At 44.7% G+C, this 283427-nt stretch overlaps 11 protein-coding genes, 1 long non-coding RNA gene, 1 other non-coding gene and 2 pseudogenes across 35 annotated transcripts in view; 8 read left to right on the top strand and 7 right to left on the bottom strand.

Annotated features, from left to right (window-relative positions):
- The first annotated feature begins 2192 nt into the window (after positions 1-2192).
- Positions 2193-59334, top strand: LOC119043964 (myosin-16). Its single transcript, XM_037138152.2, has 43 exons — positions 2193-2402; positions 4746-4889; positions 8579-8735; positions 9383-9410; positions 9723-9819; positions 10440-10532; positions 11062-11125; positions 11468-11566; positions 13014-13117; positions 14191-14329; positions 14647-14915; positions 16503-16673; positions 18365-18547; positions 20135-20261; positions 21007-21065; positions 21983-22070; positions 22450-22567; positions 23769-23889; positions 25762-25898; positions 27258-27339; positions 29397-29570; positions 30929-31156; positions 32190-32294; positions 35586-35672; positions 35903-36048; positions 37156-37246; positions 37918-37974; positions 38604-38690; positions 40556-40801; positions 41255-41372; positions 42686-42813; positions 43158-43354; positions 44832-44964; positions 45770-45986; positions 46774-46910; positions 47010-47113; positions 49850-50042; positions 50987-51190; positions 52205-52330; positions 53339-53509; positions 54319-54519; positions 55546-55773; positions 59079-59334. The coding sequence occupies exons 1-42, from the start codon at positions 2193-2195 to the stop codon at positions 55744-55746; spliced, it is 5841 nt and encodes a 1946-aa protein (XP_036994047.2). The 3' UTR covers positions 55747-55773; positions 59079-59334.
- A 16264-nt stretch (positions 59335-75598) lies between these two features.
- On the top strand, positions 75599-107298 carry ARPC1A (actin related protein 2/3 complex subunit 1A). The gene is made up of 10 exons (XM_037138201.2): positions 75599-75731; positions 80343-80435; positions 84977-85081; positions 90866-91088; positions 96579-96686; positions 98803-99015; positions 101182-101257; positions 101474-101667; positions 105061-105151; positions 106888-107298. The coding sequence occupies exons 2-10, from the start codon at positions 80372-80374 to the stop codon at positions 106924-106926; spliced, it is 1113 nt and encodes a 370-aa protein (XP_036994096.1). The 5' UTR covers positions 75599-75731; positions 80343-80371; the 3' UTR covers positions 106927-107298.
- A 5678-nt stretch (positions 107299-112976) lies between these two features.
- ARPC1B (actin related protein 2/3 complex subunit 1B) lies at positions 112977-125326 on the top strand. The gene is made up of 10 exons (XM_037138189.2): positions 112977-113084; positions 118656-118732; positions 119501-119605; positions 120049-120271; positions 121030-121137; positions 122233-122439; positions 122524-122599; positions 123555-123757; positions 124675-124765; positions 125074-125326. Exons 2-10 carry the CDS (start codon positions 118669-118671, stop codon positions 125110-125112), a joined length of 1116 nt encoding a protein of 371 aa, XP_036994084.1. The 5' UTR covers positions 112977-113084; positions 118656-118668; the 3' UTR covers positions 125113-125326.
- A 1164-nt stretch (positions 125327-126490) lies between these two features.
- PDAP1 (PDGFA associated protein 1) lies at positions 126491-137677 on the bottom strand. The gene is made up of 6 exons (XM_037138196.2): positions 137578-137677; positions 133859-133950; positions 132482-132592; positions 130370-130491; positions 128254-128405; positions 126491-127186 (listed from the first exon to the last, which is right to left on the bottom strand). The coding sequence occupies exons 1-6, from the start codon at positions 137588-137590 to the stop codon at positions 127128-127130; spliced, it is 549 nt and encodes a 182-aa protein (XP_036994091.1). The 5' UTR covers positions 137591-137677; the 3' UTR covers positions 126491-127127.
- A 25-nt stretch (positions 137678-137702) lies between these two features.
- Positions 137703-148722, top strand: BUD31 (BUD31 homolog). Of its 3 annotated transcripts, none has more exons than XM_037138198.2 (6): positions 137704-138077; positions 139346-139479; positions 139907-140028; positions 146564-146686; positions 146914-147080; positions 148478-148722. In XM_037138198.2, exons 3-6 carry the CDS (start codon positions 139935-139937, stop codon positions 148526-148528), a joined length of 435 nt encoding a protein of 144 aa, XP_036994093.1. In that variant the 5' UTR covers positions 137704-138077; positions 139346-139479; positions 139907-139934; the 3' UTR covers positions 148529-148722. The 3 variants fall into 3 exon arrangements, with proteins under 3 accessions (XP_036994094.1, XP_036994093.1, XP_036994092.1); XM_037138197.2 differs by having other exon boundaries at positions 137704-138054; XM_037138199.2 differs by lacking the exon at positions 139346-139479 and having other exon boundaries at positions 137703-138054.
- PTCD1 (pentatricopeptide repeat domain 1) lies at positions 148227-163523 on the bottom strand. Of its 2 annotated transcripts, XM_053665313.1 has the most exons (9): positions 163354-163523; positions 161036-161531; positions 158803-158943; positions 157750-157968; positions 155963-156064; positions 153302-154009; positions 152034-152150; positions 151023-151205; positions 148227-149322 (listed from the first exon to the last, which is right to left on the bottom strand). In XM_053665313.1, the coding sequence occupies exons 2-9, from the start codon at positions 161507-161509 to the stop codon at positions 149140-149142; spliced, it is 2127 nt and encodes a 708-aa protein (XP_053521288.1). In that variant the 5' UTR covers positions 161510-161531; positions 163354-163523; the 3' UTR covers positions 148227-149139. The 2 variants fall into 2 exon arrangements, 1 of the variants encoding a protein (XP_053521288.1); XR_008391625.1 differs by lacking the exons at positions 148227-149322; positions 151023-151205 and adding an exon at positions 152388-152590 and having other exon boundaries at positions 152062-152150.
- A 140-nt stretch (positions 163524-163663) lies between these two features.
- Positions 163664-176469, top strand: CPSF4 (cleavage and polyadenylation specific factor 4). 4 transcript variants are annotated; one of them, XM_037138190.2, is made up of 8 exons: positions 163664-163901; positions 165264-165314; positions 166990-167142; positions 169511-169606; positions 170218-170311; positions 171472-171544; positions 173068-173238; positions 176177-176346. In XM_037138190.2, the coding sequence occupies exons 1-8, from the start codon at positions 163799-163801 to the stop codon at positions 176243-176245; spliced, it is 810 nt and encodes a 269-aa protein (XP_036994085.1). In that variant the 5' UTR covers positions 163664-163798; the 3' UTR covers positions 176246-176346. The 4 variants fall into 4 exon arrangements, with proteins under 4 accessions (XP_036994085.1, XP_036994089.1, XP_036994090.1 ...); XM_037138194.2 differs by having other exon boundaries at positions 173143-173238; XM_037138195.2 differs by having other exon boundaries at positions 173146-173238.
- A 1608-nt stretch (positions 176470-178077) lies between these two features.
- ATP5MF (ATP synthase membrane subunit f) lies at positions 178078-185465 on the bottom strand. Its single transcript, XM_053665314.1, has 4 exons — positions 185395-185465; positions 180211-180318; positions 178855-178971; positions 178078-178217 (listed from the first exon to the last, which is right to left on the bottom strand). Exons 1-4 carry the CDS (start codon positions 185405-185407, stop codon positions 178189-178191), a joined length of 267 nt encoding a protein of 88 aa, XP_053521289.1. The 5' UTR covers positions 185408-185465; the 3' UTR covers positions 178078-178188.
- Positions 185466-206698: 21233 nt separating this feature from the next.
- Positions 206699-213104, bottom strand: ZNF394 (zinc finger protein 394). Of its 3 annotated transcripts, none has more exons than XM_037138187.2 (4): positions 213024-213104; positions 212406-212919; positions 209964-210084; positions 206699-207780 (listed from the first exon to the last, which is right to left on the bottom strand). In XM_037138187.2, the coding sequence occupies exons 2-4, from the start codon at positions 212856-212858 to the stop codon at positions 206714-206716; spliced, it is 1641 nt and encodes a 546-aa protein (XP_036994082.2). In that variant the 5' UTR covers positions 212859-212919; positions 213024-213104; the 3' UTR covers positions 206699-206713. The 3 variants fall into 3 exon arrangements, with proteins under 3 accessions (XP_036994082.2, XP_036994080.2, XP_036994081.2); XM_037138185.2 differs by having other exon boundaries at positions 212999-213088; XM_037138186.2 differs by having other exon boundaries at positions 212406-213099.
- An 868-nt stretch (positions 213105-213972) lies between these two features.
- Positions 213973-214681, bottom strand: LOC119043963 (40S ribosomal protein S6-like; annotated as a pseudogene).
- An 8083-nt stretch (positions 214682-222764) lies between these two features.
- Positions 222765-241280, top strand: ZKSCAN5 (zinc finger with KRAB and SCAN domains 5). 10 transcript variants are annotated; one of them, XM_037138167.2, is made up of 7 exons: positions 222765-222919; positions 224100-224603; positions 228849-228984; positions 232945-233027; positions 233308-233443; positions 237031-237639; positions 239636-241280. In XM_037138167.2, exons 2-7 carry the CDS (start codon positions 224190-224192, stop codon positions 240739-240741), a joined length of 2484 nt encoding a protein of 827 aa, XP_036994062.2. In that variant the 5' UTR covers positions 222765-222919; positions 224100-224189; the 3' UTR covers positions 240742-241280. The 10 variants fall into 10 exon arrangements, with proteins under 10 accessions (XP_036994062.2, XP_036994059.2, XP_036994064.2 ...); XM_037138164.2 differs by having other exon boundaries at positions 224103-224603; XM_037138169.2 differs by having other exon boundaries at positions 224103-224603; positions 233311-233443.
- Positions 241281-255682: 14402 nt separating this feature from the next.
- LOC119044014 (ubiquitin carboxyl-terminal hydrolase isozyme L3-like) lies at positions 255683-256424 on the top strand (annotated as a pseudogene).
- Positions 256425-262195: 5771 nt separating this feature from the next.
- LOC119044030 (U6 spliceosomal RNA) lies at positions 262196-262306 on the bottom strand. Its single transcript, XR_005081534.2, has one exon. It is a non-coding gene; the product is annotated as a U6 spliceosomal RNA (small nuclear RNA).
- A 10763-nt stretch (positions 262307-273069) lies between these two features.
- Positions 273070-280990, bottom strand: LOC119043980 (uncharacterized). Of its 3 annotated transcripts, XR_005081528.2 has the most exons (4): positions 280769-280990; positions 276750-276820; positions 274758-274985; positions 273070-273265 (listed from the first exon to the last, which is right to left on the bottom strand). It is a non-coding gene; the product is annotated as an uncharacterized LOC119043980 (long non-coding RNA). The 3 variants fall into 3 exon arrangements; XR_005081530.2 differs by lacking the exon at positions 276750-276820 and having other exon boundaries at positions 280744-280989; XR_005081529.2 differs by lacking the exon at positions 276750-276820 and having other exon boundaries at positions 280769-280987.
- Positions 280991-281025: 35 nt separating this feature from the next.
- ZNF655 (zinc finger protein 655) overlaps positions 281026-283427 on the top strand; it is a 13138-nt gene continuing 10736 nt past the window's right edge. For 3 of the 4 annotated variants that reach the window (XM_037138177.2, XM_037138178.2, XM_037138180.2), the window contains exons 1-2: positions 281026-281151; positions 282076-282238. In XM_037138177.2, the coding sequence (XP_036994072.1) occupies positions 282103-282238 (136 nt within the window). In that variant the 5' untranslated portion in view covers positions 281026-281151; positions 282076-282102. Of the gene's footprint in view, positions 281152-282075; positions 282239-283265; positions 283352-283427 lie in introns of all 4 variants that reach the window. The other variant, XM_037138179.2, reaches the window with a different exon arrangement.

Below are 283427 nucleotides of genomic sequence, written 5' to 3' on the forward strand. Positions count from 1 at the left end.
TCTATGTTAAACAGAACCAGGCAAATGAGACAGCAATAAGACAATACAACTGAGCCAGCAGGGACTACAAATGACAAAAGGAGGTGTGTGTTGAGCAATCACATCTTCCCTAAAAGAGGTGGGGGAGGCCCAAGGAGGCCACTGAGCTCCAAAGGTGACCTGTGGCACAGCTGAGTGAGACACAAGTCTCCTGGATGCTGGATGAAGACTACTCAAGGCCATTGGCAGGAACCAATCCTCAGAGAGCCCTGAGGACTCCCTGCCCAGGGCTCCTCAGTGACCAGACTCAGGGGGGATTAGGCAGGGCTCCTAACTGGGCTTGGGCGTCTTCCATGGGAAAACCATCCCATCGTGATCTTCACTGTCTTCACCTGAAATGGACCATTTCCTCCCCTTTTAACACAGGCAACAAGTCACAGTCATATTACCTGTACCTGAGACTTTGTCATGAACGATATTTTCATATCATGTTACAACTGTTGCAAAAAGCTCAAAAGATCGTTAATTCCCATCATTGCTTCAGAACAGTGGCTATTAGACCTGCTGTTAGATTGTGTTATTTGATGTGTTAGTAAAGAAGCACGTGTTACCATATCATACATGTTTTATTATTTCGTTAATTATATTTTAATGCCATTTGTCTTTTTAGTGACCCTATACATTTTATTACCTGAATTTAAAACATTTTATCCAATGGAACTGCAGACACCACCAGATGGCACAAGACCCCCCACTGTCCTCCTCTCGTTTGTAGTTTTTATGAAATGGACCAACTCTGGGGTTGGAGAAGCCAGGCTCCAGCCACAACTCTCTAAGCCAGACCCCAAGGAGACGAGAAGAGGAGAAAGAGTCTGGCTTTGCCTCCACTGCTGCCTGTCCTGGCTCAACCTTTTTTGGAAACACCAGGACACCTCCCAGGCCTCCTCCTGGGACATCGTGGTGCAGAAGGGGTCCAGGGGCACAGTAGTGAGACCCCCCCATCTCCAGCTGGGTTATTTAAAGGTGGAGCTGGACTCAGCCTCAAGAACTGCAGTGTGAGCAAAGGGGCTCAGAATCACAACCCCCCCAAACTTTAGTAAGTTTCTTCTCTCCCAAGACAATCTGAGACAGCCAGTTCTCCTTCCTGGTGGTTTGGTGAAATTGCCTGGGTCTGGAAACTAAGAGGCCCGGGCTGGCCTCATCTTAAGAGAGGTAATCACCGAACCTGGTCAATTACTTGTAACCAAGTCTCACTTAGCATCTGGTAATTCCTGTGGACCTCTGATCAGATTAGTGTTTTAAAATGCACAAAGTAAATTATATAGGGTTGCAAAGGAAACTGATGGCATTAAACTACAGTTGTCAAAATATTTAGAAAATCAGTGTGTGATATAGTAATTAACAGTGTACTGTTTTGTTAGTGGATTTTAATAACCTCCAACTGAGGGTCTAATAAGACCAGAATTTCAAAGTTGAGGTGAAGCTACCATGTTTTTTCAGACTATTAAGACGCACCCACCAATTTGAGAAGAATAATGGTTGTTAATGCTGCTGTTGAGTTCTGTTTACATTTACATTGGTGAAATATTATGTTATTTATGTTAGTAAGTATTTTACCACATTTTTTGCTTCAAAAAATTTTTTTTCTATTTTCCTCTTCTAAAACCTAGATGTGTCTTATGGTCCAAAAAATACGGTATATACCATTTTGTGATGTCTGCAACCACACTAAAAGGAAAGTAGCTGTGGTTTCTGTTGGGGACAATCCACAGCAGTCCAGGTACTACCATGGCTTGTGGCCTCTGCTCATACCTTAAGGGAAAGTGAAAACCAAGTGGTGATCAGTTTTCTTGTCTGTTTTATGGTTGAAAGTCCTTTCTTTAACCCCTCCTGGCTCTAGTCTTCTCCTCCACAAGATGATCCAGCCTTACCTCACAGCCTGAATGCAAATGGTATATCTGAATGCAGAAGCATTCTTTTTCTTAGTGGGGTGTAAACAATTCTGAGGAGTTATTAGCTATTCTAAGTAAGACCTAATGTTACCAAGACATCAAAAGTAACATGAGAAGCAACCCCCTGACTCTCTTGGGGTCTTTGCCTCAGCCCATACATCAGTCCTGACAAACTGCCCTTGCTCTCTTTCCCCTACAGCACCTGGGAAGTCCTGGTTCCCGCCCTTCGTTCCTTCTTGCTTCTCCCTCAGCCAAGCCACAATGCCCGGTGGATATAAAGGTGAATGTGGGGACGATGTGGACCCAATGCCCTTCCTGGCACCTCCTGAAAAGGAGAGGATCGAAGCCATGAACAAGCCCTATGACATCAAGAGGTCCTGCTGGGTCAAAGACGAGAAGGAGGGCTTTGTTGCCGGAGAGATTCAGTCTGAACAGGGGGACCAAGTCACCGTGAAGACTGTCAACAACCAGGTGAGTGGGGAATAATCTCCAGGATGAAACTGAGCTTTGGAAGTGGCAGACACTCAGACTCTGTGTCCATGCTTCTGCTCAAGAGGCAGGGTGGCAGAAAGAGCAGATGCCTGTGAGCCCCATGTGCTGGGTTCAAGGTCAGGCACAATGACACCCAAGGTGTGGTCCTGGGAAAGACACTTTTCCTCTCTGAGCTTTGGCTCTCTCACAATAGAGATTCCAACATGATAGGACATAGGAAAGTACTTTGCATGCTCTAAAATAATACGTATGTACAAGAGATTATCATGAGTTACTCATCTGTAAAGTCCCAAACAGTTCTCCTGTGGAATCTGCTTTCTAAGAGGGAGAGGGAGCCTCCCACCCATCAGTGGATGCACTTGCCCATGACAGCATGAAGAATGGGAGACAGGGCCTGGAGCACTCTGGCCAACCTGGGTGAGCTCTTCAGTTGCACAAACAACAGATGGTGGCTCTGAGCCCCTTGCTGCCAAGGCGGTGGTGTGCTGAAGATGGCTTGTCCTGACTTGTGAGGACCAAACACTAAACATTCAAGATTTGCAGCCAGTTGTTAAACCTTTGGCATCTTGATGTCAGCCATGGTGGCAGTATCTACATGACGGGAATTGACAAATGGTACAAACCAGAGATTTTTTTTCCCCATACAAGGGGTTTACCAGCACACCACTCACTCTGCTAATCCACACTGTCTAACTCTGAGGGGTGACTTGAGAAAGTGAACAGAAAATTTCTTTTATTAAATCCCTATCCTGCTGCAGACTCTTGGTGAGGCACTGAACAATGTATTCAATCCTGTTGAGAACCTTATGTAGTAGGATTTATTGATCCTATTTTGCAATAGGATCAAGAAGACTTTAGGTGACTTGTCCATGGTCAAAATGATGAACTCATTCAAAGCTAGAGCATCTAGCTCAAACACCTGTGTTCCCTCTACTTCATCATGCCATCTCTCCATGGTGGCTGCAAAGGGGCAGTGTGAGGTCAGTGCTTGGTTAATTTAATGAGTAAGAGAATCCAGGGACCTTCCATGATGAGAATTTGCAATAGTTGAGCTGTACTTTGCATTGCCCTTCCAGGGAAGTGACTGGAGAGAAATGAGGCTATAGTTGGATTAAAGTGGATTTGAACATAAAAGTCAGTCTAATTCTCAGGAGGAACATACTTTTCAGAAGAGCAGAGCATTATAGTGTTGTAAGAAATGATGAACAATAAGAGTGGAGCCCCAGAGGTCCCAGTTTAAATGCAATTTAAGGACAATACTTCTCTGGGGTTCTGTAGTGGACGCACCATCCAGCCAGCTTTGGGACAGAAGAGACTGACTCACTTGGTTCCTAAAATAAAGGCTGGAGCTGAGAGATAAGTGTTTGCCTGTAAATGAAGCCCTGAGATCTGGAAACTACTGGAAATGGACTCTGAATAAAACCTAGCTTGACTTACTAGGGGTATGGTGACCATTACTGGGTGGATTTTCCAGAACTGTCAAGGTATCAAATTATCTACCTATTGGACTCATTAATTATTAAAAGTCTCAAAATTCAAATGTGTGTTTAAGCCTCACATCTCAGTCTGTAGGCAGTTCAAAGATATTTTTTATTTGGATGACAGGTCTTAAGCTTTGGTCCCAGATGATGAAACTTAAAAGTTGGTGCTAATTTGCATTTACAGATGAAAACCAGGGTGCACAAGGGAGCAGGATTTGCCTGCCATGCACAGGAACTCTGACTCAATGCTGTACATCTACTGCCCAACACCCACTGTTCTGCTCTTTTTCTTTGTCTCATTTGTTTGTTTGTTTTCAATTTTATCCTCCCAAGTAGTTTGATGGGAGCAGGAGAATGTCCCTTTTTTAATGAAAAAGTTCATAACTATTTAGAAACCACCACTAATTCCCAAGGCAGAGAGCCAAGAGTCACATCTCTGCAAAGTGTCACTGGGATCAATGAGGAAGGTCTGATCAACTACCAGAATGGACTTGGTGGGAAAAGAAGCATAGGCCAGAGGCGTTCTGAATGCAGGGAGGGAAATTCACATCTTACAAGTCATTTTTTCATAATCCCACTTAAGTTCATATAATTCTCCCAGAAACCAACCATGGAGGCTATTGTCATCCCTACTTCAGAGAGCAGGCCGTTAGGGCTCATATGACCTCAGAAGTTTCTCCCCTTCCCATGCTGCACAGGGGGATGGCTGGACCAGGAGCTGGGCCCACTGGACACCTGACTTTAGCACCTTCTGGGAAAGTGCATGTGTAGTAACTGGTGTCAGATGCTGCTGTGGCTATAGTGGTTCTACTCCCTAATTTATGTTTGTAATCTCCCCCAGACTGTCACTGTGAAGAAGGATGATATCCAGCAGATGAACCCACCCAAATTCTACCAGGCCAATGACATGGCAGACATGACCTTCTTGAATGAGGCCAGTGTCCTGAACAATCTGCGCCAACGCTATGTCAACATGAGGATCTATGTGAGTGCCTGGGTCTGGGGGAGAGAAGGAAGTGGGCACTGCAGGTCTTCTGCCCCTCTCCTGATGGGAGGGGGCAGCTACTCTACCTTTCCCAGCAACCAGTGCACATTATGACACAGACAAGGGCACAGAGACTGTTTCTGACCCATTAGAACTTCTACTCCAAGCTTTCAACATCTCAGTGATGGCACCATCTACCACAGGCAGCTGAAATACATTTTGTTGAAGCTGTCACCCAGAAGTCTTCCTTCCTACCTTGATGCAGTAACCAGCAAGCAGTGTCTGCTGCATTGTGGATGAGACATGAGACAAATTCACATAAACTACCAAGTCCTGTGGAGAAAAAGGGATGGCACAGCCATTTTCTCAAGGGGAGAGTGCCTCGACCCTTGCCTTGACAAGATTTAATTGCTTTTCTGAGCATATTACATTGAGGAGGATCCTCATTTACTATGCACATGTTTGCTTTAGGTGCTTATCTTTTACAGAAAACAAAGGAAAGAATGATGCTAATTACTTCAAAGAAAAGGATGTTGCAGACCAAAGGCAAAAGTAATAGAACCGGTTACACACCATACTGGGGAGGTTTAGCACAGACTTTAGAAAGTTACAGTAAGCACCGTCTGCCTCAATTCAGGGTGAGGGAGTTTTAGCAAAGGCAAGTCTCATAGCAGTCTAGGTACAATGCAGGCCTGATTCCCCACGGGAGAACCTATCCATGGGTGTGTGTCCTGTGCACTGGACCTCACTTTCCACTGGCCTTCCAAGTGGGAGCTGGGCCCACATTACACAGAATGGTCTCCTATATTTCCCCTCTTTGTTTTTAGTTAGGACCACTATAGATCCCACAAAGCTTGCTTCTTGCTGGTCTCTCACACAACCCTAGGAAAATAATTTGCAAATGTATCAAAGTACATAGAGCATTACTGGTTGCTTATAATCAGTAAGCAACCAGTGGCTCCAAAGACCCACATTCTCAGATTAAGCCCATCAATCATTGTCAGGCAATAACGATCAAATAGATAACATTCAAGGAACTATGAGGGCTTATTTAGAGTCAGGTTCAGATAGCTAAAGGGCCAAAAAACTTTGAGGAAACAAACTTATTTCAGGCTTGGACCCTTATCATTTAAATTGAGGGTATTAGCAAGCAGGTTTCACGGGATTTTATGCATTCTTTTTAGGCCTGATTCCCCCACTGGGAACCTGCTCTTTCCAGCACAGGACTGCACCCACATCTGGCATTGTTTTAAGCTTAGGTTGAGCAGTGGAAGTAAGGCAGTCAAGAGATTAGGAGACTTCTTGCAGAAAGAATGAGGACTCAGGCTATGTCAAAGCTGAGGGGTGAGGGTCCTTTACTTCTTTTCTATAGCCCCCCAAGTCCTTCCCTGAGTGCCCCCTTGTGATCATGCCTGTCTTAGGTCATCCATTCCTTGAGGAATCTTACCCATCATTGGCTAACCAATCATGCACTGGGGGCCAGGCACAGTAAAGTAAAGTAGACAGAAGTGGTGCTCCTGAAAGGGAGATAAGCTTTATCTCCTCAATGGCTTAGGGTTCCAAAGTCTCTCACCCAGCCTTAGTCATGGGGGTTTATAGTCTCTGAAACCAGGCAGGGCAGTTCCCAACATCATCCTACCCAACCCCTGCAAACTCCACAATCAAAATATCATTTTCCCTTTAGTGACTTTATATGGCTTGATTAGAAGTCCCTCCCTGCCCTGTCATCCATCCATCTCTCCAACCATTCATTTATATATCCTTCTTTTTTCCTTGTTTTCTTCTTTTCTTTCTCATCTTTCTTCCTTTGTTCTATCCATCCATCTAATTATTCATTCAACGAACATTGTGCACTATGCTGGAATGAGCCGAGTGGTTTACCATCAGTCCCCTGACCATCTTGGAAATCCCAAGACAGAAATATGATTTCCTGAAAGTGCTAGTGGCTACATTCAGCATGAAATGTAAGGAAGTTTTAGTGTTCACCCCTCTGGATATCTTTACTAAAACAGAAAGATGCTTATCTGGTAGGAATAGATGAGGCGGGTCCTGCCTTCAAGGTCAGGGGCCCCTGGGGATTTCTGGTAATTTGCAGTGATAGCCAAGATGGCTGCTGCATGCTTCCTTCCCTCAACCTACTTCAGTACTACTTTACTTCCACATTCAAGGCCCCAGCAGCACCATAGCCCCAGGCCATGCTGATAGCTATTGGAAGTAAGATGCTACAAAGCTCTTGGAAATATTTGCTGGGCTCGGAGACTAGTGAGGACATCATTGGACCTCAGGTCTGGAAAGAACCACATTCTCCTTGACTGAGCCTGGAGCTTGAGCTGAGAATGTCTGTGTGGGCTTGATGGCCAAATTCAGGGTTGTGGCCTACTGAGAGTCACTCTGCAGCTAAGCCCTTGCTCACCTTGCATGGCCATGCCATGTCTTTGGACTGAGGGACTGTAGGCTCTGTGGAATGTGGCCTAAGGGCCCAAGGCAAGGAGTCTGCTCTTAAGGCACCTCAGTTGTTGGCTGAACATCTCTGACAGGAAGGGGCTGCTCCATAGCTGCAACTGCTTCCTTTTCACGTCCCTCCTGTAAGGGAAGATGGGGAACCTGTCCTTTCGTTCGGTCCAAAACAGGGATATAACTGGTTTCCAGGCCACTGTCTGCACTACCCACCACCCCCACTGATATAGGGCTAGAGGGAAAGAGTGATTAAATGACTGGAGTCCCAGGATGAGACATTGTGTATCATACTTACAACTCAATAGGATTCCTTGTAAAACTTAATATCTCACTGCTATATTAAGGAGAATCTGGGATTGGCAGGGGCTGGGGAGGGTCTTGGGGGGGCAGTAGTCCCACTTGGACCACAGTGGAAAGTCTTAAAGTTGAACTGTAAAGAGGCACAGAGTGGGGACAGCAGATGAATATGAGTGTCCAGCAAGGAGAAGGGAGAGGCTGGAAGCTACAGATGGGCACCCATGGATTTGGCCATTTCCTGCCCTCACTTATGCTCTACTCCAATAATTTCTTGTACTACCTCATTGGTTTTTCTGATTCTTTTTATGAGATGATTTTCTTACAAAATTGCCTCGGGATGAAAAGAGAAGCTGACATTTCTTTTTAAGAGTAGATCAAACCCAACTGCCTACCAGTAGGAGATTGTGCCCACACAGTGAGCGCCACACAGCTGTTAAAACACCCCAGAAATCTCTGTGAACTCTCATGGAAAAATCTCCCAGATATATTAAGTGGAGAAAGAAATACATAAAACAGTATTATAAAATACTACTATCTTTAGTTTTAAAAACAAGGTGGGGCATAAGAACGTGTCTCTGAATTTGTTCATATATGCATCAGAAACTGGACATAGATATTAGAAAGTACCTGTGGGAGGAAGGGGCAGGCACTGCACAGTTGGGAGAGCTTTTTACTACGTGTTTGTCCATACGGTGACTGTGTTATCTATTCAAATAATTAAACCAAAGGAAAATGAAACATATATTAAGGAGAAGACTTGTTTTTCTTACTGAATAAAGACTCAGACATAGATTTCGCCCCCAGAGAGGACACCATTCTTTCTCTCCAGGCTGGCAGTGACCTCCAGCCAGGCTGCTCTATGACAGGCTGGAGCCCAGAGGGAGGAAGGCTGCAGAAGGAAGAGCCAGCTAACCATCTTCCTTCCCTCCCACCAGACCTACTCGGGCTTATTCTGCGTGACAGTCAACCCCTACAGGTGGCTGCCCATCTACGGGGCCCGAGTGGCCAACATGTACAAAGGCAAGAAGCGCACAGAGATGCCACCCCACCTCTTCTCCATCTCAGACAATGCCTACCATGACATGCTCATGGGTGAGTGGGGTGGGGCCTGCTGGGGGGCCTCATGGTGGGTGACAGGTGCTCCTTTGCCATTGTTTCTTGAAATACTTGAGAACCATGTGCTACCCAATCCCAACCCTGACCCTGCACCATCTGTTGCTGTTTTTTGCTAAATGTTGAGCAGCAACAGAATGTGACTATCACACCAGGCACCAGCCAGTGCTCAGTGAGTGCACTTGCTAAGTACCAGCCCTACCTTGCACCCTATCTCATTTAAGCCTCACAAAAGCCAGGATGCCAAGTTAAGTAGCTTGCCCAGAACTCAACTCAACTTTTAACCATTCTTGTATGATCTCTGCCATACAGTACAGAGGCCCCATGAAGTGATTATTATTATTATTTATCTTTATTTTGCTTATGACAGCTTTATGGAACAGACTAGTGGGAACAGAGTGGATAGTCAGTTTTTGTCCCTTTCTGCAAAGTTTGATGCAGAGGCTGGCATGTTACCATAGACCCCGCAGGACCCAGGGCTTTCAGACTCACCTGGCTTCTGCAGTTACTCTCCAAGCTGGGTGGGATGCAGAGAGATGCAGACTGTTTGGCAAAGATAACGTCAGATTTCTAGTTTCTAAGTGTTTCCTAATTACATTTTCCAATTGCTGTTTTCTTCCCTGCAGATCGTGAAAATCAGTCTATGCTAATCACGTAAGTGTCCCTTCTGTCCTTTGGTCTATACACATATAATTAAGTCTGGGTCTTACATGTGTAAATAAGCCCTCTTAAATTAACTGGTGGGACCTTGTGTAGAAAGGTGTGGGCAGCAAGTGGGCTTAGCACAATCAGTAAATCTGCACCCACTAAACGAAGGGGAGCCCCCATGCCCCTAAGCCCCCACCTGCCTGTCCCAGCTGAAGGGTGAAAGGTGACCACACTCGGCTTGCACCTTTATCGCCCCACTCCTCTGCTGCCGCTCCTCCATCAGCACTTCACTTGTCTGCTCTGGTTTTCCACCCACAGTGGAGAATCTGGTGCTGGCAAGACTGAGAACACGAAGAAGGTCATCCAGTACTTTGCCAATATCGGAGGGACTGGCAAACAGACCACGGATACGAAGGTAGGGCTGACTCTGCAGGCTCAGGTCTGTAATCCTTGGCCTGCCCCATCTTTGGGCCCCTCTTACAGCACCCTTGTGACCCTCACAGCTGGTCTATGGATTAGGGCCATTTCACAGACAAGAAGACTGAGGCTTAGAGAGAAGTGACTTGGTTGGGGTCACACAGGGAGAAGGTGGCTGCAGGCCCAGGTCTCCTCCCACAGGATGAATTCTGCTGTGCAGACCACATCTGACACGCAGGCCCTGGAAAGCAAAGACCATTAGCTGTGCCAGTGGTGCCATCAAATGCCAACAAAGAAAAGGGGGTTGGGAGAGAGGCTAGGGATGCCCAGGGAGCATGTTCAGCTTGCTCAGGGGTGTCCACCAAGAGCAAAGTGAGGAAACAACAGCTAAGAATGAAGGCCTATCATCAGCTAGGTGCCCCTCCAACGTTGGAGGCTGCAGGGGGACAGTCATCATGCAACAGCCCTCCTCCCAGGTCCCCTCCACCCCAATTTATTAGCCTCTCAAACCTGTTCCCCTTCTGGTTCCTGGCACACAAGCCACTGTCACTTGAAAGGCCTGGGTCCCCCAGGCAGTAGCCCACAGGTCACCTCACCTGGTGTTTCCGTCTGGGGCAGGGGTCCCTGGAGGATCAAATCATCCAGGCAAACCCAGTGCTGGAGGCTTTTGGAAATGCCAAGACCACCAGGAACAACAACTCCTCTCGCTTTGTAAGTGTGAGCAGCAGCAGCAGTGGGCCCTGGGGGAGGTGGGAAGGGTATCCTCACCCCATTCCAGGTAAATGAATCGAGGCTGATTTACACCAATGGAATTAGGCAAGTCATGGCATCCCCTCCCCAGAGATTTTTATGTCAGGATCTATATCAAACAGAGCTCACTTCGGTACCTAAATCAAGGTGCTTAAACACAGAAACTTGGGAGCCCAGTGGTGTTGGGGCTGCGAAGTCAGACAGGGGATCCAGAGATTTGCACTGTCTGGAAGCTGCGGACCCTCCCCCCAATCCTACAGGTTACCTCACAGACCCAAGACTGAGCTCCAAAATCCATCCACCTCCCCTGCCCATCTACATGGGACATTCATGACTCAGAATAAGCCATGCATGGCCCAGTTACATTCCCAAAGTGCTCCATGAATTCAAGGGGGCTGCCAACAAGTGATGATGGCCAAACCTGGCCCATGTGTTGCTCTGGAACTACACACACACTCCTTCATGACCCTCCCCTCTCTTCCCTGCTCAGGGCAAGTTCATCCGGATCCACTTTGGAACAACAGGCAAACTGGCTGGAGCTGACATTGAGAGCTGTGAGTCAGCCCTTTCGGGGGGTCCTTCCAGGCAGGCCCAGTTCCATAATGTGTGAGGAATCTGTGCAAAGTCACAGTGAGGGGCCCCCTGTTGAAAAAGTATTAGGAATTTCAAAATAGCAACAGAGGAACATTCTATCAAGTTGGGCGGGGGGTGGCCCTCCTGAGTGAAGCCTGTCTGCCACCAGCCCTGTGGACAGCCAGGGCCCCCTAAAGCTATGTGTCTGGGGAGAAGGAAGAATGAACCCAGGACCGGCTTTGGCACTGGGCTTTGTGGACAGGAACCCTGCACGCCAGGCAGAATGGGCTGAGCTTACAGGCATTTTGCTTATTCTCTTCCAGATCTCTTAGAGAAATCTCGCGTCATCTCACAGCAAGCAGCTGAGAGAAGCTACCACATTTTCTACCAGATCCTCTCTAACAAGAAGCCTCAACTTGTTGGTAAAGATCTTTATATCTGTCTTCCTGCCCCTGAACTCACTTTTTCTCTTTTTTCAATAACAAAAAAAAAAAATTCCTTTTTGTGGAGCCCGTGGTTCTGCCTGCATTCCTTTCATTTACAGTTATGTGAGTAGGTTACAGGGAAACTTCTCAAAGTTCTACTCCCATCTCGTCTTCACAACAGCCTTATGAGGCTTAACTCCATTGTTGGCCCATTTCACAGATGGGGCTTTGGCATGCCTGCAACTCATGCCTGCAACAACATAGCCCTGGGATGCAGAGCTTAGCCCTTTTGTGTCTTGGACCTGCTGCCTCTGGGCCCGATGCTCAGACAGCAGCAGAGAAGTGAGCCAAGGACCACGGTTAGCCCTGCCAGTGTTGCCAGTGCAATAACAGCAGGCTGCGCTCTAGGGCAACACAGCTCAGGCTGAGGGCACTGCTTGACCAGCAAGGTGCAGTCATCCTCTCAGCCAGATGCCCTTGGGCAGACACCAACCTGTTCAGCTGTCCTTGGCAGGACTGCACAGGATGTCAGGGCACGGAGGTGTGGGGACGAAGATTCGATCTTCCATATACACACCTCCTGACCCAGCCAGAGACTAGGGCATTGAATACCAGCCCCACTCAGAGGTGGGCTTTATTTGTGTTCAACACAGTATACTTTTAATTAATGAAAACCAATTTCCTAGTTTCTCTGATGCAGCAGAAGATCTGGTGGCTATGTGCTTATTCTCTCATGTGGCACTAATCAGGGCAGCTGAATGGTGGTGGCCCCTTTAGATGGAGCTAGGCTCTCCTTTTTGCCACACTCCCCGCCAAGCTCTATTGCCTCTCCGGTGCAGCCTGGCAGTCTCCATTTATCTTCATTCTGGAGCTGTAGTTTTTCTCAATAGTAGAGATGAAAGGAAAGGGAAGTATTTCTTGCACCGATGTCTCTTTCAAAGGTAAAAAAAGAAAAAAACAAAGACTAAGAAGGACACACATTTGAAAAAAAATAACAGTGAGGGTATTTCTTTGCGGAAGCAGCAATGTTCCACACATACTATAGAAATGACTATTACTACCCACTGCTACCATGCATTATCTGCTGCCTTAGAGTCTGACCTGCTCTTTTCAGGAGAGAGAAAGGAGAAAGATGTGAATTCATTTATTCTAAAAATACCTATTGGATGCCTACTAGATGCCAGGTACTGGGCCAAATGACAGAGGACATAAGTTCCTGAGACTCTCTTGCCACTCTCAAACACCTCCTGTGACTTGTTCAAGTCCCTCCATGACTCTGGATGATCCCAGAGGGAGGGGACCACATCTAGCTCAGCTCTGTAACCTCCACAATGTCCACCATCACACTTGGCACATGAGAGGCATTTAAAGATATTGGTTAGAAATGAACGGGAAGAAGGACATGTGTCACCAAGCCATTAACTCTCTTCCCTGCTCTTGGCAGAGAGTTTGCTGCTGGTCCCCAACCCTAAAGAGTACCACTGGGTGAGCCAAGGTGTCACAATGGTGGAGAACATGGACGATGGGGAGGAGCTGCAGATCACAGACGTAAGTGGGTGGGAATGGCTGGTAAAAGACAAAGAGAGTCAACAGGGAAACTTTGGGGGCCTGTATGCACTACCATCAAAATTGGGGTCGGGGAGATCCCCTAAGAGTTGTCAAGCAACAGCCCAGATTCTTCCCTGGGTTTTTCTGGGGTTGCAGTTAGCTTTTCTCCTAAGCCTGTCATAGCAAGCAGAGTTTCTCTTTGCAGTATTGAACTAGAATTGCATAGAGAACCCCAAAGATTCCACAATAAACTAGAATTCCATAGGCACTTAAGGAGGCCGTGTATGTCATGGATTTTTTTAATCCTCCCCCAAGGACACACATTGATTTTAGAGAAAGGGGAATGGAAAGGGAAGGAGGGAGGGAGAAATGGGGGAGGGGGAGAGAGAAACATCATTGTAATGAGAGAAACATGGATCCGTTGCCTCTAGTACACACCCTGACAGGGGACTAAACCTGCAACCTAGGGATGTACCCTGACCAGGAATCAAACCCACAGTCTTTCAGTTTATGGGACAATGTTCCAACCAACTGAGCCACACCTGCCAGGGTTACTCCATACATTTGTTTCCCCTTTCTAGTCCAGATAGAAATTCCTACTACACCCTCCCTTTCTCCTTTTATGAGCATCTATGACTTCTGTTAGGAGTATTTTTGTAATCTCTCATGTTTATCAACACAATTGATTCTTGATGCATCTTTGCCTTCTCTTCTCCCAATACCTAGCATGAAGCCTTAACAATAATAAAGATGGTAATAATGATGCTACTCCTCAGTTTTTATTATGTGTCAAGCACTGGACTAAACATTTATTCAGCATTCTGATTTATCCTTATGACCACCTACTATTGCCATTTTACCGAAGACTAAACAGAGGCCAGAGAGGTTAAACAAATATAGTGACTACATTGCAGAGCATCTGCTCTGGGCCCTTGGAGAAAAACAGACCTCCCTGATCAGGGTGTGTCTGGTCCCCGAAGGCCACACCATGGTGCAGTAGCAAATGTTGTGGCCTCCTCTCGGGAATGTGAAACATGGAGGTTCTTGGCTTTCTCCTCCCTGTGGCCTTGCAGGTTGCCTTTGACGTGTTGGGCTTCAGCGCTGATGAGAAGATGAGTGTTTATAAGCTGACTGGAGGCATCATGCACTTTGGCAACATGAAGTTCAAGCAGAAGCCCAGAGAGGAGCAAGCTGAAGTGGACACCACCGAGGGTAAGTGTTGGGCTGGGGCTGATCAGCCAGTGGCAGGGCTCTCCAGGGCCTCCCACACATTTCAGAGACATGCTGTAAACCAAGGATGTTCCTTGAATGTCCAGACAATGATATTCTCAGAGAGACATGATTTTGGTTTCTATACTCTACTTTGCCACTTGACCTTGAGGGAGTGTGGAAACCATCTCAGACCTCTATTTTCTCATTGGCTAGATGGGATCTCCCCTCCACCCTCACATCACCTAGGGAGACCATGCTAAGTTTCTCAGGACACCATTTTTTTTTACTCACCTGCTTTTATTTCCATCCCCATTTAGTGGCTGACAAAGTCGCCCATCTCATGGGTCTCAATTCTGGGGAACTCCAGAAGGGCATCACCAGGCCTCGGGTCAAAGTAGGCAACGAGTTTGTGCAAAAGGGCCAGAACATGGAACAATGCAACAACTCCATTGGGGCGCTGGGCAAGGCTGTCTACGACAAGATGTTCAAGTGGCTGGTGGCCAGGATCAACAAGACCTTGGACACCAAGATGCAGAGGCAATTCTTCATCGGGGTGCTCGACATTGCCGGCTTCGAGATCTTTGAGGTGTGCCAGGCCTTGCCTTTCATTTCTGCTTCGAGGTGGCCATCCTCCTTTTATGAATTACTTTTCACCATGGTTCTCTTGTTTCTTACCTTGGACCTGGGATAGGCCAATTTTAGTTTGCTCCCGGGTGTCTGACTTTTGGCCTCCAGAAAGTGTCATCTTCATTTCCCTGGTCATAGAGATTGATAATGGATAGAGTGAGTGTGTGCTGGACCTGACCTGTACTGGCTCACAAGAGCTGATTGTTAAATGTTCTGGACTTTTGTGAGCCAACTGACATCATATTGATACATGGCCCTGGTGTGAGGATCTATACCACGGAAATTGACCAACACTACATATTAGGCTTTTCTGTTTTTGAGAGAGAGAGAGAGAGAGCTGACTAACAGTGCATACTGGTGGCCACCCACTTCTTGCCCACAGAAATGAGATTCTGCTCTAATCGTAAGACCAGTATTCTGGGTCAGGAAGATTTTACCTTGACCATTGGAAGCAGCTTGATTAAGAATCAATAGACTGGTTCTGGACTTGGGCTGGCCACCAACTAGTTGTCCACCCTGTCTGGGCCTCAGTATGCTCAACTCCAACATGAACAGGGTGGAGAAGACGTCCTCTAAGGTGCATTTCAGCTCTGCTGCCTTATTATTCTAAGATTTCTACTAGCCGCAGATGGACTTGTTTCAACAGCCCAGTTTCTTTCAGGTTCTAAATGGCTAATTCAGTTGCTGTCTACAATAAAATAATTTAATTTCATAGGTAGAAGGAGCCTTAGAGTTTCCAAACTGTGCTCCCTGGAGTCCTGGGCAGCCACCGACGGTCAGCAGGAGGGAGACTAGGGAAGGGGGAGGATGCCTTATACCAACAGCAGAGTGTGTGCAACAAACAGACAGGGATCGAATCCCAGCTCAGCTGTTTCCAAGCTGTGCGAGCCTCTGTCCCCCACATAAATGGAAACACTAACCATTTGTTCCTTATAAGGTTTTTGAGCAGGTGCAGCTTAGCCCAGGGTCAGATGTGTACACGTGACTCATGAATATTTCTCTGTGATTTCAGTGGCACCTCGACCTATTCTTCACATGAGGTTTTAGCATGAGGTTTCATTCAGAGAAAGTCGTCTCTGACTTAAAAAAGGGGGCCATATAAATCCCTCAAACCCCTTCATTCTCTAGATGAGGAATGAGAAAAACTACACAGAGAACAACAGTCCAAATACATGACAGGGGTCAGATCCATAGAACATCTAAGATAATTTCCATATCTGGCAAGAAAATGGTTCTTTCCATGGAGATTTTTGTTAACCACACAGGGCCAGAGTCTGGCTGCCAAGGTCTCAGTCCTGGAAGCAGCACTGTGTGGCCAGGGCATGTGTTCCAGCTGCTCTGTCTTTGCAGGGAGGGTAATGGAGAAGGGCTTCTTACAGGGCTGAGGGAGCTACTGGTGAGATGGCTGGTGTTAAGTCATTTGGGACAGTATCTAACATGAGTTGGCCATCAGCGATTTTAGCTCTGCTATGGCTTATCACTTGACCCTGGGAGAGGCTCTGTCAGTGCCTGGGCTGAGACCCCTCTTTCTGTCCTCCTGCCACAGTTCAACAGCTTTGAGCAACTGTGCATCAACTTCACCAACGAGAAGCTGCAGCAGTTCTTCAACCACCACATGTTCGTGCTGGAGCAGGAGGAATACAAGAGGGAGGGCATCGAATGGGTCTTCATAGACTTTGGCCTTGACCTGCAGGCCTGCATTGACCTCCTGGAAAAGGTAACCTGATTCTTAAAGGAGGGGCTTGGAGAGAGGCTGGGGCCCTGACCAGGGCTCATGTCAGGAGGATTTCAGGGGGGTCTGCAGGGAGGCAGCACCTGAATCTGGTGCAGTCAGCAACACTGCTGATGACCTTGGTTTATCTGACCTCTAGCTTCTTCTCTGCAAAATGGGTACAACAGTGACTGCAGTGACCACAGTTAGTTGGGCTGTTGAATGCCTTAATGCACTGAATCATCACAAGCTACCATACATGGGGGATAAATTAATATGACCATTTCAGAGATGGAAACATTGAGGCACAGAGAAGGGATGTCACTTGTCCAAGGTTATACAACCTGTAAATGGCAGAGTCAGGCTCCAATCCAGGCGATCTGATAGTCTCCCCTGTAATCACACCATAGGGATTTTGGTGTTTTAGCAAATGAACTAGTTCAAGAATAGACACAGTTTGACAAAATGCAGAAAAGAAATAGAAAAAGGACATTTATGGGACAGATGACCAAATATGAACAAAGTATATTCATAGTATTGCACCTGTTTTTTTTATCATACAGGGTAAAATATATTAACATTTGGAGAAATTGGATGAAGGGTATATAGGAATGCTCTACATGATTTTTGCAAGCCTGAAATTGTATCAAAGTAAAAAGTTAAAATATAAAAAAATAAAAAAAGAAAGAATATATCTTGTCTCCTCAGCCAGCAATTTTCAACCAGTGAGCCACAAGAATTTTTAAAACATGCACTAAATGAGTATTTAGTCAGGGGCACTGACATCTTTTTCCTTAGATTATCAAGTGAAAATGACAACAGCCAACATAACAATAGCCATCCAGTGTGAATGAATCAAAATTATATTTATTTTTCTGTCAAATTGGCAAAAAATGTATTTTTGGTGTGCCACAGATTTTTAGTAATTACTTTATGTGTGCCATGAGGTGAAAAAGGTTGAAAATTGCTGTCATCGGCTCCTTCTTTGGCCTCTCCTAGAGAATCTATCAAGACAGCCAGGGGTCTCCAATGTGGGCTCAGCTTTCACGCCCCAGGAAAACTGTCTCCAAAATCAGGCTGTGTGCATGATTCGCCCATCCACCCACACCTACAAATAAAATCCCTGCCCAGCTGTCACAGAACCTGGAACATTCTCATGCTTCAACTTTGGGGTTAAGCATTACCCTCTTCCAGAAATCTCCTTTAAAAATCCAGATCCTGCACAGAAGGGGGAATATTAAGGCACTAATAGCATTTATGAGCTCCACTTTTTTGTGTGAGTAGAGACCTAGTACATGAGGCCCCTCAGGAACCAGGAATGTCATTGAGGAGGAGTAGATACAAGCAGATAAGTCAAACACAGAGAGGTCAGGTGTTATTGATCTCACCCTTTTCCTGAGGGCCAAACCTGCCTGGCACCACTGTTTGGGTAGCGTTAACACTTGGGGAGCTATTTGCCCCCTTCAGACTTCAGTCTTCCCTTCATCTGGACTTCATGAATTCTAGTCTCTTTAAGTCTAAATGGCCATGGCATTCAAAGACCAAACCATGCAGCACCAGGCACCATTCCCAGAGTTCTGCTTCCTGGCCACATGGGTGTGTGGGCACCCATCCCAACAACCCTTTGCCAACATCAAAGTGCCTTCTTTGGGATTCTGTGGGCCCCTCTGATGCTACCCACTCCTCTTCTCTTCTAGCCCATGGGTATCTTCTCCATCTTGGAGGAACAGTGTGTCTTCCCCAAGGCCACTGATGCCACATTCAAGGCAGCCCTGTACGACAACCACCTGGGCAAGTCCAGCAACTTCCTCAAACCCAAAGGAGGAGGAAAGGGCAAGGTGCCCGAGGCCCACTTTGAGCTCGTCCACTATGCAGGCACCGTGAGTATTATCCTATGGCCACCCGCTGGTTGCTGTTCCCTGCTACTATTATGGGTTCATCCTGACACACCCTTCTGGAAGCTTCCAGCCTCCAACTAGTACAGCCTCAATAGAACAAGGTGGTCAGCTCATTGAAATGAACTTCAATTCATACTCCCTCATCATTTCTTTATCTGAGAATTCAAAAGCTGTCCAGCCAAGGGTGCCTGCCAGGGAGTGACCAATTATTTGTGCCCTCAGAACTGCCAGGGCCATACCATTGTCTATAGCCCATGGTTTGACAGCTAAACTTCAATCTTGGTCAGAAGTGAGAACATTTACAAAAAAATTTCATGAGCCCATTAACTAGTCTCCAAATGATTAACCCATCTCTCTGACAGCTTGTGACCACCAAACCAGCAAGGTGACATCTATCAAGTTGCTTTTCACTCATGACAAACTCAGTCCTGAGGGAAGAGGAAAATTAAGTGCACACAGGACTCAGTTTCTATTTGAATAACTGATTAGGGTGACAACATTCATCCGTGCAGCTTATAAAAATGTGTTTGACTTCCTTGGGAGTTCAGTATTGCCATAAATGCCAATGTTGCTGTTACTCCTAGAATTTATGGATCCTCCTTAATTCTTGGGTTGAAATACAAGGAAACAGCAACCTTAGCACAGAGCTGTCAGGAAAGCTGCTGTCAGATAAGGCATCGAGACCAAGATTTTATCATCGCATCAACCATAGCAACGTCAGTTGCTCGCAAAATGAATAGTACCAACACCTAGAGCAAATAGCAGGCTTGGAGCCAAATTGCAGCTCTCCACTTCATCTCCCACACTATGAGAAGCAACGGAATGTTTATAGCAATAGAATGTTAAAAGTGAAATGGGGGAATCTGCACTTCCAACAAAACTCTAAAACAAAGCCCAGAAATGACAAGCATATATGTGCTGTAGAGGAAATGAGAAACCCAAAGGTTTGAGCTTCCCATCTGCTCCCTCAGTTCTCTGTACTCAGTGGAAGGATCTGAAAGATGAAGGATCTCCTTCATCTTTGCCTCTCTAGCTGGCACCACAGGGCAAATGGGAAACAGAAATTTGTGGGTGCCCAATTACCTGGGCACTTGGAGCCCCCAGTTGTGGATGAATGGAACACCTCCTCCCTCTAATTCAATGAGGCAATGACTGGGGTATATATGATTCTCACCAAAGAGAAACCAAATGCCCTTGCAGGGAGTTGTCCATTGGTCAGGTCCAGTCACTGACAGCAAGATCAGCTCACCTGAGTAGAAGAAGATCCAGTGGTCAGGGAGGCTCAGAGTGGCCAGCAAAACATGACATGCAAGAGAAAGTCATAGACCAACAGAGAGTAGCTGAGAGTCCTGGTTTGTGGGCAAAGCCCAGAGGCAGGGTGCCCTAAAAAGTAAATTGCAAATGACTAAGAAATCGAATGATGGGGTCCCTACCTGGGACATCCCAGGACTCCAGGCAAGTCATTAGGACAAGAATGGAAGCACCAGGAGATGGGAGATTGATCTTGGGAACTCAGAGCAGATAGAGCTGTAGGAAGGAATGTACTCACTGGTATTTGTCCCTTTCCAGGTGGGTTACAACATCACCGGCTGGCTGGAAAAGAACAAAGACCCCTTGAATGAAACAGTGGTGGGCTTGTTCCAGAAATCAACACTGCCGATCCTGGCCCTTCTCTTCAAAGAAGAGGAGGCTCCAGGTATGGCTGAGCCCTTGTTGTGTCAGGTCTCCCTGTGCAGATGCCCTTCAGTGACCAGTATGGAAAGAAACAAAATTTTTTATTCAACTCTCATCGGATGGATGGATGAATGGATGACATATTGCTTGAGGTAGACCATAGAGGATATTGCCATAGAGGGATACAGATGCAACGACTGAATTGATCACTAGGCCCGTATCACCTCTAGGCAGAACAATACTGCTAGGGAAAAGCTGATGCCCAAAATAAGCTCTCTGTGCTTATTCTCTGCTCCCTGCTCTCCTTTGTCTGAGGCAAATGCCAAGTCCAGCCTTGCTTCCCACAGGCTGTGCGGCCCATGGGGGAACACCCTGGGTGAGACCTATTTGCTGGAGCCACCACTCAGTGGGGCAAGCATTGCAAATCTCCTTTGGCTCAGAGATGTTTTCACCACCAACGTGCAATTCTTCAGAAAAACTTTGGGCTCTTCCTCCTCCCTAAGCAATAGGAGAAGTTTATGCCCTTGTACCAGCCCTAAATCACAACAGGCTACAGCCTGTCCAGGGAGCACAGCACTCCTTTCAGCAATCATGCAACAATGGGCCTACTGGCCCACTCTCTGGTACATCTTATTTTCCCGGTGGGAGGGCCCTGCCTTCACTAGCCCTAAAAAATAAAAGCTCTTTTAAAACCAGAGAATGCCTGTCCTTGAGACAGCCCCCCACCCATGCTGGGTACTGAAGGGAAACATGTTTGTCTTCTTCAGCTGGAGCCAAGAAGCAGAAAAGAGGGTCCTCCTTCATGACAGTCTCCAATTTCTACAGGGTGAGTAGGGCCTGCCCCAGAGGCCACCTTCCATCTGGTGCACCTATCCCTTTTTTCCCATGGTATGGTGGTCTGACTGCAACCTTACAACCAAGAACAGGATGGTTTAATTTCTATGACTATGGTTGCCTCTTGCATTCGAGGAGTCTGTTTCCTTCTGAAGGGGTCACAGAACCATATCACCATAGAGCAGAAATGACCCTAAGAGATGGTCCAATCCAACTGTGTCATTTCAGACTGAAACCCAGAAAGTGACGAGACTTGCCCAGCATGACAAATGGAGAGCTATCAATGGCTAAGCTCTAGTGCTAGAGTTAGTTGGTACATCTTCCACAAAGTTTGGGCTTTACTGGAAACATTCCAAAGTGCAGAAATGCAGCCCTTGGGGAGATGTTACACAAAGAAAAATTTTCATATTTCCCAAGGATCAGCTGTCCTAAGGCAGAGTGGTTGCCTCATTGGAGGTATCCAAGTGGAGCAGGAGGGACCATTTAGTAGGGAGGTTAACAATGGAAAGGGGTTTGTCCGCACACAAGTACTGTGGCTCCTTCCACTACCAAGATTCTTCAATGATCCAGCAATGAATGAGCAAGGGTCCTGCTTCTTGTAAATCATGTCACATTAAGCAAGTCAGTAAACCTCGAAGATTCTTGCCATCCAACAGAACTTTCCACAATGACAGAAATGTTCTCTTCCTTCCAAGATGGCAACCACTATTCAATATGCTGTCCAATGTGGTCGTCACGAGCAATAAGTAGTTAGCGAGCACTTCAAAGTGGCTGCTGCGATTGAAAGAACTGAATTTTAATTTTGATTTAATTAATTAAACTCTAAATAAATACATCTCCTGGGCATGAATATCCTGCAACACCAATGCCATGCTTTACTCACGATTTTTCTTTTTCCTCCAACCTCAGGAGCAGTTAAATAAGCTGATGACCACTCTCCACAGCACCGCCCCCCATTTTGTCCGCTGTATCGTCCCCAATGAGTTCAAGCAATCAGGTACATCATGAGGACATGTCTCCCTGCTGGCAGTTCTCAGGATCTGTGAATTTGGTGTTTGCTCCAAATTAATCCACTTTCAATAACCAGGGATGATTGGGGCTAACCAGGGTATGAAAGAGTCCTCGACAATGGATCATCCAAAAATTGTGTTCTAGTTGCTTTGTACAGCAGAATGGTGTCCACCTGCACAGAAGTCACATGCAGGAGAGCCTTTGGGTCTTTGCTGAATTGTGAGGGACTAGGGATACCTGGTCAGTGATGGGAGAAGACTGGGGTTGATAAAGTGGATACTCAGGTCAGCCTCCACGAGTGGCAAGGAGTAGTCTGTCCCACCATAGGGTAATGACTCCCCATCCTGTGCCCTCCCTCTTGGCAGGTGTGGTGGATGCCCACCTAATCATGCACCAGCTGGCTTGCAACGGAGTCCTGGAAGGTATCCGTATTTGCAGGAAGGGCTTTCCAAACAGGCTGCAATACCCAGAGTTCAAACAGAGGTAAGTAATGTCTTTGTGAAACCTTGAATACAGTTCTCAATTTCCAAGGATTGACCATGGATAAATATATCATTGTCACAGACACTATAGGTATGATGATGTTTGCAGCCTCACTGTCATTGCTTCAGTTCTTCACTACCTTGGCCCAACTTTTAACTGTCAACACCTGCATTTCTTTGCCTGAGGGCTTTCTCTGGTGGCTTGGCTTCTTGGCAGGCTGAAAGTATCAGGAATTAATGCCTCCCCAGATGCTGCCTTCAACCAGTGACTAAGGACAGTTGACATATAAATATTTCAGCTCCCTCACCCTTCTGGTGGGCTGGCACTGAAGTGTGTCCTATACTGACTGTCAGATGAGATAGCAGCATGCTAGTAAATGTTCAACAACAGGCTCTCCAGGTTATTTAAAAAAAAAAAAAAGGAAGGCCTGTTTTATAGTGTCTGCCTGTATCTACGGCTTAAATACTCCCACCATGGCTGATTTCAAGCTACCAATGTGTCATCACTCACTGAATGTGATGTTGGAAAGAGATGCACACTATTCTTTCTTGTGAGCCAGCAGGAGCAGGTCCCAGCTCGCCACTGCTCCTGGTGTCCCCAGCAGGATTAAGACCCAGTTGCCTGTTGTGATAACTGGTTTGATAACATGCCTTTTACTTGCTTCCCACTCCACTTCCCAACTCTACCACCTCCCAATTAACTACTTGTGCTTGAATCCTGGTCTCAGGGTTTATTTCTGGGAGAACCCAAAGCAAGTCCCCATCTTTTGGGAGTATTTTACTTCTAACCCCTCTCTAGACCATGTGACCACAGATTGAAGGGGTAGGAAAGATCACATGAGGTCCTCTTGCCCAAGTTATCTGAAGTCCCTAACTGAGGAAGCACTTGCTCAAGATCACAAAGGGGACTGCTGGCAGGTCAGGAAAAAAATGGTTCTCCTATGCCTGGGAGAACAGAAGGAATTTGGTGTCTGCATTTTTATAAACACCTGTCCCTTAAATGCCCCACCTGCAGTGACATTCAGTCCCCGAAGTCTTCTATCGGACCCATCTCTCTGCCTGCTGGGGCCTCTGTAAAACAAAGCCTGTTCCCTGACTTGAGGGGATAGGTCAAGGGAAAACTGCATGGACATGCTTTCTTGCTGCCAGCTTGGAGATGACAATGACTGCATGATGGTTGTCATCCATCCCTCTCCTGACAGGTACCAAGTGCTGAACCCCAACGTGATTCCTCAGGGGTTCGTAGACAACAAGAAGGCCTCAGAGCTGCTTCTTTCATCCATCAACCTGGATGTAAATGAATACAAAATTGGACATACCAAGGTACGGTCTTCCTGTTGTACTCCTTCCCTACAACACTTGGCCTTGTTTTAAGAAGGTGAGCCCCAGGGTGTGAATTCCAGATTCACCACCGGCCAGTTGCCTGTCTTGGGCAAGCCTCTCAGCTAATGAGAACCCCAGTTTCCTCCTCTGAAAAATCAGGGCTCATAAGGCCAAGCTCATGGGACTTGGGGATGATTAACAGTAACATGCATAAGAATCCAACTCAGACAGAACACTGCTCAATAAATGGTGGGTATTTCATAGGAATGTATGTGTCCTATATTTTTTAAAATGAAAGTAGCCAGTCAGAATCAAGGCCCTGGATTTGACTAGGGCATGGCAGTATGTGTATGGTTGGAGTCTTCAGGTTAAGCACCATAATCCCAGCCCACTCACACCAAGAGCCTGAGCCCCAAGTGGCCGGTAAGTCAGGGTTAACTCAGATGCAGCAGCCACCCGATCTTGACTCATGGGGCCTGGTCTGTCTTTTGTCTGCCCCACTTCCTGGCCCCATAGAATCCTGTCAAAAAAAGTTAGGGCTGGCCAGGCTGACAATGCAAAGTGTCCATATATAGCTACAACCAAACTGCATGCCAACATGGGAGGAGCATTGGCTTTACAGTCAAGAGTGCCTCTGTGTAGCCTGGAGCAGGTCATTTGCCTCTCCAGGTCTCCTGGGTGGCACAGGTGAGTACAGCTTCTCCATAGGCCTACTGTGGTTTGATGCATGTGAAAGCTCCAACATATGTGTGCATCCAACACATCTGGTCACTCAGCAAATGCTCAGGGAGTGCCCCCTGTGTGCCAGGCATGATTCTCAACTCTAGGGTTAAACCAATGAACTGAACGGGTATCCCTAGTTCCCTGGAGCTTGCTTTGTAGCAGCAGGTGCTAGCAGAATTTTAACACTGCTCTAGAATCTGCTAGGGCTATTAGCTTTGGCCTCCTTCACAATTGATATGTGTTAGGTGTAGCTAAATTGACATCAGGAACACTCCAAGTTTTGTCACAGAATCATTAAGTACTTGAGCTGGAGAGAACCTCGAAGACGAGCTCCTTCCCCCACCCCACCTTTGACAGATGGGAAACATAAGAAAGACTGAGGGTGGGGTGGAGGTGACGTGACCAGTTTCATAGAACCAAATGGGACAGAGCAGGCCTCAGACCCTACAACTGTTGGTCACGTGACCTGCAAAAAATAGGGCTGACTTCACCAGTATGACACAGTCTGACACAGCTACCATCTGGGCAAACAGACTGCATTGTGCTATTGGCCAAGGGTTGCATTGGGCATCTCAAATCCAGGTAAAGGCCCAGGCTGGTGGGGACAGCTTTGCTCCCTAAGGATCAGGCAGGCTCTGGTGGCTGGGGCAGAACAAAGAACAGGGTGCTTCTTCCTGTAAACTGCATCCTTATTCCCAGAGTTGGCTCACATGGGCCCCACACCCCTTCCCCAGCCACAGGCTCACCTCTACTTCTCTTCAAAGACCAAACCTCAATGCCAATTAATTTTGAAAGATCAAATATTTTACCCCATGATGGTTAGTTCCCTGGGGTTTTTTGGGAGGAAGGGAAGTTGAAGGGGTGTTCTTTTCTATTCTTTTCCTGTCAATGCCCATAGCATCCATGTAAAGGAGTTAGCTGGGGGCTCTACCCCCTTCTCCCACATATAGAACAAATTCCCAATCTTGACTGTACCACACTGGGGCCAGCTGATCCTGAGAGGCCTCAAACACCAGCATCGGACTGTGTCTCTTAGCTCTGAAAAACCCTTCTGAACCTCTGATGCTTTGATTTTATTCCTCCCCCCTTCCAAGTGGCTGCTATTGATGATGGCTGGGCTATTTTCAGATCAGTGTGCCTTTCCTACAGGTATTCTTCAGAGCAGGCATCCTGGCCAGGCTTGAGGACATGCGGGATGAACGTCTAGCCAAGATCATGACAATGTTACAGTGTCGGCTCCGTGGTTTCCTCATGAGAGTTGAGTTCAAGAAGATGCTGGAACGAAGGTAGCGAACATGAATACCAATGGGACATGAGCACTGGGGCCACACACATCCACACAGAATGACCAGAGACCCCACCACACACACAGTGGTCAGCTTCATTAGTGACATGGCACAGTGAGATGAGGGGAAGGGGCCGATGTCTCTAATGGCCCAATGGACCCTGTTTGGGGGCTGGATTAATCTCCTAGGGCTGCCATAACAAAGCACCACCAGCCTTAAAACAACAGCAGTTTACATTTGCATAGTGGCAGAGGTGAACAGTCTGAAATCAAGGTTTTGGCAGGCCATGCTCCCTCCAAAGGCTCTGGAGGAGGAATTTCTTTTGCCTCTTCCAACTGTGGTAGCCCCAGGCATCCCTTGGCTTGTGGCTGCACCATTCTAATCTCTGCCTCCATCTTCATAAGGTCTGGTCTCTGTGTGTGTGTCTTCAAATCATCTTCTTTCTTTTTGTAAGGATACCGGTCATCTTGGGTTAGGGCCTCACTCTAGTCCGGTATAACTCATCTTAAAATCAGTAATTATACATCTGTGAAGACCCTATTTCCAAATAAGGTCGTATTTATTCACAGGCACTGGGGTTAGGACTTCAGCTTATCTTTGGGAAGAGACACAATTGAACTCATAACAGGGACGACCTACTATAAGTCTCTCCACAGTATATAAGCCACTTTCACAGCCGTCCCCTTACTTGATCCATATAGTGATGATGCTGTAAAGGGGTGGGGGAAGGCCAGCACCCCTGTTTTACGGATGTAAAAACTGAGGTCAGAGGAGTTAAGGAACTGGGGCAGGTTCATGTGGAGTCAGGATTAGAACCCAAAAATCCTCATTCCAAACCCATGCCCTCAGAATCCTGTTTTTCAGCCATCTCCCTAAAACAGCAACTAGAAAGTAGTTGCTGTTCAGGCTTCAGTAGTTGCTGTTCAGTAGTAGTAGTTCAGGCTTCTCTGCTGACTCTTGCATGTTGTGGTCATAGAATTAGTAATGACAACAACAACAACAATAATAATAATAATAATAAATAATAACAGTAGCAAGGTCCTGATATCCAGCAGCAGGCCCTCTGTGACCCCAGCTGAAGACAGGGTCATCCATTAGGGCCTGGGTGATGGATGGCAGCACAAGCCTGCCCAGGGCCTGGTGCACAGGAAGTCATCGGTAAATGACAACCAAATGTAACTGCAAGGGAGAAGAAAGAGTTGATTCCAAAGATCACTGATATGTGGGATTTAGGGGCTAATGGACGATTTCTAGTGAGGGGACAGAAGGAGGGGAAATGTAGGAAAATGAACAGTCTGTCTCAGCCTCGTGCTGTCTGGGAGGAACCGTCCTGATGCAACTCCAAATTCTCTTCTGCAGACTTGGCCTGAAAGTCATCCAGCGCAACACACGCAAGTTCCTGGAGCTGCGTTTCTGGGGCTGGTGGAAGCTCTACAACAAGGTGAGAGCTAAGGGCCAGGCCAGCCAGGACTGCTGCTGTTTGCAGGCTGGGAGCCTTAATCCTAGGCAGACAGAGATGCCTCTTGGCGGGTGGAAAGCCACGGGTTGCTGCAGGGGCGGTCTAAAAATGAGACTGCCTTGGAGACAGAGGAGTCTAGCTTCCTTCCAGATGGGCTAATTACTCCCTCAGAAAAATCATAGCATGTCTTCCCACCTTTCATTTCATTCCTCAAAATAAAATATACTTAGAATGGAGAGGGCCCCCTGTCCCTGCAAAAAGTAGGCTTGGCTATCACTGCCTCACCCCTGAGGATGGTGGCATCTTCAACTCCTTTAGGTTCAGAGCTGGAGTGACCTCAGGAAATCATGAGATCTGACATCTCATTTCCCAGACTCTTCCAAGATAGCAGTGAGGGCAGTGTGAGTCAGCCAGGTGATGGGACTGCAGGTACCCCAAGCAGCCAGGCCACCCTCAACAAATGCAGGAGGCCATGAACCATCCTACTGCGTGCAGGTTGAATCACACTGGGTCATGGCATCCCACGGAGGCCCACATTGAGAGAGAAACACCAATGGGCATGAGAGGAGGCCAGATGCAGGGATGCCACATTCAGGAGACAGGAGAATGGTTGTCTCACGGGGCAGCTACATGGGGGATGGGGACAGGCTCCAGGTCATCCTGGTAGCTCTGGGCCTCCACAGCTCACGCAGAAGCTTCTTCTTTCCCACCCACCATAGAAAAAGTACTTTTTAACAACTGGTGCTGACAACAGATTTAAAGGAACAGTAGTGAGTTCTGCATCCCCAAATTTGCCCCCACAAAGGCTAGTCCTCTCAAGGGTCTGAGATTGCAGAGCATTCTAGGTGAGCGTTTCTCAGTCAGCACAGGCACTTTCCACACCTGTTCTATGACTGACCTTTTTTCTTTCCATCAACTCACTTTTTTATTTTGAAATTTTTATTTTAAAGGGAAACTTCATTTCCTTAACCTGCTTTCATCTCATCCTAAGCAAATGTTATCCATAAAATTATGGATTTAAGTTCTTTTTCATTTAACTATTTTTTAAATTATTTATTAAATTATTATTGTTAAAACTGTTTTTAAAGTAATTATATAACAATAGAAATCAGAGGGTTTGGGGGCAGTGCTTGAATCCTTCTCACCTGCCCACTTTGTGTACGCATTACTGTTCGGGAGAGCCCAAACCAACAGCATTTAAGGTCCCTTCAAGCAGAACACGAGTGACCACAGATGGATGACAAGGACACAGAACCTGGAAACTGCCCTGTTCTTTACTAGAAAATAAAACTTTACTAAACAAACGTGCAGGGCAAGGTCCTATTCCAATGAGTACACATGCAATAAAAATCCCTTACTCTTAGTATAAAGACTAAATGCTAATTTTATTTAACTAAGTCAGGTAGGATGAGTCCATAGAGAAAAACACACTTTTTAGTAGGCTTTCACTGAATAAAAAGTGTGGCATAGTTTCAAGTCATGATGCTTACTGTAACCCTTTTAGAACTTTGCCACTTTGGAGAACAGGCCCAAGAGAGACAAAGAGACATCAAAAGATAGACAAGCAGAGAAATGTAGCCAGGGAGAGAAAGAGAGAGATAGATATAGGAACAGAGAGAGAAAGGCAGAGACAGAATGTGTCCTCGATAAGGGAGAAAGCTGAGGGAAAGCAGGGTTGTGAGTGCAGCCAGGGCTCCAAGCACACACAGCTTACAGAACACACACACACAATTTACAGAATAGATGTAAACACTGGGTGCAGCTAGTTGCTGAAGGCAATCTAACTTTGTGATCAGTCTAACTCCTGGGATCAAAGAACATCCTGAGGGCTGATCCTAAGCAAGGATGAGCCTTCTCTGTGATGGCAAGAGATGCTTTAACCTCTGTGGAGAAGGGCTGCTTCTCACAGCTGCAACCAGAGTTGCTTCCCATCCTCTAGGGGATATAAGGACCAGTCTGGCAGAGCCCCCACAGCCCACCTCCCAGCCCCCTCACAAAGCCCACCCCCCTAACATTCTATGGTGTTGCTCACCACCCAGGTCAAGCCGCTCCTGAATGTGGCACGGCAAGAGGAAGAGATGAAGGCCAAAGAGGAGGAGCTGAGAAATGCCATGTCTAAGACTCAGGAGCTGCTAAGCAAGGTCAAGGATATGGAGGAGAAGATGGCCACACTCAGCCAGGAGAAGAACGACCTCCACATCCAGCTTCAGGCCGTATGTGGGGCCTTGGGGAAGGGATGGGAGCTGGGGGGTCTTGGCAACTGTCCAGATCCCCAGGGTTCAAGGGAGAAGGAGCCTTCTGAGAATTATGTGCCTCCAGACTACAGGAAATTTCAAGCCTCTCTTTTCTTCATTGTAATGTCACCCTTGTCCCAACTACCAAAAAGTTTTTATTAAATTCTTATTTGCCCACAGCATCCAGTCAGGCACACACGGACATGCTGGGCCTGTGGGGATTGTCCAGACCTGGGATCTCATCATGTGGTGGGAGGAGGCCCTGCAGTGAGCATGGCTCTGCTGAGGGACTGTGGGAACCTGCCCTCTTTGCCTCCTTTTTCCTTGCCTGTCAAGTGAGAAAACGACAGGGAGAACAAAGGACCCAGTTCCCACGGGTGCCTGACTCGATGCTCCCTCACCCCTGCATCCCAATATGGTGCCCGCAGTCACTTCCATGAATGACCCTCCTGGTTTACCAAGGGTCCTTCTCTGGTTTTACCCTCACAACCACCCCTTAAGATGCCTCATTTTCATGTGTATCCTTCAGGGTAGAAAACTCAGTTTGACCAACATTCAGAGACTTCATCGAGGTCTCAAGCCCATCGGTAGAAAACCCACAACTGGGAGGGGTCCAATTCTATCTTGGGTCCTTCCTGCTCAACATTGTTTCTTCACATCCTCTTAACACCCCTGAGAAGTTTCTCAAGCCAAGACTCTTATTTTATGTTTGGTAAGACTAAGACTAAGTAAAACCGCAATAATAAAAGAACCTGCCATTTACAGAAGCACTTCACGTGCCCCATCCCTTCATGCCTCACAGTGATTGTTTCCCTTATTTTGCAGACAAAGATCTGAATTTGAGCAAAGTCATGCTGTGAACCAAAAGTCACACGGCTGGGCTGGTCTTCTGCCTCTGTGGCCAGTTGCTGTTCTATATCACTTACCCCATCTCTACTAGGAGAACCTGGCAGACACCCAGGTTGTCCCTCCTCTGCTACCTATTGCTTGTGTGACTTTTGACAGCTCCACCTCTCCTAAAACCTTAACGTTCATCCGATCACCCAGGATGTTGTTAAAATGCAGATTCAGATGCAGGCGGATCTCAGAAGGGGACCAAGATTTGCATCCTCGCCAATTCTGAGGGGCTGAAGCTGGTCTAGGGATTGCACTCCTACACTGCTCTCTGTCGTATGCCTCACGGAGGAGCTCAGAGCTAGCCCAGCGCAACCCCAGGACACATCTACTCGGGGCCCGTCAGGCCAAGGACTACCCGCCATCTTTTTTTTTATCTGCCATCTTGGTCCCCTACAGGTGCCTGGATCCCTCACTTTGACTGGGGCTCTTTCTTTCATCAGGAACAAGAGAACCTAATGGATGCTGAGGAACGCCTGACCCAGATGATGAAGACCAAAATGGATCTAGAGAGCCAGATCTCGGACATGCGGGAGAGGCTAGAGGAAGAGGAAGGCACAGCTGCCTCCCTGAGTGCCACCAAGCGCAGGCTGGAGGGGGAGCTGAGTGACCTGAAGCGCGACATGGAGGGCCTAGAGACCACACTGGCCAAGACAGAGAAGGAGAGGCAGGTGAGGAAGCCCTGGGTGCAACCACACTCCTCTCAGGGCCAGGGAGCCCCCAGTCCACTCGCCCTGCAGGGGCCACACCTGGAGTGCACACAGCAGTGCTTCCCAGGACCCTAGCCACCAGCCACATGGGGTTATTTTAACTTAATTCAATATAATGTAAAGTGTGGTTCCTCAAAATGTGGCTAGTCAACATAGTTGCATTTTGAGTACTCCTCAGCCACACACGGCCAGTGCTATCATGTTGGACAAAGGAAACTGAGAACATTCCATTGTTATAGAAAGAGAAGCTAGGCAGAGAAGCTAAGGGGTCTGAGAACTCTTCCCATCATAGTGCCATCCAGACTCAGCCCCAATTGGTTCTCCTCAAGCCCGGGACTTCAGGCATCTGCATTAGCCTGCTGCCCACTTGGCCTCCCTGGCCCCTCACAGAATGTTCTACAGCACCATGTCCACCCTTCCTACCTTCCCAGAAGCAACTCTATCAGTATAGTGGGGCCACCTGCTGCTGCTGGATTTCTGCCCAGACAAGTAGTTGCTACCCCTCCAGGTGGCTCCAGGGGGAGCCTCTGGCTCTTGATACCATCTGGCTGGCCCTTGGCCCTTGGTTCCTACCCTTGTAGGTGGGTGGGGTCCATGAACAAGGGAAGGGAGACGTGACCAAACCCGTGCCTCTCCAGCTCTGATGTGTACCCAAACCATCGGGATCCTGATAAGATGCAGGTTCAGGGATGGCAGGTCTGGCAGGGCCCCAGGACCCACATTTCTAACACACTCTTGGTCAGCGCCACAGCTGACATCCAAGGACCAGGCTCTGAGTAGCAAAAGCCTGAACTGGTAGTTCTCGCTGCTCTCCTCAACCCCAAGATTCTGACTTGGTTGGGTGGGGTGTGCCCTGGGTGTTGGCATTTCTCAGACTCCCAGGTGACTCTAGAGTATAGCCAAGCCAAGCACCGTGTCTCAGAACAAGAGCCTTCCCCGACCAGACGGTGTTCTCAGCCTTAAAGACCTGTCTCTCCCCAACCCTGGTTTCCAGGCCCTAGATCACAAGGTCCGCACCTTGACCGGGGACCTCTCACTCCGAGAAGACTCCATCGCCAAGCTCCAGAAGGAAAAAAGGGCCCTGGAGGAGCTGCATCAGGTAAGCGCCGCCCACTCCTCCCTTTGGCAAAGCAGGCAGAGCTCAGAGACTGGAGACCCTGGTTCAAATCTCAGCTTTGCCACCCCTCAGCTAGGGGCCCTCGGGGAATTCACAGACTCCCTAAATCTCAGTTCCCTCATTAGTGCAGTGGGCATGGTCACATGTTGATACCTTTCTTCCAGGTTTTTTGTAAGTGGCACAACCATATAATTTATCACCAAAACTAAATCTTGACAGTAGAAGCAGGGCAACAGGCAGGAGTCAGGATGGCCCCAGGCACACTGGGAGATGTGACACCAGAGTCGCAAGGATGAAGGGGGGCATATGGACGTGTTCTTGAGCTCTAAAGCACCAGTGAACTCTGACATATTGCTGCAACAGCATGCACGAGGTCTCGAGGTCACGGGAGACCCTCCTGACTGTTATGGGCTCAGGCTCTCAAACACAGAGACAGTTCAGACCAGCACCAGTGCTGATTGTGGTGCAGGGGGCCTCCTGTTGTTACAGAACAGGGCCAAGGGGGGTACGATGTTCTGTTACCAAAAGGACCCCCTACTAGGTTCACATTGTCTGCCACCAGAGGAAAGATGTTTCTCAATGCCAGAGATTTGCAAAAAGGAAAGGAAATGTTTATTTAAAGCTATACAGACTTAAAGTAGTGATCTAAAGTCTTCATTAAAATATTAAAGTCCTTTGGGACACCCACAGATGCACACAGTCCTTCCTTCTCTCTCTGCCCTAATTTGGGGTATTGTGTCTCAGGAAAAGAAGTAGAAGTTCATGATTCAGGCTTCCAGCACCATCAGCTGTGTTGCCGCTGTTCAGGATCTCCAGTTAATCCAAAGCCATGTGGCACCTTCTCATGGCCCACCAGCAAGAGTCTTTTTACCCCTTTTCTTTCAGGCAAAGTCTCTTTTATTTCTTAAGCCACGTGGCCAAAAGGAGCACCCCAAAGCTGTGGGGTCCCCACTCTGGCCAAAGCCACATGGTTGCCCTATCAAAACTGCAGGGGCCCACATTCTGGCAAAACCTCATGGTTCTCTCTCTACTACCACAGCCGTGTGGTCCTCTCCCGCATGGCTGCTGCATCTGGGTTTAAATCCCTGAGCCAGTCTTCCTATGCACCCCCATTTCTGACTCCTCCTACAATCAGTTATGCCTGCCAGTATTCCTTTATTATTTCAGGTTTACTGGGCTGCCATCGTGAGTCTGGGCAGGTGTGGCCCCATATCACAGAGCCAATCTTGTCCAAGCTCTCACACAAGAGCTGTAACCAGGAGGAGTTGCCCCCCACTTACACCTTGGGTGGAAGTCACTTCCATCCCCCTGGCTCAAGGAATGGCCACAGCTATTTAACATTATCTATGAAACCAGTTAAAGGTTATCGAATGTTAAATGACCATGACAGTGGTTAGCTGCAAAGCTGTTGCTGTACAAAACAGCTCTCAATGGCTCTGCTCCATGTGTCCCTTCCCCCAACTCACACCTGTGAGTGTGATATATAAGATATATAAGACATCTTCTGTATCTTTCTAATATTTCTTGGACACCTTGAGTTCTGGACCCCATTCCAAATCCCCATTTGGGGCCCCCCTTTTGGCTGCACCCTGTTTCACTAGCTCCGGAAACACAGGGGCAAAGAACAAGTTGAAGCTCAGAACCAGACAGTGGGCCCTCATCTCCATGTTTGTTGACTCCTGAATCCACAACACTTCCTCTGAACTGCCTCTGGAAATACCTCCCCTTAGACTGTGATTCTCACCTCCATTAAACCCAGAGCCTCTTTCTATAACAGATACACCCAGTTCTCATTGTTCAAGGGAGTTACATTCTATAAACACATCACATACACCAAATTAGCAAATACTGATGTTTGTTCGGTTCCTGCAAGCCTCTGATCACAACACTTTGCCAATCAATCAATACATACCCATACAATACAATCAATACATTAGGTTGTTGTGTTTGTGTCTGTTTAAAGATGTTTTGTTTAGTGCCTGTTGTTGATTTCTTAACATTGAACCCTTGGTCAACTGTACTCCATCTCAAGCCTCAATGAAGCTTATCTAATACACAGTTTTCTCTGTAAGTCACATCAAAGCTCTCGTGCTTAAGAACACTAGACAGCACTCTTTTGGGGTGCCATTTTAAACAGTGAAATCACTCCAAAAAGCACAAAAATGTGAAAAATGTGACACTAAGGAGACTCTGAAAGGAACGCGTATTTGCAGTCTGAGCTGAAACAAGAAGGCAGCGGATCATGTCATTTGGGCCTCAGCTGAAAACAGCAAGCAACTCAAGTTTTTCACCAGTCTGCTCATGTCTGTGAATGACTGTGCAAGCACCATGAGTATTGATTTGGGGATTACAAATAAATTTTAGGAAGTAGGTAAATTGGCAGGTATATATTTATAATCCACAAATAATAAGATCAGCTATTTTGGAAAGTTCTCTTACTGTCCTGAAATAAAAATTATAATGATATAAATAATACATAACTTCAAAAAATCAATAGAGTGCCTACCCTTTCATATAAAGGAGATAAATGGAAAATAATTTATAACAAATAACGGGGTTGAACATGTATAAAAGGTCAGGCAGATCAAGCAGAAGGAAATATGAACAGTGTCTTGTCTGCCGGAGCCCATCTGTGACCCGCTCAGGAGGGTGTGCTGGTGACCCAGATAGCAAAGTATGGCTGCTGTCACTCATGCAGTTTAACCAAATGGTGAATAATTCTTGGGGAGATTTTGATAACACCACATAAATCTTTTCTCAGTTTTTATGGTAGGGCATTCTATAAGAATATAGTGTATACTAAATGAAAAAGTTTTTAGAATTATATGTAATAAGTGGTAGTGGGTTCAGGTTCAGAAAAGGATAAATGGTTGTTTTATTTACATGAAAGCCTGGGTGAGACGTCAGGCATGTGGGCTGCAGGATTATTCTTCATGGTGCTGGATTGTCCAGAGCAAGGCAAAATGCTCAGCGTGCCTGGAACTACTCACTAGGGCCAGTGTGGTCCCCAATCACTGCGACAACCAGCAGGCCCCCACCCAGACTGTCTTATGGCCTGTGGAGAACCAGAGCCCCACTACTGACCCGAGGGCCTACCTACTGCTGACGGGTGCTTGGGTCTGCCCAGGTCTCTCCCAGCACCCAGGAGCAGGCGATCAGTAGCAAGTCACTGCAGTCAGCTCAGCTCGGCTCAGCTCAGCAGCAATGGCAGAGAACTAGGTCTGCTCAGCTGCCCCTGCATCACTGGACACACGTCTGTATCTTTCCTTCCAGAGAACCCTTGATGACCTGCAAGCTGAGGAGGACAAGGTGAACCACCTGACCAAGAGCAACAGCAAGCTCAACACCCAGATCCATGAGGTAATGCCCCACGGCTGGGCCAACAGCTCAAGGGCCAGGTCCATATGGGAGCACAGGGTCCTCAGATACATTTTGGGAACTGGACTGACACGCCCCTGCCCTCCTGCCCCCGGAAATGTGCGCCTTTCTGATGCCACAGCTAAGGAACCTGGCCCAAGCTCATTCCTTCTTGTGTTCTGACCTGAGACTCCCCCCTCCTCTACTTTCTCTTGTTTTTCTTGTTTCCACAGCTGGAGGATAACTGGGAACAGGAAAAGAAAATCCGGGCAGAGGTGGAAAAGGCTCGTCGGAAAGCTGAGAGTGACTTGAAGATGACCATCGACAATCTCAATGAGATGGAGCGGTCCAAGCTAGATCTCGAGGAGGTGGTGAAAAAGTATGCCCATGCAGTCATTCATTTTATCTATAACAACAGTGGCAATATTTCGCACTTTGTGGATGGTGCCGGGCGCCAGGCACTGTGCTGAGGGCTTCACAGGTATCCATGCCTGACTCCAGCACCTGTTATGTGCCAGGCAATGTGCCTGGCATAGAGGATATAGGGAGAAAGGGGTAGGTGCTGCCTTGTCTGCAGGGAGCTCCCAGCCTCAGACAGGCCTATTGAGTAATGAAAAGGAGACTATTATGAAGCAATGCATGCACCCAGAGGGTAGAAAGTTTGTAGAAATCTATATGCTAGGTTCTCAAAGATCACAAGTTGAGAGGGTATTTTATCAGTATCACTCTGGCAATAGTGTGGAGAAAAGGTGGAGTGGGGAAAACTAAAGGCAGGAAAACAATGGGAAAGCTACTGCAGTAGTCCAGGCATAAACTTGAACTAAGTAAGAGGCTGAGAGGATGGAAACAAGGAGTCGGGTAAGAAAAAAGGAGTAGAATTTGGACAATGCATCTTCAAAGCATATTTTCCTAAGGCAGCTTTAAAGCACCACAGACCTCCATGAGGCCCATATGCAACAAAATCTGCATCTCCCCACGTTTCTTCTGCGGCACCCCCAGAAGGTGCTTGTGACTCTGCCCACCCTCCTCACCCACTTGGTCTGTCCTCTTAAGTGTTCATACGTGGCTCCTTGACACATGGAACTCACACCTCAGAAGGAGACAGCCTTTTGTGGAAAGGTTTTGGAGGAAAATTTCCCCTAAAAAGGCAAAGCATCAATGTGGTTCTGGAGCCTCTAGAATGTAAACTGCACCAGGGCAGTGATTTCTGTCTAGTGTGTTCACTGACATAAACATAGATCAAATGAATAAATGCATGAGTGAAATAATAAGTGGATGAAAAGCTCGTGGAACAGACTGTGGGACTCTATAGGATGAGACCTTCTCTACCTTCTCTGCTGTCACCCCCAAATGCTAGGGGTTAGGGGGCAAGTAGTTTTCAGCAAGTTTAAGACCTCCTCTGGCAGCCCCGTCTCTGTTCACTGGCCAGCTTGCCAGTCTATCCTCCGGGCTTTTTTTCCTCAAAAGATCAAACCTTCTTTTGCAGGAGGGATATGGAAATCAACTCTGTCAACTCTAAATATGAGGATGAGCAGTCTCTGAATTCCACACTGCAGCGGAAACTAAAGGAACACCAGGTGTGTCCAGGATGGAGAAGACCAAACTCACTGTTTGAGTTTCACTTCCCTGTACCCTTCGCTCACATCTGCTGATTGCCTGCTACGTTCTCCTGAGGAGCAAGACTGCCACTGAGAGTCCTCAGAAAATGACCCATGCTCACCTCACTCAGGGTTAAACTCAGAGTCCTTACCATGGCTACAAGGCCCTCCACTATCAAGCCCCTGCTCCTTCACTGACCCCATCGTCCACCATTCCCCCCGCCATGCTGTCCAGCCATGCAGGCTCCTTGAAGGGACTCACATATGCCTCCCTCCCGCTTCAGGGCCATTGGTTTCCTCTGCTTTTGACAGTGTTCATTATATGTTTAGCTTCCATTACCTCCATTTTAAAAGGCCAAGTGTGCCTTGGCTGGTGTGGCTCAGTGGACTGAGCGCCAGCCTGTGAACCAAAGGGTCACTGGTTCAATTCCCAGTCAGGGCACATGCCTGTGTTGCAGGCTAGGTCCCCAGTAGGGGGCATGTAAGAGGCAACCACACATTGATATTTCTCACCCTCTCTATCCCCTCCCTTCCCCTCTTTAAAAATAAATAAATAAAATCTTAAATAAAAGGCCAAGTGGCTAAGTTTCTAACTTCACAGGGAAAGATGACCCCCTTCAACCCTCTTCTTCTGCCTATTTGTCCTCTAGGCCCGGATTGAGGAACTGGAGGAAGAACTGGAAGCTGAAAGGGCAATGAGAGCCAAGGTAAGAGACATACTTCCTCTACCTTTCTTGAGTCAAAGGACCTAACGTCAGCTACAGTCCAACCATAAGCAGAAACAGAGAGGACAGGTTTCCAGTTGAAAGGCTTCATTGTTTCTTGAGCACCTACTGTGTGCCAAGCACTGTGCTACACATGGACATTGATTATAACATGTGATGTGAGGCCAAGAAGAGGAGGTTGGTTCTGCCTGGGCAGGTGGAGGAGGCAACATTAGCCTGAGGACTCGAAGATTGAATTCAATGGACTGAGGCAAGGGGGTTTTCTAGGAAGAGGGGATGAAATATCACCTACCTGCACAGGTACAGAGGTATAAAAAGAAAAGCAAAGAGTGGAGGGAGGGTTGAGGGTTGATGCAGAAATGAGGTCAGAAAGCTGGTGGGAAATAAATAATGAGACACCTAAACTCCAAATTCAGCCAAACTGGGCTGAGGGGTAGGATGGGCACGGAGGCTCACCCAGAGCAGGGAGAACTGACAGCCTCCTTCACTGAGCACGTAGGGTGGCAGAGAGAGTGCAGAGCTCTCTGAGTGCAGGCCCCCGGCCTCACAGACACCTGCAGGAAAAGGCTCTCATGGGCAGCTTCAGTCCATGTCATTCACTCTCACCCCAGGTGGAGAAACAACGCAGTGACCTGTCCCGGGACCTCGAGGACCTCAGCGACAGGCTAGAAGAGGCTGGGGGAGCCACATCTGCTCAGGTACCGTCCTTGGGGGCCCTGGGAACCTCAATTCCTGCTGCCTGCAGGGAAAAAAAAATGCTGGGTGATGAACAGTGGGATAAAGACCAGCCAGTTTTTGTTGAATTCCTGAGGCCAGCATGAGGAGAAACCCATTAGTAATAAAGAGGAGGCAAGAGAGGGGTGGTTTGGTCCACTTCCTTTTGGAGCTCCGTAGTTCAGTAGCACTGATGGAAGCAGGGTTCTGGTTGAATGCAGGGGGTGGGTGTTCTAAAACACAGTGTAGTAAGAGAAAACCTGAGGTACTATAAGGCCAGAATATGTGGAGGGGCTTCCTATGGAAGACATACAGCTGACCCTTGAACAACACAGGTTGGAACTGCACGGGTCCACTCATACACAGCTTTTTCTCAACTGACTGCAGTTAATTGACCTATGCAGTTAAAACCTGTGTGGTTTAAGGGTCAAGTATAGTTTGTTACAGTTCCCAAGAGGAGGGGGCATACTAGGCAGAGCCACACAGGGAAGTTCCAGGGTCAGTCAGGATGCAGAGGGAGTGGGAATTGTGCCAAGAGCCTCTATTATGGTTTCTAAGGAAGGAACAAGCAAGGCCTGGGAGCAGGCTTGGGTCAGCTAGTTCAGATAATTTCAGAGGGCTACGGGGCGTGGGGGCCAACTCTAGTTGTCTGGTGCCTGGCGCTGGGTGATTAGGGCAAGTGGGTAGTGGCTAAGAGTGTGAGAGCCACATACAGAGGAAGAGGTTGGGGGTGTGGGCTCTAGATTGGTTGGTTTGTCATTGAAATTGAGTTGTTTGCTATCTCTAGGGATTAGTTTATTCTGGGAGGGGGCCTTCTTTTGGAAGTCCGCAAAGCCCCAGAAGCCAGAGCACCAGAATACAGGAAATAAAGACAAGGTTAATATGGTGGGGTAACCCCACACTCCAAGAGCACCCACTAACAGGCAAATGGGGGCTGGAATCTGAACCGTGCCTCCTGGGGTGGACTGTATCTCCCTCCAATCACATGAAGGCATCATGGAGAAGCCATATGATACTCTCCTAATTTCATATAGTCAGATATCTTGCAAATGTGGACCCTGGGTCAGAGCAGAGAGCAGAAATAGCGTCTCTTATCACTGGGAGGCTGATCATCTTTTCCTGTGGCCCCCCTGGATTCCACATCCTGCACCATCATCATCCTGACCACGGTCTGCTCCTTTGGGAGCTGGTCTGAATCAGGTACCCAGCTGTGGTTGGATCCTGGCAGAAAACAAAGTTGTCCCAGATAGTTTGAATGAGGGGCTTTAACAAAGGGACTACCTCTAGCAGCTCGGGGAGTTAAGAGAACAACAGGGAGCCATGAGAGCAAAAGCTGCGGATGAGGGGCTGCCTGGTGGGTTCCTCCTGAAGGCTCTGAGACAGAACTGTTCACGGCCTCTCTCCCAGCTCCTGATGGTTTGCAGTCGATCTCTGCTGCTGCTCGTTTGTAGCTGTATCATCCAGTTTCTGCTCTGTGGTCACCTGGCCTTTACCTTGTGTGTCTCTCTGGGTCCAAATTTCCCTCTTATTGTAAAAGCAACCAGTCATCAGATTAGGGCCCACCCTAGTCCCGTATGGCATTTCAACTGGTTTGCATCTGTAAAGACCCTGTTCCCACATAAGGTCACATAAGGTATCAGGGTTGAGATTTGAACATACCTTCAACATACAACACTATCTAAAATCCTATGGGCAGCCCACCTAGAAGTTTAGGATTGATATTTCAATCAGGACATCTCATTAGTGGGGTGCAGGAATGTCAGAGGACCCTTGATCAGGTGGGCAGTATCCACCCCAAGGAGACCAGTGCCAGCCAGTCCCGCTAAGCCTTAGTACCACTCTGCCCCAGATTGAACAGAACCGCAAGCGAGAGGCGGAGCTGCTGAAACTGCGGCGGGAGCTGGAGGAGGCAGCCCTGCAGAGCGAGGCAACGGCCTCCACACTGCGCAAGAAGCACACGGACTCCATGGCCGAGCTGACGGAGCACGTAGAGAACCTGCAGAGGGTCAAGTCCAAGCTGGAGAAGGACAAGCAGGTCATGAAGGCAGAGATCGACGACCTCAACGCAAGCGTGGAAACTGTGCAGAAGTCCAAGGTGAGGGAAGCCCCGCCCCCAGAGCCACAGGAAGGTGCCCAGGCATTGGCTCCTGCACAGATATTTCCTGAGCTCACAGCGGGTCCCAGTCATGCTTTAGTTGGAACCAAGGTGAACCCATCACAGACCCCCACCGATTTTGTATATACCTTGGCCAAGTTACATAACCTAATTGTGCCTCAATTTCCTCCTATGTAAAATGGGAATAGTAATAATCCCTGCGTCATAGCACTGTTGGGAGGGCTATAAAAGTTCCTGGCACATAAGAAAAACTCAGTAAATGCACACTATTAAGATTATCATTACATTAATATGAATATATCCTCAAGGAGCTGGAAACCTAGGAGGCTGCACTAGGGAAACTCAGGTGAAAGCAGGAAGGGCCTGGCCTGGGTTCTCCTAGTACCTGTGGCCTGGCCTCATTTCCCCACTGAATGCATTCTTCCTGAGCAGATGAATGCCGAGGCCCATGTCCGAAAGTTGGAAGATAGCTTAGCAGAAGCCAATGCCAAGGTGGCTGAGCTGGAGAGAAACCAGGCAGAAATCAATGCCATCAGGACCCGCCTCCAAGGTGAGTTCAGTCCCTACTGCAGCTTCCTGAGGAACGGTGCAAGGAATGGAAGCGGGATCTGCAAGCAAACTGAAAGAATACCCAGGTTGTCTCCCCAGAGCTTTCTTGGTTTTGGAAAATTCACATCCTCTGTGATGAGATGACGAGATTTTATTTTACCCTCTGAGTGTCCCAGGTCACGGTTTGACAGGGTGAAATGGAGAAGCAAAGCGGTTCTCCCAAGCAGGGGAAGACAGGGAGCCAAGCAGGGTAAAATAGGGTGTCCTTGCCCAAGCATCCTGTGAGACCAGCAGGAGGGGCAACCATGCTGACACTTCATAAATATCTTAATGCATGACCCCCATACTAACATAAAGCAAGCATGTGTAACTAATCAGGGAACCAGAAGAATAATGCTGCCTTTGAAGAGCACAAGGGGCTGGGATTTATTGATACACAGCAGGGGAAGGAAGGCTTAAGGAACTTTGCTAAGTTAGATATAAAACCGGTCAATGTCCTACAGGACAACAATACTGCATCCTCTGGGTTTGGTTTTGATTTTGGTTTTGGTTTTGGTTTTCTATGAGAAGGAATCCTTTACATCTCTGGGACTTAAATAATGTGGAACTTACCACTGTACTTAACCTTGCAGAGGCTGGCTCTAACCAGCATGACCAGTAAGTCAAACAAAGGTGCACTCCCTGAGAGAAGTTAACACTCCTTGGGGGAGCCAGTCAGGCGAGCTCCACTGTGACACAGGGAACCTGCAGGCATCCTTCAGCCTCATTTCCCACATCCTGAACACATGTGGAAACCAGTATCCCCACCGGACAGATGAGAAAAGTGAAGCTCAGTGAGGTGAAGTGACAAAACTAATGACTTGCAGAGCAGAACCAGAAGCCCTGATCTTCCTTTCTGACTCATGCACCTCTTCCCAGCCTCTGGCCCCAGCGATCAGACCACAAACGACAGGAGTGTGGCAGGTTCTGGGACTGCGACAAATACAGTTTAGAAAGCACACACTCTACCCCACTGTCTTCTCCAGACTCCTTTGCTGTATCTCCAGCCAGGGGTCAGGTCTTCATTAAAAGAACCCTTTTACCCCATGCAAGTCACTAGGATGCTGGCAACTCTGGGGAACTTGCTCCACTCCCAGGATGATTTAATTGAGGGGGGGGGCTGGTGTGGTGGTCACTGTGCTCCCCATTCCAGCTTAGTTGGCCACACCATCTTACTTCCTGGGCACTTTGGGGACACTGCCCCGGGGGACCCCAGCATCTGGGCTGGGGAGCCAGATCTTCATCCAATATTTCTCCCATTTTCTTCTCACCCAGCTGAAAATAGTGAGCTGAGCCGGGAATATGAAGAATCGCAGAGCCGGCTCAATCAGATCCTGCGGATGAAGACCTCGCTGACATCGCAGGTGGACGATTACAAGAGGCAGCTGGATGAAGAGTCCAAGGTTTGCTTGGGGGTGGGGGTGGCAGAGCTGCCTCCTTGAAGAAGGTTATAGATTATGAAGATACAGAGGAAACATAAAAAATATTTGACCCACTAGCAGGTAAAAAAGTTAACTACAAAACAGAAGTATGTTCTGTGTATGACAAAGTGAAATTAGATAGCTTGTGGATGGTAATTGGAAAAAGACAAGGAAAATAAACCCTGATGACTAGGGTTATAGAATCATGTGTCTTTTCGCCCTTTACTTGCTGCGCTGTTGAGCCAGCGTTACAAACGTCTAAGTACTGGCCCGGGGGGGCGTGGAGAGACCAATGGGCCTCTCACAGGCTCATGTGGTCCCCACAGTCTCGCAGCACAGCTGTGGTGAGTCTGGCCAACACCAAGCACGACCTGGACCTGCTGAAGGAACAGCTGGAGGAGGAGCAGGGAGGCAAGACGGAGCTGCAGCGCCTCGTGTCCAAACTCAACACTGAGGTGACCACCTGGAGGACCAAGTATGAGACCGATGCCATCCAAAGGACGGAGGAGCTGGAGGAGACCAAGTGAGCTCACCCTGTGCCAGGACAGGGGGGAAGGGAAGGCCAAGCCAGTGGGTGGGTGCTGGGGATCTCACCATCAGCCGCAGCTGAGTCCAGGGCCATGCCCAGGAGAAGGCTTTTCACAGGCTCCTCTTAAAGGGGGGATGAGTGTCTGGACAGGGAAGCACACTGCGTACACTGACCGCCTTCAGGTATCAACTTCAAGGGCTCTCTCACCTACATCCTCTGCCTTGAAGTGCTCAGGCTCAGACAGGGAAGTCAGAAGCAGGGGCTCCTGCTCCGGGCAGGGCTTCTCTGCCTCTGAAGTGCGTCGGAAGCCTCCCCAGTCCCCGGTGGGGGGTGATACTGACAGTACACAGACCACACTTGGTGGCAAGGGTTTCCACTCTGCCTTTCCTCAGCTCTGTGATAAATGCCTTCAAGTCCTTTGAGCTTTATTCCTCATTCACAAACTAGAGAAGTGGACACTCTGCTTGACGGGCCTGAGGAAATAAAAGTGGACATGCTGTGAATGTGGCCCTCAGCTGCCCTCTTGCATAAGAAGGGGCTGCTTGGGTGCCCAGGGGCCCACACAGCAGGGGAAGCCCTACGTGCAAGCCACCCTGTGCCAGGCACGAAGGGGACCCCAGCCTGCTTGCCAAGCCTTCCACTCACGGGAATTTTTGGTGACAGGACAGCAATAACCACAGTGCCTTCCAGCTCACACAAATGTTTTATCTAAAATCTCTTCATATATTGAGTCTTAATCTGCCTTCCTGTAGCTTCCACCTCCTGCCTTCCAGCCCTTTTCTACTTTCTATTGCAAGCTGCCTGGGAGCCGCCTGCTCTCACTCTGGGCTAAACCTAAATCTCTGTCCCTCATCTCTCTCTGCCTGGTACTTTCTCCCCAGACACACACACACACAGGGCCATTGTCCTCCCTCCCTCCAGTCTTTGCTCACGTGTCCCCTTCCCTGCTTTATTTTCTCCATATACTATGTCCATATGCTGTGTATTGCCTGTCCCAGTCTAGGACAGAACTAACATAAAGACAGAGACCTGGGAGTCTTTTGTTCACTGCTACTTCCCTAATGCCTAGAACAGGGGTGTCAAACTCATTTTCACCGGGAGCCACATCAGCCTCACGGTTGCCTTCAAAGGGCCGAATGTAATTGTAGGACTGTATAAATGTAACTGCTCCTTATCTAGGGGCAAGGAGCTTGGCACTGCTGCCAGATAGAAAGAAGGTGCTGGGCCAGATAAGACAAGGTGGAAGGCTGGATTCAGCCCTCGGGCCTTGTGTTTGCCACCCGTGGCCTAGAACAATACCTGGCACAGTATTTGTTGAATTAGTGAATGGACAATGGTTGTTTCCTCTAAACACTCAACATTCTGTCTGCATCTCTTCCGTCATGACACCAGATCTCAGCGCCACACCCTGGGCCCCCCTGCCTGTGGGCTCCTACGTTTCCTTGATAGCCCCTCTTTCCCTCATTCACAGGAGGAAACTGGCCGCCAGGCTCCAGGAAGCAGAAGAGACAGCTGAAGCTGCCCAGGCAAGGGCTGCGTCCCTCGAGAAAAATAAACAGAGACTCCAGGCAGAAGTTGAGGACCTCACCATTGACTTGGAAAAGGTCAGGGTGTCAAAAGTTCAAAGGCTGCCTATTTGCCAGATCCAAGGGCCCGCGGGGATCTGGATGAGACTTAGCCCATGTCTGGGGTGATCGGGAAGAGACAGTGGCCCGTGAGGGTGACACATAGGGTTTGCATACAGGCTCACTAGACACAGGCTCCTACTTGTGTATGTGTTTATATGTACTCCTAATTCTAAGATCTTAACACTCAACAAGCCACTATTTACATAGATCCATGACAAGGGTAAAACAGTCTCACTAAGTCATTTTATACATTGTCCCTGCTCCCTTTTCTCTCACAGAAACCACACCCCACAGTTCGTATGGCTAAACATTCCTCTTTGCATCTCTGATTCAGACTGATCTGCCAGTCTCCAGCTGAATTAAATAAGATTTCCAGTGCACACACCCACCTGGTCTGGGTCCAGACAGGACCATTGCTTCATGCCAGCTGTGAGGGGCTGAGAGAGAGACACATTGCAGGGAATTGGGTGGATGCCATAAATCTGGGAGGGATGTTGTGGCCCAGATTCCTCATTCTATACCTGAAAAAATTCTAGCCTAGGAAGATAAGGTAGACCACCTGAGGCCACATCTAGTAGCAGAAGTTTCACAACTGGCATGGAGCTCTTTCCTGTCTCCCTAGTCTGTGTTTGTGCCAGAAATGTTGAATTATATCCCAGGGCCTAAGAAGTCTGTGGTCATCAGAGTCCCTGAGGAAGGAGAGCAAAGAAGGGAGGGGGCAGAAGGAAGGGAAAGGGGCAGAAAAGTCAGACCCTCAGAGACTATCCCTACCTCTCCCTAGGCCAACGCCGCAGCTGCTGCCCTGGACAAGAAGCAGCGGGTCTTTGACAAGATGCTGGCTGAGTGGCAGCAGAAGTGCGAGGAGCTGCAGGTGGAGCTGGACAGTTCACAGAAGGAGTGCCGCATGTACATGACTGAGAGTTTCAAGATCAAGACAGCCTATGAGGAATCCCTGGAGCACCTTGAGTCAGTGAAGAAGGAGAACAAGACTCTGCAGGGTAAATCTAAGGGCAGGCGGGTGGGCCTACAGGGGCAAAGACACAGGCAGGGCCTCCTTCCTCCCCCCCAAAGTGCACATCATGGGTTAGCACTTGACACACAGTAGATGCACAATAAATGTTTGTTGACTGGCTGGAAAGCCCTTTGTAGAAGCACTTAAGCATTCAATAATATAACTTCAGGCAGGTGAGTTACTTAAATTTTCTGTGCCTTAGTTTCCTCGTCTGTAAGTTGGGGAAATTATACTGCCTTCCTTGTTAGGTTGTTGTGCCAATGAAATATGATAAAATATGTCAAGTCTTCATGTAGCAGAGTAGCTGGCATAAATAAGGGCTCAATAGATTTTATTTGAGCCCTGACATCTGCCATATGTAAATAATATACATGTGCATGTATATTTATTATGTGTAAGAGTTTGGGGCTGGAATTTGAGACCTCTGGGTACTGTGTGGAGAGTGTCTCTAAGAAAGGAAGGCCTTGCACGTAGAACTGACAGACCCTGGGAGTCCTGGGCACTGGCCCTAAAGCGACTCCGTGCTGGCTTAGTCTTCTCTGGGCTTCAGCCTCTCATCTATAAAAACAGGAGCTTGGGTCCACTGTTGTCCAGTGTTTAAGCTCTAATGCTCCGTGAGTCTATGATTTGAAGTATATGGCTTCTCTTTTCATAGAGCGAGGCTAGGAGCACCTGCTTCTGGCCCCAGTGCAGAAATGTCTGTGCCACATGCCATAACCCTGAAATGCTCATAGTCCTCATGTGCCTTATTAACAAGAATATTTTTTTCTCAGAGGAGATAAAGGAGCTGATTGATCAGCTGGGCGAGGGAGGAAGGAGTGTGCATGAGCTGCAGAAGTTGAAGAAAAAATTGGAGATTGAAAAGGAAGAACTCCAAGTGGCCCTGGAGGAAGCTGAGTCTTCCTTGGAGGTAACCTCATGGCTGTATGGGGATCTTTGGGGGCTGAATACTGGGCCAGGGACCGCACACACGCTTAGCCGGAAAGACTGATGTTTACATTCCTGGCAGGTTGAAGAAAGCAAGGTGATTCGTATTCAGCTGGAACTGGCTCAGGTTAAAGCTGACATCGATCGGAGAATTCATGAGAAAGAAGAAGAATTTGAAGCTACAAGGTATGGTGCTGAAACAATGGGTGACTTTAGTAGCATAATGGAGCAGAGCCCAGAAACCTGGTCTCTGCCACCTACTGGTCATGTGACCTTGGGCAATTTAGTTGAACCTCAGTTTCTGCATCTGTTAAATAGGAATTATACAGATGAGGTTTACAAACACTTTGAAATGTCGTACATTAGTGGCTCACCACAAAACTTTATGAGACAATAATCCATTACAAAAATGGGCAAAGGGCTTGAATAGATATTTCTCCAAAGAAGATATACAGGTGGCCAATAAGCATGTGGAAAGATGTTCAAGGTCACTAGTTATTAGGAAAGTACAAATCAAAACTCTAATTGCCATATCTTTCCATGTATAATGTACACCCACATTTTTGTGTGCATTATATATACATGGGATTATTATAGCCATTATTATACCCATGGTATATAATCATTTATACCCATGTATAATGTGTATCCTTTTCCCTAAAAAATTTGGGGGTAAAATGCACATTATATATGGCAGAATGCAGTACATACCACCTCACGCCCATTACAAAGGCTACTATCCAAAAAATAGAAAATAACAAGGGTTGGTGAGGATGTAGAGAAACCAGCGCCCTTGTGCACTGCAGTGGGAAGGTAAAATGGTGCAGCTGTTGTGGAAAACAGTGCAGGGATTCAAAAGTGGGCAAAGGACTTGAATAGACATTTCTCAAAACATTTAAAATAGAATTACCATATGATCTAGCAATTCCACTTCTGGATATATGCCCAAAATAATTTAAAGCAGGGTCTAAAAGAGATATTTGTACACTCACATTCATAGCAACTTTATTCATAACAGCGAAAATGTGGGCAGCAACCTGAATGTCCATTGACAAATCAGTAAATAAAATGTGATATACACATACCATGGAATATTGTTTAGCCTTAAAAAAAGAAGGGGATTCTAATGCATTATACAATATAGATTAACCTTGAAGGCATTATGCTGTGTGAAATAACCCAGTTATTAAAAGGACAAATATTGTACGATTCTATTTATATGAAGTTTTTAGAGTAGTCAAAATCATAGAGGCAGAATGTAGGTGTTTGCCGAGGGCTGGGGGAGGGAGGAAATGGGGGAGTTATGGTCTAATGGGTGCAGAGTTTCAGCTTTATCAGATGAAGAGTCTACAGATGGGTGGTGGTGGTGGTGGCACAGCATTATGAATGTATTTAATACCACTGAACTGTTCACTTAAAAATAATTAAGAGAGTAAATTTTGATGTGTGTACTTTGCCACAATAAAAAAAATCTGTGAGATATGTTATAAAGAGTAAATGAAATTATAGGTATGAAAGCATATTGTGAGGAGAAGTCCGATGACTCTACAGCCAGTAGGCTAAACCTGAACCTCACCCCAAATTTCTAGCTGTGCCACTATGTGGTGTGTGTGCATATAAAGTGGGATGTGTGTGTGTGTGTGTGTGTGTGTGTGTGTGTGCAACAGCTTTATTAAGATACAATTCAAATACCACACTCGCTGGTGTGGCTCAGAAGATTGAGTGCTGGCCTGTGAACCAAAGGGCCACCGGTTCAATTCCCAGTCAGGGCACATGCCTGGGTTGTGGGCTAGGACCACAGTAGGGTGCACCCAAGAGGCATCTACACATGGATGTTTCTCTCCCTCTCTTTTTCCCTCCCTTCCCCTCTTTAAAAATAAATAAATAAAATCTCTTTAAAAAGATATAATTCATATACTCTACAATTTACCCATGTTAAGGGAAAAAACTAAATGGTTTTTAGTTGTTTTACTATCACTACAACTTTAAAACATTTCCATCCCCTCCCCAAAGAGATCTCGCATCATTTAGCAGTCATACCCCACTTCTCCCCACTATCCCCAGCCCTAGGCAACAACTAATATACTTCCTGTTTCTCCAGATTTGCCTATTCTGGACATTTCATATAAATGGAATACTGCAATATGTGGTCTTTTGTGACCGGATACATTGAATCCCATATTAACAATATTAAGACAGGAATGTCTTTCTATTTATTTAGATCTTCTTTGATTTTTTTCAACATGTTTTGTGGGTTTTGCTTGTATTTATTCTTGAGTCAAAGTGAATCCTGATTTTGTTCACGTTTGAGAATATCATGATACCCTTGCCCATACCTGGAAATTGAATACACCTCAAGGTACTGCAAATCCAGGAACGCGACTGGACATAGTGGGTGTTTGTGGGTGTAGTGGAGATGAAGAGAGCATGGGGCAGGTGACAGGATCTTAACATGCTAACCATTTATTTGCCTCAATGAAACAAATGTTTTTTTTAACATATAAATTATCTCCTCTGGTCCCCTCCTATAAAAGGAGATTTTTTAAAATTTATTTATCTTTAGAGGGGAAGGGAAGGAGAGAGGGAGAGAAACATCAATGTATGGTTGCCCTTTGCGCATTCCCTGCTGGGAACTGGCCTGCAGGGAACTGGCCTGCAACCCAGTCATGTGCCCTGACTGGGAATCGAACCGCGATTGTCTGGTTAGCAGGCCCGAGCTCAATCCACTGAGCTACACCAGCCAGGGCTAAAAGGACATTAATACAGCTTATATGAGGGTTTTATGGAAGTGTTTGTTATGTTGATTATAACAAAATTAATATATAATAAATACAATTAATTAATGACTGTTGTTTTGAAGAGAGATATAGCGCAGACTGAACTGGTCCAGCACACCAACACCTTCTCTGCTTGGACTTGCAGGAAGAACCACCAGAGGGCTATCGAGTCTTTGCAGGCCAGCCTGGAGGCGGAAGCCAAGGGCCGGGCAGAGGCACTTCGGCTTAAGAAGAAGATGGAGACTGACCTAAATGAGATGGAAATCCAGCTGGACCATGCCAACAAGAACAACAGCGAACTTGTGAAGACGCTGAAAAGGCTGCAACAGCAAATCAAGGTAGCGATCTGGGAGGGAGAACTAATCAACAATCAAGCCAACCCAAGCCTGCAGGCTTACAGAAAGCCGACACCATGCATGTCTTCAACTAGGATAAAGGCATGACAGTGAGAACGTGGGGTGGCCGGCAATCCAGGGAGCAGGAGACTTGGAGACTGTACCAGTGAGAGACCCCAACCACCAAGTCCATATCCTGGACCACTGGAATAGGGGGAAAAAAAGGAGGAAAACAGGAAGTTGGACCTGTCTTGATTTTTTTAATCATTTTTTATTTACTATCAATAATTTCAGACATAGAAAAATATAAAATATAAATACCCATGCACCCACCACTTACTCACCTTCAGAAACAGACCCAAATAGAGTTGAGATCCTTTGTCATGCTTCATCATCAGTCTGGTCTTTAAAGCTTGCATAGCTGGAGCCACACATTGAAAACATGTTTATTGGAGACCTCCCCTTTCTGGGGGCTGTATTAAGTGCTAGAGGCAGGAGAATGGACAAAACAAAAACTATCTAAGCAGATAAACAATATGCAACACATAAATAAAACCGTAGTATTAAAAAATGGTAAATGTGATGGAGAAATAACAAAACAGGAGAAGATTAGCCAAGGGAAGGTGTAATTGTCAAAGGTTGTTGAGAAAGGCCTCCCTGAGAAGGTCCTGCTGTAAACACCAGATGTTCTGTTACCAATAAACCCTTGACTTCATGATGACTCCCTGCTGAACAAATCCCCTGGTCACCCAGCTACACCTCAAGTAGGCTGAGAACTCCCCAAGGGCAGGTCTACACCTCACACTCTCTTCCTCTGTGGCCTCCACTTCCCTACCACCCCGATCCTAGCACCCTCCTGAGCCAGCTCTGGGAAGGTCATAGCACCTCAATCCTGGCCATCCCCAGGCTGTGAGATGGGCTCAGGTCGTATCCTCTTGCCCCCCCAGGACTTGCAGGTCCAGATGGATGAGGATGCCAGGCAGCATGAGGAGCTGCGGGAGCAGTACAACCTGCAGGAGAGGCGCCTGAGCCTGCTGCAGACGGAGCTGGACGAGGTGCGCTCAGGCCTGGAGGGCAGCGAGCGCTCTCGCAAGCTGCTGGAGCAGGAGGTGGTAGAGATCACAGAGCGACACAACGAGGTCAATGTCCAGGTAAGATGGTGGCTCCCTGGGGAGTGGCATGCAAACTCACATGGGGCAGAGAATGGTGCCCAAACCTTATGGGCTCCCCTCAGAACTCAGAGGCAGCTAGTGTCCTCATTCATCAAGGCCTCAGAACTCACCTGCAAAGCTTTTTTTGGTTGGTTTTGTTATGGTAAATAATGATAATGACATAAAATGTACCATCTTCACCAGTTTTCAGTGTACAGCACAGTGTGTTAACTACATGTACACTGTGTGTAGAGCTTTTAAAGACAGACTCTGGAGTCTTCCCTGGAGATTCCGATCCAGTGAGTCTGTGGTGGGACCTCAGAAGGCTAAACCTTTAGGAACTTCTCAGAAGATTCTGATTATTAAGCCAATTTTAAGAACCCCCAGTATAGCTGAGGCTATAACTTCAGAACTAAAAGGGATCAAAAATATTCCAAAGTCTGACATTCCTTTACAAATGAAAAAACATGGCCCAGAGAGTTGAGCGGTTTATCCATTGTTGACATGGAGACACCTGTCAGCTACTAGTGATAACACCAGTACCACTTACTACTCACAGTGCAGTCCTTTATGTGTATGGCTTAATCCTTACTCATGATCTCATTTGAATTCACCAAAAGAAAAAAAAGTGCACATGGGGCATATAGGAGTTATCCCATTTAGAGACAAGTAAACTAAAGCCTAGAGGTAAGGAACTTATCCACATAGGTGGAAGTACCCAACCTTGAACCAGGGTTTTCCCAGTTTTCCCACCTCTGAGTTCAGGATTGTTCTACAGCTGCCATCCTCCCCAGGCCTAAATAATGTCATTCCTGGGCACCTCGTGGTGCATGTTCTGCTCTAAAACTCAGAGAAGAATACAGGGGAGAGGTCCTCACCCCAAGCAGAGTCTCAGGGCTATCACCTGCTAGGGAATCTGGCAAGTGTGTCTGGGAGACAGTCAGTTTCCTTCCTGGAAACAGAAGGGGTGTGTGGACTCCTGTCTCACAGTGGTTCCTTTACTTCCCCCTCCAGAACCAAAGCCTCCTGGTGGTCAAGCGCAAGCTGGAATCAGACGTCCAACGCATCTCCAATGAGCATGAGGAGCTCATCAGCGAGTTCCGTTCAGCGGATGAGAGGGCCAAGAAAGCCATGACAGATGTAAGTGTGTGCGCTGTCTGCTGCTGGAGGGAGGGGCCTGGGCACGCTGTGCCAGGCCACCTGCTAGGGACCCAGCTGCCATAGGCAGGGAAGGCCAGCCCCCACCCATGAGTCGCTATGGAGTCCTGGCACCCTGCCAGTGGGAATGTGGCCCCTGCTCCGAGGAGTACAAAGTCTGGGGGAATACTTACATGCTACACATGATCATGCGAGAGATGAGCGTGGCCTAGGGACACAGACCAAAGGAGCCATTGATGTGGGCTCATCTGGGCAGGCTTTTGACTAGGAGGAACAAACCAGCCCTGTAGGGAGGGTTAGTGAAAGGAAGATGGCTGCTGTGCCCAGGGACTCTGGGGTGGACGTTGGCAAGATGTGCTGCCAAGTGTTGTTACCACAGCATCGCTTTGGGCACTCACACGCACCTTGAGTGGTAGATACTACGTATCCCACTTTAGGACTGAGAAAATACAGATTTTTCTTGGCAGCCTCCTCACACTTAATTGAAATGTCAGAAGGTTTGGAACGTTTGGTCTAATTTGGAGGTATGTCCTGAGAGCATAGATACATATGGAGCACACAGTAGGTCCTCCATTAATATTTGTGGAATGAATGTAAGAACAAGTGGGTGAAATGACTTGCCGAAGGTCACACAGGGGCTGGGTACAGACCTTCATCTTCCTACTCCAGATGTGTGCTTTGCCCACCCTCCATGCTGCACCCTTCTTGGAGGAGACAGCAAAGAGTCTGGCTGGAGAGCATGAGGCTGGTGCAGTCTACAGGACTGGGAGGCCTAGTTGTGAGGGCAGGAGCCTGCCTCTTCCCCATGCATATAGAAAGATATGGGAGCATGGAGCACCCTTCCACCAAACCCAGCAGTGTGTCAGCGAGGTTCTACAAGTCAGCCACTCGGTTCCCCAGAGATGGGAGACAAGGTCCCTTATCACTCAAAGGTACTAGGAGCCTGGATGGAGACCCAGCTCCAGCTTGTGCTCTTCTCATCTCCCACAGGCTGCCCGCATGGCAGAAGAGCTCCGACAAGAGCAGGACCACTGCATGCACCTGGAGAAGATCAAGAAGAACTATGAGATCACCATCAAAGACTTACAGGCCAAGATGGAGGAGGCTGAGCAGCTGGCCCTAAAAGGAGGGAAGCGCACAATCATGAAGCTGGAGACCAGGGTGAGGGCGACACAGAGCTGAGCCAGGAGAAAGAGAAGGGAGATGTGGCCAACCTGGAGGAGGGAGGAGGTCTCTTCCTGCAAAACCTGCCCAGCACTTGATGAGGAATTGGGTTATTCCAGAGCTAGGAAAGAAAAAGAAATTGAGATGTCGGCTCTCATTTATTTACACGAAGGTCTCCTCTCCCTTTCATCTTTCCCTCAGAATGTCCTTGGGCCCCAAGCAGAGCAGTTTCCAATATTCTTCCCCTTTCTTTGTTCCCCATCTTGGTTTCCAACATTATTCCTCTCATTACTTACATAAAACAAGTCTTTTTTTAAAAAGATTTTATTTATGTACTTATTTTTAGACAGAGGGGAAAGTGGGGGAGAGAGAGAGAGAGAAACATCGATCAGTTGCCTCTCGTACTCACCCCAACTAGGGGCTGAACCTGCAACCCAGGCCTGTGCCATGACCAGGAATCAAACCCATGACATTTTGCTTTGTGGAAGGATGCCCAACCAACTGAGCTCTACCAGTCAGAGCACAAACCTTAGTCTTTACTTCATGGAATGTTAGAGCTGGAAGAGCCCAGGAGGTTTGGTCACATTTCCTGACCACCTCTATTTCCCAGAGGAGGAAATTTGAAGCTCAAGGAAAGTCATCATCTGACAACTACATCAGGGCCCTACCCTCCTGTCCAGGGCTCATCTGCTCACCTCTGAGAGGGAAGTGGACGATGTAGCCACAACACCCCTATTCAAAGTCATTGAGCTCTGAAGTTCAAAAACATACATTCCCTCAGCCACATTCCTCTCTTCCTTCCTCAGATCAAGGAACTAGAGACAGAACTGGATGGCGAGCAGAAACGGCATGTGGAGACGGTCAAGACGCTGCGGAAGAATGAGCGTCGCCTCAAAGAGCTGGTCTTCCAGACAGAGGAGGACCACAAGACCAACCAGCGCATGCAGGAGCTGGTGGAGAAGCTGCAGAACAAGCTGAAGGTCTACAAGCGGCAGATTGAAGAGGCGGTAAGTGGTTCCCAGGCACCCCTAATTCCCCCTCCCTTCCCAGCCCGGGTCTCTAGGCTTGATTAGAATTAACCACAGGGAAGGAATAAAGTATTGGCCAAAAGACAACTCCCATGAGTTCCATGTCCATGGCACTGCATCCTCGCTATCATGTTGAAAGTGGACTGGCAATAAGACTGCCATGTTAAAATCAGACTTACCCTCTAAGAACACCTGCGTTCATTGAAGTGCCCTCTGCAGGGTGTGCTCTAAAACTGGGGAAGTTAACTTCCTTTGTCCTGCTTCCACTGCCACTGTGGCCTCTGCCAAGACAGCCTCTCCCTCCTGGTCACACTGTTAAACACAAGGACCCACCCTTATTTGATCCTCTTGATACAGGGCAGGAAAGCTGATATTTTTAGTACATTTCACAGGTGAGTAAACAGCCCAGTGTGGGTTATTTATGTTATCTTATTCAGTGTTAAAATCAAAGTCAAGTGGTTAGCAAATGGTGGCTTCAAGTCTCCATCCTACACCACCATCACCCAAGAAATAGATATTGGACTTTGCTATCATTTGCTGCAAGTTCTGGAGCCACTGCACTGAATCAGTCAGCCACCCATCCATCCAGTGCACTTCCCCAGTGCTCCATAAAGCCCAGGCATACAGTAAATATGGTCTAAACAAACCAACTACGACTCTACTGAGAAGACAAGGGGATGGGAAATGTGTGGTGAGGGCTAAGAGAAGCGTTAAATCCACAACTTCAAAGGGAGGCCCAATGACTAATGCTTAAAACCACAAATGATAGAAGCCACAACAGAGCACATTTCATTTAGAAATATGGACACCAAGGCCAAAAAGAATCAGCTAAGAGTGTTGAAGATGGTTGTTCATGGTAAACTGGAAGACGACCCCAACCCAGGACTGCTGTGTTTTGCAGCAAGCCTTATAGAACAGTTGTGCTCTTAGATGACACTGCAGAACAGATCCCATTAACCAGAACAAGCCAGGTTCACACCCATTTCCACTGTGTCTTTGTCACAGGAGGAGCAGGCCAACCAGACCTTGGCTCGCTACAGGAAGACCGTGCATGAGCTGGATGATGCTGAGGAGCGGGCCGGCATGGCAGAGACTGCTCTGAACAAGCTGCGCACCAGACACCGTGTGGCTGGCAAAGGTATCACCTCCGTGGAAATCATCCAGGTGTCCAAGACAGGCTCCTCCAAAACCCTTTCTGAGGAATGAGGTTATCCACGTTCCAGCTCACAGCCGGTAGGTGTGGATTCTACTCTCAACGGTCATTTTCCTAGTTCCCCTTTCCTGCTGCTGCTTTGCTGTTTCACACTTCTGTGCTTCCTGGCTTCTAGTCAGCCGTGCCCTGATCACACACAATGGGAACCCCAAAGTCTTCTCCATTCCTTCATCTGCAACACTCCCTCTCTAGAATCTGAAAGCTCTAAGATGTGATGCTGTCTACCTGAACCACAGGTGCTGGTAGTCATCATGCATCCCCATCTGAGGGGAAGCTCATTGAAAGTAGGCTCCATGTCTGATGACGCCACCTGACAGTAGGCCTGGCGAATAGGTGCTAAATACAAGCTTGTTTTCACTGGACAATCACAGGGATATTCTCAAGCTTGTAGGCAATGTACATTCATCTCTCGTATCCCCCACAATGTCATTATTCTTGAGGGTTTGTCAATACTGGTTGAATTTAGATTTCTAACATTAAGGAAATAATCACCGCAGCACCACTTCTTGAGCACTGAGTATAGGTGGGGTTTTAGGGGATGATTTAAAATAGTCCATTCTTATTTTCCTTAATTCAGAGCCATTTAAAAAGAATGCAGGAGACAAATATGTAAAAACTTTTATGCTATGGTTCTAGATTGAGAATTTAATGGGTGTCCATCATGGGCATTCTTGTACTTCACCCCAGAATTAAAGGTACCTGCAGAACTTAAGAACTTAAGAACCACAGCCCTGCTCCCTGAGGAGCAGCCCGAATAAGCAGAATTCATCAGCCCTGCAGGTAGATCCAAAAGAAGACACTGGATGGGCTTCACCCCTGCCTCCCTGGTTCCTTTTTCTAAATATGAGATAAATCATTCTTCTTCCCAGAAGAGAAGAAAGGGAAAGGTGAAGAGAGAGGCAAGCATTATTCTAGAACAATGGTCCTCAAAATGTAGTCCTTTGGATAATCAGCGACATCAGTATCATCTGGGAAGTTGTTAAAAATGCAAATTCTCGGGCTTCACTCAGACCTACTGAATTAGAAGCTTCAGAGGGAGGCCCAGCATATGTGGTTTAACCAGCCCTCCAGGTGATTCAGATGTATGATCAAGTTTCAGAACCAAATACTGTGGCGAAATTGTCCCTTAGAAAAACATTGAGCCAGGGAACAGAGGTTTCGCCTACTTTTACAGGAGCCAGGCACATTGTATATATTTTTTAGTCTTATTTACCCTGTGAGGTAGGTATATCTCTTTCAAGTAAAGAAAAGAATAAAGAAGCTTATAGATGTTCAGTGACTTACTTGCTCCTGGTCATCCAAGCCCCGTGCTATGGAAAGGCAAGTTGTCTTAATTGCTGTGAAGATTGAAAAAGCTGCCCTCCATTTAGGATTAATCAGGACAACTCAAGGTCAAGGATTTGAGTTAGGTTGAGAGAGGCAGGGAGCTGGAGTCTCAGTGCTGATGTGCCAACAATATTCAACCTCCATGAATTCTGGGAATTTTTTCTGGCCTTGTGTTTGAGCATCTGGTGGAATCAGCCCTCAGTAAGAGTAACGTTTCTTACTCACTTATAGCAGTCTTGCAGGACTGGGTATTTTGGGTTTTAGCCAAAAGCGGCAACCCCATTGACATTTGAATTCAAACTGAGCCTGCTCTTCCCGTTTGCTTAGGGAGGAAACAAAAAATAGGACACAGAATCTTTCTGATAGTTCCCTAACTCTTAAATAATGGTTAGGCCAGGAAATTAAGTTAAACCAGAGGCTTGCCTCTGGATGAGTCCTACAGTTAATGTGTAACCATCTCCTTTCAGGAAAAAAACCTGAAAAGAGTTCTTCTTGCTAATTTCTCACCTTGGCAAGGGTTACTCATAAGGCTTCCTGCACTCAACAGAATCAGGAGGCATTTCAGCTCCTTCCACCTGTTAAGTCTTAGCCTCTAGAATTAGACACCTCATAAGGGACAACCCCTGCCTTGGCTTGGTGATTGTTTATTCCTGCATCCTGCTGGTGCTGGTCCAATTGCTCTCCCTCCACACGACTGTGCCAACAACATGCAGAAGTTATAAGGCTGGGGCCCTTGGGGTCTGTTCTCCATGTCTTGATTCATCTGCACTTTCTTATCCCATTTCTCCTTGTTGGTCTTAGGGCCAGATATGCCATCCGCAGCCATGAGATATTCTAAGCACACTAGTACATGGGTCAGCACTGAGTCAAGATGCCGCAGAGTTTAGTTTTCCAAAGTGGCATTATATTCAGTCCCACAAATATCTATCAAGTTGTGAATACGGGCTAGGCCTGTACTATGGGATACTGAGATGAATAAGAAAGACCATCCTCCCTTGTGGAGCTCAGAATCCAGTAGAAAGGTAGACACACACATCAATTACAATAAGATTGTGAGCAAATGTCCTGTGATGTGGTGTTTGCACTCATGGGAAGGGATCACAGGGAAAAGCGACTGGTTTAACGTGGGGAGACTGGGCAGATGTGATCTGTACAAGAATCTAGAGCATGCCACTCACTGGGCAGAGCCTGCTTTTTACCTTCCAAGACAACAGACGTACAGAAACTGAGAGGAAGTTTTTAGAAATTTTTGTAGCAGTTGAGGCTACATGATATCCAAGGACATAATCGGTGTATTTTCTAAATGTATGTGTCTGGTATCAAAATAAATGAAAGTGAAAAAAATTTAATGAAAATTAAAAATAAATATAACTGATCCATACCAGGTAGAGGAGAGAAGAAGGGAATTCCAGACAAAAGGCCCAACAGATGCAACAGTGCATGGGTGGAATTTGCACAGGGTGCATCATGACTAAAGAAGAGGGGCTCATGGTGAGGCAAGAGTGATGGCCAGTGCAGGAGATAAAGCTACAGGGATAGGCATGGGTGAGGCTGTGAAAGACTAGGTTGCTTGCAAATATTCCATAATCTCCATAAGGAAATCTTGCTAATTTCCAAAATCCATTTGTGGCATGTAGTGAGCAATAACTTTTCTTTCTTGGGAAGACACATCACAACAGCAAAACAAGCCTCTTGGGCCCTCGTGAGACAACACAGGCAAGCTCATGGTGAGCACTGTATCCTGGGGACCGCACTCTGGTCTTTCAATGGCCCGTGTAGAGTCCAGACCTGCTTGAGCACACCAACCCAAAGAAAGTTCCCCTAAACCATCACAACCTTACACAGAATGAGCCAGTTATGACCCAGTGGTATCCATTACAAGGAAGAAAGACTGTAGAAGCAGCCCAGGCATTTTTCTAGCAAGAAGGGGCAAAAATGTCAGAACTGTCAGCTCTGGCCCACAAGGATTTTCTCACCCTCTCTCTCTCTTGTCTCCTAGGGTAATACAGATCTCAACAGCAGACCACTGAGAGAAAAAAATATATGAAAATGGAAAACCAGGTCTTCCTGAGAATGTTTACTACGCAAAGGAAAGTGCAAGCCAGAAAGAGACAGGTGCTAAAGAATAATGATAGCTATGGAAGAAATGGGTTCAGGAATGAGAATACGAAGCCATTCAAGGTATTAAAACTAACATGGCTTCTCTGAGACTGCATCAAGCGGTGTAAGCCCTTGAAAAACAATAACAGTGTATCTGTTTCTGTTGAGATCATACATATTCATGTCAAGGACGGAATATGTAAAGCCTATGTGACTTGGCTGTTCCCTAGAAATAATTCTTCACGTGGACAATTTTAATGCCTTGTCCCAATGCAGCTTAAATAAAATAAATATGAAAATAGACTGATTGGAGATTGCTTTTAAGTAAAGAAATTTTATTTTTCTAAGATTTCCAAATCCAAAGGCAATTTTTACAATATATCAGAGTCCTGTTGTGTCCCTATAGCCTAATTCACAGACTTGTTTCTATAGAAACCATGAAAACAATGCAGTCTTAGTACAGTTCTTTGCAAGTTTTGAAAGGGTATTCTCAGAGATATGAAGACAATCTAGGTTTTATAAAGGTCAGGAAGTTGTGGAATCCACTGAAGGCATGTTAAGATCCATCCAGGCCAATAACCCACAAGGCTTCCTAGTGATCCACCTCAGCATCTTCCAGAATGTTCAGACACAGGAAGGTCAGCTCTGTGGAGGCAGGTAGTTTTGTGTGTTTTACTCACTGCTATCTCCTGAGCAGCTAGAGATTACCAGGCATGGGATAGGCACTCAGTAAATACATGGGAAGTGAATAAATGATGGAGAACAAGTTGCCCCCAAGGTAGTCCTTCCAAACACTGACCAGAAAGTTCTTCCTTAAATCAAGCTGAGATCTGCTCCCTGCTGGTAGCTCCTTGCTAACCCTGGTTTTGATACTAGGACCCTGTAGAACCATCTTAGTGCAAGACAGTTTTCATGGTCCTTCCAGGTTTTCTCTTCTCCACACTGAATATTCCTGGGTCCTTCAACCATTTCAAGTGTAGCAGAGTTTCTGCTGTCACCTTCTAACAATATTGGACCCCGTTCCTCTCCTCAGTTCCCCAGCCTTCAGTGTGCAGGGGTGGAGGGGGCAACACTATGAGGGCTCCTTGCCAGTTCACAGCCCTCAGAATGCACCTTTCCTCGGCTAGCTGGAAATGGTGTCTACCTGTTGACAATTACCACTTTGACCTTTCTGCAATCCATTGGCAGACAGAAATCACTGTTTGGGCTGATAGAAGAAGGGATAGTAATACTGTATTGGTGGGTCCGTTTCCATATTCACATGGATCCATATCACCCTTGCAATGGATCCAAATTTGCTGTTCTCTAGGAAGTTCCAGAGAGAACCAAGTTTGGTTCCTTCTGTGAAAATGGACCAAGTATGAAGCCACTGCCCTCTAGTGGTAAGGTCTCCAATTGCTGTGTGTGAATTTTCTGGGAGATACCAACTCACAGAATCTTAAGAATTATGTTAGAATTTTAGGGTTCAAAGGCACATTCAGAGGGTGTCTAGCCCAACTCTCAAGCAGTTAGGGATTGCCCTTTATAACATCTCAAAAAAAAGGGGGTAATCCAATTTGTACCTGAACTCTTCCAGTGAAAAAAATGTAGTCCACTGCAATTTTGACCAACAACCATGGTTCAAAAGTCCTACCTAGTATTAAACTGGACTATGGACTATGTCTCCATCTATTTTGCCCTTATTTGGACCTAGTATTCACCTCTTTAATTGAGGCTCATTCCTATACTTTAAAGTCAGACAGATATGAGTTTCATCTTTCCCATTAGTATGACCTCAGGCAATTTAACCTATCTCGCCTCCCGTTTTCTCAACTATTAAACAAGGAATATTAACAGCATTTGCCTCATAGGAATGTGAAATCGAAACAAGATAACTTGGCATAGAGTCTATTGTGCATGACACTTGGGCTCTTGCCAAGTTTCTCTAGCATTCCATAGGACTTGAACACTTGACCTCCAAGGAGAGTCTTGGCTGGGCTGACAGAAGCAGGCGTCTTGCTAGAAAAATGCAAGGGGCATTCCATGAGTTTTTGAATTTTTTTACTGTTATTCAGTTATAGTTGTCCCCATTCCCCCCCCCCAGTTGCTCTCCCTGCCCCAACCAGGCCCACTCCCAAAGAAAATCCCCACCCCAAGGTCCTTGTCCAAGGGTCCTCTGTACATGTTCTTTGACTTGACCTTTTCCCTTCTTTCCCCCATTACTCCCTCACCCCTCCCCTCTGGTCACTGTCAGTTTGTTTTTTATTTCCATGTCTCTGGTTATTTTTTGCTTGTTTGTTTTGTTTACTAGGTTCTACTTATAGGTGAGGTCATATGGTATTTGTCTTTCACTAACTAGCTTATTTCACTTAGCAAAATACTCCCCAGTTCCATCCATGCTGTTGCAAAGGGTAAGAGTTCCTTCTTTCCGCTGCATACAATTTAATGAGGTTTTAAGAGTTCATCATTATTTCCTGGAGGCTAGTCCGCCCTGTAGTCCCCCACACTCACAGAATTTCAGCGCAGCTCCTCATTTGGGGAAGGGGCGTGGCAGAAGGAGATGTAACCAACTCAGTGACTTGCCCAAGACCATTCAGTTAATGGCAGAGATACAAATTCTTTGTAGCATGAGATGAGGTTTGGTTTCTGACCCAATATGTGTAATAAAATGGACTTCACTTAGTCATATATTCTGTTTTTGCCTAAGGACATGTCATTTCAGAATAGCTTGAAAGTCAAGCAAGATATAATCGCAGACTTTCAAAATAACATTAGTTTGTATTCACAATAATTAAAATCAGGGCACTGGTACCAAGCTCTGTAGAGTAAATGGATCAAAGACCACTTAAACGGTTTTGCTAAATGTTTTGGGCTAAGTTTCAAAGCTGCTAAATTTTGTATCACTGATCTTATTAACTATATTTTCTTATTATCTATATTCTTCATGCTCTGGCATCTGGGGCCTCCCTGACTGAGGAGACACTGCCAGTTCTTGGAAATAGCAAACAACTCTCATACACAGACTAACCCAGTCCACAGCTCATACGCTGAACCACCTCTTCTACCTAGCTCTTATACTCTAGGTGGCAATATTCCCCTTCCCTGCTCACACAAAGCAAAGTACCAGACAACTAGAGATAGCCCCTATGCCACAGAACCCACTGAAATTAGTCAAACAAGCCCAATCCTAAACCTGCCTACCCTGCCTCATCCAGTCCTCCCCACAGAAACCAACAATAAAGGTTCATGCCCACGCTCTCCCCTCACTCCTGCCTTCTGATGGACCCAGTGCTTTCCCGTGTGGCACTGCCATGCCATGCTGTGCCTCCTGCTTCTAGATATGTGTCTGTGGATATAAAGAGTTCTTCCCTCGTGACAATCATTTCCATGTCTGTGTGTCTTACCATACCCTATAAAAACAAGTAATGGGTACATCTGAAAACACCAGTTACCTCCCCTCTTCTTTCACATGGGAAACAATCCTGGGTCCTTGTAGGGCACCCGACAGGTTCTGGGTCTCTCCCATGGAGCTTATCATTAAGTGATTCCAGAAATCACAAAATCATCACAAAGATTCCAACCCTTCCACCCATAAGCTACCAGAAATTGGGACTAGAGATGTGTTGTGAAAAAGCCAACCTTCAGTTATGACAGAATCGCAACACTGGGGGGTAACCTGCTGGCTACTATAAGGAACTATTCTTCCCTCTACTTCCTGAACTCTGAGTTAAGCTAATGAAAAATGTATCCTGTGGCTTTGGAGCAGTGATTCCATAAAACTTTTCTTTACATTTAAAAAGCCAACTTTTAAATATAGGCAAAAAAATTAGTAACCAGACATGTAAACCAAGGGGAAAGCTGTGTTATGAGAATTAGATTAGGGATTAGGAAGGCTTCTGTGGGGTAAATACAGAATGCTACAGGAGAGGAACTCAGCCCAATCTGGGAAGATAAAAGAAGCTGTTCCAGAGGAAATTAAGTAACAGGCGTGAGTGGAGGAGAGCATAGCAAATGAAAGACTGCAGGAGGGAGGACCAGCTAGAAGCATGCTTAGTGACAATTAGCAGCACATGAACCAATAGTGGTGCTACGGAGAAATTTAATAATTTTACACACCAACCCCTGCAGTCACAGTTTTAGAATTAGTGCAGCGTGAAAGACCCAGCTCTCTACCTTTCCACACTGCTTTACCCTGGGTCTGTCAAGACAGTTTCCACACCTCTAACCATCATATCTTCACGCAGCCACGTTCAAGACAGAAAAAATATAAAGACTTTCTCAGTATCTTTTTTTTTTATCATGGAGCATATTTTTTTCCCAGAAGCTCCCTAGGAGACCTCTTCCTGAGTTCTGATGGGCAGAAATGGATCACACATCCCTAAAACAATTAGCAGCATGTGGCAATGGGGTTGGCATATAAGGCATGGACCAATTGTGGTTCATTCCCTGGAAGGGCCCTGCCACCCCAAGAGCCACCTCAATAAACGTAGGGATGCCAAGGTGGGAAAGGTAATGTGAGGATAGCAGGATTGCACACAGAGGACATGGTAAGAGATGAAATTGACAGCATGAGAGACCAGAATGACTTGTTATGGAGCATGGACCATTGAGAGGGCAAGGGAGGTTTGTCATAAACCTATTAAGGTTACGCATTTGGTCCCACTGCAACAACACGATGTTAATTTGTGCCATAATTTGTGATGTTCATTTTAATCAGTCATTTATGGTGGTGCTTACCCTGACTCAAGATCAGTCTATAAAATAACTGGTGTGTGCTCTTTAAAACTATCAATGTCATGAAAGGCAAAGAAAAACAGCCTGAGGAACTGTTTCAGATCAGAATCAAGAAACACAACAACTTGGTGCAATAAATGGTCTTGGAGTGGCTCTGGGATCAAGAAAAAATTGCTAGAAATGACATTATTTGAACAACCAGGGAAATTTGTATATGAACTTAAATGTATAATTATGTTACATAATTTTTATAATTAATTATTATTATAGGAAATAACATTGAATGTTAAATTTCCTAAATTTGATCCTTGTCTTATGATTATATAAGAAGATTCTTGTTCTTCAGTGACACATAGTGAAATATTTAGGGGTAAAGAGGCATAATGTCTGTGACTTACAAATGGTTCAACAAACAATAATAATAATCATTATTGTTCTTATATGAGAGAGATAGAGCAAGTGAGACAAAATATTAATAGTTGGTGTGAATCTATATAAACAGGTATATTGATATTTATTAAATTATTCTTGTGACTTTTATATTATTCATGTTACTTAGCAAATGAGTATGGTAATGAAAGAGCAGGGCAACAGACAAGTATCCCACTAATGATAACTAGAAAAGAGGACAAATGATACAAAACAACTACTCAAAGGTAAGAGAGAACTAATAAGGTAGTGAATACCATGTCGATATTTAAGAGAAAAGAGAACATCAGAGAGTGAGCCCAGCATTTCAGGGCTACCCTACCCCCAGGGCTATTTTCTGATTCCAGAACAGATTGTTCAGAGCCCAAGCAGTACTTTTAACAGCCTAAACTACAGAGACAAAATTTGCCCAAGGCCCTCCAAGAATAAAAGTCCTGGTAAACATCTGTTGTATTAATCAGGGTTCTCCAGAGAAACAGAAGCAACAGGAGATCAGAGAGTTAGAGATAGACAGATATACAAATAGCTATAAAGAGAGATTATAAGGAATTGCCTTACATGATTACATAGGCTGACGAGTGAAGTACCAGCAGAGCTAATGTTCCAGTTCAAAGGCAGGCAGGAGGAATTCTCTCTTACTTGGGGGACCTCAGCCTTTTGTTCTATTCAGTTCTTCAACTGATTAGAAGAGGACCACCCACATTATGGAGGATATCTGCTCTACTTAGTCTACCAATTAAAATGCCAATTTCTCATCCAAAAATGCCCTCACAGAAACATCCAGAATAATGTTTGACCAAATACCTGGGCATCCCATGCCTCAGTCAAGTTGACAAATAAAATGAATCATCACACCTGTGCTCGGGGTTAGGCCTCTAATTGTAAGGATGAAGTAGAAGTTGAACATTCTTCCCAAGGACTACAGCCCAACTTTGAGTCATTTGAATGGCCTGGGAAAACCTTAAATTCTAAAATTAAATTAAGGTGATCCCAGATTGCTGACACCCTCAGACACCTGGAAAAACAAAAGAGAGAATCTTATCTGGGCAAAGATGCAATCATTTTAGTTCTCAAATTATTCCTATATAATTTTAAAAATAAAATTTTAGACATACCCTGGTCATTGTGGTTCTGTAGGTTGAGCATCATCCCACAAACCAGAAGGTCGCCAGTTCAATTACCAGTTAGGGCACATGCCTGGGTTTGGGTTCAGTCCCCAGTCCAGGTGCGTACTGAAGACAGCCAATTGATGTTTCTCTTTCATACTGATATGTCTATCCCCTTCTCCCTCCCTTCCCATCTCTCTAAAAATAAATAAAAATATCTTTTGATAAAATGTTAGACACAACACTGATAACCAAGCGCATGAGAGGACAAAAAGATAAATGAGAACCAGTCATAACAACATGTTGGTAATAGACATAATCCCACAGTAACTTCATAAAAATGTCAAATATGTTATATTCACTATAGAATTAAAATGCATGACAAGAAAACAATAAAACTAGGGAGAAGGGTAATAATAGAGTTAAGGTACTCTAAGGCTTTCATATTATCCATAAAGAGAAAATACTGATCATTGCTGGTCTGGTAAATATTTCTTCAAAGGACAAAAGCCCTGCTCTGTAGCCATTGCTACTTTCTATCATGTAAATGTTCCCACCATGGCTGATTTCAAGCTAGCAACAGGAGGTTACTGAACATGGAGTTGTGAAGAGATGGGCACAATGGGCTCTTCTGAGTCAGTATAAGACAGCTCCAGCACATCTCTGAATTAGTTCTTGAAAACTAAATTGTAAAAAAAATCAAACCAAAAGAAGGGAAGAAAAGAGAGGGAAAAAATAGCATAGTCAGTACAAAAATGAACCACATAATAAGATGATACAGTTAAACTCAAATATATTACTAATTAGTTAAAATGTAAATGATCTGGACATTTCAGTTAAAAGATAAGCATACTATAAATATAAAATGTAACTATACAGTTTATGAACAACACATCTAAGAACATTGTTTCTTTAGGCAAACACCAAAAGAAAGCTTGTGTAGCTATATTAATATCAGAGAAGTAAACATTAAGATAAAAATCACTATTGGAAGGAACATTTAAAATGAACATTCAATTCATCAAAAGACAAAATAATTTTATAATATAGAGGCACCTATAATATAGCATCATAATATATAAAGAAAAAAATGACAGAGTTAGTGTAGAAATAGACAAATTCATAATCATTTGGTAGATATTAACACCTTTCTTAGTTACTAAGAGAATAAGCAAGCAAAAACAAATCAGTAAGTAAACTGGAAATTATGCAATTAAGGTAGAAATTAGTAACAAAAATATAACTTAGAACTCCATGTTTACAAATTAAGAAATGCCAACTCTACACAAACTCTTCCAGAAAATTGAAGAGAAAGGAATACTTCTAAATACATTTCATGAGACCAGAATTACTGATACCAAAACTAGAAAAGAAATTAGAAGAAGTAAACTACAAAACAATATCTTTCATATGCAAAGATTTTACATTAAATTTTAAATTGTTAAATTCTTAACAAGATTTTAGCCACTGAACACAATAATGTATAAAAAGAATAATGCATCAAGACCAAGTAAGCCTTTCCCCACCAATGCAAGATTAGTTTACCAGTCTAAAATTAATGTAAAAACTTCTAGAAAAAAATAGGAGAAAATCTATATAACCTTGAATTAGGCAAATATTTCTTTAACATGACACTAGATGAATAGACTTCCTCAAAATTAAGAACTTCTGCTCTTTGAAACACATTAAGAATATGAAGAGAAGGCCCTGGCTGGTGTAGCTCAGTGGATTGAGCATGGGTCTGCAAACCAAACAACCACGGTTTGATTCCCAGTCAGGGCACATGCCTGGGTTGCAGGCCAGTTCCCAGCACCGGACACACAAAAGGCAACCATACATTGATATTTCTCTCCCTCTCTCCTTTCCTTCCTCTCTAAAGATAAATAAATAAAATTAAAAAAAAAATGAAGAGAAGCCACAGACTGGGAGGAAAAATACCTGGGAAATACAGGCCTACTTTGGAAACACTGCAGGTTCTGCTCCAGACCAATGCAGTAAAGCAAAGACTGAAATAAAGTGATAAAGTGATGTTTACATTATACTGTAGTCTATTAAATATGCAATAGCATTATGTCTAAAAAACAATGTACATCTTAACTAAAAAACACTTCATTGCTGATAAAATACCATTATCCAAGAGCCTTTAGAGACTTGTAATCTTTTTGCTGGTGGAGTGCCTTGCCTCATTGTTGATAAATATGAAGTATTTGGAAAGTGTAATAAAGCAAAGTGTAATGAAATAAGGTATGCCTGTAATAAATTATAAAAATCAACTTGGTAGAATATGTTCAAATAATAACTGCTACAATTTACAGAGTACTTTTATTTTTTATTTAATTGTTGTCCAAGTACAGTTTTCTTTTTTAAATATATTTTATTAATTATGCCATTACAGTTGTTCTATTTCCCCCCTTCATTCCCCTCCACCCTGCACACCCCCTCCCCCACCATTCCCCCCTTTAGTTTATGACTATGTGTCTCAAGTTCTTTAGATTCTATATTTCCCCTACTATTCTTGCCCCCTCCCCCTATCTATTTTCTACCTACCATCTATGCTACTTATTTTCTGTACCTTCTCCCCCCTTCTCCTTCTCCCACTCCCCTGTTGCTAACCCTCCATGTGATCTTCATTTCTATGGTTCTGCTCCTGATCTAGCTGTCCTCTTAGTTTGCTTTTGTTTTAGATGTGGTTGTTAATAACTGTGAGTTTGCTGTCCTTTCACTGTTCATCTTTTTTATCTTCTTTTTCTTAGGTAAGTCCCTTTAACATTTCATATAATAAGGGCTTGGTGATGATGAACTCCTTGAATTTGATCTTATCTGAGAAGCACTTTATCTGTCCTTCCATTCTAAATGAAAGCTTTGCTGGATAGATCAATCTTGGATATAGGTCTTTGGATTTCATGACTTGGAATATTTCTTTCCAGCCCCTTCTTGCCTGTAAGGTCTCTTTTGAGAAATCTGCTGACAGTCTGATGGGAACTCCTTTGTAGGTGACTGTCCCCTTATCTCTTGCTGCTCGTAGGATTCTCTCCTTCATTTTAATCTTGGCTAATGTAATGATGATGTGCCTTGGTGTGTTCCTTCTAGGGTCCAACTTCTTTGGTACTCTCTGAGCTTCCTGGATTTCCTGGAAGTCTATTTCCTTTGCCAGATTGGGGAAATTCTCCTTTACTATTTGTTCAAATAAGGTTTCCACTCGTGGCTGTTCCCTCTTCCCCTTCTGGTACCCCTATAATTCAGATGTTGGAACGTTTAAAGATGTCCTGAAGGTTCCTAAGCCTCTCCTCATTTTTTTGAATTCTTGTTTCTTCATATTTTTCTGTTTGGTCATTTTTTTTCTCCTTCTGGTCCGCTCCTTTGATTTGAGTCCCAGTTTCCCTTTCATTACTATTGGTTTCCTGTGTATTTCCCTTCATTTCAATTAGTTTAGCTTCCATATGTTCCTCTAATTTGTGACTAAAATCAACCAGTTCTGTGAGCATCCTGATCACCAGTGTTTTGAACTGTGCATCTGAAAGTTTGGCTATTTCTTCATCACTTAGATTTATCGGCTCTGGGGCTCTGAGTTGTTCTTGAGCCATGTTTTGGTCTGTTTGCGCCTGTTATATATTAGGAGCAGAGCCTTAGTTGTTCACCAGGGCAGTGCTACCCAGGTCGCTGGTTTGTGATGCTGTATGTGGAGGCGGGGTCAGAGAGAGACAATGGCGGTTCCCAATGGCGGTTCCCTCTGCCACTTCCTGCCGCTGGGGCCTGTGAGGTCTGTCTCACTGCTCACTCCTTCACCGGTTTATCTGCGCGCAAATGTGTGACCGAGAACAGCCCTCAGTGGGTCCACCCGCTTCTCCACACCTGGGATCCGCCCACGGCTGCTGGCACACCTGGGTCGAGCGCCCAGGTTGGTCTGGTGGATCTTTCCTGCCCGACCCTGCTCCACTGCTGGCCCTGCCCCTCTTACCGGTTTGGCTGAAGGGTTCGTTGTTGTCAGACTTCGTGTAGTTCAATTTTCTGTGGTTTGGCTGCATCTTTGTTGCTAAAACTTTGTTGTTTTTAAACTTGGTTGTGCGAGAAAGTGCAGTGCTTCCACCTACGCCTCCATCTTGGCAGAAGTCCCCCCAAGTACAGTTTTCTGTACTTTATTCCCATCCCAGCCCACCGCCCCAGTACTCCCCACCTCCCTCCCATTTCCACCCCCTTAGTTGTTCTCCATGTGTCATTTATACTAGTTCTACAGAGTACTTTTAATATGCCAAGAACTGTCTAGCACTTTATTTACATTGTCTATTTTATTTTTTAATATATTTTATTGATTATACTGTTGCAGTTCTCCCATTTCCCCCCCCCTTTATTTCCCTCCACCCTGCACACCTTCTCCCACCCGCATCTCCCAACCCCTTAGTTCATGCCCATAGTTCATACACGTAAGTTCTTTGGCTTCCACATTTCCTATACTATTCTTAACCTCCCCCTGTCTATTTTCTACCTACTATTTATGCTACTTATTCCCTATATCTTCTCCTCCATTCCTTCCCTCCCCTTCCCCACTTTTAAGCCTCCATGTGATCTCTACTTCTGTGATTCTGTTTCTGTTCTTCCTGTTTGCTAAGTTTGTTTTTGGTTTCTTTCTTTTTAGGTTCAGTTGCTGATAGTTGTATTTGTTGTCATTTTACTATTCATAGTTTTTATCTTCCTCTTTTTCTTAGATAAATCCCTTTAACATTTCATATAATAAAGGTTTAGTAATGATGAACTCCTTTAACTTGACCTTATCTGGGAAGCACTTTATCTGCCCTTCCATTCTAAATGATAGCTTTGCTGGATAGAGGTCTATACCTTTCATGACTTCAAATACTTCTTTCCAGCCCCACTTGCCCTCAAGGTTTCTTTTGAGAAATCAGCTGATAGTCTTATGGGAATTCCTTTGTAGGTAACTATCTCCTTTTCTCTTGCTGCTTTTCCGATTCTTTCCTTATCTTTAGTCTTGGGTGATGTAAGTACGATGTGTCTTGGTGTGTTTCTCCTCAGATCCAACTTCTTTGAGGCTCTGAGCTTCCTGGACTTGAATGTCTAGTTCCTTCACTAGACTAGGGAAATTTTCCTTATTTTTTCAAATAAGTTTTCAATTTCTTGCTCTTCCTCTTCTCCTTCTGGCACCCCTATGATTCGGATGTTGGAATGTTTAAATTTGTCCCAGAGGTTCCTAAGCCTCTCCTCATTTTTTTGAATTCTTGTTTTTTTATTCTGTTCTGGCTGAATGTTTATTTCTTCCTTCTGGTCCAAACCATTGATTTGAGTCCTGATTTCCTTCCCATTACTCTTGGTTCTCTGTACGTTTTCCTTTATTTCACTTTTTATAGTCTTCACTTTTTCCTCTATTTTGTGACCATACTCAACCAATTCTGTGAACATCCTGATTACCAGTGTTCTGAAACCCTGCATCTAATAGGTTGGCTATCTCTTTGTCACTTTTTTTTTTCTGGAGCTTTTATCTTTCATTTAGGCCATTTGTTTTTTGTCTCAGCATGCTGTTATGTATAAGGAGTGGAGCCTTAGGTATTCACCAGGGTGAAGCAACCCACATCACTGCACTGTGGTGCTGCATGTGAGAGAGGGGTCCGAGAGGGAATAATGCCACTTGCTCAGCTCTCTTTCAGCTTTCAGTCACTTCCCCCAGTACCCACAAAGAAATTGGGCCCTTCTGGTGCTGATTCCCCAGTGGAAGGGTTTGTGTACATTCTAGGACCCTGTAAGTCACTCCAACAAACCTATGAGGCTGGGAGCTTCTCCCACCACCTCAACCTCCACAGAATTTTATAGTCAGAAGTTTTGAGGCTTTATTTCCCCTGCACTGGAACCCTGGGTTGCACGATCTGTCTTGCCCTCCAATTGTTCCTCCCAGTTTATCTGCATGCAAATATGGGACTGCCCAGTCTGCCAGCTGCTGCCTCACCCAGTCCAACATCCCCACCTTGCTGCTACTCCTCTCTGCCCAGCTGTTCCTCCTACCCTCCTACCAGTCTGGATGAATGTTTTTTCTTGAACTCTTTGGTTGTCATACTTCCATACAGCGTGATTTTCTGTTGGTTCTGATTGTTTTTTGTTTTTAAATTTGCTGTTGTCCTTCTTTTGGTTGTGCAAGGAGGCACAGTGTATCTATCTATGCCTCTATCTTGGCCAGAGGCGGATTGCACATTGTCTGTTTTAATCCTTAGAAAAATTCTAAAAGGTGCAAACTATTATCCTCATTTGACAGATAAACTTAGAAAAGTTGACTGGAAAAAAAAGTTGACTGGCTTGACCAAAGTTAGTAAGCTGCAGAGTCAGAATTTGAACCCAGTTCTATTTATTATCAAAGTCAATAAACTTTCATAAGCATGCCACTATATTTTTATTAAAATAATGTTAAAAGCAATCCCAGCCAGTGTGGCTCAGTGGTTGGGCATTGTCCCACAAATGGAAAGATAACTGCTTGATTCCCAGTCAGGGCACATGCCTAGGCTACAGGTTTGGTCCCCAGTTGGGGCACATACAGAAGGCAGTCGATCTTTTCCCCTCACATCAATGTTTCTCTTCCTCTCCTCCTGCCTCCTTTCCCTCTAAAATAAAAAATAAAAATAAAATTTAAAACATAATCTAACATTGCATAACAGTACAGAAAAATGTGTTAGGAACAAAATGTGTAGTAAAAAGGGGCCCTAACTTCCAAAAGATTTACAGCCTAGAGGGCTACAGATTTCACTTATCAAATTAGGAAAACAATACCTGGTATTCAAAAGTATGCTTGAGTGCTTGCTTGCCTTGTAAGTATGGTTTTTTTGCGATAGCATGCTATTTATATACCATCTGTGACTACCTTATGCCCCTACATACCCCATACACTGGTCTTATCTCCATGCTATGGAAATGAACTGGGTCAGCAGCCTAGGGCGGAAATAGCCCTAGCATTTTTCAGTCCCTCTGGCACTAAATTGTACTAGATCCTTTCCAGAGGAAACTTTTCCTCATTGGACCATACTATAGCAATTAGGACAATATCTAAAACACAAGGATTATTAAGCATTAACACAGTATCATTTATGTTTCTGTTCTTTTGTTTACTTACAGCTTTCATAAGCATTGATTCAATGACATTTCCAACAGTTTTTGTGGTAAGTAGGTGGCAAGCAATAACCCATGGAAGAAAGAGAAATGGGAGATTGGCAGTAAGTGTTCACTGGCACAAATAAGAACCAATCTTCTAACTCTCCACATTCTACATACTAAGTCAAAGCTCTCCTGATCAGAAGGAAATCATTAGGCCTTTGAGAACATGTAATCTTCCCAACCTATGACTGGTTATATTCTGATGTATCTATACAAGTTCCCACGCCAATTAGCAACTGATGGCAACCTTGTGTTTTTTGCAATCCTAGACTATGTCCTTCATTCACTCATAGTATTATTTACTAAACACTGACTAGACCCCTCCTGGTTTGAGGCACTGTGCACTTCCTTACAATGGAACCTTGGTTCTGAAACTTGATTTGCTCCCAAGGCTGTTGGAAAAGTCATTTGTTCAAAAACTGAAACTTCTTTGTTTGTCATCTGAGAGATGCATGACTGATCATACATGTATCAGGATGAAAGGGGTATCAGGTCAAGAACTGAAGTCTGGTTCAACAACTGAGAAATTTTTTCCATGAACAACTTGGTCAAGAACATAATTGTTTGAGGTGGGAGACATTCAAGAACCAAGGTTTGAGTGTATATTTAAAATTATTTGTGAACAGATCTTATCATAATCTCTAAGTTCCTTGAAGAGCTAGAGATCTCACTCAACTCTTACGTACACTGCAGGAAATAGCTTAATACAATAGTTGGCACTTGGTAAGTACTCACTAAATATCTGACAACTTGAAACTTGACCAAATTGTAATTCAATCCTATTCCAATTCCAATCAAATCAATAAAGCCAACAAAAATCATCCAAAGGCAGTATCCAAACCTTCACTTCCTCCCATTTACCATTCTAAGTGCCACTTTCCCTAATTTTTTATAAGGTGGAGTCCTCATTTTGGATACCAGATCAGTGCCATTATACAAGTCTAAAAAACAAACACTAGAAAGTGTTCTTCTTTGGAACTCCAAGGGCTCTTACACAAGGGCATGTTGGGATAATGAGAAATGCTCTACACTAGGCATCAAGAGGCCAGACCTGCCACCAACATTCTCAGGTCCTGTTTCCTCAGTTACAGCATAAGGTGGATTCACTTAAAGGGCCCCCTTTAGAAATGAGGTCCTATCACCGGGAATGACTCACAAAATATGAAATGAAATGCACTAAATGGTAACTAAAATGCAAAATGCTAACTCAAAAGATAGAACCAGAGATTAATATTAAATGCGTTACTTTTATAAGGCTAAGTTATTTCTTTTCTTGTCATTTATTATAAATAATCTGGTATCATTGAGTTATACATGATTATACAACTCAATGATACCAGATTATAAACTTCAAAGAAGAAACTATTCTTTATAAACAGGTGGGATCTAAATAAAATGCTGTTGGTATTTTGACTCTGGGTACCAACTATACATACTTCCTTCCAATTGGTTCAGGTAACTTGCAGACACAGGAATCCTTGCTTCCATGTGCTATCCTTCCTTTGCCAAGATTTTGTTTCTGGGAGAGAGGAATTACTTTAAAATCATTGTTCCACTCTCTCAGTCTGTCCTCAATCTCCCTAGGACCAAAGACTTTGTAGCCATGGGACAGAGTAAAACCAGTAACTTCCAGTACATTAGTGCTCCACAATCAACTGGATTAATTAACCCCAAGAACATAGTGTGGCTCTGAATTGGGAAATTGACAAGGTCACTTCTGTGAACATTACCTTAGAGCTAAGTGTTACGGTCAAATTCACAAACCACTAGAAGGAACAAAATAGGCAGCAGATTAGTAATTTGCAGTGACTTGGAGGATGGAAGTGCTACTCCTAAATTTTTTAGTTCAAAGAAAGCAAGTCTGGCTAGAAGTCCAGGGCATTTGTACGTTGAGGAAAGCATGTCTAAACCTATAGAACAATTTTATATGAATTTGGGCCAAATTTTTTGGGACATGCCTGGAAAAAGAATCTCAACTGATTGAGAAAATGCTCCAGAGAATGCAGTTTTGCAGCTCAGTTTTTATATTTAGAATCAAAGAAAAAATGTAAGATTACAGGGAATCCATTGGTGATAAATTAAGGAAGCAGGAGAAAGGAAAGCAGAGAAATGTCTAAGATTGGATAAAAAGCAAACTGTAGCACATACTTCTTTTACATTAAAGTTATAGCACATAGCTATGGTATGCAGGGAAACAAGACAACATAAGTTTTATGGTCTCACTTTCTGCTGCAGCAGGCTGTGCTTTCCAGGGTTCTGAAAGAGAAATTTACTCTGACATTTCGAAGGTATGTTATCCTAGGTGCATAAGAACAATGGACAGGACTCACTTAAAAATTGACCTTTGTTAAGGAAGATATAGGCCTGGAGCATGACTATCCACCATGACCTGCCCAGTTAGGATTTATTATTATATCATCGTGTGTGGTTACTTTCTGGCACTGAGCTTGCTGAGCCTGCCAAGTAGCCTCCGGAACTTCTCTTGTCTACTACATAGTCCCTTTTTCTTCAAAATTGAGGAAGCACCTGCACAGCAAGCACTGTCTTGCGTGAAGGGGAGGACGGGACAGCGGGTTGCTGAATTCCCCCAATTTCCCCATCCTTGGCGCCATCTTGGGAGCATGGAACAAGTGATTCTGATCCAGGACCGGCCTCCGGTGCTTTCCAGAGGAAACTGGCGGGGGGGCGGGGGGCAGCTCTCGAAAGGGAGAAAAACAGTCGTTCCTTGGGTCTCTGTGGCTGGAAAGGCCTCAAATCTCAGTAATTCATATCCCGACTGAAGCTCTTATGAAACCGACAAGGAACCACACTTTCAATCTGCAAGTCTGAATAAGTTCTCCAGGAAAGGAGTAAGACGTCTACGCTGCTTCGTCTAGCTGTTTCCAGCTGCTGTGCGACGCCACTTCATAAGGACTAACACGACTCAAAAGGGACACTGCCCGGCCACACCACCTCCGGTCCTGCCGCGCACCCGAGCTTTGCGCAAGCGCGAACTACCCACACAGCCACACTGCGCAGGCGCTGTGACCATTTCCGGGATCTGTCAGCCGCTCCCTCTTGGCTTGGGTCCTCCGCCAACACCAGCCGGAGCCTGTTCGCGTCGACTGACCAGAGTCCGCGAATTCTCCGCTCCGAGCAGGTCCACACCACCCCAAACCCAGGTAAGGGGAAAGAGGAGCGAGCTTCTGATCCTGTGGGTCTGGACTTGAACCCGAAGTGACATTGAGACGAGGGCTTAGGCCGCGGGGCCCAGAGGCTGAGTGGGGGCCAGGTCCCCCGGGCTGGCCTCCTGAGGGGCGGGGGATCCTCGCTCTCTGTAGGACCCGCGGTGCCCCTGGGTCTCCATAAAGATCGTTTTTCTCAAAATTTCGAATGCCAAGTCCTCCATTGCCAGAATTAACGGCTTCTTCTCCCGTGTTCCCATAGCCCTGTATGCATCTCTATTGTGGCCATTTATCAGTCTGTAAAACTGGTAAATGGAATAATCTTATCCTAATTGGATGTCACGAGAGACCGTTGATTTCTTTCTTTAGCCTCTGGAATAGGTCCCTGCACACAGCGTTTGTAAACATTTGACTTCTATCTAGGGCAGCCCTCAATCCTTCAGTTATTGGGGACCCTTCTGAACTCGAGGAAAACCTTTCCCCCGAGTTCCTTAAGATTCCCCTTCTCAAGTGCCGCTGTCTCCTAAGTCAAAATTGCTCATATTGACCCCGTGGACCTTTGATGTAGCAGGACCTGTCACATTTCAACCCTCCAGACAGTCTGCCAAAATTCTAATCCTGGCACCACCACTTCATTTGGATGACCCTGGAAAGATTGCAGTAAGAACATCTTATTTAGGGTTTCTGGAGAATGAGTAGGTGCTCTGGGGCAGAAACTATCAGCTATAAATATTAGCTATTATTACTGCTTCTGGTGGTTCTCTGCATATTTATCTTTGCTTCCTCTCCTAAACCGCCCTCTCTCCTCACTTGAAGATCAGAAAAGTGTCAGATTGACTTATATTTTTGGCTCCAATCTGGTATTTAGTACACTGCTGGGAACATGGTAGGCACTTAAAAAATTGTGGCCTAGACTCTGAGTATAAAGCCATCTGTTCTCATTCCATGACTTTGGAGCCTTCTTTTATCTATCCCAACTCATTGTGAAAATTATCCTAGTTCTGTCCTCTTTTATCAGTTTTATCTAACCTTTTGGTTTCATGTAGGCACTGGTTTTTTCAAGTTTGTAAAAACAAAAGAGAGGATGTCAGGAGGGTGGTTTTGCCCTGTTAGGGAGTGGGTGTAAATGGCTCCTTCCTAACAGAAAGAATTCAGAGAATTTCTGAGATTAATTCATCTACTTATCATAGTTTAAGGAGGGGATCATCTTGGAAAAATTAAAACTTCTTGGAGAGAGAGTGGCAATATTTTGACCTATTAGTTGACTAATCCTATGCTGAAACAAATTCTGCATAAAGAAATTCAGAATGCTCTGCTGGTGAGGCAGGTGCCAGGAGTTGGAACCTGTCTCTGAACTTGTAGAGGGTGTGGTGACCTTATTGGAGTACCTGGTATTGCCAGGTTGGGTAATGAGAGCAATTAGAAACAGGGTGAATCACAGCCTTGAAAACTGACTCTAAACAGGGAACTGAAATTTCCACTTGTACAAATACTTTCGAGCTCCAGGGCCAGGTTCAGAAGATAGATACCAACTGGAGCATACGTCAGAGGATATTAACTGGGGTAACTTCTTGGGATGATTCAGAAGCACCTGGTCAAAGGAAGAAAGGGATCTAACTTACTGAGCATCTTTTTTGAGTTAGGCTTTGTACCACATTCCTTCACATGTTATTTCATTTAATCCTCGTACCAACAGCTTTGGGATGTTAGTGATATGTCTGATATGACCATTTTATAGAAAAAAAAGTGAGATTTAGGTTTATTAAGTGACTTTCTCCAAGGTCTTATAGCTAGTGTGTATCAAAGCCAGGATTCAAACCAAGGTTCTCTTGGCTCCAGAGCCCATGTCAAACCAAGCATCAGAATGACTTTGTACTCAAAGTGACAGGTAGAGAAAGGAGTTTGAAGAGAGGGAGAATTCTTGGAATCATGCTATGCTATAAATCATCTCTCTTTCTCTCTGTGCTGGACAATAAAAGGTCATTAGTAGAAGCTTGTTGAATTTAATGTCAACTTTTTGTCCCTTTTTTCCTCTCTAACCTCATTAAAACAGAGGTTTTCAGATTTCACTTAAATATTAACCACAGTTTAGAAATTATAATTATCACTCTATGACAGAGAGTATCTTTTTGGTACGAGAATCAAGCTGCTAGAGTTACTCATTCACTAAGTTTCATGAATACAGGCTGTTTACTGAGTGTCTTACATTTTGACAAAAATATGAGTGTTGTTTTGGCCTACAGACTTAAAATAGCCACATGACTGTGAAAGGATTTTAGGTGTGAGTGTGTGTCCAAATATGGAGCTTGAATAATAACAAAATTAGAAGTGCAATTTTAGAAATAATTATGCCATTGTGTAAATGTTTACCTCTTTTTAAGGCTTTGTCACATTGCTTGTAAAACTGAATTGAAGAATGAGAAAACCTTTGTCTACAGCTCTCCTCTTTTATGTATACATGAAATATGTGCTTTTATTGCATATAGATTTCACATTGAATTATTCATTTACAGACCAATTTTGTTTCAGTTAACAAATGAAGTTATAAAGTGTGGCTTTTAAACTAAATTGCTTTTAATTAAGGAGATATTTGTGACATTACATGTTGATTTACTGTAAGCAAAACTTGTTGTGGTGGGTAAGTATCTGATATCAAAGATAATCATGCATTAAGTCTGAAAGTTAAAAAAAATTAGCAGTCTCATTTGAACTTATTTAATTTTTTTTTAAATTTTCAGTCAGTCTTTTTCTTTGTGAGTTGCAGTTTGCTTTCTAGAACATGCAAAAGTAAAAAATTAATGACCTAAACATCTTCACCCTTAGGATAAAATGTGAAACACTGACATTTCTTGGCTAGTTCAAGATATCAGATGTTTTATTCACTTATCTCCCTTTGACCTTTGGATTTCTTTGATAACAATTAGAGACATTTTTCCTGCTTTCCACTAAGGTTGACTTCTGGTTTGTCTGCTGAACTTTGTTCACTTCACAAGGTTCTGGTGGCCCTTCCATTCATTTCCTGCTTACATCAGAATTCCTGTCTGACATTTCAATCTCCACCCTAGGTTAACATGACTTGTACTTAAGTGTATTGAAAGTTCAGGGAGTTATGAGAGTGCCTCTTAGAAATGATAAAATTGGGTGCTTTTTGAAAAATTATCTCCTATTCCCAGTAATGATTGCTTTTTCAATGGATATAGATTTGGGTGCCTATAAAATAGAGAATTTTATTTGATTTTTTAAGTCAATGATGTTTCACAGATTCCTGCTTCGAAGTTTAAAGAGTAATATAACAAATGCTTGTATACTCTTAGTCTGGATTTACCAGTTAACATTTTGCCACATTTGCTCTTTTATATTTCTTTGTTCTGAAGGATTGAAAAGAAGTTACAAATGACATCATGATGTTTCACCCCTAAACACTTCATCATCTTTATCTCCTACTTAAGTGCAAACCATCATAGTTAAGAAATTAAAAATAATTCCATATTGTTATGTAATATGCAGCCCAAATTGAAATTTTCCCTATTGTACAGAATGTATCTTGTATGGCCATTTTATAAATACAGACAACAGCCCTAGCTGGTGTGGCTCACTGGAATGAGCACCAGCCTGTGAACCAAAAGGTCGCCAGTTTGATTCCCAGTGAGGTCATGTTGCCTGGGTTGCAAGCCATATCCCTGGTTAGGGGCTTAGAGGCAACCAATCAGTGTTTCTCTCTCACATTGATATTTCTCTCCCTTTCTTTCTCCTTCCCTTCCCCTCTCTCTAAAAATAAATAAATAAAATCTTAAAAAAGATAAATAAAATACAGATTATAATCAAGGTTCATACAGGAAAATTGATCTTCATAGTTCTTTTAATCTAGAACAGTCCCTGACCCCAACTTGCCTTTTTTGAATAGTCCAGGCCAATTGTTTTATGGTATAGCATATATTATGGTTTTAATAGTTTATTTCCCTTTTGTGTTCTTTAATTCCTGTATTTCCTATAAACTGGAAATTGGGTCTGGATCCTGTCTGGATTTAAATATGTTTGGCATAAATACTTCATAGCTAGGTTGGCCGTGTTACCAGTTTACTTCAGGATAGTCCCGTGATCTATTGTCACAGTATAATTATTAATAGTGCCCCTTTTTGCTCTCTTAAAAGTTGATAAATTAAGTGGTCACTACTTATAAATGATGATGTACGCCTCATGTTGCCTCCTATCAGGAGGCCCCTCAGATTATATTGTTGCACTGTTTATGATACCAAGTTTGATTACTCAGTTAAGGTGGTGACTGCCAGATTTTTTTTATTGTGAAGTATGTCTTTCCCTTTTTAATTAATAAGTGATCTGTAGGATAAACACTTGAAACTGTGAATATCCTGTACCCAGCAATCTTTAACCCATGGTTTTAGAGTCCCTTGATGACCCTTGACAGAATAAATTATATATTGATGGTTAGAATGCTAGTTGTATTTAAATAATTAAGTTTTGATATTGAGTTTGACTGGGTTATTATAGGAAAATAATGTTTTATTTCTCCCCAAATATTTCAAGATCCCCAGACAACTTAAATATTGGTTGCCTGCTATATTAAGTGCTTTTTGTTGCTCATTGTAGATTTCTATCCTTTGAAAACACTAAGAATAATGTCCCTGCATCAATTTTTACTTGAGCCAATCACCTGTCATGCCTGGAACAGGGATCGTACCCGTAAGTATGCTATTAATTTTGCACCTTTATTTTAGTACTTATGATACTTTTAGATGTAGGCACTTTTAAGATTGCATACCGTATTTTGCCATGTATAATGCACAACCACATTTTTGGGCCAAACTTTCAGGGGGAAAGCTTTTGTTTCAATTCTTTAACTCAATTTTTATTTATATTTAAATACTTTTTTTGTATTATAAAGGAATTTTAGCATTTATTTTTTAACATCTTATGGTATAAGAAATTTTATGTAGCCCTGGCTGGTACAGCTCAGTGGGTTGAGTGCTGGCCTGCGAACCAAAGGATTGCCAGTTCAATTCCTGATCAGGGCACATGCCTGGGTTGTGGGCCAGGTCCCCAGTAGGAGGTGTGCAAGAGGCAACCACGCACTGACGTATCTCTCCCCTTCCCCTCTCTCTAAAAATAATTAAATAAAGTCTTTAAAACAACAAACAAACTAAGGCCTTAAAATATTTTAGGAGGACTTTCCAGTGGTTATACACCTAGTTAATGTCAGAGCCATTGCTAGCACCCAAGCCTTCTGGCTCCTTGTCCACTTCTTTTTCTATACTACTGATAGACAGTTTATATCAGAGACATCTTTCATTGCCCTAAGAATCCAGTGTCTGCAATGCTTTCTGCAATACCACACTAACCCAGCATTTAGTCAGAATTCTAGGACCTAGAAATAAGCTGTTTCCGAGAATATGGTTTATTCTTGAGGTACTAAGAGCAGTAGTAACTAGTATTTACTGTGTTACTCATAACAAGCTTGAGTTTTAGTTGTCTAGTGCCAGCAAACTAGAAATGGATGGAGAAGACTCTTAGAAGTAGGCATAGTCGGCGAAGTGACAGATAGTATGACAAGGAAGAGGTATAAAAAAATCTAGAAACGAGTGTAGTGTTAGACCCATGACTTATTTTTAAAAGTTTGAATTATGTTCATTCTGTTTTTTTTTAAGAATAGCTTTATTAAGATACAGTTCACCTAACATAAAATTCATTCTTTTTTTAAAGTATACAATTAAGTGATTTTTTTGTGTGTATTCACAGAGTTATACAACAATCATCACTGTCTGGTTTCAGAATATTTTTATCACTCTAAAAAGTGATAACCCATGAGTGATCACTTCAGTTGTCCTCAAAGCTTCCACTCAGAGGCAACTGCTAATCTACTTTCTGTCTTCATGGATTTACCTATTCTGGACATTTTGTATAAATGGGATCATAAAATATGTGGCTTTTTGCATCTGGCTTCTTTCACTGAGCATAATGTTTTTAAGGTTCATCTATGTTGTAGTTTTATTCCTTTTTATGGCTGAATAATATTGTATAGACATAACCTCATTTTGTTTATTTATCAGTCAGTGGATATTTGGGTTGTTTGTACTTTTTAGTTGTTGTGAATATTGCTAATATGAACATTCACATACAAGTTTTTATGTTTACATATGTTTTTGCTTCTCTTGAGTGTATACCCAGGAGTTGAATTGCTGGGTCATATGGTAATTATATTGAACACTTTGAGGAACTGCCAAACTATTTTCCAAAGGGCCACAATAATTTACATTCTTATTAGTAGAGGGTTCCAGTTTCTCCACACCTTTGTCAACACTTGTTATTATCTGTTTTTTATTATAGCCCCATACCTATTATTATCCTAGTGGGTATAAAGTAGTATACCCTCTTATTGGCTTTTTGTATATCTTCTTTGGAGAAATGTATATGCACATCCTCTGCCCATTTTTAAAATTGGGTTGTCTTTTTTTTGTTAAGGTGTAAGGGTTTTTTTAATATATAATCTTTATTATATTTGTATGTTTTGGATACGAGTTCCTTATCAGATATATGATTTGCAGAATCTCCTATTCTGTAGAATGTCTCCACTTTTTTGATAGTGTTCTTTGAAGCACAAAGTGTTTAATTTAGAAAATATCCAATTTTTTTTATTTTGTTGCTTATATATTTACTGTTATATCTAATAAACCATTGCCTAACTTGAGGTCACAAAGGTGTATACCTATGTTTTCTTGTAAGAGCTTCATAGTTTTAGCTCTTACATTTAGGTCTTGGATCCACTTGTGTTAATTTTTGTATATGATGTAAGATAGGAACCTAGCTTCATTCATCCTTCTGTATATAGATAGACAGTTGTCCCAGCACCATTTGTTAAAGACTATTCCCTCCCCATGCAATTATCTTGTTACCCTTGTCAGTAGTCAATTGAATGTAAGTTTATTGGACTCTCAATTTTGTTTCGTTGATCTTTATGTTTATCCTAATGCTAGAACCACACTGTCTTGCTTCCTGTAGCCTTATGTAGTAAGTTTTGAAGTTGGGAAGTATAAATTTCAACTTTATACTTCTTTCTCAATTGTTTTGGCTGTTCTGGGTCTCTTGCATTCCCATAGGAATGTTAGGATCAGCTTATTGATTTCCGCAAAAAGCCAGGTGGGATTTTGAATCTGTAGAGTCACTATCTTTTTTTTTTTAATATTTTATTTATTTATTTTTAGAAAGAGGGGAAGGGAAGGAGAAAGAGTAGGAGAGAAATATCAGCGTGTGGTTGCCTCTCATGTGTCCCCTACTGGAGACCTGGCCTGCAACCCAGGCATGTGCCCTGACTGGGAATCGAACTGGCGACCCTTTGCTTCACAGGCCCACGCTCAATCCACTGAGCTATACTGACCAGGGCAAGTCACTATCTTTTAAAAAGATAGTTCAGACATGTTTGTCATATTTTTAAATAAATCTTTGGTACATGAGCAGTACACACCAGGATATTGTCAAGTGAAAATCTAGATATGAGCCTCTATATTGGGTATTGGAAAATATGTTACATGCAAGATAATGAATTCAGAGCTTCCTAGTTGAGTTTCCTATATCTTCTATCTCCACTTTCCCATCTAAAAATAGGTTTTTTAAATACTTCCAATTTTTAATAAGAATGCAAGTTGTGCCCTGGCTGGTGTAGCTCAGTGGATTGAGCGCAGGCCTGCATACTAGAGGACTGCAGTTCGATTCCCAGTCAGGGCACATGCCTGGGTTGCAGGCCAGTTCCCAGCAGGGAACGCACAAGAGGCAACCATACATTGATATTTCTGTCCCTGTCTCCTTCCCTTCCCCTCTAAAGATAAATAAATAAAATCTTCAAAAAATATTTTTAAAAAAAAAGAATGCAAGTTGTTATTGCCCTCATTTAAACTACTTAATAAACTCAATATATTAAGTCATACTTTTTGTTATGCCACATTATAATGTGAAATTTACAGTATTTTCCAGGTTTAGCTTTGGATTTGACTTTTGAAATCTCTTTATGCATCTTGGAAATATATAACTGTTTTTCCAGAAAACATTGAAAGTCTTAGGATTTTAGAGCTAGACATTTATCTAGTTCCACGGTTCATCCGTAAAACAGTAGCTTTCCTAAAGAGGGGTGGGTAGGTAACATAATAGATGGGGAAACTATTAGAAGATTAACCTAAAATTTTGGTCATAGATCCCAATTTTAATTTTAAGAAATAATTTTTTAATGGAGCAACTAGAAAGGGAAAATATCAAAATATATTTAAAATTTCATCATATATATATATATATAGGATTGGCCCAAGAGATTTCTCTTGAAAACAGAATTTTATTTTGTGATTTATATTGGTTTTATTAAAGGAAAGCTTTGATATAGTTTATCAGCAGAATCAAGTTTTTTTGATAAACTATGGTCGTACCAACATGGGTCTGTGATAGCAGTAATGAGAGCTTATGATCTATTTTCAGCATTTCTGAAAATCTAACAGATTAAATTGTTATTATAAATAATGTTGTACAGGGGAGCTAAAATATCAAATATCTTTACTATGGGCTAAAATTACAGTTGCCCCTTGAACGACGCAGGGGTTGGGACACTGATCCCCCCCTGCCAATGCAATAGAAAATTCATGTATAAGTTTTGACCCCCAAAGATGTAACTTCAGTTAATGCTTGGTATGGGAGGGGAGGTAGTTCCAGTACCCGCCTTGGATACCAAAATCCGAGGATGCGTAAGTCCTTTATCTGAAAGGGTATGGAACAATGCATACCATCAGCCCTCCACATCTGCAGTTGAAAAATAATGTTTTCAGTCAGCAGTCAGCTGAATCAATGGATGTGAAACTTGTGGATATGGAGGGTGACTGTATTTATGGGGGGGGGATGCACATATAACTGGATGTACATAATTCAAACATGTGTTGTTCAAGAGTCAACTGTATGTCAGCTAAGTATAGCAACGTTGTTTATTTCTTACTAGTTAGAATCTTTAATTGCCAGTTGTATATGTCTCTGATTGAATGAATTTTTAAGTTTAGCTTTCCTACAAAGCATTTTAAAATACGGGGTACACATAAAGGTAAAAATAACAAAAGGAATTCTTCAGGAGCGAATATTGAGAACCATTTTTTAAAACAACTTTTCTGTTTCTTCACTCTGTTTTTTAAATGCCAACTATAATATGTCCCTTTTTTGTGTAACAGTTTCAAGTGTTAACTATTGACTTTGTTCTCTAGAGATTGCCCTTAGCCCCAATAATCATGAAGTCCACATTTATAAGAAGAATGGGAGCCAGTGGGTGAAAGCTCATGAACTTAAGGAGCACAACGGACATATCACAGGTAAAAGAAGAGAACTGTGAATTTAGCACAGCATTTTGAAATTTAGCACTCTTTTGTTTAAATAAAGAGCCTAATAAGTAAATCTGCCATAATATTCAAAGTTGTACAGCATCTGCTGAGTTTTCTGTAGAAAATTTGAGAAAATAGCATAAGAGTGATCTCAATTTTTAAGTGCTTATTTTAGCCCAGTTGGTACACAGCACTCTACTAGTGTTGTGGACAACATTGAACCTGGTATAAGGACTAAAGAGCTTAGATTAGGAGATGGGACATGAAAGCAAAAACTGGAGAGCATGTCAGCTGTGTGAAAATGTAAGCCAAACTGTGTTCCCAGCTGCTGCAGGAACGCAGTGTCTTTCACAAGTTTCTTCTATGTTGTTTTAGGGGCAAGGAAGATACTTCAAAATACTGAAAAGGACAAAGAGTAATAGTATAACAAACACCCATTTTCTGCAACGCAGATTAACAACAAGAAAGATGACTATCTTTTTTCCTGTGCCAGAGAACTTAGGAAACAAAGATTTAATAATAAGGGATATTATTTTTAGATAATGGTAAAGTCCCATCTCACTACCACTCCTGTTCCTGTACCTCAGAAGGTAGCGTGTAGATCGTATAAACTTCTGACCAAGATGGAGGTGCAGGTAGATATGCTTCGCTTCCTTGCACAACCAAAAGAAGGATAACAACCAAAGAAAAACAAAAAGTCAGAACTGCCAGAAAATCAAACTGTCCCAACAAGGCTGCAGCTGGTGGACAAGGGCAGGCAAGGCAGTGGATGGCAGGCTGGGATATCCCACATTAGCATACAGATAAGCTGGGAGGAATGACTAGGGAGTGAGACAGACCGCACAAACCAGGGTTCCAGTGCAGGAAGCTAAAGCCTCAAAACCTCTGGCTGTAAAAATCTGCAGGGGTTGCAGCGGCAGGAGAAACTCCCAGTCTCGTGAGAATGTCCATGGGGGGGGGGCCATTGGATCCTAGAATGTACCCACCCACCTGGGAAACAGTACCTGAAAGGGCAAATCCACTTGTGGGTAGCAGTGGAAGTTACTGAAAGCAGGGCGAGAGCCAAGCAAGCAGAATTGTTCCCTTTCTCACCCCTGCCCCACATATAGCACCACAACGCAGTGAAGTGGGTAACCGCACCCTTGCAAATACCTAAGGCTTTACCCCTTACAATGTAGCAGGTACACCGAGACAAAGAAATATGGCTAAATGAAAGAGCAGATCAAAACTCCAGGAAGAGAACTAAGCAACGAGGAGATAGCCAACCTATCAGATGTAGAGTTCAAAACACTGGTAAAATGGATGTTCATAGAACTGATTGAGCTGGGTCACAAAATAGAGGAAGAAGTGCAGGCTATGCAGAGTGAAATAAAGCAAGATACACAGGAAGTCAACAGTGAAGAGAAGGAAACCAGGATTCATTAATGGTTTGGACCGGAGGGAAGAAATAAACATTCAACTGGAACAGAATACAGTAACAAGAATTCAAAAAACTGAGGAGAGTCTTAGGAACCTCTGGAACAACTTTAAACTTCCCAACATCTGAATCATAGGGGTGCCAGAAGCAGAAGAGGAAGAGCAAGAAATTGAAAACTTACTTGAAAAAAATAAGGAAAATTTCCCCAGTCTAGTGAAGGAATTAGACATTCAGTCCAGGAAGCTCAGAGCCTCAAAGGAGTTGGATCTGAGGAGAAACACACCAAGACACATCATACTTACATCACCCAAGACTAAAGATAAGGAAAGAATCTGAAAAGCAGCAAGAGAAAAGGAGATAGTTACCTACAAAGGAATTCCCATAAGACTATCAGCTGATTTCTCAAAAGAAACCTTACAGGCAAGAAGGGGCTGGAAAGAAGTATTTGAAGTCATGAAAAGCAAGGACCTACAACCTACATTACTCTATCCTGCAAAGCTATCATTTAAAATGGAGGGGGATAGATAAAGTACTTCCCAGATAAGGTCAGGTTAAAGGAGTTTGTCACCAAGCTTTTATTATATGAAATGTTAAAGGGATTTATGTAAGAAAAAGAAGATTAAAAACTATGAGCAGTAAAATGACAACCATCTCAAAACTGTCAACAACTGAACCTAAAAAAAAAAAAGAAAAAACCCTAAGTAAACAACTAGAACAGGGACAGAATCACAGAAATGGAAATCACATGAAGGGTTATCAGTGGGGAGGGGGAGAATGGAGGGAGAAGGTACAGGGAATAAGAAGCATACGTGATAGGTAGAAAATAGACAGTGGGAGGTTAAGAGTACTATAGGAAATGAAGCCAGAGAATGTATATGTATGACCCATGAACATGAACTAAGGGGGAGGGGTATGCTGGAGGGAACGGGGGTGCAGGGCAGAGGGGGAATAAAGGGGAGGAAAAAAATGGACAACTATAATAGCATAATCAGTAAAATATACTAAAAAAAATGTAGCCTATAATTTAGTATGACATTGTCCCATGTTTAATACTTTTATATACGTGTGTGTATTCATAAGCAATCTGTAGTACTATTGGCTAGTATTTTTAAATGCTACAAAAATAGCATCATATCATATATAACCCTTGCAGCTTGCTTTTACATTCCCCATTGTTCTGAGCTCTGTGTTGGTATATCTAGATCATTTGTTCCCAGCAAAAACTTGTGACCATCCCTTTTTGCTTTTACCAGAATTTGTATGTAATGCACATTGAGCTGACTGATTTTATATTATCAAACCAGCACCAAAGACATAATTTCTATTTTTGTTGCTATTGCTTTCCCACATCCTTATTTCTATTAGCTTCGGCCTATTTTCATTAATCTCTTTGCCAGTGACTAAAGAGATAGCCAAAAAAAAAAAAAAAAAAAGAATTATTTACTTATGTCCTGTTTTCCCTACTTCGTTTTTGGAATCCTTTGAACTTGGCCCTGTTTTCTGTCTAAATGCTCAGATGATATTCTTTTTAGGTCACAAAAAAATGTTGGAAAAATCTAAATATAATTCTGTGGCAGGAGACCAAGGATCAAACTTATTTCTTCAGAAGACAGTTAACTACAGAAAAAGAAAAATTATCTTCTGAAGCTTTCTACAAGAAAAGACTAGTCAGTAGTGCAGAGAAAAAGAGTATGGCAAACAGCAGAGGGATATCAGAGTCCTAGTGTTTTTTTTCTGTGAATTTATTCTTTTGTGTTGAATGTTTAATCACTCTCTTAAAAAAAAAAACAAACACCATTTTACCATGAACAGTTTTAAACAGACAACAAAAATAGACAACAGTCATAATGAGCCCCTGTATACTCATTACCCAGATTCAACAATTATTAACTCACAGCCACTCTTGTTTTCAACTCCCTTCCTGTACTACTTTGAAGCAAATCCCAGACATTGTATCATGTCATATTTCAGTTTGTATCTCTAAAAGATAAGGACTCTTCAATAATAACCAATACAATATTTTGTTTTGATTGAGATTCTAAGTTGTGATTAGTTGATGTGTCTAAGTCTTGTTTATAGGTTCCCTTTCTTTTCCTTTGCAATTTATTTGTTAACAAAATTGAAAATCAGATTGTTTGTCCTATATAATGTTCTCCACAGCTTAGATCCTACTGATTGCAACCCTGTGTTGTTTTATAGATTCTCTGTCCTCTATATTTCCTATAAATTGCTAGTTGAGTTAGGTTCTTCTATCAAGGAGGTACACAGTGTTTAGTCGTCTTTCTTTCTGTGATGTTAGTTAGCAACTATTGATGATCAGTGCCCATATCCATTGTGGTCAGGGCACGTGCCTGGGTTGTGTGTTTGTTCCCTGGTCCGGTGTATGCAAGAGGCAACAGTGTTTCTCTAAAAAGTTACAAAAAAAAAAAGAGTGAGGGCCAGGCTTCTCTGGGGCTCTGCTTTGGGTCTTACAAGCTATAAATAAGGTGTCAATCAGGTGATTTCTCATCAGAGGCTCAGTCAGGGAAGGATCCACTTCCAAGCTCCTTCAGGTTGTTAGTAGAACAATTCATTTCCTTGCAACTTTAAGATTTATGGCAGCTTGCTTCTTCAAAAGTCAACAATGAAGAATGAGTGTGAGGATCTCTAGCAAGAGGGGTGGCACATTATGTTTTGTGGGGGTGTGCTTTTTTTGTGGGGTGGCACATCCTTATGTAATCTTATACAGTAATCATGTACATCTTATCACCTGTCCTGAATTCTGTTGATTAAAACCAAGTTACAGGTCCTGTTTACACATGAGAGGAGGGGACTACAAAAAGGCATGAAAACCAGCAGGCAAGATCATGGGGACCACCCTAGGAGCTGCCCACCACAATAGTTTCAAAGACTGGCTTCCTATGGTCAAGAAGCTTGTAATCAAGTTAGGGAAACAATACATACAGTCATAAAAATAATAACATTTTGAGTCACACTTCTGGAATTTTTATCATAAAGGATAATTTTAACCAGAGCAAAAAGATATGTGCTTGAATGTTTATTCCTATTTTATCTGTCTTAATAAGTGATTGGAAACTAGCAAAAATGTTCAACTGTGGTATGTTTGGGGAAATTATTATGATAATATCAATGTTCTGAAATAATGAATAATCACTACTAATCTGTAAAAAGCAAGAGAATATGTTTGCTAAAATATTAATATTTGAGGGAAGGAATATATGGGACATAAAGAACAGGGGCAGGGCTTTATTGATTTTTTTAATGTTCCATTGTGATTGTCTCATAACAACGTGTAGGTTTTGCTTTTGTACTTAAAAATAAACTTTTAAATTTAATAAAGAGGGCTGCAAAACTGTCCTGTAATGAATGGATTTATAATGAAAGTACACATCACTCAGAGCACACTCCTCCATGTCTTTTTCCCTTCAATGGTTCAGATAACTGTGCTGGCATTTCCTGTAAATGAATAAATAAGTTCTTCATACTGCTAAGTCAATATGATATATGAGTAATGGGGATTTCTATTTATATTCATCTTTCCTGTTCCCATATAAATGTTAAGAATGTTAATTATTTTTAGGGAGATATCTATAATAAATATTTATTATTAATATTTATATAACTTCAGTGTGAAATTATATTTATAGAAAATACCTTATCAGTAGCTGTAAAATGACTGAGTCATAGCAGCTTTTACTCTTGATATATATTACAAACTGACTGATTTTGGGATCCTTCACAGAGGCACCAAGTAAGTAAAAGACTAGTTAAAAAAGAAAAATAAACTTTACATTTAGATATATATGTAGGCCTCTTCCTTGTTTTAGATGCAAAGATACTCGAGGACTCTTTCATACAACCTTTATCATACAGAAAATGTATTTAGGTTCATTTAAGTGACAGAGACTTCAGAAGAATATATAATGAAATACAACATTATTTGTTCCTCTAAAAACTAAAAATTATTTTTATTCTGTATGTTGTTTTATTTGGATGTCATTTAGCAGACTTTCAGTTAATGTTACTGAATTAGGTGTGTTCATGAATAATAAAGGTATTTTCAGACAAAAGAAAAAGATCTTAGAGGGAAGATCAAGGTCCTCAGACCAGATACCTTTAGACCTGTGAATGGGTGGGAAGAATGTCCCTGCTTAGTTTTGCAACCTGTGAAGTTATAAGACGGTCTGTTCTGCCTAGCCTCCTGGAGGATCCCAAATTAGAGAACTTTGCAACGAAACATCCTTGCCCTTGTAATGTGATAATCACATCTGTCCCAGCCATACCAGTGCCTACCCGCCTGGGCCATGTCAGTTTTCACTGACCCAGGCAAAGCAGATGATGCCATGACTCACTTTCAGGTATCGACTGGGCTCCCAAGAGCGACCGCATTGTCACTTGTGGAGCAGACCGCAATGCCTATGTCTGGAGTCAGAAAGATGGTGTCTGGAAGCCAACCCTGGTGATCCTGAGAATTAATCGTGCAGCAACTTTTGTCAAGTGGTCCCCACTAGAGAACAAATTTGCTGTGGGAAGTGGAGCACGACTCATTTCAGTTTGTTACTTTGAGTCTGAAAATGACTGGTGAGCAACATCTGAGTATTTTTTTATTTCTCTATACAATCATACATTTGGACTGCTATGTTCTTGGTGACGTTTTGAGACACTGGGTGAAGGGGATAACTTCCATTTTACTTCACCTAGAGGTTTTTTTCCTCTAAACTTTCCATTCTCTCTAATTGAGCATTTTTCCTTCTTTTTTACTTTTTATTTTTTTATTTTTTAGAGAGAAAGGGGAAGGGAAGGAGAAAGAGTGGGAGAAAAACATCAATGTGTGGTTGCCTCTCATGTGTCCCCTACTGGGGACCTGGCCTGCAACCCAGGCATGTTGCCCTGACTGGGAATCGAACTAGTGACCCTTTGCTTCACAGGCCTGTGCTCAATCCACTGAGCTACACCAGCCAGGGCCATTTTTCCTTCTTATATGCACTTTGAGTCAAATCTCCATCTTTCTCATAGCTGTGGTTTCCATGTTCTGATTCCCTAAATTGTTTGTTCTGTAAGCTATTACTACTTTGCTGACTCTCTACTGTCTATATTATTGTTTTCTTACTCTGATATATAAATTATAAACTTGAAAGATTCTCATTATCCTGAGATATAATTTTTTAATCTCTATTCACTTAAAATATCTAGGATTCTTACAGATAACAGTGTTCTCCTTTCTTTAAAGTTTATTTGCTAATCAAATCTGTGCCTTGTATAATGATTTGCTTGTTTAAGCTATTGAAGTAAAAATTGGCCAGGATCTTGGAAATATAATCAGTCCGTTGTGCATTTTTTCATAAATTGCTTGTAGCTAAGCCAGTCAAAATGCAGAGGTTTGTGTTATGGTTAAGTAACTTACTTTACTCCTTCTTGCTTACTTTAATAAGAAAACAACTCTGCTGTACCTGACATGCATTCAGAAAGGGTAGTTACCGCCCTTCTACATGGAACTGTCAGTACAAAACTGGCAGTGTAGATTTGCACTAAAAATAGTGCACATTACTCTTTGTGTTAGTGTTACTGTTTGTCTTCTGCTGAAAAGGGATTATCATATTACACTTTATAACTTAGTAAAACCTTGAAAATTTTGATTCTTTGAACAGAAAGTCTGAATTTGCAGCAAGATTGAATTATGAATTTAAGATATGCATTTTTCTTTCAAGCATGTATAAAATTAAGGTTAACAAAATATTGCCAGCTAAAAATCATTTAGAGAGTTCACTATAATAGGTAAGAAACAATTTTTCCTTCCAAGTAAACAGTGTCAGCAATTATTTACATTTTTATTCATTAAAAAGTAGTACCAAATACAGGTAAATTGAGCTTTACTGTAGTGCACAGTGTCATCATATGAACAAGCTGTCAGATGAGTTTTTCAGCTAGGGAACAGTATTTTACTGGTATGATGTGACTACTTTAAAACTACCTCTATCCAGCTGGTGTAGCTCAGTTAGCTGGAGGGTCATTCTGTAGACCAAAAGGTTGTAGGTTTGATTCCCGGTCAGGGCTCATAACCAGGTTGTGGGTTCCATTCCTGGTTTGAGTATGTACAAGAAGGCAGCCAATTGATATTTCTCTCTCTCTCTCTCTCTCTCTCTCCCTCTCTCCTTCTCTCTCTCTTTCTTTCTCTTTTTCTCTTTCTCTCTCTCTCTCTTTCTTTCTCTCCCTGCCCCCACTGCTCCCTCACCCTCCCTCCTTCCCTACCTCTCTCCCTTCCTTCCTCTCTCTTTAAAAGCAATGAAAAAGTAGGAACTGGGGATGGCTGGGTCTGGGAGAAGTAGTGGGGGGGAATAAAGATAACTGTACTTGAACAACAATAAAGAAAGAACTAAAAAAAATAAATAAAATTTTCTTATAAAAAATCAGCAATGAAAAAATGTTTTGGGGTGAGGATTTAAAAAATAAATAAATAAAATGGCCTTTGAGTCTTTAATTTAAAATAACTGTATTTTTTAAATATATTTTATTGATTATGCTATTACAGTTGTCCCATTCCCCCCCCTTCATTCCCCTCTACCCTGCACATCCCCTCCCCCACCATTCTCCTCCCTTTAGTTCATGTCCATGTGTCACAGGTTCTTTAGATTTTATATTTCCCATACCATTCTGGCCCTCCCCCCTTTCTATTTTCTTCCTACCGTCTATGCTACTTATTCTCTGTACCTTCTCCCCCCTTCTCCTCCTCCCACTCCCCTGTTGCTAACCCTCCATGTGATCTCCATTTTTATGGTTCTGCTCCTGATCTAGCTGTCCTCTTTGCTTTTGTTTTAGATATGGTTGTTAATAATTGTGTTTGCTGTCCTTTCACTGTTTATATATTTTATCTTCTTTTTCTTAGATAAGTCCCTTTAACATTTCATATACTAAGGGCTTGGTGATGATGAACTCCTTGAATTTGACCTTATCTGAGAAGCACTTTATCTGCCCTTCCATTCTAAATGAAAGCTTTACTGGATAGTAGAGCAATCTTGGATGTAGGTCTTTGGTTTTCATGACTTGGAATACTTCTTTCCAGCCCCTTCTTTCCTGTAAGGTCTCTTTTGAGAAATCCGCTGACAGTCTGATGGGAACTTCTTTGTAGGTGACTGTCCCCTTATCCCTTGCTGCTTCTAGGATTCTCTCCTTCATTTTAATCTTGGCTAATGTAATGATGATGTGCCTTGGTGTGTTCCTTCTTGGGTCCAACTTTTTTGGGACTCTCTGAGCTTCCTGGATTTCCTGGAAGTCTATTTCCTTTGCCAGATTGGGGAAGTTCTCCTTTACTATTTGTTCAAATAAGGTTTCCACTCGTGGCTGTTCCTCTTCCCCTTCTGGTACCCCTATAATTTGGATGTTGGAACGTTTAAAGATGTCCTAGAGGTTCCTAAGCCTCTCCTTATTTTTTTTAAATTCTTGTTTCTTCATTCTTTTCTGTTTGATCATTTTTTTCCAAAATGACCAAACTGGAATTTGAGTCCCAGTTTCCTCTTCATCACTATTGGTTTCCTGTGCATTTCCCTTCATTTCAATTAGTTTAGCCTTCATTTGTTCTTCTAATTTGTGACTAAAATCAACTAGTTCTGTGAGCATACTGATCACCAGTGTTTTGAACTGTGTATCTGATAGGTTGGCTATCTCTTGGTTGCTTAGAAGTATTGGCTCTGGGGCTTTGAGCTGTTCTTCTTGAGCCATAATGTTTTGGTCTGTTTGCGCCCCTTATGTATAAGGGGCAGAGCCTTAGGTGTTCACCAGAACAGGGCGACCCATTTGCTGGGCTGTGATGCTGTATGTGGGGGTGGGGTCAGAGAGGGGCAGTGGCATTTGTTCTGCTCTCTCTCAGGTTTCAGTACCCTCTGCTGCTTCCTGCAAGCAAACTGGGCCCCTCGGTGCTGGCTCCTGGGTGTGTGGGCCTGTGCACCCTCCAGGACCCTGTGGGTCTCTCCAACAAACTCTCTGTGAGCCTAGAAGCTTTTCCCGGCACCTCAACCCCGAAAGTTTTTCCAATTGGTGCTTTAATTCCCATCACTGGAGCCTTAGCCTGTGTGGTCTCTCTCACTGCTCCTCCTTTACCTGGTTTATCTGCCTGTGAATATGTGACCAAGGTCAGCCAGCCACCTTGCGCCCTTACTGGCTCCACCTGTTACCACCCCACACCTGGGATCTGCCATCTGCTGCCTGCGCGCCTGGGTCGGTCTGGCCACTTTTTCCTGTGCAACCCCACTCCGCCAGCCGCTGATTCTATCCCTCTTACTGGTCTGGCTGAATGGTTCGTTGTTGTCAGACTTCTGTCCAGTTCAATTTTCTATGTTTTGTTTGCATTTTTGTTACTAAAACTTTGTTGTCTTTAAACTTGGTTGTGCAAGGAGGCACAGTGTTTCCATGTACACCTCCATCTTGGCCGGAAGTCCCATGTGTCTTAAGTTCTTTAGCTTTTACACTTCTTATGCTATTCCTGCCCTTCCCCTGTCTATTTTCTACCTACCATCTATGCTACTTATTCTCTGTACCTTTTCCCCCTTTCTCCTCCTCCCACTCCCCTGTTGCTATTATTAAATAAGTTAGAATATTGTCTATTTTTCAGAATGAAATTTTTCAGATGGGTTCCTAACAAAAAGATTCTATAGAAAAATAAGCCCTGGCTGGCATAACTCAGTGGATTGAGCGCGGGCCTGCGAACCAGAGTATCGCGGTTCGATTCCCAGTCAGGGCACATGCCTGGGTTGCAGGCCAGTTCCCAGCAGGGGACACACGAGAGGCAACCATACATTGATATTTCTCTCCCACTCTTTCTCCTTCCCTTCCCCTCTCTCGAAAAATAAAATAAACAAAATATTTAAAAATAATAATTATTCTAATGCATAAAATAAAGGACACATTCAAAAGGAAACTAACTCCATTAATAGTTATAAAAATATTTTTTAAAAAAAGAAAAATAGCTTTCAAGAAAGGGTATTTGGTCCAATATTAAGTGTCTCCTCTTGAACAACAGAACATGATTGATTTTTAAGCAGTAGTTTAAGGGCAGAAGCTGATTTACATATGCCAGAATAATGACTGGTTTTAAACAAAAATAAACTCTTTAAATGGAGCTAGAGGATTACAAGTTAACCTCCAAAAAGAGGTTCTGCTGATTTCTTGGTTGTGTTTTCTGTCTGAAAAAAAAAAATTTTTTTTAATTTGCAGCTTCAGGAAGTTTATTGTACTTAGCATTGGAAACTTAGAAAAAAAGTTATCTTACAACCCAAACGTAACCTAAAATGAAACAATAAATCACTGAGTATGTATAATAAAAATTCAAGTAATTTCTTCCCTGGCCAGTGTTGCTCAGTTGTTGGGAATGTCGTGCTGTAAATTGAAAGGTCTCTGGTTTGATTCCCAGTCAGGGCATGTGCCTGAGTTGTGGGCCAGGACTCCAGTTGAGGGCATGCAGAGAGGAAACCGATTGTTTCTCTCCCACATTGATGTTTCTGTCCCTCTCTCCCACCCTCCCTTCCCATTTTTCTTTAAAAAAAATAGTTAAAGTCTCACGAAATCTGAAACTCTATGGAGCAGTACCAGAGTTTATCCATAAACAAACTTGCTAAAGAGGATCCCCTGGTAACTGGAAAAGTTCAGAACTGGTTACCCTGATGAAAATGTCAAAACCTAAAATACAGGAAAATGGAAGGGACTATCTATGATTCTTCCTGTCTTCCTCTAGAAATGTACCTTCTTTCAGGCAGGAGACATGGTAGCCACATAAGAACCATGCATTGGTGTTTTGTTTTGTTTTATTTTATTTATTTTTAGAGAGAGGGAAAGGGAACGGGAAGAGATAAACATCAGTGTGTGGATGCCTCTTGTGCGCCCCCTACTGGGGGCCTGGCCTGCAATCCAGGCGTGTATACTGAGAATTGAACCGGCAACCCCTTGGTTCACAGGCCAGTACTCAATCGACTGAGCCACACCTGCCAGGGTGCATTGGTGTTTTTTACCTGACATATTTGTAGGTCATTTGTGGATTGTTTGATTTGTGGATAAACTAAAATGGATTTTCTCCTTTTGTAGGTGGGTAAGCAAGCACATTAAAAAGCCAATTCGCTCCACAGTCCTCAGCTTGGATTGGCATCCCAACAATGTTTTGCTGGCAGCAGGATCATGTGATTTCAAATGCAGGTGGGAACATGAGAATCGAACAGACACACGCTGTTCATTGTTCATCTTTGAACAGATATTTTAAGGTCCCTTTTTGCAAGGTACTCTACCAAGCACCATAAGGAACTCAGAGATATGAAAGGAGCTTGTAATCTAGAAGAGGAACTTAAAGCAAGTGCATAAATCACTGACACAGAAAGAAGTAGACTTGGAAGTTTGGTAGAAAGGAGATGCAAGGGTGGGGACAGGGAGGTTTTCCTTAAGCAAAACATCCATGGTTTGGAGCAGGAGCAGTGTTCTCCTCCTCTCCCCCTCCCTCAACTACAATGTTATTTCTCATTGTATAATCCAGGCAGCAGACTCTGCAAATGCCAGTATGAAAGTAAGATTAACAAAACATAGCTGAACAGTATACTGCTGAGCTGTTATTATGCTGTTCATTTTCAGTTAAAGCTTTTTGTTAGTAGCATGAGGCTAAAAGAAACACAGCCACTTGGCTAAGAGCTTTAAGGATCATAGAAATAATTGCTTCTTTTAAAGTTATTCTTTATCAGCAAGGCTTTTTTTTCCCTTTAGCCAAAAAGAAAGCAAATAAATGCTGCTTCCTGTTGACTCCGTGGTGGGTTGGGAGATGGGATGCATCTTTCTTTAATAGGCAGTATGGAAAATACCCAGAAAACCTAACTAGTGATTTATATCCATGAATACCTAAGAATTTTTTGTTTTGGATTGTTTTTCATTTTTTAATATATGTGGCTATTTGACTGTGGGAAGGGGACTCAGTAGTGTCAAGGCAGTTTTTGGAAATATATTAGTTCTACCAAAGAACCAGTGTATCAGAAAAGATACATAAATATTCTCTAGAGTTTTTTATATCTAAAACTTTTGTTTTTGTCATGTACCCCAAGTCATTCTAGCTCCCTGAGAAGACGGAGCTAAGTGTTAATGTTACATACCACCTGGGTCGTTTGGCTGTGTCTAAAAATCTGGTTGTGAAAATAGGTTACAATTCCTTTGTTAACAATAATTTCCAGAAATAAACTTTTCTTTGACTTGTGCTCTTTTAGGAATGGGTCTGTTCAGTTCACACTCTCAAGTTTGCAGCTGAGAACCACCTGTTCTTTCCTGGACTTAGATGACTGACATAGTAGCCACTGTAATGCTGATGTAAAGCACAGTGATTCTAAAATGGTCACGTCAGTAAACTTACAGTTGGCTCACTGCACCCTTTCCCTCTCTGATGCCCTGACTCTTCCAGAATGGCTGCTGCCATTGTCATTTGTTGGGGAAATATTCTGGATCATTTAGGGAATCTTTAGGTTCAGAAATGTTTGAAGAGAAGCTTTACAAAGTAGATAGAGCAAACAGGAATAAAAGGATAGATTCCTAGCTGTTCTTTATCCCTTTTGCTTCCCACCTCAAGGAATTAGAGAAAGAGACTGGTGAGCAGGCTATACAGGAACCAGTTCATTTCAGACTACACCTGCCACAAAGGCTGGACAGTAGGCCTCAGAGCCAAGTGAGCACAGTCCTCTGCCTGACAGCACTAGGGAAAGCCTGCTTGCTCTTCCCACAGCCTCCCTTGGCTTTCTCTTTGGATGTCCCTTTAAGTGGATTTATACCATTGGTTTATTGCAGAGTGGCAACTAGTTTCCTTTCTCCTACCATTTGGCTGTGTGGGCTTCCTGGACTACTGTGTTGAGAATGATGGTGAAGCAGACAGACAGGAAAGAATGCTGTGCTCCTTTAGCCAGATCTCCCTGGGGAAAGGGAGAGCAGGACAGCACAATCCTCCCCTAGAATGTACACTCCTGCAGGGAAGGGCTTTTTGTAAAAGGCGAAAGATTTATACGATCTGAAGAGAAACCAGAGTAGGCTTTTTGTATCATTACTTCTGTGATGCATCATAAGCACTCTGTGAATATACATTGATTGAGTATGGATTTACCAAACTTGGATTGGCCTGTAGGCAGCCTGGAACCATTCTGTGTCATAAGACGTCTGTGTACCTGAACTTGTCCATCATATTTTGCTGTTTGTATTCTGGGATACCTTATGGCAGCTGCCTGTGGCCTATTTCTATATACATATATTTTCATTTACTTTTTCAATTCTCTCCCTGCCCCTTAAACTGCAGAGTGTTTTCTGCATACATTAAAGAAGTGGATGAAAAGCCAGCCAGTACACCCTGGGGCAGCAAAATGCCTTTTGGTCAGCTGATGTCAGAGTTTGGTGGCAGTGGCACTGGTGGCTGGGTGCATGGTGTCAGCTTCTCTGCCAGCGGGAGCCGCCTGGCCTGGGTCAGCCACGACAGCACCGTGTCCGTTGCTGATGCCTCAAAAAGTGTGCAGTGAGTATTTGCCTTTTGTTTTGAGTTTGGAAGTGGAATAGAATCTCTCACCACCTGGACTAAAGCTGCCCTTCCCTGGGCACTTATGCAGGATGAAAGCATAGAAATCTGACCGAGGACTACAAGGCAGCCTTTAAAGTCACAGACACACAGTTAGATTGTCCACTCAGGAAAATTTTAAAGAGTTAGGTCTCACTTCCAGAAACAAATTCTTAATGGAAATGCTGATAGTGATTCCTTAAATAGATTATGCATTCTTGTGCATTCTGTGTAGTCACTCCATTAGTTTGGGACTTCAATTAGTAATACTAAAACCATGAAGCCAGTTCCTCTGATAACAGGCTAGAAGAACTGGAATTGTGATGATTCATTGGTGCCCACTCAGCCTTAAGGAGAGCATTAGACATCTTGTTAAACATCAGAATTCATATTTGTTCACCATATGTTGGAGGAAGACTCTCCTTTCCTCGTGCATCCTTTTCCATTTACAGCCAAAGGTAACCTACTTTTAAAGGTCTCCTGATTTTCCCTGGTTAGGTGGCTCAGCTGGTTAGAACGTCGTCCCATACACCCAAAGGTCGCAGGTTTAATCAGGGCACATACCTAAGTTGCAGGTTCAGTCCTCTGTCGAGGCACATAGGGAAGGCAACCGACTGATGTTTCCTTCTCACATTAATGTCTCTCACTGTCTCCCCCCCTTCCTCTCTCTCTCTCCCCATTTCTCTCTCTCTCTCTCTCCTCCTTCCTCTCTCTCTAAAATTAATAAACATATCCTCAGTTGAGGATTTTTTAAAAGTTTCCTGACTTAACCTGTATACGGAGAACCTGTCACATTAGGTGACTCTGGCTCCCTCTGCTGCCCAGTGACAACAAAGTGACACTTAAGAGAAAATATTTTTTCTTAACAGATTGAATTATATTTTTAAATTTTATGTTTCTTTAAAACACCCCCACATTATAAATGACATAGTCTTCTAGAAGTTTTCTATATACATATACTCATACAGCTTTTGATTTTTAACAGGAATGAAATTATGCTATACATTCTGTACAGTAATTTGCCTTTTGTCATTCAGTAATTCGTGTACAATTTATTATAGTGTCTAATAAGCTCTTAGCATGTCTACCCGTGTATTGATTTATATTTGGCTTTTCTGGTCGTGCAAGTCAGATTAAGTCTTCCATTCTTCCCTTTCTCAAATGTAAATATTTCATATAGTAAAAGGCAGGTATGCCACAGTGAGGCCTTAAGACAAGGTGTTATGGCAGCTGCCTGTGGCCTATTTCTATATCAGTGGTATATGAGGTAGAGAGGTTGCCTCTTGAGATAGAGTTAGTTTTCAAAATGCATCATCTTTTACATGAAGTTATATGATCCTATTTCATCAACCAGTGTGTTTTTCTGCCATATCTGTGTAACCTTTTGGCAGGGTACTGAAGATTACTAAATTATATACTTAGTGCTTGTATAAGTTTGCCTGTATGTACTTACACACACCTCTTGTATGCACATTCCAGGCTGGCTAAGACTTTTTCTTGTTCATCAGTAGCCCTAGCTCTTAACCAGTGCCTGGTGTAGCAAAGAGAATAGCCATTCATAACCATTTGTGGTCCCAGCCCTCTCAGAACCCACAGTGAGCACAGGCAAGGATAAAATAGCAGAATAAGGCATTCAGTCATGAGTGACAATAAGAACTTTAGGAGGTCAGTTAAAGGAGAAGCCATTTTAGGCTGATGTGGCCCAGGAAAGCTTCATGGAGGTGATCAAATCAGAGCTGAGCTTCAGAGACTGGGGTGGACTTTGGATAAGCAAGAGGAGCAGAGATAGCATGTGGTAAAGGGGTGTGGGGGCAGAGATGGGATAGAACAAGGGCCTGCGGGACACCAAGCTGTAGACCAGTTTGTTGTGATTTGAGGGACATTAGAGAGGAGTGGAGCATAGACTAAAGATGAAGAGAGCGGAAGGCCTCAGTTCCTGCAGGTCACCTCACGGCCATCTCATGCCTGAGATTCCTGAAAGACTAGGACATGGGGCTCCTTTTAAACATAAGTAGTTATTTATACTGCTGATGTTCCTATGAGAATGGGTCCTTTGTCATCTTCTTTACCTATAAAGAAACTGAATGGTTTGTTCTATCTCCATTTAACAAGTGTTCTTGTGTTCAGGGTCTCAACTCTGAAAACAGAGTTCCTGCCCCTCCTGAGTGTGTCCTTTGTCTCAGAGAATAGCGTCGTAGCTGCTGTAAGTATTTCTCTTCCTCTTTCCTTATAATACACTGTATATGATTCTTCAGAACAGGAGCAATGTGTGCTCTAGCACTAGCACAAAGTGGAATGGCCTCTTAGAAGAAACAGCTAGCCTTTAGGAGTAAGAGATGGCTGTGGTGGTGAACGTTCAGATGAGGGGTTGGTAGGTAGGCAGTGTACTCTCCAGAGACTGACTAATATCTTGTTTCAGGGCCATGACTGCTGCCCAATGCTCTTTAACTATGATGACCGTGGCTGCTTGACTTTCGTCTCCAAGCTAGATATTCCAAAACAGAGCATCCAGCGCAACATGTCTGCCATGGAACGCTTCCGCAACATGGACAAGAGGGCCACAACCGAGGACCGCAATACAGCCTTGGAGACACTGCACCAGAATAGCATCACGTAGGTGCCACCCAGCCACCTGGGGCCCTGTGGGCTGGGATCTGATTTCCTGGATGTCACCTGTAGTCAGGGCCCTGGCCATCTGCAAAGAAGTGTTCAGGTGACCAAGATGCCCTTCTTTTCCTCTGTTTCCTGACTGGGTCTTTATGAAAGTTCTGTAATCTTCATGCCCAGACATCCCTTCAGGAATGAGCACAAGAAGTTTGTAGCTTTCCAACTTGAGGTTCTTTATTTTCAACTCATGATAGGAAGTGAACTACACCCACCCAGTCATTCTGTCCTTCAAGATGCAGACAGTACAAGTCATCCCAAGGGAGGAGAGTGAGCTGGTGTGGACTCAGTGCAGTCTCTTCCTAGAGCTTGCTTTCTCAGAAACTTGACTGAGAATATAAGGACTCTAATGAACGAAGTAGAAACAGACTCACAGATACAAAGAACAGACTTATAGCTGTCAGACGAGAGGGGGGTTGAGGGGCTGGGTGAAAAAGGTAAAGGGATTAAGCCACAAAAAATAAACTCATGGCCCTGGCTCTGGTGTAGCTCAGTGGATTGAGCGCGGACCTGCGAACCACACAGTTGCAGTTTGATTCCCAGTCAGGACCCATGCCTGGGTTGCAGGCCAATTCCCAGCAGGGGGCGCATGAGAGGCAACCATACATTGATATTTCTCTCCCTCTCTCCTTCCTTTCCCCTCTAAAGATCAATAAATAAAATTTAAAAAAAAAAAACAACCTCATAGACACAACAGCATGGTGACTGCCAGAGGGAAAGGGGGGTGGGAGGAGGTGGAAGAGGATACAGAGGGGGATAAACAGTGAAGGAAGGAAACTTGTCTTTGGATGGTGAACATACAATACAGTATAGAGATAGTGTATTATAAAATTGTACACTTGAAACCTATATAATTTTATTAACCAGTGTCATCCCAATAAATTCAGTAAAAATTTTTTCAAAAAGAGAGAATGAAAGAAGACCTTTCCAAATGTCACATTCCTCTGGTAGTGAAAATGACAGGAAGGTTAGTTACATCCTGTTTGAAAAGGTAATTCTAGCTACCCTTTCAGCCATGAATTTCAAGTAATGTATACAAGTAAGAAGATTTTTTGAATTAGAGAAACAATTCCTTAGCATCATTGTGACAAGCTGAAGAGTTTATTATTTTTCATCAGGGACATGTGGTTATATAAGACAATAGGACTGTGTTTTGTCCAAAAAGCTTAATTTTTTTAAACCTAGTCCGGAAATGCAATATATTCTCTTTTTTAAGATTTTATTTATGTATTTTTAAAGAGAGGGGAAGGGAGGGAGAGAAACGTTGATGTATAATTGGTTGCCTCTCACACGCCCACAACTGCACACCTGGCCTGCAACCCAGGCATGTGCCCTGACTGGGAATTGAACCAGTGACCTTTTGGTTCACAGGCCAGCACAGTACCATAAGATACTCTCTTTTCCACTAGACCTTTTATATTGAGAGACTTTTAATGTGGTGATGGTGGCAGGAAGAATAATGGGAACCTCTAGACTTTCTCTTTGAGAGAATTATCAATTCAGGTTGTGCTTATCATCATGTTCAGTGGAAGGGACCACTGGAACTAAAGTAGGCTGAAAATGTCTGCACCCTGCTGAAAAGGAGCAGTGTGAAGAAATAGCAAAACTTTCTTCACACTTTCAAGCTTCTCTGTCTCAAATGACTTTCAGAGTTCTTTCTTGTGAATTTTTCTTATGCTCCTCTGCAGATTGTGTATCAGAAAGGAAGCAGCTCTCATTGCCTCTCTGATACATTTAGGTTAAAAATAAAATGATAGACCCTTGAAAATTAACATGTTTACTTTTACTTGCAGATACTAAGTCCTCTTTGCTCTAGAGCTGGTTAGCAAGCTTTTTCTGTAAGGAATCAGATAGTAAATATTTTAGGCTCTTTGGGGCTATACAGTCTCCATTATAACTCAACTCTTTCACTGTGGTACAAAAGCTATTATGGACAATGTGTAAATAAATGAGCTTGGCTGTATTTCAGTAAAACACTATGGACCTGAAATTTGAATTTCACATAATTTTCACATGTCATGAAATAATAGTGTTTTTTCCCCAGTCATTTAAAATTGTAAAATCCATTCTTACCTCACAGGTTGTACAGAAACAGATGGTATGTGCCATTTGCCATCCCTTCCTAGAGGGAATGTTCTAGGTGTTTAAGAGGAAAAAAAGAAATATCGTCTAAGCTATAGAATTGATTTTCTTGAAAGTCTTTCAGATAACTAGGCTGAGACAAATTGTTTCATTTATCTGTTCTTCTGCTTTGCCTGGTTGGAATATTATGGCTTGTCTGACTGTTGCTAACATTTATAATGATTAATTTCAAATGCAAGGAGACCTATTGGCTTATGTGCCCTGACTGTTGGAAAGTGATTTGAAAGTTTCTGTTTGACACCAGTTGGATTTGGGTTGTAATTCATCCTGCCTCTACAATTTTTTTAAATTAGTTTCCATTTCAGTTATGGCTGTGGGCCTGCCCCTGCCCTGCTCCTGGGCAGTTTGCGTGCTCTGGAATGTCTTTTCTCCATGTCACTAATTAATGCAGGTTCCTAACTTCACTCTCATTTCAGTCTTTTCTGGGCACCTGGCATTAAAATGCACTTGTGTATTTACTTTTTTTTCCCCATTGGTTGTGAAATGATTTTTAAATATTTTCCTTTGTAGTTCTTAACTAGCCGGGCATTCCACTGCAATATGTTGACACCATCTGTGATGTCATGAGGGTGGCAACCATGAACATTACAGCCCACAAACTGGGCAGTCCCCAGCATCTCTGTAATGGTTCCACAGAGTTCTCTGGCTAAAGACTGGTGCCACATCTGTCAGGCAGTGTTAACAATCTCATCAGTAGTGGTATTTCTATTGTGCTTAATGTTTTTTTTGCCTCTTTCTGTCTTGTGGTGGTTCTTTGAAGGCTTTGATGATCAGGGCCCAGTTAGAAGGTACCACCTCAACCTGGACCTGTCTGTTCCAAATGGTCAGTTTCACTGGAATCTTCAGACCCTTCTAATCACTGGTTGCTTTGATGATGTCATCACCAGCCCTTTTTGGAGACAGGCCTAGGGGGGTGATCTTGGGGCCAGGTCAGATGTGGCACCGACTTCCTCGCTTCATGTATACAACTTTGATTTCATTGGGATCAAACTCCAGTGGCACAGGGGAGGAGTGCACCTACGCCTCCTCCAAGCCAAAGCCGTATGCATATTTTCTAAGTCAGAGTGTTGCAGCCTAATGTTAATAGAAACTTGGTATTCAGGAGTTAATAGTTTCTTTAAAATGCCTTTACACTGTTATGAGGGCTGGGGCTCAGTTCTACCACATATCCTACAATCTCTTGTTTTTGCCTTTTTTTAGTCAAGTATCTATTTATGAAGTGGACAAGCAAGATTGTCGCAAGTTTTGCACTACTGGCATCGATGGAGCCATGACTATTTGGGATTTCAAGGTATTTTCTGCCTTTTACAACAAATCTTGTTTGTGTTAAAACTCTTCCTGTGAGAAAAATGTTTTTCATTTCTTGAAACAGAATATCAAAGTCAATGCAAATCATAAATGTAGGACATTAGACTGTAGTTGGCTTTAAAAACCTAAAAGTCATTAGCAGGAAGAAACCATACTTTTCCAATGAGATAGAATACATACTCCTTCCTAGATGGCATCTACTCATAGAGTAAGTATTGCGTGCCATTTCTGTAGCAGGCCCAGTGTTGGGCACCAGTCTGAGTTGCATTATATAGCTGTATTTTCATGCAATGAAAATATATTACACTAAATAATCTAATAAACATTCACCCAGTGTCCTCTGTGCATGAGGCATGGTGCTAGGCACTGAGGATATTGAGATGAAGGAGTCCCTAAGGGGGAGTTGTCTGGTAGGAGAGAGAGGAAGGTGAGGGTATTGGGTGGAGCTCTAGCAGAGAATCCACTACCTCTCCTTTCACATGGAGGAGTGTAGGATGCATAGGCTGCCAGTGCTGCAGGGAAAAACCACACCTCTAGATGCAGTGGGATTTCAGGGTACATGGTTGGGACCAAAGGGGGTGCACAAGCATTCTAAGCAGCAAGAGCAGCCTGTGCAGATCAGGCCTAGAGCTCAGCGTGTGCGCACTGCATTCAAGGCACTGCCAGGGTTTTGGACTGTGGTGTGAGTCCTATAGAAGCAGAAGGTGGAACTAGAAAAAAAGAGCTGTGGCATGGTCAGGGAGAGGAAGCTGGGCTTTGTTTGCAGACAGTTAGGAGCTGATCCAGAGCCAAAGTAAAAGCACCCAGCTGTAAGGCATGAGTGGCCTAGGCAACCGAGGGCTCCGGGCAGAGTCTAGCAAACAAGTGATGAGGATATGAACTGCAGCTGTAGCAGGGGTTGTGGCCAGGAAGCTTTGGACTGGAGAGAGATTTAGGAGGACTGATAGAAGGGGGTAGTGATAAATGCAGGAGGACTCTGTATGCTCCGGCTTTACAGAATTTTGCCGTTGTGCATTTCCATGATGTTTTATATTTTTTCCCCCTCCTTGGGTCAAATACATAGTATGGAAAAGCTTCCAGAATATTCTGGAGAAACAAACTGCCTTTCTCTAAGTCTCTCTACCCCCTTTTAATTCCATGTGCTTTAAGCCCCAGGCATTGTGGCTCCCTGTGTAGTTCCCACCACCTGGGTGGTCACAGCTCTGCTTTTTGTTTGATCTCTTAGGCCATGTCCTTTTCTCTCTTGATGCATTTGTGTAAGCAAGCAAGTCCCGGTGCAGTTTTCTCTTCAGTCCATCCTCCTTTGAGCACCTACTGTATTGTGCAGCCCACTGGCTGCCATGTGGCCTACAGAAACACAGAAGCCCCTGCCATTAGGGCATATAGAGTATGGCAAACAGGCAAGGGGTGTGTGCACAGATGGCCCTGATCATTAAAGGCCAATGACATAGATAAGGAGGTGTGTGTTCCAGGAACACAGAGGAGTGTGCCCAGAGCCTATGGGCTGGGGTGGTGAGGACAGGGAATATAGCCTAGAACAGCCAGCAGTCCTAGAGAATCTCTGCTGGACAGAGTCCTGGGAGAGAATTGGGGTGGGGGAGCGGTCAAAGAGCCTGCACCTCAGCTGACGAGAGGCAGGGGAGTGGTGTGGCACTATGGGGAAAATGCCAGGATAGACAACCCTCAGTAACCCTTAGTGTTCTTCCTGCCATTTTCAAGACCTTAGAGTCTTCCATCCAGGGCCTTCGGATAATGTGAAGCTGAGGGAGCCTCCCAGATTCAGCGTGACAAACTGACAAACTGCCCATGGCAGCTCCACCATTTGCATGATGGTGAGGAGAGCCAGCCACAAGGAAACACTGAAGACACATATCTCGCAAATGTTGTTTGTGTGGTTTTGTTTGAATATAATTGGTGAAAGTGTTGGTTTTTTAAAAGCAGTGACTGGGTTTTGTTTGTTTTTTGGTTTTTTGTCTGTTTATTTTTTGGGTTTTTGTTTTTGCTATTTCATTCCATTTTTGACCAAAGTTTCTCTTTTAGTAGTTTATTATGGAAAATTGTCACACTAACTTAAAAGGTGGAGAGATATGTAAATTGCTAAAAAAAAATGAAATAAAAGTACTGAATGTGTTTTGGTTTTGTTTCCTTATAATATACCTGCTTTTAGTGGAAAAACTGGGCCACCTCTTTAGACTAGTTTTTTAGATGAAATCTTGGATTATTAGTTTCTTAAATTGAATTCAAGTGTTTTTCTTCAACCAAAAGAACAATTTATTGAATGCTATCTTTTGGCATTGCAGTACTTTTGCAAAGTAGATGTACTGTCCCCACATTGCACACAAGGCAACAGAGATACCTGCCCACCGCCATTAAGCAGCCAGGCCCAATGGGAGCCTACTCGGAGACCCTGTGGTCTGGGCCCTGGGCCTACAGCAGGGGCAACCACAGAAATGGGCACCTCTAGGCGCATACTGCAAGGAGGGAGTGTGCAGTGGGAAGAGGAAAGGAACACGTTATCATTTTGGTTTAGTGATTACTATGCCCAAGCTAGGTTACCTTCATCATAATTAAGCATGGAGGTTGACATTCCAAGGCTGAGGCTCTTGAGAGATGAAAATATAAATGAATAACAAAGTAAACTAATACAGAGTAGCCTTGGGCATGGCCATATTCTTGACCTCACTGGCCCAGGAGAAGTAGAGCAGTGAATGAAACCCAACTCTAGTTTTAGGACACTGGTAACAGTGCTTCTCAGAGGACGTCATGATATTCTCTGAAGAGTTACGCTGCCCTTTTGGCGACTTGTGGACACGTTACTCCCTCCAGGAGAGAATCCAGAGCTCCTGAGGTGCCAGCTCGGTGGGCCTACCTCTCCTGTTTGCTGTCGTGTTCTCTCTGGAACTGATGGCAGGAGCTCCTTCGCATATACGTGTTTGCCCCAGTGCACCAGCAAGGCTGTCCTCACAGAGAGAGGAGGAAAGACAAAGGCAGGCCAAAATTACAAATTAGCAAGCCCTGGGGTTCTTAGAGAAACATTGTATTCCATGAAAGAAACAGCCACAACAAAAAAAAATAATTTATGAACTTTGTTGCCAAGAATTTTATAGCCACAGAGTAGTCTTTTTTTTTTTTTTTTTTTATAAACCTGAGTCATTTCTCAGTCATGGGAGGGCTCCCATCCCAGTCATGGCAGCTAGGGTCTTAAAATTGGGGACACTCCCTCCTTGCACCCTACCTTTGAGACTCAGGCAAGGCCTGGGTCCACAATGACTGCCCATCTGGAGGGCTTCCAGGTGACCACCAAAGCCCTTTGATTCAAAGTTGTGGGATTTCATGTCACAAATTATAGTTCTGCCAAGTTGTATAACCTTGAACAGTTGTTAACATCTCTGAACCTCAGCCTCCCTACCCATAAAATGGTGATACGGGATTAGTAATTTTCGTTAGATAGTACAGCTGGGGTTTGCTTTCAGGCTTAGCACTGGCCCTGTAATTGGCCTTGGAGACCCTTAGTATGCCTGGGAACAGTGTATGAAGGATTTTGCTAACAAAAAAAAAAATGGAATAGTTCATTCCAGAATACTATGCTTAGAAAACTGGGGACCTCAGAACCCAATTGTTTAGGCCTAACTCTTCAGTTTGCCCAACAGCCATCACCAGTGGAGTGGCTCCCGTGTGCCCCAACTCTGGAGGCAACGATGTGAAGTCCCAGGGTTCTCCCAGGTGTGTGAAAGCTACCCCATGTGGAATAGTCAGTACAGGTCAGTATGTGAATCACAAAGTTATGTTATTTAAGTTACTGTCAGTGCATAATTTACATAAAGTGTGGTAGGTGGAATAATCCCCCCCCCCCGCCCCAAAGATGTCCACGTCCTAATTCCCAGAACCTATGAACTTTTCAGATGGAATTAAATTAAAGATGTGATGGGGAGACTATCCCGGGTGATCGGGGCGGGGGGGGGGGCAATATGATCACAAGGATCCTTGCAAGAGGGAGGCAGGAGGGTCAGAGATGTAATGGTGGAATCGTAGGTTGGAGGCCACAAGGCCACAGATCCAAGGAATGCAGGGAGCCTCTGTATAAGCTGGGAAAGGCACAGAAACAGCTTCTCTGTCACCTCCAGGAGTGCCACCTGCCCACTGAGACGGGTTGTGGTTGTAAGAATCCATTTGTGTCACTCCCGGCAGCCCTGTTTGTAGCAATCACTACAGCAGCAATGGGAAACAAATATATTAAGTCAGCCCAGAGAAGGAAGAATGATCTAGAGCAGTGTTTTTCACACTGACAGAGCCCATTAGTGATTGTAAAAATCAATTTAGTAGGTCATGACGCACTTTTTTAAAATAGAACAAGAAAATAACATTGTGTATTACATGTAGTAAGAAAGTATTGTTTCACAATACTTATGTTTCAGATACAGACAAAGGTTTGTACTAGGTCACAATATATATCACTGTGGTCCTGAGCAAAAACAGTGTGAAACCCACTGAGGGAGACAAAGTCAGTCACCTGAGGGGGTTCATGAGGAAGGGCGCTTGGACCACACCTTGATGTGTCACTGCAAGAGTAGCTAAGTGTGCCAGGCACCGAGGTAAGCAACTGATAGGCTTTAACTGCTCACAACAGCCTTGTAGTGTTGGAACTGCTACTGCCACATATTAAAGATGACAAAACTCAAGTCCAGAGGGAGAGTGACAGCCCATGTTGGAACCATGACAGTCTCAAGGGCCCCAGCCATAAAGGGTAAGCATGCACCAGACTGGGCGAGGGCAGGGAGTGGAGCTACAGCAGTGACCAAGCTGTTCACCCATGCTCAGGAGCACGAGGGATGTCCCCGGAACCAATGGGAGAGGACCCCTCCGACGATGCCTTACGCGGTTTCATCGTAGACCTGAGTTTCTCAATTGACTGCCACAGAAAAACGTGTGGCTTGGGAGCAGGTGTGCTGCAACAGGGTGCCGGCCCCGGCAGAAGGCCTGCCCCCTAGAGCCCCGGCCAGGGCTGTGGAATGCGGACTGTGTTCTGAGGCTCGGCCCTGGTGGACATCTGCCCTCCCAGGCTTTGGGCACCTCACCCATGTGTGTGGCCTGGGGGAGGAGGCACAGGGTTTTCCCTCATCCCTTCTGCTCACAGGGATCAGGAGGCAATCTCTTTATCTCAGGGACAGAGACCCATGTCCACATCAGGGGTGGACACACACTGAGACAGAAGGAGAACATGGGCTCTTCTGGGAAAGGTTTTGTCCCTGGTATCCCACTGCCTTGGCCAGCCCACCATGTCCTGAGCCCAGAGGTCTGGAGCATGGTTGCCCTAACGTGACAGGCAGTAAGGCCAGTGCAGTGAGGAGGAAGGAGCAGAAAGTCCAAGAACCCTGATGACCTGGAGACATTGCCCCAGCCCCCGACTGGCTGCCCTCCTCCGAGTCAGCAAGCCCTGAAGCCTGGGTGTGTAACTGCATTCCTTGGACACCTGAGAAGGCCAGAGAGGACAGGGAGTGCAACCTCTTCTCCCCAGGCCACCCCAGGGGGAGGCAGCTTCCAGGAAGTAACAGAAAGCTCTGGCCTTATGCTCAGAACTCCAAATGAAATTCTTCCACCCTCAGACCCCCCTCACCCTAGAAGCGGCTTTACTTCTTAGGCTTAGAAAACTCTACCCCCCAGCAGAGCCATTTCAAACAACACGCCTGCCACTTCCTAGTGAGCTGTGCTCTCCCACCCATTGGTCCTCCCTCCCACAGAGACCGCAGGCCTGTGAGGGGGCAGCAGTGCTTGTTATGAGTCAGCCTCACAGATGCAGAAACCAAGGCACAGAAGGGAAGTTATTTGCCTGAAGTTACACTACAGATGAAGTGCCAGAGCCAGGATGGGGTTCGGTCTTCTAACATCACTTGTTTGTTCATGCATTCAGTCACCCTGTACACACGCAGAGTGCTTCCTGTGTGCCGGGTGCTGTAGGCACCCGAGAGAGCAGACTGAGCAATACAAACATGGTTTGTATTTGCTCACACTAAGCTTCTGAGTCATCCCGTCATCAGGTCAGGCTGCGTCTGATCACTTTTCACAATAAGGAAAAGAGTCCAAGTATGCATATTTGTCAGGATGCTTTTAGTGATGAATAACAGGAAAACTCAACTCAAACCACCTTAAAAAAGACTCCTTATTAGCTCCTATATCTAAAACCTCCAAATGGAGCAGGTTGGCTCAGGTGGACCAGAGGTTGACCAGGGTTCTGGCCCTTTCTCTGGGATTCTCTCCATCTGAGCTCTAACTGGGGCATCTGGCTTCCTTTGTGGCTGTTCCACTCTTGTGGTCAGATTCATGCAGCTAACCTAGAGAGGGCTTCTTTCTCCTCCCTCATAGGTGTTCCAAAGTCCTGGCCTTTGCCTTGATCTGGTCGTCTGAGGTCACAAGTTCCGGGCAGGGAACACCAGGAGTTGAATGGGTTAGAGCACTCAATGCCCACACCACAGGTGGGTGTCAGCCCCACATGGGGTAATGTCCTGGGCAAATACAAAGCTGTGGAGGCGTGGAATGAAAGCCAGAGGTGCCACAGGTGCCCCATGGCTGTCCCCTCATAACCTTTGTCCCCACAGGAAGGGGGTTGCTGGTACAGACCATCTGAAACTTTTTTCTGGTTAGACTAAAGCCATCGCCAGGACTTGAAAAGGTTACATGGGGGGCCCTGGTAACTGCCCCCCCCCCCCAGTGTTTCCTCAGAGCTAGGAAGGCTCAGGATCTTACAGATCTTAGCTAAAGTTTAGTGAACACTCTGCTTGCTACTAGAAGTGCTCCGTGTTTAGAGGCATTTAATCCTGCAGGAGTGGAATTCAATGAAATAGGAGCTGGGGCTGGTCAGCGCAGGATGTGAGTCCAGTGGACACCTCTAATGGGGAGGGGATCAGGATGAATGTGAGCTAAGATGCTCAACCACACCTGAAGGATAACTGAAGTAGGTCTGGTGGGAAGAGGGTGGAAAGGCGTTCTAGGCAGAAAGAACAGTACCTGTCACCTAGGTCTGGACCTCCAGAGACCATGGAGACCCCACACCCCAGCCGGGTAGGGGTACTTGCTGCTGCTTGCTGCCTGGCTTCCTTTGGGTGAAATGAGTCAATCCTAGGGAGAGGGGTCAGAATTGAGAGGCTACATGGTGTTCATCAAGGTCTCTTCCATCTCCCAGGCCACCTGGCACCATGTCCTAGGATGAGACAGAGGGTAGAAATGGAAAGACCCCTGGGGTCTACCAGGCCCAAGATCCAAATTCAGGTGGCCGCAAAAGGAGTGAAGCAGTCTGCAGTGGAACAAAGGTGCAAGAAATCAGCACTGAGTGAAAATGCTGGGCCAGCCAGAGTCAGCCAGGGCGCCGGCGTGCACTCCGCCCCCACCCCTATCCCCGGGTTCGTAGTGTAGTCGCTGAGACTCAGGGAGGCGGGGGCAGGGCTGGCTGCCTTGGCGATGCCCTACTGCACTTTTGGAGCCCACCGTGTACCAGCTGGTGATGGAAGGGGCGGTCCCCGGGGCTGGGGACTGAGTTCTGCAGAGGATCCCTAAGGTGCGGGGTCGCAGTTGGTATGAACCCAGAGGCCGCCCCACCCTCGGCGTGGTGGTAGGAGCTGGGTGGGGGGACCAGACTCCCGCTTCCCGCCAGCTCGCTGCTCAGGCTGCGCACCCCTTTCTGAGCCTGTTTCTCCAACCGTAAGTGGTGAGAAGCGGTGGCAGACAGTGTCTGGGTGCGTGCGCCCTCGCGGCCCCTAAACCAGGGGTGTGGGCGGGGCCTCGGACCTCGGGACTGCCGCCCGGAGCCCCGCCCCCGCCCGGAGGCTGCCAGGCCCCGCCCTCCGCCCACGAGGAAGTGGCTGCGGGTCCCAGAGCCAGTTCGGCGCGTCGACTGCCCAGAGTCCGCGGCCGGGAGCCCTGAGGTGAGGGGGCGCGAGGCGTCGGTGCCCCCCAGATGGGTGTTCTGGGGGGCCGCCTGCAGATGAGGGGCGCTTGAGAGGCCGCGGGGATGAGGGGGTCGCCGGGGAAGGACCGGGGAGGGCGCCTGGAGGTGAGGCGGGGACCTTCCGGGATGTGTGGGGGCGCCTGGGGGTGAAGGGGCCCGGCGGTGCGGCTGGCGGGCCCCCCGCACCCGGCGTCCTCGGGGTGGCCGAGCCCCCGGCCAGTGCGCGCGCGCCTGCCCCGGTTCCGCTTGCCCGTGTCACTTGTCCGCGATTTGGCCCCGCGGCCAGTGTCCCCCGTTATTTCGGTCGTTGACGGACCCACGCCCAGTCACTTCCCCTCCATCCTCCAGCCTTCCGGGTTGCTCCGGCGGGAAATGAGCTGGCGTCCCCGCGCGGCCCCTCCTTCCTCCCGGCCCCAGCCTGCCCCCTGCCCCCGGGGCCGGGCCGGGGCCGAGGGGTCCCCAGTGGCGGAGCCAGACCCCCACGGACCGGGCCGGCCCCGCCTTCCCCAGCTGCGGAGCGGACGCGGGCCTCACCGGCGGGGCGGGGCGGGGCTCGGCGGGGACCGTAACACGGGGCCGACTGGTGCGAAGCGCAGGAGAGCAGGCTCCCCCACCCGTGCGCTGCTCCGGGCCGTGCGCAGGCGCCTCACCTGGGGGTCAGCACTTCCCATTGGGTGAGGCGGCCCATTGCCCGCGAGGTCTCAGGGCCCCGGGGTAAGAGTGCCGGCTTCTTCCTTCACTGGCTAAGGACCTGAGCAAGCCGCCTAACCTCTCCGGGCCTCAACTTGCCTTCTCTGAAATACGGGGACCTTTCAAGTCCTGAGGCATAAATATGATTATGTGTGTAAGGCACTTGACAGTGTGCCAGGCACACACAAAGTATAAATGAGCGCTGCTGTTGTAAAGCCTGCCCACATTTACCAGTGTCTATCCCGGTGAACCTAACCTGAGATTTGGGGTCAGAATCTGTTTGCCATTTCAGAGTTGTGTGACTGTGAGCAAATTTTGGCTTTTATCCAAGTCTCAGTTTCCTTCTGTACAAAATGAAAACTTCTTAGGCTTGCTTTATTTTTTTCTCTTTTGAAAGTGTAAATGGGACCTCATAATTTTATTACTTTTTTTATTGGCTTGCTTTAGAATAGAATGTATGTAAAAGTTCTGGGAATCCTGGGCATTTAGAGATGGCAAGTAAAGTTAGTTTATTACATATGTGTTTGTAGTAATTAAATACAATCCATGTTAATATCACATGTTCTTATTCCATATCTGTAGTTGTCTGGACTTTTTTACTCTGTCCCCATTACAAAGAGGGTTATTATAAATGTGTTTGCTTTAAAAAAAAGTCAGAGGTTATTTTCTTAGCCCTAAATGAATTTATGTCACCAAAGAGTGTTAATCTTTTTTTAAAGCATTTTTAAAATACTGCATTTATTTATCTTTAGAGAGAGGGGAAGGGAGGCAGAAAAAGAGGGAGAGAAACATTAATTGGTTGCATGTTGTACTTGCCCAGACTGGGGACAGAAACCACAACCCAGGCATGTGCCCTGACTGGGAATTGAACTGGCAACCATTCACTTTGTGGGAGACACCCAACCAACTGAGCCACAGCAGGACATGTTAATGTTCTTGTCATTCTGTTCCCTTTGTTACTAACCTGCTGTTGAAGTAAGTGTTATCACATTGCTCTTCAGAAAGACTGAACAAGTTAGCAACAGATGTGAATTTCTCTACAGCCCTGCCAGCATTGAGTGTTATGTGGTTTTCATTTTTGTTTTGTTTGAGTTACTTTAACAGGGGCTTTATGGTGCCTTATGATCGTTTTCATTTTTGTTTCTTCACTTAACTTTCTTTGCCTGATTTGTGACTTCAAGAGCAGAGTTGGGGAGAAGGGATTGGCTGGCCTGTTTGGGATGACAAAGGCTGCTCCACACACAACAGGAAGTTGAGTAATTGCTTAGCATGCTGCAAAATGGCTCTGGGGCAGCTCTCTCCAGCCAGCCTCTGAGCTGGGTGGGGACTTCCCTGACCGCCTATGTAGAGCAGAGATCCTTGCTCCAGGCCTCTCTTGCCTGGATTAGCATCAAGTACAGCCAAATGTCTGGAGTTAGAGAAGGCTCGGCAAGCTTCTCTTAAAGTAAGAAAAAACCTACAGTGGGTGCTTTGTCCAGCCCCAGCCTTTTCTGGATGGAGAAGTGAGGAAAGCATTGTCTGAGAGCATCCAGCCAGCATGGACAGAGCCAGAATTTGAACCTGGCACTGTAAGGAAGGAGCGCAGAGGCCTGAGACCCTTGGCAGGGCAGCCTGAGGCTTCACCTGGCTTGCTTTGCCTCAGAGAGGAGCTTTATTCTCCTCAAATTCTCAAAACTTCCTCAGGACTGTGGGTTTCTAAGCTTCCCTGATCATTGATCCTATCTGTAAAAAAAATTTGAGCACATGATTTCCAGTAAATATTTGTAAATTGCATCCACGTGCCACTGAAGTCATACGGCATATCCCTTACAGACCATCCCTTAAAGACAGACATGAAAGGATATGATTCATTCATTCAGGCACATTCAAGGAATATTTATTGAGCACATATCATTTGCCAGGTACTCTAATTGGTGCTGGGGATACAACAAATAACCTGTGGGGATTATGTCCACACACCGGTATGTGGTCTTTGGCACTCTCTGGATGGAAACGCACACCTCACCTTGGAGACCAAACCCGCTTCTGGCCCCCATGTCATTCTTTGTCCTCGCACCCCTAGCCACGGGTGCTCCTGGGTCCAAGTACACTGAGCATCTGCTGTGTGTGGACGTGGGGGAGGTGCTACTGGGATCACAGAGATCCTGGCTCCAGGCTGGGGGACAGGGGGGATTTTCAGGCTTTGGCCCATGTTCCCCCAGCCTCATTCAGTTTCAGAGGTGATGGGGGCCTGGGGGCACAGAGCCCTGGTTGTGGATTCCAAGTCCCAACGCCATCCCCAGGGCTTCCTCCTCTCCTTGTCTTTAACAGTCAAATGGGCCCAAGGATGCGGGCTCACAGAACCATGTGACAAGTGGGTGGGTGTCCCTGAGACCACAGCCTCAGCCTGCCATTGTCTCTACCAGGAACCATCACTGAGGCAACACATGGGCAAAAGAACTCTGACAGCATTTTCCCCAGAAGGAGGTTGACTGGCAGGCAGCCCATCTCCCCACTTCTGTAGGTAGAGGTTTTCCTGGGAATGATCAAATCCAAGTTCACGAGGTGGGTGGCTCAGTGTGAAGGCTGCTTCCCTGGGTCTGACTGCAGGGACAATCTAATGATTCGTGAGCTAGGAAGCTACAGTGGCTAAGAAGCCCCTCCCCTCTCTGGGTTCCCACTTCCTCCCTAGTAAGTGGGGTTTGAGAGTCATCCTGGAGGCCCTGCTGGTTTCAGTTGCTTTGCAGAAGTTATGAAAAAAAGTTAAGAAAAAAGGGAAATGCATCTTTCCCATCCCCACTGCCTTCCGCCATACCCTCTGTTCCCCTTAAGTTTCTGGTTCAGTGAACTAGGAAGTATTTCTGTCTGAATTCATGCTAAAGGGTGAGTGACTGCTCATCAATGTAGTCTGAACCTCCCTCCCCTGCCTGTCCCACTTGACAAACTTTTGATCCCAGGAAAAAGTGGCGCGGGCTCCCTAAGTCCTCTCAGTTACATGGCTTGCTAGTATGGGGGCCACTGTCCTCAGCTGACCCAGACTCCCATCTTCACTGTCTGGAACTCTGGATCATGCTAGACAGGCTTTTCCATGACTGGACACTCTTGCCAAGACCTTGCAAGGGGAAGAAATGCCTGGCCACATGGCAACTCTGGGAAGTTGGGTTCTGCTGTCCAGGGGCCCTCATCCTCACCCTGGGCTGCAGCCACAAGGCTTCTTCCCTCTGGGCCTCCTGGGACTGAAGGGGTCGGGGTGGCTGGCCTCCACTGGACCCCAGGGGTTTGGAAGTGGGTTCTGGCCTTAGCCCTGCCCCTGCCCTGTTAGAGACCTTGGGAAATGGGGATGGACAGATGAGCACAATTTAGCAGTCAAACAGGCCTAGAGCTCCCGCTCCTGAGTTGTCATCTGAAGTGTAGACAGTGATGACACCCTGCCCCAGCAAAACTGGATGTCAGCTCTGGCCCAGTGCAGATGCACTGGAAGCTTGGGGGGAATCCCCATGAGTCCTGCTGACCTGGGCTGACAGCACGGTTGCCACTTCCGGGGCTTTGCTGTACACAAAGAGGCCTTATAAGGAGAGAGGCTGGGGAGGCAGCCATTGTGGGAGCAGTGTGCTTGTGTGTGTGCAGGGCTGAATGTATGTGAGTGTTTGAGGCCTGAGCCTGAGCTGTTGCGGAAGCGATATTCACTTTGGTCTTTACAGATGAGTAGGACGTTGCTGAACAGAACAGGGGTAGGCATTGAGTGGCTGGAGAGAATGGCTTGCAGGTGTGAAATGTGGACAGAACTGGCCCTGAAGGTACATCAGGCACATCTCCAGGGAGCAGTCTTCCCTGTAGAGGGAACAGCATGTGTGAAGGCCAGTTCTGCATGCCCCAGGCATAGAAATGGCTGAGGGCAGCATGCTCCACATGAAGAACTGGCAGGGGGGCCTCCCCCACCCTCACAGCCAAAAGTGAGGGGGTGGCCTGAGAGGGCAGTTGCTGGGAGGAGCCAGCCAGTCCAGGGTGAAAATGTGCAGAGCTGGGTGAGGTGGGGTAAGGGCAAAGGAAGGCTATGGGTGACCCAACTAGATGTGCACACCACCCCTCCTCAGGCCACCCAGCTCCCCTGCAGTTCAGCCAGCGGTGGGAGAAGACTGGGGATGTGCAGGGACTGAGCTGGGTGGGAGGGCAGTGGCTGGCCCCTCCCCAGGCGGGATGCCAGTGGCTGTTGCTGCTGCCAGGCCTGAACCTTCAGTTCTGATACCAGTCTCCCTTCTCCAGGCATCTACCTGCCCTCTGGACTCTCCTTCACCTCACATTCAGGCTTATTTATTTTTAGAGAGGGGTAGGGAGGGAGAAAGGGAGAGAGGGAAACATCAATGTGTGGTTGCCTCTCATGTGCCCCATACTGGCGACCCTTCGGTTTGCAGTCCAGTGCTCAGTCCACTGAGCCACACCAGCTGGGGGTGCAAATGAGTTTTCTCAATGTGTCTGCCTACCTACAGGTGCCTACAGACCAGCCCCTTCCTCTCCCCTTTGTCCTCTCTCCACCTGGAAGAGAGTGGGGAAGACCAGGGCTCTGGGTGTGGAGGGCACTGGTTTCCATTCTACGTGGGTGAGCTTTATCTGTGAGAAGACTGAGGCACAGATAGATGACAGGTGATGGCCTGTCTGGCACAGGGTTCCAGCACACCCCACTCACAGTAGTGGCTTCACCCACACCCCCATACCCCCACTCACCACGCCATTCTTTGTTCCCTGGAGCCTCAGAGTAAAGCAAGGCACTAGACCAGAGTTGGGAGGCAAGGTGGCCCCTGCTGCCCTCCTATAAGGTCAGCTGGGGCCTAGTTTGCAGCAGAGGCAGAGCTGACTTGGCTTCTCCCCCTCTTGGGCACAGGAGCTGAGGAGCCATGGCCTACCACAGCTTCCTGGTGGAGCCCATCAGCTGCCACGCCTGGAACAAGGACCACACGCGTGAGTGCCCTCTGTCCTGCAGTGCACATGTGGGCATTAAAGCAGCCAGGTGCCCTGGACTATGGGCTCTGTGGGGGCCAGTTGTCCCCCCTCCTTCATCCCCAGTACTGGGTGCTTAGGAGGGAAGGGATGAGCAGCTCCAAGACCAGCAGGGGCAGCCAGGCCAGTGGTCACTGAAGGGCGGAGATGAGAGCAGGACCTGTTCTGGGCTGGGGGAGGGGCTGGCGGTGAGAACCAAAGACATATCCTGCAAGGGCAGGTAGTGAGATGAGCTATGAAGACCAACACATGGGGTAAGGGAAAGCAATGGAAGCAGAGGAGCTGGTTTAGAAAAGGTGGCCAGGGAAGGCCTTTTGAAGGAGGTGACATTTGTACAAAGAACCTAAAGGAGGGGAGGTAGGGGCAGGTGCGGGCAGGTGCAGAGGCCCTGAATTGGGACAGCATGGAGACCTTGGCTGGAGTTGAGAGCAGAGTTCAGTAGCGGGGTACCAGAAAAAGTTCTCAGAGGTCATGAGACTGCTGCAGGGATGTCCAGGGTGGTACAAGTGAAGGGTGGCCAGTCCCTGGGGAACTAATCACAGGGGGCCCAGCCAGGCCTGAGGGACTTCAGGAGACCCCTCTGAGGCAGAGGAGTCCAAGTCTCAAAGGACAGTGTTGCCCAGGTGGCTTGTGAAGGGAGTTCCTGCAGAGGGGAGTTGTGAGGGCGGGAGGGGACCTGGGAATGCACACATCCTCCAACTCCCCACGCCCCTCTCGTCTTTCCTGCAGAGATTGCCATCTGTCCTAACAACCATGAGGTGCACATCTACGAAAAGAGCGGGGCCAAATGGGTCAAGGTGCATGAGCTCAAGGAGCACAATGGGCAGGTGACAGGTGGGTCAGGCTGGCTGGGACTGCCCTCCTGAAGGGAGGTAGGGGGTTGGTATGGCCAGCCAGGGCCATTCATCCACTCACTGGATGTTTTGGTAAGGATAGTTTGAAAGTAACACAGCCCTGATTCAAAGTGGCTTAAGATATAAAAGGGTTATGTTCGTCCCTATTACTGTAAAACTCAGAGTTTTGCAGTTTCAGGAAAGGTTTGATCCAGCAGCTCAGCATCACAATGGCTGCTTTGTTTTTCTGTCTTTTGGCTTGGCCTTCAAGCATGTTTGGTGATAGCTGTGGGAGCTATAACATCCTCAGTAAGCTCTAGTAGCATCACCAAGAGCATCTTTCATTCAGATTGTGACCTTTGGAGCCCTCCTACATGGACACCGTAGAGTCAGCCACCTCTGCTTAGTTCACTTCAACCTGGTGTCCCCCTCCCCATCCCGCAGGCATTGACTGGGCTCCTGAGAGTAACCGCATTGTGACCTGTGGCACAGACCGCAATGCTTACGTGTGGACACTGAAGGGCCGCACATGGAAGCCCACGCTTGTCATCCTGCGGATCAACCGGGCTGCTCGCTGTGTGCGCTGGGCCCCCAATGAGAACAAGTTTGCTGTGGGCAGCGGCTCCCGTGTCATCTCCATCTGCTATTTTGAGCAGGAAAATGACTGGTGGGTGCCCGGGTGGGGCCTAAGTGGGCTGTGAGGTACCCTGGGCTGCAGACCAATAAGTGGTAGGACTAGAGTGTCCCAGAAGCACCAGATGGGATTTTGTCCCCCTGTTCTTACAACCCAGGGGAAGTGTGTCCTCTATGGACCTTGTAGGTGAGGCGAGGGGTTCTGCACACCACTAGGTGCTCCCACAGCCCTATTTCAGTAACAGGCACAGGCTACTCCAGACCGTCTCTATGGCGATCAGATTAAGCTCTGCACATATATTGGCCCTGACTTCCCCATGGTTCCCTGGACTGGACATCTGTTGTCCGTACTTCACAGATGAGCAAAGTAAGGCCCTGAGGCAAACCCACTTGCCAAAGGTACCCAGACACAAGCTTCCAGCCACATCATAATCTTCTCCCCTAAGTCTCTGAGGGCACAGGCCGCAAGGAGCTTAGGCTGGAGTCTGGGAGACCCAAATTCAAATCCCATTCTAGCCAGTTAGCAGCTTTGCTGAGCCAGCCTGGGTTGTAAGGTTTAAAAGAGACCAGGGATAGAGTTCCCACACATTGAACTGAATGTGGCATAAAAACAGCTGGCCTGAACTTGGCCCTGACAAGTCCATGGGCTGACAGTGCCCAGACCCCTCCCTCTTGGGACCTCAGTGGTCTGTAGGACCCAGTGGGAACCTGGAGTTCCTGGGGCACTGAGGCCAGTGGGTTGCCCACCTGCTTGTCCCTCTCCCCCCTTACCTGTCTGACTACCGTATCCAGGTGGGTGTGCAAGCACATCAAGAAGCCCATTCGCTCCACCGTCCTCAGCCTGGACTGGCACCCCAACAATGTGCTCCTGGCCGCAGGCTCCTGTGACTTCAAGTGCCGGTGAGAGGGTGGGGCCCTGACATCCATGCAGGAACAGGGGTTGGAAGGTGAAGGGGAGCCCCCTCCTGGGAGCCCCACACCCTGCCTTCTAGACCAGCTTACAGACCCATTCTGCTGCCAGCATGGTGACCTGGGGCCTCATTCAAGCATCTGTAAGGTTTTGCTCTTTCGAGAATCATCAGTGAGTCCTGTACCCAGCCCTTGGAGAGTCTTAGCCTCTTTCTACCTCTTAATGTCAGCAAGGTTTCTTTCCTAGGCCTTCCTCTCCTGCTTCATTAGAACCTCCCACCTCTTCAGTTTCCCTCCTCCTGTTTGAAGGAAAATGAATGGGTGGCACGTAAATGACTGATAGCTGGGACAGACCCTGCCTCATTATCTTAAGGCCTGGAATGTAGTCTGCAGTAGCCACTGGCTGTTTTTACTTCTGGGTTCAGAAGCCCCAAGTCTCCCCAGGCCTCCAACTCCCAGGTCCAGGCAGACGGCCTGGGTCTCTGAATCTCCGCCTGGGATATGAGGCTACTGCAGGCTCTGGAAGTCCCTTTGGAGGCCCTGGGCACAGGAAGGATGATGTCCTGATGAGCCTCTATTGGTGGGTAGGGAGCTGGTTTGTTGGCACCCTGATCTGCCAGTTGACCCAGTGCTGCCCCTGGGGAGGAGAAGATTAATGTGTGAGAGAGCAGTGGGGGGCAGAGTAGAGCTGGCAGAACAAGGGGCAGGATTGGTTCAAGGTTCAGAGTAAGAGGGAGGAAGGGCACCTAGGAGCTTGCTGTGGAGTAGTGGCCAGTATGATGGAGACCAGGACACCCCTTGGTGGCATGTCACCAATGGATGGTCAGTCCTCAGGTAAGGGTCCCAGGAGTTCACAGGACAGTGACCTGGGAGACCTCATGGACCCATTCCATTGCACAGAGAGGGCACTAAGGCCCAGACTTCACTGCATATGAATATGCAGGTCTTGAAAAGCTGGCTTTGGTACCATGAGCTCCTAGCCAGATGCTCTGACCCTACCAGGCTGCTTTGAGAAGGGTGTCTCTCTTTGGGGCCCCCTCCCACTGCCCAGTCACCTTTTTGTGGGGTGGGGTTCTCTGTGAGCAGGATCTTCTCAGCCTACATAAAGGAGGTGGAGGAACGACCAGCACCCACCCCATGGGGCTCCAAGATGCCTTTCGGGGAGCTGATGTTCGAGTCCAGCAGTAGCTGCGGCTGGGTGCATGGTGTGTGCTTTTCAGCCAGCGGCAGCCGTGTGGCCTGGGTCAGCCACGACAGCACCGTGTGCCTGGCCGATGCTGACAAGAAGATGGCGTGAGTACAGGCCACCCAAGGGGAGGACAACAAAGACATAGAGCAGGAAGGGGCCTGTGTGGCTGATACCTCTCTCTCACTCAGAGTCGCAACTCTGGCTTCTGAAACGCTGCCACTGCTGGCCCTGACCTTCATCACAGAAAACAGTCTGGTGGCTGCGGTAAGGAAGGAGGGAAGCAGTGGCCCTTTAGGGCAGGTCTCCCAGTGGGCCCAGAGATGCCCAGGCAGTTACATACACTTGTTCGCTCCTTCCCTTCCTCCACCTTCCCCCACCTTCCCTCCCTTCCCCACTTCCTTTCATCCAACCATCCAGCCATCTTTTCATCTATGTACCTGTATTGATCAGAATAGGTTGCATTATGCTATGGTAACAAAAAGATATCCCCAAATGCAGGGACTTTCTTGCTCACTTTATATGCCCAGTGTGGGTATTGGGGGGGTTCTGCTCAGTGCAGATGGAGCCTTGTCACCAACATGCTCCCCCAATTGCCATGGAGGGAGAAGGGGGAAGTGGACTGACTATATGCCCTGGATGGATCCTAACATCACTGCTTACTTTATCGGCCAGTAGAAATGACAGCTACACCTAACTCAGAGTGGGTGTGTGGGGGGAGAGCAGTTCTATCACATGTTCTACTACTCTCCCTGCTTCTGCTTGTCTGTCCAGTCCCTTTCACCCCTCAGCAAACATAACGGTGCTCCCAGAGGGAGAGCAGGTTGTATGACCTAGAGAAAATATAGCTGTTGGGGGTCTCTTCCAGAGCAAGTGTAACCTGCTGGTTAGGACAGAAGGCCCCTGGCTCCTATAGGAGGCCCAAACAAGCCTTCTTATCTAGTTGCTGGCCTTGCTGAGGTAGGAGCTGCTCCTGCATGTTCATGCCTAACATCTGGTCCCTGTCTACCTGGGTTGGCCTGGCTTTGTCCACAAGTGGGTATGAGCTTCCTCATAGCTCCTCCACCCAAGTTCCACATCCAGCCACAGGGGTCACCAGACTTATGGCCCAGTGTCCCTTGGCGGCATGCCTTGCTTCCAGCTTCAGTTTCCCCTTGCAGAAAACGGGGGTGCTGCGCCTACCCTTGGCCCATGCTCAAATAGTACCCCTCACTCACTGTAGGGCCACGACTGCTTCCCAGTGCTTTTTACCTACGACGGGGCTGCAGGGACGCTGAGCTTCGGAGGGCGGCTGGACGTGCCCAAGCAAAGCTCGCAGCGTGGCTTGACAGCCCGGGAGCGCTTCCAGAACCTGGACAAGAAGGCGAGCTCCGAAGGAGGTGTGGCTGGAGTGGCACTAGACTCCCTGCACAAGAACAGTGTCAGGTGAGGGTGGGCCTGGGGCGGGGCCTGAGCTTCCTGCCCAAAAAAAGGCAGGTGAGGGTGGGGCTGAGGAGGGGGGCCGGTGGGCAGTGGACCTGGGAGTGGCTGATCTGGACTCATCCCAGCAGCATGAAGGCTAGAGCCCTGATACAGGAACCCAGATCAACCCTTTCAGGTGGCATAAAAATAGCATCCAATGAGGGCAAAGCAGCCAGTCTCTCTACACTTGTAGGACACGGCTGTGTGGGGATCATCAGAAGCCTGGGGCCTGTAGTTCTCTGCAGGCACTGGGGGGTGGCCAGGCAGTGACCAGCGGCTTATGAGTGGGGCCACAGCTGAAGTAGGCCTAGTGCTGGAAACTGGTTATCTGGTAGCAGAATTAAGGGTCAGGCTACAGCCTTGAGGAACCAGGGTGGGATGAAGGGAAGGCCCTCCCAAACTTCCACATTCCACCAGCCACATGCGTCCAACCCATGGTAAATAGAGAAAAAAATGTGGCAAGACTTCCCAACTGAGCCAGTTCAACCCTCCTGTGGCTGCCGAGTCCAGTGTTGTCTTCAGACCAAACACTTCTGCCGGGCTTTCAAAGCTCTTCCGAACTAGCTCCTTGATCTCCCAGCTCCATCCTTTACTTTCTTCCCATTGTGCCACCACTACACATATTCCCCAGACATACCCTACATGCCCTGCCCAGGCCTTTGTATCCTATTCCAGTTGCCTGGGCCACCATGTGCACCTTTCACATTACTGCTGTCCCTAAAGCAGACTTGTAAGCCCCACACACAGCCTGCCTTCTAGGCTCTCCCTTTGAAGCACACCCCAGCACTTGGCCCTGAAATCAGGAGCTCCTGGAGGGCAGTGTGGACTTGAGTCCGCGTAGGCATAGGCTGGGATCCATAAAGGCTTCATCCTCTTTGCAGCCAAATCTCGGTGCTCAGCGGGGGCAAGGCCAAGTGCTCACAGTTCTGCACTACTGGCATGGACGGCGGCATGAGTATCTGGGATGTGAAGGTGAGGTTCCCCGTCCCCACCTTTCTCCCTGGCAGCTGCCCTGGATGCCCTGTCCTTCATTTCTGCAGGAAAAAGGCACTTTGATGGAATGAGGGTGGCAGGGATGAGAGTCCACCCCTTGACACCTGGGCTCAGCAGGCTCTGGAGCAACTTTTTAGGGCTGAGATTCAGACCCAGTTCTGGTCCCCAAAGACCCAAGTTTTCAGTCCTCTTCCTGGCTGGGGCAGGGCAGGTGTGGGCCAGGTCCTTGCAGGTAGGATATCTGCAGGACAGCTGAGAACCGGTCTGTTCTGTTCGCCTCCTTCCAGAGCTTGGAATCAGCCTTGAAGGACCTCAAGATCAAATGACCTGTGAGGAGAATATTGGCCTCATCCCAGCTGCTGGGGGAAGGATCAGGGAAGCTAAAGCTCGCTTTGCTGAATGTCTCTAGGGTACCAGTTTGGGTCCCCATAGGGGGAGGGGAGGGGTAGGAACCTATTCTTACCTATTTGAAGGAACATGTGCCTTTTTCTTGAACAAATACTTTTCATTTACTGTAAAAAAAAAAATGTCCTCAAAGCACTCTGCTGGTCATGAATTGCTTCAAAACATAAAGGTTATATAAAAATGTAATTGCAGACATGCTTGCCTGTGTTTGGAAGAAGTTAGTTTTTGCATGGACACAGGTAATTTTTCTTGCCAGTAAAATTGATTGGTAAACCCAAGAGCCTTCCCCCAAATGGTTCCTTTGCCACTGCAGTCCAGCCTGGAGGCTGCCAGGACCTGGTGTCTTTCCTGTCAGCCATTCAGTGGTCAGATTCTTAAACAAGTGGTTGCACATTCCAGGTTGCTTCTGGGCTTTAATGTAAATTCATTTCTACTCTATTTGATGTTTGCAGTGGGTTTCTGGTAAATACTCATTTTTTAAGACATCTTTTCCCTTATTTTATTCAGGGGGTTATTTTTGTTTAATCACATACTTTTTAGTTACCTACTTATATATAAATCATGGTTTTTGTTTTTTAATGTAGATAGTTTTCTGCAGGCCAGGGTGAGCTACAGATGCTGGCAGCTGTGATATCCCTCCTGGGGTGCCCAAGGCTGTTGACTTCCAGCATGCTAAAGCCCAAGGGAGTGGTAGAGATCTCTGGGAGCCAGAGGCTTGCTTCCATCTCTGCTACTAAATCCTGTCTGACCTCAGGTCAAACCCCCTGCACGGTACCCAGTCACTGATCTCTGAGGACCGTATGCAAAGAACACTGCTGTTCACGAGGCAGAACTGGCAGTGTGGCCAAACCCGCAGGCAACCCATGTGATTGTGTTAAACCCCAGTGTCCTTGCTGCCACCCCCACCATACTGGGTAATAATGACTGAATGGGGTGTTGCCTGACAGTCATGTGGGTATTAGCTATTGGGATACTTCCTCTCAGCACTGAAATCCTGAGGCTGTCACCAGCAAGGGGCACCTGGAGGACAGGACAGGGAGGTCCAGTACTGATGCCAACCTACTGTGGATATGGGCAAGTCCCTGGCCACCCTAGCCTAAGATCCCTACTTGGTTAAAGGGAGGGGGTTGACTCCTGTATCCTAAGGTCTCCCCAGTTTGGATGCCTGGGATCCAGTCCCCAAACCCTGCCTAGTGTCAACTAAACCTTGTGGGGCAGGCCTGACTTGAGTGACAGTATGCCCTGCTGAATGAAAATGGCCCAGGCACAGGGGACCAAAGATGGATCATGGAACAAGGATTTATGATAATGTCGAGTTTAATCTGCCAAATATACAAGTTGGATTTGTGGAACGTGTTTGTCTGAGTGCTGCACAGTAAACAGAGGTTTCTTGAAATGATCCATGGATAGGGTTAAGAACAGGCCCTGGCCAGACGAGTGGGAATGGGGCAGAGAACGGCACAGGGGAGGCCATGGGACAAGCCTTGACCCTCAGGGACCCAGGGGTACAGGCTCCCAGGTGACAGGCCCTGAGTGAGCACCCAGGCAACACAGATGGCCTGGCTGTCAAAAACTCACCAGCACCCCTTACCGTGCAATCTACTACACAAATGGAAGCTCTTCTTATCCCACCTCCCAAGCACCCCCAACAAGGGTTCTGAATTCTAAAAACAGCAAAAACATTCGAATGGTTACATATGAAATGCTGTCCTGCATCTTTCTGTCTCAAAGATAGCAGCTGCCCCCTCCCCCCAGCCCCCCACCCACCATCCCCCAAACAATTTCTGTGCCAAGATGAAGAGGAGGCCCCAGGCCTTGAGGGACTCCTTGTCTTGAGGGGCTGCTGCAGCGGCACCAGGGCACAGGGTGGGTGAGACACAGCAGCAGTCCTGGCCGCCATGGCCCAGTTCCCTGGTATCTCCTCCCTCGGGCCACACTACTTATTCAGGGATAGCGACTGCATTCGTTTTCCTGACAGGGTTGCATCATCTTTTGCTGAGGATGGAAAGGAAAGGAATGAGTAAATTAAAACCCCTCCATATATACATCCCCACTTCTAGAATCTAAAACTAAGTCTGAAAGGCCTCAGAAAACATTTGTGCAACTGACTCACTGGGGAGATGAAGACTGAAGGAGGCCTGCCTGATGTCCTCCAGAGGGAGAGGATTCCTGCTGAATCCAACTGTCATCGAGTTTGGGGGCCACTCCTTAACATCCCACCAACATGTAATCCCCTGCCCCTGTGGGACCCAGTAATTCTAATCTTTCCACATGGGTTCTGAATTCTCTAAAATCAGCAACAGTGTTCAAATAAGTTACACAGAAAGTCCTTTCCTGCTTGGGATTTGTGAAGCAAGAGCTGCTAGCAGGGAGTTGGAATAACCAGGTATCTACAGTGTGGTAACAATGTCCCTGGGCAACTGCTTTCCCATTTCTAGGTTTCAATTTCCTTGCATCTGGTAAGGAGGCAGGATAGCAAGATCCCCAAGGGCGCTCATGGTCCCACATGTGGGAGTACATGAGACTAGGAGACAGAAGGACATGAGTCAAACACTCCTGTAAACCAGACCAACTCCCACAGCCAACCTGGCCTACAGGAGTCCTCTACCACCTTTGGCCCCACTGGAGAGAGGACATGGGGGAAGGAGGACACATGCCAGATTTCATCGGAGTCTGCACCATGAAATTCAGCCCCCCCTACACCACCTCCCCAACCCCCAGACAGCTCTCCCAGCCACACAAGGCACCAGACCGTGGTGGGACTTTTCAGACTTGAAGGTCTGCACTTGGTACATCCCTGAGACTTCCCTCGGATGCCATGAATATAGTGCTGAGGGTCAAATCCATATCTGACTCCATGCTTCCACTGGACCCTCCTAAAACCGTTAAGGGGAGAGGGCAGAACGCCCACTTCCACCTGACAGTAATGAAGGCAGGCATACATTCAAGGTAGGCCTCTACCAATAACCTGACCCCATCCCATTTCACAACCAGGACAGTGAAGTACAGGGTTTGGTGCCCAGAACCAGAGTCAGGCAACGCTCTAGTGACTCAGGACTTACCTTTCCTCTCTTCTTCTTTTTTCCTGGCAGCCTCCTCCCGCTGTTTTCGAATTATCGCCAACCGAGCAAGGTCAGCCTTGGCTTGCTCTGTCTTCCCAGCTAAATGCATTTTCATGTAACGTTCTTTTGCTTTCTGCTTCTCGATTTCTTCTCTGTTTGGATAAAATTGTGTCACAGGGAACATCTTCCTACCATTATCAGCTGTATGTAGGAGCCAGAATAAAGGCCAAATACTCAGGCCCAGGGCCCAAGTGGTGGAGAGCACCCTGGCTCTACATGCCCCCTCCTTGATGGACACTCACCAAACACACAGAAGGACAGGTCTGGACCTTTGCATAACAGGCTCAAGGGGCTGAGGGGAGTTCAAGAGAAGTACTTATCTTCCTCAGATGGAAAACACAGCATAGGGGTGAGCTCAGCACCAGTGACCTTTGAAAAGCCTTAGCACAGTGTGGACCATGGGATGGTGAGGGGATGGGCAGGGTGTCACTAACTAGGATCCGGTGTCCAGAGAAACAAGAACCAAAACCAAGTGAACTGTGTGTCCAGAGAAGACCAGGAGGAGGAAGGCAATACAAAACATTTTGTAAGGAGTGAACCAAGTGTCCACAGATGGGAACCAGACATAGCCACTCAATCAGTGCAGCTCAGATTTGCATGAAGCTGCCACGAAGGGAGTGAGCCCCCACAGACAGGGGTGTGAATAAGAACTAAATTCCCATGGAACAAATGTGACTGCCACCAAGTAGAGAGGTGAGAATCCTTATAGGATCCCTTTGAGGATCTTCCCAAGATTGAGATTCTGAACTAGATAAGATGCCTTCCACGGTGTGAGATTAGAGTGTCTCATTTACACCAAGTTTTTAGAAGAGCCAACTTTGGAGATGGCAGGGAAGTCCTGCTTGGCAGGAGCTTGGGGAAAAGAGTGACTTGGCATCCAGAGGCCCCATAGCACACAGCGCTGGGGTGTAATGAAAAACAATCCATGGAACCTGGCCAACAGGGAGGGAAAGAAACCCAGCAACCATGTCGGATGAACAAATGTCTCGCCCGAAGACTCTGCACAAGACACTTCAAAGATGAAATGGGAATACCTGTCAGCCCAGCAGATCCTCCCCTGAGAGGGAGGAGCAGGGCACAGAGGCATCTGGAATGTTAAGCAAAGCTGCCTGAAGACTGCAAGGTCCCCTCAGTGAAGTGCTAGGTAGGGTACAGGCCTCTCACTCTACAACCCAAAAGGTGGAAGTGGCAAAGGCTGCCTTTCTCACTGGTGAGAAAGACGCCACTGGAGGGTGACAGTCCATCACAGCCTCTAATCACACCCCAAGCTCATGGGCCTTCCTTAGGGGTTTTCATGTGTCTTGTGGGATTTTCAGACACCACCATGGAGCCAGCACAGGAAGGTGAATTTAAATACTAGCAGCCCAGTCAGGAGAGAAAACAGGGCCACTTTCACTAGTGGCCTTCAACTTCTTGTAAGTCCCGTGATGTCAGCTGGTGTCTATCAAAAGCCAGGATACTACTTGTAGAAAACGGGTTATGTGTAGGGCCCTTGGTTACTCGACTGTGATCCTCACACAACCTATGATGAAGCTATCTGTAGCTCCACTTTCAACTGAGACTTGGAGAAGGCTGGGGCAGCCAGTGGATCTCCCTGCACTGTGCTACCTTCTAGACTCCACAGGCCCCAAGTCCCCTCCCAGTCTCCATGGCCATGACATTATAGACAGTTGAAGGCAAGGAGTGATGATACCAGGCTGGACAAGGGAAGTGTCCCTACTACAGAGGTAGGAACTACAGCATAACCCTCTGCAACCCTGGATATTACTTCAAGTGCAGCACTGAGGTCTGAATCTGCGTTTATGTTTCTACTGATGAGTTTAAAGATTCTGATTTTTGTTTTTTGAACAAAAATCAGCTTTTTTGAGCTTCTACAGAGCCTTTAGGGAATGATATGAAACAGAAATCAACACCACAGCTGGAGCCCCCCCACCCAGCCAGTAAAGACCCCAGAGCCCAGGAAGTTAGAGACTCAAAGGAGGTGAATACCTCAACCCCCTACAGGTCAGCCCCTGGCCTATGTGCCCACATCAAAAGGCCCAGCAGCAGAGGTTACCGTTCTCTCCTTGAAAGCTCCTTGGGCCCATCCAGGTCCAGTTGTGTGACCTTTTTGGTTGTCTGTGCCACTCGGTTGGGGTTCTCAATGTCGATAAGGCCTTCCACACCTTTGCGTTTTTGCTAAGATAAGAAAAGAAGCTGACCGTCAGAGAAGTTTAGGTGCAGCAGAGCCCCTGAAGACCACTCCTAACATCTCCCAAAAGTCCATCTGGATGGGGACAAATTCCTGTGCCACCCCCAGCTCAACACAATGCTTGGCCCAAAGTCTCACAGTGGGAATAGCACTCAGGAGTGTCCTCACCAGCCTGGGAGGTGCAAGGAGAGCAAGTACATGTGACTAGAGCCCAACCTATGCTAAGTTCCAGCAGCCAGGGATTATTACCCCACTTTCAAAAGTGATACAACAGAGGCAGAGGATTCAATAACTTGCCTAAAGCCAACAAGTAGACAACAGATGAGATCAAAATCTAAGCCCATCACAAAAACTCCCAACACACTCACTATGCTACCACTTGAAGCTCAGCCTCCGAAAGCAGTTTTCCACAGAATCTCACATCTGTCTGCAACAAATAATGCTGGATCCCCAGAGTAGGGTAGGCCAACAATGGTCTCAGGGCCAATTCTAATTCCCAGGCATCTAAGCTTACAGGAGGGAAATACAATTTGAATCATCAGATCATAATCTACAGGTTTTGAGAGCTGGCCCAAGAACCTGGAGCCTGTACCTCCCACACCCCTGGAGAAGCTCAGAAAGAAATGAAAGCACAAGTTCTTGATGTAGCAGGCTTGGTCAGCTTCAGACCCTGTCAACACCATCTATTCTCTTTAATAAAGTGACCAGAAAGACAGCTTCTGAACACCAGTCAATCTGACCACCATACAGAGCTATAGATACCTATATCCAGTCCAGATGCATATATACCCCTCAACTTGGATACCTGACATCGCAAAATGAATGTCTAAAACAGAACCTGAGATTCACCCTCGACCCACCCCACTCCTCCCCACAACCCGAAGCATGGCTTTATTCATTCCTTCTTCCCTCAGCCACCTCACCCAACCCTCAGCAAACCTAAGTCTATCTCTAAAATATGGCTTGAATCTGCCCACTTTTCTGTACTGCCATTACTACCACCATAATATAAGTCATAAATTCTTGCCTGGATACTCTCCTCCTTCATCTCTAGCCACTCTACTTCTTACCCACCAAGTCACAGTCCCACCAACCTCTCTGGTTCCTTACACATGCTCATGGTGTTCCCACCCCAAGGCCTTTGCATTACTAATTAATCTGGCTGCCTGGACTGCTGTGCATGGCTGGCTCCATCTTGTTTGTGAGATCTCAGTTTACAAGTCACCTCCTCTCCACACACTACTCCAAGTACCCTCAACCACAGTCCACTACTTGAAATTATACTGTTCATTTACTTCCTTATAGTCTATACAATCATGATGCATTTCTCACATTCTCACTTTCATCAGTGTTCAAACTTTACAGAGTATACTTACACAAACCTAGATGTAGTATAGCCCTCTACTGCAATTGTATGTGCTATATATACTTTTTTAAAAAAGATTTTATTTATTCAGAGAGGGGGAGGGAGGGGGAAAGAGAGGGAGAAAAACATCAGTGTGTGGTTGCTCGAATGTGCCCCTTGTTGGGGACCTGGCCTGCAACCCAGGCTTGTGCCCTGACTGGGAATCGAACCTGCAACGCTTTGGTTCACAGGCCGACACTCAATCCACTGAACCAAACCAGCCAGGGCTCTATGTGCTATATATACTTTTATATAACTGACAGTAGATTTCTTTACACCAGCATCACCACTAACACATGGGTAATGCGTTACGCCACAATGTTACAATGGCTATGATGTCACTAGGTGATAGGAAACTTTCAGCTCCATTATAATCTTATGGGACCAACAACGTGGTCCATCATTAATGAAAACATCGTTATGCAGCATATAACTATCTCCCACCAGAATACAAACCCTTAAGAGCAAGGACTGAGTCTACATCTAAAATTGGCACTGGTAATCAACAGGCACTTGATAAACGTTTGTTGAATGAGTAGGTCCAGGTCCCAGGCCCCCACCAAACTCAGTACCTGGTAATCATCTTCTTCATCCTCACTCTCATCTGAATCTAGTGACTTCTTCTCCTTTTTGGGGTCACCTGCAGCCCCATCTCCACTTTCTTCTCCTTGTTCCTCTTCTTCCTGTTTCAGAAATGGACAACCTGTAGAATTAAAAATGCAAAACAAACTCCCAAGACTGTGACCCATGCCCCAAGCACCTCCAGACTATAGATCTTGAGAATACTGGGACCAAGGAACACAAGGGTCCTACTCCTAGACCCTGGCCCCCCCATAGGGAACCTGGGTCAGAGACAGCCTATCCACTTGACTCTGCAGCCTAGAAGCCATCCTTACAGTCCAGCAAGCCCCTCACACAGCCATAAAGGCTCTGTTCCCCTTCTCAGGGTAGGTACATCTTCCAGGATCAGAAAGGTTCAGCTGTGGGGCTAGAAACCATAGTCCTCTTCAGCTCCCACCTTGCTTCCCCAACTGCCAGGTGCAGCTGCCAAATTGTACTCACTTTCTTGGGCAAGTCCTCCCCCACTTTCCATTCCCAGTCAGTGGCAGGCCAGTTGCTCCAACCTGCCCATGCAGATGACCTGCTACACCAACTTTCCAAGACAATACCCCGGCACACCACTTCCCTCCACCTTTCTTGCCTCCCCACCAAAGAGATCTCTTACAAAAACTGTACATCCTTGCCCCTTTAGCACTGGCCCACACATTCTCCAAGATCCTGCTCAGTGACACCAGGCAGGCCCTCCTTCCCTCTACCCCAGCCTGACTGTGCTCCTTCAGCCCTTATGCAGATGATTTAATGATATGGTAGGGGACAGGAACATCAATAATGACAGAAACATATTTTGTTTCCTAACAGTGGACTGAAAAAAGCACTGTGGAAACAGAGTAGAGGCAACTACTAAGCTGCACTGGAAGGGGAAGGGTGGGTACCATCAGTGAGAGTTAGAGAAGAGGTGCCATTGAGCAAGGTCTGGGGGAACAAATGTTACTTTGTCTGGGAGGCTGTGGGAAAGGCAGGGCATCATGTTATGCTGGGTTTGGCAGGCAGTCCTGCATGTCTAGAGCAGACAGGGGTGGTGCCAGGAACTCAACCTGGTAATGAGCAGAGCCTGGCCGTGGGAGAGCTCCTGGAAGGTGGGAACACAGGAACAAGAAGGCACACTAAGGTGACCATTTCTAAGTGCTCAAAAAAAAGCTGTAATTGATCCAATCAAAGGAAAGCTGGCATTGGTTGTTCTGAGACTCCTACCTATTCCTTGCTGCTCCCCCAAACTCCAAGTGTAGGATTCTTCCTGAGAACGGATGATCCTTGCCTGGCTTCTTTGGGTACCAGAGGCAGAACACCACCCTGGGGCACTGGAATGGACTAGACAGGCACATACTCACCCGAGCCTTCTGCTTTTCAGCCTGGAGCTGTGCATCGATCTCCTCGGGGCTTGTGTACTGCCGTGCCCGGCCTTTGTGGCCTCCCTTTCTACCTGAAGGAGGATGGGTAGTTTAGGAACACAGGCAGGAAGTACCTTCCTTGACTGCTGAGCCAGAGGGCTGCGTCCTGCTGGAGACACTCTCATAAGAGGTTGCAGACCTCACTTACCCCTCACCAAGCACAACCTAAACCTATACTCCCCAACCCTCACATGTTCAAAGGGACAAAAAGAAGCAACATATGTCCAATGCAGCACCGGACTATGTACTGGACACAGGCTCCCACAAACAAGACCTGAGGGGAGGATACAGGGGAGGGAATATTCCATGTAGTAACTGGCTAAATCCCCGGGTCCCTTAGATTCCAAACAGCAGATTCAGACGTAATCATGAGAATATGAAACACATCCCTGCTGTCTCTACAATTTTTTACTTGAAATTAGAGCCATGGGTTCTGTCAGAGCCATGGGCTCATTTGATCCACAGGACAAACTTATGGTACAGGGCAGTCACAACTGGTCCCATTTTACAGACAAGCAGACTTAAAATCAAAACAGAGCCGTGAGGACACAAATGTTGCAGTCTGACCTTGGGATTCAAATCTCAGCTCTACCACTTACTAGCTTTGTGAACATGGGCAGTTACTTATAACCTCTAAGTCTCAGCTGTTGCTTGTGTCCCTACCTCATAGCATTGTCATGAAGGATTTAATATACTTAAAGCTGTTGGGACAGGGCCTGACATGAGATAAACACTATAAAAATGTTTGTTCTGACTGTCACTTTTCTATACAGTATTTGGGGCAGGGGAAGGAAACAAAGCCACATAGGTGATTTAAGATACATGTCATGGAATGCAAAATATTAGGTTAGCCAAAAAGTCCAGTTAGTTTTTTCCATAAAAGACACATTTTTCATTATCACCAATAACTTTACTGATTTGGATATTTTGAGCATGTAGGCTATTATTGCCCACTAGTGGCTTCTAGTGGGTAAAGGTTAGGGGTGCTGCTAAATACCTTCCAATGCATAAGACAGCCCCACAGCAAAGAATTATTTGGCCAAAATGTCAATAGTACCAAGAAACTTCACAAACCACTTCTGACATACTTAATCAGTCACAGCACCTTCTCCATACACTGCACAAATCTTTTTTTGCATTTCAGCTGTGTTTTCACCTTTCTTGAAATAATAATAATAATATGCTGAGAATGTGTATCTTCTTCCATCTTCAATATTCAAATAGCTGCACAAAATTCATCAGTTTTGATGTTTTTTTTTAATTTTATTTAGTTATTTTTCAAGTACACTTTTTTGTCTATTTTTCCCATCCCAGCCTCCCCCGCCCCTTGCTCCCCACCTCCCTCCCTTTTCCACCCCCTAGTTCTCGTCCCTGTGTCCTTCCTATTTGTTCCTCAGTTTTGATGTTTTAAAAAAAAAGGCTTGCTACTATGACAGCTGCCACAATACAATCTAACAAAATTGTTTTGAATGAAGTTAAAAACAACTAAGCACTACTAGAGCCATTGTACAGAAAAAAGTAATCTTTTTGCCCAGCCCAATATTTCATGTTCACCTTAGTATGATAGAAAGAGAAAACTTAAAACCTATTGGAGAAAACTTTCTTGTACTTGGAATAAGAAACATAAAGTTGAAAATAAACCTGACTACCACCTAAGAGTTAGAGTTAAAAATATGACTAGCAATTCAAGTTCATTTGGGAGTATCAGTTCTATAGACTGACCCCTGCTTAAAGCCATCTGTCAGTTTTATAGCAAGGTGGCACCCCTTCTGCTGGTCCCAGAGGACACTGCGATGGCTGTGGTCTTGACCCATCCCTGCGTTTCCTGAAAACTATGGTCCACCTGACTTGCAGTAAGACTCTCACTGGTAGCAGAGGATCTCTATTAGACAATCAGAGCTGCTCTAAACACCAAAGACAGTAACAAAGATACTGGCCTCCCCTGATTTCCTAGACAGCAGCTGCAGAGCCATAATTGGGCTGCTACAAAGTACACCACCCACTTTTAATGACTACCTTGGTTCCCAGGAGTATTTCAGTATATGCTCATGAATGTCCTATTGTGAGAGATCAAGCTGCCATTTTAAGAAACCAACACCTTTCTTGCCCCCTTAATATTCCAGGCAATAGCAACAACTCAAAATTGGCTACAACAGGCTCCTATCCTGCACACTTGACTGTGGGATGCTGACCTTAGTTTGGTCTATAATAACTTTTATTAGAAGCCTTTCATGCATTTAAAAATGCTTCACGGTTATAGAATGGAAATAAATTTGGTCTTTTGCTCATGGAGAATTTGATACCTTAACATCTTCATGTTTTTTACTTTTGAAGCAAATTAACACAATTTCTTTATATTAAGAAATATAAATCTTGTTTACATACAAAGCTTTTTACAGGTCAAAAAGCCATGTCATTTAACTAAGAAGTCACTTTTAGGACTTTCTAACTAACCTCCAACTGTAGTTCAAAGTATCTCCTACAGCCAGAATTCTGGAGTCAGAAGGGCTCACTTAGCATCCTCTTTGTGCAGAAGACTAAGGAATATAGAGACATGGCTCGTCCTACCACAAAACAAACAAGTAAATAACTAGGTTTAAATAGATACAGCTCTGTAAAGTCAACTGCCTCCGGAAGTAGAGTCAAGAAGTCACTTAGGTTTGAAAAAGCTCCAAGTGGATTTTCTTGTGGGTGGATACACTCCAACCAACATAACACATGATCTACCAATATGAACTGAACATTCGTTCTGTGCCAGGAGCTAACCAGGCACCTCAGGTGCTATCATTTTATGACCCTTGACTCCAACTCTCCAACCTAAGGGTTATCAGCCAGGTGTTTCAGATGAAAACAAGCTGGAAGAAGTTAAGTAACTTGTCAAAGCCACAGGATGGACTTCAAATCGAGAACTATTGACTTAAGAGGAAGAGAATGGAGGAGGGTCGACAATGTACTGGGAAACCATAGACCCTTTACCTCTTTGGCCAAGGAAGTGAAAAAGTCTTATACATAACAGCTAACGCTTACTAGACACCTGGCTGCGTCTCACTGTATTGCGCGCTCCACGAGAATTACCTAATTTAAAGTATAGCATCGGGTAAGTACTATGAGGTATGTACAATCATTACCCCCATCAGCAAATGAGAAAACCGAGACACTGGGAGATTAAGCGACTGGCTCAAAGGCACGCGTCAAGCCGATGCTGAAATACGGCACTCAAAGCTGAGTCTCCAACGCTCAAGAGCATCATGGGGCTCGTCTCATCCGGCAGGCCTGCCGTGAGCCCGAGAGGGCCCACGTTTTACACGCGAGGCAGGTGGGCCCTGCACAGGCGCGGGACGCGGTGACTCAGTCCACGGCGAGTCTACAATAAAGCTCCTAACTCCCCCGTTCTAGAAGCGCGCCCTATATCTGGCCTTGTGCGTGGGTGAAAACCCGGAGCCTCCGAGTTCCCTCAGACCCCGAAGGGAGTGGCTCGAGGCCACGATAGTCCTGTCCCCATCGAGACAATTAGGCATGGAGGCCCAATTTTGGCCCTCAGTCGGCACCGACATCCTCCCTCTGCGCCGCTCTCCGAGTCGGCCACGGGCTCAGTGGGCAGCAGGAACCAGACTCCAGCCGCCCCTCGAGGCCCTCCGGCCACGCGCGCCGCCCCTCACCTCCTTTAGGCATCGCGGCTCCGGCGGCGGCAGCGGCGGCGGCGCCTTGCACTGACACCGGAACCGGAAATACCTGGTGATGGACGTCTTCCGTCCAGCCCAGTCCCCACCGCACGCCGCTGCCGCCGCCTCCGCAGCCGCCACGGGGACTGGGAAACCCAGTAAAGCCGGCACACGGAGCTGGGCTGTCCCCCGTGCCGCCTGATTCCAGGCTCGCACGCGTGTTGCCGGGCAACAGCACCCCCAGTCGCCCCTCTGGGGGAGACGCGTATGTCGGCTGGTCAACCCCTGGGAAATAAGGGTAAAAAGGCAACAATGATTCCGGTATTCTATACAGGCCGAGCTGCGGACACCTAAGATAACGCAATATTTGCGCAGGGTGGGGCGGGGCTCCGTAAGGACCTCATCCTGAAGTGATCACCTGGGAAGCGGAAGCGGTGGGGAAAGAAGCGGCGGTCTACGGCGTTAAAGGTTCCGGTGGGTGTCTGATCTTTTCTCGAGTATGTTGGTAATGGCTGGGGTCAGATATCAGAGGTCTGCACTGGCCCAGAGAGCGATCTGGCCCGGGGCGGGTCCGGGCCTCTGGAAAGGGAGGTCGCAGTGAGATCGGAGAGTAGGCGGCCCCTCGGTCGTTTTGAAGAGGGGATGGGAGGCTTGGGGCTTCTCTTGTTTCTTTCTCTCCTCGCTCCCATACACGCCGTTTTTTCTACCGAGTACGTCTTCTGCCAACAAACTGCTTGTTGTAAGCCTGGTTCAGATGCTGTCTGTCTATATTTAAGCCTTTATTTCAGTCCTGGATGTAATGTTTGTCCTCTTTTCCTCCGAAAGCCTTCCCACTCGACGCCTCTCCCAAACGCTACTGTCTCTGTTATATCTCCCGACACCTCTTGATCTAGTTTACCTCCTACCTGTACCTCTCCTGGGAGGTCTTTTCTCGACTCCAAGGCTGGGCCAGGGCCCTCGAATTTCCCTGGGTGATAGCAGAATGGTTATTCTTGTGTCTTTGTACTCCCAGTCCTTGCGTGATGAGGCAGGAACCAGATTCCATCCATCTCTATCTTAAAACGTAGGGAGACAAGTGCAAAGACTATTGATTTGGGGGTCAGGAGCCCCCAGTCAGAGTCAAACGCTGCCAGTTCCCAGCTGTGGGACCTTGACTTTACCATCTGGAGTTTAACTCTTTATCTGTATGGTTGTTAATGGAGAATTCGTGAAAGGAAGCTGTGAGGGTTGGAAGGATTTTGTAAACCGTCTTGCGTCCTACGGAAGGGAGAAGCTGAATGACTTTGGGGGAGAGGAGTCTGCTATACTTAACGATGAAAGATAACCCGAGTTCTCTGCCAACTAGGAAATGCTATGAGATTTGAAAAAAATTATTTTCTATTTGCATTTGGGCTGGACTATTTTTATTATTGTTTTAGTTTTTTGTTGTTGAGTTCAAGTACAGTTGTTTCCATATGGGCTGGACTATTACATGGGCTTTACACGACTTGCCTCTAGGTTGTATGTTTGTTGAGTTTAAAAAGAGACCTTGGCACCCTGATCAGGTGGTTCAGTTGATTGGAACATTGTCCTGTACACAAAAAATATTGTAGATTTGATTCCCGGTTTGGGCACATATACCTAGGTTTGGGGTTCAACCCACTATTGGGGTGTGTATGAGAGGCTATTGATGTTTCCCCCCCCCAAATCAATGAAAGCATATCCTTAGATGAGGATTAAAAAGAGACCTTGGCAATCCAGCTAATCCGCCACTCTCACTTTACAGATGAGACTGAGGACCAGAGAGAGAATGTGACTTCCCAAAGTCACAGAGTATTTGGTAGAGCTGGACAAGAACCTGAGCCTGTAACTGAAGAGACCAGAGATCATTCAGTTACAATCTTGGGAAACAGCCCTAAGGTACTTTGGCTTTATGTGGTCTTTTTCCCTTTTTAAAGGCTCATCCTTTCAACTCCTCCCATACTTCTCACATTGGGTTTGCTTTTTTGCTTTCTATCTCCTTTCTAGATTGTCACCTTCTCAAGGACAGAGGTTATATTTTATTCTTTGTTCTGTGTTCCCAATATCCGGTACAGGGGCAGGCTAATGGTTGGTGTCAGTAATCAATGACAACAGCAAAAACCAATTAAACTCTCATTAAAAGCCAGGCATGTTACATACAATTATAGTTATATTTTCACAATGACCCTATAATGTAGGTTCTATAACCCCATTTTACAGATGCGATAATAGTGTTAGAGAAGTGAATGAGCCCCACAATGGATGCTGGTGAGGGCCTTTGAATGGCTGAGATTCTAAAACTAATTTACTTAATTTTTCCTCTCAGTTCTTTGCAAATTATCTTGTGGAGGAAAATGCCTAAAGTCAAAAGAAGCCGGAAAGCTCCCCCAGATGGCTGGGAGTTGATCGAACCAACACTGGATGAGTTAGATCAAAAGATGAGAGAAGGTGAGTAGAGGACTTCCTGTCTGGGGGGCTGTATCCAAGGGTCATGCCTCTATGGGCCAGGCATAAATGTATGTCTAAATGCAAAGAGACAGCACCAGTATGGCCTCCTGACACTGACATATTTTGTTTGCTTATTGATTCACGGGAATAGAATTAAGTGCCAAAAAGGAAGATAACACTAATGAAAAGGGCCTCAAGAACGTTTTGAGGCCAATTTGCATATATAAATTTTAGGGAATATAGAGGAAATAGTTTGCCTGTAATTACTTAGTGTTTTGGGTTGGGTGTATATTTAATATCATACAAAAATGTATTTATTTGGAAAGTCCTGTGCTTCTTTTCACTTTTTTCTGAAACATTCAGATTTTTCCTTATGGGTTTCTGACAATCTTTTCATCGTCTTTGTTTCTGCGTCATCTACGGGTTTCTAGAATGCACCATCTCACTTCCCTCTAAGTGTATAATCTTGCACTTGCAAATCAGTGTAGTGTACTCTTTTTGGAAGTTTTATTACAAGCCACAAGCATCTTTGGCCTCATATGATCACCTGTGTAACCCTTTATTAAATTGCTTCTTCTTTTTTTTTTTTTTAACCTCACCCAAAAATGTTTATTGGTTTTAGAGAGGAGGGGGGAGAGAAAGAGTATCATTAATATGAAAGAGAAACATTAATCAATTACCTCTTAAATGCACCCCAACTGGGAGGGTCAAACCCCCAACCTGTTTATGTACCCACACCCTTTCAGCATATGAGACAATGCTCCAACCAATTGAGCCACCATGCCAGGGCCTAAATTGCTTTTTAAAGTGATTTTCTTAAGTTTGAGATAACTAACCATTGTTACTGTGGAGTCATACTTCAACAGTAATTACTGAATCAGTGTTAAATTACTTTGCCTCCTTTTTCCAAAACCTCTATTAAATTCTAAAACTTAAAGTAATCAAGATCATTTTGGGCTGAGATTTCTTCCCCAAATAGATCTTTGTTCATAATAAAGGGACTTGGAGAGTACTGTAATAGGTGAGGTTTTATGAGTCCTTAAAAATAAGTCTTCCTTTCTTAATGGATGACTTTTGGGGGGAGAGTATTTAGACCTATGTGATCTTCTTCACCTCCAAAAGAAGTATTCTGCCCTGCCTGGTGTAGCTCAGTGGATTGAGCGCAGGCCTGTGAACCAAAGGATCGCGGTTCAATTCCCAGTCAGGGCATGTGCCTGGGCTGCAGGCCAGTTCCTAGCAGGGGACATATGAGAGGCAACCATATATTGACATTTCTCTCCCTCTCTCCTTCCTTTCCCCTCTAAAGATAAATAAGTAAAATCTTTTTAAAAATTATTTTTAAAAAAGAAGTATTCTTTCTCCCATTTTTACCTAACCATGTAGCCCTTCAGCATTTCTTCGCTTGTCCAGTTTACTCTTACTTCCACTATAAAGAAAACAGAGTGGGTGGCAGGTGGTGCCAGGCGGTGCCAGGCTTGGCTTCGGTGTTGGGAACCGCAGGGAGCTCTGGGAGTGTGGCAGGCTGAAGAGGGCCAGAAGCTGTTTCTTCTGAGCCCGTTTTACCATACTGAATACAGCTTGAGTGTCACCCAATTTGCTAAATTTTTTTCTCCCAAGAGAAGCCGGAAATCCAGTTATTTTATGTAAACTGTTCTAATTTAAAATTCAGACTTTAAAAAATTCTGTGAGAGGAGCCAAACAAAGCCTACCTTTAGCCTGGCTGGGGCTGCCAGCTTCCAGTGCAAGTTTGTTTTATTAACAGTTTTCTTTTACTTATTTTCAGAGAGGGGAAGGGAGGGAGAGAAACACTGGTGTGCAAGAGAAACTTCGGTCGGTTGCCTCTTGCACACCCCCAACTGGTACCTGGCCCACCACCCAGGCGTGCGCCCTGACCAGGCATCAAACTGGGAACCAAACTGGCAGCCCTTTGGTCCAAGGCCAGCACTCGAGCCACACCAGTCAGGGCAGCCATTGCAAGTTTTGCCTGTGGAATCTCTGGCCATGCTTTTAGGCAATGGAAGACCCCCGCATGGCTTTTGCCACAAAGAGGTCTAAAGCCAATGGCATTTCTATGTCTGTTGTCTTGATCTGAGGGCCATTTATAGAACAGTTCACACTGAAGCAGTGTCAGCTGTTTATCTTAGAAGGGAAGATTTCAGCACAACTTCTTGTCTCTTCATATGTCTCTTAGCTCATTATTTAAGTTTTTGTGTAGCCACTCTTGCCCTATAAGTTCCTCCAAAGATGGCTTGATAATGGAGACTGAGGGGCAGAGGTGGGGGAAATTATGTGTGACAGGGGGTTCTATGGGGATTGATAAAGGCACTATGTCTATGGACTGTAACCAGGACTTGAAAATAACTTTGTTTTTATAAGGACTTTAAAGTAGTTGAAGCCCTGGCCGGGAGACTGTTAGTTGGGGCATCATCTTGTACACCAGAAGGTTATGGGTTCAATTCTCAGTCAGGGCACATATGGGAGGCAACTGATTGATATTTCTGTCCTCTCCCCCCCCCACCCACTTCTCTCTCTAAAAAAAAAAAAATCAATAAAACATATCCTCAAGTGAGAATTTTTAAAAATTATGAACCAGTTGAAAATTGAGCATAGTCAGCACTTGCATAATAAACATTTAATTAGGCTTTTTAAGAATAGAACTTCAAAAGAATTGTTGCCCAGGCATGGTTTTGTTTTATTTTAACTGATTTATTTTTAGAGAGAGGTGAAGGGAGGGATAAAGAGCAGGAGAGGAACATTGATGTGAGAGAGAAACACTAATGGGTTGCCTCTCGTGCGTGCCCTGACAAGGCACCGAACCCTCAACCCAGGCATGTGCCCTGACTGGAAATTAAGCCAGCAACCCTTTGCTTTGCCAAGATGACACCCAAACAACTGAGCCATACTGGTCAGGGCTTCTTGCCCAGGTTTTGAAGTTACTGAGCAGTTTCTGGCATTAGCAAAGAGGGAAAAACCTAAGTCTAGACTACAGCATGATGTCCCCTACCTCTGGCCTCTTCATATCCTCATAGTGACAGAACTTTGCATTGCCCACTGAAAGCTGCCTTCTACTTTTGTGTGAACCTACACAAAATATCCAAAAATGTTCACATGATCTTGTCAAAATGGGCCCAAAGGGAGATTTTTTAAGTGCATGATGCTATAATTAAAAGATTGAGCAAAAACTCAAAAGCGTAGGAATGTTCCACTTCCAAGATGTCATCTCGAGGAGCTCCATGCCCCTGCTTTCCACCAGTGGTCTCATCTAACCACGTTGCTTTCTGCACTCTCTACCCAGGTGACCAAATGACTTCTCCAGCCTTGACTCCCACTAGACTCTATACCAGTGGCCTATTGGATGGCCCCATTTAGGTGTCTAAAAACATGTCAAACTTAACATGTCAGAACTAAATCCTCATTCACCCACCCCAAAGATGCTTCCCTTCTCAGGCCACAAACTGTGAAGCTGTCCTTCACTCCCCTCTTCCTTTTATTACTTACTATTACAAGCATCAAAGACATCCAGATTCCTACAAAGGGTGGCAAAACAGAGAGGGAAAATTGTTACAGATAAATAAGACTTGAGACAAATCAACCAAATACAACATCTGGATGTTGTTTAGATCTTAATTCAGACACACAATTGTCAGGTATTTTTGAGGCAATCAGCGAAAATTGAACATGGGCCAAATATGGGATCCTAACAAGGAATAATAATTGGTTTTGTTGGATTGGACATTGGCATTACAGACATTAGTATGTAGAGATTGTAGAGATTCATATGTATTTATGAATGCATTGCTCGATATTTGAGATTCATTTTAAAATACTGTCCCCCCATTCCCAAAAGTGGGGACAACAGGCCCTAACTGGTTAGGCATTGTCCCACAAACCAAAAGTTCGCCAGTTCAATTCCCACTCAGGGCACATGCCTGGATTGAGAGCCAGGTCTCTGGTTGGGGACATGTGAGAGGTAACTGATCAATGTTTCTCTCCCTCTCCTTTCCCCTCCCTTCCCCTCTCTCTAAAAATAAGTAAATAAATTTTTTTTTTTTTACTTATTAAAAAGATAAACTGCAGTGTGTCTTTTTTTTTAAAAATGGGGAGAACAGGACAAAATTAAACTAGCTGTTAGTAATTCTTGAAGTTGAATGATAAGTACTTGGGAGTTCAATAAACTTTTGTGTATATTTGAAATTATTCATAGTGAAATCTTACAAAGTTCATGTATCTAAAATCTGACTCCTTTTATCCCGTCCAGCCCCACCCCCTGGGTCCAGCCGCCCTCACCTCTCATCTGGATTACTGTAATACCCTCCTCCTCCTCTCCCTGCAGTCTCCTCCACAGGGCAGCCAGGGTGATGATTTTAAGTTCAAAGTCACATTGTAACACTGTCTGCTCAGGACCCTCCAGTGGTTCACCTCCTCATGTCCTGTGACCTTCCAGGTCAAACATACTCTAATTCCCAGCTCTTGACCTCCGTCACCTGCCTGTCTCCCTCCCTTACCTCCCAGCCCCCCAGCTGCTCTACTGTTCTTTGGTCCCGAGGGACAGTCCTGCCTCAGGGCCTTTGTGTTGCTGTTGGCACTGTCTCTCAAGCATGTTTGCCCCTCGCTTTTCTTTTTTTTTTTTAATTGAGATACTATTGACATAAAACATTGGTTTTAGTTGTACAACATGATTTGATATATGTATACCTATATTGTAAAGTGATTACCACGATATGTTTAGTGTTAATAAATATCCATCTCCACACATAGTTACATTGTGTGTGTGTGTGTGTGAGAGAGAGAGATAAGAACATTTGAGATAAACTCTCCTAGCAGCTTTCAAATGTACAGTGCAGTATTGCTAACTCTCGTCTCTGCACTGCACGTTACCTCCTCAGGACTTATTTCTGACTAGAAGTTTGTCCCTTTTGACCACCTTCACCCATTTTGCCCACCTCCCAACCCCTCCCCCTTGTTTCTTAAGGTATCTGATTAGATGTCTCCTTTGTGCTTTCTTTCATCACCCATATAAAATGGCAGTCGCTCCTTTCCCCACTTGCCCATCCCCTCCCATGTTTTCTTTTTCTCTGTGGTCATCACCACTTACCACCAGGTGTTGATCCACTTCCCTCCTCCGAAACGAAGCCCTGGGACTGCTCTCCTCACTGCCGTGTCGCGGACTCCCAGAGCAGGGCCTGGCCGACAGCGGGCACACTTACTTGCTGCATCCTCAACACCTGCCTTTTGATTCAGCCACAGAAACCTGTTTGTTGAGCTGAATTACAAATCCTAGGTAATAAAACAGCCTCAAAGTTGGAGAAATAGAAGTAGAGTTTGTTTTGTTTGTTTGTTTTAACCATTCCTTACCTTTTTTTCTCTGCCCTATGAACCAAGAGGAGGTGGTAGGCAGAGATCAACTTGTGCCTGCCAGATTGCCTGTGGCGGGTGCAGGCTGCTGCCTGACCCTGTGTCCACTGATGGAGCAGCTACTTCCTGCAGCCTGCCATGCTGGGAACTTTCAGACGTGTACCGTTTTTTTCCTCTTACCTCTAAAGGATTTGGTTGGGAAATGAAGTTAGAGGCACCTTAAAGATGATTAGGATGCCCATCAGTGGGCCCAAAATTATGTTGAGAAATTATTATACTGCAGGAATACGTCTGGAAGGATAAAGATCAGGGCATTAAATAGAGCTTATCTTTGAATTATTTCTCAAAATCTTTTATTTCTAATGTGTCTAATTAAAAAGGCATTTTAAAATTAAAACAATTATGTTTAAATCACATGGCTTACTCTTTTTGCTCTATTTTTTATTTTAAATAGCTGTATAAGGTATAAATCACATAATGTAAAACTTGCCCTTTCAAAATATTAAAGGGGTGTTTCATGTATTCACATAGTTGAGCAACCATCACCGTCACCAATTTTACATTTCATCGCCCTGGAAAAAAATTACCTCTTAGTGGTCATCCTCCCCCTCCACATCTCCCAGCTCTCAGCAATCAGTAACCCACTTTCTGTCTCCAAAGACAAAGAATCATACAGTAGGTGGGCTTTGGGGGCTAGTTTCTTAGCATGTTTTCAAGGTTCATCCATGTTGTAGCATGCATCAGTACTTCATTCCTTTTTATGACCTAATTATATTCCATTGTATGGCGAGTTTACATTTTATCTGTTTATCAGTGGTGGGCACTGGGGTTGTTTCTGCTTTTTGTGTGCCTGTGCTTCTAGTTCTCTTGGGCACATACCCAGGAGCAGAATTGCTAAGTCACATGATAGCCCTTCTGAATCCTGAAGAACTGCTGGACTGTTTTCCACAGCAGCCACACCCTTTATATTCCTGCCAGCAGCAAACGAGGATTCTGATTTCTCCACATCCTCACTACGTGTTACTGTGTATTTTTTATTGTCATTTTAATTGTAACCACCTTAGTGGGTATGAAGTAGGAGATATTCTTTATTCCTAGTCATTTAAAACAAAAACACTACATCCTGTGCAGAGTAATCCTACCTGCCAAACACAATGATCACGTACCTGTTTCTCCCCAGCTGAAACAGAACCTCATGAGGGAAAGAGGAAAGTGGAATCTCTGTGGCCTATCTTCAGGATCCACCACCAGAAGACGCGCTATATCTTTGACCTCTTCTACAAGCGGAAAGCCATAAGCAGAGGTAGTTGGCTGGATTCTCTGGTGGCCTTTCCAACTTGAGTAGCTTTGAGATCTAATTTAAGTAATGGCTCTATTCTTACAACCCCAACAAGTTTCGTGATTTTTTTACCACTAGAAAAGGGGGGAAGGGGCCAGTGTTGGATACTGTGATGAGAGTAGTGATGGGCTAGGGGTGGGGCGAGCTTTGTTACATCATGGTTTGATGCCCTTTCCCCATCTTTTTGACAGAACTGTATGAATACTGTATTAAAGAAGGCTATGCAGATAAAAACCTGATTGCAAAATGGAAAAAGCAGGGGTATGAGAACTTGTGCTGCCTGCGGTGCATTCAGACACGGGACACCAATTTTGGGACAAACTGCATTTGCCGGGTCCCCAAAAGCAAGCTGGAAGTGGTAATGTCTCTCTCCCTATTGTGTCTGACAGTTAAGTTTGATGTTACTTTCACTTCAGAATTCTGCCTGGGCTCCCACCCACAAGCCCAGAGTGAGCCCCTCTGTCCAGGAAGCCATGCTAGGCACTTTAGCAGTAACCATATTTGCTATGTCTGGGGGCCAGTCTCAAGTCTACCTTGGGGCAAGTTACTGAACTCCATGCCTCATTTATGAAATGGGGGTTATGACACACACCCTTAAGGTGGTTGGGAGGACTGAGTCAGGGAAGGGTAAGCCAGTCAGCAGTGCTCACTCTTCTGCTGCCTTTTTTCAGGCCTCCTTTTTCTCAGTTTGACACTTCAATTACTCTGTATTTCTCCTGTCATCAAAACTCTGTTCCAAAGTAGGCTGGGCGGCTCGGGAATGGTGCTGGGTATGCAGTAGCTGAGCTGAGGGCACAAGCCTCTCTGAACTGGAACTGCAGGAGGCAGAGATGTTACATTAGGGGCCTTTGAGTGCAGCCCGTTGGCTGACTGTTGTGGATCCAGTTGGGAGCTTAGACCAGATTTTCCATCTTCCAGCTCGGCCTTTCACACAGTCATCACAGGGACCCTTTGCAGACTGGTTAGTTTGTACAGTTTTAACTCTGAGCCAAGGGCTTTAGCTTAGTAGGAATCATCTGGAAAGTAAAGGACAGGCATTCTGAGCAGTGGGAAGTGAATGAGGGCTGCCTCGTCCAGGGAAGGTTCTGGGGTGAGTTTCCTGGGGGCAGAGCAGCAGGAGCCCCCCTCTGGGAGCACCAGGATTCCGTGGCAGCGTCCAGTCGGGGGTCCTGCCCCAGCCCAGCCCACTTTGGATTTAGTTGGTTCCACCATCAGATCTTGTTTGCCTAAACAAGTTTTATTCCAAAAAAAAAAAAAAAAAGAGGAAAATAGATATAAACTGCTCTGGGGTCTTCTGTCCACTGGACAGGCCCCTGGCCGGGCCTCAGGCCACACACCTGGCCTGGGGGGACAAGACTGTCCTGCTACCACAGACTCAGGTGCACCCGGCTCTCCCCACACCCTCCCCCAGAGGAGGCCCTGAACAGTGGAAGACCCCTCCCTGCCCCCAGGTCACTGCAGGGCACGTCCTGTTCACTTAGCAGAACAAAAAGAATTACACAGATTTCCCTGCCCCCCTTTTAAGGGGAAAAGTTTAATTTGCATAAATTAAATGTATAGTATCAACAGCAGCTGTTTCATTTTCATAAGGGAACTGAACTTTTGCCATGCCAAACTGTCATAGAGGACTTTCTGAAGGGTTCCCATAGGGAATGACTGTCCAATTGCCAACCTTCTCAGAGTGTGGATTAGTGTGTGGGGAGGGAGGGGTGGAACGCGGGTTGGACGCACCGTCTCAGCTGTCCTCTGTTGCAGGGCCGGATCATCGAGTGCACGCACTGTGGCTGCCGGGGCTGCTCTGGCTGAGGCCCTGGAGCCCTGACCCCTCTCCACCCAGGACTTTGGACTATCACAGGTTTCTGCCTGTCGTGCCACCCCTTTCCTGAGAGCAGCTCTTCTGGTAGAGCAGTGCCCCAGGCCCAAGTTGGAGCATGGTCTCTATGTGTGAAGGCATTGTTGTTCATTAGCTGTAATTTGTAGAAATAAAACTTTTAACCTTGGGCCCTGCGTTAGTTCTTTCAGAGAGCCGGCAGTCTTGCCGCTCAGTGGGAGAGTTCCAGGCCCTTGGGACTTAACCCTTAGGTGCCATGGGACCATGGATCAAGGTCACTGTCCTGATCAGTGATGGGGCTGACAACCTCACAAGTGAGGATGGCCTGAGATGGTGTGCCAAGGTGGGCCAGCTGCACTGTAACCTGCCGTGAATTGGTCAGGCACCCAGGGCCCAGCACCTGTCCTTACATCATTACCATCAGAATACTGCGGTTCTTACTCTGGCTGACCCTGTGCTTGTGTTTGAGGCTACTCCAGTATGTTCACATATCTTTAACGTGAAAGACTCCTAGAGTTGCCACGAAGCACGGTGAGGGCTGTGTACTTAGTTCCAGCCCTGCTGGAGGTCCTCCGGGGCCTCCCCATCACCTGTCCCCAAGGCCTCTATCCACATCAGCCTCAGAGGCAGTGTCTTGGTCCCCCTTGGGCTTGGTCCGGAACTTCTGCCATGGGTGGGGGATTTCCTCTGCTGGCATCGTTTTCAGCCACCGCTTATAATAAGCTCGAAAGCCATCGATCTTCTCCAAGTAGGTGTTTTTCCCTTTGTACTGTAATTAGAAAAGCATGGAATTCAAAGATTAGAGAAACCACAGTTAGAATCACAGCCACTACTACAGCTAATCCCTAACCACAGCAGGTGTCAGGGGCCTCTGGGAAGCTGTGGAAAAGGGAGAGGGCACTGAGACTGAGTATACTAAAGAAAAGTGAAGTGTGAAGCCGTTGCACCATGAGGCAGGTCCAGGTTGCCACCTGCAAACAATCCTTCCTAAGTGTGTGGTATTCTGCTACCTCACCCAGGGACATCTTCCCAGTCCAAGCCAGAATCACTGGGTCCCACCAACTGTGCCCCTGCAGTCTGCTGAGTGCCTCCACCTCAGCACCACCACCACCTTCTGATGTCATCTCAGCACTGTGGTGGTCTCCACGGAGAGGGGGGAAAGAAGAGGAGGAAACTAGCTATACCAGGCAGGTAACCACAAGAAAGCTGGGAGAGGAATGACAGAAAAGACAAAGTATCAGATAAAGACTACATGATTATAAAAGGGTTAATTCAAAAGATTTTAACAATTCTAAACTTGTATGTATCTAATGTTGCCTAAAAGTACGTAGAGAAATACCTGCACAATCCCAAAGAAGTAAATCCACTCATATGGGAGTATGAATGTATGATTTAAATACAATCAGCTCTAAGCACTTTGGTAGTCTGGGGACTGCTGACCACCTGAGAAGACCCTTAGTGGGCCCGACACACAGTGAAGAGACAGTGTACTCACTAGTACATAACTGCCACATGCAACCAACAGGACTAGTATCCAGAATATATAAAAATACTTGAGGAATCAATAAGACTAACAACCAACTGCTCGAAGATGGCCAGCTATGCATACTCTCCACTGCTGCCTCACTAATTCTTACTAAGCCTTCGAAATGACGCTCAGGCACTGCACCTGCACGGCTGTCCCGGACCCCATGCCCCCATAGTTCGGTGTGTCCTTGCCGACCTGTCTCCCCACCCGGCAGATGGTGCTCCTCCAAGCCACAGCTGTCCTGGAGCTCAGCGCAGGGTCTGACTCAGCAGACCTAAAAACTGAACCCCCAGAGCCAGATGTCCTCAGAACAGCATGGGGAGAAGTGGCCATTACAGAGCAGCCTCTGTCACTGCCCTACTGCCAACCCCTTTTCACTCAAAAAGAGTCGTATTGGGTACAGGCAGTGGGCGGGCTCCAGGGATCCAAGTGAGCAAGGCAGGCAGTCCCCACCTCTAGGGGCTCTCAATTTCATGAAGATGAGTTACATGTGCATATGTGAGCACAGGCTGTGAAACGGTGAAAAGGAACAGTGCTGTATGTAATGGGAAAGGGGGCAGCCAGCCAGGTATCTTCTGAAAAAGAGTCATTTAAGCTGAGACCTACAAGAAAAAAAGAAGCCAGTTATACAAAAAAGCAGGGCAGCCCATTCAAGGCAAAGTGAATGCAAAAAGCCTGAGGCAGGAAAGAGGCTGGTGTTGTCGAGAAAGGACAGAAGTCCAGTGGGACTGACAGAGCCAACGAAGGGAAGATGGCCTGAGATGAGAGCTATGTGGACAGGGACTTGCAAGCCACCGTCTAAGGAGTTTGGGATTTCTCTCTCCTAAGGGAAGCCGCTGACAATTTAAAGCAATGGAATGCTAAGCCCAGAAGGCCAGAACCAGGGGTGGGGCAGCACAGGCTAAGAAGAAAATGGGCACATGAGAGCCCAGTGCACATACCCGGTCAAAGGTGGGTGGGTACTGGGCTGCAAACTCCAGTTGGCGGATGACCACTTCATTCACTGGGACTCTGTTCTGCCTCATGTCCTTCAGGATGTCAATGAGATAGGTGTAGTCCAGCTTCTTGAGGGCCGCATTGATGAGGGTGCTGTAGATGTGGGTGTTGGGGGTCATCTGGGATTTCTGGAACATCACAGACATACAATCAATAAGATGATGCAGATTGCTGGGGCAAAGCCTGCTGTGGCATATCCAGCTTGGTGAGCTACCCTGCCAGTCAAGTCTGTCCTGCGGACCAGCAGCCAGGGACAAGGAGGGCAGAATCTCGTAGCAACGATGGGCTTCACTGTCCCCTCCAAAAGGAAAGACCAGGTGCCCCACTCTGTGGGCCCATTCCATATGGCTGAGAACCTTAACCTCTCAGTCCTCAAGAACTTGGGGGTGGGGGTGGGAATGTAGACAACTGTATTTGAACAATTAAAAAAAAAAAAAAACTTAGAGAGAGACAATGTTGCTCTCGGAGGTCAACAGACTCAATAAACCGTAGGTAGGAGACCACCTCTTTGGTTCTTGGCTGTGGCTTTACTGCATCCCTTGCCACGCCCCTGCCCCCCACCCCTGCTCCAAAATTCTGATACATTCCTGCTCTAGTCTACCCTCTGTCCCTCCGGAGTGGTAGGGCTAAGACCTGTCCCCACCCCTCAATCTCACCCACTGTCACCATCTTCAAGACTGTAACATCCCTGCTCTCAATGCCCAATCCTGCTGCAGCTCGCCAGGGTCACCTCCCAAATTGAGCCAATGATCATACTACACTTGAAGCTAGAGTGACCCCGCTCTCTCTGTCCCTGCCCCCGTCCCCCACCACACATACACAATTTATCCTATCTCGGTACAGAGGTTTGGGGAGTTTGGAGGGAACCCCACTTCCCTTCCCCCAGATTTCTTCCTGAGCACCCCCGGAGTGCTCTTCAGCACCGAGGGTCCTGCCCAGACCTGGGCCCCACTCACCTTCATGTCGGCCAACAACTGCAGTCCGTCCTGTGGCCTGTGGCACCCAATGGCTAAACTGCAGAATGTCTGGAGGTTGGGGACGATTCCTCTCTTTGCCAGGACTGGTAGCAGTGCCTGTGGAAACAGACCTGGCATCACCATTAGCCCTGAAAAGAGTCTTCAAGCCCTTGGCAGAACGCTGGCAACCCCACCACAGGGCTCTGCTCCAAGGCCTCAGGCTCCCCCTGCTGGCCACACTGGGCACTGGCCTCGGCCCAGCATTCAAGGGTCCAGGCAGGGTCCTACCCGGTCCCCTCCCAGAGCTGTTCAGCCAGCTCCCCAGAATTCAGCCGCCCTGTAAGTACAACTTGCCTTTCAGCTTGCCTCTCTCCAACACGATGTCCCTTGTCCCTGAATGCCTTTCATATCTTGTCCCTCTCTGCACCTCTGTTGGCCATCCTTCCCTGCACTTGGGCCTTCAATGTCCATGGAGCACCAGGAGCCTTAGAGGCTCCTGCCCTGCGGTCCAGGGTGTAAAACACTGACAATGGTGTGGTAAGTGCTGGCTGAGGAGCCTGGGCAGGAGGTGAGGAAAGGACAGAGGACGCTTGCTCAGCCTGGCTGCGTCAGGGAGGGCCGCAGGGAGAGGCTCTATCACATTAGTGTATGTAGAGGAAGCTGCACCCTGTACTGTAGGCCTGGAGGCAGGGCTGTGTCTTTGTCACCTCTGATGTTCACAAATGCCCAGGTTAGTGCTCTGGCAAATAAGCCATCACATAGAAACATGTCATATGAATGGACAAAATCCCACGAGGGCCCTGGGGTCCCCATCTGTGAAGTAGGGACCACCACACACCAGCAGTGCCTCCGAGTGTGATCGATAAAGAAACAAATGCTGTAGAGATCTCAGAACAGCATCTAGCACAGAGTAAGTGCGATGTTAGTGAGGTGGGGATGGCTGATGGGCAGGGGTGCTCAGAAGCCACCAGCCTCTCAAGCCACATGTACCCATGGCCCCCATGACCCTTGTCAATGCGAGGATATGTTTGGTGTCTGCTCCCAACCAATCTGTGTGCTCCTTGAAGAGGGCAGGGAGTGCGGCTTGCTCAACTCCCAGCTCCTCACCGGAACCCGGCCCAGAACAAGGGCCCTGGACAGTCTGCCCACTAACTGTGGAAGTGGACGGCACAACCGGCACGGAAGCCAGGTCCCACAGCCAGAGGGTCAAAGGAGGAGGGGAGAGAAGGGGCTCCGGCCCAGAGCCTGGAGTCTGCTTCCACACTCACCTTCGCTCCCTCCAGATCGCCCAGCTTGCTCTTCTTCCTCATCAGAGTGTTAAAGAATGTCACATCGGCCTCCACCTGGTGCATGTCCAGGAGGGTCAGCAGCGAGGACTCTGCAGGGCTACCAGGATCTACCACCTCAGCCAGTAGCGTGAGGGTTTTGATGTCAGGCCGGAGCCCGTGCTCTGCCATCTTGCCCAGGAAGCCCTCCAGGCCCCCCATCAAGGCCAGCCTGTCAGCTGGGGTGGTCACAGTCCCAAAAGAGACCACAGTCGGGGGAACTGCCCCAAGAGTCAGAAGGTTGACCTCCAGCCCCCAGAGAGGCAGCTCTGAGGCCACAGGGGCAAGGGCCACAGTGTGCTCACAGTCCACCTTGGTTTCCACCTCGGGCTGGGCCTTGCTGGGGACTCTGGCCTCTTGAGGCTCTGGAGGCCTCTCATGTGCCTGAGAAGGTTCCAGAAACAGCTGTCTCTCCAGGGTCTCCACATGCAACCTGGCTGACATGCTGTCAACTGTCCCGGCCTGGGCCTTCCTCCTCGCCTGCCGTCCACGTGCTGGGGGCTGGAGTGACACCACCTCTTCCCTGGGCCTCAGAAGCAGCGCTGAGGCCACTTCTGGGTCTCCCAGGCCGCAGTCCCGAGCTGCCCCCAATAGTAGGTTGTAACCATACCGGGTTGGCTGGAGCCCAAGACTCAGCATTTGCCTCCACACCTGCCAGGGAGAAACAAGCCTCAGCTCCCCGCTCCCTCTAAGAAGGGAGCAAGCACTGAGAGTCAGCAGCCAGCTGGCAACACAAAGGGTACAGGAAGAACCCAGAGAGTATCTGACCCCACATCGGGCTCTGGGTAACGAGGAATCCTAAGAATCTGGGGGCTTCACGGGAAACTCCAGGGGGATACCACTCCTTTCTTCCCTTTAGCTCATCCCAAAAGTCTTCTCACAGTTTCATCCCTCTGCCCTCACTCACTGTCCCTGTACTATGGAACAGGCTTTGCCCTAGGGCCCTGCCCGGCCCTGTACTCCCCTGGGGATTAATGGCCAGAGATGCTAGGTTCTGGAAGAGTCCAGGCCAACTTAAGGACTGGATTCAGCTGCACTTCCTTAGTGCCCACTGCACACCCTGCCCCAGGCAGCTTGCTCACACTGGAGAGCACGAGGCAGATGCGGGTGGACGGGCTCAGCCAGGCTGTGGGCTGAGGCAGCCCCATTTCCTCATGAGATGCAATCAGTTTCATTCCCACAGCACAGTGTCTAGTATGCTCTGTGTGTTCTCCAAAAAGCTCTGTTCTCGTCATGTCTGCTGACAGACCCTGAGACAGCACCACAGGGACTCGAGGTGTCACTTCTTCTTTGTCTCTGCACAACAGAAGGCCATACTCAGTGGACCTAGGGCTCCGATTTCCTGCCCTCAACAGGGACCAGTGCACAGGTGAGGCAGGGGCTGTAAGGCCCAGGTGGGCACAACTAGCAAAAAGGCTGCTATCCACCGGACAGGGTCTTGGCAGGCACCTCCCCATGGAGCATCGACAAAACCGAGTTTTAGCAGGGACCCTACCCCACGGGACCTGTGACAGGGATTCTGACTTGAGTCAGATGAACCTCAGTTTAAATCCCAGCTCCACTGCTTGGTGGCTGTGGGACCTCAGACAAGTTACTTAACCTCGGGGAGCCTCGGTGTAAAACAAAACTAATGGTGCCCAGCTCCAGCACTTTAACGAGTACAAGACACTGTGCACAGCTGCTAGTATTATAGACTATTTCTAACTAGAACAGACCTAGGCCAAAAAAGAAGAACTAGGTCTTGGCCACTTTTCACTATAAAGCTTGCTGATGGCCAAAGCATGGCCAGTGGCCACTCCTTCCAGGAAGTCTGAATAGGGGAGGCAAACATTTGGCCCAGGGCTGGCCCAGATTATTGCGCTTGAACTCTGTGTGAACGAGCTACCCAGAGATCTTGTTGAAATGCTGATCTGGATGCAGAGAAGGGTGGCAGTTCTGAGACCCTGGCAAGGCCCAGGTGAGGCTGGTGCTGCTGGTCTGTGGGCTGCCCCTAACGTCAGAGGCTCTGAGTGAGCTGCAGGTCCTTCCCACACTGAGGAGCTAGAACAACTGTGTGTGGCACCACTGCTAATATGCCTATCCACTTGATGAGTGGAGTTCTTACTGGAAATCTAAGGTGGGATTAGAGCAGGATGTCTTGATTTTGATGCCTGGGAGACTCTCCCAGGACTTCATGCGACTCCTGGGGCTCCTTCCCCTGCAGAGACGGAGATCTGGGGGAGGCGGAGGAGCAAGTGCCCCAGGTGGGTGTGCTGCAGGCACTCAGGGACCATAAGCTTAGCGGATGCAGGCTGACTGCACAGAGGTCTTCTGAGAAGGGAGGGAGAGCGTGGGCTGGCTGTGCCCTGGCTCTCGGGGCAGGGAGCCTCCAGACCACCTCCAAGGTCCCCCTCTCCCCATCTGTAAGGCGAGGTGGGACAGAGGAGCACTGTGCTCTGGGAAGGCCGCAATACTGCAAGTATAAAAACACTCAGCCCAGGGCAGTAGCAGGAGCTCAAGAAACTCACACAGGATCATCACCTGCACTGGGCACACTACTGGGGTGGGGCTGGGGGTGGGGGTGGAGACAGGAGAGGCAGAAAGGCAGAGCCAGGAGGCACAGACCTGTAGGGCGTATCGGAAGCCTGCCTTCTTGTCCTGGATGCAGCCCATAAGCAGCAAGCTGAAGGTCTCTTCTGTGACTGCATGCCCTTTACGAACAATCTCCTGAGACAGGGAACAAAGAAGCCCCGTGGAAATCTGTGGCAGAGCCCAGACCCGCCTGATGGGTCTGATTCAGGACAGATACTCCTGGGGAAGGCTCTGAGGTCAGCTCCGACCCAGCTCCTGAGCAAAGCTGTCCAGCTGATGCCCGCACTTCCTCCCCTTCTCTTTCCTGGGTCTCTCTTCCCAGCTGCTCCTACCACTTCTATACGGCGCCTCCACAAAGGCCACCCAGTGATCACTTTTAGCCCCTGTATTCGAAGCTTTAGAATTGCAGGGCCAGCATCAAGTCCCAGCCACGGGAGAGTGGCCAGGCTCCCTGGCCTGTTTCCTCACCTGTGGAGTAGGATCACAGGCAGGGTTTGCCTTGGAGGGTCCTTGGAACAACCACATGGAACAGCGTGGCGGCTGCACAGAGCCAGCACTCATGGCACTGGTCATCGCCGGGTCTCTCTCAGGCCAGGTGGGGTGGCCCACTCCCCCTACCTCTCAGCACCTCAGGGTCTCCTCCTCCGGCCTGTCTTCCTCTGTCTCTCTAGTCAGCAGAGGTGCCCCCACCCCACTGCTGCCATGTTCCTGCCACCCGCTCTGTTGCCAACCACCCGAGTGGAGTTTCAGTCTGTGCGCGCGCGCGCTCTCTCTCTCGCACACTCGCAGCTTCCCCCATCAGCCAGAGTAACCTGCCTGAGACACCCGACCACCTGACCGCTCTGCACAGCTCAGGCCAGAGGCCCGTCGGCCACACTTCTGCCAGAAGCTTCAGGTACTGGCCTCGCCCACAGCGCCCTTTGGAGGGATGTGTTCCCCACAGGGAGGTCTCCAGGCTCAAGACCCCATGACCCTGCCTGTCCAGCAGGGCAGGCCCACTCAAGGGAACCAACCCAGGGGCTGGCCAAACGCTGCTCTGCACCACGCGGTGCCCGGACACGGGTCCTCGACCAGGGCCTCTCTCCTGGGAGGGGCAGGTGGGGCCTCACTACACGCAGTGAGGAAGAGCGTCAGCCGGCGATGTGAGGAGTAGGACAGAAAGTCGGTCACTCTGGGTAGAGGGTAAGAACAGAGAGTGAGAAACGCCTGAGGGAAGAGTATGAGGGAAAGGCTGCCGAGGCCCCGGTTCTGCTAAGGTTTGGCTGTGGCAACCCAGAGCCCTCCCTGCCTCCCACGAGCCTTCGTTTCAGCGTTAACTCACACCTGTCTTGCTTCCTTGCAACCACCACCCCACTCATGGCGCTCCCTGCTCAAACCCTGTCCTGGTCTCCTCTGTAACCTGGAAATAAAAAACCCTCGAAGGTCCTGGCCAGGAGGTTCAGTTGGTTGGAGTGTCATCCTGTACAATAAAAGGTCGTGGGTTCACTTCCTGGTCAGGGCACAGGCCGGGGTTGCAGGCTAGGTCCCCGGTTGAAGGTGTATGAGAGGCAAGCGGTCGGTTGATGTCTCCTGCACACACTGATGTTTCTCTCCCTCTCTCCCTTCCCCTCTCTCTAAAAATAAAGAAATAAAATCTCCAACAGTAAAGAAATCTGACAAGCAGGGTCTCGTCAGATTCATCTGTGAACCCCAGAGCCCAGCACGGGACCCGTCTCGCTGGTCTCCACACCCTCTTGTGTGAGGGACACAGATGGCCACAGCCCCGCACTGCTGCACGGGCCAGGTCCCAGGCAGGAGGCAGGAAGGAACGGCATCCCCACCTTGAACACATCGAGGCACATCCTAAGGTCTGCACACTTGGCGGCCGTCTTCAGCAGCGCGTGATACGTTTTCAAGTTGAGCTGGAAGTTTCTGGCCTGGAGCTGCTGCCGAAGCCTCAGGGCACTCTGCAGAGCAGAGTCCTTCCAGGGGGACTCCGCACAGACATTGAACAGGGCTGTGTAGGTGGCATCTGAGGGCTCCAGGTCCCGCTTTTTCATCTGCAGAGATGGGGAGAAACGTGGAGGTGGCTCCAGGGTCAGCTGGACACACGGGTGACAGCCAGCCCAAGAAAGCTAGAGAGGACTCAGTACTGCATTCAGCAGGCCTGGGAGCAGGGCCTGCACTACGCAGAGCCGAGTGACACAGCAGAGCTCAGCTTTCCAAACCCGACTCAGCCGGAGGGACTCTGAAAACTGACCGCACACCTCAGTTTCGCCAAATAGAAAACCATCCTCCCCATGGCCCTGAGGTGCTTTAGGCAGGGTCTCCTTGGTGCTCCTACCCTCTGGCCCTGAGGTGGATCCAGCCTGGGAAAGGGTGGGAGGTAACAATCAAAGCCCAGTTCCAATATTTACTAACTGAAGGGTATGGGCAAGTTAGTTCCTCATTGGAAAAAAAAACAGGAATGATACCCTCACCTGGAAAGGTCGCAAGGGTAGGGTAAGGGAGTGGCAGCAGTCAGGGCCAGGTACTGCAACACACCTCAAACCATCTTCCAAGAGAAATAAAAGCCTTTTTCAAAGGACCAACTTTGGAAGAAAGGTGTACGTGTGCATGTGTGTGGGGTGAGGACAGCAGTGGAAAAAGAAGGGATGGGTGGGGCCTGCCACAGTCCAGGCAGATGCTGGAGGACTTTCCATGCAATCTCCTGCAATTATGCAAGATCACTCCCATTTCACAGATGACAAAACTGAGGTTGGGGAGGTTAAATCATTTGCTCAGAGTCAGGTACTAGCAAGTGACACATTCAGGTTCTACGCCTGACCGTTTTTGGTCCCCAAACCCATGCTCTTTAGAGTCTGCCCCTGCCACCGCGATGCCCCCCGACTCACGTCATTGTAGAGCCTGAAGGCCTTCTTCAGGTAGCCGGCCCGCCCGCAGCCCCCAATCAGCACCGTGTAGTTGCACTCGAGGGGCTGGAGTCGCTCTTCCTTCAGCATCTGCCTCTCAAACAGGTCCAGGGCCTCCGCCAACTAGGGAAGGAAGGAGCAAACAAGGGAGGAGGCTCAGGGTGGCCTCAGAGACCCTCAGCAGAGGGAGGGAGTTTGAGATTGAGTGACCCTCACGGAGCCCAAGACCAGATATGCCCAGGAGCCAAACACCCACCCTGAGCCTCTGCCACCAGCCTCTTGGTCCCTGTGCTCTGTGGCATGGGAGCTTTGTGGTAGCCAGGAAGGAAAGCCCACTGGACTCCCACCACCTGCAGGAGCTCTCAACCCCACTGCCATGGCTACTTTCCCTCCAGCCACAGGCTGAACTCCTTGAGAGTAGGGACCAAAGATGCCTTGGTCTCTCTGTGGGGCTATTGCGGAGTCAAGGCCTGGCACTCAGAAAGCCTCAAAAATGTTAATTCTATGGATCTCAGGACCCATTTTGCCCTTGCTTCCTTGGTGACCCATCCATAGTGCCTGCCCCCTGGGTCTGAGCTGGATGGGAGGCTGGGCTCTGGTCAGTTTGGCGGGCATGCTCAGAGCCACTGTACTGCACAATCGCAAGGGGCCATTCACAGCGACAGCACCCTGACATGGTGTCCAGCAGCAGCCCTGGCTGACTAGCTTCTTCCGACTGCAAACTCCCTTGGCCCACAGCTGTCTCTGCCACACTCCCACCTGTAAACCCATTCCCCTTTGACTCCTTAGTCACTCTTTTACTTATTTTTTCATCCATTCATTCAACCAGTTGTCACTGAGTCCTACTACATGCCAGGCAAAATCTATTTGCTGGGAGGGAGCTCCCTCACGGAGCTCATCTTCTAATCTGGAAAGATAGACACCAAATGAGATAACTAAGAACAATATCTAGAATGTCAAGTGGTGGCAGGTGCTATAAACACAAAAGAAGCAGTGAAGTGCTAGAAGAAGGGTGTGGGAGATTCAGCTTTAGAGATGACAGCCAAGCAGGACCTCAGAAAGTGACAGGTGAACAAAGATCTGAAGGTGGTGAGCGAAGAAACACCATGGCTGTCTGAGGGAACAGCCGCTGCAAAGGCCCTGGGGCAGGAGTGTACCTGGGAGTTGAAGGTGCAAAGCAGAGTCTGGGGTGGGTGCAAGAGGGTAAGTGGGGGGATGAGGGTGGCAAGGTAAGGGGGGGGGGGGATACGTGGAAGGGGGTGGTGGCAGATCTTGCAGGTTTCATAAGCCATTGTAAGGACTCTGCTTCTCTTTATTTCTCAACTTTCATTATGAAAAATTTCAAAAGTACACAAAAGTGGAGAGAACTGTGTTAACACAATGAATACTAACGTTTGGCCAACCTTGTCTCATCTATACCTTGCACTTCCTCTCTAAACAGAATTTTTTTCAAGCAAATTCCAGACATCCTTTCACTTACAAAATCTTCAACACATTCCTCTAAGAGAATTTTAAACATAAATGAAATGTCATTAGCAATACCTAAGGAAGTAAACATCTTCAGTGTCATTGACTACGTTAGGAGTTTGGGAGGAAGGAGTAACACTATCTGCTTTATGCTTTAACAGAACGGCTCTGAGCTGTGAGCCAGCATCTGGGCAGGAGGTGGCATGAGTGGGGGGGAGCCCTGGGACAGGTGGAATAGCTGAGGTGGGCGAGCAGAAGGCTAGGCCTGGGCGCTCAGCAGTGCTGTTGTGAGAAGTATTAGGACTGACAACATTCTGCAGTTAGAGCTGGTGAGAGAAAGAGGAGTTAGGAATGATCTGAAGGCATTTGGCCTGGGCAAAGGGAATAATGGGGCTGCCATTTAGTGAGATGAAGGAAGTGTAGGGAAACCAAGGTTGGGAACAAAAATGTCAGGTCAGTGTGAGTAGGAGAAAGGGAGATGGTGAGCGGAAAGCTAGGTACGCAGATCGGGAATCCACAGGAAGTCTGGGCTGGAGATTCAAATGCGAGAGCTACAATGAAGAGAGCACTGAAAGCCAGGAGGTCGGCGGGTCACTGGTACAGTTCCCAGAGTGTGTGAAGACAGAGGAGAGAAGAACCCTGAGCACCCCTGCCTTTAGAGATTGAAAAGGTAGGGCAGCCCCTCACAAAGTACTGAGCATCCAGGGATGTTGGAGCCAGGAGCAGCAGAATCCAAAGGTTCCCTCACCTTTCCTTCCTTGATCAGGTGTTTGCACTGAAAAAAGTACCAGTAAGGGGTGTTTCTCCGGCCCTGCCATGATTTTGGTTCCAGCTCCCTTTCGTCATCTTCACATTGTTCCCTAAGCCGTAGGTTATACAACTGGTCCGTCGATTTGCGGAACATTCTCCGGGAGGAGTATTTATCAGAGAGAGTCCCAAAGTTCTCTTCCTCCTCTTCCTCCTGGGTGGCCACGGAGCTGGGCTGGCTTGGGTCAGAGCTGAGGCTGCGTGTGTTCTTCTGGCTCCCTTGGTGGAGGGGCAGCTGAGAGAGGGAGCTGCTGAAGGCTGCTGGTGTTGGCCCAGTCAGCCCCATGGCCCTCAGCCATGCAGGCCCATGCCTACCTCCTGCACCCCTGGCTCTGAGAAGGTCAAGGTGTTGCAGGATGGACAGTCCCAGGGGGCGGGGACTGGAGAAGAGCCGGGCAAGTCTCACCAGGTCCATCTCTGGCTTTTACCTCCAAGGCCTGGCATAGATCAGAAAAATAATGAAGTCAACTCATGTTCATAGTGCAAAAAGGCAAAAACAAGATAGAGAAGTGGTTACAAGCCATGAGCCCTGAGGTTAGAAGCCTAGGTTCTGACTTAAGCTCGGTCAAAAATGATCCACAAGTCCCTAGGCACTCACTGCTCTGGCTTCAATCTCCTCACACTGGAACTGTGTTAACTATAACATCACCCACACAGCACTGTTTGAATGAGGCGATGACTCAATGAGGTCTCAGATATATAGCATTCAGCACAGTAGGCACTTAAAGATGTTAGCTAGTGATATTACCAAGCCATAATCTAATAGCACGGGTGCTGAAATGAGATCTGAGATTGAGACCTGACCAGAGTTGCTAACCATAACCATTACTTGACCTTTCTGTGCATCAGTTTCTTCAGCTGTAAAATGAGAATAACCCCACTCGCCTCACCACAAGGTTAAAGTATTAGATACGGTTTTTTAGCACAATGCCTGACATTTAATAGGTGTTCAAAAATTGCAGCTATTATCATTTATTATTAGGAAAAAATGTTGGCATTTTGGGTCACTGCCCAGGAAAGCTAATTCAAACACTTCTTTTCTGCAGAAACTTGTGGACAAATGAGTTAGAGCTGTGCTGTACAATACAGTAGCCACATGAAACGTGAAAATGAGCACACTGAACAAGGTGAGCACATGAAACATGGAAATCACACCAGATTTCAAAGACTTCTCACAAAAAGATGTAAAATACACAATTATTTTACATGTTGAAATGACAATATTTTAGATACATTGAGCTAAAGAAAATTTAATACTTCACAGTTTCTTTTTATTTAATGTGGCTACTTGAAAATTTAAAATTACAACATGCTCTCACTATACTGCTGTTGGATAGTGTGCTAGGCTAGAAGTCATGCTCTGCATACTTGAAACTGTTTCATAAAAATATATCAAAATAACCAGCATGAAAATACTTTAAGGTCTAGTTATATCAGATGACTGTAGGAAAGATCTGAGGTGACAGCAGATTGAACAGATTAATAACCAAGGCCCAGGGAGGAATGACTTGCTGGGGGCCCTGCACCAGTGTCATGGGCCAGGCTGGTCAGCTGTGGAGATGAGCTGGCTTTGATCTCATGTCAAGGACAGCCTCTTAACAGCCTAGTTACACTAATGCAGAAGACCTTTACCATTCCATGTCTGATGAAGCCTGCAACTCCAATAGAAACATAACAGGAGCACATATGTAATTTTAAATGTTCAAGTGACCACATTAAAGTGTTTACCTGCATTCAACGCAATACATAGGATTACAAAAAATATATCGAAATATGTATCAAATGTTTTAAATACAAACTTACGCTATAGTAGGATATGCGCTTTTTTTCAACATACTAAAAACAAGATCCTGTCATGTCCAAGAGTGATGAGTGGAAATGACAGCTGTAGTAGTTGCAGATAACTTTATCATTTACAATCACTTGAAATCACGATTTAGTTTTGAGCACTGCTAACACTACTCATTAGTCATGGAAGGAAATGCTCAATTTCTCAGGAGCAATAAAGGTGTAATTTTCTTCCTACCCAAGTCCATTAACCTGCCCAGGCTAATACTAACTCCTGAATTAGAAATACAGTCTCTCTCTTCCCTCTCTCCGGGGCTTCAAGCCACCCCCAACCTCTCCGCATTGGCCTTCAGAGCCTCGGCTTCCTCCCCGCTTAAGCCCCCAGCTTAACCCTGCCTGCAACACTCGTTGCCCCTCCGGCTTGTCCCCGCCGGAATCCTGGGCTCCTGTGAAGGCCAAATAGGAACTCACTCCGAGTCCAGCCAGTGAACGCGGGCCGGGTGCCCCGTCGAACCCGCCCGGGCCGTCGGCCGCCTCGCCTCTCTGCGCGTAGAACCCACTTCTCCCTCCCCTCCACCCTCGGTGACAAAAACCAGGCAGAGCCAGTGCAGACGCAGAGTGCGTTGCGAACTTCCCGCACGTGGTTACAAGTTAGACTGACGTTCGGCTGGCAGATAGCCGATCCTAGCAGAGCGGCCCCTACTCCGCGCTCGATTGGCCAGGTCTGAACAGGCGGAAGGCCGGCGCGGGCTCCGGGCGCTCCCGGCATACCTCGGGCGGCGGTGGCGGCGGCGGCGGCCAGGTTAGGCGAGGCGAGGCGGAGGAGTGCGCCGTGTCGGCTGAAGGTGGCCGGTGGAGGTGTGAGGGTGGCAAGGTACTGGGAAGTAGCCAGGCCGGAGGGGCCGCCGCCGCCGCCATGCAGGAAATCATCGCCAGCGTGGACCACATCAAATTCGACCTGGAGATCGCGGTGGAGCAGCAGCTAGGGGCACAGCCGCTGCCCTTCCCGGGCATGGACAGTGAGCGTGGGGCCGGGGGTCGGCGGGCAAGGGGCGCAACTGACTCAGACCGGGACCCGTCTCCCATGGTCCTGGGACTCGGACTCCGTAACCCACCTTCCTCGGATCTTTGAACCCCTGGGGCTAGCTTAAGGCAGTCTTCTGGAGGGCAAGATCATGTTTGGCTGTTAAAAGTAATTACTGAATGAAGGCGGGTGTCCTGGGTTGGAAAACCTTCCTCCACCCCCACACACTCGCCAGCTACAGGAAAGTACTGTATAACACCCTTCCCCAATCCAGCCCCCACTGTGATGGCCCTCTTCTTGCTTTCATCAAAACTGGGCCGTTGGGAGAGTCTGGCCGAGAGAACCACCTCTCCTACAGAAGACCCCCAATTAGACTTTCAAGCTCCATTCCCCTACACCTCTGGTAGCCTATCCCTCACTTGTTTTCTGGACTCCAACTTTGGGTCTTTTCATCACACTTAGGCATCTGCCTGAGCTCCCTTTTCAGACTTTTTGAAATGCAAACGACTGACACCTCCAGGATTCCCAGTTCCACCACCTTAAGTTCGTCCCAGCAAAATCTTCCTGCTCCCCAGGATCCAAGTGATCCCTTGCAAGTTAGCAAGTGGAGGCACGAAAGTGGCCTTCAGAGATGCTGGGTTTTCAGCAATTCTGAAACGCTTGCTGATAGAGAAAACTGTGAAACCGGAGGTTTATTCTGGTAGCCAAGGGCAGTAAATTACTGGGCTCATTGAAACAGCTTGTCCTGAGCCGACATCTACTGCATGCAGTCAGCCTGTATTCTCTTGGTCCCTTCACCTGAACCAGTTGCATGTGTAGAAGCAAAAGATTGCTCCTTTAATAATTGTGGTGGTATTGCATATTAATATGCAATTTAAGAGCCGTCCTGCTTGTGTTTCTTCATTTACTCTCTCCCCTCCCTAGTAGCTTCTTTCTGGAGCCTGTTCCTCCTTAGAGTCCCCATTCACTTGCGTTTTCTATGAGATTGTTCCCTCTCTCTACCTCACATTAGCCCTCTAGAAGGTCCAGGTACAAAGTAATTAATTTCGATGATCTTGTGCTCCATTCTTCCCCCACTCACTCCTAGTTCCTTGAAAGCATCTTTATTAGAGGAGGCTCTCAGAAAGCCTTGAATAATGACTGGTCTCAGCATGTATGTCTCATTTTGCAGAGAATGACTGAAATAAGCAATTTTTTTCTTGTTTTGGGGGTTTTGCATTATTTTGTCCATTTGTTGTATCATGAACCCTTCATAGGTCAAAGGTCAGAAGCATTTCCTCTCCCTGTCTTCAGATGTCACTGGTAGCAATTGTGCCCTGCTTCGTTTGACCTCTCTCCTTTTCCCTCCTCTCTACAGAGTCAGGGGCTGCTGTCTGTGAATTCTTTTTGAAAGCTGCCTGTGGCAAAGGTAAGAAACCCCTGGTTCCTTTATGTTCTTCCTGAGGGGCCATCCACCATTCTGCCCCCTACCAGACTTACATGTAGGCCATCAGGACTCTGGGTTACAGTGCCTTCTCCACGCTAACAGTATCCCAAGATGAAACTGTGGTTTGGATAGGCTAAGAACATGATGGGGTATTCTGCCTAAAACCTAAAACACCAGATTTAACCAGCATTGAATCAGCCTTCTCACCTCACTTTCCTTGTGGCCAGAAGCTGACCCATGTGACATGAACAGAAGTTCCTAGCACTGAGATGTTTGGGAACTTTCTCAAGGTCAAAGAATTAGTGAGTGGCTGAGTTCACTACAGTCTGCACAGGCTCACTGTCCTCCGTGTCCTCTCATCAAAACCCCCCCACAGTAGTCTTGTCTCATGGAGTATTGTTCATACTCACCAGGCCCCCACAGAGGCTACATGAGCCAGACTATTCATAAGGAAAAGTATCAGCTGGGCAGGACCTCACATACTGTAGGTAGGTCTGGCCACTTTTCCTTCTATAGGCAAATTTATTTGGAAACTAAATTTCAATTACAAGCTTGAATAGGGAGCACAAAATTAGAGCATGGTTGGTTTTGATGGCTGATTTTGGCAAGTTTTGGTTCTATAACTCAGTCATTTACCTCTCCGTTGAGCTAGTTGGATCATCGTTGCCTCTGTTCTCACTCCTCTGTCCTTACTCAGTACTTCTGCCTTTCTGACCTGCCACCATCGGTTACCACGCTGTCCTTAACATGAGCCATCATTTCACTGACTAATACCATAGTCACTAGCCACAAGTGGCTATTCAAATCTAAATCAGTTAAATAAAATTAAAAATGTAGTTCTTCAATCATACTAGTCATATTTCAAGTGTTTAATAGTCACATGTGGCTATTATTGGACAGCATAAATGTAGAATATTCCCACCATTGCAGAAAGTTCTGTTGGATGGGACCAGTCTAGATCTTTTCCAGTCGCAACCTTATTGTGGTCGGGCCTTCCCAGGAGTCCCACCAGGCCACTGTTGAGAATTATGACTTTCCCAGAGTATGGTTTTCTCCTGTCTGAGTGGATGATCACTCAGCTCCTGCTGCAGAAGACAGACCTTCCCCAGTGTCTGTGCAATGCATTTCTTTAATTCTGTAGGTGATCTTCTTTCTTAGTTATTAGAGGTTAGGTAGGCAATTTAACTGAAGATGGAGCCTACCTGAAGTCCAGGCTTCTGCTGGCGCTCCTCTTTACCTTCTGTCTTTTGGGGCTGTGTTCTCCGAACCCCAGTCTTTCTTTAACTACCCCTACAATTTTTGCCATGTTAGTGGATCCTGGAACTATTTTTTAATTAAATAAAGAAATAAACTTACTCCTCCTTCACGCCACCATTGGTTTTGTCAAGTCTCCATCTTACAGTAAAATCTGTGAAATCATGATGTTTTAGTTAGATTTTACTGAAACACATTAAAATAAAATACATATCTATTTAAACTTAAAAACGTGTGCCCCTGTACTGCCTAAAGTCGCACTGCCTTCTGCCAGGGGCAACTGGTGCCCTCTGGGACATGCTGCTTTTGGGTGTTTCAGGGAGGTACTGGGAGAAGGCACCTTGGCTCCCCCAGGCCCAGTGCCCCTGGGCTCAGGGCCGTATCGCTCTCTCTTCCTCCACAGGGGGCATGTGCCCATTTCGCCACATTAGTGGTGAGAAGACAGTGGTGTGCAAACACTGGCTACGGGGACTGTGTAAGAAGGGGGACCAGTGTGAGTTCCTGCACGAGTATGATATGACCAAGATGCCTGAGTGCTACTTCTACTCGAAGTTTGGTAAGGCAGTTCTGTAAGGTGTGTGGCAAGGCCCCTCCCTGCACCCAGAATCTCTGCACATCAGGAGCCCTGAGGAGACTCCACCAAGAACCAAAACCCAGAGCAATTAAGCAGCTGCTCAGGCACCCACAGTGTCTGCCATCCCCCATCCTTATTGGCTCCAGATGAGAACCTTAGACATTGCCCTCCAACCTCAGCTGGCCCATTAGTCATGGGAAGTTATGATTATTCTCTAGTAATTCCTACATCTTTGTACCACTTCTGTTTTTTGAGCACTTTCAGGTACTTTTGGGAATTGGAAACTAATGAGGGTCTCCAAGTAGATGGGTGAATAGTGCAGCTGGCTGGAAGCCTTGTTTCTGCTCAAGTCAACCATCTCCCTTAAATCAGCTTCTAACTGTGTAGCAACGGATCGGCCAGAGTTTTGTTTTCTTCTCTCTGGGCATGTGATCCCAGGCAGTAGCTTGTCTGTCCTAAATATCCCTTAAGAATAGCAAGTTTGGGGGGCTTATATTCTGGTGACAGATAGCCCTACTCTTCACCTTGCAACTGAGATTGCCACTGCTTCAGAGAACACGTGGTCTGAGCTGTGCTGAGTGAACTGCATGGGGAAATGGGGCTGGCACAGGGCTCGGCCAGACGGTTGTGCTCTCCGATAGAACTAGAACCTCCTGGCTCTGTGCCTTGAGTGAGGCTGACCAGGAAAAGGCCTTGCAGGTCAGGGTGAAGGCCCACTCTTGCCTCAGTACTGCTGACTCCAGGCCCTTTGCAGAGGCCCGGTGGGAGGCTGGAGGCTTGCTGTACCCTTTGTGGTAGGCCGAGGACTGCCAGACCTGCTGGACGCTCTCAAAGCAGTATTGTCAGAGGAGACGCTAATTATTTCAGCAGACCAACAGGCTTGGCCGGCTGGCTAATTAATTACAATTGTGGCTCTTTTTTAAGAGGCAGCACAAGCTGAAGTCACAGCACAGACAGAAACAGGACTCGGGCTTCCCAGCCCCCTCTCCTTCCCAGCAGCACTGGAACCAGGGCAGAAGGAAGCAGCGGCTTCTCCATGGGAGCCTTCTCACAACTGGCCCCCAAGGCCGGCGCCAGCCCTCATGGGCAGGTTCTCCGGGGAGCCTCTGCAGGCTGGCCTGGGTTCCTTACTTCTCTGCTGGTGATCCTCGATCCAGCACCCCTGCCTACCCCCCCAATCCCCTCCCCCAAGTTACTACCCTTGCAACAGATCCCTGCCTGCCATTCCCCTGCAGAGCCTGACCTGGTGCAGACACACTGTCTGTAGCTCCTTTCACCTGGTGACGCAGGTGAGGGTCCCCCTTCTAGGCCCTGAAGAGATAGTGGTGAAGAAGACAGGCGCATTGCCTGCCCCATGGTGCTTTTGCTCTAGTAGCCCAGGGAAAGAGGCAGCTTATATGCCACTGAGACAGATAAAGAGAATTGTGCACAATAAGTGTTCTGAAGGAGATAAACAGTGATGGATCCACATGAGGAATTTCCTTTGGGTAGAGTGGTTGGGAAGGCTTTTCTGAGGATGTGAGACCTGAGCTGGGATCCAAAGGCTAAGCAGGGGCCAGTCCTGGCAGAGGGCTGTCTGTCTTAGAACAGCGAGGAGGCCAGTGTGGCTGGAGAAGAGGAGGAGACTGCGGCGGGGGTAGGGGAAACCGCGTGGACACTTGTGGGTCTGAGGAGGAGTATGCATTTTCCCAGACTGGCCTTTTGTGTGTAACATAGATTGGAAAGGAAGGGCAAGCACGGAGGTGGCTGAACCGAACTGGGTGAAAGGTGCTGGTGGCAGCTGGGCTGATTGCTCCTGAGACAGCTCCCGTCAGAAAGGCTTCATTGCCTTCTATCATAGGGACCCAGCCTTGAGTTTTCAAATCTGCCCTATTTTTGTCCTAAAAGGTAAACTTTTCCCTTTTCCTCAGATCTTTCCCCTGTCCCAACTAGTGCATGTGAAAAGCTGATCAGAGTAGATTAGTAATTTCCTGGCCTCAAGTGGTACGTTTGCATATCTGAGCACACCAAAGGGCCCGGGGCACCATCTTTGGGTAAGGGATGGAGCCATGAGTTATTTGATACAATAAGTGTATACCCTTTGCCCACCTTTGTCAATGTCATTGACCCTTGTGGCAGAATGGACACATACGAGGGGAGGATCTTCACAGTGCATATACAGGTCAGGAAACAGAGGCTCTGAGGCACTCTTCTGAGTCTCAGGCTTCACCAGGCTGGGACCAGACGCCAGAACCACCTGGGCCCTCTTTGCCACACTGTGGGCCCCGGCCTGGGAGAAACCGAGGTGGGTCTGGGTCCACCTCTTCCAGAGCTGCCCCAGGTGGCCACATGTCTGGATTTCTCCCTGCAGGAGAGTGCAGCAACAAGGAGTGCCCCTTTCTGCACATCGACCCCGAGTCCAAGATCAAGGACTGCCCTTGGTACGACCGTGGCTTTTGCAAGCATGGTAGGTGTCAGAGTGGCTGGACCCCCTTGCGAGAAGCCAGTCTTCTTTTCCTCTGCTCACATGACCCTCTACCTGTCCTGCCTATTCCAACAAAAATGGTATTAGGCATTTGGGGGGCTAGTGAGGCTTTTTTATTTAAGATTTTATTTATTTACTTTTAGAGAGAGGAGAAAGAAAAAGAGAGAAACATCAATATACGAGAGATACATAGACTGGTTGCCTTTCACACACCCCCAGCTGGGGACCTGGCCAGCAACCCAGGCATGTGCCCTGACTGGGAATCAAACCAGTGACCTTTCAGTTCACAGACCAGCATTCGATACACTGAGCCATCTCAGCCAGAGTTAGTGAGGCTTTTTTTACACTCTCAGCTCGCCTGAACCTCCCAAAGCTCTGTGTGGACTGCTTTTTCGATAAGGAAACTTGTATTTGAGAGGTTGTGTGTCCTGCCTAGTGTCCCCTATCAATGAGAGTCAAAGCCCGTGTTTGAAGCCCTGCCCTTGCTCTCTGTGCCCCACACGGTGGTCTGGGCAGCACTCTGACTGCGGAGGGGCACGAGGGCATGCCCTAAAGAGGAGATGGTCTGAGTGACCTGACGCTTGGCTCCACAGGTCCCCTGTGTAGGCACCGGCACACGCGGAGAGTTATCTGTGTGAATTACCTCGTGGGATTCTGCCCGGAGGGGCCCTCATGTAAATTCATGCAGTGAGTAGCCAGCCCCTCTTCCCCCAACTCCCACACTGCTCTTGTGCTATCCTGTACTTCTTCCCTGAGCTCAGTTGGGGTTTGATCACTGGGTGGTGTTAGCACAGTGCCCAGGACAAGGGTGAAGGTTGGAGAGGGACCCTTGCTGCTTTTTGAGCCCAGAGGTGGCTCTGTCTAGCAATTAACCTTTTTTGGGCACAGCCATCAGGGAATCTGATGAAAGCTATGGGCCCATGCTCCGGACAAACTCACGTACACATAGCCTTGCATTATAATTTAGGGCCCTCAGGTTAGGAACCTGGGACCTAAGGGAAGGAAACTATACAGTGTCAAGGTCTCCTGTATGGGAGATACTGAGCTTAGGGTTTCACATATACTAGTTCTTGTAACTCTCACAAGTATGGAAGAGAATGACTTATTTCACACATGAGAGCACTGTGACAGCTCAGCCACTAGCCAGAGTTATGTGGCAGCAGGAGATGGTACCTGCTCAAAGGCAGGTCTACAGGCCTCCAAAGCCAAGTTCTTGCCTATCAGGCTCAGTGCTCCTCTTCCTGGGCCTCAGCACACCTGTCACTTCGGGTGGTTGAGGGGATACAGAGTAGTATCCGCCTCCTGTGCTGCCTCCATCTGCGCTGCCAACACCTGTACAGGAGCAGTGTCCTGGTTGCTGCCACTCGATTGGCAGGTGGTCAGTGCTGTTGGCTTGGTCCCACTGCCTAGATGAATGCCCAGGAGCCCACGGATGGCCCAGGGATTCCTGCTTAAGGGGTAGGCAGGCATGTCCCCCAGGGAATCTCTGTTGTCAGAGAAAGTTAGACCTTGCAGAAAAAGGTATGTATTGGAAGGGCTTTTCATGCTCACAGCCCCTTGTGGAGCAGGCTTGCGCCCTCTGATGATAACCAGTTGCTGTTTCATTCATTTCTCGGAGCATCACTTTGCCCAGGTCTCAGCCAGGTATCAGCAGAACAGGCATCTCTTCTTCCCATTGTCCTGTGGCCTCAGGGGCAGAGCTGAGTCCGGGTGGTGTGTGGTGTTCTGTGCTTGGGTAAAGAGTGACTATGACAGTCCCTTAGCCAGAATTTGAGAATGCCACCTGACCTAGCTTCTTTCGTCTTTTCTTCTCTTGTTCTTGCCCCCCCTGGCTGTTGGGTGACCAGCCCTCGATTTGAACTGCCAATGGGAACCACCGAGCAGCCCCCACTGCCACAGCAGACGCAGCCTCCAACCAAGGTACTGTGTCTTGGTCCTTCCTCGGCCCTGTGGCACTGCCGGCCCTGGCAGTGCCCTTGCTGCAGAGAACTTGGTGCCGCCATCGATGCGTGGTCTGTCACAGACCCGGCTGGAGGCTTTGTGAGAGGGCTTGGAGGATACGGGACAGGAGGGGAGTCTTCCTGAGTTCCAGCAGAAAATTCGGGGAGCAAAGCAGTTTGCATCTGCCTCTAGAGATGGAGGGTTGTCTGCTGGAGTTGAACACCCACTTGATTTCTCCTCCCTTGCCTGGCACGTGCCTTGGTGGCTCAGCAGTACCCTCCTCGAGCCCACCTTGGGGACCGCAGTGGAAGGCAGCCTGAGTGCCATGTGTCTGCTGCTCTTGCGGTGGATGGAGGGGCTTGCCTGAGGTGCCACAGCTGGGCAGGAGCAGATCTGGGCGCAGAACCAAGGCTGGCTAGTTCTCTGGCTAGTGCTGTGATCGCTCTGTGTGGATGTTCCCAACTGCAGGGAAGGCTGGGAATAGAGGGCTGAAGGACCAGCCGACTCCATTGTCTAGGCAAGGCGGGTCTTAAAACCCAGCTGATTCCCGTCAAGCAGGAGGAAAGAGGGAACTGCCATGGACAAGTGGGAATCTGCAGCAGCCTCCCCAAAACCAAGCGCACCCTGGGTTTGGTTACTGGAGTAGGGGTGGTAGCACAGAGATAGTGCTAGCCAGTGAACTAGGCAGTGTCTCAACAGGCTGAGCAAACCCACCCATCAGTCTTCAACCTTATCTCTTACCTGGCTGGACTCTGAATCTGTGTCCAAAGCCCCACCAGATCCTCCTCAGTGCTGGAGGCTGAGCAGCCAGAAGACATGTCTGCACTTGCTACACTGACCCCCACTCTCAAGAGGTTATGGGGCAGATTAGATAGAATTCCTTTTCAGCAAAGCTGGGAATTACTTGGCGTGGGTGCAGCCTTGAAAACCTGGGTGTTTCTATTTCTGGGTACCTGCATTTATAACCTTTATAAAAGGCCAGAGCCAGAAACCACTTGGTTGGGAGGTGGCCTTGCTGTCCAGTCCCCAGCCCAGCAGCCCCCATCCCCCTTGCTCACATGACTCCCTAGAGGAGGGCCCTCTCAGCCCCTAGATCGCAGGTCAGTGTGTCAGCCTCCAACTGTTTTTCTGTGACTGTCGCTCGCCGTGTAGGCTGCTAAACATCTGGCTGAACCAAGCGTTCATCCTGACCTGAAGCTAGAACCTCAGAAACAAAAGTAAGGCCTGCTCATGCCCTCGCCCCACTGCCCCAGAGACCTCCTTGTCTCTTTGGTGTTTTGTTTTCTACTTTTATTTTTCGTTTCTGTGTGTCTGCATGGTATTTTCGGGCAGCAGCTCCTGCCATCATCACCAGATAATTCTTTTCTGCCTGCTCTCCTGAGCAGGGCCACTGCAGAAGCTGGTCATGCGGGAGCAGTCCCGCCCTCTTTTTTCCTGTCCCCGTTGGTGGTCCGCGTGCACGTGTTTTCCACAGTAAAACCGTGTTGTGTAACTCTTTCCAGCAAAGTAACAATCCGCCATTACAAAGGTCGTCCTCCTTGATCCAGTTAACGAGTCAGAACTCTTCTCCCAATCAGCAGAGAGCCCCGCAGGTCATCGGGGTCATGCAGAGTCAAAACAGCAGTGCAGGCAACAGGGGACCCCGGCCGCTGGAGCAGGTCACGTGTTACAAGGTGAGTCTTGGGGTTGGGGGACAGGGAAGGGTCTTCACAGTCAGCAGCCATTCCCACACTCCCCAGATAGTTCATTTTGACAATGAAAAGTCTTTGTTTTTGCTGACTGTGAAAGTAAAAGTAGGCCACCGGTGGGGCATTTGACTTTGCCACAACACACCAAGACCAGGTGAACGATTAAACACTTACTGTTCAATGAATGGGATGCACTTGAAAAAAAGGGAGGGAAATTTCTCAGAGGCTAGGCACAAAGTAGAAGCAGGAATCCAGGGATGAGGGTGAGCCCTGGAGCCTCTGGTTGTCCTCAAATCCCATGTGGGCATACTCAAGGGAGCCATGCAAAGCTTTAGGCCCACACAGAGAAATCAGAATACCCTTCTCACCCCCTACACACACACACACACACACACACAATAGTATACTCAGGGAAAGAGTAAACTTTTTAAAATCCCACTAGGAAAGTTGTTATTCTTGACTGTGGATGGAAAGGGGTGGGGGTAACCCCTTGAGAATTTATCATCACTGGTAAGTGCTGAAAAGCTCGTTTTCTAAGCTAAAACAGTCCCAGATTGGCTCCTGGCACCTGGCTTTTTGAGGAATTTATTCTCAGCCCAGGTCACACAGAATTCCCACAGCTAGAATTCCAAACAATGAGTGCACAATTTAAAATCCCAGAACATAGGAGGAAAAAAGCACTACCAAGTGAGTCGGTAGAAACAATCAGTAATTGAACAAGACTTACAAAGACTTCAGATTGGGAATTGTTAGAAGAAATACAAAGTTAATACATGCTTTTTAAAAAAACTTATTGATGACATACAAGTGTTTAGGATACAAAGTGAGTGTTGTCCCATATTCCCACCTTTTCTAAAACAGCTGTGTTATTCAGGGTATTCTCTTCTCACCATTGTGGTGTTGTTTTTTGGTACCCCTTTACACCTCAGAACTGCTGAGGGGGTCTGGACCCCACTTGGAAAACTGCCCTTCTAAACTTTTATTAACACAAATACCAGGATAGCTTGTGTTTTAATATAAATGGGGCGGGGCCTGGTATGTATAATGTTCTGTATTCTTTTTTTTGTTTGTTTCTTTACAATGTATTGTAGATCTACATCAGTATATGTAAATCTTGTCTTTTTCAGTGACTGTATAAATAGCTATAATTTATTTTACCAGTTGTCTGTCAGACAATTAAATTACCATTTTTGCAGCTAAAAACAGTGCTGAATCTGATATCTAGATATTTGTGAGCTCTTGTCTGATGGTGTCAGGAGCATCCGTGGCTGCAATTACAAGATCCAAGTCAAAAGGCATATATTTAAAATGTTCATAGAAAAGCCGATCCCCTGGGTATTTCTCAAGTCAGTCAGACACTCACTGGGCACGTGCTCTGTGCCAGTTCTGCTGAGGAAACAAAGACTGCTCTTCCCCAGGAGGGATTCTTGTTCTAAGGAAAGGGCAAGGCCAGCGCCCAGAGACACTGAAGTTAAAATGCACCTGGATTCAGGGAAGACCTCAGATTTCTGAGCTTGAGCCAGAACAGCTGAGGAGAGTACAGAGTGAAAGTGAGAAAGGGATGTGAAAGTGAGGTAGATGGGGGCTCCTGCCCTGTGCTGAGCAGCTTCCAACCAGTCAGTTCTCAAGTACAGTAAGGAAACTTAGGTGTCCTGAAGCAGTATAGCTGTCATCTTGCCTCTCTGCGGGACTCTTCAGCAGGGCTTCTGGAAAGCAAGCTCTCCTAAGTCCTGGAACCTTAGAAAGCTGGGGTGGGGACCTGCCAACCTCTTCTTACCAGGGGCCTTTACAGTCGGTATTAAAGACGCCATGTGGGAATCCTGGATTACCCAAGATCAGCAGTGGAGGCTGACAGACATGCTAAGTGCTACGAATGGGCCCATGTAGTCTCTCACTCTGGTCTGGTCATCACATCAGCCGAAGGACTAACTGGCAGCTACATAGGCCACTCTACCAGACAGGTCATACATAGAGACAAGAAAGACTTGAAAACACGAGGATGACAGGCTCAAGTGTAGAGCTGCCAAGAATTCTGGGTGGTAGTGATGACTAAGTAGAGCCCGACAGTCCAGGCTGAGGAAGCAGGGACTGGGAGGGTGCGGGTTGGGTTTGTGCAGGACGGGTGCCCCTACCACCTCTGGACCCCTTGTTCTGTGCTTGAGGCTGCCATTCACCTCCTTTCTTAGAATTCTGCTTTTGAGTAGCAACAAGATTGAACGAAGGGAAGTTTTAAGGCAGACTGGATCTTTAGAGCTGGGACAAATCAGGGTCATTGATAGATTTTTGAGGTGATTTTACCAGGTCTCTTCACCCAATTCTAACCATTGCCCTGTCTCTGACTCTGTGACTGAAACCTGTCCCCATGGGTAGCTTAGGCAGATGTGCAAGGACTGAGAGGGGAAATCTGGGTGCAGCGCATACCCAGTGTCCACAGCAGTGAATCCCTCCCTGCACCGGGGAAGGAGCCAGGTGGCTTCTCTCTCCTTGCTCCTTCCCGTCTCCAGGGAGTCCCAGATCGGTGCCTCAGAGGTAAGTGACTGGTCAGCCACGCAGAAGGGCTTGATTCCTGGACAGGTGGGGGAGCTCTGGAGCCGTGGGCTTCTCTTCATCCCGCCACCCACCATGGAGCCCTTCTGTGGGCAGGCCCCTGTGCCCAGCTGGCTGAAGGGGCTCCCTGCTGTGTGCTCTCAGATCGTCCTCTGGCTGCAGGAGTCTGTCTTCCACCTGACAAGTTGTTGGCTACAGTTTCTGTTCCACGTACCTGCTGTAGTTCCATTCCCCTTGTATTTGAATGAAAGTCTGTACCACAGAGTTTTGGAGTCCCCGTTCCCAACCTGGTATTTGGTGAGTGCTGCCTTACCTGAAAACTGCATTTGAAAACTTTTTTCTTTTTTTTGTCTTCTTCCTTTCCTGCCATTCCCAGTGTGGTGAAAAAGGACACTACGCCAACAGATGCACCAAAGGGCACTTGGCCTTTCTCAGTGGACAGTGACAGCAGCTGGAGACAGCTCAGAACAGCCCAAGGGGCCCCATTTTGGAGACCACTCTGGGCCGTCCTTGGAAGTGTGCATTTAACTGTTCAATGCCAGTGTTAGTGCAACTCTGGCTGGAGCTGGCAGGCAAGCACATTGGGGTTTATCAGTATAAGGGGCTCTGTCTTATCAGTTTCCCTATCATTTTGCTGTAATTTAAAAAGAAGAAGGGACATGTGCTCCATTTCTGTCCCTCAAGTCAGCATCATGTTTGTCTAGGCATCAACACTTCCTGTCTGGGACTTCCTGAACACCACCCTCTGGAGAGGGGAGGAAGTTGCAGGGAAGAGCTTGTGCTAAGCAGTTATGTATGAAAGAAGGCCCTTCCCCTCAATCCTCATTAAACACCAGTTCTTGGTGACCCCAAGGTCTGGTGGATCATTAAACCTGCAGCTAGGTCATGCCTGCTTCCTCCATGTCCTGCTGAATTTAGAAGCTGTGCCTATCAATGTGATTTGAACAAGGCAGCCCTTCAGGGCAAACTCAAGTGGACTTATTGCCTCAGCCTGGTCCTGTTCCAAGCAAGGTAGGAAGAATTGAGAGGTGCAGGGCTCACAAGTGTGAGGGTGCAGTTTTCCTCTGGGCTTATTTTCTTGGGGCACATACTTGACAGTGGTTAAGGTATACCTTAAACTGGAGCTGCAGACAACCCTTTAAATAGATGATGCAGTCCACCTTTGCACCTACCTCCTGCCCCATCAAGTGTCTGCTGTCACTTGGACACATTTGGCCTATGGAGACCACCCTGAGCCTGGAAATGTGAAACCACCTGGAGCCTGCTGGGCAAGGGGGCCTATCCAAGTTCAATTATAAGAACCATTTTTATGAGGTTGATTAAAGCTTGTTTTTTAAGTTGTGTCTCATTACTTAAGACACTCCATGCCAAGGAAAGGATCTTGCTAGTAGCTGCACTAGCTGCCTGGCACACAGCTTTGACATTGGTGCCTGCTTGTCCCCTTCCAAAAAATGAACCTCCAGAAGGGAAGTGAGGCTACCAACAAAAGGCCTTTTTACTGACAGCTACAAGTCTGGAAGCTTGGATTTTGGAACAGCCACCTGGCAGGTCTCATTTCATTTCAAATGCTGGATGATACTTACTCAGATTCAGGTGTCACACCCTCTTCTACTCTGCAGTGTAGAGGCTCACTATACTCCCCCTCAATAAGAAACTGGTTATGACCTTCATGTCACTTACTAAAGACCTTTGATGAAAATAGGTAAGAGTTCTGGATGCAAGGGTGTTCAACCTTTTGGCATCTGGGCCACAAGAGTTTTGATGTCTTGAGCCACACCTTAAATACACAAAATACAAAAACTGATGAGCAAGGCACAGGTTTTAAGTAAATTGACAATTTTGTGTTGGGCTGTATTTGTGGCCACCCTGGGCCACATGCAGCCCATGGGCTGCAGGTTGGACACCCCTGGATAGGGCTTTCAGGGCCTGCACTTTTCCTCCTGTGGATCATCCCACTGACCTTCAAGTGTAATATCCCCAGGTAATGCAGAACATGGTGGGAAAGGCAATCTTGGAAGTCTGAGCTGCTTTATACAGTGAAAGTGTCAGGTGACAAAAGGCCAAAAGTGCTTAGGACACTCAAGGCAAAGAGCCGGGAAACACTTTAAAGTGTGGTGCTAAGTGACCCCCCACCTGCTGAGCTGATGAGTGTGATGTGGGTGCCCAAGGCATCATGGCTCAAAGCCCAAGACTAAGTCCCCCCTTTGGGAGTGGTAAAGCAATCATCCCACCCTGTGCAAGGGGACCTCCTGGAGGGCAGGGAAATGGCCAAAGCAGTGAAGGAGCCCAGTACTAGCCATTTATTAGGTGTTAGTTACAATATGAAAGGATGCAGAGGTGCTGTGCAAAGATAATGGTCAGGAATACGGAGTCCACACTGGGTCCTCTTCAGTGGTACTTGCGTCGCCGCTCGTGTTCTAAAGTTAGAAAAGCAGAATGGTAAGTTCCTTAAAATGTGCAGCAGTGAAAGCACTAGATGAGAACATTAGGCTACTACAATCACATAAAGGCATCCTAAGAACTTTCAGGAAATGACCCAGAACCCAACTGCTGACCTGGAGACAAGAAGGCATCTCAAATGCTCATCTGTCCCCCTGGCCAGGCTCTCCCTTCCCAGAAGGAACTCCCACTCAGACCAACAGCCATAAACCCAATCAGTGGCCACCAATGACGCTTTCTGGGACGGCCAACTGGACAAGCTCCTCCTGGGTCTCAGGACCAGAAACAGCTACGCTTCCAGAGCATTATACAGACACCAGACTATCCCACTTCTTTCCCTCTCTGCTAAGAAAATGAAGCCAAATTTCCCATCAGCCTTTGGCAGAATGCTTCCTAAGTATTACCTTTACCCCAGCTTCATCTTATTTTTCCTGTGTATGTTCTCTTTGCCATAATTTTCTCACTTAAAATAATATCCTAAGTACTATATTCTGACAAGTCCCTCCACTTCTTCAGCTGTCAGTAAAATGATGGACTTCTAAATCTGACAATGAACCAATGCCACTCCCTCACGGGAAACCCCACTGAAGATAAGGTAACACAAGAAACACTTACTGAGTTCCTTATAAGAACGGCAGTAGTTAAAAAGCACATAAGCTGCCAGCACCATAGAAACTCCAGCAACATTCCCCTTCTTCACATTGACATACTTGTTGTAATACCGGTAGTAACCTGCAAACAGAGAGGAGGTCACTATCCTGCTTTGCTATGAATGTTTCATAGTGTGTAAAGTCCAGTCTGGTAAATTCAGACCCAGTCTTCTGGCTCTTTAAGCCACTGACCCCACATTCACAGATTGATAAGCACAAATGCCCACAGTGTCGGGTCCCCACAAGCCCAGGTAAAGCTCCACCTAGGCCCCCCTTGATTCTGCCCCTACCCTTTGGCCTCAATCTTACAGACTTGGCTCAGCCTGCCAGTCTTGGATCCTACCTCACCCTTACCTCCAGCCTGGGAAAGGTTGAGAGAGAACATCAGGCTAAAATCACATGAAGCCATCCTGATAATTCCATTTAGGAAATGACCCAGGACCTGTGTGCCAGCACCTTACCCTAAATCTGAGTGAGAATCCAAACCTCAGTAAGGGCCACTCAGGAGCAGGGACAGTTTTATGCATTTCTCTTTATTAGTGCGCCCACCAGTGAGGAAACAGTATCTGCCCTCTTGGGTTCACGGCCCAGTAGACAGAAAAGGAATGAAATGGTCACAGAAGGCCATAGTTTACAATAGTGAGGAATGCCTTGAAGGGACACTGCAGGTGGCTATGGGCATGAACAAGCCACTTTCACCTCCACCGAGTCAGGGACTATTGTAACTGAGTGAGGGAAAATGCAGCTTATTCTATTTTGGGGACACTCAGGGTAGGAAGGTGGCACACAAAAGAGCTACACAGAGGCCAGAATCAGAAAACACAGGAGAAAAGCCCCTGAGGAGGCTGGAGACCATGCAGGCCCCCATGGGAGGACATGGGTCTTTATTCTTGGAAAGGACTGGCCTGACTAGCTATGCACTTTAAAATACAAAGACCTGGAGGAAAGATCATTTCAAATATTCATCATGGAAGTTCTGCCTGGCAGGAAGATGAGCATTATACTTTAGACTGATGTCCACTATGCTTCACTCATTATCCTCCTAAAGAAGTCTCATGATATGAAAGTGCTCATAGACCTTTCTCTAAGATGAAGGCAATGATACCAATTCTGAGCAATAAAAAAACATTTTCTTGGCTGAAATATCTCAAAGCTAGTCTGACAAGATCAAGCATGGAAATTCAAGAGCTAATAATCTCTCCCTGTCCCCTATATAACTTACTGGTCTGAGACAAGGCCTTTACTACCCAAATTCGCAGGAAAAAGAAACCTAAAGAACCAGAGATTTGCTTTTGTTTACATACATCCGTAAGGCTCTGACCTCTTTGAAATGCTCCACCAATGCCTTTAGGGGTGAAATCCCGCATCAGTATCCAGCTTGGCAGCTCCCCTAGTTTGACATCCATGAGTCTCTTCTCCTTCAAAGGTACTGATTGGGAAAAGTAAAAAAAAAAAAACCACATATTGAAAAATATCCCAATAACACAAATACCATCCTTTCATGTCACTCATTTCAACCATTCAATAAAGAGGCATTCAATAATGTCACTACATAGAGGCTGGACATAAATAATATTATGAATAAATATGTCCCCCCAAATCCACTGTTTTTTTAAATCCTCACCCAAGGACATTTTTGACTGCTTTTAGAGAGAGAGGAAGTGGAGGGGGGTGGACATCAATTGGTTGCCTCCTGCACACACCCCAACTGGGGAACAAACCTGCAACCTTTCAGTGCCCGGGACGACACTCCAACCATGCGACAGATTCGTTAAAAACAAGATTTTTTTAAAGATTTTATTTATTTTTATAAAAAGGAAAAGGGAGAGAAATGGAGAAAAACATCGATGTGTAACACAAACAATTGGTTGCCTCTCACAAGCCCTCAGCTGGGGACCTGGCCCACAACCCAGGCAGGTACTCTGGCCAGGAATTGAACCAGCAACCTTTCAGTTCGCAGGCCAGCACTCAGTCCACTGAGCCACACCAGCCAAGGCTAAAAGGATTTTAATTAAGACCTTACTGAAAATAACTATGTAAAAAGAGAACTAAGGGCCACGAGGAAGAAAAAAATAGAGGACAAAATAGATTACTGCAAAACTAATATTAACATTTACATGTATGAGCTCATTTAATCTTTCAAGCAAGTAGTTGATACCTTTATTTTATAACAGGGGAGCAGGGTAGAGAGGGCTCAAAAAAGTTGGGCACCTTGGCCAAAGTCGCAGAGCACACTGGCAAGACTCAACCTTGGGTCTGGTCCCCATGCTCCTAAAGCCAATCTAATTTCTTCAAGAATCCTACCTGGGACCACAGATGTCAAATGACAGCAAAAACCACTCCAAATGATCCAGTGGGCCCCAGATTATATTTCAATAAGAGTCTGAGGACTGGAGAAGGACTCCTAGTTGAGGCCATACTGTATTCATCTCAGGGCTTAAGAGTAAAACAGGGAGGGCCTGGGAAGGGGAGCAGAGCTGTGAGTGTCCAGATGTTCATGAGGGAATGGTCCCCCTTCCCCCGTCTTTCCCCAGAGGTTGACTTTAAAAAGCTGCTTAGGAGGTGTCCTCTTCAGGGCAAGGAATCAAGAACTAAAGTCTCTTCTTAAAGACGACCAGCCACAGGAGGAGCCAGACTAAATCACTTCAAGATTTCTTTTTCATTTGGGGGATCCCAGGAAAGACTAACGCTCTCTAAAGACCAGCTTCAAGTGTCCATTAAGGGGAATCCCACAGGTTTCCTGACATCTCCCAATCCTTAAGGACAGGGACTGTCAGGCCATAAAGACAAATGCAAGGCTGAACAGCAGCTTCTAATCTGCTACGGATCGTCTGGAGAACCAGACCCTTGACCTTGATGTATCAGACTGGGTGCCTGTCACAGCAGGCCACAAGTGACAGGTGGAGGCATAAGCCTGTGACTTGCATACATGGTCTAAGCGTCCTGGTTTAGGCTGCCTGTCCCAAACATACTGCCCCAACCTTCCCCCTAGATTCATCCAACAAAGATGGAGCACCTGCTGTATGCCAGGTAGCATACTGAGCGCTGTGGACACAGCACTGACCACAGATGAGAACCTTGCTCTCAGGAGCCACCATTCTGTCAGAGAAGACAACATACCCACTTATCTTGGGCTCACCACACTTGAGCCAAAACCCTTTCTGTTTTCATACAACAGAATTATTTCACCTGAGTGCCCCCTGTTCCTCACAAGATTATCTCAACTTAAATGTCATCTCCCAAAAGGCCTCTTCCCCTGCTCTCCTGATCTCAAGTGCCTGCACTTCCTTTCCATGTAATTTGTGAGCTCATTTCTTTTTCTGTAAAATGGTTTATCCCAAGGATAGAATGAGACTCTATACAAAAGCATTTGGAACAGTGCTCAGAATTGTAAACTGTTATTATTACTATTGAAATTTCATAAGGTTTATATGAAACATTTTTTTTTTTTTAAAAAAAGAGAAAAGAACAGTGGGGGGAAAAGCACATAAACCATACTTTAGGGCATTTTAACCACATAGGACTTCAGGGATTAATCTCACCCTTTAGTTCTTTTACAAAAAGAAAACTGATTAGTTAAGATATCAGATAGTCTTAAATGAATTTTAAGGTATGTTCCAAATCTCTGTTGGAGAGCTTAGTGTCAAATGATATTAGGCTCAACACCAAACAGTGTCTTCCAAAAATGACCTATATCTTCCTCTGTAACCTTGCCTGTGCCATTTTTTAAAGTTTAATAAGTACATATTTTACATCACAGGTTTATCTTCATTTGAATCGGTAGACTTTTAGTCCAAGGATTACTATACCACATTTACTCTTAAATAAGAACATAGTAATACCTTTGCTACACTCTCAAAGCATTCTTGCATGTGGTAAGGACTGCAACCATGTCATTCTAAAACCAACTTGGCTTTAAATATAGCATTGTGGTGCAGAGTGATGAAGAAGGAATAGATGGATCTAGAATACCACAATGCTGCTAACTGCTGACACTGAGTAATAAGTACAAAGCATTTATTACATTATTTTGTTTCCTTTTTATTTTAAATCTTCCATAGTAAAAGTTTAAAAGTGCTTTTGAAAATAGAACTATGTTGAGGGAAATAAAAGGAGAATAGTATTTTAAATCAAAATATTTTTGACTGATATAAGGTTGGTGACTCAAAAAAAAAATCAGGCTACTTCTGGGTCCACTGAAGCTATCTTTTTCACATTCACAAAAACTATGAAAACACATTCACATTCTCATGACCACATTCAGAAGATGGCATGGTGCCTTGGCATATCAGAGGAGAAAAAAAAGCCAACAATCATCTTCTGCATATTTCTACCTCTGTACTACAAAGTGTTTCCTAAATCAAAATTAAGAAATTTATAAGCACAGAATAAAAATCACATTCGTTTTAAGGAGAACAAGTACACCACCATCACAAAACTCCAAGGGACAATCAGATTCATTAGAGATACATCTACATTTATTCCAAGAATTTCTCTTTTAGTGGAAGACAAAGGCCTCAGTGCTTGGGAGCCCTCCTGGAACCCTCCCTCAGCACCCCTCCACAGTGCTGCACAGCCCTCTGCAGTCACTGGTTCACACCAGTGGAGTGCAGTGGTAACAGGGCAGACTCTACAGTACAGTATTCTGAGTTTTGTGCTACTTTACAGCTGTATGCCCTTGGGCAAGTTACTGCCCTCTCTGTGCCTCAGTTTCCTCCTTTGTAAAATAAGGGTAAGAATAGTACCCACCTTGGTGCTTGACTTTAGGTGCTGTGTAAATGGTAATTATTATTATTTGTCTTTCTGTCTACAAGCTATCTGAAGGTGGGAACAACTGCATACACAATTCCTGGTCATGAGAGACTTTCAGTGAAGACTGTGGAAGGACCATGGGTCTAGTCTGATTTTTTGACTTCAAGAAGCATACTGCTCCCTTATTTGAAAAGGCATGGAAAGGCCAAGTGTCTTCTACATGCTAAACGCAACCCAGGGGTTTGCCAGAGAATAAAGAGTTTAGGATTTGCAGGCCACACATGGCCTCTGTACAGTCTTTTTTTTTTTTTTTATTCTGAATGATTAAAAAAAAAACAAAACATTAAAACCCTCCTTAGCTCACAAAAAGAGGCCTCAGGAAATCTGGCCTAATGGCCTTAGGATTGGCCAGCCCCTGATCTCATTTATTGCTATTAATTCATATTTTCATCACTTTATTTGCTAATGAACTAGTGGCTTTATGCTCCAGCAACAGACATCATCTATAAGATCATCAGTACTCGAGAGACTTGGACTCCAATTCCCTCTCCCAGGATGATGCCACATGTACCAGATGTGACATGACCATGCCCAAAGGTTAGCGTTTAAGCTGGGATAACCAGCACTCACCTGTGTGCTGGGCAGCGTTCCAAGTACCTTACATACATGTACTAAGTTGTTAAATCCTTAGTCCACAGTTCTCTTCACAACAACCCTCTGCTTAAATAAGATGCCAAGTCTCAATGCTCCTTTTTCACATTTTGTCTTATTTCAACAACACAACCACCTGTGGATAAATACTCTCATGCCCATTTTTACAGATGAGAACAGCATCATTCTCATCTTTTCTGATCTTCTTTTCATTTCTCCAGGCTGAGATTAAGACTGGGGTAAGACAAAGGTTTGATTAACAGGTTAATCAAAACCCTGCCACTATCATGCTGTGTGATCTCAGGCAGGCCACACCACATCTCCAAAGATTATTTTCCTCCTTTTAAATATGGGATCAACATTCAGTACTGACTTTTGTCAAGACCTTTGGGCAGGGTCGTGTCACATCTGGTACATGTGGCATCATCCTGGGAGAGGGAATTGGAGTCCAAGTCTCTTGAGTACTTATACGTGGTTCCGTATTATTTTCAAAATAAAAGTCAGGGTGTACAGTGTGCACCGTTCGAGGACTGCAGAAATTTATACAACGTGTCACCGAAACGCCAGCTACTCCTAAACTCATCCTTGTAATTCAACTTCAGTTTACCACATGGCTTCAAACTCCTAGCTTTGAATCCCAGCTCAGCTCTCTCACTAGTTGTGACCTTGAATAGGTCACTTCACCTCTTAAAGCCTATTTGGCGCAGTCAACATAAATGCCTCTAAACTTTCGTTGTCTCAGGCACTGTCCCAGGCATTAAACTTCTCCTGAATCTTAATTTTAACTTCAACCTTAAAAAGAAGGATTCAGTCTGTACGTTAGGATTCAAGTGCACAGCGCCTGGGTCGCGGAGAGGACGAGAGCAGCTATTCCTTCGCGGGCAGTGGGAGTCCTGAGGCTTTGCATTCCAAGCCCGCGGCCCGGAGAGCATAGAAAGGTCAGCAGGCGCAGGGCCCTTGGCAAAGGGTTCAGTGGGACTCCGTTGAGGTCACAGCGAAGGTGTTCAGCTAAAGACAAATAGCTCTGCAGCTCCCTCTCCTCCCAGGGCGTCTCCACTCCTGCTTCTAACCTAACCGGCCCTAAGCTAATCCCAATACTCACCGACAGACGCCATCTTGGAGTCCTCGGTGTCCCGTTTGCGGGAGCGCGCGAGGACTGCTGGGTAGGGCGCATGCGCCCCAGTGTCGCGGAGAGCAAAGTCTCATGGGAAGCGAGTCGTGTCTGGTGCTCTCAGCGGGGGCTGCAAGTGCAAGGTGAAGGGTGGAGTCTCTGGAGGGCACATTCCTGGGACCCTCTCAGTCAGAGACAGGGGTAGAGGGAGTAGGGTTCAGCCTGGGTTCCCCATCCTAGGAGGGAAAAGAATCTCCTGGCTTTCTTACTCTGTCACCTTAGATTTGCTGTAAAAAGTTACAAGAGCATATCAAGATTCTCCCTCCCAACTGTGCTGGGTGGGAGGTTAAGTTCCGACTCCTAAGGAATTCTCAGTCACCGGGAAAAGCTGTGTTCAGGCTTAGGCTCCAAGTAGGTATGATTTGAGAGTACCTATGTCCCAGCTCTGGGCTGAGCTCTAAGTACAGAGGTATGCAAGACCCTAGGGGTTCACAACTCCAGCCCTTCTTTTTGCTAGTTCTTTTCCAAGCACTATGACGCCAGACCACCTTCTTGTTTGTCTGTTTGTTTTGTGGAAAGGCTGCGTTAACCATTGCTAGTCAAGCAATTCTGACTTGGGCGTGATGCTTCGATTCCCTGAATCTCAGTTTCCTTCTCTGTAAAATAGGGTTGTAATGTTCACCTGGTATCCTTGAGGTAGGAATTAAATGAAACGATATGTGTGAAAATAAAGATTTAAACACTGGGTGGATAGTAGGAATTGGACCAGTAAACTGATAGCTTCATTTGGAAAGTGACATAGTGAAGTTAAGAAACTTTTAATCAGCCATTTATTAATTCGCCAATCATATACTGGTATTACTGGGCACTAGGGACATAGATATCAATCAGACATGGTCTCTGAGCTCTAGGATCTCTGGTATTGCACAGAAAGTAAAAGTGTAGACAGGTGTGAGCACAGCGATAGCATAGCAGAGGGCCATGGACGCCTTAGGGGAAGGTCTGGAAGGACTTTAGAGAAGAGGAGCTTATCTGGGCTGGCTTTTGAAAAAATGAAGAGGTAGTTGTGGGGTTTTTAAATTTCTTTTTATATTTTATTTTAATTGTTCAAGTACAGTTTTCTGTCTTTTACTCCCATCCCAGCCCACCCACCCAGCCCTCCCCACCAAGAGGTAGTTGTTAAGTAAACAAAGAGCCCAAGGGCACACCAAGCACCCGGAACTGCAAAGGCAGAAAAGGGTTTAGAGCCAGGTGGTGGATTTGGAACAGGATGATGACAGTTGGGGAGTTAGTGTTAAATAGGCACAGAGATTCTGTTTGGAATAATGAAAATGTTCTGGAAATGAACAGTGGTGATGATTACACAACAATGTGAATGAACGTAATGTACACCTAAAAATGGTTAAAATGGTGAATTTTGATATGTAAATTTTACCATAATAAAAAAAGAATAAAAGGTAATGAGATAACAGATGAATCTGGGGCAAGCTGGAGTCAGAATACAAAATGCTGTGAATGCTGGGTGAAGAGTGGAGCTTATCCTTGGGGCAGTGGGGAGCCTGTGAGGCTTAAAGAAAGTGACATGATCAAACTTACAAACCTGACAATAACCCAGCCTGCTTTGTAGAGAATAGATAGGGGGAGGATTAAGACTGGAGGAGGCAGGCCAGCTATGTAGGGGGCTCACAGTTCTGTAGGGTGCTCTGAAGACAGATCTCAAAGACAGATCTCTCTGGATCTGTCTTTGGTCCTTTCCCAGGTCCAGGTCTTACTGCCTTACACTAGGTGGGGGGAAAGCCTGCTGCTGACTTTAAACCCGCCAAGTGGGTCCTGCTGGTCTTCCTGGATGCTACAGGTAGAGGGGGGGCTGGGCTCCATTTTTTTCCTTTTCTGTGGCTTTGCTTTGGGAGCCTGGTCCGGGCTACGATATTAACAGGTGCCCAGCCTCTGGCCCAAGCCCTCTGAGCACTGTGCTGCCCCCACTGCCCATATGTGCCAGGCCCATGCCTTTAGTCCACCTCATTGTGCCACCCTTTGATTATTGCATGAGGTGCTCCAAGTAGGAGCAACTAGCACCCCTCCTCCCTCCCTCTTTGCTGGTCTGGAACTCTCAAATTTCCTTCACAGCAGTTTAGTTCCCCTATTAAATTAAGTCCCTCTTGGGACTGCTACCCCTCTGAGCCCCTGCAGCCTCACTTTAATCATTCTGTGAGGCTCCCTGATGCAAATGGCACCCCTCCTCCTCCTCCCTCTTTGCTGGCCCTGCCACAGCGGGAGAGTTCCTTACTCAGTGGATGAGAGCCCCCCACCTTTTTTTTTTTTTTGAGGAAATTCTTTTTGGTTGGGTTAGCAGGTCATAACAAGCGCCTGGCTTTTCACACAGCCCCGTTCTTTGACCAGTCCCGAGACTATCTGGGTCAGGGTCAGTTGCAGCCCAATTCTTCTCCCATTGCCAGGTGTCACCTGGCTTCCCAATTTGTCTGGTACTGTCCCAGCTGGAAAATAGATCAATTCTATTGATCTTTTCAAGGAACCAGCCTTTCATTTTATTGATTCTATGTATTGTTTTCTGTGTTCAATTTTTATTCATTGATGATTTTTCACCATTATTAAATATTATTAATTGAAACTATACATGATGTATTTTACAAAACTGTGTTCCTTTCTATGGTATTCCTTAGTAAGTTACAGTAATTTTAATACAAGGTGCATAGTCTGAGGATTTATTTCCTTTACAACGCAATTGTGGTAAAGAAACAGATGATAGTCTACAAACTCTGTCCTTTTGTTATTTAGCATTCTTGTGCTTCCCTGTGTTACATTCAAGTCCCACCAGGTGACTTAGTCTTTTAAGTTCAGCAACAGATATTTGCCTTAGATTCTAAAATAACATTTCTATTGAAGGTTGGAACTGGAGGAAAAAGGAAAAAACTTTGGAAATATTTTTAAACAAAAAAGAGCAAAATAATAGATTCACAAAAACAGAAATAAGCAAGACAGGGTCTTCTAGCTTTACTTTTTTCTACTTATCTACTTCTATATTTTTAAATATGCACACATTATGCCCTGGCTTGTGTGGCTCAGTGGATTGAGTGCTTGCCTGCAAACCAAAAGGTTGCAGGTTTGAATCCCGGTCAGGGCACATGCCTGTGTTGTGGGCCAGGTCTCCAGTTGGGGGCGTGCGAGAGGCAACCACACATTGATATTTCTCTCCCTCTCTTTCTCCCTCCCTTCTCCTCTCACTGGAAATAAAGAAATAAAATCTTAAAGGAAATAAAAATAGAAATTGGAAAATATTTTGAATAATAATGAAGATGCAACATATCCAAAATGTGGGCTATAGCTAAAGCAATGTATAGAGAAATCTCTAGTATTAAATTTTCTAAAACTAGGAAAAAAGGTTGAAAATTAATTATATCAGTTTTCATTAAAAGACCAGAAGTAAAAGAAATTAAATACAAATAATATAAAATATATAATAAAGAACAGAAATTAAAAATAGAAAGCAAATATACAATACAGGAAATTAACAAAGTCAAGACTTGTTACTTTGTGTAGAGTCGTGTTTGCAAAAAGAACCTGGAAGAACTCACAAGAAACAAATAATTATATATGGGGATTGGAAGGAATGAAGTCAATGGGACAGGCAGGGGTACAGTGCAACTCTTCACTGTATTTTGTTTTGATTTTTGAACCATTACCTTTTCAAAATATTTTAATATCCACCCAATGTTTATCCAAGTCATACTGAGTCCTGAAGCAAAAAGAAACATAGGTGTCCCTGTGCAAATATATACTTATCAAGATATCATCCCATGTTTAGAACCAATGGGAAAAATTAATAAAAGCTTTATAATTTTGAAAAATGACTATGTATAAGGTCCACATTGCCCAGTCTGTTTGCATACCATTGTCAACCTGCACAAAGTGGGATTTGATGGGCGCAAGGTCTGGAAGCCATGAGCGGATTGGAAATGACTGTTCCCAATGCACAATAACTCTGGTTTATAAAACAAGCAAATGATGGCTTGTCTTATTTAAAATTATATTTTGTTCATCATGGATTTTTGCATTTAGACTTTTTAAAAAAACATTTCATTAAGATATTATGTATCTCAATTACAATATTATTCATCTTGTTACTTGTTAATAAAGTGAGGTGCTTTTTTTGCACCCAAGGGGAATGAGTTTCACTTGCCTCACCCTTATCCCCACCCTGAACACAGTATGTGGGACTATTTGGAGCTGGGAGAGTTGTAATTGGAGTAGATTCAGAGTGATTTTCATCATGCCCAAGGAAAGTAAAGAATCTTTTTTTTTTTCAATCCTCACCCAAGGATATTTTTTATTATTAATTTTAGAAGGAGAAGAAGGAAGAGATAGGAAGAAATCATTGTGAGAGGGAAACATTAATGGGTTGCCTCCTATACATGCCCCAGGGGTCAAACACAAAACCTAGATATGTGCCTGAATCAGAAATTGAACCCACAACCTTTTGGTGTACAGGACGATTCTCCACCAACTGTACCACCTAGCCAGGAACAAATGGCTTTAATTGGGTCTCTGTTCTCTATCTCTCTGCAGGGTGATTTAAACTATGTATTCTCTGGTTAGGGAGGAGAGGTGTAAACCATTTTCTCTAAGGTGTCCTTGATTAGGAAAGATAAGGTCTTACAATTCACTAGCTGTCAATAGTTGTTCAAATTATTTGGCCATTGTTAGGTCGGAGTCGCTCAAGAAACCAGACAGACACAGTGAGTTAAGGAGCAGGGTTTATTAGCAGGGATTAAGAGGAAAAATGGAGCCATCCAAGGGAGGTTAAGACTCGTGGGGGAAAGTGGGGACAACCAAGGGAGGTTGGGGAGCCAACTAGGGAGGTTAATACTCAGTTGTTCTTAGGGCAAGGTTTTTAAGCACAGAAACCCCCAAAGGGTAGTTGGTTGGGGTGTCAGAGTCTGATTGGCTAGAGATGGTTGCTGGGTGCCATTTCTGCTGACCATTGTTCTTGATACATCTTGTCAGGCTCAACTAGCTGTAGCCTGTTATGCGGGATAGGCTGACCCCAGACCTTAATCTTAGCCGGGCGTCTTTTGTTATGTGTGTGTGTGGGGGTGGGGGGGTCTCAGTTTTCCTATTCCACTTGCCCAGACTTCTCCTAGCTTCTTACAATCAATTACTATTGCCACTGTTAACTGAGACAGTGGCAGGGGTTAGCCAGGAAAATCAAGTTTATTTGGGAATAGCAGAGCAATGACAATTTGGGACAAGCAAGCTATGACAAATCATAGGTAAGTCCGGAGAACAAAGGAGAGGAGCATGTTTATATAGAGGAAGGTAGAGAGTTGGAAGAGGTATTTTTTTTAACAAAAGTTCATTGGAGTAGAGGGAGAGGTTGGGATTATGGCAGCTTCTCATTGGTAAATCATTGCTAATCAAGGAGAAAATCTTACTTTTTCCATCCAGCATGTGTAAACTTCTTACCTGCTATGGCATGTACATGAGAGACTTTTGTTCATGGCTTCTGAAGTCTGTGTTGAATGGATTTTCCTTTTTTCATTTTCCCAGTTGCTTTAAATAACAGCATTCATGTAATAGAGAAGTAACTCCAGCCCTGGCTAGTGTAACTCAGTGGATTTAGCGCAAGCCTGCAAAGCAAAGGATTGTGGTTAGATTCCCAGTCAGGGCACATGCCTGGGTTGCAGGCCTGGTCCCCCGCTGGGGGCATGCAAAAGGCAACCATACGTTGACGTTTCTTTTCCTTACCCTCTCTTTAAAAGTAAATAAATAAGGTGTTTTTTTTTTAAAGAGAAGTAACTCCAAATAACATAATTTCAGGTAAACACCTATTTTTTAATGTTAAAATAATAACACGTATGTGTATAATAATTCGACATATTTTTCTTGTTACGTATGGCAGATTTGGCTCTTTAAGAAGTTAGTTAACTCTACATTAGACTTGCAAGAAGAACTTTTAAAAATACCCAGTTGCATGAGGGACCATCCCTAGACATTCTGATACAAGCGGTATGAAAGCAGTGGGTCTTAGTATTAGAATTTTTAAAGCCCCTCAGGTGATTCTGCATGGAGTCTCAGGATCGCAGCGGGTGGGGGTGTAGGGGCCTGGACGTCAAGTTGATTGACGGTCCGGCCAGAGGGTGTTTGTGACTTGTACCTGCAGCACAATTACCCCCAAACCATAGAGTTGCGAAGCCTCCCGCGGTTCCTAGAAGGTACGCAGGCAGGGACGCTCTACTGGCGCCAGTGGTCGAGGAAGAGGCGTGGGAATCTTCTTCTTTAGCGCCCTCAGCTGGGGTTTAATAGAGTCGCAGACCAGTTCTGAGGGTGGGCTCGGAACCTCAAGAGGGCAGCAGTGTCCACATGGTCGCTGCCGGTGGACCCAAAGGACTTCCAGGAAGAGCAGGCGCTGAGCAGGTTTTGGGAGAAAGAAGCTGGTGTGATGGGATGGGTGGGTGCCACGGGGAAGCCAAGGTGGCTTCTCCAACCACGGAAAGTGTGAGGCCTCTGGAGTACCCCAGACCAGCTCCCACCCCCGAGTCTTATTGGCATTCTGGGAAAGTCACAGGGCATTTACCGAGCGTCTTCCTAAAGCCGCCAGCTACTGAATATGTTCCGTGTTTGTCACTTCTTCAGCATTAAGGAAGAACAGTTTGGTGATTAATTGCCTGGTTGATACTGATTAGTGTGGTTTTGTTATAGGGAAGAACGAGATATGATTAAAGGTTTAAGGGACTCGCATTATTGTGAAGTGGCATTTCAGAGTCTGAGTTCCAAATACACATTGTTCACAGTAGACAATGAAAAAGTTGAGGTCCCTCCCCCAAGGTTGAACACATTATCAGGAGCTTTTTGGGGAGTGCCTTCCTGCATTCCAAGCAGAAGATACACAGTGTTTTTAGAGAATGCAGTGTATGAGAGACTCTTCAGAATGAACTCACACAAAACGCAAGGTTCATGGGTAGTCAGAAAAGTATAAGAAAGAAATGAAAATCACTTGTTCTCATCACACGTGTACTCGCTGAAAGTAACAGTATTGAATTTATAATGTTAAAGAAAAGCTAAAACGGAGATCACAGTTTGAGCATAACCCTAGGCCAACCACCCATAGCTGGGGAACCCAGACTTAAATTGTCCTGATTTCCCCCAACATGCTGACTCTGTCCTTAAATGAAAGTTAAGCTTTCTTCATGTTGAGGTGACCTTGCATCTTCTTAGCTAATCAGCTACAAAGAAGTAAACTTGTATATTACTACCACTCTAAAAGTAATGTAAGTTTCTAGTAACCAATCACAACAGAAAACAAGGTACTTCTTCAGTTATGTCTGGGGCAGGGAGAAAAATCATTTTCTTTCTACCCTTCTGAGTTCTTAGCTGAAACCTGTACAACAAAAGATTAAGAGAAAAACAAACATGTTTATTAACATGTGTACCTCATGCATAAATGGGATACACCCAGGAAAAATTAGCAACTTCTGGGTTGTTTTAGAATTCAAGACTAAATATTGTACCATCTTAATAGGGAAAGGGGAGGGAGGATGTAGGCCTCTTAGGAGATAGTAAAAGATTTTTAAGAAAGATGAATGGGCCCTTAGAAGAATAGATGGGAGGGAGGTCTGATAGTTTGTGTCAGAGTTTGTCTGGGTATGATACTGACTTCTAGTCTGATCTGTACTAAAAGTCAGTCTTCACTGGTTGATGAAACTCCCTGGGAGGGATTTATGACAGTTGAGTTCCCTTTGGAGAATCTGTTTTTAGGAAGATAAAGGAAACTCGTAGAAAGCCTCTCTTTGCATTTTCTGCTTTTAAAGTGCCTGCAGCTCAAAATAACATTCCAAAGAAGCAAAATTTGGAGTGGTGTATTCTGCTACCGTTCAAGTGCTTTTAAACCGAGCAGTAACTGTCTAGAGCCCACCTTCTTAGCACTTTGACTTTTGAAGTATCGTTTTTTTTGTTCAGTAAAATATTCATATCAAGTAAAGCTGAAATTTTTTGATAATGATTACAGCTTTGTATATAATATGTAGCCCCAAATCTCTGATAATTGCCCTAAAATCATTTTTATACTCTCAGCTGATTCTGTATGAGATGGAAATAAATGAAGCCAAGGCTCTTCATTCAGAGCATGCTATAGCAAGGGAGTGAGCCACCACTGCTTTATAATGAGAAAAGGGGAGCTGAAGTATCCCTAGTTTGGAGGTTTTTGGCTTGAGAAATCAGGAGCTGATTATATTAATAGCAGTGGGGCATCTAATATGCCTGAGCAATAGAGAGCACTTTTGGCTTTCTCTGTTGGTCCCTCTCTGTTGAAGGAGGGGCATTAATATTAGGGATAAGGGGCCAGTCATTGACCAAGTCCTGATTCGGGGCCTACGGCTGCCTATGGCTGCGTGGGCTGTGGTTTGAGTTCTGAGCTGGTTGCTGCAGGTTGCAGGTCAGAGTGCTATTTTTACTGATGGCACATCAGGGCACTTGCCTAGGTTGCAGGTTCAGTCCTTTTTCGGGTGTTTACAAGAGGTACAAGAGGCAACCAATCGATGTTTCTATCTCACATTGATGTTTCTCTCCCTCTCTCTCTGAAAAAAAAATATCAATAAGCATAGTCTCAGGTGAGGATAAAAGAAAAGAATAAGAAATTATTTTCTCTGTGAAAACCTCTCTGGCTTCCCATATTAACTACACTCCTCTTCCCTGTGTTTCCTAGTAAGCACTCATAGGTGGGGTCAGGTTGGGGAGGGCGGCGGCATAGAGGAACATTTTCAGAGGAGCCGGTGGTGGTTGTGCAGTGTTGCAGGTGAGCATGTATTTTTCTTTGCAGAAGCTGGCCCAGTAAGGGAATGAGAAAGAGTGGAAACCGGAGGGAAAGCAAGGCTCAAGGCACATCTTTTTAAGAATAGGAGAGATTTTAGCATTTTTGTTGGCTAAGGGGAAGCAGTGAGTATTTAGGAAAGAACACTTCCATGTTTCTCTACTTTCACGCTTCACTTCTGACACCAGACGTGTGACGGTTTTCTACCTATCAAGCCGTTTGTGACACCAGCTAAGAGCACTGTAGTATAACTCAGTTCTGACACCCTGCTTGGACTTCGCATAGACCTTACAGGTTATGACCTCAGTCCCACAAGACTGCCCCTTACTTCAGACACCAATCACAAGTTCAGTTTGTCACCTGTGCTTCTGAATGACAGGCTGTAGATTGGAGGTTCCCATGACCCCCTTCTCAGGTACCATTAATATGCTGCCGTGGCTCAAAGACTCAGGAAAACAGTTTACCTAGATTACTGGTCTATTATAAAAGGATCTAACTTAGGAAAGTTCGATGGAAGAGAGCATTGGGTATGTGGGAAGAGGTGCAAAGATTCCATACTCTGTCAGGTGCAACACCCTCCCAGCATCTCCAGGAGTTTCGGCAACCCATTTGGGGGGTTTGATGGAGGTTCATCACATAGGTTTTATTGATTAACTCATTGACTTTGATGATGGGTTCAATCTTCAGCTCCTTTCTTCTTCTCTTAGTTGTGGGCAGGAGGGGACTAGAAGTTCTAACCCCCTAATGCATGGTTGTTCTCACATTTTTATGGGCTTTCTGAAGGTCATCTCATTAACATAAACAGGTACAGTAGAAATTTACTATGAGTAGCAAGACATTCCTTCTACTTTTATGGCTATGTCAGAAACCAAGGACAAAAGACCAAATATTAAAAGATGCTCATTTGCTGTTATTCCTTTAAGAAATTCCCCAGGTGTTAGGAGCTCTATGTGGTAAACAGGGATGAAAACAAAATATACATTTTTTAATTGTAAATCACAATATCACAAGGGGCAAGAGGGTAAAGATATAGAAAAAGAAGACTCATCATCATTGGCTTCAGACCCTGGAGAAGAAAGGAGAGGATGGAATCAACTGCCGAGGAGGTGGGATTTCTAGAAGGGCAACCTCTTCCTCTGAGGGAGAAGAAGAGGGATGAGTAAAAATGTAGGTGGCGGGAGGGGGATGTTGAGCAAAAAAGAACTCATGGACACAGACAACTGTGTGATGATTCTGGAGGGTGCAGGTGGAAGTGGAAGAGGGTATGGGGGGATAAATGGTCATGGAAGAATGCAGTAAAAATGAGCTATTTTTTAACATTTTATTTATTTTTAGAGAGCGGAAGGGAGAAAGAGAGGGAGAGAAACGTCAGTGTGTGGTTGCCTCTCATGTGGCCCCCTACTGGGGACCTGGCCTGCAACCCAGGCATGTGCCCTGACTGGGAATTGAAACCATGACCCTTTGGTTTACAGGTTGACACTCAGTCCACTGAGCCACACCAGCCAGGGCAAAAAATGAACTATTTTTAAAAATGTTGGTGATGTCTAAGGGAGGTGATGAGGAGTGTGAGAGAAGTTAGAGAGTGTGTGCCCCATGGGCTCTTTTCTGGGACATAACTGAAAGGGAAGGTGAGCTGCCTGTCCTCACAGCCCCTCTGATTGCCTCCCACAGGGTATTGACCACAAGGTCATTATCAGGTTGCTTTCTCCATCTTCTGCCACTGGATCGTTCACTCCTTGAAGCAGGGACCAGGGCTGCTTTGGGGTTGTACTGTTGTGCACTCAGCAACTCGGTTGTGTACAACCATGATGTGAGTAGTGGCCTTGGAGTTGAGCAGTGCACAGCCTGAATTGTAACCTTTTTTTATTACTGGCCTGTAGCACGAAGGCTAACAACTTGTTGGTGCTCAGTAAATGTTTCTTTTTTTAATTTTATTTATTTATCTTTAGAAGGGAAGGGAAGGAGAGAAGGAGAGAAATATCAATGTATGGTTGCTTCTGATGCATCCCCTGCTGGGAACTGGCCTGCAACCCAGGCATGTGCCCTGACAGGGAATTGAACCGTGATCTTAGTAAATGTTTCTTGAAGGAACAAGAGGGATGTAGAGCACCACTGGTAGGGAAGATGAGAGCAAGAGTTGTCGAGAATCATTAGGGGCCCAACTGTATGTACAGAGATAACTCAATGGGAGATTAAACCATTTCATCCCCATGTTGTTACCTTGCACATAGATACAGAGAATGCAGAAAGCAGAGTTGGTCGAGTTGGAGAGACGATAAAAGGAGGATGGTGGTGAGAAAGGGCTTGAGGAAGTCAGGTTTGGCAGGGAGGAAAGAAAGGTTGCGTAATTTGGGAGATTCTGGTGTTTGTCTCCAGAGGTGAGCTACGGGAAGCTTCTCAGGATGGGGGGTGGGCATTCCCTATTACTGGGAATCTTTGTTCTGCACAAATACCCCCTGAACCCACACAATGTCTTGTAAGAGAAGGGAGTGTAGCGAGCAGACAACCTGACCTCTGCTCCAAGGGCTGCAACAGGGTATGAATGAGACACCTGCTCTCTGCCCACAGGAGGGGAACACACATTTGCAAATGGAAACTTTTTTTTTAAGATTTTATTTATTTATCTTTAGAGGGGAAGGGAAGGAGAGAGGGAGAGAAATATCAATGTGTGGTTGCCTCTCGTGCGCCCCCTGCTGGGAACTGGCCTGCAACCCACGCATGTGCCCTGGCTGGGAATGGAACCGCGGTTTGGTTCGAAGGCCCGCGCTCAATCCACTGAGCTACAGCAGCCAGGGCTGCAAATGGAAACTTCTATTGCATACATTTTGTCAAACGCTATCCCTTTGGATACACTCTCTCCCCGCTCCCCCACTTTGGTCTGTGCCCTAGAAGGCTGACATTCATATTACCATCAGTGGGCTCCCTTGCCCCCTGGCTTCTGGTTGGCTTTTGGCAATGGAATGTTGGGGGTCAGGGGACCAGAATCTTGGAGGAAATTTATGTTGGGTTCTCATTCCTACAGCTTCCTCCCTGCTGGGCTACTGGATGACAGCGGCTGCATTACTTTAAGGCCCTGGTTCTAGCTCTGTCTCCTTTCCAGCAACCTTCTGGATTCCAATAACCCCTCCCCTGCCTTCCCCCTCAGACCTAATGGGTAATGATTCCCCAGCACAGTCAGCCCCTGCCTGCTTCGGCAGGCCCTGTTGGAAGCCTGTTCATTCTTTTGTGAGTAGTCTGCACACTAAGCTATCCTTAATGGCCCCATATGAGTGTGCTGTCTCTTCCCTTTGTGAACTCAGGCAGAAGAAATATATCGTCTGTAAATGGTAGTATTGTATAGAGCCAGGTGGGCAAGCTGACCTGCACCTGGTAGTCAAGTTTTATTAGAGCACAGTCATACCCATTTGTTTTTATGGATTTCTTCGGTGCTACAGTAGCAAAACCAAGTAATTGCAGCAGAGACCAAAGGGCCTGAGAAGCCTAAAATATTTACCACCTGGCCTTGTAAAGGAAGAGTTTGTTGACTCTAGCATAGAAAAAAAAAAAAAAGGATGGGTCTGGCTCGAGGGCAGGAAGACTGATATTGATCCCTGAACCTACTTACTCATTGAATGAGCCTCCCCAAATCGCTTTATCTCATCACATCTGACCTATAGAATAATAATAATAATAGCTCACAAAGTTATTGTCAGAATCGAAGCTGTAACTAGTGGTCAAGTTTTCAGGAGTTGCTGGCCTTTGAGGACGTGGCTATGTACTCACCAAAGAAGAGTGGGACAAACTTGACCAGGTTCAACAGGACCGCTACAGAGATGTGACATCGGAGAATTACAGAAACATGATTTTCTTGGGTAATGACTCGGCTTAAAGATTTGCCTTTGAGTGCTTTGTGTGTCTACACAAATTCTCAATCCCTTTTCTGTGATTCCAAAATCAGAAAAAGTTCTGAATATAAGAAAATGTTTTCATAATTCAACTGGCTACAAGATCCAACTTGAAGTCATCTGGTAGCTGAACCTGACTCATCCTACGGAAAGCTATTTATCATCCTTATTTTTCCCCATTGGATTTTTTAAAAATTTATTTCTTTATTTTCAGAGAGAGGGGAAGGGAGAAAGAGTGGGAGGGAAACATCTATGTGTGGTTGCCTCTCACACGCCCCCTACTGAGGACCTGGCCCGCAACCCAGGCATGTGCCCTGACTGGGAATTGAACTGGTGACTCTTTGGTTCACAGATTGGTGCTCAATCCACTGAGCCACACCAGCCAGGGTTCCCATTGGATGTTTGTATCTATATATTTAGTATCGGATATATCCATGTGTTTGATTAAAGAACAGCTACAAACCCTGTTGCTGTTTGTGGTAGTATACAATAGAAAGTCACCTTTCTAAAATCTGGGGAAATTCTGAATCCTGAAACTCATCTGGTCTCAGGGTTTCATTCAGATGAGGGATTGTGGGTAAGGAAGACTCCTTTAGTTTAAATTTGCCCCTGCCACTGGCCTCCTCCACATCTATAAGACTTATTGGAGTTGAAAAGATTGGGGCTGATTGCATTCCAAAGGCTAGCTTCCGACTCTCTTGAATTGTCTGTCTTCTTTTTTGTGAAAATGGGTTCCTTTCTTGTTTGCAACATCACTAGTTGCCCAGGAAATTATTCCCAACTGACTTCATTTCTGAACCTTCACTGCTTCCTTCCTCCCAGGACCCAGCCTTTCTCGTAATCCAATGCCGAGTGTCCTACTGTAGGAGTTTCCAACTCAGAGCTCCTAATATTGCTGACTATAAATCTTTATATGAATTTCTGATTATGTCCCAAGATATATTCCTAGGACTGGAATTTTGGAGTTAAATGTTATAGCACTTTTAAATGTTTTAATATATACCTATTGTTGAATCATTTTTTAATAATAGAAAATAAAAGTCATCTGCAGGCCCACTGCTCAAAAATAACTTGTCAACATCTCGGTTTACTTTTTCCTAGTCTTTCCATGTATATGTATACTTATGTACATAGATTTTTAAAATATAAATTGTGGACCATACTTTACATGAGTTTTGTATTCTGCCTTTAAAATGTACAGGGAACACTTTACTGTTCTAATACATATTTTTTTAACACATGAATTTTTTTAAAGATTTTATTTATTTATCTTTAGAGGGGAAGGGAAGGAGAGAAGGACGGAAATATCAATGTATGGTTGCCTCTCATGCGTCCCCTGCTGGGAACTGGCCTGCAACCCAGGCATGGGTTGTCCTGACTGGGAATCGAACCACGATCCTTTGGTTCACAGGCCCACGCCCAATCCACTGAACTACACCAGGCAGGGCTAAAAATTGGTATAGTTTTGATGCATTCACACTGGATGGCTGTTGTTGTGTTGGCTGTTATCATTTTTTTCATTTGACAGTCTGGAGAAATGCGGTCAGTGCCCCTGACCGAATAGTCCGGTGTTGCACGTTTTACAAATGTGTGCAACACAGCACTCTGTGTAGCACACGAGTTGAAAGCCGCCATGCACGAGTTGAAAGCCGCCATGCTCCTGCATTCTACGGAGAGTTCCGAGTCGGTGTCTAGAGCAGACACTGTTAGTGCCCTGCTCCTGCCCACCCTGGCCTTACCCGCTCTGTGTGTTTCATCTGCCTTGCACTCTCTTCATCTCTTGGCCTGCAGACTTTTTCTAAAACCATGACAGGCCGCTGCTCTGTGGGGTAACTGTCACATCCCGGGAGCAGGCCTTACCCAGTGCTGTATTCGAATTTGATGTAAACCAGATCTCTTTCCCCTTTGGGTGGAATATCTCAAGCATGTGCTGCACACTGTTTTCAGATTTTCCCATGGGATTACATATATTCACTCACCATGGCAGCTGTTTTATCAGCTGTCTTCCCTCCCTTACCTGTGTCTCTTCGTTCCCCTACCAGCTTTTCAGCACCTCCACCCACAAGTAAATGGCTTGTACTGAGAAAGTGCTGACTGTAGCCTTTGAGGGGCCATATCCTTTTTATTCCCACAGTTGTCCCAAGCACATCCTTTTTTAGCAAAAAAAAAAAAGGTTTATCAATTCCAAATTGTGTAAAACATGGGAGAGACCAATCAATACACAACTGCTGCCACATGAAAAGGTGCTTTTATCAAACTTCGAGTCTAAGAATGAGGAAATGTTTCTTTTTTGCCTACAGTAATTACCTTGTTCGAGTTTATTCTCAGCTGTAGCTTTATCAAGGTGGCCTCTCCATTTGTCAACATTTCTTAGCTACCAGGAATGAAGAAGAGGGGAAATTGGATGCAAATAAGTATACGGCAAAAATACAATATAAAATGATAAAATAAATTTTAAAATAGCATAGAAATAGATGACTTCCTGGCAAAATATGTTTTCAGGTAAGTTCTTGGACTTTTAAAAATAAATTTATGGCTACTTATTTGTGTCACTATTATGCAAAAAGAATTAATTACTAAACAAATATCTAAGCTTGGTCTTTTAGCAGTTTTCATCTCTTATGGGTTTAGTTGTATATCCACCACCACCCCAAAAAAAATATATATGTTGAAGTCCTAAACCCCAGTGCTTCAGAGTGTGACTGTATTTGGAAAAAGGGCCTTTAGGGAGGTAATTAAAATACAGTGAAGCCACCAGGGGCACAATCTGATCTGACTGATGTCCTCATAAAAATAGGAAATTTGGATACAGCTCTATTAGATACACAAGGAACCATACACAGGGAGAAGACAGCGTGAGAGAGGAGAGAGGTCTTAGCACCAACATCCTGATCTCTGAGTTCCAAACCGTGAGAAAATAAATTTCCGTTCCAGCTGATTTGGTTTCTGGTGAGGACTTCTGCTGTGTGCTCACATGGTCTTTCCTCGGTGTACGTGTGGGAAGAGCAAGCTTTCTGGTGTCTGTTCGTAGAAGGACAGTGTGCCATTGGGTCAGGACCCCACCTAAGAACCTCACTTACCTTTAGAGGCTCCATCTCCAAATACAGCTACACAGGCAGTTAGGGCTTCAATATATGAATTTGAGGGGCAGGCACAAAATGTCAGTAAGTAACAACTATGTCAATAATGGTAAATTTTAAAAATGTGAGTGTATACTGGGTGATTCCATTTATATAGAGTACAAAAACAGATAAAACTAATCTATGTTGCTTAAAGACAAGATAATGCCTATGGTTGGGGAGATAGTGATTAGAATGGAGCACCAGGTGGAGGGGCTTAGGGGTCTGGTGATGTTTAGTTTACTGATCTGGATACTGGTTACATGACATGTTCGGTTCCTGAAAATTCATCTAGTATTTTTATTTTGTAAATTGTACCTCATTAAAAAACATTTTTATAAAATCTGACAGGCCCAGTGATACAATGAAAGGCACTTCCAAAGATCACAATCATTAGGATGCCCATAGCCTTTAACTTCAGTACTTTTCAAGAATCATAATTATTTCCTAATTCTTCAGGAGTTGCTGTCATTTAAGAAAGTGGCGCTGTATTCCACTAGCTGGTAAGGGACCCTCTGTCCTTAAAATCGAGCCTTGTGTGTTTCTAGATATGTACGTAAAATCTTATGTAGGTTGATATAGATAACTGCATATATATCTCCACAATCCCTATTTTTTCAATTCCAAAAATCCTGAAGACTGAGGGCAAAAATGTTTTCTCATAATCCATCTGGTTACCAAATGGTATTATAATCCATGAGCTTTCTCATAATCCATGAGCTTACCTGACATCACCTGGTGGTGAAGCGGCCTACTTGTAGTCCCAACTGGCATATGCACATTCATACATGTTTCCCAGAAATGCTAACATGTTAGATTATGGCATATTGACCCAAACCCATATGTGATATTATGGAAATACCTTACTTTTCTAAAAACTAAACAATTCTGGTTTTTTAAGCACCTGTGGCCAGGCCCAAGGGTTTAGATCAAGGATTCTGGACCTATGTGTAGGTGAGATCTTGGTAACATATACCTCCCCAGTCACGTCCACAAGAAAGGCCTTTAGAGGGATGCATTTCATTCAAATCAGTAAAGAGGAGCAGCAGGGCTATTAGACCGACAGTTACCCCTTCTAAGACTCTCCCCACTGTCAAGTGGAAGCCATAAAACTCCCTGATAAAGCAAAAAATTGACCATTTATTTTCCTGATGGCAGCTCTTGGCTGTGTGGATGAACACTGATGTGCAAGTCAGCAGTAAGCCTGATGGAAGACTGAACTGCAAGTGCTACTTTTAACTATAGAACTAGAGTCATGCTCTAAAGGCTATGCTCAGCTGTGGCCAACAGCTAAACCTAGTCCAGCAAGTGAGTCTTGGACAATTAAAAACAATTAAAATGGGGAGCCCAATTACAAGTGCTTTTGCTCACCAAAAGAGTCCAGCATCAGATTCTGATAGGAGCCAAAATAGATTCTGTAGATTCTGTAGTCCACTCATCTGAAGTGGCAGTGTGACTCTCTGGGCACTCAAGATCGGGGCCAGAGACCCCCAGTAATCTCACATTTTATTATGACGCCTGCTGAGTCAACAATGGTTCCTAAAGACTGTTCAGAATCCTGCCAGATATGCGATGCATGGGCTCATCTGCTTAGCCCTGGCCAGCCCCACGGCTTGTGCCTGGTAGACAGCTCTGTTCTGTGCACCCCCTGGACACTGGTCCCTCACTTGGATCAGAGCCCTGTTCCTGAAGTTCCCACCAGGGGGCTCCATGAGCTTCCTCTTAACTCTGCCACTGCCCTAGACCCATTAAGTCCCCAGCAGGGCGCTGGCCCTTCCAGAGTAGAACTTGAAAATGTTCAAGATGTTGTAAGACAATACATTTTAATGACTTTATAACTCCCAGCTCCATTCAGATCTTCTATCTCTTTGTTAGCAAAAATCTAGATTTGCCACTTTGGCAAACGCTGTGCTCAGTGCTATGGGAGGATGTAGTGTCAAGGTGATTGCTCACTAATGTGTTGAAATCCTAACTCCTAATGTTGCTATATTTGGAGATAGGACCTTTTAGAAGGTAATTAAGGTGAGGCCACAGGTGTGGGGCTCCAATTGCTAGGGCCAGTGTCCTTATACCAGAATTCTTTCTACCCACTACACAGAGGAAAGGCTATGTGAGGGCACAAGGAGAAGGCAGCTGTCTGCAAGACAGAAGGAGGCGTCAGAGGACACCAACCCTGACAGCACCTTGATCCGGGACTTCCATCCTCCAGAACTGTGAGAAAGAAATTTGTTATTTATTGACCCAGCCTGTGGTACTTTTTTTTTTATGACATGAGTGGACTGAGACACTCACCCTTTATAATCTAGGGATCAGAGATGGCACATATATACTAATTTACTCTATATTGTAGTTTTCATGGTAAACAAAATCTACAGATAGTGTTAGGGAAATATTTGGTGACAGGATAATTAAGAAACACAATTTTAAATCTGTTATGAAAGTGGAGTTTTTTTGTTGTGATTTAGGGGCTGAGAAAAGGGAGCTGGGATTAAAAGCAGAGGAAGCATCTTGACCAAAGATACATATGTGGCCAATTGAAGTGGTATATAGGTAAGAGTTAATGTCTGTAGAAGGTAGAAGGGAAGAAAAATGGAGGAAAACTGCAGTTGGAGAGAGGACAGTCAATTGATTTAAATTTGCAGATTTTCTATAGTAAAAGTACTAGGATCAGAACCTGTACCAGATTATACATACAGTGGGGCAAAAGTAGGTTTAAGTTGTTTGTATGGAAAATAATACAATAATTAAATAATACAAGGATAAACTCCGTTTTCCTTACTCACAACTGTAAACCTACTTTTGCCCCACCCTGTAAATGACTTACTAGCTATGTGACCTTGGGCAAATAACTTTGATAAGCTTGGACAAAACAATGAGATACAGGTTGTGGCCTGCTTAAACTTTTACCATCGCCTCTTCGTCAGCCCAGTTCTCTTAATATTAGATCTCATTTAAATAAAAACTAAATACTCCATATGACACTCCAAAAATCTTAAGGCATCTAGGCCAGCCCTCTCAGAGTCCCTCCTGTCAGTTACAAGGAAGGTCAAAAAAGAGAGCATGCATACTATTCTACCATATCCAAGGTCAAGGAGATGAGTTCTAAAGGACAATTTGGTTTCGGTTTTTGTACACTTAGGAAAAAATTGATACGAGGTAAGGCTAGAGTGGAACTCTCATAATAGAATGTGATTGGGAATTAAATGCCAATAAGCACACACACTGATGACCTGAGAACCTAGCCTTAGATTCTAAAGAATAATCCAAACTATGTTAAAATTACATTGATATTCACTACAGCATTGCTTGCAACAATAAAAAATGAGAAATGCCTGAAATTTCCAATAAAAAATGGTCCAATTGTTACATCCACTTGATAAGCGTATGATGCAGCCATTAAATATCAAGTTTATGAAAACCATATAAAATCCTTAATACCTATTAATGAAATATAAAAAACAGATTTTTATATAAAAATATGCACAGAAAAAAATCAGAAAACAGTTGACACTTGAACACAGGTTTAAACTGTGAGAGTCCACTTATACACAGGGGTTTTTTTTTTCAATAAATATACAGTTGGCACTCTGAAGCCACTTCACATTCGTGGATTCAACCAACCACAGATGAAGACAGTATTTTCAACCTTCAGTTGGAAAGCCACGAACATGCAAGGCCGAGCATACACATTTTTCTACACCATTTTTTGTAAGGGACTTCAGCATGTGCAGATTTTCATAACTGCAGGGGTCCTGAAACCAATCCCCACAGATACCTAGGGATGGGTTAAATATTGGGGGAGTCAAAAGTTATACATGGATTTTCAACTGCACAGGGTGTAGGAAACCTTAACCCCCAAATTGTTCAAAGGTCAGCTGTAAATGCCAAAAACAGATCAAGTGTGGAAGAATGGGTGATTTTCTTTTCCCATTGTTTTCCCAAATATCCAATAATGTGCTTATATCTCAATTTTAAAAAAGGTTCAGCAAGCATTTAGATGCAATACATGTTACCAGTGTGCAGAAGTGCTAAGAGAATAGATTTAGGATCTAATCCGAGTTTTTAGTTGTGCCTACAGTGTAACACAGTAGGGAAAGAATGCTAAGGGAGAAGATGGCAAAGATAAATATTTTAGAAGTGAATAATATTGGGGGGGTCCTGTATGCACTTATAAGGTGTTTTGGACGCTAAAGTATTTGAAATCCTATCATCTAAAGTCGATTCTAAGTGACTAAAATGAATTCTTAGGGAAGTAATTGGAGAACGCAAGATTTGGTCCAAGAGCAGCAGAGGTAGGAAGAGTAGAGACAAGAATAGAACTCTGTTCCATGTCAGCCCTCATGCTTCTCAGAGGTCTCCACAGAACCACCTGTCAGAGTGGCTCCCAACTTACGTGTTTCTCCTTCACAGCAATACTCTTATGAACTTATTATGTCTTGAGACTTTAAGTCAGACCCAATCTATCTTGGTGTGATTGAAGCAGGAGACGACACAGGAAGAACTCTGAGACTGCACTGCTGTTACTGGCATCCTGGTCACCAGAAACACTTTTAGCACTTCATGAACAGTAAACGGATGCAGGGAGGAAGGAGACATGTCTCACATGCCAACTCAGTAGTCCTGAGCCTGGTCTGATAATATTGCCAGGTGTTCCAGCATCACCAGAAACACTACGTTAGCAGGGAAGGAGGGCAATCTTTGAGATTCTAGACAGCTTTTCCACTTTCTGGAAAAGGCTTGAAACTGTGTTTTCATCCCAGAGCCTGGAATGCAGGAGAAAAGTGCCCAAAGTGTCCACAGTGCCCAAAGCCCATCAAACAACTTTGGTTAACTGTCTACCTCTGGTCACTAATCTATTTTACAAGGGAGTCCCTAATGCTTACACAAGTGCCCCAACTTTAATTAACTGACTCTTGTCATGTATTTTGTTTTACAATATGAACAAATGGAGTCTGGAGCAAGATAAGATTGAGGCTAACAGAACCCTACACATATCTACGTTTGGTTAGTCACACCCCCTCAGGAAAGCTGGCACCACATTTACCCATTAATCAATATGTAACTTTTTTTCTCCTATCCCATCAACTATGTAAGTCCTCAGAACAAAGGACTCGCTCTCTTGGAGGCTCAGAGGCACTCTTGGCTCTCTGGCCACTGGGCCCCTGGCCACCAGCCTCAGGCCACCCTGGTCTCCAGCCACTCTTACTTTGGCCATCCTGCTTTGCCCTGAACCTTTGCCTTTCATCCCCCCCACTCTAGCTAGGCCCGTTCTCTTCCATGGGAAGGGATCACTAATAAACTGCACGCTAACAGATTTCCTGATCTTGAACTCTTTACATGTGTCAGCAAGAACCAAGTCTCTCCCATCAACATGATGACCAAGGAAGTACAATGCACAACTGAGTAAACTACTTCAAAGCCAGAGAATGTAGTTTCTAGGCAATGAAAAAAGAAAAAAATACAACAGCTCATGCAGAAGCATGTCAAAATGATGGAGCTTTATTTCTGTGGATCCTTTGGTGTCGGATAAGGTGTGGACTCTGTCTAAAGCTTTCACCACATTCAAGACATTTATATGGTTTTTCTCCGGTGTGAGTTCTCTGGTGTATGATGAGGGTTGCACTCTGACTGAAGCGCTTCCCACAGACAGAACATCCATATGGCTTCTCCCCGGTGTGGATTCTCTGATGTTTAGAGAGGTCAGAGTACCGTTTGAAGCTCTTCTCACATTCCTCACAAGTATAGGGTCTCTCCCCTTTATGGATTCTCTGATGTCTGAAACGGTTGGAAACACGGCAGGTTTCCCCACATTCAGTACATTTATAGTGTTTCTCCCCTACATGGATTCGCTGATGCCGATTGAGATGTGAGCTCTGTCGGAAGCTGTCCCCACATTTGGGGCATGTGTATGGCTTTTCCCCTGTGTGTGTCCTCTGGTGTTTAATCAGGGCAGTGCTCTGACTGAAGCTCTTCCCACATTCTTGGCATTCGTAGGGTTTCTCCCCAGTGTGGATTCTCTGGTGTTTCAAGAGGTCAGAACGCTGTTTGAAACTTTTCCCGCAATTATCACATTTGTAAGGTCTTTCCTCACGGAGCTGCCTCTGGGTCCTGAAAAGGCCTGAAGGATGAAAATTTTCCTCACTGTCAGATCTGCAAGATTTCACCACTTGAATTTTCACCATATCTAAACTCTGTCTGCACCTGTCACCACCTTCGTCACCATTAACAGACCTCTCTGTTGTCAGGTCATGCTGATGAAGAACCAAGTTTGACCTTCTGGCACTATTCCCAAATTCATTATTTTTGGAGTCTCCCTCTTCTGTGGGACCATTCTTGAAGTCTGAGATGCTCACGAGTCCTTGCTCTTCAGGAGAACTTTCAAGTGAGGGGTGTCCTGACTGCTTTTCTACCCTGTTCCCATAGGTATCACCATATCTGGGTAACAGGGGAGCCTTCCAGAAGGATTGCTCTTGTAGCTGCATCTGTGGCTCTACTTCTAGAATTTCTTGTTTTGGAATCAACTCTTTGCTCTCAGTTCTGGTTTCCAAATCTGAAACATTAAGATACAAATTGCTGACATTTCATCCTGTGCAAGAGTGAAATAAACAAATACTAGCAGAAAAACAGCCCTCATTAATCTTTTTAATCTCCTGAAGTCTTTAAACCACTCCTGAAGTCTTTTAGTTAACCTCTCAAATGTGCTTGCATTTTCCTGTACAAACTCTTTCTTTGCTTTTATTCTTGTGTCTGCACCCACCATCTCTTATCCACCCCCAACTCCACTGTTGTCTGAGTCACCATATTATAGCAGGCAAATTTGGAAGGGTTGTCAAGAGAGGTGGTTTAGCTTTTATGATATGTCTGACCGATGGTTTAACAAAAGAAATTCTAGGCCTTGGCCTGCTAGCTCAGTTGATACGCCATAGTTATTGGTTTGCTCTTCAGTTAGGACACATACTAGAATCTGGAATGTACATAGGCTGTTACAGGGTAATAAATGCTACAGATAAAGTCAAGCAAGGTGAGGGATCAGTCAGCAGTGTGTGGGAGAAGACAGGGGTAGGCAAACTGTAGTATTAAACATGATGGTCAGGTCAGGCCTCACTGTGACAAGTGCAATTTGAGCAAAAAGTTGAAACAAATCAAGGAATTTGCTTAGTGGAGATCTGGAGGAAGAATATTCCATGCAGGGGGTAAATTAGAGCAAAGACCATGAAGCAGGCTGCCAGTCATGGTCATGGAGCCACAAGGTGAGTGGAGCTGGAGCTGGAGCTGGAGCAGAGTGAGGGGAAGAGTAGGAGATGGGCTGGCAAGGTCACAGAGCCATGACATACTATGTCACATTAGACATCACAGGCTTCTGCTGTGTGTAAAATAAGAAGTGAAGGCATGACATAACATTTAAAAAAGATATAAACCATTTTTTATTTTTCAATTATAGTCAACATACTCCATATTGTATTACTTTCAGGTGCACATCCCCGTGACTAGGCATTATATAACTTCTAAGTGATCATCCCAATAAATCTTGGACCCATCTGACACTATACATAGTCACTAGAATATTACTAACTATACTCCCTGTGCTACACTTTACATCCCCATGACTGTTCTATAACAACCAATCTGTACTTCCTGATCCCTTCACCTTCTTAATCCCTCCAACCGTCCCTCCCATATGGCAACTGTCAAAATGTTCTCTGGGTCTCTGGGTCTGTTTCTGTTCTGCTTGTTCAGTAGTATGTATTGGTTGTCATTTTATTGTTCATATTTTAAATTTTTCTTCTTCTTTTAAAAGGAATACTTGCACTGCTGTGCTAAGACATCATGCCATCAGCCAGACACCATAGGCTGACAAGGATGTAGAGAAAGAATTTTTATATACTGCCGGTGTACTTTTGGACAGCACAACTGGCAAATATCCCTAAGTACATTCTCTTCAGAAACTCCTACATATGACCATAGGGAGAAAGACACAAGAATGTTCAGTAAAATACTGTTTGTAATGGTGAAAAATTATGTTTTAATGTCCACTGGCAGGAGAATGGATAAATGAATTTTGGAATATTCTATGATGAATATATGGATGTTAAACTACAGAGCTACCTGCATCAACATGGATAAATCTCAAAAATGAGGAAAAGGCAAGGTGCAAAAGAATCATATAGTGATATAATTTATGTATCATAAATATGTAAAAACATATGTTCATATTTATGTTTATACATTTATACATGCACACAGTTATATATATAGACAGAGAAAGAGACTACATGTATATATAAAAATAATATAAAACACACATTGATATGAAAAATACCACAACAGGATATTGGTTACCTCTGGAAAAGGTATAAGGGAAAGAGCTTTCATAGAAGGTACACAGGACTTCACCTATAGTTATAACAGTATTTATTATAAAAAATATGAAGCCAATATGTTTAGTATTAAAACCTAGTAATCCTGGGTAGTAGACACACAGATGCCCATTAATTTTTTATACTTTTCTATATGTAAATAAAACAAGAAGCTGAATCTTTCACCCAACAATACAGAAAAGAAAAGTCTTTAAAGAAAAAAAAAAAAAAAAAGAAAAGTCTTGCTTACGTCACAGAAGAGACCCTAAGGCTCTCAGCCTATGTCTGTGAATGGCAGACTGGCTTAGGGATCAGACTGAAGCAAGCCTTTCACAAATGACACACAGCTAGAAACAAGCAAAGTCACAGCACTTACTTGGTAGGACAGTGTTCCCATCATCCTTCAGCATGTTCTCCCCGTAGAAGTCCCTGTGAATTGGGTCAAATTGCTTCCACTCCCCCCAGGTAAGAGACACATCCTTGGCCTTCACCAAGTCCTGAAACAAAAGCAGACCTCCCGTCAGCACTGGCTGTCCCAGGAGAGCCTTACCCCTAGTCTCAGGATGAGGCCAGACTCCAGGGAGGAGGCAGCCAGGAGCGAGGAGGAAGCACTGAGAGTGAAGTAACAAACACAGCTGTTGCGTCTTTACCAGTGAATCTTGTATGGATGGGGGAGTTTCAAAGTGACCAAAGACAGAGCCTGCCATTCTCTTGTAATCCCAAAAAGCCATTCTGTGGACTGTCTACACTAACTTGGGGTAAGAGCAAAATATGCATTTGAGATTCATCACTAGAATTTTTCAAAATGGAAATCTGATATAAAAATGTACAGATAACCAGAGTCCTAAGTTCCAGTGCTGGCTCTGAGGCAGTTTTCTCCCACATGAAATGGTTCCAATTACTGGTGTTAAGATGAAAGTCCCTCATCAGCAGCAGGCACTCTACAATTTCCTTTGCCTAATCCTTGACCGCTGCCCAACAAGAAGATTACCCAACAAGATGATCTTTTGAGGTGTTTTATATAAATGTACGTTTACTATTCACAGCAGATAAAGCCATAGCTCTTAGAAAGGGAAGGGTCTAAAACTGCTGGGGGGAGATACTTGTCTAGGTTCCAGTGATGACTCACAAACCGACTCCAAGTACCCCTCACTCAATGAAAGGGAAGAGAAATGTATTTAAAAACAAATTTTTTCTGTTATGTTTTCTTATATTTTACCATGTTTTGACATCTCCAAAACAAAACACATTTCTGTCTGGGGAAACTGACCCTCATGGAGCCAGCCAATTAATTTTTGGAGAGCAAAGGGCTCAGCTGGGACTAGTTAATCCAGAGCCGTTATCTTCCCTATCTGGCCTGCACATTCCAGGAGACAAGATTCCTCTGCTTTAATCATCCCAAGGCTAGAAACCAGGCAACTAGGAACCATTGTTCTAATTTACAGCTGACTGAAATTATTTTAACTAACCAGTACTACTGTTTACCATGCCATACCCTTCCTTTTCCTCTGAAACTTCAATTTGGGGTCTGGCCTAAACTTTCCCCCAGCTCCTGGCATCTGCCTCCTGACCACCCTGGGGTCTTTCCCATGAGGTTCTGTGCCTCCTCTCTCCACCACCTGAGTGTCCTACAGTAACTTACTTCTGACACTACCTACCTGGAGATGGGCTCAGATCTCAGAAGTTAAGGGGTCAGTCCTATGAGAATGCCCCCCCCCACTGCCACAACTTTAGCTGCTAACTACAAGTTCATGACCTGCTTCTGACCAGCTTTACATCAGAGGTTCCCTCAACCCTCTCTTTGGGTTCAAAATTAATTTCCCAGAGCAGCTCCAAAACAGAACTCAGGAAAACAATTTACTTGATTACCAGTTTCTTATAAAAGGTTATAACTCAGAAACAGTGCAACAGACGAGATGCATAGGGCAAGGTCTGGGAGGGTTCCAAGCTCAGAAGCTTTTGCGCCCACCTAGCTGAGGTATGTTGCTCTTCCACTAAGTGGATGTGGTTACCAACCTATGAGCTCCTTGAACTCCATATAATTAGAACTTTAATGGAGGGGTAATCAGGTAAGTATGATGAATAATTTACTCTACTTCCAGCCTCTCTCTCCTCTCTGGAGTATTATTATCAACTGTTTAGAGGAGGGAGTCGCCAACCCGTTAAAGGTAAAAAGAGATCTTCACATTCAAAATGGTGGGGAATTGCTCTTCTAGTATCCCAACATCTTTTTTTCCCAATAACCTAGTTAGACGGAAGGGTATCTCACAATGGGTCAACAACACTACCGTGCTGGTTTTGGGCTGGGTGGTCCATAACTAAAGAATCACTTCCTGGATGGATCTGCCACTTTTTCCTAAGGAAAGGAAAAAGTTTTATGCAGCCCTGCCAGGTGGCTCAGTTGGTTGGAGCTGGTCCCTTTACATCAAAGGTTACTGTTCGATTACTGGTCAGCGCACATACCTAGGTTGCCAGTCTATTTTTTTTTTTTTTTAAAGAAAGACGTTAAATTTTCTCCTGGCTGGTGTGGCTCAGTAGCTTGAGCACAGGCGAACCAAAGGGTCACGGGTTTGTTTCAGTCTAGGGCACACACCTGGGTTACAGGTCAGGTCCCCAGTAGGGGGCGCGCGAGAGGCAACCACACTGATGTTTACCCCACTCCCTTCCCCTTTTTAAAAACAAATAATTTTTTCAAAGTGTTGTACATACTCTAAAGTTTATACAGAATGTAATAGGAAGAAAAACACTTCTGAAATTCATAGCATCCCACACACCTCCATTCCCCACACTCCCACCCACCAGCACACTCACTCCCCACCTGGATTGAGGTTCCACCAAGGGCTCTCTGAAGAGCCCGCACTAGGGCCGCAGCCTCGTCTCCGTTCCCCGGGTGGTGCTTCCGCACTCGGTCCTGGAGCTCCCGGGGCAGGATGGTCAGGAACTGCTCCAGCACCAGTAGCTCCAGGATCTGCTCCTTGGAGTGCATCTCAGGCCTCAGCCAACGACGACAAAGTTCTCTAAGCTGGCTCAGAGCTTCTTCTGGTCCGTCCACTTCCTGATAACGGAACCGCCAAAAATGCTGTCCACAAATTTCGGGATCCAGACAGAGCATGGGCTGGTCGGACTCCTGACCTCCGGAAGATTCTTCCTCCACTTTTACTATCAAAAGTCCATCACGAAGGGACGGCGCGGCGCACCTGGCCCCCGAAGCCACCGTCCAGCCCCCCGGCTCCGCGTCACTGCTATGACTTGCGATTAAGCTTGAACTCATCTTTCTCCGGCAAGTGTCGACTTTCCCGGAGTTTTGCCTTCAGGTTAGAAAAGATCAAACCCTGCAAAAAGCCATGGAACTCATCATCCCTCCTTAAACAGGGGCCCACCCCACCTGACCCCCTGCAAGAGCCCTCCTACCTGCAGCACGACCACTAGGACCCACCTTGTCTCGTGACAAAAGTGATTTTTGAAAATTTAACAAAACAAAACCAAACCCACAAACCAAGTAACCCATACCGGAAGCGCGTCACCTACTGCCTATGGTACCCACCCCTTGCATTTCCCTGGGCTCTCTAGGCGCCATGGAGGAATGAGATGAGTCTTGGTGGTTTTCTGTCTGCTCCTTCCAGGGACCTATACTTTGCTTTGTGGGGATTATAGTCCTTCGGGTTTCAGACCCAATTAAATGCCATTCTAAAGAAGACACACTGTCTGCGAATAAAGTTTGTAAATTTTGTTTTAGGAAAAGTTAAAGATCCAGTAGTGAACAATCATTCTTCACCCATACACGGAAGATTTGTAGAGTATCTTTTACCAATATATGCCAAGTCATCGTACTTGACACCATAGATATTATTACAAAACTGGTGAAGACGTAATCCTTGCCCTCAAGTTGCTCAGTCTCCTGAGACAGACACTTTAATCCTTACAGGAGAGTGTGGTAAATGCAAGACTTTGGAGTGTATACATGTTCGTTTGTTTGTTCAACCAGAGAGAGATATATCCACCATCCCTGATAAGGGGAGGGTACAGTGAAAGACTTCACAGGGAAAGTAAAGCTTAAAGAGTCTAAGTCACTGAAGACATATTTCAACTAAAATATGGTTTATATTTTAAAGACATTTAAAGATAAATTTATAGGCCATAAATCCATAGCAGATTGTATCATCCCCCACCCCTGACATTAGGCACTCCCAGCTCCTTTGCAGTCCTTCACTATCATAGCTGAAGTCCCTCAGTATCATAGCTGCCAAGGATTTTGTCTTAGTCTAAGCTCAACCCCTTGTTTTATCATTTACTCAGCTCTCCCTCATTAAAAAAAAAACTTTTGATCTTATCGTTACTTAGAAAATCTCATTTTTTACTAAACTCAGACTTACAGATAGTAGCTCTCAGAACAGCCTACATCTCTTGGCAATCTGTTCCTGGTGTTTTTTTCTTTGGCTTTCTTCATTCTCTTGGACAAAAGTTTAGCAGATTCTGTAACTCATTCCTCATTTTTCTCAGTATGCTCTTTCTTCAGAGCAATGCACCAACTTTTGTTATGGAGAATGTGTGTAGTAACAAGACACTGACTCTTAGGAGATTTGGCCCTAGGTTTCTTACCTGCTTTGTTTAGGGGCTTCCTCACAATATACTGGTAGACATCATCTTCTTTAGAGAGATTGTATAGCTTGCAGATTCTGCCAGCTTTTTGGGGTCCCAGGCAACAACTCACAGTAGTATCAGTGAAACCAGAAATATCGTTTTTCCCTTTTTAAAAAATGACCAAGTTGAGAATACTCAGATTGGCATCTACAACGCAACCTGGAACAAATTTGCACTTTCTTTTCTCCAGTCCTCCTTGGTCTCTAACAGGAATGCTCCTTACTTAGTAGCAGAAGGACATAGCCATGGGTCAAGACATCCTGCTTCATGGGGAGACCTTGTTTGTTGTTTCCACCACCGATTCAAATCACATAACCCTTCCATTCTTCACCCAGAGTATCAATGACAACTTCTGTGACCATACACTTTTCATAAAAGGTAGATGTTTGTGTTCATTATCCACTTCAAACAGTTTCTGAAAGCCAGTGGCTGGGATGAGATGTTCAGCTTCATCCTGACGCAGCCAACCACCTCCAAGTTACCATGGAAAAGACTTCCTTCTCCCTCACTTTTAATTATCAGTTTGGACACTGCCACCCCACCTCCTTTCTCCTTTCTATGCTTCCGTGGTTTCTATTGTGTTGGCCAAAAAGTCCATTTAGTTTTTTCCATAAAATAAAGACACATTTTTCATTTTCACCAACTATCACCAATTACTCACCAATCAATCAACTTATTGATTTGGTTATTTTGAGTATATTTCCCATGTGATATAACATTGATTGTTCTCAGTTAATGTCTTGATTTGATTGCTATCAACTTCAAATGATCTACCTGACCATGGAGCATTATCCAGCAAGAAATCTCCAGCATGAAACTTTGAAAACTACTTCAGACACATTTGATCTGTCACAGTACCTTCTCTTTACACCACACAACTCTTTTTTTGTGTTTCAGTTGAATTTTCACCTTTCTTGAAATAATAAAGCATAATATGCCAAAAATGTTGCATATTTTCTACCATATTCAATATTAAAATGGCTACACAAAAATTTCTCAATTTTGATAAGTTTTAAATGAATGCTGATATGACAGCTGTCACAATACAATCTAACAAAATTGTTTTGAATGAAGTTAAAGACAACTAAGCGCTAGTAGAACCATCGTATGGAAAAAACTCAAACAAATTTTTTGGGCAGCCCAAAGTTACATTTGTGTTCTAGCCTAAGGTTGAATATACAAGTAAATCACTATCTGAAAAATTTGGAGGTAAAAAGCAGATAGAAAAAAACATCCAAATTGTTTTGTGTTATAACATTTTGTTTCAAATAATAGATTGTTCTTTAAAAAAATTGCATCCTTATGGATGGATGCCCAAGGGGAAAAGAGTTGGGAGACTGGGTGAAAAAAGTGAAGGGACTAAGTAAAATGGTAGTTACAAAATAGTCATGTGGATATAAAATACAGCATAAGGAATATAGGCAATAATATTGTAATAACTCTGTATGGCATCAGGGGGGTACTGAAAATATGGGGGGAACACTTCGTAAAGTATTATACTCTGCCCCTGAAACTACAATACAAAAAATAATATTGGCTGAAAATTGTAATTAAAAAATAAAATAAAAGATCTTAAAAATTGTGTTCTGCCCTGGCCAGTATGGCTTGGTTGGTTGGAGCGTTGTCCCATACACTGAAAGACTAAGGGTTCCATTCCCAGTTAGGGAGTGTACGGAAGCAACTGATCAATGTTTCTCTCTCACATCAATGTTTCTCTCCCTCTCTCTTTAAAAGCAGTTAAAAAATGTCCTTGGGTGAGGGTAGAATAAAGGCACATGCAAGAAGAAACCAATGAATGCAAAAACAAGTAGAACAACAAATCTATGTTTTTGTCTCTCTCTAAATATCAATAAATAAAAGAATTATGATGGTTTGATTTTGACCCTAAGACACTAATATATGTGTCTGAAACTCTTAATTGTAAGATGTTTGAAAGTATATAAAATACCAAATACTTATTTTAAGAATCATGGAAATAACTGAAGTTTTGGATCCCATGTACTCAGTAAAGTCAACAAATAATCTAGCTAAGAGTGAAAGATTATTTTAGTGTTTTTTTCCCTTGCTTCAAGAACAAGAATATATAATAAAACTGTAATAATCATTTACATGTTTTAGATCCATTTATATACAACATTCAGAAAAACAAATCATGTAGTTGAAATGAAGAATACTACCCATTAACTAAACATTTACACTAAAACATCTACATTATTTAACAAGAGTTATCAAAGTTATATGTTATAGGTAAATTCATTTATTTAAATGGGTAAAATGAATGTCCTGATTTATAAGTGCAAAGTTCCAGGCAGGGTAAGAATTCCATATGACATCTTTATGGGCTAAAGTTTAACTTACAAACTAATGATTTATCCAAAAGTTGTGCAAAACTACAGGTAGTTAACTCCTACTTCAGGTTTTAGCAGCTAAGTTATTGTACTAGTTTGTTGTGATCTGTTTTGATTAGACATTAACAGGACCTGATATGGGCCAAGGCAGATTTTTCAGGATTAATTTTTTTTTTGGCAAATCAACCCCTACAGAAACAAATTCATAACTTGAAAGGCTCAGATTTGTCATTCTAAAAATGTGGAGCAATACATACTAATTTAATTACATAACTTATCACAAGTTTATATCTGATCTCTGCAAGTGGCTTGAAAGCCCCTGGAGCGCAGGAACTTTGCACAAGTCTACTTACTCATTTCTGTGGGGATGCTATCATAATTTGGCAGGACAAGTTATTTTCTATGTACTGCACAAGGCTTAGACTAGGTGGTCAAGAATGGGCAAGGAAATTAAAGGCAGAAAAACATTAATAAGAGAAACATTTACAGTACAGGCAAACCTAGCTCCAGAAAACATCTGCTAGTGTATAAGTCATTAGAGAATCTAGAAGAGAATACCAAGCACGGAGGGCAGTCCAAGCATTTTTCATCTCTTTCCAGCAAGAGCAGCTGTAGGTTCTGTCTGCTCACCAGCTGCTTATCAGCCTGCCGCTGGGTTGTGTTATGTTCTCTGATCATGACTTACTGTTTTTCTCAGCTCTTATTTTCCTTTCTCTTATAATGTAACTTTTCCTTCCATCTGTAGTGTAACTGTGCAACTGGGTTTTGGCTGCTTGACACCCTTATATATTACTCAATGATTCATGTTGAAGGATACAGGTTTTTATTAACAGGGTACCAAATTTAGGGGTGCTAAGAGCACTCCTGCTCTGAGCCCTTCTCTCCCATGAGCCGCAGAACTGCTCTTGCTCCCCAAAAGACCAGAAGTCAAAACCATACCCAGAATTTCCCCACATCCTCATCTGTCCCTAAGCCGGTCATGCCAGCAGATCCCCATCCTCTCTGGAATGCGCACTTGTGGTCTCAGAGTCGCCATCTTCTCACAGAAGCTCTCTCCTTCAGGATCTGGGGGACACTGCTCTGTCTCCATGTAGCAGTCTTGCAACTCTGTGCTGTGCTAACCTGGATCATGGCGTCTCAGATGCTGGAGCCCAGGGGGGCACACATTCCAGCAGGGGACCCTGCCTCCAGGACTGGGCTCCCATCTTCTCCATGGTCTAAGTCCCTGGTTGGCCCCACATCTCCTAGTCCCATAAACCCTCTCATTTGTGCAGGGGAGCAGGGACAGAGGTCCAGAACATCCCAATGCTAAAAGCCTAGAGAGAGCTTGAACCAAGCTCCAGAGCAAGAGGGTGACTTCCATACCAAGCATGTGAGAGAGCAAGCCGGTCTTTCCAAGCCTTTTCTTTAAAAAAGGCCCTCCCGACATACCACCTGTGCAGGAAGCTAGTGGGAGTGCCCAGTTTTTCCTATGGCGTATCAGTGTCCACCATTTTTTTCAGTCCCCCAGTGTCTTTGGTCCTCTTTTGTCTGCCATTTTTAAGAAGGACAAACTTTCGCAGCCACGCACAGGCGCACATGAACAGGCATTCATTTTGGGCTGGGCATCCAGCCCCCCAGCTCACACAGGTGCTGTATGAACTGCTCCTCATCGCCTCCGGCTGTGTCACCAGTGACTCTGCCAGCAGAAGCGTTACCGAACAGAGGTCCAAGGGAAGCAATATTTGGCCCACCCAGGGACGCCAAAAACTGTTACAGAACAGCCCCCCCCCGCCATGGTATACTAATACCATCCTGACCACCTACTGGGCTCATCTGTCCGCCACCAGAAGAAAGACATCTCTCAATGCCAGAGATTTGTGAAAAGGAAAGGAAAGGTTTATTTAAAGCTACACAGACTTAAAGTAGTGATCCAATGAATGTCCCCCATTAAAATGTCGAAGTCCTTTAAGATAACCATAGACGCCCACAGCGCTTCCTTCTCCCCTTGCCCTAATTCAGGGTACTGTAACTCAGGAAAAGAAGCACATGTCCATGTTTCAGGCCACTGGCATTGTCAGCTGTGTTGCCATCCAGGCAGGATCTCTAATTACTCCAAAGTCATGTGGCACCTTCTCATGATCTACTGGCAAGAGTTCTTTGTACCCATTTTTCCAGGCAAAGTCTCTCCTGCTTCCCAGGCCACACGACCAAAGGGAGCACCCCAAAGCCACGTGGTCCTCTTCTACCAAAGCTGCAGGGGTCAGCACTCTGGCCAAAACTGCATGGTTCTTCTCTCCACCAGAGCTGTGGAGAGGGTAGGGTCACCACCCTGGCAAAGCCAAGTAGTACTCCTCTTTCTCACATGGCCAAGAGGGGGTCCTCACTCTGACAAAGCCGTGTGGTTCTCCCTCCTCACATGGCTGCGGGAGTCCCCATTCTGGCCAAAATCACGCGGTTCTCTCTCCTTCACATGGTGTGGGGGTCCCCACCTCTGGCAGAGCCAAGTGGTACTCCTTCACATGGCTGCAGGGGGTCCCAATTCTGGCTGAAAGCACGTGGTTCTCCCTCTTCTCACAGGGCTACACCCTGTTACACAAGTCCTCACAGTCATGTTTACAGTTTGTTCGTAGTTTGCCCTGAGCAGCTATAGTTTCTTCCCCATCCCATATCCTTCTGTTACCAAACAGCAAATGGAGTCCTGCTGCCTGCTGCCACCCTCTAGGCCACAGGTGGCAAGCACAAGGTCTGCGGGCTAAATCCAGCCCTCCAGCTTGTTTATCCAGCCCAGCACCTTGTTTCTACCTGGCGGCAACACCAAGCTCCTTGCCCCTAGTTAAGGAGCAGTTACATTTATACAGCCTAAAATTACATTTGGCCCTTTGAAGGCAACTGCAAGGCTGATGTGGTCCCCAGCAAAAATGAGTTTGACACCCCTGGTCTAGGCAAAGTTCTGGAGGCAAAATTTTGGTGATAAAGGAAAGGCATCTTTATTCAAAAGCTACACAATTTTGCAATAACGGCTTTCCACATGCATGAGCCACTTAAAGCTTTCAATTTAGGCTAAATTCTTTCACACCTGAGTTCTCGTATCATTTCCCATTAGTTTTTAATTATTTTATTTCCATAGTGTTAGTTTACAAACTAAAACAACATAAGATACAAAAGTTACACAATTTTGGAAGAATGGCAGGCTTCTGCCTCAGAGCTCGTCCCCTCTAGACCACTCACTCAAAGAATAACCCAGCCACCCTCTGCCAGGCCAGCCTGATCCTGGGCTGTGCCCCAAGTAACTTCCCATCCAAAATACGGTCCATTGGGAAACACAGGCAGATGCAATATGATCATTCAGGCATCCTTGAGGAAGAGGACCAGTGAGCCAGAGAGAGCTAGTGCCCCTCTCAGTGGCCAAGATTGCTGCTTTTATTTCAAATCTTCTTGCCCATAATTCCATGAGCTCTGGGCATTCAACTTCTCAGCCAATCCCCATCCTAGACTGTTTACCATTACCTCCACCTATGGCCTCTCCTTCTCCTTCCCAGTTATCTGATCAGATCTCTCTGTATCATCCTGCTAGGAATCAAAGCACTGACCTTTTGGTCCACAGGTTGGCACTCAGTCCACTGAGCCACATCTGCCAGGGTTCTAGTGTTAATTTTGAAAAATAATGAAGCAAGAATATTTTGGGGAAAACACAATTGGATACATTCACCCTAAGAGATATTAAAAGCAACTATTTCTCTTTAAAAAGTTTTTTATTTGTTGATTTCTTTTTATGGGGGGAGTGAAGAGGGCAAGTGAGAGATCCGTTTGTTGTTCCACTTATTTATGCATTCATTGGTTACTTCTTGTATGTGCCCTGCCAGGGACTGAAACACAACCTTGGCTATAGGGATAACACTCTAACCAACTGAGCTAACTTGCCAGGGCTAAAACCAATTATTGCTGACACCCAAATATCTTAGCATGTTCAAAGAGGCAGGTAAAATTATTTTTAATACATGTGTATTGTAAATTGAATATTACTTCTATAGCAGATCTGTAACAAAATGTTATGTAGTCTTACCAAAGAGGCTTCAGTCAGAATTTTTGAAGTCAGGGCTTAATTCCTTTTTGCCTCATAGGGAAAATATATCTTATATTCATAAAAAATCTGGATAAGCTGAAAGAATTCACTCTTCACCTTCATGATACAGCGGTTCAGAGATATGGCTACTTTAATAGACTCATACTCAAGCAACAATTGAACAACAGGTCTTTGCAGCCAGCCAGGGTGTTAATGACTTTGTTAACACCGTGTGGGTGTATGCTAAGCCATTTGAACCAGTTCAGGAGAGAGTAGATGGAAAATGCAGAGTGGCTGTAAACGTCCAAGATTTCAGAAAAGCTGTGGTTTTTTTAAAATGAGCAAAAGTGCTAAGGTGGGTTGATGATGCAACCATTGTGTATTCAGTTTCATGACCAAATGTTGACAGTAAATATTTTGCACTTTTTTAGTAGTGTGCATTATATGAATTTGAGCTGTAGAGTAACTTAAAATGTTAAATAAAATTGAAACAGTTTGTAACAGGGTGCAGCCAAGAAGGGAGCTCCAAATAGGGATTTGTAACGGGGTCCAGAAGAGCTTGGAGATAATTGGCTTCACACCACAGGGCCGCACCTGCCCGGAATGCTGGCAGCTGTGGCCAATTGTGGGAGGAGCTGGAAATGAGGCTGCAGAAGAAGACTGGCGCTGGGATTTAAACGGAGGGGTGACAGCCATTTGGCATCTCTCTTTTTTGGGACCACGAGGTTTTGGAATTGCTCGCTTATGCCAAATGGAGGGTGCTGGGAGGACCTGTGTGTTTGTGGAGAACTTTAGTTTGTATTACTTCAAATAAATAATAAATTCCTTTCCTTTACACTGATCTCTGGCATTAAGAGACGTCTTTCTTTCCTCAGGCGGTGGGCAAAACCAACCCAGGTGGGGAGAAACCCCCAGAGAAAAAGGGGGAGGTCCTTTATATCATTCAGCGCCCCCCCCACCTACCCCTGGTCTGTTCTGTAACAACTTGAAACAAAGATTTTTTGTCACACAAGATAGCTGCAGTAAAAATAAAGTTTGAAAGTTGGTCCTGATCATAATGACAAATAACTATTTGGGACCTTTAGTTCATTTACATACAATGAAAATTAAAACAGTGATAACATTAATATACTTATCAGTAAAAACTGTTATTAATCTTTTAAAAATATTTTATTTATCTTTAGAGGGGAAGGGAAGGAGAGAGGGAGAGAAATATCAATGTATGGTTGCCTTCCCATGTGTCTCCTGCTGGGAACTAGCCTGCAACCCAGGCATGTGCCCTGACTGGGAATCGAACCGTGGTTGCTTGGTTCCCAGGCCCGCGCTCAATCCACTGAGCTACGCCAGCCAGGGCCAGTTATTAATCTTCATTAAATTAAAACAGCATGGTATTATCACAACTGTAAACAAATGGACCAATGCGACAGGATAGAAAAATCTAGGGACAAGCCACAGATTTTATAGGAATTTAGTGTATGATAAAGGCAGCATCATAAATCAATGGCAGGGGTGTGGGGAGGTTAAGACAGACTTTTTCACTAGGTAGTGAAACTATGCAAAGTACCAAATGTAAAAAGTGAAACCACGGAAAAATAACAATGCACCAAACATACTACAGTGTCAGTTTAAGCCTCTCCAATGTAAAGTTCTCTCTGGAGATTTTTCTGAATTTTTTCATTCCGGTAAAGTGGACCACAGTGCTAGCAAGTCAGTCTCAAAAACCCATCCTTGACTGGTGAAAATTCACACACACACACACACACACACACACACACACACACACACACCAACCAACCAACCAACCAACCAATCAACCAACCAACCAAACGAAAAAACCTCTCCAGGAGCATCCAAGGATGTGTGCCTTCTGCTTCAGAGTGGAGTCCCTAGGCCTCATTTTGGGGACGTGTAAAAGAATGGTGATAGTGACTCTTGTCTCTCCCGTCGAAGAAGTTTGTAAACAGATACAGAAGTGAGAAATTAAGGACCTTGGCTGAAGAAGCTCAGCATGAACGATTCCCTACTTCGCAGGGATGCAGGGCTTAGGGATCCACCCTCAACAACCAGGAGGAAAGGCTACCCGCCTTGGCCACATCCTTCTTCCGGCCTGAAGAGTGCGAGGAAACACCTCCCTCCGCATTTTGCTACGCCCGCGAAACCAAGGCTGAAAAGAGAAACGCAGACCTCTTGGTCAGCGGCTATGGCGCGCGAGGCGCTTCCGCGGGAGTTGCAGTCCCGGGAGCCAGTGGCTGCCGCGACTAGACTTCAACTCCAAGAGCTGACTGAGGCGGTCAATAGGTGGGTGTGTCTGGAGACAGGGTTACCGGGAGTGGTCAGATTCACGTTAGAAAACCGAAGTGATCAGAATTAAAGAGAAGTGAGGCTTGTGGGCTCGCAGAAAGGTACGGGTCCTACTTCGAATTGGGGCACAGAGCGTTGAGAGTGGGGGAGCACAAGTTCAAAGGCAAATCGAATATTAGCAACTATTGCCTTAGCAACCTTTAGGGCCCCGCCCCCTCTCTGCACTCCAAGTTAAGGGGAGGGGCCCGGGCTGTTTAAATGGCTTTGGGATAGGAAAGGGGAGGAGAGTGACTCCGATTTCCCCTCGGCTCTAGAGACGCAGTCCCTGAGGTTCCTTTAGGGACGTAGGCCTGGACTCGAGGGCTGGCGCCCAATTTCCCTGCGGATTGGTCCACAGACCCTCGGGGGTGGGGCCTAGGGCGGGCACTTCGCGCCCGCTTCGAGGCGCGGACCTCCGGGATTCCTAGAGAGGACTCGGAAGTGTTCTCGGGGGTGGGGTTTATGGCTCCACCCCGTTGGACGGGGAAAGCTTGGACTTGCTTACTTCCGGCGAGGAAGTGTTGGGAAGTGTCGGCTTCGGTTTTCTCTCCGTCGGTGAGAAGAAACCCGTCTTCCCAATCTTTATTGCGGGAGCTTGGTCTTTCAGGAGAGCTCCCTGACGCTGGAGCTTTGAGGAAAGGGAATGGGCTTTGTATCCAGACGGGGTCCTGTCTCTAACCTTGACCAGGCCGGTCTCCGTGTATACGGGGTCAGGGTCGATTCCTAGTAATCTGTACCTCTTACCCTGCTTCTCTTTGAGACCTAGCCTATCAGGCTCATGTGGCTTGAAGGACAGGGCCAATTTTAACCACTCAATTGTTTTTGACCCCTGTTCTGACTTAAGTTTGACTTACGGTAGAGAGAAGAAACGACTGCATTTGAACTAGGTAGTAGTAAGTCTTGTCATATTAACTACATGAAATTTAATGTTCTTCATCAGTAAAATTGTGTTGGTTTGGCTCGATGTCAGATTTTTATGGTTCTCATTCATATTTTTTAAGTGTTGAAAATATTCTCTTAATATGTTATGGATGGAGTGACAGCCGCCTTGTTCATATTTTACATTGTTGAGTGGTCATCTTTAGTGTAAGTGACCTCTTTGTCATTTCTTTGCTAATGATGATTTCCAATATGTCAGTAGGTCGCACACTAATGAAAGTGTCCTTCAGAAGATCTTAAAGAGCAGAGAACAAATTTGATCAATATAAAACAGACCTCTGAGTTTGGAATGATAATGACAGAATCGCGGGAAGTTATAGACTTGGACCCTCCAGCTGAGACTTCACAAGAACAAGAAGATCTTCTAATAGTGAAAGTGGAAGAAGAAGACTGCACCTGGATGCAGGAGTACAATCCGTCAATGTTTGAGTCTTTTTACCAGCGCTTCAAGCACTTCCAGTACCATGAGGCATCAGGACCCCGCGAGGCACTCAGCCAGCTCAGGGTGCTTTGCTGTGAGTGGCTGAGGCCTGAGCTGCACACCAAGGAGCAGATCCTAGAGCTGCTGGTTTTGGAGCAGTTTCTGACCATCCTTCCTGAAGAGCTCCAGACCTGGGTGAGAGAACATCACCCAGAAAATGGAGAAGAAGCTGTGGCTGTGGTAGAAAATATGCAGAGGGAACTAGAGGAACACAGACAACAGGTGAGTGGAAGAGGAGACATTAGACCAATGAGGAAGGAGAGGAAGAGAGTTAAGGAGCTGCTGAGCAGGGGTGAGATCCTTAGCACTGTGGTGCTTCATTCATATTCTTTTGTTCTCCTGGGATTAGGTACACTGTGGAGATTTCCTGCCACTCCAGCAAAGAGAAGCAGTATCCAGTGTGTTAACCTGGAGAAGACAGTCTGCGATTTTACTTATTTTTAAAATTACTGTATTTATTTTTTGAGTGACATGATACAAAATTCAAAAGGTACATAAGGTTGTAATGAAAAGTAAGTTTTCCTTCTCGCCCCTAATTCCCCAGCTGCCTATTTCCCACCAGAGGCAACCATTTACATGATACATGTGTATATCCTTATAGAGGTATATTATAATCTGTATATATAAGCATATATGTATATGACATGCTTAAAAATGTTTAAAAATCATTGTGTATTTCTGCCTCTTGCTTTTTTTCTTATACCTTAATTTATTTCATGTCAGTGCAAATAGAGCAACCTCACTCTGAAACTGCATTATATTCCATTGTGTGGGTATACCATGATTGAATTCCTCTCGAGGGTCATTTAAGTTGTTCCTTTAGATTGTTCTGAATTTTTACTATAAACAACTTTGCTACAATTAATATCTGTTACATACGTCATTAATTGTGGAATGAATGCTGAGAAGTCCAATTGTTGGCTCGGAGGCCCTATGCATTTGTAATTTTGGCAGCTGTTGATAGAAAGCCCTCTGTAGAACCTATACTAATTTATATTCCTGACAACAATGTATGAGAGAAGTCTGTTTCCTACAATCTAATTACACAGTGTTATCCAACTTTTTGATTATTGGCAATATGAAAGATTGAGTATTGAAATTCTCACAATTTTAATTCATTTCTCTTATTATGAGTGAGTCTGACTACAGGACGTATTTTATTTTTATTTACTTTTGAGGTTTTATTTACTTATTTATAGAGAGGGGAAGGGAAGGAGAAACATCACTGTGTGGTTGCCTCTCTCACGCCCCCTTATGGGGACCTGGCCCACAACCCAGGCATGTGCCCTGACTGGGAGTCGAACCAGGGACCTTTTTGTTCAAAGGCCGGCACTCAATCCACTGAGCCACAGCAGCCAGGGCTACAATACATATCATATTTTAAAGGGTTATGGCTATATCCTTCCCCCCCCCCCCGCCTTCAGATTATCTGTTTATATTATTTACCTATTAGAAAAAGTAAGGGCTGTGTCTGTCATTGAATTGCAAATGTTATGTTTTCACATTGCCGTTTGTGTTTGTTTATGGAGAGTTTTGCTTTGCAGGGTATTTAATTTTTATGAAATCAGTTTAGAACTTTTAATTTATGTTTTTTGGGTTTTGTGCCATACTTGGAAAGTCCTTCTCCACTACAGTATTATGGGAGACTTTCCTCATAGTTTCTTTTTTTTTTTAACACTTTTAAATGACTGATCCATCTGAAATGCACTTTGGTTTAGGGTGTTTGGTATGATTACAACTTAATTTTTTTCCAGGTGCCTATCCAGTTGCTCTAGCAACTTGTATTCCACTTTTTCTCACTCTGGTTAAAATGCCATCTTTATTACATACCAAGTATCTGCATATATTTGGCTACTTTTTTGGTCTCTTTATCTTGTTTTATTGATCCCACTGTCTGTTCATGTAGCTGTATTTTAATCATTTGATTTCTGTGAAGTGCTTTGGTATATGAGAAAGTTACTCTTCTTCTTTCAAATTGTTTTTCAATATTTTTTCCTTATAACCTTTAGAATTACTTACTTAGTTTTCACTACCCCAAAAATCCTGTTGATATTTTTGTTGGAATTGCATTAAGTCATTAATTTAGGGAGGATTGACATTGCTATGTTGTTAACATCATCTTATACTTTCTTACTCATTTATAATCTGACCTTCTACTTTCCTCTGTTACTAGACTCACTCTCTCAAACTTCAGTTTTCTTTATATAGCAAAGAAACAAAACTCACAGGATTATAGGTCCACAAGAGTTTGAAGCTAATTAGAGAATTTTCCTCATTGTTCAGAGCCATTGCACTTCACTGAAAGGCACCAGTTTCATTATTCTTCACCTCTAGGTAAGAGGTACTTAAACCTTCCATAACATCCTCAGGCTCTTCAGCTGGTTTAGCTCACTCCATGAGGCAAGTGGGCAGCAGAGAGAGTTACTGCTCACCCACAGCCAGGCCCTGCAGCTCTTCTGAATGATTGTCCTGCAGATGGGAACGTTCGAACTTTTCTATTTGCTTCTTTCAGGACAGGAAGTAAAGGTTTACGTTGACATCTAGTTATTACTTTTTTAAAACCTAACTTGGGACATTAATGGACAAACTTTTTCCTATTTTTTTAGTAATATTCAAAAGCATAATTTAAGACAAATAGCACTTTTTTTTGTTTAAATCCTCACCTGAATATATGTTTATTGATTTTTAGAGAGAGAGGAAGGGAAGGAGCAAGGAATGGGGAGTAAGAGAGAGAGAGACACACACACACGTGAGAGAGAAGCATCCATTGATTGCCTACCACACACACACACACACACACACACACACACACCCCACCAGAGATTGAACCTGTATGTGCCCAGGGTATGCGCCCCCACTGGGGATAGAACCCGCAACATTTTGGTGTATGGGATGATGCTGCAACCAACTTGAGCCATCCAGCTGGGCAACAAAAAGCTTTTTTTAAAAAGAGATGATCTTAAGCCCTGGCTGGTGTAGCTCAGTGGATTGAGCTCTGGCCTGCGAACCAGATAACCGCAGTTCGATTCCCAGTCAGGGCACATGCCTGGGTTGCAGGCTGGGTCCCTGCAGGCCAGTTCCCAGCAGGGGACACACGAAAGGCAACCACACATTGATGTTTCTCTCCCTCTCTCCTTCCCTTGCCCTCTAAAGATAAACAAATAAAATCTTAAACAAAAAAAAATTTAAAAAAATAAAAAATAAATAAAATAAAATAGATGATATTACACATTTTCCTTTCTCAGTGTGATATGCAGCCCATCTTTGGAAGGCACACACAGAGGAAAAATAATTTCTTAATGTAGTCAGGATTTAAGGCCCAGAAAGGGGATTTCCCATGGGCCTCCACAGGACACTTCATTTGCCTTTCTCTCTGCCTGCTTCCTGCATCCTTGACATTTTTCCTCAGCTTTATCTCCAGGTATTTCTTGTCTCTGCAGACCTTTTCCCAGGCTTTATCCTTACCCTTCCTCCTTGGTTTCTCTGTCCTAGTGTCGGGGGACATTGTTTGGTTCTTTGGTGCCCATGGTGCTCTTTAACATACTTGGCATCATCTTAACTCTTATTTTGATGGGGTCCACAAGGCTCAAACTTCCACACAGAGTTATTTACAGGTATCTCTTAATGTAATTCCTGTACCACATTTTGCCAGTACTAGGAGGGTTAAAATCTAAACTGTTTTGAAACTATGAAGGAGGGGAAAGGGGAATGGCGATTCTTTTTTAACATAGGATCTTATTATTTGCTAGGTTGCCACTGAGCTAGTACCTTCCGGAACAGGCAGATTCTAGAGACTGGTTGTGGCAGAGTAATTGTGGCAGAGTGTATACCCTAGAGTTGAGCAAGAGCCAAGAATAGAAAGACTGAGGACTGTGATACACCAGACATGAACTATCTCCAGTCTTGGTGTTGGTCTGCTAGAAAACCAAGTGTGACTTCCTGAGTCCTATAATTGAGTTTTCCAAACTCCTTTCTCACCTCCGTCCCCTTCATTAAACTTGACTCACACTGGCCTTTCTAAGATTCCTTGGCTGTACCAAATACCCGCTTTCTGTCTTAGAGTCTTTGCTTACATGTTCTCTCCTCCTGCAACACCTACTACTTTTCTTCTGGCCAGCTTCTATCATCCTGTAAGTGTGTAACTTAAGTGACACTTCCTCAGAAAAGTCTTTGGTTGCCACCCAATCTAAAGTAGGTCTCATCTGATCTGTCTCATGGCATTTTCTTCTCCTTTCTGAAATATAATGTAGTTTGTAATTATGTATTTTGTGTTAAAATGTTTAAGGGAGGTCTTCTTCAACTAGACATAAACCATGTTTATTAAGCCACTGTATAATCAGTGCCTAGCTCATTATAGATGCACATTAAATATTTGGTAAAGAAATGAATGAAAGAGTAACATGAATTTACTGGATTCTTTACTAGCCTTTTCAGTAATGTACTGATTGGTGTGGTTGTGGTTGTTAGATTGTGGCATGCCCTGAAGGCCTTTCTCAGAAGATGGTGCAGCCAGGTGCTATGCAGGAGTCCTTCAGTCATCAGCTCCTGTCTCTGGACCCCCAGCCTGAACAAGAGCCACAGAAGCCTCATCTGGAGGAAAATGGTGAGGATCTGTGATTCAGTGTAGCAGATTCTGCTAGAGACTGGGGCCCTGGCCATGTGGGTAAGCAATGTTTGTAAGAGACAGACTTTGGGCTGGGCAGCCTCTCTGCAATGGGCAGGATCTGGAGGTTGAGAAGGTCTTGGGCTTAGAATTGAGTCCTTGATGTTAAGAGAGGTCAGCTTATAGGATGGCTAGGAACTGTACTACAGTTCTATTAAAAGCTGTAGTGCAGGTGATGACAACTTTATAAGTACTGTTAAAAGATCTACAAAAGAATCGTAATTTTTTTCAAGAGTTTGCCAACTCTACCTCGTAGAGTTTGTGGTCTTAATGCTTAAAAGGCTTTCTGGTTCCTAATTGCATTCAGTTCCGACTGCTCATTCACCTTGAAGTCTTAGTTCAAGCAGTGCTTGACTATGACTTTTAGAGCATTTATTCTGTCTTTCTCCCCTTCCCACCCTGAGTCTATTTCATTGACCTGTATTAGATATATCAAGGAAGAAATGTGAACAGTCGAGTATCTTATTTATGATGATCTATGTCCACAAGTTTATAATGTCTAACCAGAAACTCTTGCTATCAGATATATTTTAGAATTCAGAATTTTCAGATTTGGTAAGGTAATATGATTTATATACTGTATATTATACCATCAACAGATTGAGCTGGTACCCCTTAATCACACATTAATATTTTGGCAGTGAAATGTATGTATTTTTACAATAGTGGATTAAGTAAAAACTTGAATAGCTTCGTATACGTTTTTGTCAATTTTTGTTGTCAAATTAGTTTAATGCCTAACTTCATGAAAAAACAAAAAAACAAAACCCCCGTTGGTATTTAGCACTTTGGGATTTCAAAATTACAGATTAGAAATTGTGAACCTGTATTTCCTGTTTGGCCCCAGACTTTCTTCTAGGTTCCCCTTAGTGGTCAGGTCTTTTATTTGACACGTACCATGGCTCTAATGGTTTCCTGCTTTTCTTTCGCTGTGGTAAAAGTTAAAGTAGCAGCAGCAACTATTATTTCCGTAGTGCTTACTACATGTCAGGACCTGTTCTAAACTTTATTTGTAGGAATTCATTTAACCTTCTCTGCACCAGAAAAAATAGCCCTTACTGTTACCATCTGGGGTAATAGGTCTTTTTAATTTTTTTTATAGTTAAGTCATTTTATGAATATGACTTAACATGACATTTTATGAATATGACTGTATGACATACAGAAGAATCAAAACAATTTTCAAAGAAATTTTACTAAAATTTCTTTGTATCAAGTATATTTTGATAATAAAAGCCACAGAAAATGAAAAAACCAGTCACACAATACTGTCTCTAGCAAAATGAATACTCGTTTTAGCAAAATACGATGGTGCAGAATCTTACTGCATAATATTGTGTGAAGTTTTTCCTGTTGAATGACTCGCTGGATGAGATGGTCATATTCCCTTTATGAAATTAAAAGTAACAGAGTTTATTATTTGAGAAAATTCATCTAGGAAATTATCATTTGTAGACTCATTCTCAGGTTTCCCTTATACCTTCAGTTTTATCATTACCATTAGAACACATGATACTCTGTCACTCTCCATCGTCTCATTCATCTAATAATAATGAAATGTCTACTGCAGTTTTTTCTCTTTGCCAGTATGGGTGGAAAATGAAAAATTTTGAATTCTCAACTATGCTTAGTGAAAGCTAACAGCAGGTGTCAATAGTCTTATACCTTCTTGACAATGATGCAAACTCTGCGTAATGCATTTAATACTTTGGGAATAATGAAGAATGGTGATGTATTTCACTATTGCATGATCCTAAATATTTTCTTCATTCTCTCATTTCTTACTTTTTTGTCCTTTATGTTCTCATTGGGAATAATTAATGAATAATGATTAGTGAAAGTGAAATAATTCCCAAGATGATGAAATAGACAAATGCTTCATGATACAGAAGAAATAAGATCACTCAGATCCCAAAATGTATCCTAAATTTATAAAAGGGTCTAGTGGATCCAGATAGAATGAGTTTTATTCTATTTTTTAAAACTACTAACATGAATTTTATTTTTGTTCTTTAGAAAACCTCTAAAGGAATAAAAGTCCTGTAATCCTAGTGTTTAAAAGTAGTTAAAACTGTTCAAAATGGAAACTCAAAATTATGTCTAGTAGGCCTAGTTGGTATCCCAAGAGTTAACACTCACCCTAACCCAGTGGAATGAATTAAGTATTGCTGTTATCCTCATATTAGAAGTGAAGAAGCTAAGGCCTGAAAGGGTTAAGTAATTTGTTCAAGGTCACAAAACTATTAAGTGACAGAGCTGGGATTTTAACCCTCTGAATCTACGCTTTTTACCCCCTTCTGAACTCTCCTGCCTTTGCTTTACCACCAGGCCCCCCTCCCCGAGCACAGAATCCTGTCCTTCAGTCATGTCATCTTCCCTCTACTTGTGGAGTCTCATCAGATCAGGCTACTCTTCTCTTCCTAATTGCTGCTTCTCTTCTCTACCCTGTTAGCCAGACCTTAGTTTCTTCATTCCAACAAAATTGTGTTTTGTGTTTTTTGGTGTTTTAATTTTTTCCCTAAATGCTGGGGAGACTGCATTCCTCACACCTTTGATAGCACTGAAGGCTGGTTTTCTGCCCCTGGGACTAGTTTGAGCTTAAGAGGAGCAAAAAGGCTAACGAAACAGTGGGTTTCACAGGAACTTTACAAATAAGTAGAATTATTATAATAATTCCAATATTCAAAATTACTGTTTGAGTGTTCTGCATTTATTCCTTTCTTCAAGTCCTCTTTTGACACTTTAGCCATACTCCTCATTTCAGACTCTGTCTGGTTTTGTCTTTCATCCACAACCATCATCTCCTTTTTGTTTCATTGCTCATTACTTACTAGTCCTTGAACAAAAGCAGGCTACATTTACACAATAATCTCCAGGACTGAGGAAACCACAGCAAAGTCTAAACTGTTGAGTTATTTGTTCAAGTTGGGGCCCACATGGACAGTGAAATGTGGATGCACCAGGAGTCTTGAAAAAAACAAGCAGAAGTGACAGCGGAGGGTCAGATAGTCACCAGCATCTGGAGATCAGACCCTCCAGGCATTGCCGTCTGATTCATTGCACCTGCAAAGCACCCTTATCGTTGCCCCACCCACCCCTACTTCCTGTGGAAAGGCTTTACTGGTGCTCCACCTTCCACTCTCCACTCTGTAGGTGCCCCTGCTTCTGTGTTCCTACAGGGTGAACTTCAAGTGTAGTATTGGTAATTTACCTTATTCTGGAAGTAAGGCTTATATGTCTGTTCTCCCTGGAAGTGATCGAAGTTTTGGGAGGGAAAAATTATTTTATCAGCCTATTCTTAATGCAGAGTAGACAATATATACTAACTGGCTGACTATAAACCAACTGTAGTAACTCCTTAAAGGGAGAGCATGTGGACTAAGGCCTTGCTAATCAAAGTGTGGTCCAAGGAGTGGCAGCACCAGCATCACTGGGAGCTTGTTAGGCAAAATTGGGGGCTACCCCACACCTACTAAGCCAGAATCTGCCCTATACCAGGACCTCCAGGTGATTTGATTGCACATTAAAGCTTGAGAAGCCCTGAGCTCTAGGCAGTGCTTCAGTTCCATTGAAGCTATGGGACTTTGGTTATTCTTTGAGATAGTTAGACTTGATCTTGGCAGAGCAGAGTGCATCTTCATAGGGGAATGGCACAATCTGAGGTCAGCAGCAAAGATTAGCCTGACCAAAGCAGGGAGTCTAGTCTTTTGGGTGCAAGGGTGTTTATAGGGTAGATGTGGGAGGGGCCAGAATGTTGAGGGTCTTAAGAGCCAAGCAGAAGAACTTGGCCTTGGTGTGGCAGGGCACCTTTATAGATTCTTGACCAAAAGTGAAATATGGTGGCAGTAGGAACTGGGCAAAAATATCGTCACTGACACTTCTCTTTTTCTACCCCCTCAGCCCTTTCTGCTCTCCAAGTTTCTTCCCTTCCCCTGAAGGACAGCCAGGAGCTGACAGCCTCACTTGTCTCAGCTGGGTCCCAGGTGAGCTGGCGTCACTGTGCCTGCAATGAGGACCCATGTCTATTCTTGGAGAAGTAGCTACCTTAATCCTGAATTTTTATCAGGAGTTCTGTCTCTAACTAGAGACCAGACCCACCTTGGGTTTATAGTTTAATGTCTTTTTCTGTTCTGCCCAGTATTCCCCCATCCTCTTTGAAGCATAGTCTCTCATTCTGTTTCTTTCTGTAATGAGTGAAGTTCTTCCCCTCACTCCAAATTTGAACACAGGGAATGGGAATTTAGTGGAGATCTCATGTTTCAGAAGTTGGTGAAAATTGAAGATGTGGCTGATGTGGCTGTTTCCTTCATCCTGGAGGAATGGGGACATTTGGACCAGTCCCAGAAGTCTCTCTATAGGGATGGCAGGAAGGAGAATTATGAGAGTATTACCTCCATGGGTAAGACTTATTGTGTCTGCATGGATTAGGACATCTTAATTTTATTTTACAAAATATTTCTAGTACATCTTATAAAAAGCATGTATGTTTTAATTGCTGTGACTTAGCTTACTTTTTTTCCACAAAAGAGTAAATCTACCCTTTCCCCCACCTTATTTAGCTTATTCTGATTATTTCCATCATAATAAGGGTATGGCTGAAGACATAATGTTTGGGGGATAGTATTTGCAAATATTATCTTTTACTACTTTAAAATGAAAGAGCTTAAAATTGACAGGTTTGGATTTTAACAAATTTACAGTAGTTCCTGTATTCTATTCCTTGACCGATTAAACAATTCTTCACTGATTCTCATTTGTGAAAGCATTTCAGACTTTGCTGGATAACTATCACAGTAGTTATTACAATATCTCAATGGCAGTCATTCTTTCCCTTCTAATGTATGGGTAGGTAGGTGGTTCAGTCTGTCGCCATTCTCAGATCACTGGTACCCACTTTATGATGTTTGCCCTGTTAGCATCTATATCTGACTTGTCATATCCCTTCTTTTTTTAATCTTATTTTTTATTTCTGTTTATTTTTTTCTTTTTGTTTTTTTTTTCACCTTCTCTCTTGCATTTTGCACCCCATATGAGATTTTGCAGCTGTTTCTAACTAAGTTATGATCCTGGAAGCTAGTATTTGGTTGTGCTGCCTGGAGCAGTTGTCAGACTTTCAGCACTGCGGCAAACATTTGGAGCTTATAGCTTTTAGCTTCTTTTGAATGAATTTTTTTAGAAGAATTACTATATATCAGGCACACTGGTAGACTTTAGGTGAAATATGTAGATAATGCCAGATTTCTTTTGAAAAGTATCACACGAGTCTAAGGGATTTTGTCCATTCACAGGCTTTTATTTAAAAGTGCAGAATTGACTCCTGCTCTTTTTCTTTAATATAATTTTTTTAAAAGATTTGCTTTGTTTATCTTTAGAGAGGGGAAGGGAAGGAGAGAGGGAGAGAAATGTGAATGTGTGGTTGCCTCTCATGCGTCTTCTGCTGGGAACTGGCCTGCAACCCAGGCATATGCCCTGACTGGGAATCGAACCACAATCCTTTGGTTCACAGGCCCGTACTCAATCCAATGGGCTACACCCGCCAGGGCCTGACCCCTGCTCTTATAAAGTTTCCATTTCTTTTATTATTATAGTTATATATATTTGTATTTCCTTTTCACTGATTTATTTTTACATGCCCTCTTTTTTGTTTATCTGTGGAGATCTAGTGACCTTTCCTCTCAAGGAATTACTTATGTGGTATATTATGTTTAATGAAATTTTAAAATTTCTCTTATTTTTAAATTCAACTCAGTTACCTCACTTGCCTAGTTGGAACCTATTGGCATTGTTTTATCTTTTTCAATTTATTACAGGCATTTGATGGGTTTCAGCATTTGAGGTTATTGGCACAGTTCTTATCTATACCATTCTCCAAGCAGTTTAAGTTCTGATTTTTTCTTATCATCCATCTCTTTATTACCTCATTGTTACAACTTCAGCATACTCTTCTCCATTAAGAACGTGTTCAGTGGTTTCTGCCTCCTGCTCTGGGACAGCCATAATAGATTATTTTCAAGCTTGTAGGTTCCTAACAGCAAAAAAGGTCAAGATTTTTAAAAATTTCATCAGATTTAAAAATGAGATTTAAGGAAAAAAATGAATCTTGGAAAGAGCTGTTTCCATGGAGTGGCTGGGACATTTGGGAATAAGAGACATTTTCATTGAAGATTGCAAATGAGAGGAAATTTGAGGAAGTTCTTATAAGTAAACTTTCAATAACTTTGTAAAGAGGAAGAGAGAGGGTTAGGTGGATGGTTTATTTTAGTATGTTCTTTTAAAAATTGTTTTTAACGGGAGAAGATTTAATCATACTTAAATGCTACTGGTAAAGAAGTAGTAGAGAGCGAGTTAGAAATGTTGGGGGAAGGAAGAGCATATAATCGCTATAGGGAGGTCCCTGGAAAATAGGATGCCATGGTGAGAGCCAGGGTACATGAGGCAGGCAGAAAGCTCTTTCATTGTGAGGCACAGGGAGGCTGAAAGAATAAGACTGCCAGCAAGTTTGCAGTTGCGATTGTAGGATGTTCAAGGAGTTCTTGCCTGGATAGCTTTGACCTTCCTGAAATTGCAGACAAAGTTACCTATCAAGAGACAGCAGGTGGTCAAGTAGGTGGAGTAGAGGTGTGAGTGCAGTGGAGAAATTTGGTTTTAAAAAGGTCATGCATGTACATAGTAAAACATATTCACATAGTTTAAATGTGTACAAACTGAAAATGGAGTCACCTACCCCTGATCCTGTCTCCTAGTCCCTCAAGAGGTAATAACGGTTACCAGTTTCTTGTTAAATTTTTTTAGGAAGAGAACTAAGTAAAAACAGTTATAAGATAAATTAGAATTAAAGTGGTCTTCATGCTACAAGAATTATAACTTCTCACTATATCAAAAAGGGATAGTAATAGTATCTACCTCAAAGGGTTGTTGTAAGGATTAAATGCCATAAAATTGGAAGGTATTTAAAGGCATAGTGCCTAGCCTGTAGTACACACTCAGCAAATGTTAGCTCTTATTATATTATGTAAAGTTGAAAACAACTTTTCTTTTTTCAAAAAAATTGTACTAGAGAGTTCTCAATAGGCCGTGATCTATCTGTCCAGTGTTTAAAAAATCACATTCCCTATTTTTGTTAAGTATTCAAGATTTGTCTTTGCAAACCATGTTAAATGTCAGTGTTTTGAGCAAAATATATGTTGCTGATCCAGTTACATAGAGAACTGATTACAGTCTCTTAAACTTGTATATTCACTAATGACTTTTTTTTAAGATTTTTAAAAATTTATTTTTAAAGAGGGGAAGGGAGGGAGAAAGAGAGAGAGAGAAACATCAGTGTGTGGTTGCCTCTCATGTGGCCCTCACTAGGGACCTGGCCCGCAACCCAGGCATGTGCCCTGACTGGGAATCAAACCTGCGACCCTTTGGTTCACAGCCCATGCTCAATCCACTGAGATACACCAGCCAGGGCTCACTAATGACTATTGAGTGTTGTTAATCTAGCTCTTGACAGTAGTAGGTTTTCTCTAAGAATAGAAAGAATGCCTTTTTTCCTTTAGACTAACTCATATTAAACTGAGATTCTTTGGGGATAGAAAGCTATAAAGATCCTTTTCTTTTAAGCTATGAGTAAACAGGAAGAGGAAGGTTAAGACTGGGTTAGATGCATAACTCAATAGCAGATTTGATTAAGAATAGTTAATATGGTTTAGGTGTCCACAGTCAGGTACTCTATATGAGTAATATACCAAGAGGATAACAATTTTATTAAATTAGAATGACCAGTCTCATCTGTTGGAACCATTCTTGCCAGCTCTTTCTTCCTTAACCTGTTTCCTGCTTAAATATTCTTTATCCCAACATGAGAGCATGGCTTTGTTAAAATGACTTTTATAAAGTCATGTGATCACTTTGGTTTCATATAATTATTCTATATCCCATAGATTTTTTCTTCTAATGCAGGAAATAGCTAAATTTTCCATTTTCCTTCTATTATTTCAGATTATGAGTCCAGGAGTAACAACATGGAACTTATAGTAAAGCAGATTTCTGATGAAGCCAAATCACACTGGATGACATCAGGATGCACTGAAAGAAATGTTCCCCAAAGTCAAGAGTTTGGAGAAGTTAGTGACCTTCACAGCATGGTAGAAAGGTGGCAGGTAAACCCCAGTGTGGGGAAGTCAAGGCAGAACCATTCCCAGAAAGGAGATCTTGGTGTCATCACAGACATTAACCATAAACAAAACACAAATGCCGAGAGAGGTCACAAATGTAATGACTGTGGTAAATTTTTCCTTCAAGCTTCCAACTTCATTCAACATCGGCGAATCCACACTGGAGAAAAACCATTTAAGTGTGGTGAATGTGGGAAAAGCTATAATCAGCGTGTGCACCTTACTCAGCATCAGCGAGTCCACACTGGTGAGAAACCCTATAAGTGTCAGGTGTGCGGAAAAGCCTTCCGTGTGAGCTCCCACCTTGTCCAGCATCACAGCGTGCACAGTGGAGAGAAACCCTATGGATGTACTGAATGTGGGAAAAACTTTGGTCGGCACTCTCACCTGATTGAGCACCTGAAGCGTCACTTCAGAGAGAAATCCCAAAGATGTATGTGTGAAGAGTTCGTGTTAGAGAACAAATGGGGCAAAAAATTATTATTAGCTTAGAATAGATGGGTTGTGATAATGGGAGCAGTAGGAAGGAGCAAAGATGACAGTCTATTTTATTATTATTTATACTTGAGTTGTAAAATTAGTAGTCAAAACCCTATGCCTTTTCCCCTATCCCCACAACTTCCCTTTCCCCAGAGGTACATGCTTTCAGCTCAGTTTTCTTCCATACTCTAAATAATTCTGCTATTGCTTTACTCATCAATTTTAGACATTATATATTAACTTTATATTGTAATGAATGGGAGTTGGGCTCTCTTACTTGCTTTTTTCCCTTTTCCCAATTTAGTTGTTTCACTTATTTTATTTTAAAATGATAGAAAGTTTGGAGGAAAGGAATTGGGAGGAAAAAATCACCCATAATCTCACCATCCTAACTAATAGAACTATTAATATGTAGTGTATTTCTATCCCTGGTTTTTTTTTAAATTTTGTTTATTTTAGAGAGAGGGGAAGGTAGGGAGAAAAAGAGGAAGAGAAACATCGATCAGTTCCCTCTCACACACGCCCCAGCTGGGGACCAGGTCCACAACCCAGGCATGTGGCCTTACTGGGCCACCTTTCGCTCTGCTGGACAATGCCTAACCAACTGAGCCACACCAGTCAGGGCTAGGATTCTTTTCTTATAATGCCCAGAAGTGGGATTAGTGGATAAAAGGCCAAAAACATCTTTATGGCTCTTGATACATATTGCTAAATTGCTTTTTAAAACAATTACACCACATATAAGAGTATCAGTTGTACTGAATTGCAGGGTTATCAAAAAAATAAATTGAGTAAACAGAAGATAATTTTTTGCTGTTTTTTAAATGAATTTGGTTATGTATATGGTTGAGTAATTTTCCTATGTTTACTTATTTTCTTATTTGTTTAAGTGAGTTATATAAGGATGAGACTGTAAACTGCTGTGAACTTAAAGGCTCTTATTAATATTCTTCAGAAAACTTTAAGACTGGCTAAAATATTTACTTTTAAGTTACACCTCTGTGCCCCGAAGCCCAGCTACTTGTCATTCACAGTAATAGCCATGGCCACCTCTTCTATCCTGGAATAGAATTTTATGTGTCATTGTGTCTTGAAAGTTCTGGGTTGAGCTGAGCTATCTCCTTAGCTAATTCTGTCCCATTCTACTTGGTGACTGACTGTCTCATTGGGGAAATCCATCCAAGGACTCTGGTCCTGGAAAGCAGTTGCTTTAAAACTGTCTTTTCTTTTACATCTTCCCTACAATTGTTCTTATGACTAGTTGTCTAGTTAATACTCACCTACAGAACAGGAGTAATGCACACCCTCGTGGAGCTGATGGTTTGGTGGGAGTAGCAGACATTAAAGGTAGTGAACATTTCCAAAGGAGATGTATCAAGTGTTTTGGGGTGGAGGGAAACTGAAGCTAGAGTGTTGGCTAAGGGTGAAGAGAGCAGAGATTGATATATCACCTGCCCTCTTGACAGTATTTTATACTAGCTCATTTCTTCTTTTTCTTGGCTCCTAGTTAGGTATTCTTCCAGCTCCATATTCCCTGCATAATCCTTTGCTTTCTGTTCTTCCAGTTCTTGTCAGTTCTCACCATCTAATTGTATACTTTTTTTCTACCTCATTCTGTCTGCCTACCTCCCCTTCCACATTTTCTGCTTCTCCCGTTTCAGAATTTCTGTCTCTTCTTTCCATATAATAAAAATATTTTTCTGATCTCTCTGATTACCTAACAATCATTCTTGGCACCCTTCTAAGTAATCCTCTTCTTTGTCTTATTCTTTTCACTCAGCAAATACCAAAAGGTCTTCTCATTCCAATTGGTATCAAGTACATAGATGTTTCCCTCTTTGTAACTCCTATTACATTGTATTTTCATTTGATTATCCTCTTTTTTTCTGACAGTTTATTTTTCTTCTGTAAAAACTGATGATACTTGCATTTCCTCTTTATTTTTTCAGGCAGTGACAAAAGAAGTAAGAATACAAAGTTGAATGTTAAGAAAACTTCAGAATTCTCAGAAGCAGACATGGAGCTATCTGGAAGAATAAAAAGAAATGTTTCTGAACTTCAAGATTTTGGAGAAGACGAGTTGGATAGAAAGCAGGGACTTCCCATGAAAGAGATACTAGAACAACCGTCTTCAAAGAGGATAAATTTCAATGAAGCCACATATGTCCACAAAAAGTCCTCCACAGGAGAGAGACCACATAAGTGTAACGAATGTGGGAAAAGTTTTATTCAGAGTGCCCATCTTATTCAGCATCAGCGGATACACACTGGGGAGAAACCATTTAGGTGTGATGACTGTGGGAAAAGCTATAATCAACGTGTGCACTTAACTCAACATCAGCGAGTCCACACTGGTGAAAAACCCTATACCTGTCATTTATGTGGGAAAGCGTTTAGAGTGAGGTCCCATCTTGTTCAGCATCAGAGTGTGCACAGTGGGGAGAGACCATTTAAGTGTAATGAGTGTGGGAAAGGCTTTGGAAGGCGTTCACACCTTGCTGGGCATCTTAGACTTCACTCTAGAGAGAAATCCCATCAGTGTCATGAGTGTGGAGAAATCTTTTTTCAGTATGTTAGCCTCATTGAACATCAGGTACTCCACATGGGTCAGAAAAATGAAAAAAATGGCATTTGTGAGGAAGCCTATAGTTGGAACTTGACAGTGATTGAAGATAAGAAGATCGAGTTACAAGAGCAGCCTTACAAGTGTGATATATGTAGCAAAGCCTTTACTTATAGTTCTGATCTTATTCAGCATTACAGAACTCACACTGCAGAGAAAGCCTGTAAGTGTGATATATGTAGAGAAAATGGCCAATGTTCCCACATAAAACAACATCAAAAAACCTATTCCAACATGAAATCCCATCGATGTAATGAGTGTGGCAGAGGCTTCACTCTGAAGTCACATCTTAACCAACATCAGAGAATTCATACTGGTGAGAAACCCTTTCAATGCAAAGAATGTGGAATGAGTTTCAGCTGGAGTTGTAGCCTTTTTAAACATATGAGAAGTCATGAGAGGACAGATTCCTTAAATACCTTAAGTGTATAGATATTTGTGTTACAGCACAGCTCTTGTTCAATTTAGAGAAGACTTTCTGAAGAGAAACCTTACTCCAATATTGAATGTAGTAACAACTTCAAGCAATTTCTCTAGCTTGATCCCTACAGATATGTTGAAATCCTTCAGTTAGAACTTAGGATCACTGGAGAACACTAAATAGGTCATCTGTTTGCTTTTACCAAGGAGAAATACTTTCATTAGCATCTTCAAGCTTGAGAATGTAGATGAAAGTGAACCCGCGGATATGGTGGGTGAAGGAAAGCCTTCAGATGGCACTTATTCTTTTGAGTCTTAAAACACCGACACTGGGAAAATCCTCATGAATACAATAGAAATAAGCTTTATTTGTAGTTTCTTCCTTGTTTGATATCTATTCAGGGAAGAGCACAGGTAAAAAACTCTTCAGCATGATACCCCTTTTGATACCTCAGCAATGAACCTTTCCTAGAAATGATTATCCTACTCAGTAGAAGGTTCCAGTCATTGTTCTCATCATAAGTATTAATTAAAGTATTGAAGAAAATTAACTTAAGGTATTTATATTTTGGCAAAATTGGTGTTCAGAGGCTGAATGATATGTATTCCTTACTGCCCTATTCAATTGACAACTTCTCCATGAAACACTTAAAAAGAAAGTTCTACTAACATCAGGTTAGCTATCAGAAAGAGGAGTTAAGTTTGTCAATCTAGGAGAAACTGTTGGCTAGTCACATTTCAAGGAGAGGGGAGTGGGCCTTAGGGGAACAGAGAAGATGGGCCAAATGGTGGACTCTTGTTTTTTCTTCTGTTTGTTTTTCCTTCTGTAGCCACAAGAATGAGGGTGGCTACATCCATAGAAGGAATTAGACCAACTTAAATTAAGAATCATGGTTCAAGCAGTATGTGCACTAATTCCCAGTTCTGGAGGTAGATCCCATAGGTTAATGGCATATAGAAGGATTTTTAATTTACATTACAGATTTGAAAGAAACTAAGAGCATGGAGATCATTGTCTGGTTAGGCCTGCCTAATCGGAAGGTCTGGGTAAGAGTTGTGGGAGAAAGAAGATGGTATGGAAAAAAGGGTTAACCTGAGCCTTTTTGCTAGAACAAGAGAATGAGCTTTTGGATGCTGCTGAAGTCTTGCTTCTGCTGACTGCCTAGCATATAATAAACACCCAGTAAAAACTTGTTGACTGTGTTGTACACCAGTGTCCTATACAGATCCCTTTGGCCAAGCTGACAGATCCATTCCCTAAGCTGCTCAGAGTTTTGGCTGCTAAGTGCTCACAACTCTTCCCTTCTCCAGACTCTGAAAACATCCTCATGTGGTGGGAGCTGCCACACCCAAGAGTTACCAGCCCTTCCCACTTTAGCCAGTGACTGATTGACCTTGGGGTACAAAAGGTTGATTCACTTGCCCACAGCAGAGGTAAACTAATGTAGCTTATGCTCCCCAACCCATCCTTTGTGGATCAGGCTAAAACTAGACCTAGAAACTACATCCATGCTAGGCCTCTTGCTTTCTTGATCCTGTTTCATTCATTCTGGTAAAGATTTTTCCTGAAGAGTATACCCTCAGCCAGTTATGTGTCTCTGAATCCCTGTCTCAGGTTCTGCTTTAGAGGACCTGATGTAAGACATTTGGTGCTGTGTGCACCTCTAGGAGGGTGACTAAGAATAAATTGTGGAATTGGCCACTGACTATGAGGCAATGAGGATCCCCTCACTGATGGTGGTTAACTATTGGTAAAAATCTGGCATATGGTGGCTGTTCAGTTGTGAGTTCACTTTGGTGAACCAAGATGGTATACGGGTAGAAGGGGATGTACTGACGGGTAAGATTTGGTGGAAAAAAATGAAAATACAAGAATTATGGAATTCATTCTGAAAGTCACTGATTGCTTGAAGAGAGAAAATGGAGCATTAAGGATACTTGTCTCCTGCAGATAGAATCAAAGAGCTAAATGTCAGGTATCAGACATGAGAATGACAAGTTTAGTAAAGCCTAGTACTAACATTGAGTATCATGTTTCATACACACTAAGTGCTTTATGTAGATCATTTCACTGAATCTTCACAACATTATGAAGTGGTTTCACTTATTAGCACTCATTTTAGGGTTTGGAAAAACAGGTTCAGAATAGTTATTTTTCCATGATCACATGGCCCTCTGGCAGATCTAGCATTAGAACCCACATCACTTTGCTTCCAACAGCTAAGCTCTTAAGCACTAAACTGGTGATTTTCAATCTTTCATCTCATGACAAATTACTAAAATGCTAAAATACATTTTTTGTTGATCTGACAAAAAATAAGCATTTTGATTCATGCACATTGGATGGCTGTTGTGTTAGCTGTTGCCATTTTTTAATTTGACAGTCTAAGGGAGAAGAGGTCAGTGCTTCTGCTTAAGTAGTCAGGTATTGCACATTTTAAAAATTATTGCAACACAGGAGTATGCCCCAGCACAGTGGCTGAAAATTGTTGCATTAGGAGGTGTGTGGAGGTGGAAGAGGTTATAAGGGGGATAAATAGTAATGGGAAAAATACTATAAGCTACTAAAGAAATGGTTGCACTAAATTATAAACAAACATTACGAAGTGGTGAAATCCTCCTTGTCACCTGTGTGAAAACAGTTTTGATCCAAGATATAGTAAAATCATACAATAGAATTTTAGAATTATAGTGGGTCTCATGGGATCATCACACTCAACCTCTTACCCAAGTGGAAGAATCCCCATTCAATTTGTAGGCATGTGTGTGTAACAAGTGCCTAATAACTTGAACTGGAGAAAGCATTTTCTAGCAACTAACAATCCAGTTTCTGCATGAAACCCTTTCAATGGTGGGGAGTTCATTGTCTCCCAAGACAGCCTCTTTCATTTTAAAACAGCTCTGATTTTCCAGAAGCTTCTTCCCGAGGTTAAAACTGTTGATATGTACTCTTACGTTTTTCTTTGCTCTTAGTTGTAGAAGAAAAAAAAGTTAAGACATTTTGAAGATTTGAATATTTAACTGCAAAATATTTTGTTTCTATGCAGTCACATTTATCCCAGCCTTCCCTTCCAAGCCTTCAAAAAGGAAAGGGAAACAAAACATTAGGGCTGCATATTTTGTTTGCTCAAGTTTCAGCAAGATAGAGCAAGAGTTATTTGTTCAAGATGCTATTTTCTTATCCGTTTTTAACATATAAATGTTGGAAAGGACCAAAGGTAAAAAAAAAAAGAACTGAATAGTACAATCTGCATTGCAGTCACATCTGTAAACCGGTGCACCGAGCAGGTTGGTTGAATTCTATAGAAATGTTTGGTGAGGTATTGGCAGGGAGGAAGCCTGTGACTGATGCTATCAAAAATTTTGTTGTTTTTACAAAAGTACCAGAGCCATCTGAGCAATCAGGATCCAGTCATTAGCTTGGGGTCTTTTCTCTGCAGAAGGAACAGTTAGATACCAGGCACTAGTTCTCAAAATTTGTGACCCATACCTTGCTTCCACCCAGGTGGCTAGATTCCCCATTAGGTCCTTGTTTCTTACTCATTGGTAAGGAGCTGATTCTTAACCTCAGTCGAATCTGCAGCCTGAGGAGGTGATTTGATTCCCCTACACTTACAGAGGAAGGCTCAGGGAACCACCCAGGCTTCCATACCTGCTGAGGGGGTGGGAAAGTGACACCCTTCTGTCAGGCTTTGTGGGATTTGTTCTACCTGAAGGTCCTGTGTTTTCCACTTGAAGTTCCTCTTCAGGACTGACTCTGCAGCTCTGAGTTACCAGCTGTAAGTGGTGGAGGAGGTGGAAACTGCTTAGTCAATGCTGCCAGCATCTGGCCCCAGCAGGACGTGGAAAGAAGCCCCTTTTCCAGGTTTCCTCCCTCTTCCCAGCCCAGCTTTGTGTCTTTAAAAAAAAGGATTTTACTTATTTTTATTTATTTATTTAGTTTTAGTGAAAGGCAAAGGGAAGGAGAAAGACATCAGTGTGAGAAACACCCATTGGTTGCCTCTCCTGAGTGATCAAGGATGGAACCTGCAACCCAGGCATGTGCTCTGACTGGGAATTTAACCAGCAACCTCCAGCAACCTTTTGCCCAAACAACTGGGCCACATGGGTCAGGCTGTGCTTTGACTTTACTTAAATGATGGCCTCCATTAGGAAAGGCGTTGACAAAACATGACACTAGCATTTTCTCCCCTTGAGCAATCTCATAGGATGACTTCACCATAAATTGCAATTCTGGTGGTTTGTACCTAAGGAGAAAGAACAGAACTTAGACAAATTCCAGAAAAATGAAACTACATAATTTAGGGTGATCACAGAGTTGAACCTGCTAAGTCACAGGTAGTGGAACTAAGAGACAGTCCTTGAAATCAGATAAGAAAAACTAACAATATGCTTGCTGCATGGGTAGTAAACTAATGGTGAGCCTACAGAAATACAGAAAATATAGCAGGTGAAATAATTAGGGAAATTCAAGGGTGAATTCCAAAATAGAGGAACTGGTGTGTTTTGGAATTGATGTCACTGACAATTTTACCTTTTCATAACATGTGTCACTTGGCACCTCACATAGAGGCCAAATGATGAGCATGACAAATCATGCACTATGGCAACTGCTTTGTTTTAACCTTGGCTGGAGATATTACAAATATCACTAGTCATGAGGACAATCGGGAGAGAATATGACTGAATTAGCACCAACCCATCACTAGGTCTAGATAAATAACCTCAACAACCATTGAGACAATAGTAAAATCTTGTTTCTAAGAGGAAAAAAAGTTATATATGTTGTATACATGACAATGTGGTTATTTTTGTGCTAAGTAGCTTATATGGTGTGGTAGTCTGTTCTGGCCATCATAACAAAATGCCACAGACTGAGTGGTTTAAACAATAAAATTTATTTTCTGACCATTCTGGAGGCTGAAAATCAGAAATCAAGGTATCCACAGGTTTGGGTTTTTTTTGTTTTTTTAGTATTTTCTTTATTCTGCTTTTTGTTTATTTTATTTGTCTTTTCTTTCAACTTTTTTTATTTCTTTTTTTATTGATTATGCCATTACAGTTGTTCTATTCCCCCCTTCATTCCCCTCCACCCTACCCCCCGTCCCCACCATTACCCTCCTTTAATTTATGACCATGTATCTCAAGTTCTTTAGATTCTATACTTCCCATACTATTCTTGCCCCCCCCATCAATTTTCTATCTACTGTCTATGCTACTTATTTTCTGTATCTTCTCCCCCCTTCTCCTCCCACTCCCCTATTGCTAACCCTCCTTGAGATCTTCATTTCTATGTTTCTGCTCCTGATCTAGCTGTCCTTTTAGTTTGCTTTTGTTTTAGGTGTGGTTGTTAATAACTGTGAGTTTGCTGTCCTTTCACTGTTCATGTTTTTTTAACTTCTTTTTCTTAGATAAGTCCCTTTAACATTTCATATAATAAGGGCTTGGTGATGATGAACTCCTTGAATTTGATCTTATCTGAGAAGCACTTTATCTGTCCTTCCATTCTAAATGAAAGTTTTGCCGGATAGAGCAATTCTAGTTGTAGGTCTTTAGATTTCATGACTTGGAATACCTCTTTCCAGCCCCTTCTTGCCTGTAAGGTCTCTTTTGAGAAATCCGCTGACAGTCTGATAGGAACTCCTTTGTAGGTGACTGTCCCCTTAGCTCTTGCTGCTTGTAGGATTCTCTCCTTCATTTTAATCTTGGCTAATGCAATGATGATGTGCCTTGGTGTGTTCCTTCTTGGGTCCAACTTCTTTGGGACTCTCTGAGCTTCCTGGATTTCCTGGAAGTCTATTTCCTTTGCCAGATTGGGGAAATTCTCATTTATTATTTGTTCAAATAAGTTTTCCACTGGTGGCTGTGCCTTTCCCCCTTCTGGTACCCCTATAATTCAGATGTTGGAGCATTTAAAGATGTCCTGGAGGTTCCTAAGACTCTCCTCATTTTTTTGAATTCTTGCTTCTTCACTCTTTTCTGTTTGGCCATCATTTGCTCTCTTCTGGTCCACTCCATTGATTTGAGTCCCAGTTTCCTTTTCATCGCTATTGGTTTCCTGTGCCATTCCACTCATTTCAATTAGTTTTGCCTTCATGTGTTTCTCTAATTTGTGACTAAAATCAACCAGTTCTGTGAGGATCCTGATCACCAGTGTTTTAAACTGTGTGTCTGAGAGTTTTGCTATTTCTTCATTGCTTAGATTTATAGGCTCTGGGGCTTTGAGATCTTGAGCCATTTTTGGTCTGTTCTTGCCGGTTAAGTATGAGTAGCGGAGCCTTGGACTCTCAGGTCGCTGGGTTGTGACGCTGTATGTGGGGGCGTGGTCAGAGCGGGGAAACGGCGACCTCCTCTGCTGTTTCTCGCCGCTGGGTGAGGAGCAGAGCCTTAGGTGGTTCACCAGGGTGGGGCCACTCAGGTTGCTGGGTTATGATGCTGTATGGGGAGGGGGGGTCAGAGCAGGGAAATGGCGGCGCCCTGTGCTGGTGCTCGCAGTAGGGCCTGCTCAGTCCCGTAGTCTCACCGCCCACTCCCTTGCTTGTCTATCTGCGCAGGAAAGCGTGACCACAGTCAACCCGCAGCCCTGCTCCCTCGCTGTTTCCTCGCGGTCGCTCACTGAGTCGCTTACTAGGTCCAACCCTGCGCCTGGGTTCCGCACGCCTGAGTCCGTCTGACCGAGTTTTTCTGTGCAACCCCGCTCCGACAGCTGCTGGTTTCGCCCTTCTTACCGGTCAGGCTGAAGAATTTGTTGTTATCAGACTTCCGAAAAGTTCAATTTTCTGTGTTCTGGCTGTGTTTTCTGTTGATGATATTTAGTTGTCTCTAAACTTGGTTGTGAGAGAAGGTACAGCGTTTCCACCTATGCCTCCATCTTGGCGGAAGTCCCTAGGTTTCATTTTTATTGAACCTCTCTCCTTGGCTTGCAGACAGCTGCCTTCTCCCTGTATCCTCACATGGCCTCTCTTCTGTGCATGTGCACTCCTGATGTGTCTCCTGCTCTTCTTCTAAGGACATTAGTCCTATCAATGAGGGCCTTACTGTTATGGCCTCATTTATCTTTAATTACCTTCTTAAAGGCCCTACCTCCAAATATAGTCACACAACGGTGTTAAGACTTCAATGTATAAATTGGGGTGCGGGAGCACAATTTAGTCCATAACACATGGCTTACAAGATATTTATAATAATTACTTAGGACTGCACCGCAGTTTTACAGTTGAGAAATCTGAGCCTCAGAAAGATAGTAAAATGTCTGTAGTCAGAAGGGTAGTGAGAATTGGAGTCAGGATTAAAACCCTTATGTGCCCAGCTGTGATGCCTGAGTTCTTTCACTTTGGCATGTGGAGTATTTTTTTTCTTATGTATTTCTATTCTGAGTATTTATATTCTATGTGTCTGTAGTGCTTTAAATTTCCAAAGCATTGTCATATGATCTTCAAAATCTGCAGGGAAAGCAAAAAATGTAGTCCCATTTTACAGAGGAAAAAATTAAACCACAATGATATAACTTGACTGTAACTCTCTTAAATGGAGTCTGGAACCTCAGATCTCCTAAACCCTAACCTAATAGTGCTTTACATTACAGTGAGAGAAAAGAAGATCTGGGGGTGATGCAACACAGTGGAGGAGTGAGTGGAGGCTACACTAACCTCTTCCTAGGACCGATCTGTAATTGTAACTAAACTGTGGAGAGATCACCCAGAATAAACAACTAAACAATAGCAGGAAAGAAGCCTTATAACCACAGACAGAAGAAACAGCTTCACATCAATGTGACAGGTACAGAGTGTGGAGGAGATGTGAGAGAGCTGGCTCAGCTTCCACAAGCAGCAGCTGAAATGCTGGAGAAATATTTTAGCGACTGAGGGGGATCCTACTGGGAAGTGTGGGGTCTAAACCTCAAGCTGGGGTACCTGGCTTACAGCACCAGAGCCTGAAAAGTACCCAGAAAACGTCCAGCTGCAAAAAGCAGCAGGGTTTTTCTGTGCCAGGAACAAACTGCTGAAGACACAGAGAGCCTTTTAAAGTGCAAACACACATACTCTGGTTTCTCTTCAGATCACACAAATCTTTCTCCTTTTAAAGTGCCAACACATAAATATTCATTTGTAGCCACTTACTCTGGGTTCCAGCAAAGGGAGAGTAGAGAGGACTAGACACATTTGAGGAGAGATTGGGGCTGGTGGCTTTGGGAGGAGAACTGAGAAAGAAGCCACCAGGATCCTGGTGCTGAGTCATTCCCCATACTGCAGGAGCTGTCTTACTTCAGCAGATCATCACCCTCTGAGTGATATCAGCCTGAGAGGAAGCAATAGCCCTGCCCACAGGAATTACTCTACCCCATCCTGTGGTGCTTAAGCCTGACTGCTGATTATAGACAGGCTAGATTAATAACCAAAGGAATCAGTCACAGACGGTGGAACCCTAGTAGTCTTGAACAGGCTGCCTAAAGCCAGACAGGGACTCTGCCTGACATCACCAGAGGCAGACCTAGAAAGAAAAAAAAAAAACCAGTCCACCTGCACAACAGTAAAGAAGACATGGTGGGTGGAGTGACTCTCAGTCAGTGAGCTAGAGGGAAGGCCCCACCAAAGAAAGAACCAACAACAATCAAAACCCAGTTACAACCAGAGGGCCACCATAAATGGCATAAAGGGCATCCCAAGAGCATCAAGTTGAGGAGGTCAAGGAGACTTCACCACTGAGTTCCACAGATGTCCTACCATAGAAGTTCATACCATGAAGACAGGGAGTCAAAGCAGATCAATCTAATCCAGAGAAACAAACAAGAAGAGTCTCTCCCAAAACAGGAAGATAACACCCAATCAAAAGGAAAGGAGGAACCCCAGAAAGAGTGCTAAATGAAATAGATGCAAGTCAACTATCAGATATCGAGTTCAAAACAATGGTTATAAGGAAACTCAATGAGCTCAGTGAAAATTACCAAAAATTACAGGGAAGCTACAATAAATATACTACGAATTACACCAGAATGAAAAAGGACACAGAAACTATCAACAAGAGCCAAGAGGAAATGAAGAATACAATTTCTGAATTGGAGAACACAGTAGAAGGAATTAAAAGCAGGCTAGATGAAGCAAAAGGTTGAAACGGTGAGCTGGAGGATAAGGTAGAAAAAAATTTCAAGACAGAGCAATAAAATGAAAAAGCACTCAAAAAGAATGAAGAGGATTTAAGGGAGCTGCAGGGAAAGATGAAATGTAATAATATCCATATCAGGAATACCAGAAGGAGAAGAGGAGCAAGGGATAGAAAACCTGTCAGAAAAAGTAACAATGGAAAATTTCGCTAACTTGATGAAAAAAAGTCATACAAATTCGGGAAACACAGAGGGTCCCAATCAAGATGAACTCAAAGAGGCCCACTCCAAGACACATCATAATTAAAATGGCAAAATTTAAAGACCAAGAATCTTAAAAGGCAGCAAGGGAGAAAGAGGAAGCAAATAATCCCCCAAAGCCATAAGTGCCCCCAGTTAGAAAGGATCATCTCTTTCCTAAGAAAAGAATTAATGTTGAAGATGAGAGACAAGATTAGGAAAGAAAAAGCTGTCCCATGACCCCAGAGGATAGGAAAGGTGCACTTTCCACAGGTGATCCTGCCCTGGTTTGCTCAGAGGGCCTCAGAGGTAATTCTGGGAAGCCACACAAATAGTTTAAGGGCATGGTGCAGACTTCTCATTCCTGGACGAGGACTGGGTAGGGTCCTAGAATGGAAAGCAGTCTCTCAACATCTTGCTCTCTTAAAGGAGAGATATGACACCCATTTGTGACAAACTTCTATGCCAACTGAAAGCCCACTGAAAGGCTGGGAGGGTGCAAGAAAACAGCCCATCTTCACACCCTTCTCTATGTCACAGTCACCATTCCTTCACTGAAAAGATGGTTTAGGGAGGGAAGCTTGAGCAATTTGCTCTCAGAATGTGTGCCTTGTTTCCATGCCTCTGTTTTTATTTTGCTCATTTATTTTGTTCTTTAGGTTCCTCTTATAGGTGAGATCATATGGTATTTGTCTTTCATCGCCTGGCTTATTTCACTTAGTCTAATAGTCTCCAGTTCCATTATGGTATTGTGAAAGGTAGGAGTTCCTTTTTTCTTTTTGCTGCATAGTATTCCATTGTGTAAATGTACCACAGTTTTTTGATCCACTCGTTTACTGATGGGTACTTAGGCTGTTTCTAGCACTTGGCCATTGTATATAACACTGTTATGAACATAGGGGTGCAAAGGTCTTTTGAATTGGTGTTTCAGGATTTTTAGGGTATAATCCCAGCAGGGAATTGCTGGGTCAAAAGGCAGTTCCACCTTTAGTTTTTTGATGAAATTCCATACTGTTTCCCACAGTAGCTGCACCAGTCTGCATTCCCACTAACAGTGTACGAGGGTTCTCTTTTTCCACAACCTCACCAGCACTTTTTGTTTCTTAATTTGTTAATGATGGGCATTCTGACTGGTATGAGGTGGTATCGCATTGTAGTTTTAATATGCATCTCTCTGATAACTAGTGATGCTGAGCATCTTTTCATATGCCTATGGGCCCTCTGTATGACCTCTTTGGAAAAGGGTCTGTTCACATCCATTGCCCATTTTTTCAACTGGGTTGTTTGTCTTCCTGACACTGAGTTTAATGAATTCTTTATATATTGTGGAGATCAAACATTTGGCTGAGGTATCATTGGAAAATATGTTTTCCCATATGGCTGGTTGCATTTCCATTTTGATGATGTTTTCTTTAACCAGACAGAAGGTTTTTAGTTTGATGTTTTTAATTTGAGGTTTTTAATTTAAAGATTTTAAATTGTCATGTGTTTATTCTTTCCTCTATTTTCCTTGCCTGAGAGGATATAGCAAAAAAATTATTGCTACGTGGGATATTTGAAATTTTACTGTCTAAGTTTTCCTCTAGGACTTTTATGGTGTCATGGCTTATGTTTAAGTCTTTTATCCATTTTGAGTTTATTCTGGTGTATGGTGTAAGTTGGTGGTCTAGTTTAATTTTTTTTCATGTACTATTTTAGATCTCCCAGCACCATTTGTTGAAGAAGCTATATTTACTCCATTTTATGCTTCTACCCACTTTGTTAAATGTTAATTGATCATTGAGACATGGGTTTATTTCTGGGCTCTCTATTCTATTCTAATGATCTATGTGTCTATTTCTATGCCAGTACCAGACTATTTTGATTACAGTTGCCTTGTAGTATAGTTTGATATCAGGTATTGTGATCCCTCCTACTTTGATCTTTTTTCTCAAGAATACTGTAGCTAATCGGGGTCATTTTTAGTTCCATGTAATTTTAAAATATAGTTTATTGATTATACTATTATGGTTATCCCATTTTTTCTCCTTTTTACTTTCCTATGCCCTTCACCCCCATCCCACCAGCATTCCCCCACCTTAGTTCATGTCCATGGGTCATACATATAAGTTCTTTGGCTTCTCCATTTCCTATACTATTCTTAACCGCCCTGTCTATTTTGTACCACCATTTATGCTTCTTATTTCCTGTACATTTTCCCCCATTCTTTCCCCTCTCCATCCCTGCTGATAACCCTCCATGTGATTTCCATGTGATCTCCATTTTTGTGATTCTGCTTCTGTTCTAGTTGTTTGCTAAGTTTGTTTTTGTTTTTGACTTTGTTTAGGTATAGTTGATAGTTGTGAGTTTGTTGTGAGTTTACTCTATAGTTTTGATCATCTTTTTTTTTCTTGGGTAAGTCCCTGTAACATTTCATATAATAAAGCCTTGGTTATGATGAACTCCTTTAACATGACTTTATCTGGAAAGCACTTTATCTGCCCTTTCATTCTAAATGATAGCTTTGCTAGCTAGAGTAATCTTGAATGTAGGTCCTTGCCTCTCATGACTTGGAATACTTCTTTTTAGATCCTTCGTGCCTGTAAGGTTGCTTTTGAGAAATCAGCTGGTAGTCTTATGGGAACTCCTTTGTAGGCAACTGTGTCCTTTTCTCTTGCTGCTCTTAACATTCTCTCATTATTTTTAATCTCGTAATTATGTAATGTAATTACATAATGTAATTATGATGCCCCATGGTGTGTACTTCCTTGGGTACAACTTCTTTAGGACTCTGAGCTTCCTGGACTTCCTGGAAGTCCATGTCCTTTGCCAGATTAGGGAAGTTCTCCTTCATTATTTTCTCCGAACAAGTTTTCCATTTCTTGCTCTTCCTCTTCTCCTTCTGGCACCTCTATCATTCAGTTGTCGGAACATTTAAAGTTGTCCTAGAGGTTCTTAAGCCTCTCCTCATTTTTTTGAATTCCATTGTTTTGAATTCTTGTTTTTTCATTCTATTCTGGTTGAATGTTTATTTTTTCCTCCTGGTCCACATTGTTGATTTGAGTCCCAGTTTTCTTCTCTTCACTGTTTGTTGTCTGTATATTTTTCTTTATTTCACTTTGCATAGACTTCACTTTTTCCTCTATTTTGCAACCATACTCAACCATTTCTATGATTACCAGTGTTTTGAACTCTGCATCTGATAGGTTGGATATCTCTTCATCACTTAGTTCTGTTTTTGGAGCTTTCATATATTCTTTCATTTGGGATATATATATATATATAATTTGTCTTGGGGCAGCTGTTACATTGTAAGTGGCAGAGCCTTAGGTATTCTCCAGGGTAGGGCAACCCATGTGGCTGTGTTGTGACCCTGTCTGTGGGGGAGGGGTCAGAGAGGGAATAACGCCACTTCCTTGGCTCTCAGCTGGCTTTCAGTCACTTTACCCCCTACCCACAAACAAATTGGGCCTTTCTGGTGCTGATTACTAGGTGGGTGGGTTTGTGTACATTCTAGCACTCTGTTGGTCTCTCCAATGAACTCTCCTGTGAGAGTGGGGAGTTTCTTCCACTGCTGCAACCCTCACAGGTTTTTACCAGAGGTTTTGCGGCTTTCTTTTCCCATGCTGGAATCCTGGGTTGCACAGTCTGTCTTGCTCCCAGTTGTTCTTCCTGGTTTATCCACAAGTAAATGTGAGAACACCTGATCCACCAGTTGCCGTCTTGCTTGCCCTGGTTCACCAGCTGCTGCCTTGCTCCAGGTCCTTTCCATCCTGGGTGCCCTTCTCCACCCCTCCTAGTAGTCTGAATGAATGTTTCTTCTTTAACTCCTTGGTTATTAGACTTCCATACAGTTTTCTGGTGGTTCTGATTATTTTTTGTTTTTAAACGTGTTGTCTTGTTTTGGATTGTGTGAGGAGGCAAAGTGTATCTTACCTTTGCCTCCATTTATGCCTCCATTGTGGTTGGAAGTCCCTTTCATTATGTTTTTAAAGATTTTTTACTTATTTTTAGAGAGAGGGGAAGGGAAGAGAAAGAGAGGAAGAGAAACATCAATGTGTGGTTGCCCCTCATGTGCCCCCTCCTGGGGACTTGGTCAGCAACTCAGGCATGTGCCCTAAGTGAGAGTCAAACCAGCAACTCTTTGGTTCACAGGCCAGTGCTCAATCTCCTGATCCACACCAGCCAGGGCTATTTTTTAAGAGTATTGGTGATTTAAACGGTTCTAATGATTCTAAAGTGCTTTACAATCCACTGTCTCACTTTCAAAATGCAGTACCCCTGTAAACAGGATTGAGCAGGTATTATAAAATAGACTTAGAAAAGTTCAGTAATTTATCCAAGATTACACAAATTGTTAGCAGAGCTGGAACTAACAAACTAATCCTAACACCACAGTGGTCATCTAAAACAGAAAAAGTAGACACCCCCAAGTAGGAAGAGTAAAGAAACTCAGCCTGCCCCAGTATCTGTATTATTAGACTTTGTGACAAGGAAGTATGTGATAAGGAGGACTGTGAACTAGGGGTTGGTTTCTAGCTCTGGTTCTCCTATTATTAACTGTAACCCTGAGCAGGTCACTACTTTCTCTTGGGCCTTGTTTTTCTCATGTGAAAGGTGAGGTGGATGGATGGATTAAATAGCTTCTAAGGGCCCTTCCACCTCTGACACTATAATTTTGTGACCTTTCAAAGTCAGATAGGAATGGGAAAAAGAGACCATAATCTATATTCATTCATTTACCACTTCATTCAACAAATATCTGTTGAGTACCTTCTGTGTGTGATATTATTTAAGAGCATAGATTACAAATAATAATTAATTTGGGGAAATGTCACAAAGGGAAAGGACAGGGAATGATGAAATTAAAAGCAAAAGCACCTACTTTAAATTGATCAGAAAGGAAGGCCTCTAAAGAAGTAAAATTGAAACTGATACCAGAGCTCTGGCCGGGTAGCTCATTTGGTTGGAGTGGCATCACATGCACCAGAAAATTGCAGCTTCAATTCCTGTTTGGAGCACATACACAGGTTGTGGGTTTGATCCCTAGTCAGGGTGCATATGGGAGACAACCAATTCATGTTTCTCTTTCACATTAATGTTTCTCTCTCTCTGCCTTCCCCCCCTCTCTAAAGTCAATAAACATATTAATAATTTTTTTAATAAATAAACTAACTGATACCAGAAAGAAGGTGTGGGGTAACTCAGGACATGGCCTCTCATGACTTCAGAGAACAGGTGGCTGCCTGGCCAGTAGCCATAAGAAATGGGGAAAACAGCCCTCTCAAGGCCCCTGTGTCTCAAGGCTCCTCTGTTTATTACAGAAGTATAGAATTTTTACACACTACTCCCTCCCTAACCCTATAAGTAGCATCAAGGCTGGAGGTGGGGTACACTCCCCTGTAATGTGAGTAATAAATGGCATGACCATAGCATGTCCACATCTGCTAGTCCTCTGGGTGGTTTTTTCAGAATATCATGAACATAAGTACAGTTCCCTGCTTTGGAGCTCCTGTGTGTTACAGAAGGTATGGAGCTGAATGACAATAAAAAGACAGTAGCCAGACATATATAAAAGTAGAACCTGACCAGTGGCTGTGCAGAGCTGCCATGGAGTGTCACCACTAGCTGCCACTGGAGGCCTATCCCAAGGTCAACAACCAGTTTCTCAAACAATTAGGTCTACATCCAAACTGGCATTTCTTTTTACGTATATGGGATGGATCCTGAACTCTTTAGCATGATACAAGGACCAGTGTGTGTAGTGTTACTTCTCCTTATTACAGAAGAGTATGAAGTATGCAGAACAGAAGAGGAGGAAAAACATAAAATCTCAGGGACACGATGTTACGTCATAAGTATATTTCATGAAGCAAACACTCAGAAATGCCTGTGGAACAACTGGACTGATCCATGCTCTTGCCAACAACAAACACAAGATGCACTTTGAATCTGGATCAACCTTGAACAAACTCCTGGAGGAGTCTGTGTAAATGAGCCCTGAAGAAAGAGCCTGTTATGATATCTGGAGAAGTATAATGCTATTCGAGGAACTCGTAAGACCAGTGCCCCCAAAGGTCAGATGAAGGCACCAAGTAGAGGTGAAAAAGTAGGTCTTCATTGTGTTGCATTAGTTCACATAAACGGGCATCTCTATGAATTAGATGCATGGAAACCATTTCCAATGAACCATGATGAAACTAATGATGAAATGTTAGAGGGTGCCATCGAAGTTTGCAAGAAATTTATGGAATATGAGCTTGATAAATTGAGATTCAATGCAATCACTTTTTCTACAGCATCGTTTGTCAATAATGGAAACACCAAATACCATATTATTTGCAACAAAAATTTAATTTCTATTGCCATACACTAACCCCCAAATTTTGATATTTTCACTTACTTGACTGTTTTAACTTTATGTGAATTGAAATTTGACTTAAAAAATAGAACCTGACCTACAACCTGCAATACCAGCCTAGGAAAACAAGCCATTATCTATAGTAACTGGCACAGGAAGCCAACCTACTATCTTCAGGTGAAATTTGTAGGAAGTTAGACTGTTTCTAGCATCAAGTCCAGGAAGCCAAACAATGACCCCTTTAACAAAATTTCCCAAAATAACCAGGACTGGTTTAGTAACTGACAGCTTCCCTAATCTTTGCCCTCTTCCAACTAGAGAAAGATAAATGTGTACTCTTGTTTTTTAAGATTTTATTTATTTTTAGAGTGAGGAGTAGGGAAGAAGAAAGGGAGAGAAACATCAATGTGTGGTTGCCTCTCATGCGTCCCCCACTGGGGACCTGGCCTGCAACCCAGGCATGTGCCCTGACTGGGAATTGAACCAGCGATCCCCTTGGTTTGCAGCCCCCACTCAATGCACTGAGCTACACCAGCCTGGGTTAAATATGTACTCTTAATCGGTCACATAGGATATCTCACTTCTAGTGAGTTTGCCTAAAATTTCCCCAGGCCAACAGCCTCCAATCAGGGAACACCCAAAACCTTCCTTTTTTCCTATTCTTTTGCCTGCATTTGAGTCTCTGCCAAAACACAAGTGATTGTGGCTGACTACCTTGCTCTAGGAATTTCTAAATAAATAACCTTCTCATTTGGGTGATTTCTTTTTGATTCCATGGAGCCAGTCAGGTGACTAAAGAGAAATACCCTGTTCTAGGCTGAGGGAACTGAAAGGAGATTGGAGGGGCTGCAGCAGGATGAACTACACAGGGAGAGTGGTACATGGTGAAGTGGAAGAGGTAGATGAGGGCTGATTATTCAGGGTCTTGTAGCAAAGAATTAGATTTTATTCCAAATGCAATGGGGAATTATTAAAGAGTTTTAAACAACCCTATCTATGCTTTTAAAAATCACTGCTGATTGAAAAATGGGAGCACCGAGAGCAGAAAAAAAGCAGGATCACTTAGGTTTCACTCCTCAGTGAGGTTAGCTATGGAGCGAATAAAACAATAAAGGAGGACCTTGGACTGAGTCTATAGACTTTGATGTTTAGCAGCTAGGTAGAAAAGGAGGAGCCAGTAAAGGGAAAAAAACAATAGATTACAGCTAAGAGATGAAAGTGTTTAGAAGAGGAGAGAACAGTCAATTTCTGAAAGGTTACTGAAAGCTCAGGTAAAATGAGGATAGAAAAAAAAATCATCATTATATATGGTTGAATAGAAGCCAGTGGTAATTCTGGCAACAGCAGTTTTGGTGGTGTGGTGGGAGAAGAATCTAGACTGGAGTGGACTGAAGAGTGGCAAGTAAACAAAGAATGGTCCACGTCACTTGTACTGACAGCATTGAGAAACATGAGGTGAGGCAGGTGAAAGGATGCTAAGGGACAATGAGGAGGTTTTGTAAGATGGGTGGTGTACAGACAGGTTCATATGCTCCTAGGAATAAACCAGGAGAGAGTGAGAGATGAGGAACCAGAAAAGAGAACAATAGAAATTAAGTCCTTGAGAAGAAAGCAGAGTATGGGACTAGGAGCACAAGTGGAGGTAAATTACCCTTCATGTAAGGATCACCATCTCCATTATATAGGAGGGGAACAGGAACCCATGGATGGAGACACGAAAACTGTAGATTTGGTGGTAGGAAGGTCAAGTTTACAATTACTCTATTTCTTAATTAAGAAATGAAACACAAGATGAGATAGATCATCTACAGAAAGGTGACAGAGGGTAGAAGTAGGAGAGATTTGGGGTGTTAAGAACTAGTCTAAACATAATGACTGTTATTACTGTACTGGTCTTATATATCTGCCAAAGTAGCAAGTGAAACTTCAAAGTATATTCTTTGTATATACTTCAAAGTATATATTCTTCAAAGTAGCATTGAAGAATCCTCTGCCCAGCCAACACACTCAAGTAAAGTTCACTACCTACATTTTATGTTTCATTTCTGTAGTAGATATTCAGTGGAAGAGTTATTCTTTATTTCTTAACTAAATAGAAGTATTTTTACTTATCTAATAGCATATTCTTTTATATTTTTCAATTATAATTGACATTTAATATTATTTTATATTAGTTTCAAGTGTACAGCATAGTGGTTAGATAATTGTATAATTTAAAAAGGGATTCCCCCTCATAAGACTAGTACCCACCGGGCACAATACCTAGTTATTACAATATTATTGACTATATTCCCTATGCTACACTTTACATCCGCATAACTATTTTGTAACTACCAATTTGTACTTCTTAATACCTTCATCTTTTTTACTCAGTCCCCCAACCCCCTCCCATGTGGCAACCCCCAGTTTGTTTTCTGTATTTGTAAGTTTTTTTTTCTGTTTTCTTTGTTCATTAATTTTGTTCTTTAGATTTCACATATAAATAAAATCATATGGTATTTGCTTTCTCTGCTTGACTTATTTCACTTAGCATAATACCCTCTAGGTCTATTCATGTTGTTGCAAATGTTAAGATTTCATTCCTTTTTTTATGGTGGAGTAATATTCCATTGTATATATGTACCACTTCTTTATCTGTCCGAAAGTTATTCTTAGAACTTGATAAAGAAGTTGCCTTTAAAAATGTGATACTAACTGTAAGCTAGAATGTTCAGAGAAGTCCTCCAGGTGGAGAGGCCAGAGAACTGAGCTACCTGACCTCGAATTGGTGGGCTGATCACCATCTGTCAAGGATCTTGCAAGAATGGCCTTGTATTGGTTGAAGAATGGACAAAATGACCTTTCATGCCATGTGCCTGTATCCCAGTGAGTCTGTGAGGCTGGGCTAGTTACAGAAGGCATTATGAAGGAGGTGGCCTTGAAGGGCAGACATGACTTGGGATGCTGTGGGATGTTAATGTGCATTTCTGCTTTCCATATAAAATCTCCCAAAGATCCCTTTGCCCCTTCTTCTCTGGCCATTCTCTGAGTAAGGTAACAACTTCCTAACCATAATCTGATGCGGACTCCAGCCTGTGGGGTCCAAGTGTTGTGGCTGTGACAAACAAATTCACATGGACTACAGAAGTCCTGCTGAGAAAAAGGGATGGCATGGCTGCTCTCTAAGTGAGAGAGAGGGCCCCGGCCCCTGTCTGGACGGGCTTCTATTGCCTTTCTGGGTACATTACATGAAGAATGATCCTCATTTACTATGCACAGGCTTACTTTAGGTGGTTATCTTTTACAGATAACAGAGGAAAGAATGTTGCTAATTACTTTAAAGAGAAGGATGTTTCAGATCAAGGGGAAAAGTGGTTGAACTGGTTACACTCCATACTTGGGAGGTTTAGCACAGACTATAGGAAGTTACTTTAAAGATATGCAGTAAACATTTGCCACCTCAATCCAGGATGAGGAAGTTTTATCAAAAACAAGCCTCATAGCAGCCTAGGTACAATGTAAGCCTGATTCCCACGGGAAAGCTGATCCGTAGGTTTGGTTTCCTGTGTGCTGGCTCACGCCTGTCGGTTTTCCGGTAGGGCTTGTGGGCTGGGCTACGTTCGCCATGCCAAGCGATTGATTCCCTATAATAATCTGTCAAAGAAAGGTTCAGATTTGACTCTACCTTTATTTCCTGAATGACTTTACTGCTAGAAACTCAACAGAGCTAAGGAGGGAATTGGGCCAAATCTAGACTGCTTAAGCTTTTTGTAAAGAAGATTTCTCTCACTGTCATAGTGGTGTGGGGGCAAATTATAGTAGCTGGAAACCAAGTAAGAGTGGCGGTGGGTTTTGTTTCTGTGTGTGTACTTGAGAAATGTAATTGGAGGTGCCTGACTCTCTGCCATGGGAGAGAGATATAGCCAAAGGGAGAGAGCCACCCTGAGGTTACAGGAGGCTCTGTTCTATCCCTGCCCATCTCCACCCTACTCTGCCAATTTAACTCTCCAGTTTTTGCTTCAGTTCTGCCTTCGTAGGTTGCACAGTTTGTTGCAAGCCACCTCAGCTGACCATTGTCTCCATTAACACCAATGCAGAAGGCTCTGCAAAAGGATCAGGGCATAAATGGGGACTGATAATGAAATGTTAATAAAGTGCCTCTTATAACATAGTATTCTTCCATTACACTGAACTGTTTCCACACATGTCCATAATTTGAGTTACAGCACTAGCATTTATTGTACGTATATTGTCTCTTGTGAATCTCTTTTGCCCTGTGAGGTGTGAACATGTGTATGGTGTTCTCCCCTGAGGTGGAAAGCTGACTGACAGTGTGTTTTGCCTTTTCCCTCTCTTCAGAACCTAAAACAGGTCTGTCGTGGGGGTAGTGGATGACCGATAGTGAAATGACACTGCTATTTCTGCTTGCCATTCCATCCTCTTCATTTCCCTAGAAATATACTGTGTGATCCTTTTCTTTGGGTGTCTGATCTCAAGTGTCTGTTTTAGTGAGTAGAGGCAGCAGCTAGCCCTTCAGTAGGGGAACAGGGGGTACAAATGGCCCATATATCACCTGGTGGCTGTAGGCTGTAAGCAGCCCTACATCTTCAGCCAGAGTCACCTCACCCTCCTAAATGTGGGTATAGACATTTCCTTTCTTGGCCTTTATACTTTACCCCCATTTGTGCCTTTCCTCACAGCCCATGGTAGCTGCTGACAGAATGTTAGTGTCCCCACAGAAGATTCGGAGAAGGCATACTTGAAATAAAACACGTTTTCAAGATAGTTGGCCAGTGGAACTGTATGACTCTCTAAGACGATTGGTTGGAATATGAAAGTTATTTTTTAAACTGAGTTTTCCTACTTGTTAAAAGGCAGAGAGAATAAACTACACTCTCTTTAAAAAGAAAAACAGTTAACATTTGAACATTAAACAGTTCCTGAAGCAATGATTATTAGCATTTGGGGGTCAGGTACCCTTCTTAGAATCTGTTGAAATCTGCCAATCTCTCCCCAGAAAAGTGTTCATTTCCATGGAGTTTTATGAACCATGTTAGAATGTTTGTGGACCTGCTGAAATCCTGAAAGAAAAGGCACAGGGGAAAAGCTGACTGAGAGGAATCACAGTAAGGGCGGGTTGGGATGGAGGCCCAGTAATACCTAAAGTAAGAAAACACCCAAGTTCCTGGCATGAGATGGTTTGCTATTTAAATGCTCCTCAGATGGCAGTTAGAGCCTGGGGGAAAGGCCAGTTTGTGGACACTTCATTGTGAGTAAGAAAGCAGCCAAAGAATGTAACTTGACCGCCCTGGCTGATGTGCCTCAGGTCAGTGCACATGCCTGGGTTGTGGGCCTGGTTCCCCCGTAGGGAGTACGTGAGAGGCAACCAGTGAATGTTTCTCTCCCTCCCTCCCCTCTCTCTAAACATAAATAAATAAAATCTTTTTAAAAGTGTACCTTGGCAGCCCAGAGAGTAAAGAAAAACAGGAGAAAATTAGAGTTTATCTATTTTTGCTTTGCTGCTATATATTCTATACATACTAATCTTTTGCTAGTGTTGCACAAAATATTTGTATTTCTTTTATTTTTTTTCACTTTTTATTGAATTTAGGGGGTGGCATTTGTTAATAAAAGCACATAAATTTCAGGTGTACAATTCTACAATACATCATCTGTATATTGTATGTTCACTGTCCGTAGTAAAGTCTCCTTCCATTGCCATTTATCTCCCCATATCCTATTCTACCTACTCCTTCTTTCCCTCTGGTAATAAGTGTACTGTTGTCTGTGCTGGTGAGTTTTTTTTTAAAAATATGGAATGCTTCATGAGTTTGTGTGTTACCCTTGAGCAGGGGCCATGCTAATAATCTTCTCTGTATCATTTCCAATTTTAGTATTTGTGCTGCCAAAGCAAGTACAAAATATTTGTATTTCTTAAAAGCCTCTGAGGGGTTGTTAACCTAAATACTATTTACCTGAAGGACCCAACATGCTTTAACCAAAAGCAGTAAATAAGCCAAAAATGGACAGGTGGGGAAGAAAAAAATTCTCACAATTCATCCTAAAAGTTAGAGTTCATGGCTGAGATAACCCTATTACAAATTCCAAGGATTGTGTCCCTCCATATCAAAGAAATCTTGTCTTGGTCTCGACACCCCCAGTCCCTGCTCAGTATTCTTTTCACTGGCTGAATGAAGACAGGAAATGGAAATAGAGATGACACACTCTTATATGAGAATACCTGGGATGTCTCTTCAATACCATGCAGTTAATCCCGGGAGTATAGGGAAAAATAAATAGTTCCGCTCCTGTGCTATTTTATTCTTGAGACAAGTCACCTTTGGAGCAGTGGAGTAGTTCTTTCCTTTGCCTCATGTAGTTGCTTATGACCAAGAGAATATAATGTTACAGAACTTTTCTCTGTCAAGCCGTTCCTGAGCTGTGGGTTATCTGGTATCGTAAAAGATGAAGGCTGCCACCAAATCTTTTCTGTGCACAACACTGCTAAGTTTTCTTACCCAGGGAGATTCTATAATGTAAAATTAAGCTGGTACCATGACCTGAACTTTCCCACATGCAGGATTTGTAAGGCTTCTCTCCTGTGTATCACAAAATTTCTGCTGAGGCAGGAAACCTTCTCACATCCATCGCTCTGTAGGGTCTCTCCCTAGATGGATTCTCTGAGGTACAATGAGGCTTGAGCTTTATCTGACGCTTTCCCCACACTCACCACAAAGACAGAGGTTTTTTCCCTCAGCCTGGCCACCCAGTGATGGGGCCGCTGAGCTGTGTCTGAAGCTTTTGTCACTGACTGCATTTTGCAGTTTTGTTTCAAACTGGATTCTCTGATGCACATAAAGGGTACACATAAAGTTTTCTCACTGTCGAGGCAATGATACGGCCGGGTGCGGGGCATGGTGAGGCATGAGGCAGAGCTACCGCTATTTTTGCATTCACTGCACCTTCAGGGCCTCTCCTGAGTGTGGACTCCCAGCTCTGCTCTGGCAGAAACTTTTCCCACATTCCTCACATGATGGGCTTCGCTCTGTGTCAGAGCTCTGTCTGCCACAGCTGTACACATCCTCCCCTGTGTAGTTTGTGAAGACAGCAAAGATGGTGCTTTCACCAAAAAGCTTGATTCTGGGGTTCTTGTTCCAGGTGTCTCTGTGAGCATCTCCACATCGCTCGCTCTCTTGCCCAAGATTTCACAGCCTTGCCCACCATCATGGTCAGCTTATTGTTTGGTTTTCCTAGTAATGTCCTGGAAGTTTCACTTTTCTGTTTGTCTGGAAGCCTTCTTCACTTTGCAATCGAAATGACAACATAAGAGAAGGTGTTAGTCTTGGAATGAGAATTGGAAAGGGGGGAAGTAGCTGGAACAATTACAGTGGACTAAGTTAAAGTATAAGTTCCTCTAAATAAGGGAATTTACAGAGTTCAAAGTTAAAGAGAGCAGGAGCAGGAGGGAAGCTTAGGGGACTGTGCAAACACCCCCTGAACAAGGTCTTTTCATAGGCCACATTCATACTGATGGTCCTGAATGTTCATTTTACTGTCTGTTTTGTATTCATGTCTTCTGTGAAGATTTATTTGGTTAATTCCACCTCACTCTGCTCTATAGTTCCTCGTTTAATTGGAATTACTCATTTGTAACTGTCTTTCTTTTTTCTTTCTCTTTCTTTCCTTTCTTTCTTTCTTTCTTTCTTTCTTTCTTTCTTTCTTTCTTTCTTTCTTTCTTTCTTTCTTTCTTTCTTTCTTTCTCTTTCATTCTCAGACATGTATAGTACTTACTATATAGCATGAACTCTTCCAGGTGCATTGTATATATATTCCCATTTTATAGAGGAGAAAACTGGGCCACAAAGAGGGTGTCTTGCTCAAGAACAGGCTAATTGTGCTAGAACCAGGGTTCCATCCCAGGCAGAATGGCTTCTGTGTCTGTGTTCTTCAAGCTTCCTGTGTGTGCACTTAATCTCTCAAGCTTAGAGAGCAACACTTGAAGACCAAACATCCTGCCTCTGATTCTTTTGAGTGCATCACACAGTCCCAATTTATATTGGCAGAAACCCCAGGAAAAAAAGCTGTATTTATGTGCTTAACAGGAAGGGTACAGAATCTGCCAAATTGGCTGAAGAATATACATATGTTCTCCTGTTGGCTGAAATTGAAAACTCAGAAGTAAAGGAACAAATTTGGCTTTGGCAACCCAGCCTGGGACTCTTGCTAACTCCCCATTCCCCTGTCAGGAGGGAGAGAGACTGATAAACCCTCTCTTTTTTATACTGAGAATTATCATAAAGCTATCCATGGGAAGACCTGGCACTGTGTACTGGCTACAGTGTCCTTTGTTCTGCTACATATCTGAGATCTTCAAACCCCCCCTCCCTTTTCTAACTACTCCCCACCCACTCTTCCACTGCTTTTCTCACTCCTTAAAGACCCCTACCTTATCTTTTACCTTCCTACTAATTTTTATGTGTTTACTTATTTATGCCAATTTCTCTGTACATCTTTATAATGTACATCTGTGTGTGGGAGATACTTGCATACTTGGGGGATGTGGACATAAAATATGACTATAAGTCTATTTATTATTTATTTGTCAAGTTATTTATTTATAACTGTACTTTATTTATTCCATGCAGAAAAGAGTGGCTAGGAAAAAAACTGGACTTATGATAAGTATAGTTGTATATGTTTGATCTTCAACTATTTATTTTTATTTTAATGGTAAAACCAAGAGTAGTAATAAACCCAACTGATTTTTCATTTATGTACTAAGCAATATTTTCTTCAATAAAATCGCAACATGGGCAGAAAGCTAGAGAAAATCCATGGAGTAGAAGATTGTTGTAATGTGATTTGACACGTATCATGCTGTATTCCCTGGGCTTTATTATGCTGTAATTTCCAGGTGCTTTCTCGCCATGCAGCATAAACTTTTGCATCAGGTAGACTGTGGTCTGAATCCTATCTCTGTCTTTCGGTAAATGTGACAATTATTCAGCTATTGAGTTTTCTGAGCATTTTCCCCATCTGTAAAGGTAGAAGAATAACACTATCCTGCAGTATTACAGCACTAACAAACAAACAAGCACTTAATGTAGAGCCAGACACACAGACACAGATAGAAGGTGCTCAATAAATGTAACTTTAGGATGGAGTGAAATGTAACTATTCATTCCACCTACCTCTTTCCCAGGGTTGCCTTCTTCAGCTTCTGGTTTGGTTCCCAGATGGAAACAGTGGTACCAGTTATTCCTCTGTATCTGCCATCCTCCTCCGCTGATTGCCGAGTGAATCCTGAGGAGTGGGGAATCAATGCTGAGATTGTTAGCCTGGGGACAGAGCTATGTGCCCCAGAAGGAAACATGTTAGCGAAATGTGCTCTAGTTGATTGTCTCTTCAACCTCCCTCTCAGACCCAGAGGGTCATGACAAACCAGGAGGTACAGAAACTCCCGGGCTATGGCCTAGGCGAGCCGGAAATCTCACCTAGTGAGAACAATTGTTTTGGTGCTCATTGGCAATAGTTATCTTATAATTCAGACTCTCATTTTCAAAAAGTAACAACAAAGCGAACAGGAACTGGGAACCGGAGTTGGGTAGGGAAAAGACTGTCAACATTGTCATCAGATTTTATCATTCTCACTTTCTTTCCCTCATTGTTATAGTCTACTGGCCCCTACATCATTTTCTTTTATTTCTCTTTGATTTTAGTTCCTGGATCACCATTGCTCTTTAAAACTATCTCTGCCTTAGTTCTTGGTGATTTCTATATAAACATAAATGGTTCTTCTAACCAGGGACTTCTGAGACACTGGTGTCTCTAATCCTCTTCTCCAGTGATCTTGTCTTCCATTCTACCACAGTTACATGGCCCTGTAGTCATGCTTCAGAGCTTGTTATGACCTGAAATTCAACTTCATGCATCCCACCCTGTGACCACTATCTTTCCAGCTTCCTTTCTCTAGTGTATAGACTCCAATGACCTTTCAATATTGTTAGTACCTCTAACTCATTGATGTTGTCATGTTTGCTGTCCTTCACTCATTGATGTCCTCTCCCTCCTCCTTCCCCAACATAAAGTTCGTGGCCAATCATTATGATCATTCAACTCTCCTGTCCCTCTTTGCTTTGGCATACTCACTTGACAAAAACCAGTCATGATTAAATTCAACCTCTGTCTTCCCAGTACTTGCACTGTAGTCATTGCAAGTGACTGAAGAAGGATATGTGTTCTTGCCAGCTCATCTTTTTCTAAACTCATGGCCATAAAACTCAAGTGAGATTATGGGTACTTCCACTTCTGGGAAGTAGAGTACTTTCCCTTATTCCTCCCACTAAATACCACTAATCCCTCTGGACACTATGTGTAAAACAGATATAAGAAGACTGAAGGGTGGGATGAAAACTGTCTTTAGGCCTTGGAATCCAAGGGGTGACATAGCAGTGAGTTCCCTGGGATATTTCCCACCTCATATGTACCAGACTGGGTGGTGGAGAACCAGGAAATCTAGAAAAACCAAAGCCACGAGAATATCTTTCAGAAAAGGACAACCTAGCAAGACAGAAAAATTTTTATTTAAAATTTTTTATTGATTGATTTGAGAGAGATTGACTTGTTTTTCCACTTATTTATGCATTCATTGGTTGCTTCTTGTATGTGCCCTGACCAGGGATTGAACCCACAACCTTGGCATATTGGAATGATGCTCCAACCAACTGAGCTGCCTGCTCAGGAAAAGACAGAAAACTTTTAGACAACAACCACTCTACTCCAGCTCAACACCACAGAAAAAACTATGGCCCCATTTTTATTCCCATCAGCAAAGGGTAAGTGGGCTCACTTGGCTGGTATCAGTGGAAACTCTGCAGGTAACCTGCACTTCCACCTTCACCCAGCGGTAACAAGGCTCCCCGTCTTCTCTACATACTCGAGGACCTTTATAAAGAGAATCATTGGAAAGGAGAATATTTAAACTAGAAGATACTTTGTTGGAATCAGATCCCAGAGACAGAAGGAGATGGTATAAAGAATGTAGGCTGTGAAGTTCATCTTTGATGACAGTAGGAACACTAGTTCCTTACATACATAAGGAAAGGATATGACAAGAAGTCAAAGCATTGAAGTGAAGGAGGTGTACATTAAGGACAGTCTCCCCTGACGTCCTCCTGCTCTTTGAAGAAGGAAGAATGAGAGAGGCAGCAATGGACACAGATGCTCCTTTCCATTGAGTCCTTTTTTTAAAAAAAGATTTTATTTATTTATCTTTAGAGGGGAAGGGAAGGAGAGAGGGAGAGAAACATCAATGTGTGGTTGCCTTTCGTGCGTCCCCTGCTGGGAACTGGCCTGCAACCCAGGCATGTGCCCTGACTGGGAATCAAACTACGGTTGTTTGGTTCGTAGGCCTGCACTCTATCCACTGAGCTACACCAGCCAGGGCAAGTCCTTCTTTTTATAAACATACTCAGATTTTCCTTATACTTAAAAACAAAAAAAATTTACTTTCCTGTAGACATTTCTCCCACAAAATCACATCTCATTTCTCTTTTGTTTCCAGGCAAACTTCTAAATCTTTGCAGTAGTTTTCTCATCCCTGGTCCCTATTTAAAGTGCGCTTGCTAGTTACCATAGTTACCAGTGACCGGAAGAGCACGCACCCTTGACTGCTAGCAGTCAAAGCCTTTCCCCATCAGTTCCCCACATACTCCCTTTGAGAACTCTGCGTCATTCCTACAGCGCATTCCTCCTTCGTCCATGTTGTTCTCTTTAAATGGAAATGCCCTTCCACCCACACCCCTTCTTGCCCCAGTTTTTAGATAGGACTTCTATGAAATCTTTTTCATCATTAGAGTCCTCTCTTATGAGGGTCCATAGAAACTTTTTTCTCACCTGTACTTTAGCATTTCATTTGAAATTTCTCTTTGCATTTTAGTTGGTTGTCATCTCCAAGTTTGTTTTCTTCAAAGAGTTTCCCTCTGGTAGGGGGCAAAGACCATGGTTTGGTCCCCTTTGATTGCCCTGGCAGCATCTAACACAGCTTGTCATTACCAGCTTCCAGGCATGTCAAATTGATGCTGGGAGTATTTGGGACTTTGGAGGTTCTCTGCTCTTTACCAACTGTCCCATGCCATCTCTAACTGTCCACTCCACTCCATCTCTACCTGTCCACCCCACTCCATGTCTAGGTAATTAGAAGGCAAGAGCCAGGAAGGAACGGGAAGAATGGCAATAGGTGGCAGGTGAGAGAGGCCAGTGGAAGGTCAGAGGTGCTATGACCTCCTAGGATGTGGAAATTATGCCTTTTCAAGTTAATTAGTGCTGTAGTTGACTAACAAAGAGCTGTCGTCTCTACTTCCTGTCCTCCATTAGACAAAAGCCAGGCACCCCAAGTGTTATGCTTGGCTGTGTGCCTTGAGAACAACATGTAGATTGAGCCAATTGATAGATGCAGCTGAAAAAAAGCTATTGGCTCAATTATCCTAACAAAATGGATAAGTCAAAACCCATTTCCCTCTACTCTTTGGAATATATTTAACCATAGATTTCTTCTTAATTATATTGCACTGAGTTTAATACTAAAACGGTACTACTGTAACATAGAGGAAAAAAACATGGGAAGTATTAAAGACCAGGATTTCTAATCCTGGCTGGTGAGTCAGTTTTCTCACCTGTAAAATGAAGAAATTCAACATGATCATTTTAATATTCCATAAAGTTTTCTAGCTCCCTGAGCCCATGGTGAATGGAGTGGGGACAGTCAAGGAAGGGCACATGGGGCTAGAAACCTGTCTCCTAACTCTGGGATCTGGTGCTTGGGCTGTACCCATTTCTGCATCACCCCTTTGGCACCAACCATATGGTAAGAACTGTAAGCATTTGCACATGTTCCGAGACCCACCCCCAGGATGGAGTGTCTGGTGCTAACAATTATCATTATACCTAATAAAATGTAGGACTGTTTGCAGAAGATCCTTAGGTAAAAAAGGATAGCCTGGAGACTTCCGGCTAAGATGGAGGGGTAGGTAGACACACTGTGCCTCCTCGCATGACCAAAATGAGGACAATGACAATTTAGAAACAAAATAACAACCAGAAATGATAGAAAATTGAATTGTATGGAAGTTGGACAACCAAGGAGTTAAAATAGACACATTCATCCAGACTGGTAGGCAGGGTGGAGTTGGGCAGCCGAGTGGAGAGGGGTCATGGCACAAAAAGTGGTGGCACTGGGTGCACAGGCACCCGGTGCTCTCAAGATGGCAGTGGGCAGACCCAGCAAGGTGGTGATTGTGAAGCGAGGTCCTGTGGACAAGGTGGATGGCTGACCAGGTGGTCCCACATTCACGTGCAGATAAACCAGGTTAAATTGGGGAGTGAGACAGACTGCACAAACCAGGGTCCCAGCATGGGGAAATAAAGCCTCAAAACACCAATTGACAACACCTGTGGGGGTTGAAGTGCTGGGAGAGACTTCCAGCCTCATAGAAAAGTTCGCTGGAGAGACCCACAGGGTCCTAAAATGTACACAAGCCCACCCACATGGGAGTCAGCACCAGAAGGGCACAACTTGCTTGTGGGAAGCAGCGGAAGGGACTGAAATATGAGCAGAGCAAGTGCCATTGTTCTCTCTCTGACCCCTGCCCCACATACAGCACCACAACCCAGCAATTGGGTTGCCCTGCTCTGGTGAACACCTAAGGCTCTGGCCCTCATAGGTAACAGGTGCAACCAGACCAAAAAAATTATGGCTCAAACAGAACAAATCAAAGCCCCAGGGCCAATACTGGGGCTTTAAGCGACCAAGTGATAGCCAACCTATCAAATGCACAGTTCAAAACACTGGTGATCAGGATGCTCACAGAACTGGTTGAATTTGGTCACAAATTAGATGAAAAAATGAAGGCTACACTAAGGAAAATGCACAGGGAACCAACAGTCATGGAAAGAAAACTGGACTCAAATTAATGGAGTGGATCAGAAGGAAGAAAGAAACAACCAAACAGAAAAGAATGAAGAAACAAAAATTCAAAAAAATGAGGGAGGCTTAGGAACCTCCAAGACATCTTTAAATGTTCCAACATCTAAATGATAGGGGTACCAGAGGGGAAGAGGAAGAGCAACAAGTGGAAAAGTTATTTGAACAAATAATAGAGGAGAACTTCCCCAATCTGGCAAAGGAAATAGACTTCCGGGAAATCCAGGAAGCTCAGAGAGTCCCAAAGAAGTTGGACCCAAGAAGGAACACACCAAGGCACATCATCAATACATTAGCCAAGATTAAAATGAAGGAGAGAATCCTAGAAGCAGCAAGAGATAAGAAGACAGTTACCTACAAAGGACCTACAAAGTTACCCATCAGACTATCAGCTGATTTCTCAAAAGAGGGCTTACAGGGAAGAAGGGCTGGAAAGAAGTATTCCAAGTCATGAAATCCAAAGACCTACCTCCAAGATTGCTCTATCCACTAAAGTTTTCATTTAGAATGGAAGGGCAGATAAAGTGCTTCTCAGATAAGGTCAAGTTAAAGGAGTTCATCATCACCAAGCCCTTATTATATGAAATGTTAAAGGGATTTATCTAAGAAAAAGAAGATAAAAATCATGTATAGTAGCCCTGGCTGGTATAGCTCAGTAGATTGAGTGTGGCCTGCAAACCAAGGAGTCACTGGTTCAATTCCCAGTCAGTGCACAGGGGCCACGTGGGAGGCAACCACACATTGATGTTTTTCTCTCTCTTTCTCCCTCACTTCTTTCTCTCTAAAAATAAATAAAATCTTTAAAAAACATGTATAGTAAAATGACAGTAAACTCACAATTATTAACACCCACACCTAAAACAAAAACAAACTAAGCAAACTAGAACAGGAACAGAACCACAGAAATGGAGATCACATGGAGGGTTAGCAACAGGGGAGTGGGAGGACGAGACAGGGGGAGAAGGTAGAGAATAAGTAGCATAGATGGTAGGTAGAAAATAGGGGGAGGGCAAGAATAGTATGGGAAATGTAGAAACTAAAGAACTTAAGACACATGGACATAAACTAAAGTGGGGGAATGTGGGTGGGAGAGGGTGTGCAGGGCGGCAGGGAATGAAGGGGGGAAATTGGGGCAACTGTAATAGCATAATCAATAAAATATATTAAAAAATAAAAATAAAATAAAAAAGGATAACCTGCTAACAAACTCAGGCCAGTTCACTTGGGAAGTGACAGGTTCACAACTGGACCTGGTCTCAACTCCTGGCTGTGGGACCTTCTGCCGTCCTTTACCTTCCATTTCTCATGTCAAAAATCCTCAGTTTCAGCATTTCTAGGCCAGGACCCATTTGTCTCACTGTCACTTTTGCATGAGCCCAGTGCTGCTGACTTAATGTTGGCCCAGATGGGGTGTAGACAAGACACCCCAAGCTTTGGCTGTACTGCAGGCTCCTTTTCTTCTGAAAGCCACTGGGCAGCACTCCCTGGCTCTTGGGCCCTGGGGGGCAAATGGAAGGGATGGGGCACATTGGATTCACTACCCCCATTTGCTTGGTTCAGACTTGTCTCAGAACTGAGGGGTCGTGACATAAAGTCTGTAGACTGCTCCAGTGAGGTCCCTGGCCCCCGGCTGGAGGGCCTGGCTGTCTTCTGGACTCTGCCTTGTCCTCAAGGGCACAAAATTAAGACTTGGTCTGTCTTGTCTCTGTCTTGTTCAATTTAGATTCTATTCCTCAGGGCCCAAACTGTTCCTAGACTTTACTACAAACCCCTAAAACTTCCCCTCCAGTGAAGTGTGCCAACTCATCTTAGTTTCAGTTGCTTTTTTCAGTATAGCTCACCCAAATTTTGCAAGAGTTCCTGTTGATTATTTTGCAGTTCTCACATCTTTCACATGCTTGTTGCTTCTCTGCTCCCTTTTACACAATGACCTGAGACTTACATTAGTTTTGTAACTGTAGGTGGCAAGTTGTCACCTGGTTTTGCTGTAGACACTGTCCACAGGTTTCAGTTTTGCTGTCCTAGCTGCTGTGTTTTTAAGAAGGGATCTGGGGAGGTTCATAACCTATGCCACAATAATCACTATCTTTTCTCTTATGTCTCTTTCTGAGAGCAAGGGAAACCTCAGAAATGGGCTGGTAGATGGCCCTGCACAACTCATTAGCTAGAATGACAACATGTGCCCCTGCTCACAGAAACCCAGTTACAAGGACGATGGTGTTAAACTGTAATTGACATCAAGATTCACTATCTGGAATTAGCACAAAAAGCAGAGAGCACGCAGGCACATGAGTGGTGAATAATGGAACCTGCATGGGGCTCTGACTCAAAGGGAGGACCAAGGCAGCGACAGTGGGCAGGCGAACCAGAGCTGAGTACAAAATTGTCAAGAGCACTAATTTTCAAAATGGACAATGTATATATACAGGGTTTGGCACAGATATTGCCCCTTTTAATTACAAAATTATAAGTGTGTAATTCTATAACATAACAATATCACACTCAAGCATACCATATGACATTTTAGGTGAAATGGTCAAATTAAAATTATAAATTATTACACCCCTATTATTACCCCACCAACCACACTCAAGCAGGCATTACTTCTGCCAGATCCTGTATTTTACAGTATTATCCTATATACTGATACAAGTTTCATGAAACAATACTTACTGTTACTATCCATGAAAAGAAGCCTAGTAAATTCCAAGTGTAACTTTTATTAATATTTAAATACAATATACAAAATGCCAAAAAATGTACAAAGCCAAAGTTTCACAAAGACTGTTTTCAACATGATGGGTGTGTTGCTTGTCCGTGAGTTCATCCCAGTCAGGGTCACAGGGGCTACATGTGTGTCGGGAGCACTGCTGAGCCCATTTCTTTGTTTTTCATCCTGTCAAGATTGAAGATTCTAGTTCACACAAATGGGTAGTTGTGAATGGCAATAATAGCAATATACCCTTTCTACTTAGCAATGGAAATTCACCTTTAAGCTTCATCCAAAATGCTGATAAACTTAATGTCTTATCATAATTCCTCAGTGTGAATGGTGAACTGAGCTGCAACAATTCATTCTCTTCTTCAGGCACCAAGTTTAACTCAACAATTGATTGATTGTGGGGCTTGAAAAGTAAATGAATCTTTCATCCAAATAGCTTCCTTTAACAATTTAAATTTATTTTCTGGAAAGTAGTAATTAAAGATTTGAGATAAAGAAATGAGGTGCAATAATATCTCCAATTTTGTTTCTTTGAAGCAGTCTTCACTAAGAATGTTCTTTTCAGGGTGTTGTAACAGTGTCGGGAAAAGGTAGAAGCTGGGGTGACTGCTTTTAAGTCTTGCTTGCCACAACAATAATGTCTTTTGGAATCATAGGATATGTTCAAGATATTGGAATATATCATTGTTTTTCCCCTGTAGTTTCAAATTTAATTCAGTAAGAATGCCAAAAATATCACTTAAATATGCCAATTTTGTTACCCAAATGTCATCTTCAAAAAGAGTTGCCAAATGAGATTGCTTTTCAATGAGGAAAAGTGTAAATCTCATTTCCAAGTTCACATACTTGGCTCAATACTTTTCTTCGAGACAACCAACAAATCTCTGTATGAAATAGTGAGTGGGTATGGTTAACTCCAGTCTCTGAACAAAATAGTTCAAGAAGTCAACTGTTCAATGAGCTTCCTTTAGTGAAATTAACAATTTTCACTACATTTCTCAATACATCCATTAGACTTGGTGGGATTTCTTTGGATACCAAAGCTTGTAGATGAATAAAACAGTGATTCCAAAGAGCATTGTTATGAGCTGCTTCTAATAATTTTTCAACAACTCCGCTTTGTTTCCCAGTCACACGTGCTGCTCCATCATTGGAAATTCCCTTACAATTTTTCCAGTTTAATTTGTACTAACGAACAATACACTTTTCTAATTCAATAAATAAATCTAACCCAGCCGGGTTTAGATTTAAATTTAAACAACACAACATATCCTCTATAAAATCATCTTGCCATACATATCGGACAGAAACCAAGAGTGTTTCTTGGACAACTTGCAGTATTAGTGCTTTCATCCAGTTGAATAGCAAAATCTGCCCCACACTGTAGCTGCGTAATAAGCATTGCTTCTCAATGTTTTTTTAATAGTACAGATTCAATGAGATATTGTATTATCACTAAGAGGAACAGTTCTTAATGTATGAGCTGATTTATCATTAAAAATTGTACATACTATGTACATACATGCCAGAAGAATAATTTTCTCAGCAGCTGTGTGAGCCATTTTCTTGTTTGCCACTCGATATGCAACAAAATATGATGATAATAAGGCTCTCTCATTCATAGTTGTGGAGTGACTAAGAGATTGTGGTGATAACTCTGTCTTACCTCATTCTTTTTGAAATGGTCTTCCCCATCCTTTTCATCTTCCTCCTCCACTTTCATGATGGCTGTGTTTTTATCTCCTGGGCAGCCTGGGGGGACAGATAGTCAGTACCCCTTCACTCAGCAGTTATTATTCAGGTTCAAGGAACTGGCTCACTTGATCCAAATAGGGTACATTTGCAGGACTGTCCTTTCTGTCCTAGATGTTTTATGAGATTGGTTTTTATAATCCTGCAAGGAAGAAAAATTTAATAAGTATTTAAAAGGTCACATTGGATTTCTGTCCTGCTAACAACTCATATAAGTCCTTGTGAAGATGATTTACTAAACCCAAAGGTGTGACATGGTAATGTTAGCTGTGTGCCAGGTGTATTTGGTGCCTTACACACTCAGCTCATTAATACCTGTGGAAACCTAATAAAGTACACATGATTATTCTTCTTTTTTTTTAACAATTTTCAAACAATTTTCAGGTTTTTATTTTATTTTATTTTTTAATATTTTATTATTTATTTATCTTTAGAGGGGAAGTGGGGGAAGGAGAGAGGGAGAGAAACATCAATGTATGGTTGCCTTTTGTGCGTCCCCTGCTGGGAAATGGCCTGCAGGGAACCGGCCTGCAACCCAGGCATGTGCCCTGACTGGGAATCAAACCGCGATCGTGTGGTTCGCAGGCCCGCGCTCAATCCACTGAGCTACACCAGCCAGGGCATGATTATTATTCTTGATTTACAGATGAAAAAGAGAAGATGAGAAAGACTAGATAACATATGGCTGGTGCAGGACTCACACCCAAGTCCGAAGTCCAAGGCCCCAACAACGCTGTCACACTGCCATCCAGTCACTCTAAAAGAAGTGGTCTGGTCACTCTAAGGTGATCAGCAAAGCAGGGTGTACGAGATGATCCACTGGGGCACAGGGCAAAAAATTAGAACTTGTATTTATATTTTAAAATAGAAATATAATATAAATTCAATATATTTATCTTGAAACTTTTTCTAAAAGTTAGGCCTTGATAAGCCCTAACTTTTTTGTACCCATCTTACAGCATTAACATACTCTGTCATCATTGGTTACCCATCTTATGTTCATCTGCCAACAATTGTATGTTCTGTGCTTATTTCCCTTCATTTTTAGCGATATATCTTCTGAAAATTCCATTTTGTCTTACGTATTTTAAGGAGATTGAGGAAAAGAAATCTTCGTGTTTGACACCTGGGTCTAAGTTTTAAAGGTGGGAAGGGGAGGAGGACACTTTCCCAGGGGCCTTCCCCTACAGTGCAGTATGAATCAAAACGAAAGGACTCCAAGGGCATGAAACTCAGAGACTCGGGGCTGAGGTCAGGAGCTGTCACTCTTCTCTGACCTGGAAAGGCCCTTCTAGATGTTTTCCTGCTCATATTCTGGTCAAGCACCAGTAGAAAGGCTGGGTTTTATTTTACATTTCTTGAGCCGTCCTAGCACCCTGTCATCTCTTGACCCTAGACTTACTCTCTCCATTACTAGTTTGGTATGTAACATTTTGAAGGTTTTACCCTGAAACTTAATTTTTAATGCTTTCATGCCTTATCTCATTTAGATTACTCCACATGAATCAAAACTATCTTTTGCTTTCATGGTTGCCCGTAAGTCACTTAAACATTGTTCCTTGCAACCCATAGACATTTTAAAACATTTGTTTGAATGAATATAATGCCAACATTTTCTGCCTATTTGTAGAAAGTTTAACAAATTCATTATAGGCCTGAAGGGCATGTCATTTATAAATTAACAGATTTTGCTATATTGCAACTACCTGGTTATTTATGAAACAGCTGAATAAGAATGGAAGAAATATTATAGTAGCAGGTTTAAGCTACATAAATGTCAATGGGTGAGTTACTTGTACATCTTCTATTTTACTGTGTAATCAACCTATTTCTCCAGCAAATAGTAAGGTTTCAATGATCTGCTTTCAGTGTATTCTCCACAATTCATTTACTGATTGCATATTACCTCTTTAGCACTGACTTGCACTGAAACGTTCTCTCTCTCTCTGAACAAAGAGTTTCTTTATCCTGGTGACACTGCAGGAAACAGAGATAGAGCCTTTAGGTTTGGCCTGGCTGGATTTTTCACAGTGAAATCACTCTCAATCAGTTTCTGAGTTGGAAAGTTCCTTTGAGATAATCCAGTTTCTTTTACTTAGTAGCAAATTGACACTTGCTGGTGTTTTGTCCAAGACCACCCCGTTAACCAGTGGCAGAGAGAGAGCCCAGGTAGCTTCCTAGCGGCCCAACACACTTCCTGCCAAACCGCCACCAACTCCCTTCACTACTCATCGCACCCAGTGAAGCTCAGCCACCACAACTGAAAACTCGAACTAATGTTTGAAATTATACACATAAAAAACATTCAGAAAGTCCTGAAACTTAAAGGGTGGAATGTATATAATTTTTCCCCACCGCATCCAGATCACGTTTTTCACTAGGCTTCGCTCTTTAATCATCATCATTAATGGTAATGAGTTTGGGGGTGAGCAAACACTAAAGAGGTTTAAGTTTGTCCGCTATTAAAAAAGTCAGTGGTGGAGCTTGGTAGCCTCAAGGGTCTTCCTCGTTTTATAACTTGGGGTCCCTAGAAACCTAGGGGTGGAGGCGGGGAAGCTCTCACCCGAAGGACAGCAGCATATGGAATGCTTCCGTGGGGATCACAAAAGTTAAACTAGAGCCATTTTTGTCTCCGACCCCTTGGGGGGAACACCCAGGACTAGGCTGCCTCTTCCCACACCGGGAACGAAAGCGTCGTCATTCCCTTTCCACTTGGATCCAGGGCTGTCCCTGCAGAGAGAAGGCGCTTCCCAAGGCCAAGGCGAGGGTGCAGGTTAGGGACGTGGAGCCGCCTCTGTCCCCGCCCCGCACCCCCCAGCCGCACCCACGTCTCACCACAAACCCCGGAGAAGTCTGGGGGCTGCTGGGATATAAACGGGAGGTGGCTCTGGGGAATCGAAGGCGACCTGCGGCCCCAACCCAGAGAGAATGTGTGTACGTGTCCGTCACTGGGTTTCGGCTTTGGGGTGGGAATCGCTTTTTTTGGCGCAGCTTTAACCCTCCGGAAAAACAGGGATTAAGTTTCCCGGTCCAGTATGTTTCCTCTATACTTTTCTTAGTGAGCCCTCAATACACTGTTTGGTAAACACGCTGACCAGTGCAGCCGCTTTGGATAACATTCTGGCATTTCCTCACCTTGTTCGAGTGAACCGGTGTTAACTGTAATAATTCCATTCTTAGATACATACCCAAGAGAAATGAAAAACTATATATGTTTATAGCTGTATGATTCATAATACTCAAAAAGTAGAAACAACTCAAATATCCATCAAGTGATAAATAGAGACACAAAATGCAGTGTTTTGGTAGGATGAAATACTACTGGGCCATGCAAAGGAATGAAGTACAGACCCATGTAGCACCATGAGTGAACCTTGAACATATGCTAGGTGAAAGAAACCAGTCACAACAGATCATGTACTGTGTGATCGCATTTATACAAAATGTCCAGAATAGGCAAATCCATAGATAAGTAGTAAATTAGTGGTTGCCAGGGCTGGGGGAGGAATAGGAAGAGACTGCTCTTAGGTGTGGCTATTTTTGAGGGTGATGAAAATGTTCTGCAACTGATTGTGAAGATGGTTGCACTGTTTGTAAGCATACTAAATATCACTGACTTGTACAGTTTGCATGAATGGTATGGTATTTGAATTATATCTCAAAAACATTTTAGATAAAAATAATCACTAGCCCCGGCTGGTGTGGCTCAGTGGATTGAGCACCCGCCTGCGAACCAAAGGGTCGCCAATTCGATTCCCTGTCAGGGCACATGCCTGGGTTGCAGGCCAGGTCCTCAGAGGCAGGTGCATGAGACGTAGCCACACATTGATGTTTCTCTCCCTCTCTTTCTCCTTCCTCTCCCTTCTCTCTAAAAATAAATCAATAAAACCTTTAAAAAATAATCACTGAAAATAAAAAGTAAAAAACAATGAGTAGTTTCACAAAACCAAAGTGGTTGCTGCTCTGGGGACCCTGGTTACTCATTGCTACTTGAATGGGCAGCATATTCAAAGACTTGCTCTACGGGCCACAGGCATTCTTTCCAATACTAGAAGTTATAAGGTTCTGAGCTTGTCCAAGGCTTCCAGGAAGTTTTCAGAATAACAATAATAGAATTACTAGAGTAAGTCAAATTTGAGACATTTGGCTATCAGAGTGTTATCACAATAATTATAACTTTTTACCACTACTGCATTAAGTAGATCAAGAAACTTCATCTTTAATAAACCTGGAACTGGGACCTCGAATGACTGTGACACCACTGTAAGTTCCAAGACAACTTGGAGCATGACAGTGGAGCCCCACAAAAGGAACAGCCATTTGCGACAGAGGCCGCCAGTGACTAAGCAATATTGTGAATAACCTTCCAAGCCCTGAAAAACGTTCCATTCCATATGAGGTTTGATCATGCTGTGGTTGCCACTGTTTTCTCTTTCTACTTCCCCATGACTCTTCAATAATCCGTTTGAGTATGTCTTTGGTCCTTAGCACTGGCTGGCTGGCTAACCTATGATCTTCCTTGAAGATATCATATTCCCAGAACTTTTTCCTCATATTTCCATCTAGTGTTCCAAGTCATCTCTAAGAGCCATTGCATTATTATGCATTGTGCTTTTCTTCTTTGTATAAACCTGCCCTCTTCCCTCTACCTTCACACCTATTTTTACATTAAAGTGGTTGAAGGTAGGTTATTGAATGCAACTGGCTGGGCATGTTTTTCCATTTATATAGTGTGTGTGGCAGGGACTGTGGGGGCATTTATAATAACTTTTTTGCCTACTTATCTACTGGCATGAGGGACCCAAAGTGGCTTGGTGCTATTCTCAGTTTCCAGTTAAGTAGAACACAAGGTATCTCCTAAACATTCATTAGAAAATCTGGACCATAACCCAGCAGACTCTAGGTCTGAAAGTAGAAAGCACAAATTCCGCAAATGGATTACTGGGTGACAGTAATAGGGGCCACCACTATTCTGATCCATTGGTTCCTATAGTCTTTATGTTGGAGATACAATACCATGTTTATATTATTGGTTCAGTGTGTATCAATGCATATACTGTATCCCCAGCCACTTAGCAATTTAGCCAAGTCTTCATACATGCCTTTCCATAGTTCTGCCAAGCTAGCTGCCTCTAAATGATGGGTAAGCATCACGAATTCTGTGTTTACAAGCTCATTTTCACACCTACTTGACTACAAAATGGGTTGCTTAGTTTAAGGTATGTCCAATGGATGAGGCATCCTGTAAATTCTCAGATGATGGTGCTAGTGGAGGCAAAGCAGTTGGGAAGGCAAACCCATATTTAGAGCATCAATTCTGGTGTGAACGTTTTAATTTTTTTGTATTTATCCATGCCTAGTGCAGTGGTGGGCATAAGGGAAAAATTAATGAAGTGCTCAGTTGCTCATATATTTTCTTTAAAGCTCTATAGTTTAAAAATCACAAATAGCATTAAAGGATAACATTTGATTTGTGGGCTTAAACAAATAAGTAATACCTAAATCCCTTTCAAATCACTATTTTTATTCCTTAAGAGACTTGCTAGTCCCTAGCAGATCTCCTTGCACAAGACCACATTCTTTAAAGATTCATGACATCATAATGCTCTAGGGGGTTCTGTTCCGGCACTCTGGCCTGACTATCCAAGTTCTCCGTGCTTTATCTATCCAGGTTTCTGCATAGTCCAGTCTGTCCAGGAACGCAGCTCTCTTCTAGTCTCAGTTTCTCTCTTCCACTGCAATTTGCCCAGTGCCCCTGCCTTGCCCCAAGAACGTTATTAGATTCCCATCCCCGACTTCCTGTGTACCTTCTATAACCGAAGAGCCTTCAATCCTCTGTTTAATCAGTATATTCTGTACCCTTGTGCTAGCTTCCGAACGGCTGACTCAGGAAATCTGACCTTTAGGTCTGCCATTCTTTCTCACCTCCCGATATTCATGTGTGCTGCCCACTTTCCCGCAGGGAGTCTCGAAGACTGGCTGAAGCAAGGAAGGGCCAGCGGGGCAGCCTTCCCAAGGCCGGGGCTGTCAGTCATTACAGGTATTCTGGTCACAAAGGTGGCCGAGCAGGGTTGGCAGGGTAGGAGGAAAAAAGCCCTGCGAGCTAACCTAGCTGGTTCCCACACCTCATCCGGGGCCTTCATCCAGGGCCCGCATCCGGGGGCCTGCCCTCTGGACTCCGCCTCCGGAAGTGCCGCTGAGAAGCACCGCCTTCCCAGTGGTGAAGAGCGACCCTCGAAAGGCCGGGGTGGCTCCGCGAGCGAGGGTGTCTGCGACGGTACGGCAGCCTGGGCCGCCGCTCCGCTCGGGTGAGTCTTTGGAAGCCGTTCTGGGGTCGCAGTAGGGACAGCCCCTTGTTTTGGTTCTGGGGGAGGGAGAGGAGGCGGAGGCGCCATGTCCCGCCTACGGCGGTTTCCGTAACCTGGAGCGCGCCGGGCCGGTAGAGCGAGGGCCTGTTTTTCCTTGGTCGGGATTTGCTTCACGGACTGAGGATACCGCTGTCAGGATCAAGGGACAGTGTCTTGGTGTGAGTATACCCTTGCTGGGTATCTGTGGCCTGCCTCGCCCTTTTGGGACCTTGTTTTCACCTAAGGAAAGTGGGGGGAGGGCAGCCCTGGCAGAGGCCTTCGGAGAACCCGGCGCGTGGGTCCTTTTTGAGGGTTGGGGAAGGGGGACAGACCCTGTCGCGTAAGAGGGTTGCGGAAGGGGGACAAAACCCTGTCGCGTCCTTGGGTTTGAAGGACACCAGTCAAACCTGTTTGAATAACAGCTCTTCTCTGGGTTACTGTCAGGACTGTGGTAAACGGCCTACTTACCTCGCCTAAATTGGTGAAGGGTCTCATCTCCAAAGTGGATTTTTGTTCTTAGTCAAAACCATTTAGTAATTGAAAGTGGGCTGACAGAGTGTCACCAGGTAATTTCCTAAGAAGTATGGGCTTAAAAAGAACGAGTGATCATAACTAGCATATTTCTCTGCATACGAACTTGAGCCCTGATAGATGTTTGTAAATGTTAAATATTTTAAACTTTCCACAGAAATCTTTACTATATTAAATTGTACTTTATTGATTTTTAAAAAAGTTCCACCAAATCCGTTTAATTTAGTTGGGTAATCATTATTAACTTTTTATTTAGTGTTTACAGTGTCTAAGATACTTTGCTAAGTCCTGAGGATATGAAATTCTGGGTCATTTTAACTTATTACAATGATTTTTCCTAATCTCACCCCACAGTGATGGTCATTGGCCTCCAAAACAGGGATGGAGGAAATATCGGTCCAGGAAGCGGCAGGATCACCAAGGGTCCAATTCCAGTCTCTGGAGACCCAGTCTGAGGGTCTGTCCCCAGAGCCTCAGTTCGTGCAGGACACCGACATGGAACAGGGATTCACTGGGGGTAAGGCAGGGAGAGCACTTACATCCAGGAGAATGGGAGTGGAGAGGGGCTTCTGGGCCTGGTATGAGAGAGGCCAGGAACTTCAATAAGAAGGTGACTCCTAGAGGGAGGTCTGGAAGGGAGGGACAGATGTGACTCAGTTCAGTCCTGATCACTCACTCTGTTGTGCCTTTATACAACTTTAGCTTCATCCTAGTTACCACATCCACAATAATTTCTAAAATATGCTGTTTTTGCTGCATCTCACAATCCTTGCCTGGCTTCCATTTCTTCTTAGGTTTAGAGTCTGTCCCTTCCCTTCACTTAGTGTATTCCCTCCTTGATGACCTTTTGTGCTCTGCCACCTGCCATTCTGTTGCAGCTGCAATATTTGTGACTAATTTAATTTTGGTTAAGAAAGTCCCCATTTAATTGCTTGGTTGGGTGCAAATGCCTGTATGAATGTATACATGTCACATATTGTCTACATAATAACATTTTTATTGTATCGTACTTCCTTTGTTTTATAAGAATCTAATCTTAGAATACTCATGGCCAACTGCTATGAAATAACTTGTGTGTCAGCAACACTGGGTGCCACAGTACACGGAGTGCTGTGGGGCATTGTGGGAGTGCGGAAAAGACTGTGAGGAAAGAGATGGCCATTCCTTATTCTTAGGGGCCTTACACACTGGTTGCAGAGACAGCGCTCATTCAAAAGAGAAAGGCTTAGTGAACAGTGTCTAGGAAACGGTCAGAAATCTACTAAATAACCATGGCCCTGGACAAGTCACTACAAATCCTTATGCTTTGCTCTGCCCATCTGCAAAACAGGTACAGTGCTTAAAGTCCTGAATCATGGGTCTAAACACGTGTAAGTAGGGCAGGCAAGTGCTGAGGAGGAGCACAGTAGACACACTCAGTACCTGATAAGCATTCATTGGTTTTACTAGAATGTTGATGTGAAGAAGGGTCCTACTGACTCTTATCAGTAAGGGAGCCCTGGGGAAGGGCTACTCTCACTCTTGGCTCCTTTCTCCTCCCTTAGCTCCACCTGTTCCCCAGGTGCCTGCTCTTCCCCACGAGGGAAGCCCAGGAGACCAGGCAGCTGCACTTCTGACAGCCAGGTACCAGGTGAGCTGAGGAACCATCTCTTCCTCAGGGACTGTTGCTGCTGATTGAGTGTGGCCCTTCCTTCACCCCATCTGTA

This window comes from Artibeus jamaicensis, unplaced genomic scaffold (assembly GCF_021234435.1).
Source record: "Artibeus jamaicensis isolate MK-2021 breed Jamaican fruit bat unplaced genomic scaffold, CSHL_Jam_final contig_402, whole genome shotgun sequence".
Classification (NCBI taxonomy): Eukaryota; Metazoa; Chordata; class Mammalia; order Chiroptera; family Phyllostomidae; genus Artibeus; species Artibeus jamaicensis.

Bases quoted from the DNA above. Each gene is read 5' to 3' on its own strand.
- LOC119043964 (XM_037138152.2), top strand. From the start codon at position 2,193: ATGCCCGGTGGATATAAAGGTGAATGTGGGGACGATGTGGACCCAATG. The intron at 23,890-25,761 runs GTACGGTCTTCC...CCTTTCCTACAG, and splicing joins ACAAAATTGGACATACCAAG to GTATTCTTCAGAGCAGGCAT. The intron at 44,965-45,769 runs GTCAGGGTGTCA...ACCTCTCCCTAG, and splicing joins TCACCATTGACTTGGAAAAG to GCCAACGCCGCAGCTGCTGC.
- ARPC1A (XM_037138201.2), top strand. From the start codon at position 80,372: ATGTCCCTGCATCAATTTTTACTTGAGCCAATCACCTGTCATGCCTGG. The intron at 91,089-96,578 runs GTGAGCAACATC...CTCCTTTTGTAG, and splicing joins TTTGAGTCTGAAAATGACTG to GTGGGTAAGCAAGCACATTA. The intron at 99,016-101,181 runs GTGAGTATTTGC...TCTTGTGTTCAG, and splicing joins GATGCCTCAAAAAGTGTGCA to GGTCTCAACTCTGAAAACAG.
- ARPC1B (XM_037138189.2), top strand. From the start codon at position 118,669: ATGGCCTACCACAGCTTCCTGGTGGAGCCCATCAGCTGCCACGCCTGG. The intron at 118,733-119,500 runs GTGAGTGCCCTC...TCTTTCCTGCAG, and splicing joins CTGGAACAAGGACCACACGC to AGATTGCCATCTGTCCTAAC. The intron at 119,606-120,048 runs GTGGGTCAGGCT...CCCATCCCGCAG, and splicing joins GCACAATGGGCAGGTGACAG to GCATTGACTGGGCTCCTGAG.
- PDAP1 (XM_037138196.2), bottom strand. The intron at 132,593-133,858 runs GTGAGTATGTGC...TTTCTGAAACAG, and splicing joins CTGAAAAGCAGAAGGCTCGG to GAAGAAGAGGAACAAGGAGA. The intron at 127,187-128,253 runs GTAAGTCCTGAG...TTCCATCCTCAG, and splicing joins AAAAGAAGAAGAGAGGAAAG to CAAAAGATGATGCAACCCTG.
- BUD31 (XM_037138199.2), top strand. From the start codon at position 139,935: ATGCCTAAAGTCAAAAGAAGCCGGAAAGCTCCCCCAGATGGCTGGGAG. The intron at 146,687-146,913 runs GTAGTTGGCTGG...TCTTTTTGACAG, and splicing joins GCGGAAAGCCATAAGCAGAG to AACTGTATGAATACTGTATT. The intron at 147,081-148,477 runs GTAATGTCTCTC...CCTCTGTTGCAG, and splicing joins CCAAAAGCAAGCTGGAAGTG to GGCCGGATCATCGAGTGCAC.
- PTCD1 (XM_053665313.1), bottom strand. From the start codon at position 161,509: ATGGACCTGGTGAGACTTGCCCGGCTCTTCTCCAGTCCCCGCCCCCTG. The intron at 157,969-158,802 runs GTGAGTCGGGGG...CCATCTCTGCAG, and splicing joins CCTTCAGGCTCTACAATGAC to ATGAAAAAGCGGGACCTGGA. The intron at 154,010-155,962 runs GTCTGTGCCTCC...TCTCCCTGGCAG, and splicing joins GCTTCCGATACGCCCTACAG to GTGTGGAGGCAAATGCTGAG.
- CPSF4 (XM_037138190.2), top strand. From the start codon at position 163,799: ATGCAGGAAATCATCGCCAGCGTGGACCACATCAAATTCGACCTGGAG. The intron at 163,902-165,263 runs GTGAGCGTGGGG...TCCTCTCTACAG, and splicing joins GCCCTTCCCGGGCATGGACA to AGTCAGGGGCTGCTGTCTGT. The intron at 173,239-176,176 runs GTGAGTCTTGGG...TGCCATTCCCAG, and splicing joins AGCAGGTCACGTGTTACAAG to TGTGGTGAAAAAGGACACTA.
- ATP5MF (XM_053665314.1), bottom strand. The intron at 178,972-180,210 runs GTCAGAGCCTTA...CTCTGTTTGCAG, and splicing joins TGGTGGAGCATTTCAAAGAG to GTTACTACCGGTATTACAAC. The intron at 178,218-178,854 runs GTAAGTGTTTCT...TTCTAACTTTAG, and splicing joins CCGTTCTTATAAGGAACTCA to AACACGAGCGGCGACGCAAG.
- ZNF394 (XM_037138187.2), bottom strand. From the start codon at position 212,858: ATGAGTTCAAGCTTAATCGCAAGTCATAGCAGTGACGCGGAGCCGGGG. The intron at 210,085-212,405 runs GTGGGGAGTGAG...CTTTTGTTTCAG, and splicing joins TTGGTGGAACCTCAATCCAG to GACTTGGTGAAGGCCAAGGA. The intron at 207,781-209,963 runs GTAAGTGCTGTG...TTAATGTTTCAG, and splicing joins TGGGAACACTGTCCTACCAA to ATTTGGAAACCAGAACTGAG.
- ZKSCAN5 (XM_037138167.2), top strand. From the start codon at position 224,190: ATGATAATGACAGAATCGCGGGAAGTTATAGACTTGGACCCTCCAGCT. The intron at 233,444-237,030 runs GTAAGACTTATT...CTATTATTTCAG, and splicing joins TGAGAGTATTACCTCCATGG to ATTATGAGTCCAGGAGTAAC. The intron at 237,640-239,635 runs GTATGTGTGAAG...TTATTTTTTCAG, and splicing joins CAGAGAGAAATCCCAAAGAT to GCAGTGACAAAAGAAGTAAG.